Genomic DNA, 288,358 nt, shown 5'->3' with positions numbered 1-288,358 from the left:
ACCGCTGCAACCTGCTTGCCTGCCTCCTTGTGCCCTTTCCACCATTCACAGAACCGATGTCTTAATACACTTCCATTAAGTTCAGAGAATGGGTGGAGCCGATGCTGTCATTCAACTCCTCCTCTTCCATTCACAGAATTCTATGCATCATGGGAGTGTAGTAGGACAAGTTCCATGAATGGTGGAGGAGGTCGGAGGGGGCAGGCATGCAGCACAACCTTCCTGATTAAGAATTACTGCCATTACAGTAATGCCCCTTACACACGATTGGACTTTCTGACAACAAAACCGTGGAGTTTTGTTCAAAGGGCGTTGGCTCCAACTTTTCTTGCATACACACTGTCACACAAATGTTGACCAACAATTACGAACATAGTGACGTACAAGACGTACATGATATCTCCATTACGAACGCTAGTTTTTCAAGACCGAGTGCTTCCAGCTCGTAATTGATTCCCAACATGCGTGTTTGTACTTTGGACTTTAGTGCGACGGACTTGTGTACACACGCCCGAAAAGTCCAACAACAAACAATTGTTGGCAGAAAATTTGAGAACCTGCTAGCCAACATTTGTTGGCGGAAAGTCTGACAACATATATCCGATGGAGCCTACACGCGGTCCAACTTACCGCCAACAAGCTCACATCCAACATATCCCGTTCGAAATTCCAATCGTGTGTACGCGGCATAGGAGTCACAGTCCTGGAAAACAGCTGCTCAGTGCCATTTCCCACAGCTGTGAAGGGCACATGGCACAGAGGAGAAGCAGCTGCTGGCAGGTAATAGGATGCACACCATTACACATACCACAAAAAGAAATAAACTTCACTAAATTTCATTTTTAAGATCTTCTCATCCATTCTTGGCTTTACTTCAGCCACAGAGTCTTGATTTCTCTCTGATATTCCCACCAATCCTTCTGTACTGTTCCGTGTGTGCAAAAACGTAAACTGAAATGCAAAATATAGAAATCCATAGCATCAGATTTCAGGTTACCGACATCAGATAGATAAACAATGAATTCTGATTGGTTTCTGCCCTTTGTTTTTTTGTCTTTGGAGTAGGCCTGAGAAATGCTGGTACTGCCAAATATAGCATTACATCAGATCAATTCTGCTGTTGTCTTTTTATAAAAATAATTGTGAATTAAATAGGATTGGACAGAGATCAGCGCTCATTCATGGAAATCTATTTCTTAAAGTATATGTTACCCCAGCATTTCATATTTCTGATATGTTTGTGTTACCATGTCCTATGTATACTACAAATATCCTGTTCTCTTTGCATTGCTTCCTTTGTAAAAAAATACCTGGTGATCCTGTGAGTTCCCCTGCTTTCAAATTGACCACACCTCGCATGGAAGCACATCCATCCTAATGTGATCAGTTTGTTTCTTTGCAATGTTGTTTGGAGCACAGTCTGTCTGTACTTTAGTGGTCATACTTTTGCTTATATGGCCCCCTGCCCAGCTATTCACTAGGAGGATCAATGTATTGCTGTTTCTCTGCTTCCTGCTGACACACCCCCTGTCCAGCTGTTCACTGGGAAGATAAGTGTACTGCTGTTTCTCTGCTTCCAGTTGACATGCCCCCTGCCTAGCTATTCACTAGGCACATCAGTGTACTGCTGTTTCTCTGCTTCCAGTTGACACATCCCCTGCACATCTCTTCATTAGGAAGATCAATGTATTGCTGTTTTTCTGCTTCCTGCTGACATGCCCCCACCCAGCTACTCACTGGGAGGATCAGTGTACTGCTGTTACTCTGCTCCCTGCTGATACACCCCCTGCACAGCTTTTCACTAGGAAGATCAATGTATTGCTGTTTCACTGCTTCTTGCTGACATGCCCCCCTGCCCAGCTATTTACTAGGAAGATCACTGCATTGCTGTTTCTCTGACCCCTTGCATTTTACACTCGACTGTGACTGTGCTCCATTTAAACTGTTGTTGCTATGTTTCCCCCCTCCATAATCGTCAGAAGGAGTTATCACCCCCACCTCTCTAAGCCATTATGCAGCTGAGAATAGAGGACATGTGATTATAAAAATAATGGTGTATGTATATATATTCATGTACATGTGTGTGTATATGTATAGATATAGATATAGATATAGATATAGATATATATATATATATACACAGAGCCAGCACACCGCTTGTGTAATTATTAGTCACAGCGCAAGCTGATCAGCGGGTGGCGACCAAGAGATGTCCTCCGGCACAAGCATAACTTATCGGCGAGCAGGGAGACAGGACAGAGCTCTGCCTCTGTAAACAAGGCAAAGCTGTGTCCTGTCAGCAGGGATGTACTGGGTTTTGTTTCCCTGCAAATCAGAGAATAAAAACCAGCACATCCCTTACAGTAAAAGCAAAAACACTGGTTAGGCACACATTTAACCCTTTGATTGCCCTAGATGTTTAACCCCTTCCCAGCCAGTGTCATTAGTACAGTGACAGTGTAATGTAGTTAGCACTGATCACTGTATTAGTGTCAAGTATCAGTTGGTTTCAAATTGTCTGCAGCAATATCGCAGTTCCACTATAAGTCTCTGATCGCCGACATTACTAGTATAAAATAAATACAAATTCCAGTATACTGCATATACCATAGTTTGTAGACTCTTTACCATTTGCGCAAACCAATTAATATATATTTATTGGGATTTTTGTTACCAAAAATATGCAGCAGAATACATATTAACTTCAATTTAAGAAGAGATTTGATATTTTACATTTTATTATTGGATATGTTTTATAGCAGAAAGTAAAAAAAAAATTTTTTTTTCAAAATTTGCGGTCTTTTTTTATTTATAACACACCCAGTGGTGATAAAATACCACCAAAAGAAAACTCTTTTTGTCTTAAAAAAAAAGACTAATTTAATTTATGTACAGTATTGCATGATCAAGCAATTGTCAGTTAAAGTAACGCAGTGCCGTATAGCAAAAATGGCTTGGTCATGAAGGGGGTAAATCTTCCGGAGGTCAAGTGGTTAAACTTAATAGGTTGTTTTACAAAGGTTCACATATAGTTTAACACTAAGATGGATGCCTGTATGTACAGCAACAGCTGTGGACACAGTGACACATGAATGCCTCCTTAGGTTGCTGCTAAGTTTGATATGTGCCTACATTTCCAAAGCATGATCAACTCTTGTACAAGTCATAACCTGTTCATCCCACGGAAAGTGTGACATTTTATCTATTTATCTTAGGACTTTGTAACTATGAAATAGCTCTTTCACCTTTACTAGACACTTGCTCTGACACCGCACAAACTAGTGTTAAGCTTGCAAAGCTGGTTTACACAATATAAGACCTTGGGGATATTCCGCTAATCACCCCCGGCAGTGGAATGAATGGTTTTGTGAAAGAGAATTGCTGGCCATTTGCCCACTATTGCCGTGCCTACAGATTAAGGCATGCAGAGATGCGGGGGTTCAATCATGTAGTCTCTTTTTAAGAAGTGACTGTGAATGTTTACTGAGAGAAGAAAATTCAAGGAAGCCGAGTATGTCTGAATGTCAGCCCAGACATTAATCTGGCAGCCTTCCACTGAGATATTGGCATGAATATGATGTGTACACAGTGCCTGTGTTTAGTTGCCGCTGACTTGCCTTGCTAGAAAATATTTCTGCTTTTTTTCCAGACTGGAACAAAACTCGATTAAACAAACGTTTAATGGTTCAGTTTCTGTTGTTAAGCCTCGGATCCATTCATAAGACATGCCACTGGACATCTTTGTAACCTGCGGTCTCTTTTACACAGGCCAGAGCATTGTGTTATGTGACAAAACAATAATCTTTTAACTCCAATACATTGTGCTTAAACTGTCTCTTCCTGCCTGCAATAATCATTCTTTAAAGTGTAACACGCTAAATTCTCCTAAAAACAAAATATATATACATACACACAGTATCTCACAAAAGTGAGTACACCCCTCAAATTTTTGTAAATATTGTATTATATCTTTTTATGTGACAACACTGAAGAAATTACACTTTGCTACAATGTAAAGTAGTGAGTGTACAGCTTGTATAACAGTGTAAATTTGCTGTCCCCTCAAAATAACTCAACACACAGCCATTAATGTCAAAACCGCTGTCAAAAAAAGTGAGTACACCCCTAAGTTAAAATGTCCAAATTGGGCCCACAGTTTTGTGTGGCCACCATTATTTTAACCACTACTACCTTAACCCTCTTGGGCATGGAGTTCACCAGAGCTTCACAGGTTGCCACTGGAGTCCCCTTCCACTCCTCCATGATGACATCAAGGAGCTGGTGGATGTTAGAGGCCTTGTGCTCCTCCACCTTCCATTTGAGGATGCCCCACAGATGCTCAATAGGGTTTATGTCTGGAGACATGCTTGGCCAGTCAGCTTTACCCTCAGCTTCTTTAGCAAGGCAGTGGTCGTCTTGGAGGTGTGTTTGGGGTTATCATGTTGGAATACTGCCCTGCTGCCCAGTTTCCAAAGAGAGGGGATCATGCTCTGCTTCAGTATGTCACAGTACATGTTGGCATTCATGGTTCCCTCAATGAACTGTAACTCCCCAGTGCCGGCAGCACTCATGCAACCCCAGACCAAGACACTCCCAAAACCATGCTTGACTGTAGCCAAGACACACTTGTCTTTGTACTCCTCACCTGGTTGCCGCCACACACACTTGACACCATCTGAACCAAATACATTTATCTTGCTCTCATCAGACCACAGGCCATGGTTCCAGTAATCCATGATCTTAGTCTGCTTGTCTTCAGCAAATTGTTTGAGGGCTTTCTTGTTTATCATCTTTAAAAGAGGCTTCCTTCTGGGGTAACTGCCATGCAGATAAATTTGAGTGTGCAGCGTATGGTCTGAGCACTGACAGGCTGACCCCCCACCCCTTCAACCTCTGCAGCAGTGCTGACAGCACTGATACATATATTTCCCAAAGACAACCTCTGGATATGATGCTGAGTATATGCACTTAACTTCTTTAGTCGACCATGGAGAGGCCTGTTCTGAGTGGAACCTGTCCTGTTAAACCGCTGTATGGTCTTGGCCACCATACTGCAGCTCTGTTTTAGGGTCTTGGCAATCTTCTTATGGCCTATGTCATCTTTATATAGAGCAACAATTCATTTTTTCAGATCCTCAGAGAGTTCTTTGCCATGAGGTGCCATGTTGAACTTCCAGTGACCAGTATGAGAGAGTGAGAGCAATAACACCAAATTTTAACACACCTGCTCCCCATTCTTGAGACCTTGTAATACCTTGTAACACTATCAAGTCACATGGCTAATTGGGCCCAATTTGTAAATTTTCACTTAGGGGTGTACTCACTTTTGTTGTCAGCAGTTTAGTGTATTGAGTTATTTTGAGGGGACAACACATTTACACTGTTATACAAGCTGTACACTCACTACTTTACATTGTAGCAAAGTGTAATTTCTTCAGTGTTGTCACATGAAAAGATATAATAGAATATTTACAAAAATGTGAAGGGTGTACTCACTTTTGTGAGATACTGTACATATAACCCAGGAGAATGCCAAACACACATCCAAGTGTTCAAGGTTTATAATATCAGAAAGTAAGCTCTTTTTCTTCATTCACTAATACTGGCCTAACCTGCCCTCCTGAAACTGTTCCAAGTAAATCATAGTGCATTTAATTTAAGCACGCAAAAATTCCTAAGCCCTGATGAAGGGATCCAAAACACTTTGTATCACATATAGCATTAAAAACGTTGGACTTTTAAGCCTATTACACACAGGCAAATGTCCGTCACCATTGGCCGGTTCAATAGAATCCAGCCAATATTTAGTCCATGTGTGTGGCAGCCGGTCTGACAGAAGCTAGCCAAATTTCAGCCAGCTTCTGTCAAAGGCTCATGACCGAAAAAGGTCTGCTGACCGGCTCCCGATCAGTGCACTTGGTCAATGGCTGGGAGCGCTGACTAGTGCATTGCCAAAGATAATTTAATAATAAAAATGTTTTCTATAAAAGTGGGTACTCACAAAATGCAACTGACAAAAGGCCATAAAAGCATGCATAGAACACGGGGTAGCATCCACCTAGTTTTGGATACCATATACAGTATACCTTTCACACCACCATTTTATCTGACATATGTTACTCCACACCTTGGAAGACCTATTAGTGCTGAAAGTGACTGTTTTTTTGTATCTCTACTGAATATTCATAGACCCTGAGTTATAAGTTGCTTTCTTCAGACGATTAGAAACCAGCAGAGCTTTGCTTCGCTCCCTGGGTGTAGCCCTATAATCCTACCCAACTCTGAGACCTTTTGTTAGTGTCGATGGACCTCTTCTACCCTATGGAGATGTTTTTCTACATTAAAGTGGAATTCCAGGGTCTAAATAAGTTTAAAATGGCTCCCAGTCCACTCCTAACTCCTATTCTAACTAGCCTGTAGAAGGAAGATGCTTATACTTACCTATTCTCTGACCGTTGGGGAAGTCACGTGATCTCCACAATGGTCAGCTTCAGGGAAGAGGAGAGAGCGCCAACAAATGAAATACCTTGGCTGTGACATCACCCATAGGCTTTTTACAGGCCACCCAGTGTCTGCTGTCCCTCCTCTCCCATGATGCTGCCCCTGGAAGCCGATCACGTAATGAGACTGGAACGCCCAGGGAATAGGTAAGTACAAGCTTCTTCCTTCTACACGGTACTATGTGGCTGTATAAACTTCAGCGCAATCATGTACTATCTTCTAACTGCAATGCGTTTAGACTACAGCTAGCACTATATGCGTTCCCACATATGCATAAAAATATACCATTATCTAATCGCAGCGCTGTCTTATGATATGTGATCAAACATGCTCACAGCATTATATGTGTGACAAAACCATCGTCAAAATAACAGATTCCATCAAATACTTACAAGTATGTTAAAAACAGGCATTCAGTACAGATTGGCATCCAACCCCCCCGGTGGGCGTACTGACATCACCAATATGTGCTCTGCCCAACGTACGTTTCGTTGTAAGAGACATCGTCACTGGGGCAACAGAGAAGTGCACGTGTTGAGCAGCATTGTAATACTATCATCGCGTTTGGGATTTTTCTTCCAATATAATTTTTATTAATTATCATAGAACAGTTACAGCAAACACAGTGTGACATTATTAGTACACAGCATTAGTACATACAAAAAACGTATCAGTACAGCAGTCTTAATACAGCCAACTTATCACCATACACTGTCAATAAGCGTGAAACGAGTAACATTGAGTACATTCCGGACTCCAACCATACGTTTTATCAAAATGCAGCCATCGATATGGTGAATTGGCATAAGAAAAAAAAGAGGTCTCCGTGAAAAATAGCTCAGTGTTAGGTTCTTAGAAGAGGTCGCCTAGGTCTTCGTATAGATCTAGATAATCCCTTCTCGGCCTCCGCACTCCTAATGGGAACTTGCTGTGCAGAGGGAGCCGGGAAATAAACTTCTCGTGGTGAATCAATAGTATCTACCTACGATTTTGGGTGCGATGATCATCTGCATAATTAATCTCTTGATTTTTACACATTACTCTTGGCATGATAACATGGACTATATGAATTGAAACCTTAAATATATTGTTTTGATTAATTCATTTATTTATTTACATGGGATGAATTGATATTTTTTTTTTTTTTTTTTATGATTATTGATTTTTTTAAAAGCACTTAATTTTGTGAAATTAAGTTTAAGCAGTTTTTAGTGACAACACAACATTTTTCTTTTTTACATATTTATTTAGTTTGATTTGTGCAATACTGTGAGTGTGGCTGTCGTTACCATTGAGTCATACATAAGTAATAAATGATTTACACTTAGCCCCGATAGCTAACCAATCCTATTATTAGAAAGATACATTTTCCTAGTGGATACATATTTAAAAAAAAAACCCTACTTTGCACCTAATAATTGTATATTGTAGAAATAATACAACGTGTATACTAGTATACTTGAAGTTTAATATATTATCTCTCTTTGCTGTTCTGTCTGTACCTGTCTATTTGAATCAAATCTTGGTCCCTTACAATTCAGTAGAAGGGCAACATAAGCATTTCATGGACCGACAGAACACAGATTAAATTCAATCATTACATTGTGAACAGTTCCTGGCTACTTTATTTCTACATGAGTCTGTTAACAGGCTGGCATCATGTATTAAGCCATATTTATGGTGTCTCGGAAAAAAGCCCAGTCCTTTCTATTACAGACATCAATCTGTCAGGATTAAACAAACAATTTTTTTTTTAATTTCATAAATGAGATAAAGAACAAACAAGAAAAGGCAGTAAAACAGTATATACTGCTATCACCCTTTCTTAGTATTTACAATTGCACAATTGCATGTTAACACGTTCCCTTAAATCCCAACTCCAGCAAGTGGAAAAAAACTTTAAGGGTTAAAATATATGTGAACCCTTACTATGTAAAACAGCCTATTCAGTTTAAATGAAAGGCAACATATTTGTGTGTGTGTATATATACTGTATATATATATATATATATCATTTTAAATATTTTTCACATGGGGCTTAGAGAGCTAAGGATGGAGAACAGTGTGGGGGTGTGACAACACAAGTCTGACCATTGAGTGTAGGGAGGTTGTTCTCCCAGCACAGCCAGAAAACTGACCACACTGGGAAGGATGTGCTATTTTGCCTACCATGATCCATTTGAAATGGGAAAATTGGGGGACTGGTAAAAATGCCAGATATTTCACACAAAGGAAGCAATACAAATAGAATTGATGGTTCTTAGTACAATTTTACAGATGCTTCATGGGTTCTTGGACCCCAGGTAAGCATCAGTTAAAAACATGCTGTATATGGGAGCTATTTTACCTCTCAAAACAAAAGGGTTGTAATTATGTGCAACTAGCAGTAACCACTTGCCGACCAGGTGCCGCAGTTGTACTGCAGCAGAAGGGCATGGCTGGGCGAAACAAAGTTATGTAACCTTGCTTCGCCCTGTGGCCACCCCCCGCTCCCACCGAGCGGACACGAGTGCCCGGTGGTCGCGATCACTGTCAGGCTCCAGCGATCGCCGCTGACACACAAAGAACCGGGATCTCTGAGGGGAGAAGAGACATATCATCTGTTCATACAGAGTATGAACAACGATCTGTCATCTCCCCTGCACAGTCCCCTCCCCCCTTCAGTTATAAAACACACTAGGGAACACATTAACCCCTTGACCGCCCCTAGTGTTAACCCCTCCACTGCCAGTGAAATTTTTACAGTAATACATGCAATTTTATAGCATTGATCGCTGTATTAATGCCAGTGGTCCCAAACGTGTCAAAATTGTCTGATGTGTCTGCCATAATGTCGCAGTCCTGATAAAAATTGACGCCATTACTAGTAAAAAAAAAAATGAATAATAAAAATGCCATAAACGATTCCATATTATGTAGACGCTATAACTTTTGTGCAAACCAATCAATATATACGCTTATTGTGATTTTTTTTTAACAAAACTATGCAGAAGAATACATATCGGCCTAAACTGAGGAAAAAAACGTTTTTGTATATATTTTTGGGGGATATTTATTCTAGCAAAAAGTAAAAAATAATATGTTTTTTTCAAAATTGTCGATCTTTTTTTGTTTATAGTGCAATAAATAAAAACTGCAGAGGTGATCAAATACCACCAAAAGAAAGCTGTATTTGTGGGAAAAAGAGGATGTCAATTTTGTTTGGGTGCAGCGTTGCACGACCGCTCAATTGCCAGTTAAAGCGACTCAGTGCTGAATCGCAAAAAAGTACTCTGGTCAGGAAGGGGGTAAAATCTTCCGGGGCTTAACGGTTAAGGGCGCACGGGTGCCGCCACCTCTCTCCAGCCACCCCCCTCTGTGTATAATGGATAGATTCATGCATTGCAAGAATCTATCCATGGCCGCTATTCAGGCGTCCAGGCGCTACGTCCAGGCGCTACGATAGGTCTACTATTCAGGGTTCCAGGGTTATCAAGTTATAACCACAAGGTCAAATAGCATAGAATTCCATGTCCTGAATTACCTCTCTCACACTGTAAAGTCAATCACGATAATGAAATCACTCAGCTATCTAGAGCTTCCAGTCACAGTCTTGTAAGGACAAATTGTAATCCAAAGTGTATGTACACAAGAGTAATCAAATAAAATCCCACATCCAGGAAAAGTATAAATATATACTTATCAAGTCCAGTTATTCACAGATATCCTGCAATCAATGAAAGAGACATCCACTGCAGGGTGTACCGTTCCATAAGTACAATATGGATGACAAATGAGTCATAGTGGGGAGGTGGACTCTGGCATAGCCTGACCAGTTTCGCCGGTCTCTGCTGGCTGCTTCAGAGGCTGGTAAAAACCTTCAGCACTAGTTTTTTTTTTCACTGCTTTGGTCTAGGAGTCTGTGGACATTTTATATTTAGGGACTTTAAACTTTAGTAAAAAAAAAACCCTATAAATGTAATATCTCTTTCAATTCTAAACATGGCATAGCAGAGTTATTAAAGGGGTTGTAAAGGTTCGTTTTTTATTTTCTAAATACATTCCTTTAAGCTAGTGCATTGTTGCTTCACTTATCTTTTCCTTCAATTTCCCTTCTAAATGTTTTTTTTTTTCTTTGTTTTCTTTTTCTGAATTTCTCACTTCCTGCTCCTCCTCAGTAAGCTGTTCAGTAAGCTGTTGTGGCTGACTAACCACCACTCGGATGATGGTGTGAAGTTTACTGAGGAGAAACAGGAAGTGAGATATTCAGACAAAGAAAAAAAACATTTAGAAGGGAAATCGAAGGAAAAGGTAAGTGAACCAACAATGCACTAGCTTAAAGGAACCTACCGGTATGTAGAAAATAAAAAATGAACCTTTACAACCCCTTTAACTCTTCTCCTGCTCAATTCAAACATTATGATAAAAAAAGTTTCTGCTGGAGCAGGGCTTTTGAATTACTATCAAGAGCAAGTTCAGCCAGAAAAGGATTTGTCTGCTTGACAATGTTTTTATGTATTGTATTAAATAATAGTAAAAGTTGAATACACTATGAGTATGGGGAATTGTTTATGAACACCATTCCCATACACAGTTCATTTTAGCAGTTACTGAACACTGAACAAAATAAAGCCAGAACTTGCTTCATTGGCATCCATATATTAAGCATTCACAGTGATTGTTCTTGCTTGCCTATGATGTAATATACTGTATATAGATAAACTTAGATGTCATAGCAGCTGAGCATTGTTCACCAACATACAAATGTGTCACTGTTACAGGTAGGATGTTAAAAAAAAAAAAAATTGCATTTCCCCTTTTTAGGTATACCCCATGCCAACTTCTTGATGGGTTATTTTTAGAAACTGCTTAATGTTTAAAATAATGGAAAATCAAATCATCTAACAAGGGCATTCTTGGTTCAGATGGCTTCTGACATTTTTAAAACAAACGAATGTACAGTATACTGTATATTGTATCAGGGGACATATATTATGATGCATGGGGTTAATGAGTAATTTCTAGAAATTATGCTGCAGTCAAGTGAAAAATATGCAAATACTTTCCACAGATGCTATTCAAGTGAAAAAATTTACAGTTGTTGATTAAGAAAACAGTAAGAGAAAATCTCAATATCTACATATATATATATATATATATATATATATATATATATATATATATATATATATATATATGTGTGTGTGTGTGTATATGTACTATAAACCAGATGTGTAGGAAAATGGTATCATGCAGAATGCTGGTGTCACGTCTACCCCAACACAGGTAGTCAGTCAGGTAGTCAGTCACTATAGTCTACTTCAGTCTACTTCACCTATAACAGCCCCCTTCCCCATAAGGCAAGCAGGCCTACCAGTACTTGGTTGCCCCCAGGACTTATACACACTGCTATAGTGCCTGGCCACCACGCCAGAGCAGATGTAAACTAAGCAAAGCAAATGGATACTTTCGGTTAGCAGACAGATAATGTGGTTCTATGACAGTCCAGGTAAAAGACAGGCTGAGTTCAAGGAATAGTTCCAAAGTCATACATAGGGGCATCCAAACTAGCAAAGTAGGGCAGACAGAGGGCTTGATCTGGAATAACATTCACTCTCAGTATCACTCTCTATCACAAGTACCCTAATGAGGTTTTAGCTGGCTTATATCAGGCTTGGTTTCTACCCAGAGACTGATCACATTAATCAGCCTGTAGGTGGACAGACAGACAAGGAGAGTGCCATAGCCAAAACCCCAGATGCTGTAATGAGAAACAGGAGCACTAGATGCTAGTCACCTAGTGACAGTGACAGTGCCACCCCATCCCCCTCTGGCTGCAGGAATAACCAGTATATCTATATACTATATGTTTTTTCTCCTAATACAGTGCCCCCCCAGTCTGTGTTTTATTTAAGAAAAAAATCCTCCTTTACCATATCTCATGGTGGCTCCCAGCGGTAATGTGACTGGCCTGTCTCCTTTCTCCTCTCCTCCTCACGTCCCGCTGACGTTAGCAGGGAAACCTCGGCCCCGCCTGCTGCTTTTTTCAGATGGGCAGAGAGGAGAAATGACCGGTTACATGAGTGCCGGGAGCCACCATGAAATACGGTAAAGGAGGAATTTTTTAAATAAAACACAGGGACAGGGGGCAGGGGGCATTAGGAGACAGAACGGATTATGTGTATATATTAAAGTGGGTTAACAACCACTTTAACAGTATGCTGTCACGTGTAAATTGTCAGGATGGAAGACCTGGTAAGACCTGGAAAAATTCATACTACTCATTTCAAACCTTTGATCCAGGAAGTTGAATAAAGAAATTCAAGCTAGGGCAGATGTAGGTGACTCCATAAGCAGGAGTATCTGAAACAACACTGTAGAACCAGCCTATAGTTGGAGCAGAAGGTGGATCAAATGGCATCAAATGGACTTTCTGACCTGCCCACATTATATAAGGGTTTTGATGGAGAGCAGAGTCAAGGAAACACATATTGATCTCCAAAGCTACCTACATTATGGATGGAAATTGCCACAAAGCACGTTTTTCCAAATAGAAATAGTCTGTAAAAGCTGACAGCTCAACAGTTTTAGAAAGATGTAGGCACAGCACTTTCAACTACTTTCACAATTGTTTTGTAGGTAAAGCAGTTTAAGCTTAAGCTGATTTTCAAACCTGCTTTCTTTTGCATTTACTTCTTAAATTTTATATGTAATTCTTGTAATTTTTAGTGGGATATTTATAACAAATTAAGGGGAAAAACAACGTGACCAATCAATTTTCACCTTTAATTGTTTGGGAAAATGAAAATAAGAATCTGGTCACTAGATATCAGTTTTCCCTTATTTTCTTTTGTCTTATTTTTAAAGCTAGCAACGCATCTATAGATTCCCTTTGTTCAGTCCACTGGCTGAATGAAGGAAATTTAACAGATTTTTCCATCTACACCAAATACCATGGATGTAGAAATTCTCCTTGCCACTATTTTATTTTGATAGCCGACACCAATGGCTGTCAGAATTCCTGAACGGTGATTGCCTCTTATTGAATGCAGCCGTTATTTGGCCAACAACCTTTCACCCAACTTCTTCAACAAACGTTGAAAAAAAATCAACTATCATTAATTTGAGTTGTGCCAAAAGAGCCACCCACAGCTCAAATTTGGTCCAGTTCAGCAGGTATCAGTTAAAATTTGTGCCATTCATGGGAGCATTTATAAATAACACTTATAGTCAGTGAGGTAGTCCTTGCAGGTCGTTTCTCATTTACTTGTTTGGATTTATTGGCTTACGGAGAACTATTGTTACTAATTTCAGAACTAGGCAGAATGATAAATGTAAATCTTGAAAGTTCACCCACATCCTCCCTTTCTGAAAACAAGAGGGTTGATATTTAATGTAATTAGAAAATCTGGTAGCAATATTTGCAAATGTTACAATTCACACAACCCACATACGGACAATTGCAAAATGAAATGAGTTGTGTGCAATGTGCATTGTTTTACTGCGAATTTAATTAATTGTGTTGTCAGTTATCACACTTTTATTTTTTAAAATATTTGTTAGAGCCCAAATAAACATAGTTACATAGTAACTCCATCTAGTTCAACCAAGAAAAGAAAAAATAACAAAATCATACAATCCCATATACAAAATCCTATACCAAAAGTTGATACAGAGGAAGGCAAAAAACCCAGCAAAGTGTGATCCAGTTTGCTACAGCAAGGGAAAAAAATCCTTCCTGATCCCCCAAGAGGCAATCTGATGTTCCCTGGATCAACTTTACCTATAAATGTTAGTAACCAGTTACATTTTGTACATTTAGGAAAGAATCCAGGCCTTTTTTAACGCAATCTTCTGAGCCAGAACCAGCTCTTGAGGGAGTCTATTCCACATTTTTACAGCTCTTACTGTGAAGAAACCTTTCGGTATTTGGAGATGAAATCTTTTTTTCTTCCAGACGTAAAGAGTGCCCCCTTGTACTCTGTGATGACCTTAAAGTGAATAACTCAACACCTAGTTCATGATATCGACCACTTCTGTATTTGTACATGTTAATCATATCTCTAATCATCTTTGATAATAACATAAATTGTCCCAGAGAAAAACACTTTCTTTAGCTAGCAGTAATTAAAGATAGTTTGTTGGGCTTAATAAAAAAGAAGCACAAAAAAACTATGATGAACAAAATCATTTCACTAGAAGAAATGTAAACCAGTGTGTTATGGAAGAGCTAGGGCCCAGTCATACCAGATGCTGTAAGGGCTACTATTTCAAGCCTAGCCACACATAAACAAGCCAAATGCTTTGATTCAAATCCCTGCAATGTACATTGATCACCCAGAGGGGAATTTTTTTTTTGCTTAGAAAAAGATGAGTTATTATTTAACAAGTTAAGGACTGGAAGGATTTGCATCTTAATGACCAAGCCATTTTTGCATCACTTTAACTGACAATTGCGTGGTCGTGCAACTCTGTAGCCAAACAAACTTGATGTCCATTTTTTCCCGCAAATAGAGCTTTCTTTTGGTGGTATTTGATCACTCCTATGGTTTTTATTTTTTGTGCTATAAACAAAAAAATACAATTTTGAAAAAAAAACTATATTTTTAGCTTTTTTCTATAATAAATATCCCCCAAAAAATGTAAAAAAAAACCCACATTTCTCCATCAGTTTAGGCAAATATGTATTCTTCTACATATTTTTGGTAAAAAAAAATTGCAGTAAGCGGATATTGATTGGTTTGCGCAAAAGTTATAGAAAATGGGGATAGATTCATGGCATTTTTATTATTATTATTTTTTTTTTTACTACTAATGGCGGTGATTAGCAATTTTTAGCGGGACTGCGACATTGCGGTGGACAGATCACACAGTGACATTTATACAACGATCAGAGCTAAAAATAGCCACTGATTACTGTATAAATGTCACTGGCAGACTAGGGGGTGATCAATGGGTTAAGTGTTCCCTGGGAGGTGTTTCTAACTGTGGGGGGAGTGTAGTGACTGGAGGAGGAGAGAGATCTCTGTTCCTAATCACTAGGAACAGCAGATCTGTCTCTCCTCCCCTGACAGAATGGGGATCTGTCTGTTTACATTGACTGATCCCGTTCTGTCTCTCTCAGGAGTGATAGCGGGTGGCTGGCAGAAACCGTGGCCGCCGGCCACGCGCATTAGCTCCGGTGTCGCGCCACGGGCGCGCCCCCTAGAATTCTTAACGCTGTCAACGTACAAGGACAGCAATTCACCCAGGAGAGCAAACCTGCCGCAGTACAACCGCAGCGGCTGGTCTTAAAGTGGTTAAGGTATCGCTCTGTATCGCTATTATGCGTTTAATATGTAAATGATGATTTGTTTTTTGCCATCAATAATATCATCTGTAACTTTTATAATTATATTTTTTGTTACATTATTCATTGTACTGTTTTTATTGTACCGCAATAGTCCAACTGCCCCCATTTCTTTTGGTAGCCTGGTTGGGGATTAGGCTCCCAATCTTTATACTACTTGATTTCTGGATGATGGTACAAATTTCTATATCCTTATTACTGTTTTCCATTACAAGAGGCCACACTTCATTTCTCTGCTTAAGGTAATTGTCTTTCTATCACAGCTAAAGCCTGGCCATACATGGATTGAAATTTGTTTCGGTTCAGCAGGGACCAACCACGATTCCATCCATGTATGGGCAGGCTTATTGTACCATCCATCGATCGACTTGGGTACAACCAGCCTGTTGGATTTTTTATAGCTATAGCAGTAATCATTGTTTTCTGCCGCGTTGGAGACCCCTACCAACCGGCAGAACACAATGGCTGACTGTCAACACTGACAGTCTGGATGGGGCAATCAAGTGATTTTCTTTCCCTCCACCCAGAAAAAAAGAAAATTGAGTAATCTATGGTCTACTATCTACGGTCTACTTAAGCAGAAAGGCTGTCCCCTGCCAGCAACTACAGAATCGGACTCTTGCAGTGGTCACACCTCATAATAATTACATCTAAAACTCTTTGATCAGCAAAGTTCATGCTCTTTGAAACATTGAGTTTTCCAGATCTCTACAGAGTGATCACTGCATTCTGCAACATGATGTCATGGGATAGGCTCTTTTACTCAGGCTATAGATGCTTTAGAAAGAAAAGAAACTGTAAGATATCAGACATCTTTTGCTTTGATGCACTTGGAATGTATTTAACAGATTCGAACTGAGAGTTCAATTGGTCTTAAAGATATGATGATTACTCACCACACTTTACACCACTGTAGTTAGCAGCTAACCAGTTCTACAAACGCGATGCCATTATGGTTTACCAAGGTAAGAGGGTATCTATGATTCTAAATGCTTTAGCTTGTTTAGGACTCAGATATCATAGCCTTTACCAATGTAGTAAATATATAACTGTGTAATTCTGAGAAATTCCTACTCTCATATAGATAGATAATTAACAGAAGAATAAACATAGGGAATGTGTACATATGTTGTGTGTGTGTGTGTGTGTGTGTATATATATATATATATATATATCATTGCACCTTCAGTGTCACTTACAACTCCACTTCCTCCTCTCCAGCTCCTCTTACCGTTGGAGTCCCCCCAAGGTTCTGTCCTTGATGTCCATAATGAATGCCGCTGCAAGACTCACCCACCTTATCAACCAAAAGTGTCTTCCACCCCTTTCTGCCAGTCCCTCCACTGGCTTCCATTCACCCAATGAATAAAATTCAAAGTACTAACAATAATTTATAAAGCCATCCATAACTCTGCCCCCATTTACATCACTAACTTAGTCCCAAAATACCAACCAAGCCACTGTCTTCAGTCCTCTAAGACCTCCTGCTCTCTAGCTCCCTGTCACCTCCTCCCATACTCGCCTCCAGGATTTCTCCAGAGCTTCTCCCATCCTTTGGAACTCCTTACCCCAATCTGTCCGACTTCCCCTAATCGATCCATCTTTAGATGATCCCTGAAAACCCTTATCTTTAAAGAAGCCTAACCTGCTTCTAACTAACACTGTTTTATTTGCTCCATCAGCTCACCCCCCACAGCTATTACCTTTTGTATCAATTGACTCCCCCTTTTTAGATTGTAAGCTAAAACGAGCAGGGCCCTCTGATTCCTACTTGTACCAAATTGTAATGTAACTGTAATGTCTGCCTTTATTTTGTTAAGCGCTGCGCAAACTATTGGTGCTATATAAATCCTGTATAATAATATATATATATATATACTGTGTATACAGGATATGCATATGTATGTTCAGGAACCTGCCGAATACTGTATTCATTTTCTTGTATAATGTATGCAATGCAAATCTGGGTTTTCCATTTGGGGAAAAATTCTTCTGTCGGTAGAAAGAAAATAGAAATCAATCAGACAGCTACTTATGTTTGGTACTGTATGCCAAAATAAACTCCCAAGTTCCAAGTACATGTTTCTGGTCTTTGTTGAACAGAAATGCACGTCTCTCTAAAACTCTGTCCTGTAAGGCCTGCAGTATATAAACTGCTGTTTGTTCTGGAGTAAACCCATTTGCAACTGAAAATTCCCCTCATATTTCCCAGGATTTTTACTGTGAAATAGCAAAATGCAGACTGTATGATAGTTGATAATAATGATAACGTATTTCTTTCTCATCCATTGAGGCACACAGGGTGCCGTTAACCTTCAGGTCACACTGCCACCTGCAGGAAGACTGTATACTGGCAAACCAAACAAAAACCTGTAGGCTAGCCTGTGATAACTCCTACTATCAGCATGCCTAGCACTTTTTTTTTCTTTGATTTCCCTTCAATCAAAAATGTTCTGCACACCACTATTGAAGGTTATATTCTGATTTGCAGTTATCCAGCATGGCTACCCCTAGTTTGGCTTTTGGAGTACCACATCTGGACCCTGCTGGAGATGGCCTTAAAATTACTTTCAGGCATTGGGTTCCACATCGGGTATTTTCCATACTCAGTTCTGGTAAAAGCTGCAGAACACTTTCCAGATCCAGAGCTGCCAGCTTTGCCTCAGAGCTTACTTGTGCCGCGTACACACGAGCGGACTTTTCAACATCCAAAGTCCGAAGGACTGAGTCCGTCAGACTATCCGATCGTGTGTGGGCTGCAACGGACTTTTGACTCGCCAAAGTCCGAAGGACTTTAGAATATGGAACATGCTTCAAATTTTTCCGAAGGAACTCCGCCGGACCCGGTCCCCTTAGAAAAATCCGCTCGTGTGTGTGCTAGTCTGACGGACTAAAACCGACGCTAGGGCAGCTATTGGCTACTGGCTATGAACTTCCTTATTCGAGCCGAGTCGTACGTCATCACGTTCGAATCCGTCGGAGTTTAGTGTGATCGTGTGTGGCCAAGTCCGCTCAGCCGAAAAGTCTGTCAGAACTCCGTCGGAGTTCTGCTGGAATTCCGACGGAGTTCTGTCGGACATAAGTCCGCTCGTGTGTACGGGGCTTTGGTCTCCGAAAACTCAGTCAGTAAGTAGGCCAGTCGGGTCATGCACCAACAATTAACTAATTTTTGCCAGTTGCTAGTGCCATTCTTTCCCACCATTTTCTGTAATAGAGGATATTAACACTTTGGGACCAAGTGCTGACATCATTCAGTAATAGCAGCATTGTGTGTGCTCCACACTCTTTTATTCTGCCATACAATGGGGATTATTTACGAAAGGAAGATCCACTTTGCACTGCAAGTGCACTTGGAAGTAAAGTCACTGTAGATCTGAGGGGATATGCAAGGAAAATAAAAAACATCATTTTAGCTTGCACATGATTGGATGATAAAATCAGCAGAGCTTCCACTCATTTCAAATCTACCCCTTAGATTTAGAGTGACTGCACTTTAAAGTGCACTTGCAGTGCAAAGTGGATTTTCCTTTAGTAAATAACCCCCATTATCTCTTGGGATCAGCTCTTGCTAACATTATCAAGAATGTTAGCAATATCAAGAAAGGTAGCAAGAACACCCACTTTCCCCAATGGAAGAAGCCTATGGAGCAGAGAAAATCATCTCCCTTTGACTGTCAAAAAAAAATAAAACATTTTGTTTGTCCAGTCCTTCGACTTCAACGTTGAAAGCCCGCTAAGCTTGGTTCCCTATCTAACTGAAAAGCCTTGCATTTCAAGTCTGCATTTAGGTGTGCCCCACTTTTTAGACTTTGTGAATGCTTGAAAAGGTTGCATTCCAGATAATTTATCTAAGGGCACGGAAGTGTCCCAGGGACACAAACTCGAGTTTTGTTACCTGTCCCTTCCTCGTTTCCTCACTTCCAATCTTCTTGTGTCTCTGCACAGACTAGAAGTTCTTCAGTAGGCCCTCTTGAGCCTTCTGGATCCAGGTGTTATTGTTCCAGTCCCTGTGGCAGAATGGTTTCAGGGATTTTATTACAACCTGTTAACTGTTCCCAAACTCAATTTTTCCCATCTTGGATCAGAAGGTTCATATAAGTCCAAACTTTTCAGGTGGAATTCACCAGCTATGCCATTGCCTCCTTCCAGCAGGGAGTCTCTCTGACTTCTGTAGTGATCAGGGATGCTTACTTGCATGAGCCCATCCTTCCAGTGCATTAGCAATATCTATGCAATGTTGTGAGGCTCCTACACTACTAGTTTATAGTACCCTTTGACCTCTTCTATTCACCTCGGGTGTTCATCTAGTAACAAGCTGAAATACACTGTGGCTGGATGCTTTATCAAGCGACACTTTTTGGGAATCAGTGACACTAAGTGCCAAAAATATGGATGGTCACGGTACTAATGTCACTGGCTGGGAAGGGGTTAAACATCTAGGGCAATCAAAGGGTTAACTGTGCCTAACCAGTGTTTTACTACACTGTTTGATGTCCTTTTACTAGGGGAAGAGATGGAATTTATTCCCTGTTTTGCAGTGACACTAACTCCATCCCTTCCCCTATCAAAACGGCGATCTGCCTTGTTTACATAGGCAGATCGCCGTTCTGTCTCGCTGCCTGACAATCGGTGGGTGCTGGCTGACATTGAATACCCTCCAGCTGCTGATCAGCTTCCACTATGTGTAATGGCAGCTGAAACGAGGCACCAGTGGCGCGGATGCATGCCCCCTACCCGAAAGTGCCAGATCACGTATATATAAAATGTTATATATACAAAACAGTAAAACTGCTATAGGGTGGTCCGGAAGCGGCTAATCAAGGGAGTGTGGCATTTGTGCTTATATGCACATATTTCTGTGTATAGGTGCAAAGTTACTGACTGGCAATGCAGAGTTCAGTAGTATTTTTTTACTGGTCTATATGCAGCGTGTGTTTACATGCCTGTGTGTACAGGCACATTGAGAATAATTGTCTGCATTAAAAAATGCCTGCATGCCTAAAAACGATATAAACTGATACTGTATGTGTTAAGCTCACAGTGTATACGACTCGACATTTTCTTACTTCATCTTTTTTTTTTTTTATGTTTATGGTCATGTTACTAAGTCCTACCCATTTACTGATATAAAGCCCTTGGAGTTCGAGTCCATGAGATGCTAAAAGGATAGCTGTACTTTCATAACAGAAACATCCTTCCCTCCAGGTTTTGCACTTTTTCTACATATGTAGATCTTCTATGTTCAGCCAAAGTGAGCCACAGTGCCCCACCGCACAAAGTCTCTCAGCTAGTCTCTGCTTATATCCAAAAAATTCTATTTATTCTTAAGGGAAGACCACCCACTGAACAAATAAGTGTAATAAAAGAAGTCACCATTGAATGTACCATTGACGCTTGATTTGTTTTGAATGGCCAAACACATGTTAGTGCATTAGCGAATACCAATTTTATTGCACAGGAGGGAAGCTGGATGAATATTATACGTGTCAGTTCTCAAAAATCTAGTTCTACTTTGCTTTTAAAAATGGACCTAAAAACGAAATAAGATATATATTAAAAGTTGTACTTAAATAAATAATTATGTGAAATACAGAGAGACCAAAATACTTGCCCTTTTCTGGAAAAAAAAATGCTGTTTCTAACTCCTATTTGGATATCATGCATAAAAATGCTATTCTGACTCACACTTTTCTGAAAAAAATGCTACTTCTCACTCCTGTAAGTGCTAGTCTTGAGACCTAGGATCAGCTATAAGATTGGCAGAAAATCTAAATTATGTGCAGGTATCTGAAGGCTGCTGTTTATCAAGAATGTCGTAACAAAAAAGCTGTTGTTGCTTGTGCTCAATAGCTTAAGCTGAAATTTACACACACAACTGAATGAGGCAGAGCTGTGACTTATCTCCCCCCCCCCGTGCATATCTGTATACACATATTTCATTGGAAGAGAGTCAGAAAGGAAACAGCTTCTCCTTTGCCCTCTTTAAAAAAAAAAAATTCTCTGGGGAAACCTGTTTCAAAAGTACAACTTGTATTTATTATCTTTATACTTTATACATATAATAAAAAAAATCTACATTATTAAAGTGGTTCTAAAGGCAGAAAGTATTTTTACCTTAGCACATTCTCTGAATTAAGGTAAAAAAAAACACTTCTGCATTCAGCTCTACACTATTATAGTGGTTCTAAAGAAAGAAGTTTTTTTTTTTACCTTAACACATTCTCAAAAAACCTGCTGCATCCAGCTCCCCCCCCCCCCCTTACCCTTATACTTACTTGAGCCCGATTTAGATCCAGCGATGTTCACAAGAGCAGCGGCTCTCTCCAGTGAGCAGAGAGCGGGGGGCAGGGCCAAGCTGTGCTCTGTGTGTTAATGGAAACAGAGCACGAGCATGAGTGCCCCCATAGCAAGAGGGTTGCTATGGGGGCACTTGGCAGGGGGGAGGAGCCAGGAGCTCCAGCAGGGGGCCCCAAAAGAGGAGGATCGCGGCTCCTCTGTGCAAAACCATTGCACAGTACAGGTAAGTATGATATGTTTATAATTAATTTTATTGGTTTACAATCACTTTAATTTTAAAATGTAAATTTAAGAAATAAAATGAACCAAAAGCAGTATAATTTCCTTTTGAATTAACATTACTGGCTGCTTTATGCTTCTTGCAAGGCTCAAGTGTTAATGGTAGAGTTACAATTTTTGCTTGCTATGTCTGTCTATAGTTGGTGCTACGTCTCCGATTATATGGAGGAAACCATTAATTATAATATTTTTTTTTTGTCATGCAGTTGCCTAGTGACAAATATATATGTTAGTATACTTTCACGTTTCATTTTTAAATATACTCAAGTGTAAAGTAAATGTGCAATAAAACTTTAACCCCTTGCCGACCACCCGGGGAATGGCTCCCCTGTGTGAATTGCTGTAACTCTACGGTGGCCGTTTTAAGGGGTATAGGAGGCTTGCCTGTCGCTGTACTAAGGAGTCGGTGAGCGTGCCTGGTATCGGCGATGTCCGCCGGGCACACACAAACGCTCCTGACAGTGCCCGAATGAGGATCTTTGCGTGTAAACACACAGATCCACGTCCTGTTAGGGGAGAGGAGACAGATCGTGTGTTCCACACTGAGGGAACACAGTTAACCCCTTGATCGCCCCGCCCACTGTTAACCCTTTCCCTGCCAGTGACATTTATACAGTAATCAGTGGCTATTTTTAGCATTGATCACTGTATATATGTCAGTGGTCCCACAAAAGTGTCAAAAGTGTCCGATTTGTCCACTGCAATATTGCAGTCACAATAAAAAGCACAGATCGCTGCCATTACTAGTAAAAAAAATAATAATAAAAATGCTTAATATAATAAATCTATCCCCTATTTTGTAGACGCTATAACTTTTGCGCAAACGAATCAATATACTCTTATTGCAATTTTTTTTTACCAAAAATATGTAGAAGAATACATATCGGCCTAAAGTGAGGAAAAAAAATATTTTTTTAAAGTGGGGATATTTATTATAGCAGAAAGTAAAAAATATTGTGTTTTTTTTCAAAAAATGTTACAATCTTTTTTTTTTTTGTTTATAGCGCAAAAAATAAAAACCGCAGAGGTGATCAAATACCACCAAAAGAAAGGGAAAAAAAGGACATACAGCGTTGCACGACCGCACGATTGTCAGTTAAAGCGACGCAGTGCCATATCACAAAAAATGGCCCGATCAGGAAGGGGGGGAAATCCTTCCGGGGCTGAAGTAGTTAAGCAGTATATTGAGAATGTATAGAAGTACCCTTCTTGACTTAAAAAAATCATTAGCTTTTAAGAGCTGTTAATGAACATGATATAATATAAATGTGGTTTGCATTATGGAAATGTGATTTAAGAGACTCAACAGTGGATATATCAGCTTCATGGTTCCCAATACTGATGTTTAATTAGCACTATAATTTACTGTGGTTTCTTCATTCCTTGGCATCGGGATTTAATTGTTTCCAGCTACAGCTTTGTAGGAGACCATTGATGAAAAGGTAGATGTGCCTGTTCCCTTGCCAGCACGTATTTTACTGTCTACAAGTGCAGTATTCAGCAGCTTCTCACTGAGTATTATTAAGCCCCATACACAATATCAGATTTTCTGCTGATTTTTTCCTTCAGATCTACCAAAACCATATAATATGAGGTCAAACCTTAGGAGTTTCAAAGTGTATGCAATCAGGCAGGCCCTTGCACTACATGGTTTTGGTAAATCTGAAGACAAAAATCAGCAGAAAATCTAATTGTGTGTATGGGGGCTTAAGGCACGATGCATTTTATTGAAAAAAAGTTGTATACTTTGCAAACTGGTATAATAAGAATCAAAGGCTTTAGTTCCATGGTCCGGCTTAAACTTCTCAATGTTCTCAGGCTGGGGAGGGCTCAGAAGAAATTTTCAGAACAACTCTATGCTGTATTTTTCGAACCTTCTAATCACAGCTGTTTGGTTTCATTGAAATTACAGATTCCACCTGGAAACCCACCTGTTTTTAAAACCTGGTAATGCAGTCAATTAGTTCAGTTATAATTACCTTCAGAACCACTGAATTACAACTAAACTCTTTTAAAAGAATGCTTAGATTTGTAGAACACTGAAAAAAATATATATAATTTTTTTTTGCATGTTTTTCATGTTTACTTAACTTTGTTCATGTTTTCGCTTCCTCCGCTGAACACATCCTGTAAGACTCTTTGCAGGAGCTCCCTTTGGAAATATGCATGCACCAACAGGGATGGAATATTACAGTTTTCTATGGTGAATAGGGCATATAATGCCAATGCATGGAAACTTGCAATCCAACTCAGGAGTGTGCAGAAAATGGGTGACAACACTGCAGTAGCAAGCACTGTCACCTTAGAAAATAAAAATCTTTAGAAATACAGTAAAACCTTGGTTTGAGAGTAACTTGTTTTGAGAGCATTTTGAAAGACGAGCACAATTTTTAAATACATTTTGACTTGATATACAAGCGATGTTTTGCTATACAAGTAGCGTCATGTCACAACTGAGTATAAAAGAGAATAGAGACGCCTTTAAGTGTAGCAATATGGTTACATTTAATGAAGATACAGCATTTAGCAACATATTGCTACACCTAGGTGGCCTTTCTTCTCTTTAATACTCTGTAGCTCCTGCCGGATTTTGCTTCTAATCCCCTTGTGGAGGCTTCTATTTGTGAATGGACATTTTATGGTTACACAACCTGGTCACGTTGCTATAATCTTTTTATATAGACTATAAACTGAAGAACTTATGAATACAGTAAATGGTTGCAGAATGAATCATCTGAGTTTCCATTATTTCTTATGGGGAAATTCGCTATGATATACAAGTGCTTTGGATTACAAGCATGTTTCTGGAACTAATTATGCTCGCAATCCAAGGTTTTACTCAGGGCCGTCTTTAATATTGATTGGACCCGGGGCAAAAATTTTCTTAGGCCCCCCCCCCCATGCAATTTCGCTCTCCACCTTCTCTGAGACATACAATAAATAGCAGCTAGACTTAAAATCTGTTTACTGTATAAGATCAGGCAGCGATTGCGATTGGTTGCCAGAGGTTACAGCATATCATTACTGCTTACTGACTGATTGTTAGAGGTTACAGTACTCCTTAAGGCTCACTGATTAGTTGCTAGAGGTTACAGCACATTTCTGCTTGTTGATTGGCTGCTAGAGATTGCTGTACAGTAATACTGCTCACTGGTTGCTATAGGTTACAGCACATCTTCTCCTCACTGCAGGGGGGCATGATATACCTATGAATGCTGCCTTTATTTACATATCAATGCAATTGGCCTCAGCTATTTACATATGAATGCCAGTATTTACATGTAAACACAGGTCTGCAGGTGAGTCATCTGTACACAACAATAGAGCAGAGCTGGGCAGCATTAGTAACAGGACAGGACTAAAACTTCAAGGGACAAGGGAATGTAAACTGGGATAGTTGGCAAGTATGAGGCAGCTGCTTTGGGCCCCACAACAATGGCAGGGCCCAGGGCAGCTGCCCCTTTTGCCCTGCCTTAAAGACGGCCCTGGTTTTACTGTATCTCATTAGGAAGATTTCAAATGTTATATTATGCTATTTTTTTTTCTTTTTATATCTGTGTGTTTATATGTGTATATTTTTGAAATCATCGTCCCTAACATTTTTATGTACTGCTTCCATTTGCCAGAAACCTTTCTTCTAAACTGACCACACAAAGCACGGAAGCTGATCTGTGTTAGTGTGGTCAGTTTTCATGCTTTGGCTGTCCATTCAGAGGTACAGACACACAGCATGCCTGCATTGGGTAGTTTGTTTAGCCGCCACACCCCCAACCAAGCAAAGCCTGCTTCTGCATAGTTATAACTATATTAGAAAGTATAACATTGTATGTTCACAACTGCTTCAATTAAAAGCAGGACAAAAAGGGGGTAAACTTTTTGACTTTACAGAAACATGTGCAATTAATCCCTTATTATAGAAATAGAGAATTGGGATGTTGCAATGCCAGTTGGTAGTATTGTGGGCATTGTCAAGTATGTTATTTCCGGCAGGTGTGAATGGGCAGAACAGACCTGAGACTCTTGGCCTACCAATCTACTGCAGTGACTGAGGGATTGAACAGACTGGGAGTTTTAGTATCCCATGTCCTCTCACTGCAATGAGTGGTGACGTAATTAAGTTCATGTAACACAAATTCAGAGGGCATTTATACAACCAGTGGCCAAGGGAGAGAGAGGACATAGTGGCCACCAGTTTTAGGAACAGGAGATCTTGCTGGTAGGTTAATTGGCCCTAGTATATGAATGTGAGTTAGGAACCTTAGATTGTAAGCTCCTTGAGGGTAGGGACTGATGTGAATGTACAATGTATATGTAAAGCACTGCATAAATTGATGGCGCTATAGAAGTACCTGAAAAAAATAATAAAATTTGAAAGAGTGAGTCCTGGAAAGCTGAGGATGAGATATGATTTATTCAATGACTGCTGCAGTAAAAAAAAAAAAAAATGGATAGAATGATGATGGTTAGGAGATCACACATGTTACAAAGGTCATCTTTAAATATAATACCTACTGTTCCTGCCATGAAGGTCCTTGATCAAGCACTTCCTGGTATAGAGTGACATCAGAAGCACTTGACTGTCTCACAGTGCTGATCCTCCCTAGTTCTGTATATGGCTAACGGCTGCGGTGCAGTGCAATTTGAGCCCGCTCAAAATGAATGAGCTAAAGTCACATTGCACTGGACCACATATGAATCGCACAGGAATTCACAGCATGTTCCTGTGCAATTCCTAGCGTAAACTTGCCCTTAGAGAGGTGGGGATGGAGAAACAGCAGTACACTAATATTCCCAGTGAATGGTTGTGTAGGGGCGCATGTCAGCACAAGTCTAAACATTGGAGGACGGGCAGGCTGTTGTCCCAGCACAGCCAGAAAACTGACCATGCTGGGAGGGATGTGCTCTCATGCTTAGCGTGGCCAGTTTAAAATAGGAAAGCAGGGGGACTGGCAGCATCACCAGGTATTTCACACAAAGGCTCCTTTTACACAGAGGCATCCGCTCTAATTAGCAGGGGATCTGTAAGCAGATCCCTTGCTAGTCAGAGCTGAGTTAACAGATGGACGCCGCTGACCTTTACATCAGACTACCTCTGATCCCCTCTGCAAAACAGAAAAGGATGCAATCCCCTTCTGTTTTTTTATTTCTGGACTGGAATGGACATAGAGGTAGGAGGGTGTAAACAGACACAAGTCTGTTTACACCCACCTTTGCAAAGGGTCTGCATGCCTAAAAACATGGACAGGCAGACCTGATCAGAACGTCCAAGTGGAAGGGGCCAAACAGGAAGAAATAAACAGGATACAAGTTTATGGTACAAAAGGCACACATGAAATGCTGGGGTAACATGTTCTTTAACCGGTTCCCGACCAGCGCACGCCGATGTACGTCGACAGAATGGCACGGGCAGGCATATTGGCGTACAGGTACGTCTAATCTTCAATGCCCCCTGCCATCGGGACCGCTGGCGGCACTCTCCTGCGCTGGTCGGGACCCCCGTGAGTCTGGTCGCGGGACCCGCGGACTCGATCGCCGCGGGCATACCCGCGATCGTCTCACGGGACGGCTGAATGGAGGAAATGCCGTGTAAACAGCTTTTCTCCATTCTGCCTAGCAACTAGTGACACTGATCTCTGCTCCATGTGATTGGAGCAGAGATCAGTGTTCACTAAATGAAAGCCCAACCCCCCCACAGTTAGAAACACACCCCTAGGAACACTGCCACCCCCTGGTTAACCCCTTCACTGCCAGTGTCATTTACACAGGAATCACTGCATTTATATAGCAGTGATTACTGTATAAATGACAATGGTCCCAAAAATGTGTAAAAAATGTCCGATGGGTCCCCCACAATGTCGCAGTCACAATAAAAAATCGCTGATCGCCGCCATTACTAGTAAACAAAAAAATAATAAAAAATTATTAATAAAATGCTATAAAACTATCCCTATTTTGTAAATGCTATAACTTTTGCGCAAACCAATCAATAATCGCTTATTGCGATTTTTTTTACCAAAAATATGTAGAAGATTACGTATCGGCCTAAACTGAGGGAAAAAAATTTCTTTTATATATTTTTGGGGGATATTTATTATAACAAAAAGTAAAAAAGAATGCGTTTTTTTCAAAATTGTCGCTCTATTTTTGTTTATAGCGCAAAAAAAAAACGCAGGGGTGATCAAATACCACCAAAAGAAAGCTCTATTTGTGGGAAAAAAGGACGTCAATTTTGTTTGGGAGCCACGTCGCACGACCGCGCAATTGTCAGTTAAAGCGACGCAGTGCCGAATCGCAAAAAGTGGTCTGGTCTTTGACCAGCAAAATAGTCCGGTCTGTAAGTGGTTAAACAATGAAAATAAAACTCTGTGGAATGAATATTTACTGTGACTTTATTGCAGTAAATAGAACTACATTTGCCGAGATGTGACCTTATCTAGTGTTGTGCTTTACCAGACACCACGAGCATTGGATAAGTTCATTTCATGGGTTTGCCAGGAATAAAATCTATTCTCTTTTACAGTGCTAATATCTATATTCTAGAAATATTTCTGAATTTTGCTTACATCCAGATGGACCCAGAAGAAGAACTAAAAAATATTTTCAACAGCACATGATGACTTTAACCACTTCAGCCCCCAAAGGATATACCCCCTTAATGACCAAGCCATTTTTTGCAATACGCCACTGTGTTAATTTAACTGACAACTGCGCCGGCATGTGATGCTGTACCCAAATAAAAGTGATATAATTTTTTCCCCATAAATAGAGCTTTCTTTTGGTGGTATTTAACCACCTCTGCAGTTTTTATTTTTTGCGCTATAAACAAAAAAATACGGACAAATTGAAATAAAAAAATATGTTTTACTTTTTGCTATAATTCATATCCAATTTAAAAAAAAAAAGAATTTATTCATCCATTTAGGACAATATGTATTCTTCTATATATTTTTGGTAAAAAAAATCACAATAAGTATTTATTAATTGGTTTGCGCAGAAGTTATAGCTACAAAATAGTGGATAGATTAATGGCATGTTTATTATTATTATTATTATTTTTTTATTATTATTATATTTTTTTACTAGTAATGGCGGTGATCAGCATTTTTTAGGACTGCTACATTGACTTTTGACATTTTTTTGGGGCTAGTGACATTATTATATTAATCAGAGCTAAAAATATGCACTGATCACTGTATAAATGACAATGGCAGGGAAGGTGTTAACACTAGGGGGATAACAAGGGGTTGAGTGTGTCCCAGGGAGGTGCTTTCTAACCATGGGGGGAGTTGTCTGACTGGGAGTACAGAGAAATCGCTGTTCCTGATCACTAGGAACAGACTATCTCTCTGTACTTCCCTGTCAGAACAGGGACCTGCTTTGTTTACATAGGCAGACCCCCGTTCTGCCTCTCTGAGAAGCAATCGCGGGTGGCTGGAGGACATCGCGGCCACCAGACCTGCGCATCAGCTCCCCCGACATGCAGTGGGCACGCGCCCGAGCCGGAGCCCGCAGGTTCTCGTGCATGAAATGACATGCAGGTACATTGTTTCATGCAATAGCATACCTCCCAACATTTTGAGATAGGAATGAGTGACGCCTACTAGAAAATGTATGTAGGCATAGGACACCCCCTGCCACGCCCCCCTAAAAGGAGAATTAACCACAAAAAAGGTTAATTAAATCCACAAGGGCTTTTTTTTTTTACCACTACTATTCTTTTATATTGGCTTTTATAATTTACAAATGCAGCAATTTATAATTTGGATGAAAGGTTTAGCACTGAAAAACACTTTTTGAAAGATAAAAAGTGCATTTTATATACAACTATAAAGATCAGACAAAAATGAGGGACAAATGAGGGGGAAAGAGGGACATAGGGACATTGCTCCAAATCAGGGACAGTCCCTCAAATTCAGGGACAGTTGGGAGCTATGCAATAGGACGCCCTGCCGCAGTATATATGTGTTGGGTGGCCCTCAAGTGGTTAACCCTCTGTTTGGCTGATCAGAATAAATATTTTGGCATTGGGGAGATTAAACTTAAGCAGTAGGTGAGTTGTGGCAGTCCAAAACTGTATTTTAGGACTTGGCAGCCCACTTTTATTCAATAAATGGAAAGTTCACATACACATTAGTTGCCCACACAGGGGTTTCTTCCACACAATATCCAAACAAGGAAAATGCTGAGCCACCTGGCCCACTTGTTGGGAGCACTGCTGCTCCTCTTACCAGTCCCTCTAACTGTGTTGTCCAGCTCTCCTGGATCACTTCTCTGTCTTAGCTTTCAGTCGTAGCACCCTGCTGCATGGCTCACTTCTGGCTTATAGATTAGGGTTCTCCTGCTACCAAATAGGAGCCCTTCTCACTCCTGGAACTGGGACCTCCTGTCTTGTCACCTCTGACCCCTTAGTTAGACCCTCTGTCTCTTGGCTACTGGATGGGGCACCTCTGACCCCACAATGAGACACTTTGTTTCTTGGCTACTGGCTGGGGAACCTCTGACCCCTTGGTGAGACCCTCTGTCTCTTGGCTACTGGCTGGGGAACCTCTGACCCCTCAGTGAGACCCTCTGTCTCTTGGCTTCTGGCTGAGGCACCTCTGACCCCTCGGTGAGACCCTCTGTCCCTTGTCTACTGGCTGGGGGATCTCTGACTCCTTGGTGAGACCCTCTGTCTCTTGACTTCTGGCTGGGGCACCTCTGAACCCTCGGTGAGACCCTCTGTCTCTTGGCTGGGGAACCTCTGACCCCTCGGTGAGACCCTTTGTCTCTTGGTTTCTGGCTAGGGGGCTCTCTGACCCATAGGGTAAGACCTTCTGTCTCCCACACTGCGAGCTGTCTCTAACTGGGAGCTCTCAACTATCTTCAGACCTGAGTATTTAACAACCCTGCACACCTGTGTAATCACACAGATTGCAGGTACCTGATAAACTCTGGACACAGGATTTAGAGTTTCAATCCAGAACTACAGGATCTGGAGAAAGCCAAAAACACAGCTTTCTCCGCTCAGAAACAATAGTCTGGAATGTCGCAGTAACCCTTGATGCGAATCCTGTGTCACATCTTCCTATAGTCTCACAGTGACAAGGCCTCTCACTGTCAATATATATATATATATATATATATATATATATATATATATATATATATATAAATATATATATAAATATATGCAAAGAACCTCTTTGCCTATTTTAAGTAAAGGATAAAAGATGCTGAAATCAGTCCTATTGACTATTATTTTTAGCTGCAGAAGTGGAATTAAAGTATTTCTAGAGTATTACAATTTTCACTGGCACTGCATACCGTGACTTGTACAGACAGCTGATGCAACAACCACATTTTTGAAACTTACAAAGGCATAAATCATAATAAATGGAAAACCAGTCCAAAGAAGCTGGTGACCTGGAAAAACAGAATATGTGCAAAAAGCAAAGGGCATCACAGACATCTTAGACAGAAGTGTGGGTAGATCCATCTTGCTGGCTTTATATATAAGTCTAGATCAAAGGTTCACAGCTTGTGGGTCAGGGAATTAAAGTGGTATTAAACCCAAACATGTATTATATTGCAGCTTACCAATTTTTAGATGTGGTGGATGCAGTAGTTTTTTTTAAGCTTTTTCCCCTTTTTCACCTGTGATATAGCCAGTAAGTCTGTTGTTTTTCAAAAGAATAAGCTCTCATCATTCTAAGCAGTTAGAATGATGAGACAAACCATTTACCTCTGACAGGGATGCTTACAGTGTTCAGCTTTTATTTATGTCATTTATGTGATTCCGTACTTACTGGTCTGGGACACGCATGCTCGCCGCCAGCGAACCAGATCCCACTGTGATTGGACACAGAGGGTCCAACGGATGCGATGTCCGCCAGGACTCACAGATCATTCGAGGCACAAGCAGAACAGCTGTTTGCCTGTAAACAAAGCAGATCGCCGTTCTGTGATAAGGGAGGGCTGTGATCCTGTGTTTCTTCTAAGCAGGGACATGGACCTCTGCCTTCCCACAGTACAAGCACCTCCCCTACAGTTAGTAAGCACTCCCTAGGAACACATTTTGGTCTCCCCTGATGTTAACCCTTTCCATGCCAGTGTCGTTAGTACAAAAGGGCACATAGCTCCCAACTGTCCCTGATTTTGAGGGACTGTCCCTGATTTGGAGCAATGTCCCTCTGTCCCCCTCATTTTGGTCTGATCTATATAGTTGTATATAAAATGCACTTTTTATCTTTCAAAAAGTGTTTCCCAGTGCTAAACCTTTCATCCAAATTCTAAATTGCTGCATTTGTAAATGTAAAAAGCCAATATAAAGAAATAGAAGTGGTAAAAAAAAGCCCTTGTGGATTTAATTAACCTTTTTTTTGGTTAATTCTCCTTTAAGAGGGTGTGGCAGGGGGCGTGTCCGATGCCTACTAATGTTTGCTAGTAGGTGTCCCTCATTCCCATCTCAAAATGTTGGGGGTATGTCAGTGCGTATTTTTATCACTGATCACTGTATTGGTGTCACTCGTCCCCAAAAAGTGTCAAAGGTATCAGTTAGGTGTCCAATTTGTCCGCTGCAATATTGCAGCCCCGCTATAAGTCAATGACCACCGCCATTACTAGCAAACAAAATAAAATAAAAAATTCTAAAAATATATCTCACATTTTGTAGACTTTTACGCAAACCAATCAATATACGCTTATTGGGATTTTTTTAACCAAAAATATGTAGCATAATACAGTACATATTGGCCTAAATTGATGAAAAAATTGGATATTTTTAATTTTTTGGGTAAATGTGTTTTATAGCAGAAAGTAAAAAATATATATATTTACATTTTCTGCTGTAACTAACCCAAGTTTGCCTTTTTGGGTTTGGAGAACATTTAAAGCCGCGTACACACGATTGGACTTTCCGACAGGGAATGTGTGATGACAGGCTGTTGGATTTTCCGCCAACAAACATTGGCTAGCAAGTTTTCAAATTTTCCGCCAACAAATGTGTGTTGTCGGATTTTCTGATCGTGTGTACACAAGTCTGTCGGGCAAAAGTCCAAAGTACAAACACGCATGCTCCGAAGCAAAAGTGGCCGGTCTTGTAAACTATCGTTTGTAATGGAGAATTAACATTTGTGATGTGGTAAATTTTGAAATCTGGAAATGCAGAGCACATTCTCTTCTTCTTTAATGGTATAATAATGAAGCTGCTTTGCTGGGTGATACTAATGGATTTCTTGCAAACAAATTTTCAAAGGCTTTTTCTTTTCTAGTCATATCAAGAATATTATTATTATGTTTTTTTTTTTTGTTTGGGAAAGTTACCACAACACCATTATCCCGTAGTTTTTAAAGCGGGAGTGCACCTAAAAAAAAGTTATTAAAAGCCAGCAGCTACAAATACTGCTCGGCTCTCGGCTGCAGCTGCTGCCATCCTCGGTAAGGGGATCAGGAAGTGAAGCGTTACAGCTTCACTTCACGATTCGCTACTGCACATGCGCGAGTGGCGCTGTGCATTGTAGATGGTCCCAGCTATCTCCTGGGACCTGTGTGTTTCCCAGGAGACAGCAGGGGGGGGGGGGGGGGGGGTGACTCCCGCAGGAGTCTGTTCCCGGAAGTGCAGATGTCAATTGTGGCACCGGAGGGGGGGGGAATCAGATGAGCGGAAGTATAACTTTTGGGTGGAACTCCGCTTTAAGATCAAAGATACAACTATGTTGGTATCCCTTGGTAATTTTACATAGTATTTTTTTAAATGTAACTGCCTACTCCCAAACTGTCATTTGAAGTAAAACACATAGCCAAGTATTATTCTCCACAATTTTTTTTTATTGTGCATTAAAAAAACAAAATAGACATGCTATCTGCCAATATAACTTAACCAAAAAGTGCATTCTATGCATCCAAAATTATAGAAAATATACCAAATCAAATCATTTTTCAACCCAAAAAATGATGTCAAAGCAATAACTCCAAGGCCAATAATAAATAACATGTTATCTCCTCCGATTCCGCAACATGCCTGGCTGACGAACGTCCGTTCAGAAACAAAATGAAAAGCGCAAACTGAAAAGCGCTAAATAAAAAATGCGAAAAGAAAAGCGCAAATCAATTCTCCCCAAACTTCTACTAACAGGAAATTAGCAGAAGGAGGCCAAAGGGTGGCGCTAAAGAGCTGAAAGACCACGTAGTACATCTAGTACGTCACTACGTTTCATAATTGTTGGCCAACATTTGTGTGACCGTGTGTATGCAAGACAAGTTTGAGCCAACGCCCTTCGGGCAAAATTCCACGATTTTGTTGGCCAACAATCCGATCATGTGTATAAGGCATAAAAGTTTGTGGCATGTATGATTTTAATCTGTCTGATAGCAGATGAATACTACTAGCAGCACTTTGCTAACTAAAATAGTGACGCTTTTCAAAATGGAGCAGCGCTAGAACCTTGGTCTGAATTCTTTTTCAGCTGTACGTCTTCTTGTCTCATCTGACCCGGCTACTTTGAGAATTCCGTACTAAAAGAGAATCCGCATGACTATACTTTTCTGCGCTGTGAGGCAGATGTTCCCAGCACAGACAGGGAGAAAATGATGACAAGTTCTTCAACAGTTCTCCTTTGTTCAACACAGTCTTTCCCTCACAGTTGTTTTCACACTTGTTTCAACACCCACCTACGCAATCCTAATAAAAGTCAGCACTTTGCACTACAGAGTGTTAGGTTTCTTTCTTTCAGTACTTTTCTATGCTTAAGTTTAAAATAAATTAGAAGCTGTTTGGTAAAGAGAAAATGCATCGAAGAACTATGATATGCAGTATTCCAAAATGTATTACGTGTAAGTGCAAAAACATTTTTATTATTACTAACATTATTATTATATATTATTTTTATTATTGGTACTATATCATGACTCTAAATTAACCGCTTGTCGACCAGCCGCCGTCATTTTACTGCGGCAGGTCGGCACGATCCCACGAACCGTCGTAGCTATAGGCGGGATGGGGATAGCAGGCGCACGCACGCGACCGCTGCACAGCGGAGGCGCCGATGCTCGTGGCCGACGGTCGCGATGACCGACGGCTACGAGTGATTGGGAGCACGAGAGGCAGAACAGGGAAGTGTGTGTGTAAACACACACTTCCCTGTTCTGTTCTGAGAGGACTGACAGATCGTGTGTTCCTATTAGCTATTAATTAGGCTCATGTGGAACGGCATGTGATTGTCATCATCCCTTAATGTACACAAAGTTAAATACCTCCAATATTGGGATTTTTAAGGCAATAAACGATGAAAAGAAATTTTATATATAAAGCAAATAAATTATTGATACAAAAATTCCTAAAAATAGTGATCATGAAGTTAATACCCAAATCATGAAAATAGAATATATACATTCACATAGGTGTGGCTTTAGAAAGTAGCAAATTTCAACTACACTTCAACAAAGAGACCTAAATATAACATAGCTCTAAGGCCCCTTTCAAACTGGGGCGGTGTGGGCGTCGGTGGAAAAGCGGTGCTATTTTTAGCGGCGCCATTCGGCCACTAGCGGGGGTTAAAACCGCCCCGCTAGCGGCCGAATAGCACCGAATAGCCCTGCTAAAACTACAAAAAAGGGTTAAAACTGCCCGCAAAGTGCCGCTGCCGGCGGTATAGCCACGCTGCCCCATTGATTTCAATGGGTAGGAGCGGTTTAGGAGCATTAAATCGCTCCTCCACCGCTCCAAAGATGCTGTTAGCTGGACTTTTTTTACCGTCCTGCCAGCACACCACTCCAGTGTGAAAGCTCTCCGGCTTTCACACTGGAGTGAAAGGAGATGCTTTTTTCAGGCGCTATACAGGTGCTATTTTTAGCGCTGTAGTGCCTGAAAAACGCCTCTGTGAAAGGGGCCTTAGTGATAGGTAGTTGAGAAATCCCATATCCAACATTAATTAGCTAGGAACCATGATCCATCACTTCCTCTAGTCAGTCCTCTCCCCTTTCAGTTAGAACACACACTAGGGAACGCAGTTAACCCCTTGATCGCCCCTTTAGTGTTAACCCCTTCCCTGCCAGTGCCATTTTTACAATAATCAGTGCGTTTTTATATCACTAATCACTGTATAAATGCCAATGGTCCCAAAAATTTGTCAAAAGTGTCTGACATAATGTCACACTCCTGATGAAAATCGCAAATCGCCACCATTACTAGTAAAAAAAAATAATAATAATAAAAATGCTCTAACCTCCCTGGTGGTACGATTATTTCGGATTTTAGGTGCTAAAAGCGGTACAATTATTTTGCATGAAAATGTGGCGTTTTATATTGTAGTCCTGTAATTCTTAGCAATAACTCACTTAAATCTGTCCAAACCAGAGTCTAGCAGACATCCCAGGTATGATAAAGTTTGAAAAATGAAATCATAAATTATAAATAATTATAAATAATTGTACCAAATAATAATATAACAATAATAAAAATTATTCAATAATGTAATCAAATCAAAAACACTGAAATTTGCTCAGTTGCAGAATTGTCACTGTCATTACTTTTCAGTATTTTATGACGGATCTCCCCACTAATCACTATCGATCAATTCTGTGAGTGATTCTAATTTATTATTGCTGTTTTCTAGCTGGTCTAAAATAATTTTTGATGTAAAGGGACAGTTTTGGTTGCTATGGACAATCTCCAGTTTCCAGGCATAAAGAACAGTTTTTATTATATAAAACTGCATGCAGGACACTGGGCAGACCACTAGGGACAAAGGGGATGTGAAATTATTACATACAGCAATGTAATCTGTAAGATTACATTATACTGTATGTATACTGTGTGTTTCACTTTTTGAATTTGGCGCCGATCTCCGTCCCCGTGCGTCACAATGCTCGTAGGGAATAGAGCTCGGCTCCGTGCTGAACCGAAGCGAAGGACGAGCCGCTCGTACAGTGCGGGGACATCGCTGGATCCAAAGGAGAAGGTAAGTAAGTGTCCTCCTGGATCCAGCGATGCGGTCCTGAGTCTGGCTTGGGTTTACCGCTTTTGGTATAAAAATTCCACCCCGAGCCAGACTCGGGAATACCGCCGGGGGGTTAAATCTAGCCCCTATTTTTTAGACGCTATAACTTTTGCGCAAACCAATCAATATATGCTTATTGCGATTTTTTTCCAAAAATACGTAGCAGAATACATGTCGTCCTAAACTGAGAAAAAATTAGCTTTTTATAAAAAAAACAAAAAATAAAAACAAATTGGGGGTATTTATTATAGCAAAAAGTACAAAATTGTCACAGATTTTTTGTTTATAGCGCAAAAAAAACGAAAAACTACAGAGGTGATCAAATACCACCAAAAGAAAGCTCTATTTGTGGGAAAAAAGGACGTCAATTTTGTTTGGGTGCAGCGTCGCACGACCGTGCAATTGACAGTTAAAGGGATGCAGCGCTGAATCGCAAAAAATGGCCTGGTTATTCAGCAGCCAAATCTTCTGGGGCTGAAGTGGTTAAAGGAGTTGTAAACCCTCACATATACCCACTGAAGTGGCTGGCCTCAAGTGATACATAGTGTTGAAACAAATCCTCCTATATAAGTTGTAGCTGTTTATTTGCCGTCTTCTCATCTCTACAACCATTCAAAATCCTACATGTATAAAGCTTGTCTGAGCTGTCAGAAATCAAGGGGCAGAGAGCTGAAATTACACTCTGCAGAGCTCCGTAGGGACAGTTGTGAGAGCTGATTAGTGGGAAGTGACACACATCCCTCCAGACAGTTCTCAGGAACAAAGCTGAGGCTGTACATCCGCTGGAGCTCCACCCACTGTCACCTTTTTTTTTTCTTGTTGTCAGGAAAACTTGTCAGAAGTGATTCATGTTAATAGCAGAGGAACTAAGCAGCAGACAGAAATGACCCTGGGGAGGGGGGGGGGGGGGGGGGGATTTAATAAAGCTGATTGGCTACCATGCACAGCTGCACCAGATTTTTCACTATCCAGTTTTAGCAAAGTAACCCCATACACACTATACAATTTTCTGTAGATTTTTGTCTTCAGGTTTACCAAAACCATATACTATGAGCAGGGGTGGACTGACAACTCATGGGGCTCCCAAGCAATAGGAGATTATGGGGCCCCCAGGCAATCAGAGATTATGGGGCCACACAGTATACACACACACAGTATACAATCACACAGTATACACATACATGTATACACAGACACGTTTCTATTGGCTGAGAAGGTACTGAAGAGGTGGGGCAGCTATAATCTCAGGATTTTTAAACCAAAAGGATGTCGGTAAGGGACATTTCAGAGACAGATGTAAAAAAAAAAAACAAACACAGATTTTTACATACTGTCCCTGGTTTTACTGAGGCTGGCAACCCTGATGGGGCCCCCTAGTGGCAGTGCCCGAGTGGCCGAATGGTCAGTCGCCCCTGACTATGAGGTCAAACCTTAAAGCCCCATACGCAGATTTTCTACTGATTTTTGTCTTCAGATTTACCAAAACCATGTAGTACAAGGGTCTGCTTGATTGCATACAAATTGAAACTCCTAAGGTTTGACCTCATAGTATATGGTTTTGGTAAATCTGAAGGAAATAATCAGCAGAAAATCTGTGTATGGTGCTTAGAAGTTTCAATTTGTATGCAAATTAGGCAGGCCCTTGCACTACATAGTTTTGGTACATTTAAAGGAAATCAGACAACAAAAGTTGTATAATGTGTATGGGGTCTTAGTGCTCTAAATTGAGACAACTATACACTATAGGCATGTGCTTTGTTCAGAATTCATGTCCGGGGTTTACAACCACCTTAGCTTTGGTTCTATTTCATGCCTTGTATATACATTGTTGAAATCCTCATAAATTTACAAAGAAATAAAGAGCAACTGGGGTTATTTACTAAAGGAAAATCCACTTTGCACTACAAGTGCACTTGGAAGTAAAGTCGCTGTAGATCCAAGGGGGATATGCAAGGAAAATAAAAAACTGTATTTTAGCTTGCACATGAATGGAAGATAAAATCAGCAGAGCTTCCCCACATTTCAGATCTACCCCTTAGATTTAGAGCGACTGCAATTCCAAGTGCACTTTCAGTGCAAAGTGGATTTGCTGCACAGACCACTAGGGACAAAGGGGGTGTGTAATGTTTTTATACAGTACTATAATCTGTAAGATTACAGTACTGTATGTGTATTGTGTATTTTTACTTTTTTGAATTTGGCGACGAACTCCGCTCCCGTGCGCCGTAACATCGCAGGGAACGGAGCTCGGCGGCATTCGGGCACTGTGTGAATCGAGCGCAGGACGGCTCGATCACACAGCGTGGAGGACATCGCTGGATCCAGGGGACAGGGTAAGTAACATCTCCCTGTATCCTCCCTGTATCCAGCGATGCGATCCCGAGTCTGGCTCGGGGTTACCGCTTATGGTGCTGAAATCCCAGCTCGAGCCAGACTCGGGATTACCGCTAGGGAGGTTAAGCTTTGGTAATAAAACCTGGAAGCTCATTGGTTTCTATGCAGAAGTGAGCCTGATTTTGCACTTTCCAGCTTTAGTAAATAAACCCCATTTTGTACTTAAAAGTGGGGTATGCCTGTTAGTGCATAAGCATGAGAAATGCAAAAATTATTTTGGTAATAATAGTAGTTTATATGGCATTTTAGCTGAATATTTTTCATAGCACTGATAAGAAATTGATGATAATTTCCTAAATTGTACATGATTAGGTAGGATATAATTGTCACCTTTTACCGAGTTATGTCTGGTCTCTAGACACAAGAGGGAAAGAATTTTACCCGTCCCCTGTATGTTATTTATACATACATTTGTACTAGGGAGATTATATTTTGAAATACTGTGTCTATTTATTTTTAATGCTTTCAAATAGACTGTGCAATGTCCTAAATGTGTTAAAAAAAATAATAATTATTTAATTTTAATGGGAAGCAGAATATGACCTAAACTGCCTTTTAACATAACAACTTATGGGTGTGGGGGTATATACTCTACTAAATAATGTTTTTATTGCTGTTTGTGTCCTCATTGGTGAGATTTCCTCTCACTTCCTTTCCAGGTAACCTCTATCATTGAGATGGAAAGAGGGCACTGACAGTACTAAAAACATGACAGAGGTTCCAATCCTTCCTTGCGTTAGTTTTGCATTTAGACTTGCATCTAGTTTTGGTTGCAGTCTCATAGTATGTAATAATACGTGCCTTTTCTGCACAGCTGCAAATATATTGTGCTTAAACTAAAAGTTGTCTTTTATGCTATAAAAGTAATTTTTATGTTACAACTGCCAAATATTTTATCCTAAATGTTATAATTGTTTTTTTAAGTGGTTTGTATGTTGTAAAAGTCAGTCATTAAACCTAAGAGAGGCGTATGCCACACTCATTATTACATCAAGGAGATCGTTTTCAAGGGGAAACTTAGATATGAGATCATTTAAATGTGGATATGAGATTGTTTAGATGGATGTAGAGAACCTTTATGTACATTTTTTTTATTTCTTTCGTTTGTTTGTAATCAAGAGCACAGAATAAAGCTTTGATTTGTATATTAAATTGTATGTTTTAATCAAAGGTGCTGTACTAACCTGTGTGTATTATGTTTTGTGTTTCCATCTTTAGATTCCATATCATCTGTTAGAAGATTGTGCTCCCAGGGAGATGATTCCTCATGAAGTTGTTGGTGTTCCTTCTGGAATTAAATGTGATTTTCCATTCACCAGACTGAAATCAGTATCAGTCAGGCAGTGAGCAAGTAGCGGGGGTCGGCGGGGGTGGCAGAAAGCAAAACATGAAATCTAATCAAGAAAGGAGCAATGAAAGCCTGCCACCGAAGAAACGTGAAATTCCCGCCACCAGTCGACCTTCTGAAGAAAAAACAGTCGGATTGACAAATGAAAACCACCGTACAGATAGTTTATCATGGCTTTCCACCACAGCCAGCAGCCATGGTGGACGTCATCATGGGCCTGTAGGAACTTCAGCAGAAGCTGGTTTACAACAGGGGGTAGGTTTACATAAAACACTTTCAACTGGTATAGACTATTCCCCCCCTAGTGCTCCAAGGTCGGTACCAGCAGCAACAACAGTTTCTGCCCTTCATCAAACTGTTCAGTCTCAGTCAGGGGCATCAGTGTCTCCTATACAATATCCTAATGTGCCCCAAACGTTCCAGTTTATTGGAACGCCATCTAGTGGACAATTGTATGGAGACTTCATCAGTCCACAGCTAGTTTCACCTACATCGAATTCTGCATCAATTGCTGTGTCCTCAACAGCATCAGGAGTCTCCACTCCATCACAACGTTCCCAGATGGAGGCTTATTCCACTATGTTGGCCAATGTAAGCAGCTTAAGCCAGCAGGGCCATAAAGGTGAACCGCATCTAGTTCGGACTCCAGGATTGATTTCAGCAGGATCTCCACCTACACAGTCAAGTCAATATGTGCATAATTTAAGCTCATCACAGAGTGGAGTCAGAAATATGTCACCACCAACTATCCCAGTCCATTTGCATACCCACCCAATGATTCCTCATACACTTACCCTGGGTACATCCCCCCAGGTGGTTGTGCGGTACTCAGATTCAGGAGCTCATTTTATTGCTAGGGACCCTACAAAGAAAGAAGATAGTTTCAGGTCACAAGCCAAGGAATTATTAAATGGGGAGATAGAGAAAGTCAGGAGATTTGTAGTCCCTCCCTCAACAGATGCACATCTAATGAAAGCAGGCAATAATAAACCAGCTTCCCAACATTATGAGACAAGGCATGTAGTGATGCACCCAAGTACTGAGTTCAGTGCTCGGGATCCCTCAGGTGTTCGGACCTCTGTCATGGTGGTGCCCAACAGCAACGCTGCTGCCACAGACTTTGATATTCAACAAACCATTAAGAGAGAAACCTCACCCTCAATTGCTCATAACAAGGGAAGCTTACACTTAGGAAAACTATCCCACCGGTCCTATGCTTTATCCCCACAACAGACTTTATGCGCAGAAAGCGTGAAAACCATGGCCACTTTATCTCCTCACACTGTCATCCAGACAACTCATAGTGCAGCAGAGCAACTTTCTGTTGGGCTGCCTGCTGCAGCCTTTTGTGCGGGTACACAACAGCCAGTTATTGGCTATCTCAGCAGTCAGCAGCAAACCATTGGTTACCCTGGAAATTTGCCACAGCACTTGGTTATTCCAGGCACACAGCCCTTGCTAATACCAGTTGGCAATCCAGACATTGAACCATCTGGGGTAGGGGTAGCACCTGCTATTGTCACTTCATCTACCCAGTTTGCAGCAGTGCCTCATACATTTGTCACTACGCCCATTCCTAAGAGTGATAACTACAGTGCTGAATTATTGGCAACGCAAGCAGCCTACCAGACCACATTGGTTCCAGCTCAAATACACCTTCCACTAGTACAGTCCGTTGCTTCTCCAATGGCAGCTGCTCCCACACTGCCCCCTTATTTCACAAAAGGGTCAATCATTCAGCTGGCCAATGGTGAGCTAAAGAAGGTAGAAGATTTAAAAACGGAAGACTTTATACAGAGCGCCGATATTAGCAACGACTTGAAAATAGACTCCAGCACAGTTGAAAGGATTGAGAACAGCCATAGTCCAGGCATTGCTGTGGTTCAGTTTGCTGTTGGAGAACATCGAGCACAGGTGAGTGAAATAATGCACTGGTGTTTGAATTGTCTCTTAGCCATTGTCTTTATAACTATAAATCTCTATCGGTCTTAGAAATGTATAACTTTTATATACTATTACCATATAACTATCTTTTATATTTGCGTGTTCAAATATTATTGTGACATTTTTTTATATCTTCTTTACACTTTCAGTACATGAACACATCATAGCATACAATTGTTCTAACTCTGTGGCAATGCATTTTCACTTTTTTAGGAATGAAGATCTCAGTTTGTAGCCCAAATAATAAATATTATATTAACCCCTTTACAACTGCCTAACAGATATGTGTGGAGGCAAAAGGGTGGGCTTTAACACACACACTCTGCAAATATGCATTTCTGGGCAGTCACCGGGGGTTATTTACTAAAGGCAAATCCAGTTTGCACTACAAGTGCAAAGTGCACTTGAAATTGCACTAAAAGTGCACTTGGAAGTAAAGTCGCTGTAGATCCGAGGGGGACATCCAAGGAAAATAAAAAACAGCATTTTAGCTTGCACATGATTGGATAATTAAATCAGCAGAGCTTCCCCTCATTTCAGATCGACCCTTCAGATTTACAGCGACTGCACTTCCAAGTGCACTTGCAGTGCAATTTCAAGTGCACTTTGCCCTTGTAGTTTGCACTTGTAGTGCAAAGTGTATTTGCCTTTCGTAAATAATGCCCACAGTCAGTGTTTATGTGCTGAGAGCATACTCCTGGCACAAAGACCAAGCTGTCAAAGACAGCTCTTGTCCGGACTAAAGATTGATTGCTGGTGGGACTGGCTTCTGATCATGTGACCACGGCGACATTCACATTATCACCGATCCTACTCGTCCCCCTGCATTTGTAACTGTGTTTAGATCATTTTTACTAGTTTAATAATAGCATGGGTACAGGTTGCTTTAATGAACTAACACCAGACACCTTCCCCACCCCTTGGTTCCCACTGTACTTACCTCCAGGATTGCTGAGCTGTCAGCACCCCCACAGCTAGTCCAGCGGTGCGGAGATTTGAAATCATTGCTCTTCTCCTGTGTAGTGCTTCCAGGACAGACCAGATCAGTTCATTGTGAAGACAATGTAAGAAGAGAGAAAATGGAGAAAAATTGAAAAGGGAAAAGAATTCAAAATCATTCAGATTAATATGAGTACACTAGCAGTAATTGAAGTACCATTTTGGCTATAGAACACCTAACATAACAAAATAGGCAGCACAGGGGAGGCAGGGATCATAGGAGCAGGCACTGTATTTACTCATATTTGAAGAGGTGTCATTTTGTTTATTTACCTTTTCAATACTGTGCACTTTCACTCCCTTCCTCCCCAGGTCAATTTTCAACTTTCAGCTCTGTCACAATTTAAATGACAATTATGCATGCAACACTGTACCTAAAAAGTTTTTTTTTTTTCATTTTTTTGCACAAATAGAGCTTTCTTCTGGTGGTATTTAATCACCTCTGGGTTTTTATTTTTTGCTAAAAAAATAAATAAAAAAGATCCCAAATTTTGGAAAAAAAACGTTTTTCTTAGTTTCTGTCAGGAAGTTTTGTAAATAAGTAATTTTTATTCTTCACTGATGTGCGCTGATGAGGCAGCGCTGATAGGCACTTATAGGCTAGACTGATGGGCACTGATCAGACGGCACTGAAGGTCACTGATTAGGTGGCACTGATGAGGAGGCACTAATATGCTGCACTGGTGGGCACTGATATGCAGCACTGATGAGCACTGATAGGCGGTACTGCTGGGCACAGATAGGTGGCACTGATGGGCACTGATAGGTGGCACTGATGGGCAATGATAGGTGGCATGAATATACAGCACTGATTGGTACTGATGGGCAGGCACTGATGGACTCTGAAAGGTATCACTGACTGGCATCACTGATGGAAACTGATTGGTGTCACTGATGGGCACTGATTGGTGTCACTGATGGGCACTGCTGGAGCTGCACTGATAATCAAGGCACTGGTGATCAGTGCCCTGATTACCTGTACAGCTCTCCCCTGTGAGGAGATGCTGCTGATCGGCTCTCCTCTCCTCACACTCTGTCAGTGTGAGGCGAGGAGAGACGATAAATGATACTTCAGTGTTTACATGCGATCAGCTGTGATTGGACACAGCCGATCCCATGGGTAAAGAGTTGCATCATCGGCTCTTTACTGAGATCAGGGTCTCATCGTGTCCTAGAGACACGGCATGACCACGCCGGCACTTGAGAGCGGTGACAATGGGGCGACATCATATGATTTCATCCCAGAACAACAGGGGAGGTAGTTAAAGTAGTAGTAAAGTTGTATCTGACATTTTTTCCTACAAGTGAGCTTATAATAAAGCTTGCCTGTAGGTAAAATGAATATCTCCTAAACGTGCATCGTTTAGGAGATATTCAATGGATTAACATGAATTGGACTTCATCATTGCTCAGCCAGTCAGATGGCCGAAGCCCGCGAACCCTGAAAGAGGACCAGGTGAAGATGGACGCCCTGTCAGCGGTGACAGCGTGCCTCTGGAGGGCTTAATTTTAAGGTAAGTTTCTCATAATGTGCTAATATGCGATGCATACCAGCACATTATGAAATTGCCTTGCAGAGTGAATTTATTTTTTCTTTTACAAACTTTACTATTAATGAGATCCATTTATTTTTTGTTTATCATTTTTGAATTTCTTTTTATTTCAAAATCTATCCTAAAAATATTTATTAATGTATGCACCCATGATACAGTACATGTTACATATATGGGCCTTAGCAGCTGTATAATTTAGTGTTTGTCTATGCGTTTTTTTTTTTAAATTTGTTAGAAGAGCTGTAGTTAACTATCTGTGGAGACAGTACCGAGGAGGGCAGTTGATGTTGGGGGCAGGCAGTACAGCATGGACCAGTTGATGGGCAATACTGAAGGGGCAGTTGATGGTGGGGACATGCAGTACAGAGGGTGCAGTTTCATGGTTGTGACATACATTAGAGAGGGGGTAGTTAATAGTGAAGAACAAGCAGTACATAGGTCAAGAGAAGGGATTACATAGAGGCTCCATCATCTCCCCAATTCTCAGCCCCCCCCCTCATTTCCTCCTGCACAGAGGTTGACCTTGGCCTTGGGGTCCTCAGCAGTTTGTAGCAGATTCAGAATTAATTTACATGCTCTGGGGCTGCTCTCTCCTCTCCTCTCAGGTGCCACCCGCTGCTTACTGTAGCCATTGGTAGCGGCGGAGGCAATCGGATCCTCTCCCTAGCCTGACATGGAGACGAGTGAGGGGAAGATGGCCACCCATCTTCATATCATTGAAGGGAGGAAGCGATGTCATAAAATCACTTCTGCCCATAGCTCTCAAAGGGACATTTTATTTATTTATTTATTTTTTAAATTACATTACATTTTTTTTTTTTTTTTTTATTGCATTTTTGTGTAAATATGAGATCTGAAGTCTTTTTGACCACAGATCTCATATTTAAGAGGTCCTGTCATGCTTTCTTCTATTACAAGGGATGTTTACAGAGAGGTATTTTACCCTTGAATTACCCCATTATATATCTAAGTATTCTGAGTGGATGTCATCCTTATATTTCAATATGTGAGTGTATATTATGTGTTTGATTCCTTCTTTATCCCCTGAGGATAGATCCTATTTCCTCCATAGATAGAAGGGAACTCCCCAAGGAGAGGGAAGGAAAAAAAAAAGGAAGAACCCCCTACATAAACACTTAAGTGAACAAACTTAAATGCGAGGGACAATTTAAAACTGGGCATCTACCTATCAATTACCCCCAAATGATTTAGAGCCATTCATTGTGTATCCCTTTATATCCTTAAGTGTACATATTGGACATACCTATACACCCCTTTGTTTCTGATAGGGAGATCCCTCCCCCTCTAACTATAGGTAAGGGAGGGAACCTCCCCCAGAGACAACATATCTGAGAGAAAAAAAGGTAAAAAAACAAAAACAAAACATCCTAGTTATACATAGTCAACATCATTATAAACTCAGCACTTGGTTTAAGCCTCGAGCCTCTTTCTGAGATTTGGTGTTTAACCGGTTCCCGACCAGCGCACGACGATGTACGTCGACAGAATGGCACGGGCAGGCATATTGGCGTACAGGTACGTCCAATCTTCAATGCCGCCCTGCCACCGGGAGCGCGCCGCCGGTGATGCGCTCCCGCGCTGGTCGGGACCCCCGTGAGTCCAGTCGCGGGACCCGCGGACTCGATCGCCATGGGCATACCCGCGATCGTCTCACGGGACGGCTGAATGGAGGAAATGCCGTGTAAACAGCATTTCTCTATTCTGCCTAGCAACTAGTGACGCTGATCTCTGCTCCATGTGATTGGAGCAGAGATCAGTGTTCACTAAATGAAAGCCCAACCCCCCCCACAGTTAGTAACACACCCCTAGGAACACTTAACCCCTACACTGCCACCCACTGGTTAACCCCTTCACTGCCAGTGTCATTTACACAGGAATCGCTGCATTTATATAGCAGTGATTACTGTATAAATGACAATGGTCCCAAAAATGTGTCAAAAATGTCCGATGGGTCCCCCACAATGTCGCAGTCACAATAAAAATCGCTGATCGCCGCCATTACTAGTAAAAAAAAAAAATAATAAAAAATTATTAATAAAAATGCTATAAAACTATCCCTATTTTGTAAACGCTATAACTTTTGCGCAAACCAATCAATAATCGCTTATTGCGATTTTTTTTTACCAAAAATATGTAGAAGAATACATATCGGCCTAAACTGAGGGAAAAAAATGTTTTTTTATATATTTTTGGGGGATATTTATTATAACAAAAAGTAAAAAATAATGCGTTTTTTTTCAAAATTGTCGCTCTATTTGTGTTTATAGCGCAAAAAATAAAAACCACAGGGGTGATCAAATACCACCAAAAGAAAGCTCTATTTGTGGGAAAAAAAGGACGTCAATTTTGTTTGGGAGCCACGTCGCACGACCGCGCAATTGTCAGTTAAAGCGACGCAGTTCCGAATCGCAAAAAGTGGTCTGGTCTTTGACCAGCAAAATGGTCCGGTCTGTAAGTGGTTAAAAGTTAACATTTTTTTTTGCTAGAAAATTACTTAGAACCCCTAAACATTATATATTTTTTTCTAATACCCTAGAAAATAAAACAGAGGTCATTGCAATACTTTGTGTCATACCGTATTTGCGCAGCGGTCCTACAAGCGCACTTTTTTTGGGAAAAAATACACTTTTTTGATTCAAAAAATAAGACAACAGTAAAGTTAGCCCATTTTTTGAAAGATAATGTTATCCCGAGTAAATTGATATCCAACATGTCATGCTTCCAAATTGTGCCTGCTCGTGGAATTGCGACAAACTTTTACCCTAAAGCCGCGTACACACGTAGCCGTCTGTCCGACGTACTTAGCCTGGCGGACTTCCGCCAGACTGTCCGTCGGAATTTCCGAACGGGCTACTTGCCCACACACGGCACTTTTTCAGTGGACTAATACGGCGTACTAAGTCCTCCGTACTAAGTCCGCCGTACTTTCGAAATGAACGGACTCGCTCACACACGCGGAGGAAAGTCCGCTCATTTCGAGCACGTCTAGAGGTAGGCGGGGCCCGCGAGGAAGACGTCGCTGGCCCCGCCGCCTGGTATGGACTTAAAGGGGAACCCCAACGCCGAAAAAAATCGGCGTGGGGGTCCCCCCAAGTCCACAACAGACCCTTGTCCGAGCACGCTACCCGGCCGGCCAGGAAAGGGGGTGAGGACGAGCGAGCGCCCCCCCCTCCTGACCCGTACCAGGCCGCGTGCCCTCAACATGGGGGGGTGCCTTGGGGAAGGGGGGGCCGCGCGCCCCCCCCCCACCCCAAAGCACCTTGTCCCCATGTTGATGAGGACAAGGACCTCTTCCCGACAACCCTGGCCGTTGGTTGTCGGGGTCTGCGGGCGGGGGGCTTATTGGAATCCGGGAGCCCCCTTTAATAAGGGGCCCCCGGATACTTTGGTGGGAAGGTGCTTTGGTGGAAGGTGCTTTGGGGTGGGGGGGCCGCGCGGTCCCCCCTTACCCAAGGCACCCCCCATGTTGAGGGCACGCGGCCTGGTACGGCTCAGGAGGGGGGGCGCTCGCTCGCCCCCCTTTCCTGGCCGGCCGTGTAGCGTGCTTGGACAAGGGTTTGTTGTGGACTTGGGGGGGACCCCACGCCGATTTTTTTGGGCGTTGGGGTTCCCCTTTAAGTCCATACCAGGCGGCGGGGCCAGCGACGTCTCCTTCGCGGGCCCCGCCTACCTGGAGACCCGCTCGAAATTAGCGGACTTTTCTCCGGGTGGGAAAAGTCTGCTCATTTCAAAAGTACGGCGGACTGGCACACACACGGCCGGATTGTTCGCCGAAATGCGAGTCCGACGGATAGATTGGTGTGCAACACGGCATTCTAAGTCCGCCGTACTTTCGGGTCAAAAAAGTATGCCGGAGGCTACACTTGGGGGGATTGTTTGGCGGACTTGAGTTTGCCGGACTTTTCCACCTGATTGTTTGATCGTGTGTACGCAGCATTATAAATCTCAATGGGCGAAGTTTAAAAAATTCTACAGGTTGCATGTTTTCAGTTACAGAGTAGGTCTAGGGCTAAAATTATTGCTCTCGCTCTAACGATCGCAGCGATACCTGACGTGTGGTTTGAACACCATTTCCATATGAGGGAGCTGCCCACGTATGCGTTCTCTTCTACGCGAGTTTGGCGGGACGGGCATGTTTAAAAATGTACTGTATATATATTTATTCTTATTTATTTTACCTTTTATTTTTTATTTTTATGTTCTTTTAAAAAAATGGTATTACTTTTATTACTATTACATCCCTTGTGATAGAAAAAAAGCATGACAGGACCTCTTGAATATGAGATCTGGGGTCAAAAAGACCTCAAATCTTATATTTACACTAAAATTACAAAAAAAAGAAGTTGCTTTAAGAGCTATGGGCAGAAGTTATGTTTTGACATTGCTTCTGCCCTGCAATGGTATGGAGACGGGTGGGGGCCATATTCTCCTCACTCCTCTCCACACCTAACAGGAGAAAGCCTCCGCTAGCAGCTCCGATAAGTGGCAGAGGGCACTGGAGAGCGGCGGGAGGGGAGCCTCTCTCCTGCTGCTGATAAAAGGGATCTGCCACAGAGACCACTTTTATCTGAAAGCGGACCGCCCGCTGAAGAAGAGGATACCAGGGTTATGGTAGCTAGCTGCTGCCATAACAAACACGGCGAGCGGTCTGTAAGTGGTTAAATTACTATATTCACCCCGGGTGTGTTCAATAACATCCGCAAAGTGGGCCTTTTCCAAGTGCACAAATGATTATTTACCCTTTTTTAATTTACATTCTGTACAACTTTATCCCCATAATCCTTGAGTGGTATTTTAAATTAGTTGCAAACATTTGTTGTGTTCCACAAAGAAAAATTTCCCTTTCGCCCCCCCGTCCTCCCCATACTCAGATGGAGGATGAACATCGTCTACCCCCTCCAGACCCCAACCCACAAAAAAAAGAGGTCCTTATTTATCTTCTTCTAAGGGGTCTCATTGAAAGATCCTGGTAAGTTTGAGGCCATTGAGGCAGATCGATTTTAGGCAGCCGGAGACAATTCAGAATATCAGAAAGGTCTCCAATGTCCTGAAATATAGCTTTGTCCCTTATGATGCACTAAAATCTGGAAAGGAAATCCCCATTTGTACAAAATATCTCTTTCTTTAAGGGCATCCAAAAGAGGTTTTGCTGCTTTCCTTAAAGCCAGAGCATATCTGGATAAATCCTGTAGCAAAAACATCTGTGCTCCATCAAAATCTATAGTCCTTTGCAGATGTGCCGCCATCATGATCTTTTCTTGTGTGAAGAAATGTGAAAATAGTGTACTCTACAAATGACATCCCTTTTTTTCATAGGGTCAGAATTTGTAGGGCCTAGTGACCTATGTGGATGGTCTAACGTAAGTTCAGCTGTTACTGGGCACTTTAACAGGTATTAAATATACCCTGTAATGTTGGCATCGATTCCTCTGGACCCATTGCTTCTGGTAGACCTCTGACCCTAATGTTTCATCTGTTTCTATTTTCCAAATCATCAATGGTAGTGATAGCATGCTTTAAACATTGATCCTGTTCCTATTTTTCTTTTCAGACTGCATTAATTTTTCTTCAATAACTCTGGACACGGTATCCATCCTGCTTTTGAGTATTTGCCAACAATGTTTTCATTAATTGCAGCTCTGCTTTATATAAAGTTTCCAGTCTATATACATATCTATCCATGTCTTCTCTCGTCGGTAAAGATTGTATATATGCCTACATATCCCAGGGCTCTCTTTCCACTCTCTCTGATTCCGTTATGTCTTGTTGCATAGTTAAAAGGGGGCTAATGCTGGATCTTCCTAGATCTCTCTCGGTGGTTTAAAGATATGTATTCAAATTTGCTATATTGGAAACTTCTGACTGACATTGTAAATGTGGCTGTTGAAAAAATCCCTTAATATCTGTTTTTTGTGCAGATTGAACTTTTGGGGCACTTTTAGCTGTACCCCCTGTATACCCCCTCTTTGCTTTCTGTGATTGAAACCCTTTAGGTGGCATATTGCAATCCGTGTTACTTATACAGATGTTATAGCTATATTTTTAGATCTCATCTTGATCTTCTCCTTTTCCCTGCCTTTATTATATGTCAAACTGCTGAAATTATTCTCCAGACAAGCCTTTTCGTGTCTCTCGTCTGTCCTTTCCAGGCTGTGTGTAGCAGATCGGGTCTCTCCAGTCAGTCAGATCTCTGCCCAGACCCGTCGTATACTAGCCAGGCTCTGTGTCTGAACCTGGGGAGTGCCACATGCTGCCACTAAACACACCGCCTCCAGGGGTCTCCTTTCTCGCTCTGAGCTCCGTCTGTATCCTCGGTAATGTGGGAACGATGTATCTGAACTATAAGCCTCAGCAGACCTGGGGATCTGTAAGGAGAGGCCCGCCTCCCGCTTCTCCACCAAGCCCACTAGGGGTTTAGACGGAGTCCTTCTCATGCTTCTCGCTCCTTCCGTGTGGCAGCTGATAGCGAGTCCTTTCCGCAGTTTACCCTCCGTCACTGCTAGATCTACTGCTGGATCTAACACTGATCAAGATCATGGTCCTCTCTTTCCACGCACCAGAGCCCCCTCACGGATGAAGGTAGGAAGTCAGGTAGGAAGTCAGTTAAGCTGCATACCTGGGTTTAGAGGAGCTACCTCATTGTGTGACCATCTTGGTCAATCTCTCTGCCCCAAAGGAGGTTGCCTGAATCCAATCTTCTATAAACACCACTCCTGTGATTCCACCACCATACAATGGCACTCAAAATGCTTACTGGACAGACACTGTATGACTCTCTAAGTGGAGAAGTCATGTAAAGCTTTGCAAATAAATGCACATCATCTAGCCCGGTCTCCAGATACCTTCCTTCACCTGAGTGTACTATCTCATGGGTGTACTTTAATACAACTGTTTGTCCAGCCATTAGTTTATGCATGCAGGTATGTAGCAATAAAAGAGCAACCAAAGGCTTACATAGTGTGAGAACTGTATAATTATTTAATAAAAAGTACTAGAAATGCACTTATAAACAAATGTGGCAAGATAGCGCTGTTTAAAATCTCAGGATAATGTAAAAACTTGTCACTTCCGTTGAACCTGATAATGTCACAACAGGCTCCATCTGACGTGTTTCGTCATAGATGACATCTTCTGGGGCTGATTGCTGGACAACCAGAGCACAGAAAGATGTCAAACATGGTGCTATGCATTTCTTACGGCACATGTGTTATTTTGCTTCATAATGTTCATAGAGTAATTCTAGGGTTAACCTTCACATTAAAATATAGTTAGCTCTGCCTGTTGATTACAATAGATGTAGCTGACTTCTTGGCCCCTAGCAGTTTGGGATGCAACCTGTATCATTCTGATTTACAAACATGTTTTACATAATAGGGTAAACATTTACAACGTTCCCCTACTTTGTTCCTAATTCCTAATGATTTATTTGGCATGTTTTCCCTTTAAGTTCACACAAAGTTTAACAATTTTCCTGTGTAATAAATCTAAATACTAAATCTTGTAAAAAAAAACAATAATAGTAAAGGGATGCTTTTTTTTTAATTTTTATAATTGCAGCAGACATTTATGCTTATTCTATTAATGTCTGCCATGCTGTATCTCATCTGGACTGTCTCATCTCTTTTCTAAGATAAAAAAAAGTTTGAATACTAAAGCTAAAAACATTAATGTTTAGTGTAGTTCCTAGTTATTGAACAAACACAAAAGTGTGATAAAATCATGTGCTTATAGCAAGCTAAATTCCCCCACCTACAGTCTTAAAGGATAAGCCCAGTTCATGAATGAGTAATATCGTAAGTAGCTTCATGTTTTTGGTTATTTCTTAAGCATGTTGCGGTGTTTCAAAGACAAGTAGCATCAGATATAATGTGATTAGGTTCCGTTCTGAGCTTTGTGCATGCCTTTTTTTTTCCTCTTAGACCTACATAAAATATAGTGTGTTTTTTTTCGGTATAGGGAACATGTGACTCAGGTTTGCTTTATATGTTTCACTCTTATAAATGTATGCTTCACTAATGCTAATTCCATATGATCTAATATTAACATATAAAATCATTTTTATGTTTAGTTTTAAAGGGCTTTTCATTCCTATACAAGTCTTAGGAATGCAAAATCCAGCTGAAGAATGTGGAATTCAGGTCAGATGAAGGGAGTCTGCATCCTAAATGTTCCTGTCAATGAAGTATCCTAAACTGATGTCAAACGGATGCCATGCAAGCTCTTAACATGGGCAGACCATCCTATAGTTATAGTAAAAGAAGAATATTCCCCCTTATTTCAGGTTTCCATTTAGAATCCATGCACACTCCTAGAAGCTATTATGAGAATGTTTTGCCTGCTTCCAGAAGATAATAATGTTATCCTATGTGTCCATGCGCACTATTTTATGCTGCAGCATTTAGGAGCAGCATTTTGTAGAGTTTTTGAGAGAAAATAAACGCTAATGTTCTAAAACGCTACTAATAGGTTTTTTTTTTTGAGCATTTTTTTTCTTCATGTACCGAAAAAACGCTAATAAAACTCGAATGCTAATGCTTCTAAAAGTTAATAAAATGCTGCTACAAGCCAGCACAAAAATGCTATTATCATTTTCATCCAGCATTTTTTTATTTTGTTGAGCTTATAAAAAAATGCTAGTGTGCATAAAACCTCATAGTAAAAATAAAGGTTAAGCAATAGTTGGTAAGACAGTCCCCCCTTTCAAAACCTCTCCCGTCACCACATGCCCCCACCCACCTACCCCTGCTCTTGCCATTCTTTCCTACCCCTCACCAATTGTAACCCCCCCCCTCCCCCAACAATAACACTCTTGTGTATACCTTCACCACTCTGCTCTCTCAACACTTGGTACCCCCACCATCCCTGGGCCCCTTCCCATAAAACTGCACACCCACGCATATTTCACCACTCTGTTGCAAGACTGCTGCTCTGCACACATTTCCCCCACTTCCTCTCCTATGCCACAGCCTACTCCTTGCCCTCAATACTCTTTTCTGCCCTCACCACTGTTTTTCTGAACACCCACACCTATCCTCACCACTCTTCCCCTTGCCCACTCACCCCTGCCTTCACTAATCTTCTTCCCAGCTGCCCACTCTGCTCTCACCGTTCTTTATATAAACCATTCACCACCGCCCTTCCCCTGCCTTCACCACTCTTCCCCCCCCACTCTTGCTATTTTTCCCCCTTGCCCATTCCCTCCCTCAGAAATTTCCCCCCCCCATGTCCTGACCACTTCCTCCTCCTCCTTCCCCCCAATCACCCACCTCTGCCCCTACTATTTTTTTAATGCTCACCCACCCTTTCCCTGCTACTTCCTCCCCACCCCTGGTCCCCACTTCTCTTCCCCCCACCCATGTACCTTTGCTCTCACCACTTTTCCCCCAGCCCATGCACCCCTGCTCTCACCAACTTTCCCCAAGCCCACCCACTCCTGCTTTCACCACTTTTCCCCTGCCCACCCATCCCTTCTCTCACCACTTTTCTACCAACCCTACCCTACTCTCACCACTTTTCTCCCAGCCCACCCACCCATGCTCTCACCACTTTTCTCCCAGCCCACCCACCCATGCTCTCACCACTTTTCTCCCAGCCCACCCACCCATGCTCTCACCACTTTTCTTCCAGCCCACCCACCCATGCTCTCACCACTTTTCTCCCAGCCCACCCACCCATGCTCTCACCACTTTTCTCCCAGCCCACCCACCCATGCTCTCACCACTTTTCTCCCAGCCCACCCACCCATGCTCTCACCACTTTTCTCCCAGCCCATCCACCCCTGCTCTCACCACTTTTCTCCCAGCCCACCCACCCCTGCTCTCACCACTTTTCTCCCAGCCCACCCACCCCTGCTCTCACCATTTTTCTCCCAGCCCACCCACCCCTGCTCTCATCACTTTTCCCTCAGCCCAACTTCCATTACATCCACCACTTCTCCCCCAACCAACCCACACCTGCTCTCACCACGTTTCCCCTTTATCCCACCCACCCCTGCCCTCATGTAATGTGGGTCCTGTACTAAGATACATATATAGACTGCTCTTGTTGACCTCTCTTTTTAAAAATTCTAGGTGCATGGGTGCCAAGCTGATCCTTTAATACGTTCTTAGTAGATGACCCCCAAAAAAAAGATATGGTTTAACTTCACTTACTCTGAAGTCATTTTTTGCACTGAGGTGGTAGGTTGCTGACCTTGAACATTTAGGACCAACAGTATGACTCCCAGAACTTTTGAAGCCACAAGATTAATTGATAGTAATATGGTCCTCTAAGCAAGCAACACAAATTTGGCATAGCCAAAAAAATGGTAACCCTGAGAACATATGGGCAACAATGGCAACCCTGACAAAACATGAAAAATAAACATGACAATTACAATATACAAGCAATAAGCAGGCAAGTATTACAGTACTTGGAAAACAAACAGGTGACCATAACGTGGGTAAAAAATTAGCAGTTTTGATGATATGTAGACAAGAAATTAGAATTAATTAAAACATGCAGTTAACAAATAGTCATTTCAGTACGAGGGTAACAAATAGGCAATGGTTACAATGTGCAGGCAACAAAGGGGCAGTTGGCAGAATATGAAGGCAACAAATGGTCCATAATTTGTTGCTCATTTAACCAATACAAACAAATAGGCTGTTCTGATGAACAATGGGCAATACATGGGCTATCATGAAAATAAATGGCAAACAAGCAAAGCAGTCATTACAAAATATAACCAACAAACAGGCAATCATTACAATATGTGGGCAAGCAACAGGAAATTGTGACCATAAGTGGGCAACAAATGGGACGTCTTTCAAATACTGTACACAGATAACCAATGGCTTATCAATACAATACACAATGTTTGTTACAGTATCTAATATCATGTCCCCAGCTAATAAAGGGTGATATTTTGGCACAAGAATACCAAAGCCAAAAGTGTAAGGAGTCCTCACATGGGGCACCAAAAAAAAAAAAAAAAAAGTGTAAAGAGTCCAAAATGTGTTAATGGTTCTATGTATAAATGACCAATACTTTTCGGGGCTCACAGCACCAACCACATTCAGAAGGGCTACAAAATAAATATAAACATTATGAATATGGGGTAAAACAGTTTGAACCTGTTGAACTACTCTATATGCACACTTATATCATTAAAATGACAACTATTATTTAAAACAGAAAATGTATTGGCTCTATTATAATGTTTAAAAAACACGTAATTTGATGAAATAACAATAATTATCATTAGCATCAATGTAAAAGTAAGATTATACAGTACTATGACAAGCAAACAATAAAATCATCAAACTACAGTATATTCACACTTGTATAATTCAAATAAAATTATAAGATAGTAATATTTAGCATAGGTATCAATGTGAAAGGGGGAGAAAATATACTATGGCAAACAAACAATAAAATCATCAGTGGGATGAGACTATCAGGCAAATACTATGCTCAAAGTGGTTACAGATAGATCAACTAGCTAAAATAATGGGCTGGGTGACAGGACAATATAACTGTTGATCCTGAGCATGTCCTGTCACACAGCCCATTATTTTAGCTACATAGCTCATTGAATTTTCTGTGATTAATATGAGCACAAATATTTACCCGATACTTTCTTGAATACCATTAATGATTTGATTGTTTGTATACATACTATACATATATTCTCACTTTTTCATTGACACCTATGCTAAGTATTATTATATTAACATTAATTATATATATTTTTTTTGTTTATACCTCTTCAGGCTTAAGAGAATATATATTTTTTTAATGATTAAGAATAATATTCAAATTATATATATATATATATGATGTTTGCATACCCTGACAGTAATTGTGAAATTTTGGCATACCGTATTTATCGCCGTATAACACGCGCCGGCGTATAACGCGCACCCCAAGTTTAGTAGGGAATTTTAAGGAAAAAAACTTTTAGGAGGGAAGTTTAAGGAAAAAAAACTTACATTTAAATGCCCATCAATGCAGCCTTATCAGTGTCCATCTGAAGCCTTGTCAGTGTCATTTGCAGCCTTGTCATGCAGCCTGTCCATCATTGCACCCTTGTCAGTGTCATATGCAGCTTTGTCATGCAGCCTTGTCCACTATTGCAGCCTTGTCCACTATTGCAGCCTTGTCCACCATTGCAGCATTTTCCATCAATGCAGCCTTGTCCCCTTGTCTGTGTCATTTTCATCCTTGTCTGTTTTATTTTTAACTTTTCTTTTTAAAAATGGCGCCGCCGAGATGTCCTGTGTATCTCGGCGGTTCTCAGTAGTTCTCGGCCACCTTCGGCCCCTTCCCGTCGGCTTTCGGCTGCCTTTGGCCCTTCCCGGCGGCTTTCGGCCGCCTGCGGGTTCTTCTTGGCGGCTTTCGCCCGCTCTCGCCCGTTCTCTGCAGTTTTCGGCCACCGGGAAGGGCCGAAGGCGGCCGAAAGCCGACGGGAAGGGGCCGAAGGTGGCCGAAAGCCGCTGAGAAGAGCCGAAGGCGGGCGAAAGCCGACGGGAAGGGCCGAAGGCGGCCGAAAGCCGCCAAGAACGGCCAAAGGCGGCTAAAAGCCAATCAGAGGCTGCAAAATGGTGGGGGATCGGCGTATAACACGCACCCGCGATTTCCCCTGATTTTAAGGGGAAAAGGGTGCGTGTTATACGCTGATAAATACGGTATATACTGAAAATGTGACTAATGCCAAAAAACTGTCTTTTATTCAATGATAGTGATCACATGAAGCCATTTATTATCACATAGTTTTTTGGCTCCTTTGAAAAAATCACCCAAATGACCCTGATCAAAAGTTTACATACCCCGGAATGTTTGGCCTTGGTACAAACACAGGAGGTGGCACACACAGGTTAAAATGGCTATTAAAGGTTAATTTCTCACATTTGTGGCTTTTTAAATCACTATTAGTGTTTGTGTATAAAAACTCAATGAGTTTGTTAGCTCTCACGTGGATACCCTTAGCAGGCTAAACACTGAGCCATGAAGAGGTATAAAAGAACAGTCAAAAGATCTGCGTAACAAAGTAATGGAACTTTCTAAAGATTGAAATCAATGTAATGTAATCAAATTAATGATTTGATTGTTTGTATACATATACATATAGTCTCACTTTTTCATTGACACCTATGCTAAGTATTCTTAACATAGAATATATATAGAACATATATTAATATATATTAACAGATAATGGGTCCTTTTACATTTTTTTTGAGTATATATATATATATATATATATATATATATATATAATATCTGTCACCCAAAACAAGAATTAGAAGTTCATATATCACATGCTGCTGCTGTTGTGTGAAAGAAAGATTGTAATACCTGAAACTTTCATACAACCCAGCCTGAGTGTTTCATGTGTTGACACTAGGGTAACTGCCTTATCTTTTCATCCCAAACACATATAAATTACAATAGCTCTGTGGACAAAGAGCTAGCCTATTTACCACCTTAGCCAGCTGCAGCACCTGTGTATTTACATTCAGTTTTAAAGGTGCGAGGTGTCAACCCGAGTTCAGACACCAGAAATTAACCACTTAAGGCCTGCCCTGTAGCAATTTTATTGCTGCAGGATGGCACCTCTATGCCAGATCACATATATATATATATATATATATATATATATATATATATATATATATATACATACGCGATCCGACATTCTCGGGAAAGGGGGAGGGGCACATATGCGTGCTGCTTACGCCTCACTCCTGCTGTGATTACACACAGCGGGAGCCTATCAGTGGGTACCACAGACTCGATGTCCACTAGGACACCCACAGATCATCCCGTAGAGAGACAGAATGGTGGGCTGCCTATGTAAACAAGGAAGTAGGGACTAGCATTCATATCATTGGTCCCCAAAAAGTATCAAAAGTGATAATGTCCGAATGTCCTCCACAGAATCGTAGTCCTACTAAAAATCGCTGATCACTGCCATTACTATTAAAAAAAAAAAAAAAATAATGTCCCATAGTTTGTAGACGCTATAACTTTGACGCAAAGCAATAAATATATGCTTATTTGGGATTTTTTGTACCAAAAATATGTAGCAGAAAATATATTGGCCTAAATTGATAAAGAAATTACATTTTTTTAAGTTTTTATTGGATGCGTTTTTTCAAATCTTTTTTTTTTATAGCTCAAAAAATAAAAAACGCAAAGGTGATCAAGTACCACCGAAAGAAAGCTCTATTTTTGGGGAAAAAAGCACATACATTTTATTTGGGTACAGCGTCACATGACTGTGCAATTATCAGTTAAAGTAATGCAGTGCCGTATCGCAATAAAATGGCCTGGTCATGAGGAGTGGTTAATCAAATAGTCATACATGACAATTTCTCAAAGTTGAAAATATGCTGCAATAGTGCTATTATTTTGCTTATAGCTAGTGTGTCTCTTGTCAAGCAGCGTCACTATGTGATAGGTGGACTTTTCCTTCATGATTTGGATGAATAATGTCACATATCAAATTAAGTTGGCCATACATGGATTGAAATTCACCCGAAGAATTTTGATCCATGCATGGGCTAGCTGGTCATCCACAGTTGATCTGTCGATCAACTTATGTACAACCAGCCTGTCTGTTTTTTCCAGAACGATCTGTGCCACCAGCTATAGCCAACAACACTGATTATTGTATTCTGTAGGAAGGATTATGTGTTCATATTGTGCAGTAAAAGGGCATCTTTTATGTTTGTATTGACTCTCAGCTCAACCCCAGACTGAAGTCTTTGTATTGAGCTGGATCCTATATATTGTATGCATATCCTTACTGAGCCCACACGGCACCAGCAGCAGCCCACACATCCTGTATATTGTATGCTGACCCCCTCCCTGAGCCCACTCAGCACCAGCAACAGCCTGTACATCCTTTTATATAGTATTTGTTACATATGTGCCTTAGTTTTTGTCTGAATATCGGGTATATTCCTTATCGTTTTAACAAACGATAACGAACGTGCAGAATCCGAAAACCGAAAGATCCGACATAAACAAATGCTTTATGTTCGTTTTTGTTGCGATAAAAGTTTGATATTGATAGGAGATTCAACATGACGCTGACAATAGCAATCTGTGTCCATCGAACCTGTGGTCGAATGTGCCTAACCTTAGCTCTATTAGTCCAAGATTATTCTACATAGAGAGAAAAGATTCGACATAGAGAGAAAAGATTCAACATTATAGAGACAATAGCAAAAAAGGTCGAATGTGCCTAAACTAACTCTATTAGTCCAAGATTATTCGACATAGAGAGAAAAGGTTTGACATGAAGATTTGACGAAGCAGTCGCCACGAGTGGACATTTATGGTCAAATGCTCTGCCCATATGCTATAGAAGAATTCTAATGTTGGTTGACTAGTAATAATAATTAATAAATATAATTATTACTAGTGTCATACAACATTAGAATTCTACTATAGCTTGTAGGCAGAACATTCGACCGGAAATGTACGATTGTGGCGTCATACAGTTTAGCTGCTCCGTCAAATCTTCTTAGAACATTCGACAGACACCATAAGCCTTCAATGACAGATTCAACCTTAATTATTTCTGAGTTTCGGACTAATGCATTTTTTAACTAAATTAAATAAATAAAAACGAATTTCGGGAGTAACTAAATGAATTAATTTTTCGGAACAAAATATTTCAGTGTGCATGTCTAGTATGTGTATCATAAATATAGACCATTTGTTTGTCAGTATCTCTTCTAATAACATGTCTTTACCATCTTCAAGCCCTTGGACAGACAACTGAGTCCAGACTTGCATGCCTGCTATTCTGGGGAAAGAGGCTTGAATACAAGCTGGCAGCATGTGTTGTGAATGATGGTGTGCTGGAGATAAACAGTGCCATTCACAATAACACACGCCAGCTAGTAATCTAGTCTCTCCCAGACAACTGATCCCAGACCAGCTTGCTTGTTGTTCATGGGAAAGTGACCAGGGTACTAGCTGGTAAGTGTTGTTGTGGGTTTGTGTTATTGTCATGGTCTTCAGCCTACCCTCATTCACAGCAACAAAAGCTCCCAGCTAGTACTCTAGTCTTTCGCCCCAGAATAGGAGGCAGGAGGGTCTGGGCTCAGTTGTCTGTTATCTAGTATACAAGAGCTGGAAGATGCAAGATTGCACAAGGAAGAGATGCACAGTGCTGGAAGATTGCTCAAGGAAGAGATGCTTAGGGCTGGAAGATTGCACAAGATTGCACAAGGTAGAGATGTAAAGGGCTACAAGATTGCAGAGCTGCACATGTTGTTAGCCCCCTCTCCGCTGTGTGCGCTGTTTGTCATCACCCCCTCTCCTCTGTGTGTCCCATATATCGCCACCCCACTCCTCTGTGTGTGCTGTCACTCAGACCTAATTAATAATTTGTCTTCTTGTAAATAGCACAGTCAAACAGCAATGGGGGGAGGAGGGGACCATGCTAGGTTTGCCACCTGTCCGGGATTCACCCAGGCAATTCGGGTTTGGAATCATGCATCCGGGTTTCTGACTGCCAGAAACCAAGACACCTGATTCAGACTGGACTATGGCTTCCCAGCAGGGTTGCTGGCTGCAGTTGTCTAAGCTGAGCATGAGTGTTATGCCGTGTACACACTATCGGACTTTCCGGCAGACCAGAATCCATCTGACAGTTCGATCGTGTGTGAGCTCCATCGAATTTTTCTTCCCAAAAGTCAGATAGACCTAGAAATAGAACATGTTTTAAATCTTGGACCGCCGGACCAAGTTCCTATCGGGAAGCTTGTTTGTCTGTATGCTGGTCCGACGGACCAAATACGACGCAAGGGCAGCTACAGCACCTGCCCGCGAGAATGTTTCCAGCGCAATCCTATCTTGCTGGTTCTCGGCTACAGGGTACTGTACACCAGGCCCTTAGGTCTGGAATGGATTTTAAGGGGAACCCACTACGCCGAAAACACGGTGTGGAGTCCCCCCAAAATCTATACCAGCCCCTTATCTGAGTACGCAGCCCAGTCAGGAAAGGGGGTGGGGACGAGCAAACGCCACCTCCCGAATCATTATTTATTAGGCAGCTCCGGGGGTCTTCTTCCGATTTGGAGAGTCTTCTTCTGACTTCTCTGGCTTTCCGGTTCTCCTCTGCTATTTTCTGCTCTTTTGCTAGCGGTGGCCCGGCTTTCTCCTTTGTCATCGCCGTCTTCTTCCTCTTCTTCCTCCAATGTTGACACAACGCTCTCTCCCGCTGGCATGATGTCACCCGGTGACCCGCCCCTTATGATGACACAGTGCCGGGGCATGTGGGGACTGTGACGTCCACCATGTCCACGGCATTACAGTGGGAGAGAGCATTGTGTCAACATCGGAAGAACAGAAGAAGGAAGAAGAAGAAGACGGTGACAACGAAGGAGAAAGCCGGGTCACCGCTAGCAAAAGAGTGGCAAAAGAAGAGCCCAGGAGAAGAACCCCCGAAGTCGGAAGAAGACCCCAGGAGCTGCCTAATAAACTACTTTAAAAACCTGTGTAGTGTGTTTTTTATTGACTTCTTCCCCCAGGGGAATGGGTAAGGGGTACAATGTACCCCATACTTATTCACATAGGGTGGTGGGCCAGGATCTGGGGGCCCCCTTATTAAAGGGGGCTCCCGGATTCCGATAAGCCTCCTGCCCGCAGACCCTGACAACCAACGGCCAGGGTTGTCAGGAAGAGGCCCTTGTCCTCATCAACATGGGGACAAGGTGCTTTGGGGTGGAGGGTCGCAGGGTGCCCCCCTTCCCCAAAGCACCCACCTCCCCATGTTGAGGGCATGCGGCCTGGTACGGTTCGGGGGGCGCTCACTCTTCCCCACCCCCTTTCCTGACCAGCCGGGCTCCGTGCTCAGATAAGGGTCTGGTATGGAATTTGGGGGGACTCTATGCCGTTTTTTCAGCATAGGGTGTTCCCCTTAAAATCCATACCAGGTGACAGGGCTCGCAAGGTGTCAATCTCGCCGATGAAAGCTGTGAGATTGACGTCCCTTTCTAGTCCTATCATATCTGGAGTCACGTATAAAATGAATGGACGGGCAAGTCCGTCCATTTTGAAAGTCCATCGGGAAGTCCATCTGGCCTAGTCTGTTGTAAAGTCAGTTCGTGTGTACGCAAGTCAGCTCATTCGGAAAGTCCGTCGGACCTTCGCCGAAAGTCCATCGGGAAGACCTACGGACCTAGTCCATCGAAAAGTCCGGTCGTGTGTACGCGGCATTACACTCTCTTTCACACTGCCCAAAGCCAGAACTAACAATCCCCCTCCAAACACACACAGATGGGAGAGGAGAGAGGGCTCGATACTTAAAAAATTTAAATAAATGAAAGTACCTCATCTAATTCTTCTTTCTAAGAATCAAAATTAGCATTGATAGTTATCTGTTCTTATATGTATTTTGAATCATTCCTTAAAACCAGGAAAAGATGGTATTTGGGATCATACTTTTTAAACTCAATATCTTTTTTTTGTGTTTCTTTAGGTCAGTGTGGAAGTCTTGATAGAATATCCATTTTTTGTGTTTGGTCAAGGCTGGTCATCATGCAGTCCTGAGAGAACAAGCCAGCTCTTTGATTTGCCATGTTCCAAGTTGTCGGTAGGAGATGTCTGCATATCGCTTACACTCAAGAATTTAAAAAATGGCTCTATAAAGAAGGGGCAGCCCATGGATCCAGCTAGCATCTTGCTGAAGCACCCAAAGAATGACAGTCTGTCTGGAAATAGACACAGGTATGCAGAACAAGAGAATGGGATTAATCAGGGAAGTGTACAGGTTTCATCTGAGAATGGAGAACTAAGGTGTCCTGCTGGATTGAATGCCGTGTCCTTTGAAGCCAAAACAGAACCTGGTAAGCCCACGACAACAAGGAAGAGGAGGTGGTCTGCCCCAGAATCACGAAAATTAGAGAAATCTGAAGATGAACCACCATTGACTCTTCCCAAGCCCTCTTTTATTCCTCAGGAGGTTAAGATTTCCATTGAGGGTCGATCTAATGTAGGGAAGTGAAACCTGTTCAGAAAGGAGAAATTAGGCTTACCCTTGTCATTTTATTCAGATTACTGTACTGTAGAATAAATAACCCAGTATTTACATGTTATCATCTTATTTTAGGTTTATAACATTGTTATAGTTGTGGCTGGTATCCTTCAGAAGGCTGTTGGTGCATATGTTCTTTTCACAAGTGTTCACTAGTATGCTAGCTAGGATGTGGGGGAGCTACTCATGAGGCAGTCAAATCTTTCCGCAATCTTGATAGAGAGGGTTGTATAAGTGTGGCTTCTGTGATTTAGTTTCAGGGTGCCAATTTCAAATTTCAACCACATTCTATTTTGAAATCTTTTAGAGAGGATTACAAGGGAAATGAAGAAAGAAATAAGTGCACATGTGGAGTCTGTGCTTGCATGCATGCTGATAATTGAGCTTTCCCATGGAGGGTATAGCTTTATGACTGTGTTTATGTTGTGGGTCACTGGCATAAAGAGATAAGGAGAGTGAAGGGTCATTGTCATGGTGACAATGCTAAAATACCAATTTACATATTTTGGTGTAATTGTCCAGTGTTCACGTTTTCTTCAACTGGTCTCATCATAGGGTATTGACTTGTGCTGTGTGTCATACTGGTGTGGTTAGCTGTAAGATTTTGATGGCAACGTATCCTTTTAAAGTAGACATATGACTCCACACCACCGTGGCCAATGGCACTAGTTCTATAAGTACCTTAAATTCATCCTATAAAAGCCTAGCTGTACAAGTCAACTTTAGAGGGACAGACATCCCTCCATGCTCTAAAAAGTCTTTTATGTGCTGTGAAGAAAAAATATTTCTGTATGTCCTTTTAATTATTTGTGTCATTAATATTTTTTAACTTCCAATTGTGTAACTGCTGGAATGACATCTCTAGTCTGGCTGTCAAACAAGCACAGTTTGACAGGACCCAGAGGCAAATACTAATAGAAAACTCTCTAGCGGATTCCTGTTTGGACATATATTCATAATAGTAAAACTTGCAAATGTTTTGGAAAGATGGCATGTGCTTCCCAGGGTCAAAGCACACTGCCAATTACAAGCACTAACATCATTTGCTGACATCCTGGGCACAACCATTTTATGTTTAATTCTGTTCTTTGGTGTCAGTTGGTGCCACTTTTTTTTTATTTTCAAAGTTTAGTGTGACATGTTAAGGATCAAGAACTGGAGGAGTAATAAGATTTTTTTCTTTTAGCACTTAAAATGCTGTTCACACTTTATTGACAAGCATCTTGGTCTAATGTTTGCTAAGTACTGTATTTCATTTTTAATCTGTGTATTTCAAAAAATATTTTTCTTAATTTTTTTTTTCAACACTGAAACCATGTAGAGCTTCTTAGAGCAAGATGTTGAAAGTTTTAATGTGGTTTCAAAGGGATGAATGTAAAACTTGACCTAGGATGTGACCGATTATTGTCCCAAAGGACTACTTTACAGAAGGCACTTTCAGAAAAGAAAACTTTGAAGTCATATGTGAGCTGACATGATTACAGAGAATCAATAGGGAAATATTAAGCTAAAAAGAAAAATTATACAAAAAAAATTACTTTTTTTTGTCCAGTGTTTGTTGAAGATGGACTTCAAACAAAAAAAAAAAAACAGAAAACCACAAAAAAAATTCTTGCAGTTTGCACATACTGAGTTTTGCATCTGAATGATATTTCTGCAATTGTAATGTAATAATGTTGTAGAGAGAGGAATGAACAGCTGAAAGAACATGGATACATGTAGCAATTACTTACTATTAACTTGCCTAATCTGTTTAGGGTAGTGTTTCTTTCACAGTTTCAAACTTTCTGTCACACTGAACCAAGTCTGAGAAGTAAAACTTTGAGAGATCAGAGTGTAGTAGAGCATTGTGTCTGCACGTATGTGTTTTTATTATTATTATTTTTTTTTTGTTTTTATTAACCTTTATAAAAAAACAAGCACCTATAGTCATGAGTACAAGAAATGTTATGTAGATTTGCATATTTTCCATTTTTATGTTAATATAAATTTTAAAAATGGAATTCATAAACAAAGAATAGGCAGAACAGGAATACTGCAAGCTTGAAAGTGTAAAATTAATGTGCTGTCACACTTTGGCTAGTACAAAAAGTATTGCGTAAAACATGTACTGCATAACTTAAAAAAACGTATTGCCTTTTATTTTATCTCGTCCATTCAGTCTACTTAATGGTATGGTAGCTTGATCTAGTTGAGGAATATTGGTCTTGTCTATTTCTTTTTGTCCTTGCTTTGGTTGAGAATTTTGACATATTTCCTGATCATGTCATCACTGTTGTTTTTCTAGTAACATATTTATCCTTTGAGACTAGAAATTGTGTATTTTTGTGAAATTTGTTACTTGAGCATTGCACATACTGGCTTAATGGCCCCAAATTCCAAAGCTAGTACCACATAACTCACTTTATTGTTTTCTTTTTAACACAACTCCAATATCCATCTTCTAATTTGTATGTAGCTTTGAGACAATTTATATGGATTCTTCTAGTGAAAGAAAATATTCACAGTTATTTAGGGATTTTTAAATTCTGTAGCATTTTAGTCCATTTATAATTTACCAGTGGTTTTTGAAAGAAATGTGTTTACTTCCAATTAGTTTATTTAGTGTCATCAAATAACAAACTGTCTTTCGGACCTCTGTTTTTAACGATCTGCGATGCTCTGCTTGACCCTAATGTCATAGCACCAAATTTCGTAATTGGCAAATTCTCAGGTACAGATCTCTTAATGTTTACTGGTGTGACATGGATAGGCAATAGAGAAAAGAGGTGAAATTCTTTTAGGTGAAATATATGTGAGCGTCCACACATTTCTGTAAACATTTGTTAAAGTATATTGAAAATATACACATATGTATACAATAAATATTAATAAATGTGTATATATATGTAGGATTTTTTATAAATCCTATATCCAAAAAGTTTCAATGTATTGAAAATATACACATATGTATACATTAAATATTAATAAATGTATATATTTATGTAGGATTTTTTGTAAATCCTATATCCAAAAAGTTTCAAACTATATGAAAAAAAATATATATCATCGCAGTAGTATTTATTTCCTGTAAATACCCAAACATATGATGGCTTTTTATTTTCTCCTCCGCAAGAACATATATTGGTTTTGGCCTGGAAAAGTAAGTGTGTGTGTGGGGGGGGGGGGTTAATGTCATCATGTGTTTAGATTCATGATGTCATGTGCCAAAGCTGGAGCAAAAAAGAATTGAGTGCAAAAGTGGAGCAGTTCCCCATAGTAAAAGAAAAATGAAAAGAAGAACTGCTTTCATTTAATTTCCAATAATGCTGTGAAGTACTAGTTGTGTTAACTCCATGCTTGCTCCAGTATCCCTAAATCTGCCCAGGTGTTATACAATAGTACATGAGAGGGAGGCTTCACATGACCCCCCCCCCCCCCCACTCACTGCCTCCATTAGCACAGGGATTAAAGAGGAGGCCTCTGGTTCCCTAATATGGGTGTATGGAGGAGTCATTTGGACCCGATATAGCCTCACAGCAGTACTACCACTTTTACTAACATCCTTCTGTGGTGAATGACAACACTGTAATGATGTTAGGAATGTATGTAGCAACATAAGGAATTCAAATGAAATACAATTCTATATATTTTAGTCATTGCGCTCACTATTACCCCTTATCTGAAAAACTCCAGATCTTAGGCATTTTAGATTAATTAAATTAGAAAAAGATGAATATTTTGTGCAATAATTTTCAAAATAACATTAACAATCATAACTGAAATTACTCAGTCTACCCAGGAAGCAATAACAAATCATAATCATTGAAAAGGAAGGCAAGCACATCCTGTAGCACTTAACCAGTAACATAGTATAACCTTCTCAATCAGTATCTTTTTTTTGGGGGAATCCACAGACAACTCTAGTGAGCATGCAGATTCAATTCCCATGTTTATTCAGAAGAAACATATTTTAGACATGTAAGCAGTGCTGCACTCTTCTAAACTCCGTATCACCTGGCCACCACATCGGGTCAGGCAAGTATTGCAGCCAATTACTGACCTCTCTGGTTGTGGAAGGATTTTTATTGTACTTGTTCTCCTCAGGGCACTTTTTCTGTTTATTTTGGTATAGAAAGAGAGATCGGAGTGTGCAAGGAACTAGCGCATGCACATACCACTATTATGCATAGAGAGGAAACAGAAATATTCCTAAACAATGTAAAAATCAGGTAAGGCCGTGAATGAGAGCACTGCTATAAAAGGCTGTTCATACAATAACAAGTTTACAAGAATTTCATGTTTTGAGAAGTGGAAGAAGGTCTGCCACTAAACATGACTCTTAGGCTCCATGCACACTGGCATAAAGCGGAACTTTACCCATAACAACCCATAACAACTTGGTAAAAAATAATGTTCTTTAGTAAGGAACCTACAATAATAATTATGCAGCCAAAATAGCGTGTGCTGTAAATTGCTTCCAGCATTGCTCCTGTTTCTTCTTGCTGGAGGCTGGCATTTTGCTGAAGCCCAAAGCCCCAGCAGTAAATCATAAAGCGAGACTAAACCCATGGTATGGGTTTGAGGATATGATTGTATCCTCAACCAAATTCTCAAACCATCAAATGTCTGGTGTTATAACTGATCACATGTACAGCACCATGGCAGTTGCAGTTCAAACAGATGCAGCTTCCTTGGCTGTATTGTAAAGGATAGGAGGGTTTTATTCCATTTTCAGCAGATCAGCCTCTACAAACTCAGCAGTGCCTAAAAATGCCTAAAAATGGAGAGCAACTGAGCATGTGCAGAACAGGGTGGGACCATGTATTACTGGATTTTAAACAGTATAGGGACTTATTTTTAAGGTTTTACATAGCTATACATGCAAAAGGGGCCAACCTGAAATGATCTAGCAGGACTTAATTTTCTGACTAAAGTTCCACTTTAAATATGTGCTTCTACAGGAGTTTTGCATTTTGCCAATAGAAGCAGCTCAGTGTGTTCATGCACATTAGGATGATTACAGGCATATTTTGAGCTTAGTCTTTAGAGGCAGGAAAAAACCCTTCTAGTTTGCATTTCTGGAGCTTTCTGGCAGAAAAAAATGCTATACTCTCCTAAACTGTGTACAAAAATGCTCTATATGAGCGTTTTTTTTATGCTAAGCGAACTGTGTTTTTTTTTTAAGCCCAGTGTGCATGGAGCAAAAGACAAAATGAGCTTTCCAGTTCTTAAGTGAACACGGAATCCCCTTCAAGAGACATTTTTGTTATTAAGAAGTCATGTAACCATTCAGCAGTAATTGCAGGGGGTCCAAATTTTGGATTGATCATTTATTTTTTATTTTGAAGCCTGCAGCAAGAGGGAATAAACCTATGGCAGAAAAAGCAGTAAAACTCATAGTTCAGCACTACGGCATAGAAATCTTGCTGATGGAGGCCTTAAGATATTTATGATGGTAACTGGATAGACTGGGCCTTGAAATGATTGTAGAAAGCATCAGTTCACTTTGGCTGTGAAGGATTTAGTTACTCATACATGTCCTATATTATCTCCCATAATTAGAAAGGCCATATTTCACAAAACCAGAGAGAAAAAAAAATGAAGAGAACAAATGAGTACATCATCATGTAAATTTTTTTTAAGAAAAGCCGATGCAGTTTAATGAGATCTGACAGAATCTCGTTGTTTCGTCTTATACCTGTGACTGTTATTTAATTTACACTAAAATACAGGGGAGTAGAAAGAGAGGGATGACCTATTTTTGTAAATAATAGTAGATAAATCAATTAATGTTGAGTGAGTTGTTTAGGGCCATACCAGATGCACCCTATAAAACAGGTATCTCATTGTCCATGTCCCATTGTGGCACTCAGCTGTTTCATGTACATGTATCTATGTACATGCATAAATATCTGTATACAGTATGCACACGCACACACATTAGAGTATCTCACCTCTGTGTGCATAGTTGACAGCAGCAGTAAAGAGAAAAAAATATAGCAGCTGCATGGAGACAAGGCAAAAATAACTTGGTTGCTATGCAACATCTCTATTATCTCATCCTCAGATGCAATATACTTTCCATACATAATGGCATCACATTTCTATTATGAATGAGAACTTTGTATCCTGGTTTAGGAATTTATATGATCAGGTTTAGAAATATCCTAGTTTTAGGTTCCATGTTTGTGACATAGGAACGCTTGTTGAGAGTCCCCCATGTTTTCAAGGGAACCAGTTGCGTCTGTGGAATGTCCAAGAAGCTTCATGTCATCGTCATTCTCATCAGAGAGCGATCATTCACTTACATGGCCACGTGAAAATAAAAATGAATGTAATATGAGCAATTTATTATACTTGTTACAGAATTTTAATATCGCTAACTCATGGCTCTGCCATTCGTTACTAAATGTAATTCCAGGGTCAGGTATGCATAGTTGTATGTATAGTGAGACAAAATAGAGAAAAAAAAAAAAACCTAGAGATCTATGTGTATATAGACATCATATATATTTTTTACATTTCAAAGTATACATACAGGTGAAGTGTTATTTTTCTACCCCTCACTCTCAGTAAAACACAAAAGAAATATTGGCATCCATCAATATGGTGCAACACGGATTAGTAATAGATATTTTTTTAAGATGCTATAAACGATAGAAGCAACGTAAAAAGAAGCAGTCCATTGACTTGTTTGTTACAGAGAAAGAAATGAATATTTTATTGCATGCTTGGGAGATTTGAAGGGTCTTTTAAGAAAATCAAAATGGGGGTTGAACTCGCTTTCTGTTCACTAGGACTTTAAAATTAATCTTGACCTTTCGCCTACTGTGTGTTTATGGGGTTTCACTGCTGAGTAGTGTTTTTTAAAAGAAAAAAATCAACCAAATATATTATGTGCTGGCCACTAACTAGGGGGAAGACTGATTAGGAAGGGAGCAAATGGACTGCTGCTTTTACAACTTTTGACTGTATTGGTTGTTAAGGTGTTTTTCTGTTAATGTTCAGTTGTGGAGTTTAACAAAACTGTGGGATGAGCAATCCTTTCAATATATAGCTCCCTAAATCGTAATCTATTATATTCATAACTGGCGCACTTGCTTGATAAGTCTGACGCAACTTGTGATTGTGAACCAATAGGCGCTGCTTTTCTGTTTGTCCTTATTTTGTTCTGGCATAGTCTGGATTCTTGCATAGAACTTCATGGTACTCATATTCTTGTCTTTGTTTCTTGAGCTGGGTGGATTAAGAGGTGTAACGATTGTAGGTGTGGATCTGTACAAATGAAAATTAGCCAGGCTTTTGCTGTTCCCCATTTTCCTCCAAACAATAGTCTCTGACAACAGTCATTTTTTATTTTAGTTTGTTATCGTTTTAGTGCCAGACATTGAGTTTACAATGGAAAACAATCATTAATAAATTAGTCAGGGAGGCAACTAAGAACCCTTTTTGCTTACTAGGGATTTCAATACATACTATGACTGTTGCTTATAGATTTTCATAGGGTAAATTTACCCTTATGTGTGGGTTACATTAGGGTAGGGACTTTTATTTGAAAATGTTTTTTGCCTTATGTCTTTTAAATTCATTATGAAATACTTGTCCAGTTGTGTATATAATCTCTTAACATCCTTTAGTAATTGCGTTTATCTATACCAACCTGGAGACTTTTAATTTTATCATGTCCGTCTGTAATGTCACCACTTCAAATGTAGTGACATCATTACTGTTTGCTATCAAATACCTTTTAGAAAAAAAAAAACTTTCACACCTCTTACTCAGGGATGGGGCTGGTGTATGTTTGGTACACTGATGTGACCAGAAGCAGCACTTTCACTACTCCGGAGCACTGCTGTTGTACACTTTAAGGTTTGTTTTTCTTTCTTTTGAATTGGAACTACCATATCACCATGGTACATAAAATTCAGTACTTAGATCAACTGCAGATTGCATCAACATTTACCATATACACATATTTGAACAGATTATTGTAAAAGCAATACATTTCATACCTTTAAGGAGAAGTTGGATTTCTCGAACTGTCAGGATGAACAATGCACTTTTTTAATATTATAGCCAAAATTTCTGACACTCCATTTTTGTCCACTTAGAAAATTTTATCTGTGGTATAAAAAAAAAAGTTGCTGGGGAAATATCTGAGTGTTTGCTTAGTTTCACTGATATTTGGCCTTTTATTTTTTTTTAATCAGTAGATAATCTGACAATAGCAGAGAGCACAAAATAGCTACATTGTCGGGTGATTTACCTGACACTGCATTAAACCAAAAGATAGAAAAAAAAACAAACCGTTTGTATAGTTCGACTCCGGAGTAAACTTTTGTTTTCTTTTTAATTTTTACGCTGATGACCTCGCTTCAGATGTGTTACCTTACTGATAGAACCTTTTCTCGTAGCACTATACTGTATGTTGTGGGAATATATTTTTTTTAATGTATACCTAATCTGAGAAGCTTATTTTTTTTTTTTTTTTTTCTGAAGCACTCACATTTAGGAGTACATGACAAGCTTAAAAGAAATTGCACAAACAAAATGAATGTTGGAATGAGTTATTCAGTGTTTGAAAAGACATAGGTTCTGTTGAAACAATGGTGGGTTTCATACTTTGTAAAGTAAATAAATATATATATGTGCTTGTATGCGTGTGAGGGTGTGCTTGTGTGTGTCCGTCTGTGTGTAAACACACATGTGTTTATATATGTGCGTGCACACACAAATATTCACGTTTGTATACAAAAAAAAGTAGAAAAGTAAAAACATTGCTATTTTTTCTTATTGTAAATAGAAATCTGTCAAGTTTAGATGATCAGGTGTATATCAAGTTTAGATGATCAGGTGTATACGGCATCAGCCAGAGACAATTTCTACTTTATTAGTGGCTGGTAGAGGGCAAGTATACTTAATTTTAATTATTGAAGTATATATGTAGGATAGATCTATTGTGACAATTGAATTGAAGAAAGAGTTGGCAGTGGGAGGGGGCCATGGAATAAAAAGGTTCAGTCTATGGGGGTAATTTACTAAAGTGAAGTGAATTAAACTTGTGTTTGCTTCACACACCAAAATTGTGGTCTGGTGAAGTTTCAATGTTTTTTTAATTCCTTTGCACATGATTGTAGATTTGAAGTCAACACAGTTTCACTTCACTTAGTGTGTCTGTTTTCAGAGTAATGACTGTGGGTTCATTATAAAGTGATATGTTGTAATAATATTCCAATAGATTGTTGATGGGCTGTAAACCCAACAAATGAAAAGGTTCAGCTTTTATGTTATCGCTAACTTTAAAGTCATAAACTATGAGCAGCGGTGTTAGGTTTTTATGTCTGATGTTTGCCCTGCTGGCATAAATATGTGTTAGGCCTTTTTGGGGTTGAGGGAAAAGTGGAGGTGTTACCCACAGCGACCAGTCAAAGGGTATGTTCCCAGTGGCGAAAAAGTTAATGCTATCGCCTGATTACAAGCTGTTGGATGCCTCCCATCATTCAGTTTGTAGATATTAGCCCCGTCATTCTCTTTATGAACCTGGAACTGCTAGAGGCAAGCAGCAGACGATCTAAACTATTCCAGTTTATTTTCATACATCTGAATTTTTACATATGCTTTAATATTCTACTATGTCTACGTGATATCTGTCCTCATAGTAAAAACGTACAATCAGGTTAAACGGATATATTTGGGTTTCTATGAAAAGGAAAAAGCGGGTAATTTGCACACAGTTCTAATCTACTATACGTTTGTTAGTTGCACTATACATTTATCATTTTGATAAACATGACTGCCCATGCCCAGCACTTTCAGGGTTTTTTCTCCATTCAGATGATCCTTTTCATTTTTGGAGTTAACAGTCTTTTGTTTCACATTGTCATTGCGTCCCACACAAAAATGGCAAATTTTTGACCATTTATGCCTTGTTTGAATACATTTCTGCTACTTCAAATATATATATAGCTATTGCTTGAACACTGAGACAGATGAGTATATTGAAATATAATACACAAGTGCCCTAAATATAGGTCAGATATTCTGTATGTCTCAGTAGATGCTGATCAATGATGTAATTGCTTATATTGGAGGAAAGGGTGGTAGTGATGACATAATACATATGTCAGTTATTTAAAGTGACTTTTTCAGAGATAATTTTATGGGGGAACTGCTGACAGTGGAGGTAAAATATTTCTGGTTACTTATAGCAACTACTACAAACAAAAATATCTTCGCCCTCCTTCAAATGTACACTTGTGTATTATATACAATATCATGTTCCCTTATGTAAAATGTAAAGGTTAACAGAAGTTGTTTGGGAGTTCCAAGACCTGCACGAAAGCCAATTTGGTTTTACAATATATGGTCACAGAGCTCCTCCATTACTTCTTTTATCCTCTCTTATGTATTACAGAAGATATATATTATGCTGTTCCAGGACAATAGCTTTTTGGTTTAACATAAGTGTCCGAAAAATGGCATGCAAAATAAAAAACTAGCTCTAGAATCATCGGTACTTATCCAAATGAATTTGTCACCAATGTAACTATGAAAAAAATATATAGTTACGTTTAAATATTTGAAACTAGAACTTTGTAATGTAACACCATTTCATGTATCTGTTATTTCTTGAGTGGTGATGGTATTAAAATTAAGTATGTTTGTTTGTGACGTAGCCACCTGAGGTAGTTATTGTGATATAATCTCTTATTTGTATTGTTTTATTGTCATTATGTGAAAAGACTAGAGTCTTCCATTTAATTTAATTGGAGACTTCACCCATGTTATTTCTTTGTCCATTTCTATTATGGCTGGTCAAAGCTGCAATTCCCTTCTCTTGCTTGTGCTTCTGTCATACTTTGGAAGTGTTTTACAATGAATGCAAACTAGTCCACAGTGTCCAACAGGATTCTGAGGCACTGTTTTGCCAACTTGGAAGACATTGATCTGTTACCTCTTTCATAATACAATAAACCACATGCAGAATATTTATTGGAAAACAGAACGTTCCATAATTTAGCACAGCTCTAAGTAGATTTTAGTGGTGAGGAAATGTGAGCCTATATTATAGAGTTTCCATAAAACATAGAGAAAATGGAGTGTATAACAATTAAACAAACAATAAATAAAAACAGTATGTGTTACTACATGCCTCCAAACAGGTAGTGGCTTTGTTGGAACAAACATGTTATGTTTGATGGGACATCACTTAAAAAGCTGGAACCATTTGGGAGACAGAATGTAAAAACCTTTTATTCTTGACCAACCCCATGGTTTCTTCTCACTCACCAACATCTACCTTCTGTCCCACACATAAAAATGTCTATAGAAATCAGTAATTAAAAGCACTTAATAAACTGTATTTTATAATTCACTACAGTTTGTGGTCCTTCATTTACTTTTTGCCATATTTTTGGGATTTGAGCACTACTCTCAGAAAAAGAAAAAAATGCACTAAGACATATTCATATAAACATTAGCAGAAAGAATAAATCAAACAAACTTGAAGTTTTTGCTCATGGCAGATAATTATATTTCCAATGCTATTTTCCAGTGTAGGTAGCAAATTACCTTTGTCATTGGATTGGTTGTTATACCCCACCTACATTTTGTATCCTATCCCCCTAGGCTCTAAGTTTAGTACCATATACTATCCTGACAATTTGATATAGGTATTTATCATGATGAGAAATCATTAGAGTGTTTTCTCCTTTAACTACCCAGAGAAGACAAGTACAGGTGTCCTCATGCAGCCTTTGCTGTAATAGCAATCACTGAAAAGAGTATCCAGTGTTAGTGTTAGGCCACCACCAACCATACAGCCTACATGGTTTGCCACTACTGGCCGGTACTACTACATGTTAGTTACATGCTTAAGCAACCCTTTCTGTGCTTTGGCATGGGTAGTACTGCTGACCTATCCCCAGTCCTATATCAGCTGCCCACAAATCTGGACCTGGTTATCGCCAAACCACACATTTTCCCTTACATTAATATTTTCAAAATAAACTTTCATATAATAAATCAAATCAATGTCCCCACGTTACTTAAATATTCTGCATTAGAAATGACTTTGTATTACATTTATATGTGAACGTCTCCTTGTTTTTTTTTTACAGACGTTAAGTAATAGAAACTTGCCCAAACCTTATAGTGTTATTTAAAAAAAATACAATTCTGATTTCCCAGTTGCCTGTGGGAACTAATGATGTGTTCTCATGTTTGCGGTAATGCACACTTCTGTGATATGCCAAATGAAAAGTCATTTGCAGCTTTGTGATGGGATGCAACTGGGCTGATCCAGCCAAAACCAAGTGGGAAGATGGAGGAAATAATGTTTAGCACCTTATTGAGCAGAGGAAAATGTTTCAGTGCATACAGACATAGTTCAGAACTTTTTATTGTGACAGAATTTTTTTTTTTTCCATATGCGTGCATACTCTCTGTAATTCCAGTGTAAAATATTGTACTTGCACTAGCTTTTATAAAAACAAATATTAAAAAAAAAATGGAAGAAAATTCATATTCTATTTTCTAATCGTGGTGTGTCTATTTGTAGGATACACTCAAGTCTGTTTATTGAATTTTATGGTCCCTTTCTTTGATGGTGCTTGCAGGTTTTCTAGGTAGAAATTATTTCATTATAATAAAACAATGTTTGATTCAAAATTTGAACAAAATTGTTTTAAAGAATTTGTCTGTATACCAGTACAAGTTTATTGTTTCAGTATACTCGTACTAATAAAATAACAGTGCCAATTGCAACCTTGTGTCTTGCCATTTGTCTCCACCAAAATAAAAACACAAATATCATTCTTGCACACATTTCTTTATTTGTCTGGTTAATGAAACACCTTTCGTGATACATACACAGGCCAGGTAAGTACTGGACATCACATGCTTTTATAAAACGGTCTTCAAAAATTTTAAGATAATTATGCTGAAACTTACTTTGCATTTTTTAAAGCTGCACTCTTTTCATGGTTATTTTAAATGACTTATTTCTACATAGAACTAGCACAAGTGCTTAAATTTGTCATGCATTATTGTGTTGTTTGCTCCATTGTTATATATAGAAATTGCAGGCAAGAGCTCATTAGACCTGTGCATGTGCATCATTTTTCTGAGTGTGCAGAGGTATGGGCAGATTGGGAAGAATATGCCAACACTTCTCATTTGGGAAACTGTTCATTCTAGTTCTTTCAAACAGGTGATAGAGCTGTACAGTATGAACTGACATTCCTAACTGTCATACTATACAGCTCTACCTGTCTTATATAATGGTGTCATAGAAGAATAGGAGTTATTGCAGATTGCTTATTGTAGATGCTTCCAATAATCCTGCTTAAAAACACAAAAATAGGCATTGAATTCATATATTCTTAGGGCTCATTCAGACAGCATATTCGTGTAATATGGATGCACAACTGCCAGCAGCTTTTCACCAAGGATGACACTAATCTGTTGTCTCAACGAGCCCATAGGGTCACTGAAATTTTCACTGGATACACTAGCTGTGGTTTGAAAATCAGGACTTCCCCCAGGAACAGGGAAACGCCCAGAGTTAGGAATCCATATACAGTATCTCACAAAAGTGAGTACTCCCTCACATTTTTGTAAATATTTTTTTCTATCTTTTCATGTGACAACACTGAAGAAATTACACTTTACTACAATGTAAAGTAGTGAGCGTACAGCTTGTAGAACAGTGTACATTTGCTGTCCCCTCAAAATAACTCAGCCATTATTGTCTAAACCGCTGACAACAAAAGTGAGTACACCCCTAAGTGAAACTGTCCAAATTGGGCCCAATTAGCCATTTTCCTTCCTTGGTGTCATGTGACTGGTTAGTGTTACAAGGTCTCAGGTGTGAATGGGGAGCAGGGGTGTTAAATTTGGTGTTATCATTCTCAGTTTGGCACCTCATGGCAAAGAACTCTTTGAGGATCTGAAAAAAAGAATTGTTACTCTACATAAAATGGCATAGGCTATAAGAAGATTGCCAAGACCCTGAAACTGAGCTGCAGCATGGTGGTCAGCGGTTTACCAAGGCAGGTTCCAATCAGAACAGGCCTCGCCATGGTCGTCCAAAGAAGTTAAGTGCACGTGCTCAGCGTCATATTCAGAGGTTGTCTTTGGGAAATAGACGTATGAGTGCTGCCAGCATTGCTGCAGAGATTGGGGGGGGTCAGCCTGTGAGTGCTCAGACCATACGCTGCACATGGCATCAAATTGGTCTGCATGGCTGTCATGCCAGAAGGAAGCCTCTTCTAAAGATCATGCACAAGAAAACCCGCAAACAGTTTGCTGAACACAAGCAGACTAAGGACATGGATTACAGGAACCATGTGCTGTGGACTAATGAGACCAAGATAAACTTATTTGGTTCAGATGGTGTCAAGCGTGTGTGGGGGCAACCAGGTGAGGAGTACAAAGACAAGTGTGTCTTGCCTACAGCAAAAAAAGCATGGTGGTGGGAGTGTCATGGTCTGGGGCTGCATGAGTGCTGCCGGCACTGGGGAGCTACAACATGCCAACATGTACTGTGACATACTAAAGCAGAGCATGATCCCCTTCTATTCGGAGACTGGGCCACAGGGCAGTATTCCAACATAACGACCCTAAACACACCTCCAAGACAACCACTGCCTTGCTAAAGAAGCTGAGAGTAAAGGTGATGGACTGACCAAGCATGTCTCGAGACCTAAATCCTATTGAGCATCTGTGGGACATCCTGAAGCAGATGGTGGAGGAACGCAAGGTCTCTAACATCCACCAGCTCCGTGGTGTCATCATGGAGGAGTGGAAGAGGACTCCAGTGGCAACCTGTGAAGCTCCAGTGAACTTCATAATGGTGGCTACACAAAATATTGACACTTTGGGTCCAGTTTGGACATTTTCACTTCACTGGCAGTTGTTTAGACATTAATGGCTGTGTGTTGAGTTATTAGGGAACAACAAATTTACACTGTTATACAAGCTGTACACTCACTACTTTACATTGTAGCAAAGTGTCATTTCTTCAGTGTTGTCACATGAAAAGATGGAATAAAATATTTACAAAAATGTGAAGGGTGTACTCACTTTTGTGAGATACTGTACATATAACCCAATGAGAATGCCAAACACACATCCAAGTGTTCAAGGTTTATAATATCAGAAAGTAAGCTATTTTTCTTCATTCACTAACACTGGCCTAACCTGCCCTCCTGAAACTGTTCCAAGTAAATCATAGTGCATTTAATTTAAGCACGCAAAAATTTGTAAGCCCTGATGAAGGGATCCAAAACACTTTGTATCACATATAGCATTAAAAATGTTGGACTTTTAAGCCTAGTACACACAGGCAAATGTCCAACAACATTGGCCGGTTCAATAGAATCCAGCCAACATTTAGTCCATGTGTATGGGAGCCGGTCTGACAGAAGCTGGCTAAATTTCAGCCAGCTTCTGTCAAAGGCTCATGACCGAAAAAGGTCTGCTGACCGGCTCCCGATCAGTGCTCTCGGTCAATGGCTGAGAGCGCTGACCGGAGTTTTCTGGTGGGGGGGGGGGGGTCTTCCCCCTGTCAGAACACAATAGCTCAGCAGGGGAGATTGCTGAACTTCCATTGGATTGTTAGTACAGCACCTCCGACCTGAGCTATCATTGTTTTTTCATTCAACCTGAAGAAAAACTAGTAGTGTGTACGAGGCTTAAAAAGATGTTTGTTCGGCGCTCTTATTGCATTGTACGTAAATAATCATACTTATAGCAAGGATAACCTGAAGTCTCTGAAAGCACAGAATCCACTTGCTGAAGCTCACACATTTCGTGTAGTGATACAGTAGTGCTCAGCTTGGTCCTATCATTGTTGTATCCACTATCCTGGCAAAACTGTGGTGAACATGGTACTTAGAGAAAAAAAAATACAGAACAGTAGGTGTTTTCCTATATTGACTAATCAGAAGCTTGTTCTCATTTTATTGCCTTTACTTGCTGTGGATAACATCTCTCCGGTTCCTTTTTTCTCTTGATGTTTTGGTTAATAAAGGCACAATCGACAGTATATAACAGAGTATGACACAATAGTAGAATACAAATGCAGCTTTCAGACCTGAAGACTCGTATCATAGTGTGTGAAAATGAATGGCTTCTGATTCAGCTGTGCTATTTCTGGAGTACTCCATCCTGCATGCCTACAGCACTCCCACACATGCAGTCAGGCTTCATCCCTCACTAGCACAGGCAGCTACAGACAGTCAAGAGAAATGCCGCTGAACATTTAATTAAATATACATCATGCCAGATTATTTGGTGCTCTAAAAAAAGAGGCAAAGCAGCCACATTGTAATTAAAATTGTACTGCAAAGATAAAGTCATTTAAAGGTTGTAATAGACTCAAAACAAGTGGCAAATTCTCTAACCCTCTATCTGTTAAACAGGCTGAGCAATACTGTACTAATTAGCTATGAGTAAGGAGCTACACAGGCAGCAAAGGTCTTGACGGATTATCTGAAATATGAGCTGGTAATAGCACTTCTTCAAAGAATGGATATTCTTAAGCTTGGCTATAAAATATGTACAGTACCCTTTATCTATGAATAATGTAATGTTTGTTAGATGGATTAAAGCTTAATTCCAGGCAGATATAAAAGAACACAATTTAGGCCAGTTATTTATTCAAAAAAATGTATTTCTAATACAGGGAGCCCAAATACCCAATTCTGTTAATAATAAAATGACACTAAACAATATTCTTATTCTCAAAATATAATCCATACACATACACTATTTGATGGTCCTGTAAGCTATTTGAAATAGTTTCTTACTGTATTGTTTTGTTTCCTTCTTGTTCTGTCCCGAAATGAGATCCTCTTGCTTCAGCTTGTTTGGAATGAGCAGTAAGCATTAGTTGCGGTCATGTGTACTGCTCTATGCACACTGCACATCCCATGGTCCATAGTCAATTTCGGGAACAAGTAAGAAAGGGTGGTTATATACAGTGGGACCATTGAGAATGACATAGACTTACTCTTAGGCTCGGTTCACATATGAGTTACATGCGGCTTGCAGCAGGGGTCCGGTGCATCCTGGTTCACTGTTTCAGGTCAGATTTCAGCCCGAATTTTGTGCTGAATTCAGACCTGAAACAGACCAAAAGACGCACATCGTTTTTGTGCAAAACACACTAGACCTGCTACGGAGATATGTGAACCAGCTCCATGGAGAGCGTGTCAAAATCTCCTGCTATTGCGAATAATATGCAGAGATATCACATCCAATTAGCAATGGTGTGAACCCAGCCTTACAAGAAGTCAGGTCACAGCACCAACAAAAGAAATTTAGAGATATGGAGGAGGCCGAGAGCAATAGAAGGTACTTGTATTGGTTAAGAATACATACTTGAATAGATTTTTTTTAAACAAGAGTTTAGTGTCACTTTATTTCTAAACTCCTGTACAGTAAGAGTGGAAGAAGAAGGACCAGCACTCAAATCAAGTCTTTACTTTGCTATGTACTATCTGTATTAAACCACAGGGATGATCTCATCAGTGTCCTGCTGCTCCCTCATGTCCATCATCAGGCTGGAAGAAGGTTCTAGACCAGTAATGGCAAACCTTGGCACCCCAGATGTTTTGGAACTACATTTCCCATGATGCTCAACTACACTGCAGGGTGCATGAGCATCATGGGAAATGTAGTTCCAAAACATCTGGGGTGCCAAGGTTCGTCATCACTGTTCTAGACCAAGCTGTACTGCTTAACCACAAGACAGGGCACAGATTTGGCAAGGATTGCCTGGAGAAATATGGAGGCAGCCATTGCTAACCTTCCAAAATACTAGCTGCCTTGCTATCTCTGAATTCAATACTTTCCAATCTCCTGACCTAGAATGAGCATGCAGGTTAAACATTTTGAGAAAAGTCAGAATTGCTGCATACTTGGTCCAGATGATTGCCCCAAAGAATAATAAATTCATGACAGCCAGGCAATTGCATTTCTAGAGTAATTGATTAATAACTACAACCTCCATATTCTCGCAATACAATTTTTAAGGTATTTACCTTTACAATATAGTACTGTAAATGCTAAAAACATTTTTTATAAATCTATATGACAAAACTAATTTACTAGCTGTGTGCACAGCAAGGGTCCCTAAGAATATTACTGGTATGTACAATAAGTTTATTTAAAAACCTATTGTGGTATGTGAAATATATAGGCATGTTTACATACAGATTAATAGACTCAAACCAAGAAGAGGCCATCCTGCTTGGAGTTGTTTGCTGGAGACTCTTATTAGCTGATAAGCATAGGCATAGCTGGGAACTTTAAACATTCAATTGGTAAAAAAATGAGGGAGGGATTAATGCACTGTGCCATAAGGTATATAATGGTTGCAGAATGTACAAAATAAGAGGCAGTGGTTAAGGCATACCACAGGGAATGGACGGATTTAATAGTGGTGTAAAATGGGGTTAACATTGGCAAAAGAACCGACCTACGACATAGCGGAGTTAGACGGGGTGCTAGCATCATTGCAGATCCCGAGGCTGTCCGAGGCAGATAGGGACTATTTGGAGTCTGACATTACGACAGAGGAAATTGAAAAGGCTATTAGATCCTTTCCTGCCCGTAAATCCCCAGGGCCGGACGGCTTCTGCATCGAGTGGTATAGACAGCATATGGAAGCATTGGTTCCTAGACTTAAACACTTGTATGACTATTGCTTGGAACACAGGTGTCTCCCAGCCTCTTTGCTGGAGGCACAGGTGATCCTGCTTCCTCAGACGGGCAGGGACCCCCTATCGTGTTCTTCGTATAGACCGATCGCATTGCTGAACCAAGATTTAAAAATTCTCACGAAGGTGCTGGCTACCAGACTCTCTCAGGTTATCACGACTTTTGTGGATATTGATCAGACAGGGTTCATTCGGCAGAAATCTACTGACACTAATTTACGCAGATTGTTTACCCACCTACAAAATGCACCCACTGAAAAAGGATCTAGAGTGGTGGTCTCCCTGGATATGGCCAAGGCCTTTGATTCAGTAGACTGGCAATGCATGTTGACGGTTCTGCGGAGCATGGGCTTTGGGGAGATCTATGTGACCTGGATTTCTTTGCTTTATAGTTCGCCACAGGCGGGTATCAAAATAGCTAATTCAGTCTCGCCCCAATTTAGCGTCAATAGGGGCACGCGTCAGGGGTGTCCACTATCCCCATTCTTGTTTGCATTAGCTATAGAACCACTGGCTATAGCCCTGAGGCAATCACCTGGGGTAGGAGCTCTGGAGGTGGGGGGTGTTAGGGAGTGCATAGCGCTCTATGCGGATGACATGCTCCTCTTCTTAAAGGACGCGGGGCCCTCTTTGGAGGCAGTGTTCGGGGTGCTTGACAAATTTGCTGAGTTCTCTGGACTCCGGGTCAATTGGGAGAAGTCCAACGTGATGGCTATCGACGGGGAGGCGCGAGAGCTGGCGACCACTAGAGTTCCCATTGCCTGGGTGCAGGAATTTAAGTACTTGGGAGTGAGAGTTTCACCGAGAGTGGGCGATTATGTGTCTCTGAATCTCTTCCCCTTGTTGACCAGGGTTAAGGTACAGTTGGAAGCTTGGAAGCATCTGCCACTGTCCCTCATTGGTAGGGTTAACCTGCTTAAAATTAAGGTTCTGCCAGTATTTCTCTACTTTTTACGAAATTCTCCTATTTGGGTTCCCTGCTCGTTTTTTCGGCGGGTTAATAGTCTTTTTGGCTCCTTTTTATGGCCCGCTACGCACCCCAGAATAAGCCTTAGGGTTTTGCAGGAGCCATGGGGTCAAGGTGGGTTGGCATTGCCGGATCTTTTTAAATATTATCTAGCTGGGCAAATGGTGGTTGCTGGACGCTGGCTAACGCGGGAGGACAGGGATTTGGCAAATGTACTGGAGGCGGCTCTTTTGGGCTCATACGAAAGCCTGTCCTATTTGGTGTATAGAGGTCCGAGGGCTTCATCGGCTCTGACGGCCTCAATGAGGGCAACAATACGGGCCTGGGACAAAGCGCAGGCCTTGATGAAACAACCAGAGGGGAGTTGGTCTCCTGACACTCCTTTATGGTTTAATCCTAAATTGCCACATTTTGGGGAAATTCCAGATCCGGTTATATGGGCCAGAGTAGGCATTAAACAACTGAAGCATGTGGTAGGAGGGGGGAAGCTCTTAACATTTGATCAGCTTAAGGTTAAATATGATCTTCCAAATTGGTATTTCTTTCGATACCTACAGTTGCGGCACGCTTTTCTCTCTCAGTTCGGTCCTGGAGCTCTGGAGATGGGAGTGTCGCCTCTGGAGAAGGTGCTGCAGACGGAGGACCTGAAAAAGCCTCTCTCCGTTGTGTACAGACTGCTTTTCCCCGACAGACCAAAGCCTATCCAAAAATGTAGAGATATTTGGAGTGCCTTAGTACCAGACTTTGAAGGGGAGGATTGGGATGACATGTGGGGATACCCGTTTCAGACCCTAGTATCGGCTAAAGACAGACTTATTCAGTTTAAAATTCTGCATAGAGTATATTACACCCCAGCCAGACTGGCTAGAATTTATGGTACGGGTGCGGAGGGATGCTGGCTTTGCACAGCTGACCGAGCTGACTTTGATCATGTGTTTTGGCTGTGCCCGCAGATTGTGGAGTTCTGGAAGGGTGTAACACAAGTTTTACAATCTGTACTTTTGGTACAGATTCCAGTCACAGTCGCGACCTGTTTGCTCGGACTGGTGGAGGAGTTGGCACCTCGAAAGGCGCAGAGGACTCTGATCTCTCTGGCGTTATTTTATGCACGTAAAGCTATCCTGTTATGTTGGAAGAAACCTGCACCTCCTACGGTTTCTTACTGGAAAGGTTTAATTAATAAAGCTTTGCCGCTATACAAAGCCACTTATCTCAGTAGAGGGTGTCCTACTAAGTTTGAGAGGGTGTGGAGGTGCTGGCTTGATGCTGCAGATACTGTGAATTAATTGCTAGGCGGGAGGTGAACTCCTTAAGAGTCGGGGGAGGGACGAGGCAGGGAGCTGCTATATTTGGGTTGGTTTACATCCCCATCTTGGGTATTTAAATCATCAGTAACGGTATAAGTTATGTTTGTTCTATGTGAGATGCTGTCGGTGTCCATAGACTGAGCTAAGAAGTTGAACGGAGGGCTGCACAAGGAGGAGTTTGTTGGGTGGGGGGGAAGGTGAGGGGGGGAAGGTGAGGGGGGGAAGGTGAGGGGGGGAAGGGCGGGGGGTGGAGGTTAGGGGGGTTTTTTTTGTTTTTTTTTGGGGACCTTTTTGTAAGTTTGTATGTTATATGTGTGTTGAAAAACCTTCAATAAAAATACGTTTTCAAAAAAAACATTGGCAAAAGAAGAAAGAAGCAAAACTGCCCCTGTGTTTGTGGTGCCGCTTGAAAATCAATTGCCACTACATTGGCATTCGTGGGTGAAAAAAATGCCTCTGAGTCAATGGGATTAAAAAAATGCAGCTGTGCCAGAAGAGGATTGCCTTGACAGCCATATCATTGGAATGAAGGAAGGGAGCTGGGAAGCTCGGGTGGGGGACTCTTTGGGGTGCACTGAGCTAGGGAGCCCTGTGTGGCACAGAAGGGGGCTAAAAGGCTCTGAAGGGATTTTGGGGTAAGGGTTTTCTGGCTAAGGGGCTTTTAGAGGTAGTGGCTAGCTCTGGGGCTGACTTGCTCCCCCCACCATACATGTACTACAGCATGCCAGCACCCCCTGCCAGGAAGTTCCCAGGTATGCTTACAGGTGGGTATTTAGCAGGACCAATGGACAGAAATGTTTACTGTGCATCATGCTCTATTTTTCTATATGACCAGGACCCACCTTGTCTTGCAATAACAAGTATTTCTTAAGTGCCCGTTCTTAAAAATAGGGTGTTAACCTCCAAAAATGCCTTATTTTAATGTTGGGATGTTTGTGACTAGCATAACAAAGTAGTCACTTCTCATGAAGCACAGTTCCTTGAAAAAGTATTTTCCACATTTTGTCATCTTACAACCAAAAACCTACATGTATTTTATTGGGATTTTATGTGATAGACCAATGCAAAGTGGCACATAATTGTGAAGTGGGAGAAAAATTATAAATGGTTTTCCAAATTTTTTTACAAGTAAATATCTGAAAAGTGTGGCGTGCATTCAGACGTCGCCTAATTAGTAAATAGAGTCCACCTGTGTGTAATTTAATCTCAGTATAAAAACAGCTGTTCTGTGAAGCCCTCAAAGTTTTTTCAGAGAACCTTAGTGAACAAACAGTATCATGAAGGCCAAGGAACACACCAGACAGGTCAGGGATAAAGTTGTGGAGAAGTTTAAAGCAAGGTTAGGTTCTAAAAAAAATATCCTAAGCTTTGAACATCTCACGGAGCACTGTTTAATCCATCATCCGAAAATGGAGCGTATGGCACAACTGCAAATCTACCAAGACATGGCCTTCCACCTAAACTAAAACACTAATAATGTGGCACTCCAAATAGTGACAAAATATAAAAACGGTGAAAGAAAAGTAAATATACTGGAACCAACAATATCATATAAATGAATATAACAATATATGGTGTATATAAACAAATAAAAACTCAAAGTGAATGTTCCAGAGATGAATAAATCCAAAAAATTCAAAAAGTTCTTGGATTAACAAAAATGTGCAACTTGAAAAGAAATCCTTTGTATGGAAAAAGTATCTCACACTTCTCCCGGTGATATCAAACTTGATCTTGTGTATAAACAAAAGATAAGGTTGGCATGCTTACCAAACTTGGTGGACTCATATACTGTACAACATAGGAGTCAGGTAGGCATTGGTGAGGGAAACCTCAACGGGATTCAGCAAGTGAAGTTGATTATCTGGAAGTGAGCCACTTCCAGTATCAGCAGAGAGCTTCCAACATCAGAAGCTGAACTCCATGGTGTACAGTGATCCAAATCAAAAGGGAAATTGGTGATCCATGGAAATGAGTATAAGGAAAAAAAACAGCAGACAATCAAAAAGTTTGATAAAATTATGGTATACTTTGATTATAAAAACAAGTGTGCAGTAATTTCAGGAGAGTCACCCAAAGCACTCCTGAAATTACCGCACACTGTTGTTTTTATAATCGAAGGATACCAGCATTTTATGGAACTTTTTGATTATCTACTCCATGTCTTTACACTATATTTGTTTTTTTGTTTTTTATACTCATTTCCATGGATCACCAATTTTACTTTTGATGTGGATCATTGTACACCATGGAGTTTATCTTCTGATGTTGGAACCTCTCTGCTGATACCGGAAGTGGCTCACTCGCAGATAATCGACTTCACATGCTGAATCCCGTTTCCCCTCTGACTCCTATGCTGTACAGTATATGAGTCCACCAAGTCTGCTAAGCGTGCCAACCTTATCTTTTGTAAATACACAAGATCCGTCTTGATTTTACTGGGAGAAGTGTGAGATACTTTTTCCATACACAGGATTTATTTTCAAGTTGCACATTTTTTTTATCCAATAACTTTTTTTTATTTTTTTTTATTTATTCATCTCTGGAACATTCACTTTGAGTTTTTATTTGTTTATATACACCATATATTATATATTATTTATATGATATTGTTGGTTCCAGTATATTCACTTTTCTTTCACAGTTTTTATATTTTGTCACTATTTGGAGTGTCACATTATTATTTTAATTTGTATTTACACTATATGTCTAGAGGAATGTTGGCAGCCTACTAAATGTATGCACAATTTTTTTCCACATTCTTCCACCCATCGGAATCACTTCTGACATCTAGATAAAATGTAAACACATCCATCTTGGATCAGTCTGTGGAGTAGAACATCACGTCCGGGTTCGGACCATATCTATATATATTTTTTATTCATATCCTGTCGGAAATATCTACAAAAAATGGCTGCGATCGTAGCCCATGCAACGATCACCAGGAAAATGGCAGACACTAGCACCTCAAGCATGAGCTTCTAGAAAATGACCGACGAATGATAAGCACCACCCTCCGGATCCATATAAACACACTACATTGCCCATAAGCCTCATCCCAGTCAAAGTCACGTGCCTTGTGACGTAATGCGTAGGATACAGAGGCATAGAGAAACCGGAAGAGACGGTCAGGTACGAGCTCAGCGCTTGTTTTTACATTGCACTTATTTACATATGAAATGTGAGCTATCAACTGATTTTATTTAATAAACCGCTGTTTGATTGGAAATAATATATATTCCCTTCTTTATACTCTGTCACACTGAACATATGAGATTAATACAGCGTGAGAGAGAACGGAAGGACTGCTCAAGGACCCCCCAGGCTTTCACTGCATACCCAATAAGGGACGTGCAAGAACATCACAGCTTGAAAGAGTGTTAACCCCTTCCTCCTTTTCTACATCTGTTTACCTTACAGCAGTAAGGTAATAACCTAACACAGCCACGAGTGTCAATTGACACTGAAGGGTGTATTTCCACACAAAAGTCACATTGTCACCCGGAAAGCATTATAACTACACTACTTAGAACCGTGGACTGTTTAGAATTTCCACGTCCTGCTCTGGGATATTTATTTATTTATTTATTTTGCATATTTTGCACAGTTCTGCTAGATATTTACTTGTTTGCCCTTGTTTGCGTTTTTTGCACATTTATTTTATGGCACTAATTAGTATCTATACACTGTGTTTATTTGCCTACAATTACTGTCTATGATATATAATCCACATACATGTTTTTTATATATGTTTTTATATACTTTTTATATAAATTTTTTACTTTAGATAGTATTTGATCCAGACCCCTGGGTACCTTATGTTGTTTAAGTTTTAAAGTATTTGATAGTGAAATTATCTTTTAGGAGCGCAACGCCACTTATTAAATGTATCCCTTCCACCTAAACTGACATGCCAGGCAAGGAGCACATTAATAAAGCACTGTGTGGATGAGAGTGGGCCACTTTTAACCCCAAAGAAGGGGTTAACAAGGGCCACTGAGCCATCGGCCCACCGGGAAACTCCCTGTAGTCCCAATGACCAGTACATGCCTGCCTTCCAGCAGGATAATGACCCTAAACATACAGCCAGAGCTACAATGGAATGGTTTAGATCAAAGCATATTTATGTGTTAGAATGCCCAATCAAAGTGCAGACTTAAATCCAATTCAGATTCTGGCAAGACAGTGGCAAGACTTGAAAATTGCTGATCACAAGCGCTATCCATCCAATCTGACAGAGCTTGAGCTTTTTTGCAAAGAAGAATGGGCAAACATGTCACTCTTTTGATGTGCAAAGCTGGTAGAGACATACCCAAAAAGACTTGCAGCTATAATTGCAGTGAAAGGTGGTTCTACAAAGTATTGACTCAGGGGGGCTGAATACAAATGCACTCCACACTTTTCACATATTTATTTGTAAAAGAAAATTAAAACCATTTATTCTTTTCCTTCTACTTCACTTCATTATGTGCCACTTTGTGTTGATCTATCACATAAAATCTTAATAAAATACATTTACGTTTTTGGTTGTAACATGACAAAATGTGCAAAGCTTCAAGGGGCATGAAAACTTTTTCAAGGCACTGTATATGCAGATCAGCAGACATTCCAATGCCGCCTAGAGGAGAAGAGCAGCAAGCAGCGCTGAGAGATCCCAGCACTAGTCAGCTTTCTGACTTACATTCACTATTCAGTTTAATGTTCATGGTTAGAACTTCTATTATTTTGCTATGAATGTCTTTAACTTTATTTTTAACAGGGATACAGACACCAGTGAATGCAATGCGGCGAACCTCTCTCTCCTTTTTCTATTATTGTGGACTGTTTTTTCTGCAAAAGATTGTTCGCTCTGGTCAGCCAATCTTGTGAGACACACCTCTAGCAAACTGCACAGTCAGACAGGGTCTAGTCCTTTTCCGGGTTCCGCAGTGCAATTTTCTATGGCCGCTGTCTGCCTTCATCCTGTTTACTAAAAACAGAATCCACATCCTCACACTGCTGATCTGATGTCCGATGAGAAAGCATATGGCACAGGAAGATATAAAATTCAGAAAACATTGGTTTTGCCTCCTGGTTGTAAAGCATGGCAGAAGTGTGTGACTGGCTGGAAAGAATTACAATTATATTTGGCAGGCAAAAGATTTTACTGTGTTTATGTATTTCTACACATTTATCTATTGTGATATGGGAAAGCCCATCATCACCAGCCAACAAAGTAGTTTCCTTCAGCATAAACAAAAACAAATAGTCTATACCAGTGAAGGTGAACCTTGGCACCCCAGATGTTTTGGAACTACATTTCCCATGATGCTCAACTACCTTGCAGAGTGCATGAACATCATGGGAAATGTAGTTCCAAAACATCTGGGGTGCCAAGGTTTGCCATCACTGGTCTATACACTTGTGACTGAAAAGCAAAGATATGGCTCACTGCCAGTATTTTAGTCCCACACCAAGGCAAGGGGTCCCGCCTGCTTCTAAGTTCCAGAAAAAGGTCCCAGAAGCTCAGCAATGTCTCAGCAAAACAAGCGTCCTAAAGCACACACTTTGGGGAATTCAATAAAGATGCTGTTCCAATTTGCTGGCATTCATTTTTCTTGTTAATGTGTTGGACCAAATTCATGAAGCATCTACAACACTTTGGTCCTGATAGCAATTTATGCCCCAAATTCAGGTAGTTCTAAAATTAACCACTTTTACATTGTGGCGCAGTACCTGCTCCAGATTCAAAGTAAAATACCAATGCTTCCTATCTTATGAAAGTGGATCTAATTAGACCAACTCTCTTTTGGCATACAGAGGGAGACCCTGACACAGACAGATTTGGCAAAAGTCTTTCCTCTGCATTCTAAAAGTAGTGCAGGGTTCACCAAATTCAAGTACAAGTTCTAGAAAGGTACATGAATTTGGTGCAGGCTGCACCACTTTTAGAATGTACGTGAGACACTTTCACAAAATCTATCTGTGCTAGTCTTAATGAATATCACAGACTGTGTCGTTTCACACAACACCTCATCAACACTTACTGGCTACTTCCTCCCTTTCCAGCCCTGTCTCACAGGCAGGTTTAATCCTGAGAATTCAAAACAATTTCTATTTTTGTCCCCTTAGCGGGACCACAACCCAAACAATGGTGACACATATATGCCATTTTGGACCACATCCTTGGTGTCTTGTACATTACACATATATATGCCTTTCAACTGTATATTTAGCTCCTTTGGTGTTAACACACAAGTGTACAAATCAGAGGCTTACCAGAATAGTATGACCCTCCAAATGAGCCACAGAAGATGTTATTGTTGATTAAACATGTTGGGCAAAGCCCATGCTCGTAACGTCATCATGTATCATGGAAACTGGAAGCAATCTGCATATTCTGTCTGCCAATATGTATTGTGGAGTGAAGACATCATATAGCTAGGATTTAGGATAACCACTTTCAAGCAATATATGACCTCTCATTTGGAGAGTCAAACTGTTCAGGTAAGCCTCTGATTTCTGCATTGGTATGGGAGTGTTTGTTTTTACCTGGATGAGTTTTCCACATTATCCTGTGGAGATCTATATTTATTTATTTATTATTGGTACTTATATAGTGTCATCAATTTGTGCAGCGCTTTACATATATATTGTACATTCACATCCCTGCTCTTAATGAGCTTACAGGCTAAGGTCCCTAACTCACATCAATACATACACATACTAAATGAGCAATATCTTATCTAGAATTCACAGTGTAATTTTTTTGTTTGCATGGACATTTTATGATAGTTACACATACTAGGCTGTTATTAGTTTTGTTTTGATTTTGTTTTATGAGCACTGAACTGCAATTTGATTTATGTGTTTTTACCAATTTTGTATCTAATGATGTGCTAGATGCAAATTTTGAGATTTCACCCTTAAGGCTGGGTTCACATCCTACTTCTGTCATCCTACTTTGCCCTGCAACATCGGTCCTACATCAGTTCTATTTCCATCTGACTTGAATGAACAGGATAACATTTTGTTATGACTATGAGATAGTCTGACTTGTCTTTTGACCAATCAAAACAATCCCAGCGTGACATAAATTCCTTTTACTGCTGCTGTAATCAACATGTTGGTTGTCACAAGTCGGATAGTTAGGATGAAGATCCGACTTTGATCCGACTTCAATGATATTGAATGGGCTGAAAACGGATGAAAGTCAAACCAAAGTAGTGCAGGAACCTTTTCTAAAGCCGGACTGCATTCTGTCAGACCAGTTAAGACAGCTCTCAAAGGGAAGCATTGATTTGTACACATCATGCGACATGTGCTCCCAAAGTCGGAGAGTATGTTGCACCAATGTGAACCAGGCCTTAGCATAGTTTTCTAAGTATTTAGCTGCCTGCCTTGGGTTTTATTAAATGTTGCAAACTTGTCAAATTACATCTATGTAAGTTCAAATTCCCAAGCATAAGGCCGGGTTCACACGGGTATGACACAACTGTTGTACGACTGTCATGTCACTTTGCCCTGCGACATCAGTCCTACTTCCATCAGACTTGAATGAACAGGAAACAATTTTGTCCCAATCAAAACAATCCCAGTGTGACATAAATGTATTTTCCTGCTGCTATAATCACCACGTTGGATGGTTAGGATGAGAATCCGACTTTGATTTAACTTCAATGATTTTGAATGGGCTGAAAACAGACCAAAGTAGTGCAGGAACCTTTTCCAAAGTTGGATGGACTTGTATCAGACCAGTTAAGATGGCTCTCATAGGAAACCATTAATTTGTACACCAAATGGGACATGTGCTTCCAAAGTCAGAGTGTATGTCGCACCAGTATAAACCGGGCCTTAGGCTCTGTTTATCATTTTTAAACCTTTTTTTTAGTCCATTTATATTCTCCAATGCTATACCAAAGTAGCACAATGGACACACTCAGCAATTTCACCAAGAGCCGTAGAGACCATTTAGCATGAGTAGAAGATTAGGTAACAGGTGCACAAACCAAACAGACCAGCTTGGGAAAGAATTGTGTTTGTTGGAGGGAGCGGAAGGAGACACTGGGAGAAAGTTAATGGCACTGCCTATCTCACAGAAGAACAATAATAAAGGAGTTTGGGTTCCTGAGGACAGCATACAGCAGGATCTTGGGCCTGCTATTAACATGAATGTTTTAAGGACACTATAAGGCTGGATTCACACCTATACATTTTTAGTGTTTTTTGCATTTTGCAGATTTGCACTACAGTCCATTTAACATGGTTTCCTATGGAACATATTCTATAGTGCAAATCTGAAAAATGCAAAAAGCACTAAAAATGCCTAGGTGTGAATCCAGCCTAAGGGTCCATGCACACTGTACTTAAAAAACACAAGTTCTTTTGGCAAAAAAAAAACTAGAGCATTTTTGTAGGTGTTTAGCTTTTTTTTCTGCCAGAAAACTGCTCCCGAAAATGTAAACCAGAAGGGTTTTTATTCTACCTCTAAACGCCGAGCTTAAAATATGGGTCTAAACACATCTAGAGGCAGCATTTTTATAAGCCAGTGTTCATGGACCCTATATACTATCATGTTCATTACAACATAAAACAGCGATTACACAAACTTTGATTGCTTTTCATTCTAGAAAACATTTTTAAATAGTTTAGGCTGAACAGACAATCTGAGGTCTTTAAAAGTGCAACGGTTAACATTTTTAATAAAGGTAAATGCAAACAAAAGCAATAGAACTCAATAAAATGTCTAAAACAGTTTTGCAGCAAGAGCATAATATTTTTATCCATACAAGGGATATTTGCATATAAAATACTTATTGATCAGCTGTAGAATGCAACTGACACAATATAGCAGCTTTGGTTCATATTTCAGTGATTAAAGTGTAACCTATTCTAGTCCCTGAGGTCTCATTCCAGCATTCTTCCCACCTCTCCAAAGGTCTATTTCTGGAAAACCAAGAAGGAACAGACTTTTCATTAGGTATAGCGAGTCATTTGGTAAGTCTATTGCCTAAGGACAGGTGAAGGTGAAAACAGTCCATCATATACAGCAGATGCCATACAAATATGGAAATATGGGATTTTTTATTTATTTTTTAATGTGAGAAATGTTATCAGACTTAAAGGCAAAAAAACTCAAAAAGCAAGTTTTTGGTATTGTGAGATCTTGCAAACCTAAGGAATGTTATGGAAAGCATAAATGTGGACTGCAGATAAGGTTTTATGTGCTTGCAGGAAAGAAAAAACACTAGTCTTCCCTTATCGGTATACTATCTCAATCTGTTTATAAGGTCGGCATTTACTAAGCTTAGTTAAGCAATAATATTTGGGTATTAAATATGTGCTTCGGTAATAGTTACCCTAAAACAATGCTGAATGGAAGCTTTCAATACCGCAGACAAATCTTCTCACCAATACCAAAGCTCCAGTCCTGGCCTGTCACAGATTTTAGAGATCAGAAAAACCTGAAAAGTTTTTTTTTTTTTTTTTTTTTTTTTTTAAGTTATAGATTTTAGAAGCTATCAGTATATTAGCATTTTTAAAAACAACATAATTCAATATAAAATTGCATATTTTTAAGTGATGTGCAAACATAAACACTATATTCTATAACAAATCAATACAGTATATCTATTTCCTTCATATGGTGTTTTGTGTAAAAGGGAAGATGTATGGTCTAAATTCTGGCTACTAGTGAACACTGTTATACAGTAGAAGAAATGTGGTTTTACTGGGTGAGGATATTTAACTAATTCAGCTTGTCCCACAACCTGCCATTTGCACAGGTAGGCTCAAAGGGATCAGTCACACAATCAATGTGCAGGTCTGTTAAAATACTGTAGTAACTTGCCAAATTTTTTAATATATTTAAAATAATATAAATTTTCCTCAGTTTAGGCCGATATGTATTCTTCTACATATTTTTGGTAAAAAAAATTGCAATAAGCATATATTGATTGGTTTGCGCAAAAGTTATAGCGTCTACAAAAGAGGGGGGTGGTTTTATGGCATTTTTATTATTAATATATTTTTACTAGTAATGGCGGTGATCTGCAATTTTTATCGGAACTGCGACATTATGGTGGACACATCAGACAATTTTGACACATTTTTGGGACCATTGCCATTTATACAGCGATCGGTTCTATAAAAATGCATTGATTACTGAAAAATGTCACTGGCAGTGAGGGGGCAATCAAGGAGATAATGTGTTCCCTAGTGTGTGTTCTAACTGAAGGGGGGATGGGACTGTGTAGGGGAAGAGATAGATCGCTGTTCATACTCCATATGAACGTATAATCTGTCACCCCCCCAGAGAACCGGGAACTGTGTGTTTACACACACACACACAGAGATCCCGGTTCTCAGTGTGTCCAGTGCGATCACGGGAGCTCGGCGGTGATTGCGACTGCTGGGCAGTCACATCGGCTCTTTGGGCGAGCAGTTGGCGCTCAAGCCCCTAGTGGACAAAAAGTGAACCGAATATGACGGTGGTTCATGCAGCCAAGCCATGTTGCCGCAGTATAATTGCAAAGGCTGATCGGCAAGTGGTTAAACAAACCAGTATATCCTTTGGTAGACAGCCAAAAAACTTAGAATTATATTTTATTGTATTCGACTATCTAAAGATCATGAAACAGATTTTATAATTATTTCACATGCTGTGTATTGTTACTGTACAATATCTATTAGGCATGATGTAATTTTTTTGGGTGCAAAAAGCAGCTCAGAAGGAAGGCAGAAGCAGCTCATAGGGAAGCAAATGAAGGAGAGTGGCTTCTGCTTCTCTACACCTAGTTTGGTTAGAAGGTGCACCCTATGTATGCAAGTCCAACATTGGATGCATTTAGAAGAAAAACTGGTGCAAAATTGAACTTTAAAAAGTGAACTTGGCTGAAAACATTTTTATATAGAGGGATTGCAGCAAAACATTATACACGTCTGGGACTCTAGAAATTAGATTTCCTACAATCATCCCTGTAATCGTATAATGCTTGACTTTCTAACTGATTGTCCATCAATAGCTGCTGAAGTGATTTTTTAAAAATATTTTTTTTTAATATCCCACTAGAATGCATAGAGCATAGAAAAGCTGCATTCTCCATCCCTTAGTGGATGCTACAAAGGAACACTTGGAGCTGAAGTCAGCAAATGAAAGCCACACTCTGTGTCATTGTCTTGCAAGGGAAGGGGGAAGATCTCCACACTGGTGTCCCAAAAAGATTTCAAAATCTAGGGAGGGCTACAACACCCCTTTATCTAAAACACTTTAACTCCCAGGTAAGCTTGTTCTCATGTTCTAAAGTTTTACTCTAGGGAGTACTTATTTTTAGTACTGCCTCACAGTACCAAAAGCTTGCTTTTTGAGTTTTTTTTTTTTTGCTTTTAAGTCTGATAAATATCTAATGCAGTCTGAGATTTTTAAAGTTAGTATTCACTGAACAGCAGCATTTATGGAAAAAGAAAAATACATTATTAGTTTAATGTAATACATATGTCAGGATTTATAGTGAAAATAATGAAAACATTGCATGTTTGCTTATACCTGCTAAGCAGCAGAGTGTCCATGCAATTATTTAAAAATGTTGGCAAGTGCTTTAACAGAAATCTGATTTAGGTTTTATAAGTTATCCAGAACAGATCCACCGTGTTTATGTGCACATACTGGGGTTAAAAGGGGTGCATAGCAAGTTCGGCAAGTTTTGGGCCTGTATATGTGAGATTATGCTCGCATTAGAGTTGCTTTTATCACTATACAAGTTAATGGGAATGTAACAGTAGCTATATGGAGGTTAGGAGGTCAAATGCACCTGTGAAGAAACTGACATATAACTCAGAAGCTTCTTAAACTGATCTCAAACATAAGTTACCTAAACACTTTATTAGTCTATCTCAGGGGTCTCAAACTGGCGGCCCTCCAGTTGTTGCGAACCTACAAGGCATTGGAATGCTGACAGTTACAAGCATGACTCCCAAAGGCAGAGGCATGATGGGACTTGTAGTTTTGCAACAGCTGGAGGGCCACCAGTTTGAGACCCTGGGCTATCTCAACAAGCTCTTATACTATTCGTTCACAATCCAAATGAGTTTTCTTCCATTATTTTGTCATTTTACTGCAAAAAGCTGAATAGGTCATTTAGATACTACGGTAGCATGTCATGCCCAACTATTTAGAAATCTGCCTACATCTACTTTCAGGGAAGGGATTCGATTTTATTGTGACTGTTATTCTATGCCTCAAAAAACAAAACAAAAAAACTGTATCAAATGAACATTAAAGTGGATGTAAACCTGAAATTTTTATTCTTTTTATTTATTTTTTGTCTGGCATATAGAGTATGGGATTTCAGATCAGCTGTGCCCAGTCTTGCCACAAAGAGTTATTCCAGCTCTGAGCAATCCTCATATCTTTTTTTCAGTGAAATAAAAACGGACAAACTGTGAAAACTTTGTCTGTTCTTCCCCTTGCTGTGATTGACAGGTGATTTACATATCTTGTGCACTAGCCTAAGACATGCATTCTTTTTTTAATTCCCACCCCCACTCCTTTCTTCAGCAGCTCTGCAAGGGTTGGCTGTTCCACACCTCAGCATGATTGGGCATGCTGAAGTCATGTTGGGACTTTTCTGGGTTTTGACTGGATGTTAGTGATCATAGCAGAAGTTCAGTGTAAGAAATACACAGGAGAAAATGCATGTTGATAAGGGGGGTGTAGAGGTGGGCGGGGAGTCTACTGACATTATGACTCCACCCACTGAGCCCTGGAAAACAGACCCACTGACAAAATCTGAAGTTTTTCGGGTCTCATAGCAGACAGAGGGGAGACATTTGGCAGATAAGTATGCATGCAGGAGGCATGTATATCCTTCTAGATAACCAATATTGCAGTAGTTTAGAAAAGATGAGAGCGGGTTTACATCCACTTTAAGCCTAGGAATGATTTCAAGGGTCAATAACATTAATATGTATTTCTTGTTATAGAGAAAGTCATATGATGTAATGACAATTACGCTGGTTCTAAGGCTGAAGGTGCATTACATAACAAATGAGTCCTTGGTGTTGAATGAATCTTATAGTTCACTACAAAATCTTGCAGTTAACAATGAATATGTTATCATGGTATCTTTGGCACTTTTAGGCTGCTCAGCAATCACCTGCAATAGGCAGTGGACAGGGGTGTCTGTGCCCGCTGCAAAGATTACTCGACAAATAGCAATCTGCCGAACACTACACATTCAAGCAAATGAGGAAGTGCCGCAAACGCAAAACACACGGTTGCAGTGTGTACATGGGTTTAAGGTGTCACATCACTTCCTCACCGCCTGTCAGTAGCCTCTGAAGCATGATCCAAACACGGTTCAGGCTTCAGAGGAAAATAAGATTTAGACGCACGTCTTAATCTACTCTTAAGAAAACAGTATGTATAAAGCTTGAGATTCCTTTTAATGGTAAAGTTAGCAGAAATCAGACATGGGTGATAATGAGCTTAATAGTAAATACAGTTCTATTCGTGCAAAAATAATCACATACTTTATATAGGCAATGCATAGGATTTTTGAACCACTTCTCTTATTATTTAAATAAATATTTACTATTGTACATTTTAAAGTCTCCAATGTCCTTAAAAGGCCACCAATAGGTTGCTGTAACCTAAATAAGTTTGGCGCTTAAAAACATTGAAGTCCTCATAAATACAATCCATGAACTTTTTTCATAGAAGTTATTCCATACAATAAGTATTGTCATAACAATAATATATAGTTTTGACTTAAAAATTGTCAATTATGTAAATAAATTAACGCTGAGTAAATCTATGGTAGATAAATTTCAGTATATTTATGTTACATAAAAAAGAAAAAAAAAAACAGTTGACTATTTTCCTTGTATTATATGAAAATGGAAAGTCTTCTCCAAAAAAACAACCAAAACCCCAGAATAAATCAGTAATAATAAATAGTGTGGTAATCTGATAAATGTTGGTACATAAGTAGTTTGTGCACATCTGCAGTGAAATATCATCACTGAACAATCAGTTGTCCAGTTATAAAAACTAGGCAGAGGCCTGTGACTAAAATGGTACTATAATAAGATCTATGGGCGTTCTATTAAGAAAACATCTGGTTGAACTGCTGGGTGACACGGATAAAAGTCGTCCGCCTGCTTAGCTCTTTGAGTTTAGCCGCTCCAACATATGTACAAGTAGATCGAAGTCCCCCTAGGATGTCTCGAATAGTGTTCTCCGCATCTCCTTTATATTGTACCTCTATAGTCCTGCCTTCAGAAGCCCTGAAAAAGAAAAAAAAAGATGTGATATCTCCTCTTAATATAAAATTAAATCATTTAAATTATTATATGTTTGTTTAAACTTGATATAGTTAAAAAGGGAAACACCTAAATATGCAGGTGGACCCTGTTTTACATGCCAAGGGACTTGTCTGGCAAGGTAGACGACCTGAACTTTTTTTTTTTTGCAGTTCAGTAATGCTTACAGGTATGTCCCCCGGGAGGCACAGTGGTGTAGTGGTTAGCACTCTCACCTAGCAGTAAGAAGGGTCGCTGGTTTGAACCCCAACCACGACACTATCTGCCTGGAGTTTGCATGTTCTACCTGTGCCTGCGTGGGTTTCCTCCGGGTACTCCGGTTTCCTCCCACACTCCAAAGACATGCAGGTAGGTTAATTGGCTTCTGTCCAAAATTGGCCCTAGTATATGAATGGGGACCTTGGATTGTGGGCTCCTTGAGGGTAGGGACCAATGTGAGTGTGTAATGTACAGGTATAGGGACAATTGTAGACACTCACTCAGGTTGAACAGGATGGACTGGTGTCTTTATTCAACCTTACTATGAAATTATGTCCCTTTCTACTCTGTGATATGATAATAAAAGGAAAAGCAGCAGACTGATGTGCTCATGTCTCTGTCACACTGCTCTCTTCTAATATTAGAATGTTCCTTGGACCAATTTCCAATTTGAAACTCTTCTGTACAGTATAGTAAGAGGCTAAGGCAAATCCAGGTAAATGTAATATATTGCAGTTACCAATTATTAGATGAGATGGCTGTTTTGTTTTCTTTTTTAGGCTTTTTTTCTTGGTGATCTGGCCAGTAACACACCTCCTGTATTAGAGTGCCTACATTCTGAATGAAGGAACACAGGTGACACCTTTGGGTAGCAGCACTGTCTGTCTGGGGGTAGGGGAGTGTTAGAAGAACTAGCAGATTTAAATACAGACGGGGGCTCATTCACACGTGTTTCAATCCCATGTATCTATGCAGCATTTATTCAGCATTTTTAAAGTCTCATAACTAACTGCCCTTCAACGTCTGCCATGAACATTACAATGACACCACACAGTGCTGTTTACACAGGAGCGATTGTGGTGTGTTGTGTCATGTTAAAAATTACACAGTATGTCGCATTCATGGTATGCTCGTCTACATTGATTTCAGTGGTAATGCTTTAAAACCCCATTTAAACAGCAACTACAGCATTTATGGCTTGTTATTGAAGCATTTATAAAGTGTTAGCTGGGCATTAAAGGAGAGGCAGTGGAGGTTAATGTATCCCAGAAAGCAATGGGAAATAATAAAGAGCTACGACAGAGCAACCCCAGTCACTTTCTGGTTGTACAGAGCAGCTGTGTGCTAATATCATTTGTTTCTGTGTGCAGGAAAAATAATCAAGCCAGCCAGCAACATTGTTAGTGCCAGACAGGAGCAGAGCCACTGAGCATTATTGCCAATGGCAAAGCTTTTTGTGTCAGCAAAAAGTTGAGTTGGACCAAGCCAAGTGTCAAAGAAATCAAAGTATAACAATTCCTCTTGCAGAGAATTCACAAAAATGTCTGCTATCACCCCACAACCTAACCATGCCTCATAGCAGAAAATTTCCTTTATATCACTTCCCTGTTCAAGGATCACTAAAGGCAAAACATTAAAAAAATAAATAAAAAAATAACAAACATGTTATATTTACCTCCGCTTAGTTTTGCACAGAGTGGCCCCGAACCTGTTCTTCTGGGGTCCCTCGGTGGCTGTCTCGGCTCCCTCCCGCAAGGACTCCACAACTTCATGCGAGCTCCCTCGCATAGTGTGGAGTGCTTGCGGGCACGCTCCCGTGATACAGTGAGCGGCCGTAGCCGCTCGCTGTATCACTTGGCCCCGCCCCCCTGCACGCCACACCATTGGATGTGATTGACAGCAGCGTGAGCCAATGGCCAGGGTGAGCGGCGAAGAGGACGTCGGGGGCGAGCGTGGGACTTTCAAGGGGTCAGGTAAGTAAAACGGGGGTGCTGGGGGCGCCGGCATTACAACAAAATGTTTATTTTCCTTTTAGGATAAAAGTTTTACATAAATAAATAAAACCTGATAATTTTAAGCACCCCTGTCAGTAGTAAATGGCTTGTCTCATCCCTTTAATTGCAAGAGAGCTTTTCTGTTGAATAACAATAAAGTCTAAAAAAACATTTAACTAATGCAGTCATCGCATCTAAGAATTGGTATGCTGTAATATAATAAAGGTTTGCTTTTGGGTTTAATACTGCTTTAACCTCTTGGCAGATGACCACGTATGCGGCCTCTTAGCAGGTGGGCCTCGGAGCCGAGCAGCAGCATATTTGCGTGAAATATTGCAAAAACAGCTCTGCTGAGAGCACAAGCCCTGCTTGTGATTGGGAGCTTTCCAATCACGTGACCACCATGATAGCCAATCACAGTGGTCACATAATCATAAACCCCGCCCTGCTAGCCGGCAAACATCTTAAAGGGCTGGGAGGTGACGGCTCCAAGGGGTTATAGATGTATTAATGAACAGAGAGCTGCATACATTTGTGTCATTTAAATCTGCCTGGAGTTTAGCTTTAAGATGGGCTGGTATTTCCTGCAGGGTGAATATATTGTTCTTTTTAAAGACTGTATTGGGTACAGTAATGATACAAGTATAGAACAATGTAGTTAACATCTCTACTTTTAAAGACACAGATAATAAGCACTATGGATAATGTGCGCAGGAGAGCGGTAATAGAAACATATCGGAGAATTATATCTGGGCACTTATAATTGAAAAACTAGCATCCATTACAGCAGTGGAGAACAACCATAGTAAAGTGCTTGGTGAATATAATTAGGAGAGGGAGGGAGGAGAAGGTAGGGAAGGGATAGGAGGGGGATCCCAATGGAGTGGCAGGTGGATATTATTAACTTTATATTTTTATTGGGCCATCCAGCACTAGCTCTGTTACATTAGAGGGCAATCACTAGAGAAACGTCGTAACAGATAAAAATAACCCTAAGATGCCATCATCCCCCACTTTGCAGAGTTCAGAGCATACCACGATTGGACTATAAAGAGTTTTAAAAAGTTAGATTACTGATTTTTTTTAATGGTAATGCAAAGGAAGGTGCAAGATTTCTAATTTTCTGAGAGGGGGGAAAAAGGCATTTATTTTAGGAGACCCTGACACTTTGACCTGATCCCTTCTAATATCTATTTATCTATCTATCTATCTATCTATCTATCTATCTATCTATCTATATTGTGCAATTACTTTGGTAACAAATCAAAATTCAGCCGTATTTTGCATCAACGAATACGAAAGAAATAATAGCGGATATAATGAATGAATTCAACATGATTCGGTAGTCAAAAGGTCAACTCAAAGTAAATCATACAGTCCAATCAGCTGATTAATTTTGTGCTGGAGGTTGGATTACTGGCAAAGTGCATTCCTGAGAACTGAGTGAGAAGGGTGTTGTATTGTATTTGAGCAGAGGAGAAGAGATATTGTTATTGTGTGTGTTAATAGATTCAATAAACCAATGACTTTCCAAACTACGAATCATTATCACGAATATATATACATACATAAATATTCAATTTCAACTAATACGAATGAAATTATAGCGCATATAACGAATGATTTCGACATGATTTGAGATTCAGTATAACGAATATCGACACTCTACAGAAATAACAAATTATCCGAAAACATATTAACGTAACATAACAAATATAACAGAACGAAATGATGTACCATATTTATCTGCATATATCACGCACAGGCGTATAACACACACATTCATTTTAAGAGGGAAGTTTCAGGGAAAAAAAACGTACATTTTAAATAAGGCAGCTATTGGCGTATAACACACACACGCTATTTGCACCTGATTTTCCTGGTGAAAAAGTGAGTGTTATACGTCAATAAATACAGTATTTTACGAATGACAATGAACCAAAACTAAACACAATTTTCTGTTGTGCACAAGTCTACTATCTATCTATCTATCTATCTATCTATCTATCTATCTATCTATCTATCTATCTATCTCTCTAATTCTTTAATTCCACTGAGTCCCTGGCAAGCCAGATTTTCACAGATCCATTTGTCTCTGGCCCTTACAATGTTTTCCACCCCGAGAAAACATTTGAAACATACAGTAATTACAACACTTGCTAATGATCACACCTTGAGAGTGTGCACATTTGTGGGGAAAAGTATCTTCTAAGTGACATGTCAAAATAATAACATCTACCTCTTCAGTGTGGAGTCAGAAAAGTATTCAGTATTTGCACAAGACTCTCCTAGATGCTGGATAAGGGAATACATTAGCTAGTGAAGAACACGGCATTTAACTGGCAGATCCTGTGAAGTATCATTCATGACAGGCTGAGGTGCGGAAATAGGATTTGACACTATCCTTACACTTTTCTGCTACAGAGATGTAAAAAAAAATGAACCCCCTGGGGAATTTATACTATACAATAAGCTGCTTCTTCACCTAATTATCCCCTTACAGTTTGTCATGTGTCTGGTCTCAGAGTTCCACAGACCACACTATATTTCTACTACATACTTAAGCTTAAGCTTGAGCTTCAAATTACCATAAAAAGTCAGTCAAATGGAGGAGCTATACAAATATAGAGATGCAACCTGCTTTTTCTTGTCCTTATTTATTTTCTTCCTGCTAGTAATCAATATAATACACACACACACACACACACACACACACACACACACACACACACACACACACACACACATATATATATATATATATATATATATATATATATATATATATATATATATATATATATATATATATATATATATATATATATATACACATATACACACACACACACATATACAGTGCCTTGCAAAAGTATTCGGCCCCCTTGAACTTTTCAACCTTTTGCCACATTTCAGGCTTCAAACATAAAGATATAAAATTTTAATTTTTTGTGAAGAATCCCCAACAAGTGGGACACAATTGTGAAGTGGAACGAAATCTATTGGATATTTTAAACTTTTTTAGCAAATAAAAAACTGAAAAGTGGTGCGTTCAAAATTATTCGGCCCCTTTACTTTCAGTGCAGCAAACTCACTCCAGAAGTTCAGCGAGGATCTCTGAATGATCCAATGTTGTCCTAAATGACTGATGGTGATAAATAGAATCCACCTGTGTGTAATCAAGTCTCTGTATAAATGCACCTGCTCTGTGATAGTCTCAGGGTTCTGTTGAAAGCGCAGAGAGCATCATGAAGACCAAGGAACACACCAGGCAGGTCCGTAATACTGTTGTGGAGAAGTTTAAAGCCGGATTTGGATACAAAAAGATTTCCCAAGCTTTAAACATCCCAAGGAGCACTGTGCAAGCGATCATTTTGAAATGGAAGGAGTATCAGACCACTGCAAATCTACCAAGACCTGGCCGTCCCTCTAAACTTTCAGCTCAGACAAGGAGAAGACTGATCAGAGATGCAGCCAAGAGGCCCATGATCACTCTGGATGAACTGCAGAGAACTACAGCTGAGGTGGGAGAGTCTGTCCATAGGACAACAATCAGTCGTACACTGCACAAATCTGGCCTTTATGGAAGAGTGGCAAGAAGAAAGCCATTTCTCAAAGATATCCATAAAAAGTCTTGTCTAAAGTTTGCCACAAGCCACCTGGGAGACACACCAAACATGTGGAAGAAGGTGCTCTGGTCAGATGAAACCAAAATCCAACTTTTTGCCCACAATGCAAAACGATATGTTTGGCGTAAAAGCAACACAGCTCATCACCCTCGACACACCATCCCCACTGTCAAACATGGTGGTGGCAGCATCATGGTTTGGGCCTGCTTTTCTTCAGCAGGGACAGGAAAGATGGTTAAAATTGAGGGGAAGATGGATGCAGCCAAATACAGAACCATTCTGGATGAAAACCTGTTGGAGTCTGCAAAAGACCTGAAACTGGGACGGAGATTTATCTTCCAACAAGACAATGATCCCAAACATACAGCAAAATCTACAAAGGAATGGTTCACAAATAAACGTATCCAGGTGTTAGAATGGCCAAGTCAAAGTCCAGACCTGAATCCAATAGAAAATCTGTGGAAAGAGCTGAAAACTGCTGTTCACAAAGGCTCTCCATCCAACCTCACTGAGCTCGAGCTGTTTTGCAAGAAAGAATGGGCAAGAATTTCAGTCTCTCGATGTGCAAAACTGGTAGAGACATACCCCAAGCGACTTGCAGCTGTAATCGCAGCAAAAGGTGGCTCTACAAAGTATTAACGCAAGGGGGCCGAATAATTTTGCACGCTCCCCTTTTCATATTTTTATTAGTTAAAAAAGTTTCAAAAATCCAATAGATTTCGTTCCACTTCACAATTGTGTCCCTGTCACGTACATTTAAGCAGAGCCCGGAGTGCAGGGAGTGGCCTCTCGTAGACCTCTGACTCGAGAGACCCTGGTAGTGGTGACAGGGGCTCAGGAGCACAGAGGGGCACAAGTGCCTGACTGGATAGCAGATGGTAAAGGCAGAAGACCGTTGAAGGAGGAGGTGTATTGTAGTCCGGTGTCTGAATACAGGCAAAGGTGAGATAAGGTCCAGCAGACAGCAGAAGGGTTCCTGTAGTCCAGCAACGGCATACAAGTGATTGCAGGAGGTGACAAACAACGGAGGGGTATTGTAGTCCAACAACGGATGCAGGTGCAATGGATAAGCGGAAGCGGAAGAGTCCAGTAGTCTGTGGCCAAAGGTAGAAGGCTACAAACGCAGAAGGAGTACAGCCAAATATTGCGGAGGACTGGGAGGTGTCCTATAGTACAACAGCAAGCAACTTACAGTTGACGGATGGTGTAACAGTCCAGGTCAGGCACAGGCGGGCAGATCAGATACAGAAACGGAATCCAGAAGAGTAGTCGGGTACAAGCCAAAGTCGGGGGGCAGGCAGCAAACAGCAGAATCGGAAACAAGCCGGGTTCGATACGGATCAGGGTACAGGTACAGGTTCAGATTCAGATACGGATCACCAGGACGCACAGGAACGCTGTTGATCAGGCAGCAAGGCAGTGAGGCATGGATCCAGTTTAAATAGCGCTATTGGCGCCAATTTGCGTCAAACGGCCGCGCGCGCACCCGCGTGCGCGCTCCCGCGCGCATGCGCACGCGCGCGCACGTGCACGCGCACGCGCACGCGCACACCGCCGATCGCGGTAACGCTCCTGGAACTGGGCAAGAGATCTTCTGCGACTTTCGCCGCTCGGACGTCCGTGAGGAGGATCTTCCTGACATTGCCCCCCCCCAATGGGCAGCCTCCGGATGCCCAACTGGGACATCTTACCTGGGTGAGATCTTTTAAATGCCAGAACCAACCTCTTGGCGTGGATGCCAGTCTCTGGTTCCCAGGAGTTCTCTTCTGGACCATACCCCTTCCACTTCACCAGATACTGTACCTGGTTGCGTCTCTTTCTGCAATCCAAAATTGCTTCTACTTCAAACTCCTCTTCACCATTAATAAGCACAGGTTCAGGAGGGCCCACGTTCCGATCGGTGAAGGGATCCTGGATTGAAGGTCTTAAGAGGGACACATGAAACACTGGGTGAATACGCAGCGATTCTGGTAATTTCAGCTCATAAGCCACATTGTTAATTTTCCTGGAAATTGGGAAAGGACCCACAAATTTTGGGCCCAGTTTCCTAGATGGGCATGTTAATTTTAGATTCAGAGTAGATAACCAAACCAAATCTCCGGGTTTTAGGTCGAGCTCCCCTCTCCTCTTTCTGTCAAAAACTGCTTTGTTGCGTTCTTGAGTTCTTGCCATCGTTTCTTGAAGCAACTTGTTATTGGTGCAGAAAAAGTCCAAAGTTTCTTGAACTGCTGGAACCGTGCATTCTGGGATATTGGCTGATAAGAACTGAGGGTGAAAACCATAGTTCGCAAAGAAGGGAGATTGATTAGTTGCAGAATGAACAGAGTTATTGTAGGAAAACTCGGCAAGTGGTAAAAGGGATACCCAATCGTCTTGCGAAAAAGAAGAATAACACCGCAAATACTGCTCAAGGGTCTGGTTCGTTCATTCGGTCTGGCCGTTGGTCTGGGGATGATAGGCAGACGAGAACGAAAGATCAATTTCCAAGGACTTACATAAAGCTCTCCAAAATTTTGATGTAAATTGTACCCCTCGGTCGGAAACAATGTTCGCAGGTATACCGTGGAGTCTTACAAATCTCCTTAATGAAGATCCTTGCGGTCTCAGGGGCAGAAGGTGTACCCTTCATGGGCAGAAAGTGAGCCATTTTGGACAATCTGTCGACCACCACAAGGATAGTGGTGAAGCCTTCTGACGGAGGTAATTCTACAGTAAAGTCTATGGAAATCATTTTCCAAGGCCTTTCCGGGATGGGGAGTGGTTTCAGCAACCCCCAGGCTTTGGTCTTGCTACTCTTGTTCTGGGTACAGGTAATGCAAGATTCAACATAAAGTTTACAGTCTCTTAGCAGCTGAGGCCACCAGAAGGTGCGTTGGAGAAGTTCGGCGGTCTTGTGTACCCCAAAATGACCGGCCAATTTGTGGTCGTGGCAAGACTTGAGAACAGCAACCCGTAGTTGTTGGGGCACGTAGATCTTGTTTTCATGCCATAACAAGTTATTGCTAGAGAGTAAGGTGGTGTTTGAGGGATGTGGAGCTGAAGATGAAGCCTGCTTAAGTTGGGATAGAAGATCTTCCTGGAGCATAAGGAAATTTCCGGGCGCAAGGATGGTGTCTGTGGGTTGAAGAACTTCGGGTTCGCTGAACATCCGGGATAGCGCGTCGGGTTTGGTGTTCTTTGATCCGGGCCTATAGGTTATGTGGAAGGAAAATCTTGTAAAGAACAGTGCCCATCTGGCCTGACGCGGCTTCAGCCTCTTAGCAGTCTTTAAATACTCTAAGTTCTTGTGGTCAGTGTATACCAGAATGGGATGGACTGCTCCCTCCAGGAGATAGCGCCATTCCTCAAGTGCGGCTTTGATAGCGAGTAACTCCCTGTCCCCGACATCATAATTCTTTTCCGCTTCAGACAATTTACGTGAGAAGAACGCTACTGGGTGCAATAAAGCCTTTGGGCCCTGTCTCTGAGAAAGGACTGCTCCCACTGCAACTTCGGATGCATCCACCTCAAGGATGTAGGGTAGCGCAGAATTAGGATGCTTCAGGACAGATGCTGATACAAATTGTTCTTTAAGGGAAGAAAATGTGGCCTGTGCCTCCGGAGTCCACTGGAACTTGATACCTTGTCTCGTTAATCTGGGGATTGGAGCGATGATTGTAGAAAATCCCTTGATGAATTTTCGATAAAAATTCGCAAACCCCACAAAGCGTTGAATTCCTCTTTTATCAGTAGGGGCTGGCCAGTCCAGGATGGCCGAAACTTTTTGCGGATCCATCTTGATTCCATCCACCGAAATAATCAGCCCCAAAAACTGAATGCTGCGACGTTCAAACTCGCACTTCTCAGGTTTTGCGTACAAGCCGTGTTGGCGAAGCCGAGTGAGAACCTTCTTAACGTGTTCCCTGTGAGCTGGCAGAGAGGGGGAGAAAATTAAGATGTCGTCCAGATATACTATAACAAACAGGTCGAGAAAATCTCTAAAGATATCATTCACAAAATGCTGGAAAGTCGCAGGAGCGTTGCATAGCCCAAAGGGCATTACGAGATATTCAAAATGTCCGAAGCGGTCTTCCATTCGTCCCCGCTTCGGATACGGACCAAATTATAGGCTCCGCGAAGATCCAATTTTGTGAAGATACTAGCTGATCCAAGGCGCTGGAATAATTCGGGTACCAAAGGCAGTGGGTACCGGTTCTTGACTGTAACTTTATTTAAGTCCCGGTAGTCAACACAAGGGCGGAGAGAATGGTCCTTCTTTTCTACAAAAAAGATTCCTGCCCCAGCTGGGGACGTAGAAGGACGTATGAACCCCTTTTTCAGATTGTCGTCAATGTAAGTCCTGAGAGTCTCCAATTCCACTTCTGTTAAGGGAAATATTCTCCCGAAAGGGATCTCGGCTCCGGGAAGGATCTCAATTGGGCAATCGTAGGGTCTATGAGGGGGAAGTGTTTCTGCCCCCTTCTTGCTGAACACGTCCAGGAAGTCATGGTAGGTCTCAGGAACGTGCTGGCGAGTCTCAACATCGGTCTCCATGCACATTAAATGGGGTGAAACCTTAGTTGATTCTTGAAAGCAGTGTTGACGACAATAGGGGGAGAAAAAGAAAATGTTTCCGGTGGACCAGTCTATTTGCGGGTTGTGTGCCCGAAGCCAGGGCATACCCAGTATGATAGGGAAAAGGGGAGATTCAATAATGTCCAGGCAGAGTTGTTCCTGATGGTTACCGGAAATGGTAGCAGTCAAAGGACATGTCTCTTGTGTCACTGGTCCTGATTTGATAGCTGACCCATCGGCAAGGTGTACAGACAACCCTTTCGCCCTGGGCCGTAAGGGCACTTGGAACTTTTGGGCAAACGATAAGTCCATAAATCCACTGCACGCTCCAGAATCAACTATTGCGGGGACTTGAATGTTCCCTCCGGGTAGCTGAAGAGAGGCGGGAACAGCCAGGTGAGTAGCATTACTAGGCACAGCAGGTAAAACAGGAGAAGATACAGAAGAATGCTTACGGAATTTGGCAGGACAGGATCTCACGTAATGTCCGGGTTCTCCACAGTAAAGACACAGATTGTTGAGCTGCCGGCGTTGTCGTTCCTCGGTGGTGAGCGTTGGTCTAAGTAAGCCCAGTTGCATGGGTTCAGGCGTGTCAGCAGCAGGATGTGCAGGGGGATTAGGTACACGGGGTAACATCCAGACTGGTCGGGACGGCCCGGCAGTGCGTTCTGTTCTCCGTTCTCTCAAGCGTCTGTCTATCTGGATGGAGAGGTTGATAAGGGCTTCAAGAGTTGCTGGAACACCCACCCGGGCCAATTCATCTTTTAGAGGTTCAGAGAGTCCCATGCGAAACTGGTATCGCAGAGCAGCATCGTTCCAGGTAGTATCGGAACTCCAGCGCCGAAATTCAGACGCATAGTCCTCTGCCGCTCTGCGGCCTTGCTGAAGAGAATATAAAGCTGCTTCCGCTGTGGCCACCTGCTGAGGATCCTCATAGAGCAAACCCATGGCTTGAAAAAAGGTATTCAGGTTATTAAGGCAGGCTTCCTTTTGCTCCAAAAGGCGGTGGGCCCAAGCCTGGGGCTCACCCAGTAGGAGGGAGATAACAAAACCCACCTTAGTGGATTCTAGAGAGAAGGTTCTGGGTTGAAGTGCAAAAAACAATTCACAGGCATTGCGAAAAGCTCTATACTTGCTGCGATTTCCCGAAAACCTCTCCGGAGTTGGGACCTTGGGTTCAGGGGGTAACATAACCACTGATGGCGCAGAAGAAGTTCCCGACACGGTAGGGCCTGTGGTAGATAAGACCTGGACACGCTCTTCCAATCGAGAATAGCCTTCTTGTAGAGATTTAACAGCCTGGGTAAGTCCAGCAAGATGACGGCATAAATCATCCATGGCCGAATCTCCCTGCGTGGGCTCAGACATGGCTGCCTGATACTGTCACGTACCTTTAAGCAGAGCCCGGAGTGCAGGGAGTGGCCTCTCGTAGACCTCTGACTCGAGAGACCCTGGTAGTGGTGACAGGGGCTCAGGAGCACAGAGGGGCACAAGTGCCTGACTGGATAGCAGATGGTAAAGGCAGAAGACCGTTGAAGGAGGAGGTGTATTGTAGTCCGGTGTCTGAATGCAGGCAAAGGTGAGATAAGGTCCAGCAGACAGCAGAAGGGTTCCTGTAGTCCAGCAACGGCATACAAGTGATTGCAGGGGGTGACAAACAACGGAGGGGTATTGTAGTCCAACAACGGATGCAGGTGCAATGGATAAGCGGAAGAGTCCAGTAGTCTGTGGCCAAAGGTAGAAGGCTACAAACGCAGAAGGAGTACAGCCAAATATTGCGGAGGACTGGGAGGTGTCCTATAGTACAACAGCAAGCAACTTACAGTTGACGGATGGTGTAACAGTCCAGGTCAGGCACAGGTGGGCAGATCAGATACAGAAACGGAATCCAGAAGAGTAGTCGGGTACAAGCCAAAGTCGGGGGGCAGGCAGCAAACAGCAGAATCGGAAACAAGCCGGGTTCGATACGGATCAGGGTACAGGTACAGGTACAGGTACAGGTTCAGGTTCAGATTCAGATACGGATCACCAGGACGCACAGGAACGCTGTTGATCAGGCAGCAAGGCAGTGAGGCATGGATCCAGTTTAAATAGCGCTATTGGCGCCAATTTGCGTCAAACGGCCGCGCGCACGTGCACGCGCACGCGCGCACCGCCGATCGCGGTAACGCTCCTGGAACTGGGCAAGAGATCTTCTGCGACTTTCGCCGCTCGGACGTCCGTGAGGAGGATCTTCCTGACAGTCCCACTTGTTGGTGATTCTTCACAAAAAATAAAAATTGTATATCTTTATGTTTGAAGCCTGAAATGTGGCAAAAGGTTGAAAAGTTCAAGGGGGCCAAATACTTTTGCAAGGCACTGTATATATATATATATATATATATATATATATATATATATATATATATATATATATATATATATATATATATATATTTTTTTTTTTTTTTACTTTTACACATACACACACATGCACAGTGTCTCACAAAAGAGGAGAAGAAGAGTACACCCCCACATTTTTGTAAATATTTTATGCTATCTTTTCATGTGACAACACTGAAGAAACTACACTTTGCTACAATGTAAATTAGTGAGTGTACAGCTTGTATAACAGTGTAGATTTTCTGTCCCCTCAAAATAACTCAACACACAACCATTAATTTCTAAAACATTAATGGCTATATATATATATATATATATATATATACATATATATATCCAGGTACACCCATCTACTATTCAGAGAGGTGTGGCCAGAAGTGGTATTCATGGAAGAATTGCGCCTCAACTATGTGCAGAAAAATGGGGCTGCATTTCTGAAAGTGGAGTTGAAGATTTGGTCAGGATCAATGGTGTCCTCCATGCTGAGAAATACAGGTAGATACTTATCCATCATGTCATACCTTCAGGGAGGCATGTGACTGGCCCCAAATGTATTCTGCAGCAAGACAACGACCTCAAACATACAGCAAATGTCATTAAGAACTATCTTCAGTGTAAAGAAGAACAAGGAGTCCTTGAAGGGATGTTTAGGCCCCCTCAGAGGCCTGATCTCAACATCATTGAGTCTGTCTGGGATTACATGAAGAGACAGAAGTTTTTGAGGCAGCCTACATCCACAGAAGTTCCGTAGTTAGTTCTCCAAGATGTTTGGAACAACATTACTGCCGAGTTCCTTCAAAAGCTGTGTGCAAGTGTACCTAGGAGAATTGATGCTCTTTTGAAAGTAAAGGGTGGTCACAAAAAATATTGATTTGATTTTTCAATTCTTCTTTTGTTCACTCACTTTACATTTTGTAAATGTATAAAAATAAACAATATATATATATTTCTGAAAGTATTCTTACTAAAATGTTTGCACAGTACTGTTTTTAACCAGTTAAAGACCGCCCACTGCATATATACTGTGGCAGGGCGGCTCTATTGCACGAAACAACATACCTATACATTGTTTCATGCAATAGCTAGTGCGTCCACTGCATGCCGGGGGAGCGCACACGCCGGTCCTGCAAACTCAATGTCCGCCGACCACCTAGGATCGTTTCACAGAAAGGCAGAATGGGATCTGGCTATGTAAACAAGGCAGACTTCCATTCTGACAGGGGACAACACTGAGATTATCTGTTCCTAGTAATCAGAAACAGCGACCTCTGTGTTGTCCCAGTGAGCCCATCCCCCTCACAGTTAGAACACACACTTAGGGAACACAGTTAACCTATTGATCGCGCCTAGTGTTAACCCCTTCCCTGCCAGTGTCATTTATACAGTGATCAGTGCATTTTTTTAGCACTGATCACTGTATTGGTGTCACTGGTCCCCAAAAAGTGTCACTTGGAGTCAGATTTTCCGGCGGTGTGTGAGCGCCAACATTATCTATTGCAATTCTAAAAAAAATAAAAAATCACAGTTCTATTATGTATCTATTTTATTAGTACTTAGTAGGATCTTTGTTTTAATATTGGTACATAGAATAAATATTGTGTACCGTGGGAAGAAAAATAGCCATTCCACATTAAAATTTACCATATGCAAGCGCAATATTGTGTTCTACCAGCTTTTCCCACTAGCAGAATATAATGATCACTGTTCGTTCAGGAAAAACCCGATAGGTTGGTTGTACATAAATCGATCGATAGAATAACTTGTACACAACCAGCTAGCCCATACATGGATTGAAATTCAGCCAGTCCCTGCTGAACTGGCTGAATTTCGATCCATGTATGGCCAGCTTAAATGCTATAACAAAGGTAACAAAAGGAGACACTTCTTTCAGACACAATGAGGCTGATTTACTATTGTCACTCAATAAATAGAGTAAATATTCACTTCAATGATGTGAAAAGCAAATTCATGTTCCTCAATCACGTACACAATGAAATATGTAAACATGAATTTGCTTTGCACATGATTGATTTATTGAAAAACAGCCTCAATCACACAAGAATCAGTGTATTTGAAACTCAGAATTTGCAACATACTTTGCATATACAGTATCTCACAAAAGTGAGTACACCCCTTACATTTTTGTAAATATTTTATTATATCTTTTCATGTGACAACACTGAAGAAATTACACTTTGCTACAATGTAAAGTAAGGAGTGTAAAGCTTGTATAACAGTGTAAATTAGATATCCCCTCAAAATAACTCAACACACAGCCATTAATGTCTAAACTGCTGGCCACAAAAGTGAGTATACCCCTAAGTGAAAATGTCCAAATTGGGCCCAAAGTGTCAATATTTTGTGTGGCCACCCTTATTTTCCAACACTGCCTTAACCCTCTTGGGCATGGAGTTCACCAGAGCTTCACAGGCTGCCACTGGAGTCCACGCCTCCACAATGACATCCCGGAGCTGGTGGATGTTAGAGACCTTGCGCTCCTCCACCTTCTGTTTGAGGATGCCCCACAGATGCTCAATAAGGTTTAGGTCTGAAAACATGCTTGGCCAGTCCATCACCTTTACCCTCAGCTTCTTTAGCAAGGCAGTGGTTGTCTTGGAGGTGTGTTTGGGGTCTTTATGTTGGAATACTGCCCTGCGGCCCAGTCACTGAAGGGACAAGATCATGCTCTGCTTCAGTATGTCACAGTCTATGTTGGCATTCATGGTTTCTTCAATGAACGTGTAGCTTCCCAGTGCCAGCAGCACTCATACAGCCCCAGACCATGACACTCCCACCACCATGCTTGACTGTAGGCAAGACACACTTGTCTTTGTACTCCTCACCGGGTTGCCACTACACACACACTTGACACCATCTGAACCAAATAAGTTTCTCTTGATCTCATCAGACCATAGGACATGTCCATGTCCTTAGTCTGCTTGTCTTCAGAAAACTGTGGGCTTTCTTGTGCATCATCTTTAGAAGAAGCTTCCTTCTGGGACTAGAGCCATGCAGACAAATTTGATGCAGTGTGTAGCGTATGGTCTGAGCACTGACAGGCTGACCCCCCACCCTTTCAACCTCTGCAGCAATGCTGGCAGCACTCATACATCTATTTCCCAAAGACAACCTCTGGATATGATGCTGAGCATGTGCACTCAACTTCTATGGTCGACCATGGTGAGGCCTGTTCTGTGTGGAACCTGTCCTGTTAAACCGCTGTATGGTCTTGGCTAGGGATGAGCTTCGTGTTCGAGACGAACGTACGTTCGACTCGAACATTGGCTGTTCGGCCGTTCGGCGAATTCCGAACGTTTGGGCCGTTCGCGTCAAAATTCGAGTGGCGCGCGCGGACCACAATGCACTGCGGTGGCGCAGTGCATTGCTGGCTCATGATTGGCCAAGCATGCACTGTGACCCCGCATGCTTGGCCAATCGTAGCGCCAGCAGCGAGGAGAGCCATGATTGGCCACAGGCATCCTGCCTGTGGCCAATCATAGCTCAGGCTGTGTAGTGCACGCCCCACACTATATAAGGCCGCCTTTGAGGCGGCCTCGTGTAGTGTGTTAGCATCTGAAGCAGTGGGTGTTCTGTGTACCTTCAACACAGTACACACCGATCATTTTTGGCTGATTTCCTATCTTGCTGCTGTGTAGTGGTTGTTGTCTGTGCCCTGACCGCAGTATACACCACTATATTCACCTCACCTATATAGCTAGTGATCTAGCTTTAACCACTTAACAACTGCCCATTGCCGATTAACGGCTTCAGGGCGGTTGTTTAACTCTGAGAGGCCGTTAATTAATGGCCTCCCAGAATTCTGCTCTCGCGCGCCCCCTGGGGCGCGCGCTCGAGAGCATCCGTGACCGCCGGGTCCACTGGACCCGGCGCATCACGGATCACGGTAAACGGCCGCTCGTCGCGGCCGTTTACCACGTGATCGCTCCGTCAAATGACGGAGTGATCACTTGTAAACAAACCGGCGTCATGTTATGATGCCGGTTCCTCCCTCCCCTCTCTGTACCGATCGGTACAGCGGAGGGGAAAGAGATCGGTGTCAGCAGCGATGTGGGCTGCATCTGCAGTGCCCACATCGCTGCTCACCGAATTTAACCCCTCAATTCCCTGCCAATACTCTGCAATACCAGTGCATACTCTGCAGTACCCTGCCATTACTCTGCAGTACCCCGCCATTACTCTGCAGTACTATAACTTTCACAAAGACCAAATAATATCCACCAATTTGTACTTATTTTTACCAAAGATATGTAGTAGTATGAATTTTGGCCAAAATTTATGAAGAAAAAATTACTAATCTGCTAAATTTTATAACAGAAACGAAGAAAAATTCATTTTTTCGCAGAATTTTCGGTCTTTTTTCTTTTATAGCGCAAAAAATAAAAAACTGAGAGGTGATTAAATACCACCAAAAGAAAGCTCTATTTGTGTGAAAAAAAGGACAAACATTTCCTATAGGTCCAGTGTTGCATGACTGAGTAATTGTCATTCAAAATGTGAGGGCACCGAAAGCTGAAAATTGGTCTGGTTATTAAGGGTGTTTAAGTGCCCAGTGGTCAAGTGGTTAATAATAGAGCTTGCAGTCAGTAGTGTTAGGAGATAGTGCGTGCTGTCTGCGTGCTCTGTACCCAGTACATACCGCTATAATATAGGGCAGGCCCCTACTTTCAAACATCCAACTTACAAACATCTCCTACTTGCAAACGCAAGGAGACAGCAGCAAGTGAGATGAAAAAAGATGGACGACAAAACAAATTATACAGGGGTGATAACCCTTCCCTATGTTTTCCAAAAAGCTTAAAAATAGTTTTTTTGACTGGAGCTACACTTTAAAAATGTACCGGTTGAAAATTACAAACAGATTCAACTTAACACAACAAACCTACACAGTCCCTGTCTTGTTTGCACCGCCTGTATACTGCTGTTCTGAGTATATAGGGCCTGGGGGCCACACGCATTTCCTTTTTTTAATATGGGTACAGGGTTCCCCTTAATATGCGTACAAGACCCAAATAGGCTGGTAATGGGCAGGGAGGGCTACCCATGCCATTTTTCTCAATGATTTTCAACCATATTGCAGGAACCAGATATAACATTAAAACCGCAAGCAGTTTTAAATGGTGTTATTTCCGTTTAATGTCATTTGGTGCAGGGACTGTTCTAAACACGGGAAACACGTGGCACTTCACAGGCATACTACAGACACCCCCCAGGCACCATATTTAAAGGAATATTTCACCTTTTTTTTTCACTTTAATCGTCATTAAAATCAGTGCTCCCGCCAAAACGGCAGTTTTTGAAACTTTTTTTTGCAGTGACCCATGTCCCCTGAGGCAGGAGGCAGGTCCCCAAACCCTTTTTAGGACACTATCTTGCATATTAGCCGTTAAAATTAGCACTTTCCATTTCGAACGTTCGAGTCCCATAGACTTCAATGGGGTTCGAACGTTCGTAACGAACGCAGGGGTCGTTCGCAAGTTCTGGTGCGAACCGAACCGGGGGGTGTTTGGCTCATCCCTAGTCTTGGCCACCGTGCTGCAGCTCAGCTTCAGGGTCTTGGCAATCTTCTTATAGCCCAAGCCACCTTTATGTAGAACAAGAATTATTTTTTTCAGATTCTGAGAGAGTTCTTTGCTGTGAGGTGCCATGTTGAACTTCCACTGACCAGTATGACAGAGAGAGCGATAACACCAAATTTAACACACCTGCTCCCCATTCACACCTGAGACCTTGTAACACTAACAAATCAAATGACACTGGGGAGGGAAAATGGCTAATTGGGCCCAATTTTAACCTTTTTTCACTTAGGAGTGTACTCACTTTTGTTGCCAGTGGTTTAAACATTAATGGCTGTGTGCTGAGTTATTTTTTTTTTTAGGGGACAGCAAATTTACACTGTTAAAAAAGCTGTACACTCACTACTTTACATTATAGCAAAGTGTAATTTCTTCAGCGTTTTCACATGAAAAGATATAATAAAATATTTACAAAAATTTCAGGGGTATACTCACTTTTTGTGAGATACTGTATGCATTTATTTTATCAAGTCCTGAAAAGATTCATAAAACTGATGGGACATGAGTATTTAAAAAGTGAATAAAGGATAATTCATCTAGTTTGCTAATTATTTACTAGAGAATTAATAACCACTGTCACAACAGATTTCTTTGAAAATGCAGGGGTCTCCAAACTTTTCAGTACAAGGAACACATTGGGGTTTATTTACTAAAGGCAAATCCACTTTGCACTACAAGTGCACTGCAAGTGTACTTGGAAGTAAAGTTGCTTTAGATCTGAGGGGGACATGCAAGGAAAATAAAAAACAGCATTTTTGCTTGTACATAATTGGATGATAAAATCAGTAGAGCTTCCCCTCAGATTTACAGCGATTGCACTTCCAAGTGCACTTGTAGTGCAAGAGTGGATTTTCCTTTAGTAAATCAACCCCATTGTAAATCAAACACACTGTATATTTGAGCCAGAAAAAAAAAAAAAACAGTTTTATATGCTATGCTGTACATTCCCTATTCTGCACGCCCTACATCTTATGCAATGCTGTATGTTCCCTATTCCATATACCTTACTCTATATGCCATGCAATACATTCCCTATATCTCACCATCTCAATTTCCTGTTCTACATTGCCCGATTTCATATGTCATGCTGTATATTTCCAATTCTGCACTGGCTCATTTTATATACCTTGTTGTCCAACTTATATTGCACACTGGTGAAAAAAAGTAAAAGTAGACCTGGCGCTATAACTTTAAGCCATAAACTATGGTAAAACTAAATGGTAATTGTGCTCCTTACAATTTAATATCAAAGACTATATAATGAAAAAGAAAAATAATAAATTGAAATAAAAATAAAAAAAGAGGTGAGGGGTGAAAATCCAAAATCCAAAATAGGAAACTCAATAGTTGCAAATCCCCTAAGCTGGGGATGATTTGAGTGTGATATTATCACATGTGAAGAAAAAATAAATAAATACATTTTTAATTTATATCTATGTTAGTCTACGTGTATATAAATAGATCCCCTTTGAAATCACACTGTAAAAATTCTTATACATAAGTACTTGTGACAAAAATACATATAATACAAAAGGATAAAGTCAGTCAATAAATCGCCAGTAAACATGTGATAATATAAATGCAAGAAAAACGCTGATAGAAATTCAAAAAGTCCCAAAGAATGCAGAAGTAGACTGTGCAGAAGATGTGTGACCACTAGTAAAGATCTTCCCGGTGCATGTGACAAATATTGATATTGCCCTCACCAGATACCTTGCTCCTGCTGGGGTGGGATAGCCTCCACAGTATAAGCCCCTGTGTCGCTGTTTGAAGATTCTCTGGGGGGTTCGTTTGTCATCCACTTGGGAAATGTCACTTGAACTCTCAATGAAAAAGAGGAATACCCTAAGTGTAAACGGTTTTCAAAAAGATTTTATTAAATTAAAGATGTACTCACGTTTGTGTAAAAGTAAATCTGGGCTCCAGATGACGTTGTGGTGACGAAACGTGTAGGGCGTGGCCATAGGACGCACACTCTCCACTACTAGCTGTAGCAGCTGGCAGATGGTTTTATGTATTGGCGTTTTTACTTTTACACAAATGTGAGTACAATATCTTTAATTTAATAAAATCCTTTTGAAAATGGTTCCTCTTTTCCATTGAGAGTTCAAGTGACATTTTCCCAGCGGATGACAAACGAACCACCCAGAGAATCTTCAAACAGCAACACAGGGGCTTACACTGTGGAGGCTATCCCACCAAAGTAATAGTAGTGGTAAAAAAAAAGTCCTTGTGGATTTAATTAACTTTTTTTGGTTAAGTCACCTTTTAAGGGGTGTGTGGCAGGGGGTGTGTCCTATGCCTACATAAATTTGCCAGTAGGTGTCCCTCATGCCCATCTTAAAATGTTGAGAGGTATGCACTATGCTGTATAATCTTTTTTCTTTTGTTCTATACTTTCTGCTATACATTTTATGTTTCACTATCACCCATTCCGGATGCTGTGCTGTACAATTTATATTCCACACCATCCCATTTTTTATGCAGTGCTGTTCACTGTATACTTAATATTGTCTTATTCTTTACAGCATGCTGTACATTCCCTATTCCACAGAGCCTCATTCTGTATGCTGTGCTGTACATTTTACACTCAATTCTAAGCACTGTCCTGTACATAGCACAGTGGGCATGAAAAAATGTCCCATCTTGCATTGGTGTCAGTAGGACTTCCAATCAAACCAATACAACGTTTTTCTTAGTCCCACTGACACCAGTGCAAGATAGGGTTTCTTTATATTCTTTGTTTATTCAGTGCTTTACATCAATATCAGACATTCAGTGGGATGTACGTTACAGAGAATTTAAACATCATGGAGATACATTTAATATATAACAAAAAAAAAAAAAAAGAGTTGCACAGGTTTATTAAAGCAACTACTGGAAGGGCCGCAGGCCAAACTATACACTATCGCCAGCAATTAAACAATATAAGAAGATAAATGCAGGGTGAATTTAGATGATGTCAGGGGCGCACTGACCATTGGGCTACTCGGGCACTGCCCGAGGGCCCCGAGCCACTAGGGGGCCCCATCAGGGTTGCCAGCCTCAGTAAAACTAGGGACAGTATATAAAAATCTGTGTTTTTTTTACATCTGTCTCTGAAATATCCCTTACCGACATCCTTTTGGTCTAAAAATCCTGAGATTATAGCTGCCCCACCTCTCCAGTACCTTCTCAGCCAATAAAAGCATGTCTGTGTATACATGTATGTGTATACTGTGTGATTGTATACTGTGTGTGTGTATACTGTGTGGCCCCATAATCTTGGATTGCCTGGGGGCCCCATGAGCTGTCAAGGAAATGACATCATCCAGGGGTGGACTGTCATTTCCTTAGGTACCAATCTTTATACCCCACTACTCTTAGAAAGAGCCAAAAGGTTACGCTTTTCAGAAAACAAAACTAAGGGAACATTATAACTAGAGCTTCCTGTGAGGGTTGGTTACAGGTATATATCCGACACATAGAAAACCAGTAAAGAAAAAGAGGAGAGTGGGAAAAAGAAGCATAGCAAGGAGAAGAATTGTGGGCCAAAAGACATATGAGATAGATCTCCCCTGGGCAGAGCACTTCCAGCATAAATGAGCTAGCAGAGAGTATCTCATGTGGTGGAATTAGAACTTTGGGTCATACCAGTAAATATTCACCTGCAGTTGTGAAATACGCTAAGGCTTCCAGGTTGTCCTAAACTTCTATTCTAAATTACATAGAGTGGTAGAAACATCAAAAGGGATTTGTTATTAGGACCCCCTTAAAGTGACTGTCGTTAGCGCCTCATTACCTACCTGTTAAAAAAAAAAAAAAGACGATAAATACCTTTCTCACAGGCCTTAAACGTTGCTGTATTGCAGATCTCTGTCCAGCACTGGTATGTAATATTTCCAGGCATACCCAATACTTGGTTTCCTCTGCTAAAGGACACAGTAGTCACATTGGGATTAGCAAAAGGAATCACATCATGTAGAGAGGGATCTGGTATTGGACACACCTGGGTGTTTTGGGTACAAGCAGCGGACAGAGATCTGCAGTCCAGTGAAGTTTTAGGCCACTGGCTGCCAGCAAGGTATAATTATCTTTTTTTCTTTTACAGTCTGGTCTCAGGGTTATTATATTACTTTAGTAAAACAGTCAACTTAACCACTTGAGATCCGCGCTATAGCCAAATGACGGCTACAGCGCGGATCTCCTTTTCCGGGACTACGTCTTTTGACGTCGTCCCGTGCACGAGCGGCCTGCGCGGCGCGCTCTGTGATCGCCGAGTCCATGAGACTCGCCTGATCACCGATCCGTGCAAGGGGTCGATCCCGACCCCTTATCACGTGATCAGCTGTCAGCCAATGACAGCTGATCATGTGATATAACGGAGCCAATAATTGGCTATTATTCCTCCTCACGCTGTCAGCGCGAGGAGAAAAAAAAAAAGCCGATCACCGGCGACCGTGATCGGGACATTAGTCCTGATCACGGCCAGCCCTGCTAGTGCCCACCTGCCCCATGTCAGTGCCCACCTGCCCCCTGCAGTGCCACATGTATTAAAAGGAAGTGCTCCCCGTCAGTGCCACCCAGCAGTGCCCATAGTGCCACCCAGCAGTGCCCACAGTGCCACCCAGCAGTGTCACCCACAGTGCCACCCAGCAGTGCCACCCAGCAGTGCCCACAATCTGCCTCAAAGGTGCTGCACCCCAGTGCCACATATCCGTGCCCATCAGTGTCATCTACCAGTGCCCAGCAGTGCTGCCCATCAGTGCCCAGCAGTGCCACCTATCAGAACCACCTATCAGTGCCACCTATCAGTGCCCATCAGTCCCATCTATCAGTGGTACCTATCAGTGCCCATCCGCGCCACCCATCCGTGCCACCCATCCGTGCCACCCATCAGTGCCATCTTATCTGTGCCCATCTTTGCCCATCAGTGCCGCCTTATCTGTGCCTATTAGTGCCGCCTTAACTATGCCTATCAGTGCCCACCAGTGCAGCCTATCAGTGCCCACCAATGCAGCCTATCAGTGCCCACCAATGCAGCCCATCAGTGCAGCCTATCAGTGCCGCCTAATCAGTGCACTTCAATGAAGGAGAAAAATGACCCGTTTGCAAAATTTTATAACAAACTATTAAACATGATTTTTTTTTTTTTCTTGCATCTTTTTTTGTTTGTTTAGCAAAAAATAAAACTCTGAGCTGTAACTAAATACCACCAAAAGAAAGCTCTATTTGTGGGAAAAAAATGATAAAAATTTCATTTGGGTACAGTATTGTATGCCCGCGCAATTGTCATTCAAAGTGCATCAGTGCTGAAAGCTGAAAATTGGTCTGGGACTGAGGGGGGTTTAAGTGCCCAGTAAGCAAGTGGTTAAAGGATAAGTGTAGTCAATGTAATGTAATCAATGAACACTTAGCTAGGCTTCTGGGTGAAAAGAACAATCCCTGCTCTCCACAGATTGTTATATTATTCAGCCCTTCATCTCCCCTGCCATGGTAATTAGGCTGTTGTAAAATGCAATTTTTTTTTTTCTTGTGAGGGCCCAATACATGTTTTGCTATGGGGCCCTGTGATTTCTAGTTACACTCCTGCATGAAACGTTTGGTCTTTTATTATTTACTTTGATTATTTTGATGATTCGTTTTAGTTTTCCAAATTCTGCAGTTTGCCTTTAAGTAAACTGTCTTTTTTGCACACAAAACATCCTTCTTACATTGTATATCACTATTATTGTGGTTCCTAGTGTTGATTCTGCAGTGGAAGCAATTTCACTGTTTGCACTTTGCTTTTCACTTATATTCAACCAAAAGCTTTCTTTTAACATATTCCAGGGTATTCTCATCATCATCAAGGGGAGCATCAAGGAGACTGAGTAACAGTGCTATTATATGCAAGTTGTTTTATTTCCTCTCCTATAACTCAATGGTGTTCCACTATTTCTAAGGTAGATCTTATTATAGTGCTTCATGTGGTCTCCCCTGGGCAGAGCACTTCCAGCATAAATGCTACACCTAGGAGAGATCATGTGGTAGTCTGGTATAGCTGTCTAATTATGTTTATTGCTAAGATTTGCTTTCCTCTTAAATTTTTTGCTGTTTTACATCTGCTTATGTGCACAATTTAATTATCATCTATGCTTAGGGATATATCATTTTCAGATTTTTATCTTTTCTGTCCCTTTCTCTGTAGGTAGGTATGTATGTTCTGGGCTCTTGCAGGGCAGGACTTACCATTGGGCTTGACTGGGCTCAAGCCCATGGGCCCCACCCAAAGGGGGGCCCCGTCGAGATACATAGCCGAGTGTACTCAGCTCCACTATGCTCACAGTCACGGCCAGTCCCGCCCTATGATGGACATAACACAGGGACTGGGCGTGACCATGAGCCAAGCTGAATACACTCGGCTACTCTCGGCTCCGCTCGGGACTGCGAGAGGACCCAAGAGCCACCGAGAGGACCCGGCGCCATTTTTAAACTTCAAGACTGCAATGACAAGGCTGCAAATGACAAGGCTACACTGACAAAGCTGCAAATGACACTGACAAGGCTGCAGATGGATGGACAAGGCTGCAGATGGGCACTGATAAGGCTGCATTGATGGGCATTTAAATGTAAGTTTTTTTCCTTAAAAATTCCCTCCTAAACTTGGGGTGCATGTTATACCCCGGCGCGTGTTATACGCCGATAAATACAATAACGTATAGAAAGTAGGGCCGGAAAGTGACTAAAGCCCAGGGGCCCCCACCACCCTAAGTCCTGCCCTGGGCTCTTGTATACACTTCCATGCTCCCTCTGTTATCAGCAGCATCTTCTTTTTAAATTTCTAGGACTGGTAGATCAAGTTTGTTAGATTTTGCCCACTGATACTACCAACTATGGAAGAGAGTTCCACATGCTTACCGAGCTAACAGTAAAGAACCCTTTACTAGTTTAGGAGTGAACCGTTTCTCATCCAACCTCATTGTATTAAAATGTGTACTCCCAATGCTTGAGTCACCATTCAAGGATTTTTATATTGCTTTTATATCATAACCCCTCTTAAGCGTTACTTCTCCAGGGAGAAAATGTATGATGTATGTAGTCGTTCCTTATAACTGAGGTCCTCCAGTCCCCTTATTAGCTTTGCTGACCTTCTGTGGACTCTCTCTAGTTCAAGCACATCCTTCCTGAGGATCAGTGATGAGAAGTGGAAGGCATACTCAAGATGATTTGTGACACAAGGTTTTTGTACAGTACTAGAATTATAGTTTTATTTCTTGAGTAAATACCCTTTTTAATGCATGCTAATGGTCTGCTGGTTTTGCTTGGCACTACATGCTAATTCTGAGTCTTTCATCCACTAGGCTTCCCAGATCCTTTTGCATCCTCGATTCCTTCAGAAGTTCTCTCCTTTCTGTGTAAACTTGCATGCATATTTTTAGCTCCTAAGAGCAATACTTAATATTTTTCTGCATTGAACCTCATCTACCATATAGCTGCCCAATCCTCTAATTTAAGTAGATTTCCTTGAAGTTGCTATATCCTGCTGTGAAGTTATTGCCCTGCTTAATTTTGTATCGTCAGCAAACACTGAGATTGAATTATTTATTCCAACCTCTATATCATTTATGAACAGGTCAAACAGAATTGTTCCCAGTACAGAGCCCTGGGGCACCCCCACTGACAACTCTAGACTATTCGGTAAATATGATATTAATGACATTAATCACCACCCCTGGACACTCTCCTGCAACCAGTTTTTCTATCCAGGTACATACCACGTTGTCAATGTCAAAAGGCTTTAGTTTGTAAATGAACTGTTTGTGAGGTAATGTATACATTTCTTAGTGAAATGTAGTTATACTAAATTCACAGGCCTTTCTCGATCCAAATTGCAGCTCACCTACTCATGGAATGTTAAAAAGTTGGTTTGGCAAGAATGGTTCTTCATAAATGCATGTTGGTTACTACTAATGATAACATGTACATCAAATTTCTGAATATGGCCTCTTATTATTCCTTACAATAGTTTAAATACTATTGATTTTAGGCTGACTGATCTGTAGTTTCTAAGTATATGTTTTGGAACTTTTTTTCAATATTGGTACCACCTTTCCTTTTCGCCAATCAGCTGAATAATGGTCTGGCTATGACATTGCTAGGTTCTTTGAGAACTCTTTGTGTAAGTCATCTGGTCCTTGTGATTTATTCACATTAAGTTTTTCTAGTCTTTTTTAACACTGGTCTCAGGTCAGTCACAAGGGTACTTTCAATATAATGTTATTAACATTACTGTCTTGTTTATTATACCCCTTCTTTTCATTTGACTGAAACTGAGGAGAAGAATGTATTTAATACCGTTGTCTTCTCTCTGTCATTTGTGACCAATTTCCCCTGATTGTCTTTTATGGGGCCAGTATGTACTGACCTGACCTTTTTACTATGAATATATTTGAAAACATGTGGAATTCGTTTTTTTAACAATCCTCGGTGATGTGTCTTTTGTAATCTAGATTAGCTGATTGCACTCTTGCATTTCTTATTGCACTCTTTGTAGTTTTGGAATGCCGATGATAACCCTTTGGCCATATCTTTATTAACCACTTCAGCCCCGGACCAATTGTCAGCCTAAAGGACCAGATGTCTTTTTACAATTTTGCATTGCACTGCTTTAACTGGTAATTGCGCGGTCATGCAATGTTGTACCCAAACGAAATTTGCGTCCTTTTCTTCCCACAAATAGAGCTTTCTTTTGATGGTATTTGATTGCCTCTGCGATATTTATTTTTTACGATATAAAAGGAAAAAGACTGAATTTTTTAAAAAAAATATATATTTTCTACTTTTTGTTATAAGAAAAATCAAATGAAGTAAATTTTAGTCATACATTTAGGCCAAAATGTATTCAGCCACATGTCTTTAGTAAAAAAATGTCAATAAGCGTATATTTATTGGTTTGCGCAAAAGTTATAGCGTCTACAAACTAGAGTACATTTTCTGGAATTTACACAGCTTTTAATTTATGACTGCCTATCTCATTTCTTGAGGTGCTAAAATGGCAGGGCAGTACAACCCCCCCCCCAAATCACCCCATTTTGGAAAGTAGACACCCCAAGGAAATTTCTGAGGGGCATGTTGAGCCCATTGAATTTTTTTTTTTTGTCCCAAGTGATTGAATAATGACACAAAAATAAAATAAAAAAAGTTTACAAAAGTTGTCACTAAATGATATATTGCTCACACATGCCATAGTTATATGTGGAATTGCACCCCAAAATATATTCTGCTGCTTCTCCTGAGTACGGGGATATCACATATGTGGGACTTTTTGGGAGTCTAGCCGCGTACGGCACCCCGAAATCCAATCACCGTTTCCGGATTTCGAAGGGTGAAAATTTTTGATTTCACTCCTCACTACCTATCACAGTTTCGAAGGCCATAAAATGCCAAAATAACACAAAACCCCCCTAAATGATCCCATTTTGGAAAGTAAACACCCTAAGAAAATTGCTGAGGGGCATGTTGAGCCCATTGAATATATATATATTGTTTTGTCCCAAGTGATTGAATAATGACAAAAAAAAAAGTTTACAAAAAGTTGTCACTAAATGATATATTGCTCACACATGCCATAGTTATATGTGGAATTGCACCCCAAAATATATTCTGCTGCTTCTCCTGAGTACGGGGATACCACATATGTGGGACTTTTTGGGAGTCTAGCTGCGTACGGCACCCCGAAAACCAATCACCGCCTTCAGGATTTCTAAGGGTGCAAATTTTTGATTTCACTCCTCACTACCTATCAGTTTCGAAGGCCATAAAATGCCAAAATAGCACAAACCGCCCCCCCCCCCCAAATGACCCCATTTTGGAAAGTAGACACCCCAAGCTATTTACTGAGAGGCATGTTGAGTCCATGAAATATTTTATATTTTGCCACAAGTTGCAGGAATATTACAATTTTTTTTTTTTTTTTGCACAAAGTTGTCACTAAATGATATATTGCTCACACATGCTATGGGCATAAGTGAAATTACACCCCAAAATAAATTCTGCTGCTTCTCCTGAGTACGGGGATACCACATGTGGAGGACTTTTTGGGAGCCTAGCCACGTACAGGACCCCGAAAACCAAGCACTGCCTTCAGGAATTAAATATAAAACGCTACCAAAAAAAACTGTTAGCGATCGCAGGGATCAGGCCTGACTCTGCAAATGCTGCAGTTATGTGTTTAGTGTTTTGTAAGTGACAGTGATCGATTGATACTGCATTTGGGTGGGCTGGGCGGAGGGGCAAAACACAGGTGCTAGCAGGTATCTGGGCTGATCCCCCTAACAATGCGTTTTTTTGGAACCGTAAACTGCTGGGGACGCTAGTATAGATCTGATCAGATCAGATATTGATCTGTTCAGATTCTATACCACTACGGGAGGTGTATGCTTTGCGCGTGGGTGTTAGCGGTACTGGTACATAGCGCTGCCTGGGGCGACACAGACCCTGACCCTAAAACCTAATTGATATCACCCGCTGTGTGATCAGGGGGTTAAACCTTTATTGGGTAATAAATGGTGGGTGCCCTGATGCTATAAAAAGCAAACTAACCAGAGTCACCCGTAACACTTATACGGTGATCACTGGTGAAAGGGTTAACTAGGGACAATCAGGGGGTTAAAATCTTTATTAGGTAGTATATGGGGGTCCCTGGCGCTATATAAAAACCTGACGGGGAACCTAAATAACTAACTAGTTAACCAGCGTCACCAGTGGCACTTATACGGTGATCGCTGGTGAAAGGGTTAACTAGGGGCAATCAGGGGGTTAAAACCATTATTGGGTAGTATATCAGGGTACCTAGCGCTATAAAAACCTGGTGGTGAACCTACAAAAATAACTAGCTACCTAGCGGCACCAGTGACACTAATGCAGCGATCAGAAAAACGATTGCTTAGTGACACTGGCAAAAGGGGGTGAAAGGGTTAACTAGGGGCAATCAGGGGGTTAAAACCATTATTGGGTAGTATATGGGGGTACCTAACGCTATAAAAACCTGGCGGTGAACCTAAAAAAATAACTAGCTACCTAGCGGCACTAGTGACACTAATGCAGCGATCAGAAAAACGATTGCTTAGTGACACTGGCAAAAGGGGGTGAAAGGGTTAACTCTAGGGGCAATCAGGGGGTTAAACCTTTATTGGGGGGGATAGGGGGCTACCCTGGACCTAACACTAACTGCCCTGACAGTTTTTACTGTGACAACTGACACTAAATGCAGTGATCAGTAAATAAATGATCACTGCAATCAGTGACACTGTGACTGGGGGGGGGGGGGGGGGATGTGTGTGCCTATGTGTACCTACATGTCAGTGTAGTGTTTGGTGCACTTACTATTGTGTTCTCCTCACAGTCCGGTCAAAAAGACCGCCCCGAGGAGAATGACATCACTTCCTCCCTGCCTGTGTTTACAATACACAGGCGGGGGAAGCTTCTCATTCGCCAGGAGTGATCGAGAGGGGATGGCCAGAAACCAACGCTCCTGAAGCGAAACGGACCGCCGCATCCAGCGGGAGGGGATCCGATCGGACCCCCACCCACTGGAAGGCACGAATAAGGGCAGTTTGGTACAACAAGAGAGTTGAATGGAGCTTTCATAATCAGTTGCGTGCCGATGGGGGGGGGCAGTTCATCCTCTGCTTAGGGGTGACACGCAGGGCCGGCTGCCGAATTGCCTCCGCTGCTCACTAACACAGGAGGGCGGAGCAGGAGGCAGAACTGGAGAGAGAAACAGCAACACTGAATAGATAGCGGGAGCTTCCAGAATTAACTTTCCAAGTTAACCAGCAGGTGATTGGTTGCTATTCAGCATTGCTCTATTTCTCTCTCTCATTCTGCTTCCTGCTCCGCTCTCCTGTGTCTCCCACTCTGCATGCTCGAATAAGGTAGGAAGGAGCAGAGCTTTGGAGGGGTGTGCTGTGCAATGTAAAGGGGTCCAGAGGTGTGGAGGGGGGCTGTGTAACGTAAAGGGGTCCATAAGTGTGGGGAGGGGGCTGTGTAATGTAAAGGGATACAGAGGTGTGGAGCTGCATAATGTAAAGGAGTCCAGAGGTGCAGGGACCGTGTAATATAAAGGGGTCCAAAGGTGTGGAGCTGTCTAATGTAAAGGGGTCCAGAGGTACAGGGGCTGTGTAATGTAAATGGGTCCAGAGGTGTGGGGGCGCTGTAATGTAAAGGGGTCCAGAGCTGTCTAATGTAAAGGGATCCAGAGGTACAAGGTTTGTGTAATGTAAAGGGGTCCAGAGGTGCGGGGGCTGTGTAATGTAAAGGAGGCCTTCCTACATTTTACCTGTAGTTATAGCTGCAGTCCTATAGATTTCTATTAGGTTGCGCATTTTGTTTTCTGAAAGTGCACCAAAAGTCCCGCATTCTGCTTCTTTGGTGCACTTTCAGAAAGTGACATCAACCCTAGTGACATCACTAGGTCAGTAGCACTGACAGTGTGCCACTGCCAGTTACATGTATTTCTGTCTGGCACCAGATGACAATCCTTGGGTCAGTCAGCATCGTTTTTGCAGAGGGAGCAGAGCGGGGAGGATTCTTTTGGGTTCCGGGCCACAGTGAGCGGAGGCACTACACGTGACGTTGACACGTCGACGTGTGGTGCACCGCCTGCACTCCGGGGGGGGGGGGGGTGTCAGGTATGGGATCCTCCCCGGGTGCCAAATGCTCTAGGTACGCCCCTGATACAAAGATCTATCTCTAGATAGCAAAAGGCAATACTGAGGCCCTAGATGGACTAACACACCCCTACCCTCCTGTATCCCGCCTATCTTAAAATTCAAATATGCTAGATATTGACAACTTACTTGTCCCGAAGATATTATTACTCCCAGAACTTGCATTGACCAGTCCTTTGACCAAAAGGTTTTAGCATTTGATCCCTGCTAAAGGGGGATCAAAATTCAGACTGGCTAATGCTTGCCTTCAGCAGAGATCATGTGACAAAATGCATACGTGGTACCATCACATCTTAAATATGTTATTGTAAATTGCTTCTGCCACTGCATCCAGCTCTGTATTAGATGAGACCATCATTGTTACACTCCTGAGATCAAATAATTCTTCAACATATGATTTTCCTTCATACCTGTATTCGGCTACTCCACCAGCATGTTTTTTCATTGCCGTGTCTGAACTCATGCCATAAAATAGCATCACTTTTTTGCCATTCTTTTCTAGAATTTCTCCAGCGCATTGGTCATGACCAGCTAGCATTCCCCCAAGCATCACAAAGTCTGCTCCAGCCCCTGAACAAACAAAAAAATGAGTATAATAAGTATGAGAAAGAAATGGAAGCAATCACACCAATGCAGCAGAATAAGAATGTTTAATTTAAATAATCTCCACAGATTATAAAATATTTCCCATTGTAATAACATTTTGTAACTGGCTTCAAGCAGGCCAAGCAAGCCAGGTTCTTTATTCTACTTACATATAAGAAATGTAGCATTGAGAGTCTTTGCAGATAGTCTCTATATAATAATAAATAAATGGGTGTTCAGAAAACTCGATCATTTTCTTTCGTGGCCTGCTCTTACCAGTGCCAAGTTCGCTGACTGATTGCACAATAAAAATAGTCCACCTTATTAGACCAAACAAAATTTAAAGCCCCAAGACACTTATTGTATACATGAACACATCTCCTTTATGTTTAAGCCAATAAAGTAACCTTAGATAGACATGTGCAATTCGTTTAGTTACAAATTCTTTTTTTTTTAAGAAATCTAGACAAAATTTGTTAATTCGGAAATATCCGAATTTCAAAATTTTAAAATTTCCGAATTTTTCTGAATATTCGGAAATTCTAAATTTCAGAAACTTGGAAATTCTAAATTTCAGAAACTTGGAAATTCTAAATTTCAGAAACTTGGAAATTCTAAATTTCAGAAACTTGGAAATTCTAAATTTTAAAATATCGGAAATTCGGAAATTTGAAAATCCAAAAATAAGAATGATAATCCAAAAATTCAAAAGAACGAAAATCCAAAAACCTAAAAATGTGAAAATCCTTAACAGTAACTAATAATAACTAAACTAATAAATTATAGGTATTGGAATTTACTTTCAAATTTGGCTGTTAGTGAACGTAATGAATATAAATTTATCCAAAGTTACGAATTATCCGTAATAACGAATGGACCGTAACAAATTAATAATAATAAAAACATATTATTATTTATTATTATTTCATTAATTTCCAGTTGTTTATATGTAGCATTCTTTATTATAATTTGTAACTTCAGAAAAATTTGTATTCGTTACGTTCAGCCACATTTGAAAGGAAATTCCAATACCTATAATTTAATAGTTATTAGTTATTTTGAATTTTTGGATTTTCGTTTCTCATTTTCAGATTTTCGACTTTTTGGATTTCAGAATTTTCAAATTCCAATTTTTTGAATTTCTTGAATTTCAGAATTTCAGAATTTTTTAATTCGAAATTTCCAAATTTTAGAATTTACGCATTCCAAATTTTCAAATTTCAGAATTTCAGTATGTTCGAATTTACAAATTTTCGAATTTACAAATATCCAAATTCCATTTTTTTTAATTTCTCGAATTTACAAATTTATGAATTCAGAATTTTCGAATTCACGAAATTTCAAATTTACAAATTTTCAAATTTACTAATTCCGATTTTTCGAATTTACGAAAAAAACAAAAAACAAACAAATTTTGTGGCAGTGCACATGTCTAGCAACATACTGACTGATACTGGGCAACGCAAGGGTGATAAATTATTGCAAAAACACCCAAAAACCTAGATGAAAAACTTGTTGTATCAGCCTTGAATGAACCATTGCTGTATAATCTGGGTTTCCAGTGCCTTTTTGGTATACAATCACTGGCCAGTTTATTAGGTAAACCTGTTCAACTGGTAACACAAATTGCTAATCAGTCAATCACATGGCAGCAATTCAATGCATCTAGGCATCTAGACTTGGTGAAGACGATTTGCTGAAGGTTGTTGGTGCCAGAGGGGTTGGTCTGAGTATTTCAAAAACCAAAGATCTAATGGAATTTTCACAGAGAATGGTCCAAGAAAGTGAAAATATCCAGTGAGCCAAAGTTGCGTGGGTGAAAATGCCTTGTTAAGGTCAGAGGTCAGAGAAGAATGGGCAGACTAGTTTGAGATGATAGAAAGGTAACAGTTACTGAAATAATGACTCATTACAACCAAGGTATGCAGAATACCATCTCTGAATGCACAACCCATCAAACCTTGTAGCGGATGGACTACAGCAGCAGAAGATTGGAAAACATTGCCTGGTCTGATGACTCTCAATTTCAGCTGCGACATTCAGATGGTAGGGTCAGAATTTGGCATAAACAACATGAAAGCATGGATCCATCCTGCCTTGTATCAATGGTTCAGGCTGGTGGTGGTGGTGTAATGGTGTGGGGGATATTTTTATTTGGCACACGTTGGCAAAGTTTGCCATCTGACATGGAAATTTATAGATAGGCAACTCCTATCCTCATATTGATTAGTGGTTCCAAATTAATAACTACTGCAGTAGGGAACAGACACAAAAGATCTTTCCAAATAACTGTTCTGCCTTATTACGACACAATTGAAGGGTTTTATACACATCATTGCGAAGGTATCACATTAATATTACAATTGTACGTGTATGGTAGCAAGGGGTGTAACAAGCAGACTATTTCTAATCAGGACTCGAAAGAATGCAAACGTACTGAAAACATTGTTAGTGCCGTGTGCACAGTGATGGCAGTGTGCAATACATATAAAATAGAATACAATTATATACAGAACTTACACATTTCCTATATAGGATGCAAGGTTTGCTATTAGCCTAAACTAGAAAATTGAAAAATTTGCCAGAAAATTAAATGTCCTTGTACAGTGAAGAATTGAAACTGACCAACATGTAAGTCAGGTTTGTCCTTCTACCAGAAAGTCGTTTTTTTCCAACACCATGGAGTTGATTTTCTCACATTCTGACAGACTAATGCTCCCTGCCAGATGTTGTGGGTTGGAAGACAATAGTTCTGAATACATGAAAAATTAATTTTGCTATATTAAAGAATAAACAAATCCAACTGATGACTGGAATGACTAATGCTAAAATAATTGAATCTTATAAAAAAAAATGCAGGACGTACTGGAGAAGTCTCCAAAGCTGGGATTCTTGGAGAGACCAATGACACAAAGAGAAGGGGAAGGCAGAGACTAATAAAATTAGCTATGCAATTACTCACAGAACCAGTGCTCAGTAGGGGTGTATAAATATGGAAAGTCTTGTAAATAGGGTAATGACTAAGCTCATGAATATGACTCTTTACATTATAATATTTTTTTCTGTTAGCAAAATCTGAAGCAACTCTTTGAATTGTTTTCCATACCGTTGTAAATTCTCAGTAGAATATCTAAATCAATTTCCTAGCTTTGCAGCAGTGAATTCTGAGCGACAATGAGATTTGTCTAAGCAAGGCGGCCGAGGATGTGTGCCAAGTAGCATTGTCAGTAATGGAAAACGCAAGTTATAAAACACAAAAGACTGCTTTCTAGAGTACAAAAATACATTACGATAGAGAATAGATGTTCTACAACATAATAAAGTATAGATGAAGGGACTTGGAAGTTAAGTAGATATGTCAACAAGAGAACTGGCTTTAATAAATGAAGACACTATTTTAGGGTGGTCATAAACAAGCAGAATAGCTTGCTGTGTGATATCCCGCCGGGCGATGCTTCTTCTCGGTGACTGCTGTTATATAGCTGAGGTCGGGGCCACCCGGTGACGTAAAAGGGTGACCCCACCCCCTCTGACGCCACGTGACATCAGAGGAAGGCGGCTCGTCGGGTGATGCATCTACACTGTGGGACATTTTTATTTTTATTTTATTTAAATAAAGGACTTGTTGGTTCGGGGCACCCCTTAATATTCATACCAGACCCAAAAGGCCTGGTAATGGACTGGGGGGAACCCATGCTGTTTTTTTCAATGAGTTTTATCCACATTGCCGAGGCCCGACAATTCATTACAACCACGATCAGTTTTAAATTACTTTTTTCCTTTAGAAATGTGATTTTGCTGTGGTACTGTTCTAAACACGGGAAAACTGCGCCACTTTACAGGCATACTATAGACACCCCCCAGGCACAATATTTAAAGAAATATTCAATTTTTATTGTTTCACTTTAAGCATTATTAAAATCACTGCTCCCGAAAAAAAAACTTCCATTTTAAAAAAAAAAGGGCCCCAAACACTTTTTATGACAATAACTTGCATAGAAGCCTTTAAAATTAGCACTTTTGATTTCCTGTTTATGTCCCATAGACTTTGACAGTGTTTGCATGTTCGTCCGAATTGTTTGCCTGCTCGCATGTTCTGGTGCGAACCGAAACGGGGGGTGTTCGGCTCATCCTTAATAAGCAGAGGCTAAGTCCTGGTTGATGTCTAGGGGGTCCAGTTATAAACTTTATATGCCTGCTAAAAAACAGAAGATAGCACGACTGGTCAAAGTGGAGCATCTGCCTATCAATTCAAAAGGGAGATGTACTTGTAGGTAGTTGGTGTCTGGTTGGGGTGGGTTGGTGTCTGTGGCTGTTGCAATCCTCATCAATTCCACTTAAGGGGAGGAGGGGGCAAAGCTGCTACCCATCCTGACTAGTCCATCTTGCACAAAAGATCACCGTTTTTAAATGATTGGAGATATAATACAGGGGAAACATTCACCTAACCCTGCAACTCTGCAGCAATTCAATTACAAATATAAAATTTAATTTAGAATATGGCTTATACATCACAAGGGAAATGTATTACCCATGACCGGAAATATTTTGCCACCCACACCAACATAATTTCTCAAAGAGGAGGGTTTTTTTTTTATCCTTAAGTGGTTTTAAACCCTTACCTATACCCAGTGAAGTGAATAGCCTCAGGTAATACACTGAGATGAAACAATTCCTCCTACATAAGTTGTACCTGTTTAACTACAGCTGTCTGTCCCCTACATCCATTCAGCTTCCGGACCAGGCATTACTTACAGCCCTAGCACCCTGGCAATGTGTTTGTTTCACACTAAGCAGATATTTGAGTCTTACAGGGATGACTTCCCTATCCTCCCTGTATGTATATTTATTCTTTTCCAATTTTTGTCTATGAATGCTTGATTTTGATATACTTACCTCTCTTTATATAGATGTATCATGCATCCGCCCCTGATGATTGGATAGATCCCATGAAACACGTCGGACTTAACCAAGATGCAGTGCATACATACCTATATGGTCTTTGGATCCAGGCAATATCATGGATTATAACTGTTATATTATAGTGATTTTATATTATGGAGGAAAACACTATTGTATATTCTATTTATATTTTTAACATGTAAATGATTTGGATACGTGATTTGTTATATTATGTGCCAATATTGCATTTATTGTCTGCCATGTACCTACTTAATCATGGCAAACAAATACTTGTTCATCTTTCACTTTGACTCATTCGATTAGCCACAATATACACACCTCATTTAAAGTCCCGACCCTCTTTCTCTATGTCCATTCAAAGTGCAGAATTCAAACAGGATTTCTCAGCTCTGAAAAGCAGGGGGAGGAGAGCTGAAGTTACTTCAGCGAGGAGAGCTCAGAGAGCTGATTGGAAGGAAGGGACACACTCCCTTCACACAGCAAACAGGTACAAAGCTGAGGCTGTCAATCAGCTGGAGGTCCCTCCCCTGTCACCATTTTTTGCTTGGTGTCAGGAAAACTCAAAAGTGACTAATATAGAGAGCAAAAGAACGTGGACAGAAATGACTCTTAGTGCTATGGCTTGAGACAAGGAAACACTTTAGAGGGAAATGTTTTGTTCATATTTTATGTCTGAGGTTTACAACCACTTTTAGTTAGCCATAGTCTGATCAATGGAGACTGGCCAAACTATGATCAGTGTGGGATCATCTCTGTTAAATAGGGACAATGTCTTCCATCAGACAGACAAGTTGGAAGCCTTTTGTTGATCAGCAGCTGCAATCAATCAGCTGTAGCCACTGATGATCAATGTATTCTGAAAGTGCCAGGTCCATCTGTCAGAACACGATGTCCTGCTGGAGTTGGGGGCAGATTCCTTCAGCCATCCACCCCTTTTGTTTTCATGGAGGAATCTGGTTGTTTTTTTTTCAACCAGCATATTTATCTATACCCAGCATTACTCTGGACTAAAACTGAATGGCACTCCTGCTACTAAGCAGGTTGTGAGACATTGAACTTGACAGGCATATATCTTCTCTCAGCTAAGATAACCAGGTTTGAACTTTGATTAACCAACTGTCATTTTCATTCTGATTCTTCTGTTATACCAAAGGCATGTTCATCAATAAACCACAATATGATTGGCTACTAGGAGTTATATACCCTTCTCTTTCAAACACTTAACCTCTATCATAATATAGACATAACTCTGAAGTCTTTATTGTAATATGACCATGTTAAAAGTAACTTTCTGCCTTTACGTTTGAACTTCTGTCTATGGGTGTAAGGAGGACATCCAAGCCAGAGCACCTGGGTTTGCCTTTGTTAACTCATCATATGCTTTTGTTTCACAGTTCAGAGTGGTGCTTTTTTGCATTTTGTCTTGTTGGATGGTCTACCATAATATACCTCCAAACAGTAAGCCCCTGTACACACAGTCGGAAATTCCGACGGAAAAGGGCCGATCGGACCATGTTGTCGGATAATACGACCGTGTGTGGGCTGCATCGAACTTTTTCCATCGGAACGTCCGACCAACAAAGTTTGAGAGCTGTATATAAAATTTTCCGACAACATAATCTGATCGGACTTTGTCCGATCATTTGTAGAGAATTCCGATCGGACAAAGTGCCACGCATGCTCAGATGAAATTACGAGACCAAAGCTATTGGCTACTAGCCGCAACGTAGTCCCGTTGCAACGAACGTCATCACGTTCTGAATGATCGGATTTTCCCACAACTTTGTCTGACCGTGTGTATGCAACACCAGTTTCGGACAAAATCCGTCTGAAAAAATCTGACGGATTTTGTTGTCGGAATGTCCGACCGTGTGTACAAGGGCTAAGACAAAAATGGGACTCACAGGACCCCGTGTCTGATCCACAAGGTATACACCCTCTTTTAAAATATTGGTCTGACCTCATCTAGATGAATATTTACCAGTGAATGTGAAATTCACCAAACATTCACTGCAAGTAAATCTTCCTGGTCAATGTGTTTTGATATCCAGTGAATGGTTCACCACCAGTGAACGTTTAATGAATGCCAAATTCACTGCTTTTAATAATGTTCAGCACTGCAAGCTGAGACAAACCTTCTATTAACTGAGGTTGCTGGAAGGTATATAATACCTTGGACACCATGGCAGAGATATATTTTTTATACGTTCCTCTTCCAGTGGTCTATTAGAAGAAGGGTTTAGGGTGGGCTAGTACCTTATGTATGATTATATAACTAATTATGCAGATAGTGCACTTTCCTATCCACAAGTAAAGCTTGCAAACTAGATTATGTCTTGGAGGAAGCTAAAGGGAAATTCATTATATGTGATAACACAATCCGCTGTACAGGTGTTACATGCTGTCATACAACTCACCAAATGCTTTTGCGACATCTCCTGGACAGCTGCAGCCGCCATCCTTGAAACAAGATAAAGATAGAATCACTCAAACACATGCATGTGTAAAGCATCTCTTTTATAGTCTATTTTATATATTTATATATTTATTATAATATATTATATACCATATGTAAATATCTATTCTATTACAATCATACAATTCTAAATAACACTCAGGGTTTAGCGTTGTCACGGAATACTGGCTAGGAAGATCTTCATGAAATAAATAGAGCACGACATGCTACAGTTCATTTGATAATGTTATCTCCTACAAATGCAGTGGCTTTGTCACAGGAGACAATTAGAGTAGTGAGTGTTTGCTTTGTCTTAGATCTGGATCGCCATCTAGTGGACAAAGCACAGAACTGTGTTTAACTTTTCCTGGAATTACTATTTTGTAACATTTGGCTAAACCCTACAATAAAATGAAGCAATGTTACAAAATTGTAAACCACAAACCCTCTGGCTGAGAAGTTCTGATTACAGCTGGTAACATAAGATATTTACATTTTTATAAGCTTACTCCTTAAAGGAAGTCATTTTATAAAAAAACATGTTTTACAGTCCTGTAAGCCCCCATTCACACTGTGTGGTGCCTTTTGCATAGGGAGGGCCAATAATTTCAAAGGAAATGTGGAAAAGAAAACCTCAAGTATCTTTTTCAGCTTTGCATGTTTTTTATCAGGCGTCTTTCTTGCTAAATTTGGGGTACGATTAATAATTAATGGCACTGCAAGTGTTGCATGCATTTCTTGTCTTTTTGCTAAAGGGTTCAAGGACTATACAATTGTGAATGCAGTCTAAAAGTTTAACTTATACAGTGCATCCAGAAAGTATTCACAGCACTTCACTTTTTCCACATTTTATTATGTCACAGCTTTATTTCAAAATGGATTCAATTCATTATTTTCCTCAAAATTCTACAAACAATAACCCATAATGACAATGTAAAAAGAAGTTTGTTTGAAATCTTTGCAAATGTATTATAAATAAAAAAAGAAGTATTCACAACCTTTGCCATGATACTCAAAATTGAGCTCAGGTGCATCCTGTTTCCACTGATCATCTTTGAGATGTTTTTACAATTTGATTGGAGTCCACCTGTGGTAAATTCAGTCAATTGGACATGATTTGGAAAGGTACCATTTGTCTATATAAAGTTCCACAGTTAACAGTGCATGTCAGAGCACAAGCCAAGGCATGAAGTCCAAGGAATTGTCTGCAGGCCTTCGAGACAGGATTGTATCGAGGCACAGATCTGGGGAAGGGTACAGTACAAAGTCTACAGCATTGACGGTCCCAGTGAGCACAGTGGCCTCCATCATCTGTAAATGGAACACTTCCTAGAGCAGGCCACAAAGCCAAACTGAGTGATTAGGTGAAAAGGGTCTTAGTCAGGGAGGTGACTAAGAACCCGGTGGTCACTCTGACAGAGATCCAGAGTTTCACTGTGGAGAGAGAAAAACAACCATGAATGCCGTGTTTCGAATGGTTACCTTCTTCCTCAGAGCCTAGGCTCTGAGGAAGAAGGTAATCCTTCGAAACGCATCAGCCAGCAGTGGTCCTCATGTCCTCTTTTTCGTTGTCTGGAGACTATGGTTATCAGACCTATTGCCATCATTTGAAAAGGCCTTTACATTGCGGTTTCTTTCACATGCTTGTGAGTAGTTTTTCATTTGTTTTTTAAGTAAACTCAATTAAGGATAATGCACAAGGCTAGTGCGCTATTTTCTCTATTCTTTCTCCACAAATCAGGCCTGTATGGTAGAGTGGCCTAATGGAAGCCACTCCTCAGTAAATGGCACATGACAGCTCACCCAGAGTTTGCCAAAAGGCACCTGAAGGACTTTCAGACCATGAGAAATAAAATTCTCTGGTCTGATGAAACAAAGATTGAACTCTTTTGCCTCAATGGAAAGCTTCATTTCTGGAGGAAACCAGGCACTGCTCATCACCTGGCCAATACCATCCCTACAGTGAAGCATGGTGGCGGCAGGATCATGCTTTGGGGATGTATTCCAGCAACATGAACTGGGAGACTAGTCGGGATCGAAGTAAAGATAAATACAGCAATGTACAGAGCACTCTGGACCTCAGACTGGGGTGAAAGTTCATCATCCAACAGGACAACAACCCTAAGCCAAAACAACAAGAGAGTGGCTACAGGACAACTCTGTGAATGTCTTTGAGTGGCCCAGCCAGAGCCTAGACTTGAACCCAATTGAACATCTCTGGCGGGATCTGAAAATGGATGTGCACCAATGCTCCTTATCCAACCTGATGGAGCTTGAGAAGTCCTGCAAAGAAGAATGGGAGAAACTGCCCAAAAATAGGTGTGCCAAGCTTGTAGCATCATACTCAAAAATACTTGAGGCTGTAGTTGGTGCCAAAGATGCTTCAATAAAGTATTGAGCAAAGGCTGTACATGTGATTTTTTTTGTTTTTTATTTTTAATAAATTTGCAAAGATTTCAAACAAACTTCTTTCACGTTGTCATTATGGGGTATTGTTTGTAGAATTTTGAGGAAAATAATTTCATCCATTTTGGAATAAGGCTGTAACATAACAAAATGTAGAAAAGGTGAAGCGCTGTGAATACTTTTTGAATGCACTATATGTGTCTTAATTGAAGGATTACTAGGGGGAACTGTATTATATTGTAGCATATATGTCCTTACATGTGGTGACTGTATTAGTATTACTTTTTAGGACATTTTAGCAAGTTTATTAATCTTAACAGAAATGCAATTTCGTAACTTTCTATGCACTGAACTGAAAGAACAACAAAGTTTTCTTCCTTCTAAACTATCTTCCATAAAGAAATTCTCCCATCCCTTCATGTAATAGGGATGACGAGAAAAATACATGTTTGTAGCTCAAATCAGGAGAGCAGCTCATGATGGCTACCATCATAGATAGAGTGGCATGATTAGGTATAGTCCCAAATGGCTAGGAAGTGTGTTATTCATAGGATTTCTATGGGAAAATTAAGGAAACATACTCAATAAAAGAAAACAAATGCAGGCGCCACATCTAAGGACTGGTAAGTTGCAGTTTATAAACATTTTGCTTACGGGTAAGAGATGCTTTAAAGTAGAAGTCCATCCTAACACTAAAATTCCTGCATCTACAGACATCCACGACATAAGCCTAACCTATCTAGCCCTGTAAAGAAGAAATCAGTATACATACCTTTTTGGAAGCCGGTCTGGTCTCCAGCGGCGGAAGCTCTGCAGAGGACACAGCCGACAATGGCTGTAAAATGATTGGGGAGTGATGTCACTCATAGAGCTCGGCGTGGGATCAGGTCGGATCTGCTTCAAAAAAGGTATGTACTGTATACTGATTTCTTTATTACAGGGTTAGGTTAGGTTATTGTTAGATTGTGGATATCTGTAGATGCAGGGATTTTAATATTTATTGTGGACTTCTACTTTAACTAAAGATACAAAGAACCCACAGTTGTTAAATATAGAAACTGTATGTTATGATAAAATTGATTCAAAACCATTATAGTTTACTTTAAGATACAGAAGATTGAACTATGAGGATATAACATGGTTCTAAAGGCAGAAGGTTTTTTACTGTAATGCATTGGCTCCTGCTGCTGTCAGTCACAGCCAGTGAGGGGGGAGCAGGGGAAGAAACCAAGACACAAAGACACACAAAACTGGCTCGGGAGTGAGCACGCACATGTACCCCCATAGCAAGCAGCTTTCCATGGGGGCACTCAGTGGGAGGAAGGGTGGGGGACCAGAGAAGAGGCGTATTGGTGCTGCTTTGTGCAAAACCGTTGCACAGAGCAGATAAGTATAACATATTTGTCATTTAAAAAAGAATAAAACTATCCTTCAAAATCACTTTAACCAGCAGACCTCAAGAGAGTAAAACATTCAAGCTATGTAAAAAGACAAAGTGCAATATGCAAAATGCAGAAATTGCTGGTTGAGCCCCCGTTAGGAAGAGTCACCTTCTCTTTTTGTCCTGTTTACTGCTATTTTTCTAAGTGAAAGTAAAAGTAAATGCCAAATTTTGGGTTGACATCAAACAGTAAGGCTACCACACTGGCAGTAAAACGGGATTATATTTAATGGCGCTTTACCATCATTTTAGCGGCGCTATGCAGCCGCTAGCAGGGCAGTTTTAACCCCCGCTAGGGGCTGAAAAAGGGTTAATACCGCCCACAAAAGCGCCACTGCAGTGGGGCTTTGCAGGCGGGTTTGCAGCGCTGCCCCATTGTTTTCAATGGGAAGGGGCTCTTTAGGAGCGGTAAATACACAGCTCCTACAGCACTCCAAAGATGCGGCTTGAAGGACTTTTTTGACCACCCTGCAAGCGCACTTCTCCAGTGTGAAAGCCCTCGGGGGTTTCACCCTGGAGACACAGCAGCGGCAGTTTCAGGGCGCTTTGCAGGCGCTATTTTTATCACTTTACCGCCTGCAAAGTGCCTCAGTGTGAAAGCAGCCTAACAGAGGGGAAATCTGCAAATGGGGATACTAGTTCTGGTGACCCTGGAGAGACCCAAGTATTCCCTCCCTTTGGAGGGATTTTCTCTCGCTTCCTGTTTGGCTATGGGACAGGAAGTAAAGGGAAATCTCCACAATGGGATGCAGATTGAAAAAAAAAAAAAAAAAACAACTGACAGGAGTTATAACCCTCTCTTACTCAAACCAAAGAAGAAAAAAAAAATGTTTTGCTTTAGTAACACTTTAAGCATTATGATCAATAGTACATTAGGTCTTACGAAGCAATATTAAGCTTTGCACAGATTTTTCAGCAAAATAATAAACAGCAATATTAGGCTTTGCATGGACTTTCAGGACCAGTGACCTTGTTTTCTTCTATGGTACTGTAAAGTGAAAAACAGATTCTGCAAAGGCCGTCGATTGGTCAGTAGCAGTAAGTAACAGTGAAAAGATGAGCTAAAAAAAGTTCAGTCGCATGTGTTGTACAGTAAACACATCTCTGTACTTACGGAAATGATGTGCCCTTTCAACCCGTGGGCAGAGTCAGCACATTCAATCACAGCACTCAACTGGGGGTAACCAACACCTGTTTTAATCCTGGTTGTGCAAACAGATCCTGCATAAGAAGGTACATAAAAGAGAGAATTAGTTCTATGGTCTTTATAACAGGCCATGCTAGACCTGCTCATCTCTTTCCATGTTCTGGCAGAGCCTATGCTCATTACATGTGCCAGACTTTCTCACTTTACGACTATGTACTTCATTAAAATATAGCTAGAGGCAGGTAACTACACTGGGCAAAAGTGTACAAGTAATGCTTTTTCTTCGTTTTTTTTGCTTATCTCCCATTCATATTCTTTTCCCTTTCTGCGTGATTATATATATATATATATATATATATATATATATATATATATATATATATATATATATATATACACACACACACACACACACACACACACACTTTTACACGCATATGAACTTTAATGCCATCCCAGTCTTAGTCCGTAGGGTTCACTATTGACTTGGCCCACCCTTTGCAGCTATAACATCTTCAGCTCTTCTGGGAAGGCTGTCCACAAGGTTTAGGAGTGTGTCTATGGGAATGTTTTTTACCAAAGTGCATTTGTGAGAAAGCAGTCTCTGCTCTAATTCATCCCAAAGGTGTTTTATTGGGTTGAGGTCAGGACTTCAGAAATTCCTCCACCCCAAACTCACTCATCCATGTCTTTATGGACCTTGCTTTGTGCACAGGTCTAAATCATTTGGTGGAGGGAGGATTATGGTGTGGGGTTGTTTTTCAAGGGTTGGGCTTGGCCCTTTAATTCCAGTGAAGCATCAACATACCAAGACATTCTGGACAATTTCATGCTCCCAAGTTTGTGGGAACAGTTTGGGGATGGCCCCTTCCTGTTTCAACATGACTGCACACCACTGCACAAAGCAAGATCCATTAAGACGTGGATGAGAGAGTTTGGGGCGGAAGAAACTAGTCCTAACTTCAACTTGATAGAACACCTTTGGGATGAATTAGAGCGGAGGCTGTGAGTTAGGTCTTCTCATCAACATGAGTACCTGACCTCACAAATGCACTTCTGCAAGAATGGTCAAACATTCCATAGACACACTCCTAAACCTTGTGGACAGCCTTCCCAGAAGAGTTGAAGATGTTATAGCTGCAAAGGTGGGCCATCTCAATAGTGAACCCTACAAACTAAGACTGGGATGCCATTAAAGTTCATGTGCGTGTAAAGGCAGGTGTCCCAATACTTTTGGCAATATAGTGTATATTATAACATTAAACAATTTATTAGTATAGCATACATTAAGCAAACTCCTTTTGTCTGGAAGAAGCACCTCCCGAGAGGAAGTTGTCAGTAACATCAAGATTAGCTGACAGCTACATGTGGCCTATATGTTTTTGAGATGTCTTTATACATTGACATAGAATCTACAATTCCCAATAAGATCCTGCTAAATATTCTGTATTATACAGGAATTTGTTGTAGCATCTGAATAGCGTATTCTCCCTTGGTCCCACAAAGTATTATGTACACACTAAAAAACAGTCGTTAGTTGTGTCATTTAAACTTTAAATGACACAATTACCACCATGTTTTTAGTGCCTTTAATAATTTATGGGACTAAGGGGTAATATACAGTTCTGACAAATATATAATAATAAAAAATAAAAAAAACCCTGAACTGAAACATTAATATAAGCCTTACATTATAATCAGGGATAAGATTAAAAACACAAAAATTGAAAAAAGCATGTGTTCTGGAACACTTATCATGTATCCGTTACTGTTGGATTGGATTTTACCATGCATGTGTTAATGTCTTAATGCTAACATCTAGTGCCAATTCAGCATTTCTAGAACTTGTTATTTCTGTATTTGGTAATGGTATAACCCAGCTTCCCCGTTTCTTCTTCTCCACGTTTCCTCAGTGAGCTGCTAAGCCTTCATCGCAAGCAGAAGGTTGAGAAGATCATTATTGTGAATTGGATGCGGGTTCCCCGCATTCAGTTTGCAATAGCAGGAGATTTTGTCCGGCTTTTTTATGGAGCCGTTCTGTTAGAAAAGTTTTAAATGTTTATTGTGTGACTATTAGAAAAACAATAGTCCTGAGACTGATTTGTTAAAAAGCTTACTTCTGAGCACATTATTGTATTAACTCATTGTATTGTTTTGTCCTAATTAACTCCATAGTAAGTAGGATGATTAGATTTAACTAAATATGATAGCCTAAGAATGTACGGGAACATGGATAGCTAATAAAGGTATCAGTTCGTACCATGACAACGTTATTTATGTTCCCTCAGCCAATAGAAGCATAGAGATGTTATTCTTGTGGGGTATGTGAGGGCGGAACACTTTCTTTTGTTGGGACTTTTTTCCTGCAGCTTGTCCTGTAAGCATGTCTCCCTGTTGTGGGCCACATCAGAAATAAATTGTTTGCTTCTCAAGAACACCCAGAGTTTTTACTGATCACAAGGGAAATTCCTAACATTTTTGGTCTTTCGAGCCGGAAGCAACACGCTGGTTTTCAGATCAGACGGCCCGACAAAACTTCGGTGAGTATTGGACTTTGAAGCTCACCGAACGCTTACAAGTCCCCCCAATCAATGTTATTGGTGAAAAAGGGGCGGGGCCACAGATCTGAATTCCACTGTCTGTTTCCGAACCTTGTGTGATCCAGTCCAGGTGTTTGAGAGGTAAGATAATTTAAATTATTCTTAATTCTTTCTAAGAGTCTTTTCTTCTTTCTCTTTGCTTCTGGTTTAATGTGTTGTAATTGCCGACATTGGTATTGATCGTATAATATCTAGATGATCCAGTGCTCGTAGACAGAGACACTTGGGGACGTTGTCTAAGGTAAAAAATTACGTCGCCCGCTGTCCGGACAGATAACAAAAAGATTTGAGGTATACCGAATGTCAGAGGTTGAATGCCTGACTATTTAAGCGCTGTTTAGTTAAGTGATCTACAAAGATCACAAGGCTAACTTTCTTCTGTGTGTGTTTACTTTATCTTTGTTCATGTTTAACCCTTTTTGATTCTCTCGATAGTGTGTTTTGTTCGTTTACATGTTTTTTGTGCTGGTATTTCTCAGAAGATAAGAAGCCTAGGCACTGCACCCTCTCCCCCTCCCCCTCCCCTCATGTAAGGATTTCTCCTGCTCCTGCAAGAAGTTGTAAATGTTAACCCTTGATTAGCTATGATCATACAGAAGGGTTATATTGTAAATATTGAAACTTAGCATAAAAGAAAAAGAAGGTAGATTGCACTTTGGAGTAAATAGAATGTTGTAGAATTATCAGGTGGCTTGATGAATGTGAAAAGAAAAGAAAAAAAAAGGCTGAGGATGTTTTCATTGCTATGAAGGTCAAGAAGCTGTTTCTCAGAAACAAGAAAATGCAGATTGCCTGACAGAGGTTAATTTGTGCATCTGTGAAAATATTAGGAAAAGAGTCTGAATAATAGTTTTAAAGTAAATATTTATATTGGATTGGAGTTATTTTTAGAATTCATAGACTTTCAACTGTGAAGTGTTAATGATGCAATGCTGTTTATATTTGGGTACATTTATAAAGTCAAAAGGCTAAAGATCAAAAAAGGTATGGGTTGGAAATGGTGGAGTATTGGCTTCAGCATGCTAGAATTAGGGTAGAAGGAAGAACAAAGGAAAAAATGCCAAGCCCAATTGCCCCTAGTGGACAAAGAGGATGATCTCATCTGCTATACCCAGAGACCACCTCCCTATAATGGTCCTCCCCCTCAGGTGCAAGTAACTGCCCAGAGTAACACCTTCCCTGTGACATCCACCCCTGTCAAAGGAACTGCCTCTGAACAAAACCCCAACTCCACTTCCTCAATCTCTCCAGACAGTAGTTCAGTCCTGGAGATGAACAGATCGATCCTTGAAACATTAACTGACGCCATAACTCATGCACTGGGTGCCCCAGCAGGAGCCAAGAGACTAAGTAAACCTCCTATTAGGTATGGTGTGGAGGACGGTGAGGAATACCCCTTGATAGAGGTCCCAAACCCAAGGGGAGGACAGAATGATGCACTGGGTCAGCCATATCCCTTGACTATGACTGTTTTTCGACCATGGACTGATAGTGATATACAAAAGGCTACAGAACACATAAAACATCCAAAATTAGGTCCAGCTGAATTCATTGAAAACATAGAGGGATTACGGAACAGTTATAAATTGAATGGGGTGGAAGTAGAGAGAGCCCTGAGGAGAGTATTAGGATCAGATTGGGCTTCGGTGAAGGGGGATTGGGACCCCTGCGCCCCAGCAAATGCACATGGATGGGGGGATCCATTGCCTCCAGAAAGCCCAGACTTAGGAAACAGGTTGACTGCCCTACTGAACAGATGCCAGCTTAGATGGGTACAACGGACTGATTGGCAAAAAATAAATATGACAGTACAAGAAGATAAAGAAAGTGTCAGTGACTACCTAAATAAATTACGAGAGATTTTTAGAGTGTTCTCCGGGCTCCCCGAAGCTGAGGATGTGAATAGTGCATATCAGCAACAGCTAAAGATTGTTTTTTTAAATGGATTGAAACAGGATCATAAGGATTACATTGTTAAAAACATGGTTACTTACCGAACTGCATCAGTTTTAGATGTTTTACAATATGCTAAGCATTCTGAGAAGTATTTAAAAGCAAAAAAGAATGTGAAAGTAAAGGTTTTTGTGCAAGGTGATGAAGGAGAGGAGGATGCAGAAGAGTACACTGCTGAGGCAAAACCAGAGGGGTCTCATAGAGGAAGAGGCGCAGGTGGTTTTAGAGGAAGGATTACTCTACAGAATTAGACAGTGCAACGAGAGTACTTCCACCCTGTGTACAAGCACTGGTAGCATCAGCGGTGTAGTGGTTAGCACTCTCGCCTAGCAGTGAAGGGGGTCACTGGTTCGAATCCCAATCATAGCGCTGCCTGCCTGGAGTTGACAAAACCTCACTTAACAATACAGAGGTGTACTACATTAAAACCATCCACACTACTACCACTTCCTACTGACGGGTATAAACATGACTGCACTGTTGCCATCACTGAAAAGGTACTGCCACAAAGTGATCTGAAAGATGTACCATTATCTAACCTTGACATGATACTTTTTGTTGATGGTTCTAGTAAGAAAAATCCAGATGGCACAAATGCAACAGGATATGCAGTAGTGACACAGGATGAGATTTTGGAAGCGGGGCCACTACCAAAACATTTTTCAGCACAAGTTGCAGAACTTGTAGAACTGACAAGAGCATTTATACTGTCAGAAGGAAAATCTGTAACCATATACACTGACAGTCAATATGCCTTTTCAACAGTGCATGTTTTTGCACAACAATGGAAAAACAGGGGGATGGTCACCTCCAGTGGTAAACCAATTTCACATACGGACTTCATTTTAGAACTCCTAGATGCAATACAGTTACCAAAAAAGCTTGCAATCTGTAAATGTCAAGCACACACAAAATATACGGACCCCATCTCAAAGGGAAATAAAAGGGCAGATGAAGCTGCACATAAAATAATGACGAGAAATCATAGTGATAGATCATACAGTCCTTACTGATATGCAGCAAAATGCCCCCCCCCCCCCCCCCCGGGGAAAAACAATATTGGAAAACAAAGGGTTGCACAATAATTGATGATATTTACACATCACCTGAAGGGAAACCGGAATTACCAAAATCTTTATTTAGGTATGCAGCAGTATTGACACATGGAATAACGCATGTGTCAAACAGGGGGGTGACTGAGATGTTAAATAAAGTATGTACAGCCTATGGATTCACAAATGACTAAAAAAAAAATTTTTGCTCTCAATGTCTTACATGTGCAAGACACAATGCTCAGGGAGGTATAAGACCACAGAAAGGGAAGTTCCCTACACCACAATATCCATTCCAACACATTTGCATGGATTTTATTGAATTAGACAAATGTGAAAGGAAGAAATATTGTTTGGTACCCAGGCACCCTGACCAAATGGGTGGAGATATTCCCGACAGGAAGTGCAGATGCACAGACTGTAGCCAAAGCATTACTAAGAGATATTATTCCTAGATTTGGAATCCCTGAAAGGATTTACAGTGATAATGGACCCCATTTTGTAATTAAAAAATATACAACATTTGATAGAAGTGATGAGAATTAAAGGGAAATACCATTGTGCCTATCATCCCCAATCAGCTGGATTGGTAGAAAGACACAATGGCATTCTAAAAAGCAAACTGAGAAAAGCTATGGAAGAAATAGGTAAAAATAATTGGATGTATTGCCTACTAGTAGCTGTGACCAGTATGTATATCACACCCCCAAAAGAAGATGAAAAAGGTGGATGTGGGAGATTGGGTCTCAATAAAAGTAATAAGAAAAAAGCAGTGGTACTCCCCAAGGTGGGATGGTCCTTTCAAAGTCCTTTTAACTACCCCTACTGTGATAAGGATTGCAGAGAGGTCTACCTGAATTCACCAGTCCCATTGTAAAAACGTTTTACAGGCAGAGTAGGGCCAGTTGGCTACAAGAGGTCCAGAAAATCCGGCTACAAAGGGAGGTCTCACACAAGGTGGGACTTGTCTCAAACCGGTGAAGTCTCCCTCCCCTTCCAACTCCCCTATCCTATCCGCTGGAACTCTGTAGCTGGTTAGGATGAAAGGGACAGTAATTATCCTTGGGTTACTGGTGACTCTAGGAGAGGCATCCATAAGAGGGGGTAGGCGCTATGGAAGAGTAGAGGAACCTTTGAATTAGGAAAGAACAGGAAAAGCATTAAATCTAAAACTTTATAGAGGGAATAACTAGCACTATACTGGTAGACTTCTGTCAGATTGCAGATTGTGGGGATACAACTGGGGCTAGAGGACTTCTATGGGCAGATAAATATATCTGCTGGGTCTGGAATAAGGCAGGATGTCAAGCATGGGATCAGGCCCTGTGGACTACAGCGCATCAAGATTGGGGGTATAATCAACCAGGGGCTAAAAAGAGTGGTATAAAGGAGAGACTCATAATCACAAAAGCACACATAGTAAGGCCGCGTACACACGGGCGGACTGTTCGCCCAACCTTGTCCGCTGAACAGTGTTTGGGCGGACAGTCCACTCGTGTGTGGGCTTTCAGCGGACAGTTTCAGCGGACAGTTGGACGGACAAAGTCTTTCGGAAATTCCGAAAAACTGTCCGCTGAAACTGTGTTTGAGCGAACAGTCCGCCCGTGTGTGGGCCTGTCCGCTGTACTTTCGAAATGAGCGGACTGTTCCCGCTCGGAAAGTCCGCCCATTTCGAGCGCGTGTACAGGTAGGCGGGGCCCGCGAAGGAGACGTCGCGGGCTCTGCCGCCTGGAATGGGCTTAAAGGGGAACCCCAACGCCGAAAAAAATCAGCGTGGGGGTTCCCCCAAAGTCCACACCAGACCCTTGTCCGAGCACGCTACCCGGCCGGCCAGGAAAGGGGGGCGAGCGAGCGCGCCCCCCCTCCTGAGCCGTACCAGGCCGTGTGCCCTCAACATGGGGGGGTGCCTTGGGGAAGGGGGGGCCGCGCGGCCCCCCCACCCCAAAGCACCTTGTCCCCATGTTGATGAGGACAAGGGCCTCTTCCCGACAACCCTGGCCGTTGGTTGTCGGGGTCTGCGGGCGGGGGGCTTATCGGAATCCGGGAGCCCCCTTTAAGAAGGGGGCCCCCGGATACCGGCCCCCCACCCTATGTGAATGAGTATGGGGTACAATGTACCCCTACCCATTCACCTGTGAAATAAAGTACAAAAAAAACCACAACACAGGGAAAAAATATTTTATTGCACAGCTCCGGGGGGACTTCCGTCTTCGGGGGTCTTCTCGCCGGACTCCTCCGCTATCTGTGTGTAGCTCTTTTACTAGCGGAGGAGTCCGGCTTTCTTCCTCCCCGCCGCCGGCCTCTTCTCCCGACTTCGGGGGTCTTGTCCCCCTCTTCGGTTCTTCTGCCGGGCCACCGCGCCTTCTTGTAGCTCTTTTACAGGCGGTGGCCCGGTCTTCTGTCGCCGCTGCCTTCCGTTCTTCTGTCGCCGCCTTCGGTTCTTCTGCCGGGCCACCGCGCCTTCTTGTAGCTCTTTTACAGGCGGTGGCCCGGTCTTCTGTCGCCGCCGCCGCCTTCCGTTCTTGTTCTTCTTCTTGTTCTTCTTCTTCTTCTCCTGGAGATGTTGACTCGACGAGCTCTCCGGCCGGAATGCCAGGGACACGCTCCGCTGCCACTTATATAGTGACAATGGGGCGGTGTCACATGGTATATGTCACATATGTCCAAGGCACCCCCCCATGTTGAGGGCACGCGGCCTGGTACGGCTCAGGAGGGGGGGCGCGCTCGCTCGCCCCCCTTTCCTGGCCGGCCGGGTAGCGTGCTCGGACAAGGGTCTGGTGTGGACTTTGGGGGAACCCCCACGCCGATTTTTTTCGGCGTGGGGGTTCCCCTTTAAGCCCATTCCAGGCGGCGGAGCCCGCGACGTCTCCTTCGCGGGCCCCGCCTACCTGTACACGCGCTCGAAATGGGCGGATTTGCCTCCTCCTTACGTGGGCGAGTCCGTTCATTTCAAAAGTTGAGCGAACTGTTTGGCAAACAGTTTGCTGAAACAGTCCGCTCGTGTGTGGGCAAGTCCGCTCATGCAAATTTTGAGCGGACTGTTTGCCGAAACTGTTTGACGAACAAGGTTGGGCAAACAGTCCGCGCGTGTGTACGCGGCCTAAGAACTGTAACCAACTATTAATAACATTAAAGGAGCCGAGGAAGGAAGATCAGCGGTTGTATTCCATGGGAGCATGGGTGTCAGGAACTGATCCCTCAGGAACATTTTTCCTTGAGGTATTACCACCTAATAAAATTAAACAACAGGAAAAAGTAGACTCAGAAGGGAAAGAAGAAGGCCATACTAAAATAGAAGTTCTGAGTATAACTATAAGATTCACTAACCTAACAATAGAAGATGCCATAGCTTTGGAGACGGGCTACCAAGGGAAAAAAATGAATGGTTAGAATGGTTGAGGTACACGGTTAGAACTCTGAAAAAGGAAAACTGTTTAGTTTGTGCCGGAGCCAGACCACATTTAGCAACAGTTCCTTTTCCTCTAGATCACAATACAGATCCAGAAGGTTTAAAATGTATGTTGCAATTGTATAATAAGAGCTATAAACCTGAAACAAATTCTACTGGTCACACATTGAGTTTGTTGTTTCCCCCAGTACAGAGACCTCAGATACCTCCAGCGGTTACCGCTTATCCGGGCAACTTTACTTGTTTTGCACTCCCAGGGAACCGTAGCGCGGTGGATCTTGGGTCACTACCTGATGACTACTGTGTGGAGAGGATTAACACAGGACAATGGTGACTGGGTTGAACATGACATTCAGAGAGCTGATGTCTGGTGGATGTGTGGGGATAAGAAACTGCGAGCTGGACTACCGGCCAATGCCCAAGGGGATTGCGCTATGGTCCAGCTGGCTATGCCCCTGAGAATCCTGTCAGAATACCCGTGGACTAAGAGTCACCAACAGTATCGTAGGGACACCTCTCCCTTGGGGTCATTTGACTCTCAGATCTACATAGATGAGATTGGGGTTCCTCGTGGGGTGCCGGACGAGTTTAAAGCCAGGAATCAGGTGACAGCTGGGTTTGAGTCTCTTCTCTGGTGGGTGACTATAAATAAAAATGTTGACTGGATTAATTATATATATTATAACCAACAACGATTTGTAAACTATACTAGGGATGCTGTGAAGGGCCTAGCAGAACAGTTGGCCCCCACATCTCTAATGGCCTGGCAGAAACGAATGGCTTTAGATATGGTCTTAGCTGAAAGAGGAGGGGTATGCAAAATGTTTGGTAGCATGTGTTGTACCTTTAACCCTACAATACAGCTCCTGGAGGGACCGTGACCAGAGCCTTGGAAGGACTGACTGCGCTATCGAATGAATTGGCGGAAAACTCAGGTATTAATGATCCATTCACAACTTGGCTTGAAGGATGGTTCGGTAAATGGACTGGATTTATCACATCATGTTTGATCTCAATCGCTGTGGCTTTGGCCGTTTTGGTCACTTGCGGATGCTGCTGCATTCCCTGTATTCGAGGACTTTCACAAAAACTCATTGAAACTGCAGTCTCAAGAACAATGTATCAAACCCTCTCTACCTCTGAGGAGACCTATGTGGACATTGAAGCTCAACTTAATGACATACAGTCCGAAAGTGTATAACACAGGGACTTTCATCGAAATGTGTTGAGATAAAATAGTCACACAAAGAGGAGGGAATGTTAGAAAAGTTTTAAATGTTTATTGTGTGACTATTAGAAAAACAATAGTCCTGAGACTGATTTGTTAAAAAGCTTACTTCTGAGCACATTATTGTATTAACTCATTGTATTGTTTTGTCCTAATTAACTCCATAGTAAGTAGGATGATTAGATTTAACTAAATATGATAGCCTAAGAATGTACGGGAACATGGATAGCTAATAAAGGTATCAGTTCGTACCATGACAACGTTATTTATGTTCCCTCAGCCAATAGAAGCATAGAGATGTTATTCTTGTGGGGTATGTGAGGGCGGAACACTTTCTTTTGTTGGGACTTTTTTCCTGCAGCTTGTCCTGTAAGCATGTCTCCCTGTTGTGGGCCACATCAGAAATTGTTTGCTTCTCAAGAACACCCAGAGTTTTTACTGATCACAAGGGAAATTCCTAACACGTTCACATATCTCTGCTGCGGATCCAGTGCAAATCTGCACAGGAGCCCTGTGCGTTTTTTGGTCAGTTTCAGGTCTGAATTCAGCCCAAAATTCGGGGTGAAATCAGACCTGAAAGGGTGAATGGAGCCGCACTAGACTCCTGCTGTGAGCTGCATGTGAAGATAGTGTGAACCCACCCTCAAGAGCTAAAACCACATTGGATTTAACATCTGAGTTTCTTAGAGCGTTAAGCTGTCTGTTAAGGGTGCTTATTCAGCAGGTGACCATAATGGCTGGACAGACCAAGGTCTAAAGGTGGCATTTGAAACAGAACAGCATGCTATGAGGGACCATCAATTAGATCATTGTCTTTATTCTGGTGGCCAGACTTTCAATTCAAAGACATAGTTCAGTAGAGACACACACATAATGTACATAGCGTTAAAAGCCTTTGCTTATAAAAAAAACAATATGTGATCTTCAAAAATCAAGTTACATGATCCTGTTTTCAATTTTACCACTTGCCGACCAGCCGCCACAGTTGTACTGCGGCAGAATAGCACAGCTGGGGGCGAAATGACGTTATGTTACGTCGCTTCGCCCTGTGGCCACTAGGGGCACGCACACGCGCCAGCTGATTGCCCCAGAGCCGATGCGAGTGCCAGCGGTCATGATCACCGCCGGGCTCTCACTATCCCTGCTGACACACAGAATCTGCGTGTGTGTGTAAACACACAGTTTCCAGTTCTCTGAGGGGAGAAGAGACAGATCGTCAGAGTATGAACAGCGATCTGTCATCTCCCCTACACAGTCCCCTCCCCCCTTCAGTTAGAACACACATTAAGGAACACAATTAACCCCCTAGTGGTAACTCCTTCCCTGCCAGTGACATTTTTACAGTAATCAATGCATTTTTATAGCACTGATCGCTGTATAATAGTCCCAAAAATGTGTCAAAATTGTCCAATGTGTAAGCCATAATGTCGCAGTTGTGATAAAAATCACAGATCACCGCCATTACTAGTAAACAAAAAAAAAATAATAATAAAAATGCCATAAAACTATCCCCTATAACTTTTGCGCAAACCAATCAATATACTCTTATTGCGATTTTTTTTTACCAAAAATATGTAGATGAATACATATCGGGCTAAATTGAGGAAAACATTTTTTTTCTATTTATTTTGGGGGGGGGGGGGGGGGGGATATTTATTATAGCAAAAAGTACAAAATATTGCATATTTTTCAAAATTGTCGCAATTTTTTGTTTATAGCGCAAAAAATAAAAACCGCAGACGTGATGAAATACCACCAAAAGAAAGCTCTATTTTTGGGGAAAAAAGGACTTCAATTTTTTTTGGGTTCAGCGTTGCACGATCGCGCAAGTGAAAATATCGCAATAAGTGCTATGGTCAGGAAGGGGTAAAATCTTCCGGGGTTGAAGCGGTTAAAAGATGCAGTCTAGGAGGAGGGATCAATGCAATTGCTCAAAATGGTGATGTAGTGACATGATACCAGGATATTTGCTTGGTGACACACTAATTAGGGCATACCATGCTGTTAATCAGCCACCAGTGCACATTCTTAGCAATAGTGCCACTAAAGTGACAGAATTATCACCATAATAAGATAAGGACTGTTATTGTACTGATAGTGTAATGAACATTGAGACTGGGTTCACACTGAAGCACAGGGCAGCTCACAGCAGAAGTCCGGTGTGTCCCGATTCCCCGTTTCACGTCTGATTTCAGTCCGTATTTTTGGCTGAATTCAGACCTGAAATGGACCAAAAGACACACAGGACTCCTGTGCAAATCGCCCCGGAGCTGCTCCGGAGATGTGTGAACTGGTTCCATAGACCAGTGTTTCTCAACTCCAGTCCTCAAGGCGCCCCAACAGGTCATGTTTTCAGGCTCTCCATTACTTTGCACAGGTGATTTAATCAGTTTCACTACCTAGTAATTATCACAGCCGTTTCATCTGTGGAAAATCCTGAAAACATGACCTGCTGGGCTGCCTTGAGGACTGGAGTTGAGAAACACTGCCATAGAGAGCCAGTCACAATCTCCTGACATGTGAATTGGATGCGGGGAAACCGGCATCCAATTCCCAATAGTGTGAACCCAGCTACAAACTGCTGCAGTAAAAAAAAAAAAAAAAGGCAAAGTACTTCAAAGTACTTTAAAGTGCCAGGGGGATGTATGGCATACACAAAGCCACAAATGTTTTTTCCAAGCACCAAGTAAAGTATTTGTCCCATTGCCAATGGGATGACATCATTTGATAAACTAGAAAATTAGATCTGAATTACCCAAGTGCATCTGTATCCATCTCAACAAACCTCTACATCACTTTCAGACGGTGCAGCTGTCTCTCCAATGATTAGTATCGCAGATGCTATTTAGAGAACCAAAACACACTGGTGTATAGGTTACATCTGTGTATGGCATGATGGAGATGACAAACTAGGGCTAGACATGCATTATAAATAGTCTGGCTCAAAGTGAAGAAGTATATGTACCAAACTAAACTAGCAGAACATGTCAATATCTCCATCTATGTTACTAGTTGTATGCATAAGGCAAACACATTTCTTATCTAATAAATTTTACTTTGTTAGGTGATGGAGAAAAATCTTAACAATAATATACAGTATCAAAAGTGAGTACACAGCTCACATTTTTGTAAATATTTTATTCTATCTTTATGTGACAACACTGAAGAAATTACATGTTGCTACAATGTAAAGTAGTGAGTGTACAGCTTGTATAACAGTGTACCTCACTGTGCACATCAAATGCAGCCACTGTGCCCATCAAACGCAGCCACTGTGCCCCATCAAATGCAGCCACTGTGCCCCATCAAACGCAGCCACTGTGCCCCATCAAACGCAGCCACTGTGCCCCATCAAACGCAGCCACTGTGCCCCATCAATTGCAGCCACTGTGCCCCATCAAATTAAGCCACTGTGCCCCATCAAATGAAGCCACTGTGCCCATCAAATGCCACAATTGTTCCCACCAAATGTTGCCACTGTGCCATCAAATATCACCACAACGCCCCATCAAATGGAGCCAATGTGACTTCCGCCCACTGTCTGACCAGCACTTACCCCATCTTGGTGGCGGGTCAGGCAGCAGCGAGCTGTGTCCTCATGTGTCCTCTTGCTTCCTGTTAGGCTTCCAATAGCAGCACCTGCTTGGGTATCAGACACATACTACCGAATTGGCGGAGAGGCGGTTCAGTGTTAGAAAAGCAAATATTCATTTGCTTTTCTAACACATCTAGATGGGCTCCAAGCGCAATGCTCTGCGCCCTGAGTCCACCTTTTTTGAAGCCTATTAGAGTGGGCCCTGAAGACAGGGTTGATGATCACTGCTTTACAGCCATTGTTGACAGGCTTTCATTCACTTTTGACCCCAATTAAAGTCTATGGGAATGTAAAAACAGCTGAACCAGTTCAAATGCTTCTGCAATTAATTCTAAACAGCCTCAGATGTATCTAAACTGATGTCAAAATCATGCTGCATTTGCTTATCGAAACCTGTCCCATAGGTAAAGAAAAAACAATCAGCGCAAACAAATAAAACAAATCTGATCGTGTGTGGGCTAATCCGATCATTTTTCGTTAAAAAAAATTTGACGGACCTAGAAATAGAACATGTTTCAAATCTGTCCGACAGACTCAATTCCTATCGGGAAAACCATTCGTCTGTATGCTGATCTGACAGACCAAATACGACACAAAGCAAGCTATTGGCTACTGGCTATTGAACTTCCTTTTTTAGTCCCATCATATGTCATCATGTTCAAAATGAATGGACTTTCGAATGGACTTAGTCCGTTCATGTGTGGCCAAGTCCGTTCGTTCGGAAAGTCCATTGGAACTCCGCCCAAAATTCATCGGGAAGACAGTCGGACTTAGTCTGCCGGAAAGTCTGGTCGTGTGTACGCAGCATTAGAGTGTGTCCTTCTATTTCATATACTTACCTTGAACGGTTTTATTATGACACTGCCTACCACCTCTACATTGGAGGCTATTATTGCCGGATACCCTTGCTGGGCTGGAGATCCACTGTACCGGATTGGAGTTATCCAAGCTGCGCTACCAATTACCATCATCCCTGTGTGGATAAACGTGTATATGACCTTCTGTTGCACAGAGGTCCATCCGATCTGGTAAGCACATTTGGCTTTGTGGTGGAGGATCTTGTCACATATAGATCACTGGAGGATTATAGCTCACCTTCTTTCACGAGGGATCTTGCCTTTCACTTTTGGGACGTTTACAGTTCTTTTATGTGGAATGGATTTTTTTCCCAAATTTATTGCGCTGTACTAACCATTGTTTTGCCTGTCCCATAGGTAGATTAGATCAGTGTTTCTCAACTCCAGTCCTCAAGGCACCCCAGCAGGTCATGTTTTCAGGATTTCCCTCAGATGAAATGGCTGTGGTAATTACTAAAGCAGTGAAGCAGATCAAATCACCTGTGCAAAATAATGAAAAGCCTGAAAACATGACCTGTTGGGGCATGTTGGGGACTGGATTTGAGAAACAATGTATTAGATTATGCCTGCACATCCATCCATACTCTGTCTATAGCCAGTTTTTAGTATATTGGAATGTATCTCTCTGCCTTTTACTTTTTGTGTTTGTATGTGCACATACAGATTTAAAAAAAATCGAATCTCTAAAAGATAAATTATTAAAAAGAGAACATGGGAACATTTGCTCAGCGTGATGTAGGCACAGCTTTATCCAAATCATCCTGTCCAACTTTTACCTTCCTTTGATGTCTACATAAAAAAATAAATAGTGGTTCAGCTGATTGTTAGCTTAAGTACACTTGGGGAAAAAAGTCTTGCTTTTTCCTGTGACTCACAGGATGGAAACATAGGAGATTCTAAATTATTTTATTACCTGCTTTAAGTTACAATATATTTCCGAATAAACAAGAAAATCAAGACAAGGTGCTTTTTGCTAGGATGGGCATGTGTTACCACATACACATAACTGATGTCAATATTAAAATTGCCTGTGTGTTTCAGTCTTTATTAGAGACAGAAAAATAGAATTGCAGATAACTGAAGCTGGGCATATTTATAAGGCAGTGAATCTGAGATTCATCAAGCATTCATTGCAGGTGTACCCAGTGGAGTAGCTACCGCGATGCAAACAAGGCATTTGCCTTGGGTGGCATTTTTCAGGGGGGAGGGGCCTCCCCCCAGGCAGAAGGGACACTACGAGCAGTGGCGTCGGTACAAGGGTGTGGACCGCACCTGGGTGACAATCGCCAGAGGGGTGACCTTAAGCGCAGCCGTGAACTGACCAAAGCGGAAGCAGGAGGTGGCTGCAACCTCCAATCCCGGAAGAATCTTGCTTGGCAGAACAGGCCAGAGTCCCAGGCTGTGAAAGTGCCACAGCAGGCTTGCTACTCACAGCTGGTAAAAAGGACCCCCTGGGCGGTGGGAAGGTGAGAGTCCGGTGTAGTATTTTTTTTGGGGGGGGGGATGAGACAACCTTCTAGTGTAAAATGGGAAGGATAGGGAGCTCTCTCTTAGCCCCCCTCACTCCCTCTCTCTCTTACACCCCTCTATCTTGCAACCCCACCTCTCTCACCCTTCCCCCTCTCTCCCCCCTCTCTCCCCCCTCTCTCCCCCCTCTCTCCCCCCCCTCTCCCCCCCACCTCTTTCCTCCTTCCTCTTTCCCCCTTCCTCTCTCACCCCCTCTCTTTCTCGCCCTCCATATCAACCTCCCTCTCTAACCTCATAGTTTCATAGTTTCATAGTTAGTAAGGTTGAATAAAGACACCAGTCCATCCAGTTCAACCTGAGTGAGTGTCTACAATAGACCCCATCCCTGTACATTGCACGCTCACATTTGGGTGGAAGATGGAGATGAAGTGTTAGGCTGTTGGAGGCCTTTGAGGGTAATCCCCTAGTCTGGGGAGGGTGCACTCAGGTCTGGGAGCGGGTTCAGAATGGACCCTTTCTCATGACACATAGAGGGATCCTGACCAGGAGGCATGGGAGCAAAGAGAGGACAGCAGAACACTGCCGGTCAAATCTCCAGGGAGGAAGACAGCCAGATGGGCTGGTGAGTGCACAGTCAGAGGACTGAAAGGCATGCTGGAAGAGACTGGTTGCAAGCAGTCTGGGATGGATGCAGAGTCAGTCTGGGAGGACTGTGTAGTTTTAGCCAGGAGGGCTAGTGAAAAAGGCAACTGCAACCACACAGGCTGGCAGTGCGTGAACAGGTTGTACTGGGATCAGTAGCCACAGGAATAGGACAGCTAAGCAATGGGACTTCTTTTCTGCTACAATACCAAAGGGGCCTGCGGTCCCTGACTCCAAAGGGCATTTTGCTCTGGATCTGACTGAGTCTGTGTTGGATTCAATTTGTTAGTGCTAGCTGGTCCTGGGAGATGTATTTATATAAGCAAGATTTTGCTGGAGGTAGAAGAGTAGAAGTGTATATATATTGGATGTATATAGTTTTGTCCCTGAAGAATTCCTTGATGATCAAGTGGGCATCCCATAATAACCCTAGTTAAGTTCAATTCCCCTAATAAAATACCAAAATACAAAGCTGCAAGGACTGATTCCTGTCTACAGAGTGTGTGGAAAATTAGTTTGCCTGGCTGTGCAGGGTGGGAGATACCCATATTCACCAACGGCTCCTACGGGGTAGCGCTACATCTATATGAATATAAAAAAAGTATCAGTAGATTTTATGTTTGGCTGAGCTTCAGTTAAATTTTTAGGATACCTTTATTTAAACGCAATTTGAGTAAATGGGGAAGGCTGGGTTAGTTTGAGGTTGGGGGGCTGGGGAATCCAGTATTGACCTGCAGTAATACACCGCTCTGCTGATGCATGCTGGGTCCTGTGCCAAAATATTCTTTCCTTACATCATTAGAGCTGACTGTCTTTTTGAGGTCCTTGTTGAACCTGCAGGTCTGCTCTCCTCCAGCCACAGTGTGTGTGGAAGATGATACCTCCTGGGAAAGCACACATAGAGATCACATGAGACTGCTTGAGCAGTGTACACATCATTCTCACCTAGGCAAGAATGAAAGCAGGAGGTGGCCCGAAATGAGAAATAAATAATAAGGTAAAAATAATACTCAGGTAAAGTGATTTTTTTTGTGAAGGCCTGCTTTAAGTAATCATACTTACACCATTGTATATATAGTTCTGGTTGTATGTATGTGTGAGATCACTGTTTTTTCTGTACATTTGTTATCCTATGTAGGGATCCGCTGTCCTCTACTGTCTGTATGTGTAAATACAAAGGAAAAACACAGCACTAATATAAAAATAATAAGTGGTAAATTCGCAAATCAGCGAAAAATAAATACTCCTGTGAAAAACACAGCCAAGCTGCTAGCATGCAAACAACCAAGTTTAGAACTGAAAATATATAAATAAGTGCAGCGCTTAAAGGCACCTATATAAATAAGTGTAAGTATACATGGGAGTGAAAAAAATCATGTAATAATAACAAAGAGTCCACTAAAGTCCAAAGGGGGTATAGACAATCTCAAAGTCAATCTCCATGGACCTCAAAGTGGTATGTTTCTGACTTCTGAAGTTGTCAGATGGCATTCTTAGACAAAATGACTCTCGACCTTCTCAGACCTCGGAACCTCTTGAGAACAGATTGCAAGACAATTAAAGAAGGTGGATACTCTTACAAGATGAGTTGGACACATCCACCATATAGTAGTGTGTCATAAGTGCTTATAGGCTTATGTAGCTCCAATGGTGCACCCAGATGCAACCAGCCGGGAGGTGATTCCCCTCGGAATTCCTTGTAGTCTCCAGTTGGTAGAGGTAGATGGACTTTCTGAGCCATGGTTAGCTGCAAGACTTGGCACCAGATATCTCGTAGGGATTCACCATGGGGGGACAAAGCATAAAAGACGCCGTGCATGGTGAAATACAACCAATGATGGTTTATTGAAAATAATCAAATTTTAAAAAATAGAACTAATAATGCATAAAAATAACGTGATAAATAAAAACAAATTTAGCAATGTGGGGAGCAGAAAAATGCAGGCCCTACGCGTTTCGACCACAAAGTCGTCTACTGAGACATCACGTGATTTTTATGGATTATTAGTTCTATTTTTTAAAATGTTATTATTTTCAATAAACCGTCATTGGTTGCATTTCACTATGCGAGGCATATTTTATGCTTTGTCCCCCATATGGTGAATCCCTACGAGATATCTGGTGCCAAGTCTTGCAGTCTTATACGTTTTTACACTATTGGAGCACCTTTATTATTTAACATGTGGAATATCTGAATTTGCACAGTGGATGATTGGAGCAACGATTCACTATTTGCTGTTTGGTTTAAAAGCACTTAAAGTGGTTGTAAACCCTTACATACCACTTTGACCTACAGGTAAGCCTAGATTAAGGCTTACCTGTAGGTCCAAGAAATATCTCCTAAACCTATACGGTTTAGGAAATATTTGCTCGAAGACAGGCACCGCTGTCTACGGCGCATGCGCCGTAGACAGCAGCGCGCAGGCGCACTGAGCGCGGCATTTCCAACAACGGAGCTGCCGTGCGTGTCGGCTCCCATGCGAATGCGCGGGAGTGACGTTATCACGGCTCCGCCGAATGACAGCCGCGGAGCTGCGAGACCCCACCGAAAAGATGGATGCGCCGGACTACAGGGGACAGCGGTGACATCGCTGGCTTCTGTGTCAGGTAAGTGACACATAATGGGCTACTATGCGATGCATAGTAGTCCATTATGCTTTGCCTTTGCAGGGAATGAAAGAGGAAGTAAACCCATCAGGGTTTACTTCCTCTTTAAGCCTGATACAAAAGTGCAGGCATTAGGAGTCGGTGAGTGCATTTCTTAAGGGCCGGTTCACACTGCGGGCGATGCGAGGCGACACGACTTGCCTCGCCGCAATCTGACAAGTCGCCCCCGTTCTGTACAATGGAACCGTTCTGAGAGGAGCGACTCGAGTCGCTCCGACTCAGAAAAAAGGTTCCTGTACTACTTCTGGGCGACCTCAGGGCGACTTGCATTGACTTCTATACAGAAGTCATTTGCAAATCGCCGCTGAGGTCGCGGCAGGTCGCGGAGAGACAAGTCGGTGTCGCGTCGCATCGCCCGCAGTGTGAACCGCCCCTTAGGGAGAGGAATCACTGATCACTTTGGTGTGGTGGATGGAACAAGAAGATACATTATTTCAAAGGATATTTTGAACACTTTATGAACTTTGTTTTGAATTTTTTTATATAAGTGTTTGACACATTTATTTGGTTCACTTGTCACAGGGTGTTATAATTGTTGATTTTACACACATTGTTTATACCATTTAACTGATGTTACTTTTTTGTGAAGATAGCTATAATTTGCATGTAAGCGCCATTATTTTTTCCTTTTTTCTGGTCTTAGTTATAAAGGTAAAATACGGATTGCACTTTACATTTTTTCAAGTGGCAGCTCTAGTTGAGGTAGCGGGCTTTGTCTAGGCGCAGCAGTGGGTGTTTAAGTAAAGGGCGGAATATTTGAATTCCAGCAGTTTGTAATACTTACATTATTGTATATACTGTATAGTTCTGTTTGTATGTATGTGTGAGATCACAGTTTTTTTCTGTACATATATTTGTTATCCTATGTAGGGATCCTCTGTCCTCTACTGTCTATATGTGTAAATAGCTAGGCTGCTTATCATAAAATGAATTATGTAAAGCACTTCCTGTCTGGATTGTTGGGTTGAAAAACCTAGAAGAATGAGGTGAAGAGAGGGTCTAAGACCACAGGTTATGTCCATGGCAGGGCTGCTGCTAAATCCAGACTAGAAGCAGAGATTATTAGCCACATTTTTTTATGTTTAATAGTTATTGTTTGCCCATAGCTTCTGAGAGTATATATATATGAATATACATTATATATGGTGGTGATAGAAGATAGGAGTATATTTGTCCCCGTGTTGTTATCGTACATGCACTATAAACATAACTAGATAACTAAATCTGTGATAGAGTATGCATGTGCAGTGGTCACCTTGCTGCGTGTTAGTAGTTGAGCCTGTTTACTGCAATACAGTTTATATGCAGCTATTGTTATTTTAGTTAACCCTGTGCCTTTTGGTCTGGGATTCTGTTTTAGCTCAAAAGCCAATAACCAGCATAGGCTAGAGCCAGTTTAGGCATCTAACGGCCATTCAGGTAGTTAGAAATCTGGTTGCATGGCTGATTCTGAGTTCCAGTGCCACACCAGTTTCTACTGGTGAGAAGCTACATTCCAGGCTGCTTGGACAATAGCTGATAATGAGTTCTCCTCATTATCACTGATCTTGTCTTCTGCTCTTCAACACCAAGAAAAGCATCATGATCATCCTCAGGGGCCCCTGCAAATAAACATTGCTGCAACATTTATCTGGAGGTATCTTTATTAATAACTATATATACAAAGTTACCAGATTCCCCTCAGTACACAGAGGCCCTGTCTTGGGTGGATGCATTGCCAGCTTTATTATCAAACCTACTCTTTCATTTAGCAAAGGTTCTGGTTCTCATATTTACCTTATTTACAGGTTTAGCGCAATATCCTTTCTGGGGAGAATCATTTCTCATAAACCCCCAAAAGAGGACTATACCTATTTTTTTAAATGTCCTTCCCTAAATCAGTAACAAAATCTTTTTTGCAAATCCTATTTTTATAAATGTCTGTTCCTTGAAAACTGCTGTAAGAACCTGAGCTAAAACATTCTGTTCTGTAAGAAGGTAGATAGGAAAAGCTCAGTTTGTTTTACTCATTTAAAACAGCTTTACAGCTTGGGTAATGCAGATTATATGATCTGGTCAGCTTGGATATTCTGTGAGCAAGGCTGGAAGATTATAGAAACAGGAGGATCCTAGAAGCCTATAAAAGGCAAGAAATCATGCATAAGGGGGCCATTAACCCTTTCTACGTAAGGCATATGGTGGCACAGAACGACTTTCAGCTGGCCAGGTCAGTATACCTTATGTTGGATGCACTCCCAACTCTGCCATAAGCTTTAGCAACCATGAACTTTTATCAGAATCGTCCTCCTGACTGTGCTGATTGAATGAACAGCTATGATTAGTGGCTGACAATTCATTCAAACCCTCCCTCCCCGCACCGATGGGATCGGCCTCTCTGCTGACACTGATCCTCCTTGCTAAGTGCCGACAGACAATTTTTGTGTCCACTGCATAGCTCAATCCCCCCTGCAGTTTTCTCCCCACCTGTAGAAGGGGAGATAGTGGGCTGTGCAACAGTTGGTGCTCAGAGGGAAGGATCATGTAACAGGCGAGCCATATTTACTGATCCTTTGCCACGGAGGTATTCAGTGTCTATCAACGAACAGTAAGGCCTTTTTTCACCCTGCCGGAGTCCTGAATCTTGGCTAGACTTGTCATATGGTTTAGTGACAAGTACCACATTGCACTGCTAGCAGGTGAGGTCAACAGGACAGGCTACATACGAACAGACATTATAAGATCACTATTACTCTGCAATAATGAAACTGTTTGGATTTAGGCCACATTATAATTGACTTGCGTTTATCACTCACATGCTGTCTGGAGCGCTAGCTATTTGAATGATGCTCATGTTCACATCCAGTATGGACATTGATTGCAATCATCTGTACCAATCCTAGAATTCTGTCAATATTTTAGGTCTGTGGAGACTCCATTGCATTCTGCAATTAATCATTGAATCACCTGAATGGATTTATGACTACTATGTATGGGTCCTATGTGGGCTAGATGTCTGTTACAAAGGTATGGTTCAAATTCTGAACAATTTTTCTTTTGAAAATCTTTTCAAATAATTTTCCTTAGAATTTTGCACCATTGGTGGGACACAGCAAAGGCCAATTTTCGTGCAGCTATTGAATGTGAGTGATCGGACATGTTGGAAATTTTTCTAAAAACAAACGATTTTCTAATCAATGATGGGAGAATCATGTGAGAAACATAATTGAAAAAGGAATGCACATGAGTGCAAGAAAAGCAAATTCCTGGAAAGAAAAGAAGATCTCCAGACACAAAAATTATTTTCTGTAGCATAATGAGGTGAAATTGAAGGCTTGGTTGGTCGAATTTTGAAAATCAATGGTGGCACCATCGGATCACAAAACGCACAAAATTTCTGATTTTGAAAATAAAATTTGTTCGGAATTCGACCATGTATGGCCTGCCTAAGGCACACAGCACCTCATTGTCTAGTGCTTAATGCGGTCCCCCAGTGACCCTCTTCACAACCCATTTTATGTGTGACAGTTTATGCAGATGTTTTGAATGGTTTGGCGAGTTTGCGATCTCAGAGATGTGCATTTTAATAGACAACGTTGTCTTTTAACCCTTTGAAGTTGCCTATTTTAATTGTTCTCTGTCAAATTGTGTAATTTTTGAATAAAACATTTTGGCGTATACTGCTGACAGTTCCCACTCCTATCTTGAGGTATGGACCTCTTTTGGGACTTTCTATTGTCCCTAACCCCCTTCTTTTTTCAGTGATGCCCAGGTCCCATTGATGAACTCCTCCCAAGATTGGGTGAGTCGGTACTCCCTTCCTAGTTCCTGACCTGTGGAATAGTGTCAGTTTGGTCCACGTCCACCCATCCCCCCTCCCCCTCTTTCCTATTCTAGCCATTATTGTCTATTACCCGATGTTCCTTCATCAATGCTGTTCTGACGCTTAATGTTTAGCTAAAGCAGTAGCAAAAAAAAAAAAAAAAAAATTGTAAACTAAGGTGAAAAGCCATATTAAAATATGTGTGATGTGAGAATGCACACAACATGTGCCATAGAGCACAAAAACACAAAAACACACGTTGTAAATGGTATCCCAAAATGCCTTGCCAACATACTGTACATGCCTTGCAGCATACTACAATGCATAGTATTAAGTTTATGTACCTACTTGGTGAGATTTATGTGCATTGATTTGAACTTTCCTGGCAGCATAGGTGGGTTTCCCAATCACATTGCCATCACATGATCGGAAGCTCCTGCTTATAAACAATGATAAGGAGCTCTCCACCATTTTCCATTACTTGTGGATTCAGCTGGTTCAGCAAGAACTGGGCACATTTTGATCCATGTATGGCCATTCCCATTAATGAAAATTTGATATTATGAACCAGCTTGTTAGTAAATTTTCGCTCAATCAGCTGCAGTGCTGATCAGTGTATTCTGATGGTGGGAGATTCCCGCTGTTAGAATACAATGACACAGTATAAAGGATTCCTGCATCCATATTGAATATGTGGATGGGGGAATTGGTTCTGTTTATTGTTCAGCTGGCTGCTGGAATGAAAAAAAAAAATGGAACCATGTATTTACACTACACCCTATCTTTATTCATCTTTTAGCAACCCATACCTGCAGGGACCTTTAGAAACTGCTAATAGGGGAGAGAGCAGATAAACCAGTCCAGCCTGTCTAATGTTTGAAAACAAGCATATGAAGAAGAATCAGGACCCCATGGCAGTGAGGGTTTTCAAAAACAGGATACTGTTTTCCTTGGCAACTACTTGGCAACAATATTATTAAGGCAAAAAGCACAGTCTAACAATTAGTAATCCATTGTAGTCAATCACAAATGTCTTGCAACAGTAAGCTTATTAAATCAGTTTGATGGCTATGGATTGCTGCAATTTGTAAACTATCACTCCTTTTTTATTGCCTTATTAAAAAGTTCAAGAACATATTCTATTATTTGATCAGAATATCAGGGGTTCATAACAAGTTATGTCTGGATCAGCTTGCTTGACTGTCAAGAAAATAGGGGAACATGAGTTTTACTGCCTAGAGACAAGGAGCCAGCAGTCAATTCTCGGTCACTATGGTGACTAGAGTTGGATTTCCATTGCATGTTTCTCTAAGCCATTTTATGGTACTTTTCCTACAACCACAAGCCTTTGTAGTGAAACAGTTCCTAACACCCTAAATGTAATAAATACATCTATAATATATTTCATGAATAGTAGACTGTATTTTGTTTTATGTCCTACAAAACTTTGCTGGTGTAAAGCAAGCCATATGTGGATTGAAAGCAGGCAGGCAACGACCAAGATTCGATCCATCTATGGGTAGGCTGATTGTACAACCAGCCTGTCAGATTTTTGACATGCAATTACTGCTGGTAGCTATAGCTGCTAGCAGTAAGCATTGTGTTCTGCTAGTCAGGATGGCTCCCCATTGGATTGAAAGAAAATCAAATCTACCAAGTGAGTCACTGAAACTGACCATTTCGTTGGAAGTGGTGCTCAGAGGAACCTGTTAGGTCTTGATGATGTTAAGAACTGTTAAGCCTATTTGTGTCAAAATTACAGGATGCCTCCAAGCCAGTGGGGTTGATTTACTAAAGGAAAATATACTGTGCACTGCAGGTGCTCTTGCTCCAGAGCTTAGTAAATTAGGTAAAGCTTCCCTTTGAAAAGAATACTTAACCACATGCAAGGAAAATAAAAAAACAGCATTTTTGCTTGTACCCGATTCCTGATTGGATGATTGAACTCAGCAGAGCTTTGCCTAATTTGAAAGATTCCACTCAGATCTAAAGCAAATGCACTTGAAGTGTTATGGATTATTTTAAAGTGTAGTCTACTTCCTGATAGACTCTGATTGGTGTCAGTGTTCTCTATCTTGGTGCTGGTGTCAGTGCTCTATCTTGGTACTGGTGTCAGTGCTCTATCTCGGTGTTGATGTCAATGTTCTCTATATCGGTGCTGGTGTCAGTGTTCTCCTGTATCTCGGTGCTGGTGTCAGTGTTCTCCTGTATCTCGGTGCTGGTGTCAGTGTTCTCTATCTCGGCGCTGGTGTCAGTGTTCTCTATCTCGGCGCTGGTGTCAGTGTTCTCTATCTCGGCGCTGGTGTCAGCGCTCTCTATCTCGGCGCTGGTGTCATTGTTCTCCTCTATCTCGTTGCTGGTGTCAGTGTTCTCTATCTCGGTGCTGGTGTCAGCGCTCTCTATCTCGGTGCTGGTGTCAGCGCTCTCTATCTCGGTGCTGGTGTCAGTGCTCCCCATCTCGGGGCTGGTGTCAGTGCTCCCCATCTCGGGGCTGGTGTCAGTGCTCCCCATCTCGGGGCTGGTGTCAGTGCTCCCCATCTCGGTGCTGGTGTCAGTGCTCCCCATCTCGGTGCTGGTGTCAGTGCTCCCCATCTCGGTGCTGGTGTCAGTGCTCCCCATCTCGGTGCTGGTTTCAGTGCTCCCCATCTCGGTGCTGGTTTCGGTGCTCCCCATCTCGGTGCTGGTGTCAGTGCTCCCCATCTCGGTGCTGGTGTCGGTGCTCCCCATCTCGGTGCTGGTGTCAGTGCTCCCCATCTCGGTGCTGGTGTCAGTGCTCCCCATCTCGGTGCTGGTGTCAGTGCTCCCCATCTCGGTGCTGGTGTCAGTGATCTCTATCTCGGTGCTGGTGTCAATGCTCTCTATCTCGGTGTTGATGGCAGTGCTCTCTGTCTCGGTGCTGGTGTCAGTGAGGGAGGTAGCAGTGGAGGAGCCAATCAGCAGGCAGTGCCAGCACAGGATGAAGAGCACCCGGGCCACCATGGCTGAGGATCAGCACTGGACTGGGCTGGGACCTCCTGATCCTGCAGTGGAGCCCTGCATAGGTGGGGGTAAGGACAGGGTGGATGGAGGAGTCAGGGGCTGTCAATCATAGGTTGGCCCACCGAGACACTGGCACAGGACTGGACAGGAAGGGAGTGGAGGGAATGGAACAGGGGGTGGAAATAAAGGCAAGTGGCTGAGGGATGCTGGAGGAGCAGGGATAAGGGGTTGCCTCTCTCTGATGATAGTAGTTGGCTGCAGAAGGGGAAGGTGGCATGGTAGATGTACCTTTCCTTGGATCTGGTGCCCCAAACTGTTTTTTTTTATACGACTGTATTTACTAGTGTAACTTGTAACATCCAAGTGAAAGATATAACACCAACATGTCATAAAAAAGTTAAAAATAAATCAAAAACAGAATCACTGAGTTGGAAAAAGCAGCACCCTTGAAGGTTCTGAGGTCACATTGAAAAAGGTGTTACTGTCAGATGAGACTAAAATTTAATGATTTGGCCTCAACACCAAACGATATGTCTGGCGGAAATCCAACACATCTCACAAGCCAAATAACAACATTCCTATAGTAAAGCATTGAGGTGGTAATATCCTGCTATGGGGGTGTTTCTCTGCAGCAGTGACTCTATAAAACAGTGATAGTGAATTAGAATCACTTGCAGAATTGAGCAATAGTGATTCGTGGGGAAATTCGTCATCAGTCAATGAAAGTGACGACATCGACGATTCTGCAACTGAGCTCAGTGCTGTGTGATCCGTACCACAGTCAATACAGCACCAAATTAGCACATCACTGAGCTCAGCCGCAGAATCGTCACTGTCGTCACTTTTGGTGTCTGATGACGAATTTCCCCACTAATCGCTATTGCTCAATTCTGCAAGTGATTCTTATTCACTATTGCTGTTTTCTAGCTGGTATAAAACCGCTTTTGATGTAGAGGGACGCTTTTTGGATGCCATGGACGTCCTCAAGTTTCCAGGCAGAAAGAATGGTAAAAGTGCAGGCAGGGCACTGGACAAAGCACTAGGGACAAAACTGAGGTGAAATGATTTGATACGGTAATGTAATCTACAGATTACAGTGTATTATGTGTTATGTTTTTTGCACTTTTTTGAAATTGCCACCGGGCTCCGCCCCCTATGCATCGCAACACTTGCAGGGAACGGAGTCCGGAAAAAGTGATACATTGAGCAGAGGATCCGGCCGGAGGATACAGCAGGAGGACATCACAGGATCCTAGGGACAAGGTAAGTACCTCTACCTGGATATCACGGTGTAAAGCCAAGTTTTACTCTGGGTTACTGCTTTTGGTACTGAAAATTAACTCTGAGTCACACTGGGGATTACCGCTAGGGAGGTTAAAGCAAACAGTGGTTCAGCAAAAAACTGACCTAAGGGTGTGACCTTTTTTCCCACTCAGTGATTCTGTTTTTGAATTTTTGTTATTTTCTTCTGACATGTTGATGTTATATCTTTCACTTGGATGTTATAAATTGCACTAGTAAATACAACTGGATAAAACAAAAACTGTGTATGTCTTTATTTCAAGCTGCAAAGCAACAAAATGTGATTATTTGTAAGGGGGTTAGTCTTTTCTATACCCACTGTAAACCATCAAAGCTAGCCAACACCAAAAAGTGTTTCACACTGATATTATAGAGACAAAAGAAAAATTACAGTGTGCAGGTACACATCATCACTGCAATGGTGTGAAGAGCACTGTGAAAAACACCTGGGATCAGTGTGCATGTTCGTGGTTAATCGCATTATTTTTATTTTTTGGAGCACTGTCTCTTATTATATGAGAGTGGATCTTTATGTGTGTGTTTATTCAAGATCACAGTGAGCACTATGATTTGCTTCTCTTTGAGTTGTTTTGGATTTAACGGATGAGATGGTGAATTTTAACCCTTCAATGCCCGTAAGCTGCACCTCAGGAGGAGATGTTAGACCCTATTCCCATTTTTATCTGTGAGCATTTGTAGACCTCCTTTATTTAAAGAGGTCTATATATGATGATAAGCAATATAGGCACACAGGGTAGGAGCGCACACTGTGAAGATTTTGTTGGAGTGGTTACAACTTATCACTGAATATTAAGATTATACTTTTTTCATGAAGTTTGGTTTGCACGTTTTGGACCTGTTTTTGGATCATTTGATTGTGACATTTATTATTATTTTTTTTTGTTTCTTGCATTTGGGAAGAAGGAGATCCTATGAGGGTCCTCAATGATATTTATCAAAGCTGCACTGTAGATTTTCTTTTAACCCATGCTCGATTAATAAGATGCTCAAGGAAGTGTTTCCATAATATTCCACAGTTTCCACATTTTATTATATTAGTCCAGGGAATTAAGAGAGGCAGTTAGATACTCCAACCACTCCATCCTCCATCTTGCTACATTGAGTATATCCAGGAGTCAAAAAGATGATGGATAAGGATATGGACATCATATCAAAAAGGTTTAATGAGTGGGTAATACCAGTAGATGTGTTGGATCGACCTTAAGCTTTTTCTACATCTCCATCATCTGTCGTCAGCATAGTAGATCTGGTGTTTGGTACCAATGGAAGAGAATTTTATTTTGGTTCTCTTTATAAGAGTAGAAATTGAATTTTTAGAAGCTTGAGAAAATAAGATTTGTCATGTTTCCAAATGTCTCCACATTTCACTAGTTTAAGACTTTATTAACAGAAACAAGGAACATACTGAAAGTTTGCTTCAGCAGCTACACTTTTTTCTTCCAAGTCAAAAGCACATCCAAGCCCCGAAGAGGGACATTTCTGTTATCCTCAAATATTATGGCTTTCAACTGATAAGGCTGCTAACCACTTCATCAATTCCTAATTTTGGCCCTCTATTTCCTCTTTGGCCCTCTATCCTTCGTTAGTCTAAAATGTGCGCTGAGGCCAAATACTTCAATTTTAGTTTTATCTTATCTGACCACCCTAAACACACTATGAAGATTCTGAGGAATGGATGTGTTATGTTCAGATGAGACTAACATTTTATGATTTGGCCTCAATACCAAATTATATGTCTGGTGGAACTAAAAATACAGGGGTGTTTCTCTGCAGCAGGAACTGGAGCACTTGTCAGGATAGAAGGAAAAATGAATGGGCCAAAACACCATCAAATTCTTGAGGATAATCTGCTGCACTCTGCCAGGAAGTTGTCAATGGGAAGAAGGTTTACCATCCAACATGACAATGACCCAAAGAACACGGCAAAAATAACCACACAGTGGTTGAAGGAGAAAAAGGCTAATTCCCTTGCATGGCTTAGTCAGAGCCCAGACTTAAACCGCATTGAAAATCTGTGGAATGACTTGAAGACAGCAGTCCACAAACGGTCACCATCAAATTTAACCAAACTTGGGCAGTTTTGCAAAGTAGAGTAGTCAAATATTGCAAAGTCTAGATGTGCAAAGTACAGACATATCCCAACAGACTAAAGGCTGTAATTAAAGCAAAAAGGCGGTCCACCAAAATACTGACATGGGGGGGGGGGGTCCTTTTTCCAACTCAGTGATTCTGTTATTGATTTTTTTTTCTGACATGTTGGTGTTATATCTTTCACTTGGATGTTATAAGTTGCACTAGTAAATACAGCTGGATAAAACAAAAACTGCGTCTGTCTTAATTTCAGGCTGCAAAGCAACAAAATGTGATTTTTAAAAAAGGGGCGATTCTTTCTATACCCACTGTATATTTAAAAGTTATGTTTTTAGTTTCATGTGTTTATATTGGAAAAAAACGGTTGTACTCACCTGGCCCAATTCCTACTTTTATGATGTCAGCACCTGAAAGTATTAACTCTTCTACCATTTCTCCTGTAACCACATTGCCAGCCTAGAAGTAACACACAGACTATAAGCATCAGAGGAAATATAATAACCATATAATACAACTTTATCATATTTTCTATACCATTAATAGAATAAAAGTCCAGTGCAAAACCTATATTCAGATAGGATAGGAAAGGGATAATAATTGCAGTATATCAACCTTTTCTGATCTTTATATCCCAAATACTGTAGAGAGATTTCTTCTCACTTCCTCCTCATTACCTGTCTGTTAGGTGTCAGAAAAGACATTCAAAAATGGGACATCCCCCTAATGGGGACACAGACAGGATATTTTAAAAAAAGTTTTTGTTACAGCAATGAATGTTTTGAACAGACATTAGGCATAATTTTATTGTTCTTTGTGTCCTCATTGATGATATTTCCCCTTTCTTCCTGTGAGGGTAACAAGAGAACAGGAAGAGATTAGAAATATCTTGCACAGTATGTAAAACCTGATAAAGGTTCTAACCCTACTCCCTCCTCAGTCCAAAAAATAAAACATGTCTGGCATTTTGGCATTGACCTGTTAATGTAATCAAGGGCATGAGCAATCTCAATTTCCGGTAATCAGTTATAGTGCTGACAGAAAATGTGTACACAATGAAACCAATGATGAATAATTGTAGCTTTCTTTTATTTCTTACTATTGCCAGATGGCTTTAAATGCTATGAATTCAATTATTATTCCCTATATATTAATATATTATGACGTACTTCATTTTAAAAATTGACGACTGTAAAGGTTAGGTACATTTCCTATGATAAGCTTCCCTTATCTTTACATTTATCAAATTACCTCTATGAAAATAAGCCCATTTATAGCAACTCTAAGGTCCTATTCAGAGCTTTTGTAGTCTGGTGCAATAAGTCGCATGTGCTAACATGCGTTATTCCGTACATCAATAATAATTGTGTTAAGGTAGCTTATTAATTTGCATGGGTTGCCAATGCACCACAACACATCGAAAAAAAAACACTTGCGCTATATTTAACAATACAGCTCATCATTACATACAGTAGTGAGTCACCAAGTTTTGTGGCACACAGCAATGCAGGTGCAACAGAGATTTGTTTTTTAGTGTGCTTAGGTATAATTTAAAAAAAATAACACTACAATGAGATAATGTATGGTGTGCTTCTGTGCCTTGAGCTAATTACTGACACATTCAGCCAAAGTACGAGACAGAAGCTATTGGCTACTGGCTATTGAACTTCTTTTCTAGTCCCATCGTAGTGCTGTACGTCACCACGTTCTTGACAATCGGACTTTGGTGTGATCGTGTGTACTTCTGTCTGAACTCCGTCGGAAAAACCTTCAGAGTTTAATCTGACGAGAAAACTGGTGGTGTCTACAGGGCACTAGAACCATCTCTTACCCATTAAAATGTAATTTAATATACATTTAATGAAAAAAAAACACCATTTATACTAAGTTTTCTTTTTTTTCTTTTTTTGGCGTTTAATCTGTTATTTTTTTCTTTTTTGTAGTTGTAGTTTTTGTTGTTGTTGTGGAATTCCAGGCTATACCCAACTAGTTTTAAAAATGCTCCCTCCCCCTTTAACACCTATAATGACTAACCTGTGTAAGAAAAATGTATATACTTACCTATTTTCAAACTGCTCCTGGTCTTATTACGTGATCTCACCTGTGTCAGGCAGTCACAGCTGCAGGGGAGAGGAGGGAGTGGCAACAACAGATAAGCCACAGAAGCCTATGTGTGACATCATCGCTCTCAAGTATTACCAGTCATTGTCGAGGGCTCTCTCTTCTCCCCTGTAGGCGGCCATTGCTGGCTGACACAGGGGAGATTATGTGACACGACTGAAGTGGGCTGAGAATAGGTATATACATCTTTCTTACACAGGTTAGTTAGCATAGTTAGGAGGGGGAAGAAGCATTTTTAAGGTTAGTTAGGTATAGCCTGGAATTCCACTTTAACTGTTAAATGCTTAGACATACTCAAATGGTACTAAACTTAAAGTGAACATGTGGTCAGGCTTTGGACATTCAAGTATTTGCAAGTACTTAAACAGCAAAGGAGCTTTAAAACAAAAATTTACTGACCTGTATATCTTCAGGCACTGAGGAGAAATTCATCCTCAAAGTTCTACAGAAGTAGAAAAATCCTCCCTGCAGCTCAACTCATCCAGCAGTGATTTGGCGGATTTCCAGCTTTCTAGTCTCTAATGAAGTAAATACAGAACAGGAATCCTCTGAGGGAGTGGAGAGTGAGTTCAGCTGGGAGAGGCCTCTTGGGCAATTACATTCAGCATTTCAGTGGCAAGAATCAGCAGTATATACGAACAGCTGGGGCAGCTCAGCCTGTACAAAGCAATGATGGGCTGAGAGGAACCATTGCTGTTCGAAAGTATCTGCACAGCCAGTGGTTACCTGCAGCTAAGGACAGACTGTATGCAGATACTTCCAGAGTCGCCCATCCATCACTCACTGCAGATAACCGCTTTGCGGATATATGTGAATAATGACGGTTCCCCTCAGACTATCATTGATTTGGACAGGCTGAACAGCCATGACTGTTTACATACACCTGTGATCACAGCCACAAGAATCCACTGATTCTTGCCACTGGAATCCTGTGTGCACATACTTGCCCATGTGAAGGAGACCTTGAATGAAAAGGTCTCCTTCACTTTGAACATGACTGCAGTACTTCTGCTCTGAACCTTAAGGATGAATTGCTATAGAGGTCAGAGAGGGCTTGTTTTAAAGGTTGTTTACTGCTTGATAATAATTAGGTAAAAATTGGAAGGCCCTTGCTTATCCTCAGGTTCACTTTAATTTCAGTACCAAATGAGGATGTTTAAGCATTTATTAGCCAACTAGACAGAAGTAGATACAAAGGTGGAAAAATCAACAAAATAAAGGGTTGTTTTGTATATCATTTTACATTTTTATAGGTAAGGCATGATTATATCTTTGTTTCTATCACTTTATATTCAGTTTTTTTTACAGCTTCAAAGTACCTTGGCTGAATGTGTCAATGACTAATTTTCTAAATTTTTTGTACAAACAAAGACACTGGAGATGGTGAGTCAAGATGCGTCAATGGGTGTGATCAACCCCGAAGGCAGTTTTTGGGATGAATAAGTTCAAACAGAAAGTGTAAATTTCAAATTTTTTAGCACAAAAACCTACTAGTCTACTAGTATGCTTAATTTTCAATATATCTATTCTTTAAATATTTCATGAGTACCAGCTATGGGTTGGGATGAAGTAAACAGCATTATATTGCAAACACAAAAAGATTTTATAAGTCAACATGAGTAACCTATATGAAGTATTGAAAAACTGGGCAAGGAAAGCAGAAAAAATCAACTAGAGAAATAGAAGTAGGCAAGTGAAGCCCAAGACTTTAGTAAAAAAAATATATATATAAAAGGAGACTAGCACATTTTAAAATAAAAACGTATGAAGTGTTGTCTTGTAGGTCAATTGACAATTAGTTTTCTCCAACCTACTGCCTGAGCTCACAGTGTTCCTGGATAGCGCTTTGCTTAAACGTCATTTCGTAAGCGTCGCCCTGTCCACGGGTAAAGACTGATAGAGAAGAGAAGAAAAACAACCTCTGGCTCCCGTGGCTCTCTCTCTGGTGGTGCGGTGCAGCGTGGCTCTCTCTCTGGTGGTACGGTGCAGCGTGGCTCTCTCTCTGGTGGTGCGGTGCAGCGTGGCTCTCTCTCTGGTGGTGCGGTGCAGCGTGGCTCTCTCTCTGGTGGCGCGGTGCAGCGTGGCTCTCTCTCTGGTGGCGCGGTGCAGCGTGGCTCTCTCTCTGGTGGCGCGGTGCAGCGTGGCTCTGTCTCTGGTGGCGCGGTGCAGCGTGGCTCTGTCTCTGGTGGCGCGGTGCAGCGTGGCTCTGTCTCTGGTGGCGCGGTGCAGCGTGGCTCTGTCTCTGGTGGCGCGGTGCAGCGTGGCTCTGTCTCTGGTGGCGCGGTGCAGCGTGGCTCTGTCTCTGGTGGCGCGGTGCAGCGTGGCTCTGTCTCTGGTGGTGCGGTGCAGCGTGGCTATGTCTCTGGTTGTGCGGTGCAGTGTGGGTCTCTCTGGTGGTGCTGGGGCTATTAGTTCCCCAGCACAGTCCTCTCTTTCGTTTTGTATGTGTCCTGTAGTAGATGCTACAGGCACTTCTGCTCGTTTCCAGGTTTTTCTCTCCCTCCCCCCCAGCAGTGTGCATGCTGGGGAATGTAGTCAGCTCCCTCCAGAAAACAATTGGGCTACCTATCTCTGGGACTACATTTCCCATGATGCCCCTCTAGGTCTCCGATTGGCCCTCTGTTGTGGCCAATGGTGAGGGAAGCTTTCTCCTCACATCTTCTGCCGACAAGAGAAGGGGGGGCGCGAGCGGGGGAAACGTCTTGACAGCAGCCCCGCCCCTTGCCTCACCGTGCGGACACCTTGGTTGGAGGAGGAGGAGCAGTCCCTGGGAGCAAAGAGGGGAACTGTCAGCACGGCGCTGAGGCTGAGCTGTGTGTGAGAGAGACACACAGCTCAGCCCATGCAGCCGCCAGTTCCGCTGGAGGAGACACGGAACGGCCACATAGCGGTAGTGGCGAGCGGCGGCCACGGCCTGTGTTAACCATGTTCAGGCCGCGGTCGCCGCTTACCTCCCGCTGTGTGGCCTAAACAGCAACATGGTATGGAGCGGGCGGCCCCGGCCCACCGGGCAAATGCCCGGTCTGCCCTATTACATGTCTTAGGACTAAAATTTGGGATTTTATTTTAGGACAAATAAAGAGGATGATTCTCCATAAGGGGGGCACAGACAGCAATAAAATCTGAAAGGTGTTTTAATTCCTCTCCACTCTATCCAAAACTAAAAAAAGGTTTGCCTTTAGTTGTGCTTTAAAGTAAAATATATCTAGCCTTTAGAATCACTTAAACATTTACATAGGTAGTGTCTCTTTAAGCTAATAAAACTGCCAAAGTAACTAGAGTTTTCTGCAAAAAAACGGATTTATCTCCGCTCTCTGTGAAAACCGCAAATTATGACTATCGCTTGGCATATAGCCAATTCAACAATATTTCTGTTATCATTTGCTGAAATCCATTTAGCATTTCCCAAAAATGAAACTGTATAAAAGCTTTTACTGGGAAGCTCTCATAGTTCATAGTGAGCTTTTTTTTCAGTAATGCACCTCCATCCTTGACACCCTGGGATTGTATTGTTATCTATGGTGCTATTACAATATAATACTTGTTAATAGGTACACATCAGCTTTTGCCCTAGTTCCATTAAACAGCATCATGATAATATATACAACATGGTTAATTGTTTAGGTGTTGTAATTGAAAGTTATTCTCAAACCTTGCAAAATATCTTCAAAGAAATTACAAATAGCGGGTCTAGCAATGGAGCACCTCTTTACAGTGGGCCTGGTACCTAGTAACCTTTAGAAGATACAGGCTTTCTATACATGAATGGGACACTAAACACTTAGCTACAGATTGGAAACAGACCATCAAATATATTTTATAAGAAATTCTAAAAAGTCTCCCAAAATAAGAAATGCTTCCAATTATTTTTATTGAGACCACAATAAAAACATAGCACCCATTGGTACTGGTGTTATAAGAGCCTGTATCACCCCCTGGCTGCAGCTGATAAGCCAGTTCCTAAGCAAGGGGGTGTGCGTGGACAACCTTCAGCCAAGAGGATTGGAAACCTACCCTGAACTCTGGTTTACATTACATGGCCCAAAGGTCTTTGGCAAGGGGGCAATTTTTTTGTGGCAGCTGGTCGGCAAGTTGTTAAAATAAATTGATTTTATATCAAAATATAATGCATCAGTCATCTTCCTTTTTTTATTATCCATCATGAGCTGTTACCTGGGGATCCACTTGAGCCCTTCAAGGAAGGTATAGAGAAATCCATTTATCAGCCACAGATGAGTATCCATGCTTACTCATCCATCCGGGTCTGCTGGGAGCTGTTGTCCATTGTGACTCTCTGAGATTTGGTAGACAGAGGAATGCATCCCTAAGCTGTGGATCAGCACATAAGCTTATGACCTATGTGGGTCTGGTAAGCAGCCAATTGTATAACTTTTCAGCACGGTGGTGTCTTCATATTAAAAGGGTCCACACACCTTGGGATCTGCATCTGTTTGATTTGGGATTCACACGATAATTGGATGTGTTTTCAATTCAGCTCATTCACTCCGCTGAACTTGATTTGCTTTCATATAGACTTTTGTAGCCTGAGAGAGACTGCTGATAAATATTTACTCTCTTGTCAATTTTTAGACACAATGGGGGTTATTTACGAAAGGCAAATCCACTTTGCACTACAAGTGCACTTGGAAGTGCAGTCGCTGTAGATCTGAGGGGAAGATCTGAAATGAGGGGAAGCTCTGCTGATTTTATCATCCAATCATGTGCAAGCAAAAATGCTGTTTTTTATATTTTTCTTGCATACCCCCCCTCGGATCCACAGCGACTTTACTTCCAAGTGTACTTGTAGTGCAAAGTCATACCTCCCAACATTTTGAGATGGGAATGAGGGACACCTACTATCAAACGTATATAGGCATGGGACACGCCCCCTGCCACACCCTCTTAAAGGAGAATTAACCCAAAAAAGGGCTTTTTTTACCACTACTATGCCTTCCTATTGGTTTTTAAAATGTACAAATGCAGCAATTTAGAAATTGGATGAAAGGTTTAGCACTGGGAAACACTTTTTGAAAAATAAAAAACTGCATTTTATATACAACTATATAGATCAGAACAAAATGAGGGACAAATGAGGGGGAAAGAGGGACATTGCTCCAAATCAGGGACAGTCTCTCGAATTCAGGGACAGTTGGGAGCTATGCAAAGTGGATTTGCCTTTCGTAAATAACCCCCATTGTGTTGGAATTGTATTGTTTATTTTTTGATTACGAAAATAGTTATAAGATATTTTGCCTATCCATGTGTGTTACAGGTCAATCCAGACCACACACATTTCCAATGTACCTATTGCGTTCATATTGGGCAACATTATTGTGCAATATATTTTATATAACTGTAGGTTTTCCCACCCTTTACATCAGCGCACCTTTACACTATCAATCACTTTTCATTGCTGATATTCAGGGTTTTTCAGATGCAGCAGACTTAAAGTGGTTGTAAAGTCTTATGCCCCATACACACGGACGGATTTTCCGATGGAAAATGTTCGATGGGAGTTTTTTGTTGGAATATCCGACCGTGTGTAGGCTCCATCCGACAGTTTCCAACGGAATTTCTGTCGCACAAAATTTGACATCTGGTTCTCAAATTTTCCGACAACAAAATCCGTTGTCGGAAATTCCGATTGTGTGTACACAATTCCAATGCACAAAGTTCCACACATGCTCGGAATCAAGCAGAAGAGCCGCACTGGCTATTGAACTTCATTTTTCTTGGCTCATCGTACGTCACTGCGTTCTTGACATTCGCAATTTTCGACCAACTTTGTGTGACCGTGTGTATGCAAGACAAGTTTGAGCCAACATCCGTTGGAAAAAAATCCATGGATTTTGTTGTTGGATCGTGTGTACAGGGCATAACACGCCACTTTTACCTACATGTAGGCCTATAATAAGGCTTACCTGTAGGTACTGGAAATATCTCCTAAACGGTTTAGGAGATATTTACTATATACGCTTGCGCCAACGTCATTGGAGCATGCGCACTAAAGAAAGGGAACGATTGTGCCATTTCTATAGGGCCCATGCCGTGACCGTCGGCCCCCACACCCATGCTCAGGAGTGGCGTCACGTGACTCTGGCCATGCACAGAGCCAGGATCAACGACCACAGAAGGTAGAGGGGTGAATATGGATGCAGCCACTAGCGGGGACATCACGAGCTAGGTTTGCAGGTAAGTGGAACATAATGGGCTAGTATGCATTAGGCTTTTACTTTGTGGGGGAATAAAGAGGAAGTAAAACCCATCAGAGTTTACTTCCTCTTTAACCGGTTCCCGACCAGCGCACGCCGATGTACGTCGACAGAATGGCACGGGCAGGCATATTGGCGTACAGGTACGTCCAATCTTCAATGCCGCCCTGCCATCAGGAGCACGCCGCGCTGGTCGGGACCCCTGTGAGTCCGGTCGCGGGACCCGCGGACTCGATCGCCGCGGGCATACCCGCGATCGTCTCACGGGACGGCTGAATGGAGGAAATGCTGTGTAAACAGCATTTCTCCATTCTGCCTAGCAACTAGTGACGCTGAGATTGCCCATGTGATTGGAGCAGAGATCAGTGTTCACTAAATGAAAGCCCAACCCCCCCACAGTTAGTAACACACCCCTAGGAACACTTAACCCCTACACTGCCACCAACTGGTTAACCCCTTCACTGCCAGTGTCATTTACATAGGAATCACTGCATTTATATAGCAGTGATTACTGTAAAAATGACAATGGTCCCAAAAATGTGTCAAAAATGTCCAATGGGTCCCCCACAATGTCGCAGTCACAATAAAAATCGCTGATCGCCGCCATTACTAGTAAAAAAAAATAATAATAAAAAATTATTAATAAAAATGCTATAAAACTATCCCTATTTTGTAAATGCTATAACTTTTGCGCAAACCAATCAATAATCACTTATTGCGATTTTTTTTTACCAAAAATATGTAGAAGAATACGTATTGGCCTAAACTGAGGGAAAAAAAATGTTTTTTTATATATTTTTGGGGGATATTTATTATAACAAAAAGTAAAAAATAATGCGTTTTTTTCAAAATTGGCGCTCTATTTTTGTTTATAGCACAAAAAATAAAAACCACAGGGGTGATCAAATACCACCAAAAGAAAGCTCTATTTGTGGGAAAAAAAGGACGTCAATTTTGTTTGGGAGCCACGTCGCACGACCGCGCAATTGTTAGTTAAAGCGACGCAGTGCCGAATCGCAAAAAGTGGTCTGGTCTTTGACCAGCAAAATGGTACGGACTGTAAGTGGTTAATTAATTGAATTGTCAGCGCTTCCCTTCACCTAGACATATGGATTGATTGATTTATTTATATGAAAAGGATACTTTGCATGTCTGTGTGTCATTAGCAAAAAACACATAAGTTACCCTGCAAACCTTCAGGTATCTCACTTAGGAAGAGATTAAATAGAATAGGACCTATTACTTAGCACCTCTGTTCCAAATCCACCACATTACAACACTCTAATCTATATCCTGATAAGTAAACAGCCTCTATTTTCTTTAGTACATCAACCAAACTTACTACCACAATATTAGTAACACATAACATAGCTGATTATCAAAATGTTTCAGCCAACTTCAACGAATACACAAGAATCCAGGCCTTCATATACGAACGTGGGCTTCTGTGTAGAGAAGGTCCAAGAAATACAGGCGTTAGTGGGATTAAATAACTTACCATAATCGTGTGGTTTGGAAACTTAGCATGGACAGTCTTCACAAATTCTACAAAGTGTTCTGAATAACCATTTGCTACATCCAGGCAAATGTATCTGACAAGAGGAATGGCTTCTAGGATGCTGCTTAGCTTGTCCAGGTCTGCTTGGCTACTGCCAGAGCTGGCTGCTATGTGCTGCAAGAGAATCACATTAAGACATTAAGACAAAAGGAGAAAGAAAATGGAGAAAATAGTAGACTACACCCAACAAATAAAGCTAGTTCCACAAAGATCACAAAAATTAGAAAGTGGCCCCATAGAATTACAAACCCCTGGCACCCTTTTGCTTTAAGCTTAAATTAGGTTTTAAAGCAATATTATCCCCAAAAGCAAACATGTATTATATTGCAGGTGACCAATTCTTAGATATGATGGCTGCAGGCTTTCTTTCCTTTATTTTCATCTGCTGATCTGTTGTTTTTCAACAGAACAAGCTCTCCTACAAATGTAGTACTTAGAGGGTTGAGACCAACCATTTACCACTAACAGAGGAGCTTACGATGATCAGCTTTTATCTCCTAATGTAAAACCCTTATCCCAAAATGAAAAAAGCTTTGTTCTTTCTGCTTGTGTAACTGCAGTGTAAGCTGGAGTTTGGCTTCAATTTGTTAGTGTATCTAAATCTCTACATCTAACACTCCCCTTCCCTCATAAAGCAAAAGATTGCCGCTCCAATCTCCCAAATCAGAAACACAACACCCACCCTAATAAAACTGGTGCTGGCTCTGCACAAGCTTGAGGAAAGAAGAAAATCCTGGATGGCCGCACACCATAGAAGGTATCTTTATTGATACGAAAAAGTAAAATCCAAATGCAGTCACTTCTTGTACAAGGAAAAACAGGATATAGCTAATGCGTTTCACGCCCTATTGTGGTGCTTATTCAACTAGCTATGAATAAGCGCCATATTAGGGCGTGAAACTTGTTTTTTCCTGTTTTTCCTGTACATGAAGTGACTGCATTTGGATTTTAGGTTTTTGTATCAATAATGATGCCTTCTAGGGTGTGCGGCCGTCCAGGATTTTCTTCTTTACTCCCCTTCCCTCAGACTGACAATTCTGCTGTCCAAAGGTGCCCCCTGTACTACTTAAAGTAGAACTATACTTTTTATCATTTTGGATAGAGCAAGGGAAGGTTATAACCGCAGCGGGATTTTTTCACCATTGTAGAGATTTCCCTTCACTTCCTGTCCCATAGCCAAACAAGAAGTGAGAGGAAATCCCTACAATTAAGGGAATAATTTGGGGACCCCCAGGTCACCAGAACTAGTGTTCCCATTGGAAGATTTTCCCCTCTTACTTTTCTGGGGGCAACAAAGTTTTTTGATTTTCTTTACTTTCACTTTCAATGTAATGGTAAACAGGACAAATGGGGCGGTGAATCTCCCTAACAGGAGCACAGACAGCAGTAAAAACTGTCAAACATTCTAACCCCTCTACATTCTATACAAATAATAAAAATAAAAAACTTCATTTTAATACTTTAATTTAAAGCGAAGGCACTCTAATACAATGAGTGTGTGACTGGCCAGATCTCTAGGTGAAAATGAGACAAAGAGAAAACAAATGCAGCCACCACATCATTTTAAGTCTGTTGCTAGCGAGTTTCCAGCTCTAGGCTTTCTTTTTTGTCTGTTCCAGGTCACTCTTGTTAGCTTTCTCTAAGCAGGAAGTCACCTAACAGCTGTCACCGGGTAGAACACATAGTCTCCTCAGTTTGCATTGGCCCTGGACTTTCTAAGGGACAATTTAGCAACCAATAATGGATCCAATTCACCATGAACTACTTTCTCTTTTGAGGCTCCTTTTAGCAGAGATACATTTTAAATTAAGGTAATGTGTCTCAACCTGCCCCCCATAGTCAGGAATATTCTTTGTTGGGGGGGGGGGGGGTATTGTCACCCACATTTGTTGGTTAAATATTTTAATGCCCTGGTTACGTTTAGCCTGAGTCTTGGAAACAGAGCTTTTGGTGTTTGTTTATTTATTTTAAAAGTCTAATAAGCTTATTAGGTATTTAGGTTTTGTAAAGATTTTATTTGGTTACTTATTCTGTTTTTAACTCAAATAAAGGGCAATGGCCTAAAATGTTCCAATATTTTATCATGTTTATTTCATAATCTTCTTTCTTTTTAGATTGTTGCTTTGGTTGTTTGGGTGCCCCTATGTGGTATACCATCCTATGCATCATAACTTTAAGTCAGCACATGGAGGTATAACATTGTTCTATATCCACTTGTCGACAGTATAACTAAAGCCGCGTACACACGGGCGGACTGTCTGTCCAACTTAGTCCGCCGAAACACATTTCAGCGGACTGTCCGCTCGTGTGTGGGCTTCAGCGGACTTTTTCAGCGTGCAGTCTGGCGGACTAAGTATTTCGGAATTTCCGTAATATTGTCCGTCCAACTTTGGTTTCAGCGGACAGTCCGCTCGTGAGTAGGCTAGTTGGACGGACTAAGTATGGCGCATGCTCAGAAAGGATTTACACGGCGGAAGGTTGCATTGCTGTGTATTGGACGTCCTATTTCTAGTCCCGTCGTACGTGCTGTACACGTCATCGCGCAAGCTTTCAATGGACTGTTTGTTCATCGTGTGTGGTCAAGTCCGTTCATTCGAAAGTAGGACGGACTGTCCGTCGGATTGTCTGACGGACTTAGTTGGCCAGACAGTCCGCCCGTGTGTACGCGGCTTTAGATATACAGCTGCAAGGTGGCCCTGCTGCACCAGATCACATACCTAGCACACGTGTGTGCGTGCTCACACTACCAGCGACCCGGCTCTGCTGTGATTTTACACAGCAGATGTCGAAAAGTGGGTGCTGGCCAATAGATTGCCACCAATCATCCGGAACACACAAAGAACAGGGTTCTTCTTATGTAAACAAGGCAGAGCTATGTCCTGTCAGCAGACAAGTAATGGATTTACGTTGCCCATAAACGAGGGGATTTAATACATTTCTTCCCCTAGTAAAAGCACCTCACTGTGTACACATAAACACTGGCTAGGCACACATTTAACCCTTTGATCACCCTAGATGTTTAACCCCCTTCCCAGCCAGTGTCATTAGTACAGTGACAGTGCATATTTTTTAGCACTGATCACTCTTAGTGTCACTTCCCAAAAAGTGTCAAAAGTATCAGTTAGTGTCAGAATGTCCGCCGCAATATCGCAGTCCCGCTATAAGTCGCTGATCACCGCCATTATTAGTAAAAAATTATATATATATCCCATAGTTTGTAGACGCTATATCTTTTGCGCAAACCAATCAATATACGTTTATTGGGATATTTTACCAAAAATATGTAGCAAAATACATATTGACCTAAATTTATGAAGAAATTAGATTTTTTTCAGATTTTTTATCAGATAGGTTTTATGGCAGTAAAGTAAAACATATTTTTTTTTTTTTTTAAATTGCCAGTCTTCTTTTGTTTATAGCGCAAAACATAAAAAATGCAGAGGTGATCAAATACCACCAAAAGAAAGCTCTATTTGTGGGGAAAAAAGGACATAAATATTTGGGTACAGTATCGCGCAACCACGCAGTTGTCAGTTAAAGTAACACAGTGCCATATTACAAAAAAATGGCCTGGTCATGAAGGGGCGGGGGGACAATCTTCCGGAGGTCAAATGGATGTGAATGGTATGGGATATTTGTAGTATCACCACTACTAAAAGTACTTATTCAGCTGTCTGTATAAATATTTAAAGGCAATATAAATCTTCCTAACCTTCCTACTTTTTCACCTGCATAAGATGTGCATTGATCATGTAGTTTCATGATGTCATTTGTTGCCTTGTACACACAACCTATAGTAGAGTAAATCTTCACATTCCTGGGTCAGATGTTTCTGTTTGTGTTCAAATATGAGGAATGTGGCATGGCACTGTAAAAGTTAATGCATGACCTCTATCTGTAGTCTAAGCCCTTGTACACACGGTTGGACATTCCGACAGAAAATGTCCGATCGGACCGTGTTGTCGGATAATCCGACTGTGTGTGGGCTCCATCGGACTGTTTCCTTCGGAATATCCGACGGGCAAAGTTTTAGAGCTGGGCTATAAAACTTTCCAACAACATGATCCGATCGGACTTTGTCCCATTGTATGTAGAGAATTCCGATCAGACAAAGTGCCACGCATGCTCAGATCAGATTCCTAGACCAAAGCTATTGGCTACTAGCCTGAACGTAGTCCCATCGTAACGAAATAACGTCATCACGTTACGTACGATAGGATTTTCCGACAACTTTGTCTGACCGTGTGTATGCAACACCAGTTTCGGACAAAATCCAACGGATTTTGTTGTCGGAATGTCCGACCGTGTGTACAAGGGCTAAGAACTGACATTTCCTGTGAAGAACCTACACAGCCTACAATCTGTGGGTCTCTTAGTTTAGGGCGCTGCAGGTGAGAACTATACAATAATTAGATCTTACACAAACAGCAATTAACAAAAAAAAAAGCTTGTCATGCTGAGAGAGAGGTGTTTTCATCACATTAGCACTCCCACACTGGCATACCTCCCAACGTTTTGAGATGGGAATGAGGGAAACCTACTAACAAACGTATGTAGGCACAGGGCACGCCCCCTGCCACACCCCATTTAAGGAGAATTAACCAAAAAAATCCACAAGGACTTTTTTTTTACAACTACTATTCCTTTATATTGGCTTTTAAAATGTACAAATGCAGCAATTTAGAAATCCAATGAAAGATTTAGAACTGGGAAACACTTTTTGAAAGATAAAAAGTGCATTTTCTATACAACTATATAGATCAGACCAAAATGAGGGACAAATGAGGGGGAAAGAGGGACAGAAGGACATTGCTCCAAATCAGGGACATTCCTTCGAAATCAGGCACAGTTGAGAGCCATGTGTCCTGTCACTGTACTAACGACACTGGCAGGGAAGGGGTTAACATCAGGGGCGATCAAAATGTGTTCCTAGGGAGTGCTTACTAACTGTAGGGGAGGTGCTTGCACTGTGGGAAGGCAGAGGTCCATGTTCCTGCTTTTTCAGACCAAAATGAGGGACAAATGAGGGGGAAAGAGGGACATTGCAACAAATCAGGGACAGTCCTTCGAAATCAGGTAGCTATGACAATGGTGATGTAACACAAAGAAATGGCAAGGCATGGATTGGACGTTGTGCAACCTAAACAAGTTGTCTGTCCCTCTGGTGAATAGGCTGACAGGCTACCTCCAGTAATACATGGATATAGAGGAATTATTTGGCCATGACATGACAAACTGAAACCACAGCACTTAAAGTGGAGTTGCACCCAAAAAAAAAAAAAATCATGAATGTTCCTAAAAAAAAAAAAAAAAAAACCTCACCTCTAAATGGCTGTCTGCCTCCTTCAGTGCCTGGGCTCGTGATATCACTTCCCCTCGGCGCAGGAAGGGCTCAGCTCTACCCCCTCCCTCTTCATCATCTGGGACACGTGACAGATCCCAGATGATTGCGCTGCCAATCACGGCTTGGCACGCCGCTCACGCATGCACAATGGGTGAAGCCACAGCCGGGCGCCGACAGTTACAATGCCAGCGCCGCCGAACAGAGGGGGAGAAGAGCGGAGCTTCGATCCCCCGCATCACTGGACACTGAGACTTATTAAAAGTCAGCAGCTGCAGTATTTGTAGCTGCTGACTTTAAATTTTTTTTTTAAATGGCAACACCACTTTAAGCCCATCATTAGAAGGTAAAGTACACAAACAACCCAGGAAATATAACGACAATAATATCTAGTTAAAACAACCAGCATTTCAAAGCGTACAATTCCTTTAAGAGAACAGGGAACACCACTTTTAATGCTATAGGTTTATATGGGAGAAGTGCTGTTGAGTGGTGCGTGTATGAAATGTTGTACAATACATCAGTCATGCTGGCGTATTAAAAGCCTGGGTCAAAATACCAGTTTCATATGAAGCTCATATCAGGAAAATAGCAAAATACCAGTTTCATATGTTTGCCCATATCAGATTCATATACAGATTTAACAAATACCACGCAACAGAGCTTACTCATGCTATATACATTGGAATACATCCTAAAAAAGACACAGCAGGGTCTGTCGTAGAGAAGAAATAATGACAAGCACAATTATGACTAAAGCAGGAAACTGTCTGTCTGTTAAAAAAACGTAAATAAATCGCTTTTTTAGCAGCATTCAGAAATTCCATCAAAATAATACAAAAATAAACTGTGAAGTAGCATTCATCTGATACTAATGACTTCCTACCAGACACTGGAAACACCAACAAAACTGAGGTGTAAGAGCTTCTTACTCACTATTTATTTTATACCCAGTCTTCAGAATAACCATCAGCTACACAGATCTTATAACTTTCACTTTTGTTACATGTTACACCGTATTAATAATAATGTGGATCACCTACCTACACCCCCTCACCCCCCACTGTGATAGTGGGCGGCGAATCATCTTCACACATCCGCACCATACATATGCACAGATATGGGAATAAATTAACTACAAGTACCATATTCCACTGATCAGTACCCAACACGGTATACTGGCCTAGGCAGAGAAGGCCCAGGCCTAGGGCAGCACTTTGCAGGGGGGCAGAACGGAAAGAGTCCCCGCTGGCTTGTGCTATTTATTTTTTACAATCCCCCTCCCATTGCAGAGATTTCCCTTCACTGCCTGCCGCATAGCCAAACAGAAAGTGAGAGGAAATCTCTGCAAATGCAAAATGCAAACAGAAAAATCAGTGCTACTATCCATACAACATATTGATGACAGAGCTCCTGAGTGCTCGATCTACAGTCGTTGGCTCAGTAGAATAATGTAGGAAAGATGATACACACTGGTTGTTGCTCTTAAGAAATCTTAATTTTATTGGAAAGCCACAATGTACAAATGCAGATTAAATCAGTTGATGCGTTTCAGCCTATAAGGCCTTAGTCATGACTTAGTCAAGTAAATTTTTTCTTAGTCATGACTAAGGCCTTATAGACTGAAACGCGTCAACTGATTTTTTCTGTGTTCGTACAACTTTCCTACACAGATTGCTGTCAGCAGCGTCTGCAGGAGCCTGACATTGCACCAACGATCCTCTGTTTGTTGTTGCAATGCTCTGAAGCCTTAATTGTAAAAAACTAAATAAATGCACATTTTTACCTGCAAAGACCGATGCATTTATTTTTATTTTTTAAAGGTGAACTTATTCTTTAACCACTTCCTATACACGCAATATTAGCAGTGCAGGCTTATTTTGCTGGGAGGGCATCATATGGCGTCCTTTCGTGATCGCACAGCACATGTGCCGCTGTGATCGCTGAGTCCTTCAGATCACGGCGGCCCTTTACCACTTGATCATCTGTGTCTAATGACAGCTGATCATGATGTAAACACAAACCAATTATGGGAATTACTTTTTTCACACTAACAGCGTGAGGAGGGGACAAGACAGCTGGCTTGTGTTAAAGGGACATCTACACTGATAATCAGGGCAAAGGGATCACGCTGTCACCCCCTGGATGATTTTCACACAATATTTTCTTTAAACATATACAGTATACATTGATCATGAGTGTAATTGTACCTCAAGACATTCTGGGTAAGTGGAGGCAAATTTCTTCCAGTCTTCTAAAGAATAATGCTTGTGAATGGCAGTAAACAGTGTATGCTAAAAGACAAATGGGGAAAAATTAGTACACCATGTTGAGAGTTAAAACATCAAGAAGTCAAATATGCTCAAATATGTGAACTGTTGCAATGAAAAGTAAGTAGCATACAATAATTCAGCCACCTGAATCCTAGGGCTGTGTTTTATTGCATTTTCTAGAGCAAGTGAAGCACTACCCCATAGGAGTCGCTGATGTTAGGGTTCCCCACTGTTGCACAGCCAGTTACATAGCATTTCCTTTGTTCACTCCAACTCAGAAAACAGCCCTTGGCTTGTTTTTGTTGAACCAGGGACAACTTCCTTCCTATTTACAAAAAAGTCCTCTTCTTCCTTCCACCTGCATAAACTTGATTTCCTATGTACAGCACCTGCTGCTCACTCCTCATGAGAATAGCAGTATATTGCTAGTTCAGCAAAGGCCCATTAGAGGCAGAAAACTCTCATTCCCTTAACAAAATAGCACAGATGAAGTGAACAGCATAACATCTCTCCTTCTGCATTCATGTGGCCACTGATCCCAGCTCCACTTGCCTGCAGAATGCTAGCCCACCTGACTGCCACCAGCCACGTATGGCTGCTCTTCCCCCCAGTCCTCCTGTCTGACTTTTTTCCCCAGCCTTGCCTGACTAGCACACACAGGGAGATCTCCCAGGGCAAGTTTAGATGAAGACTTGGCACGCCACTGTCTTCAAAAAATAATTGTTACAGCTGACAGTCTTTCCCCTTGTCTTGTCCCTGCACCATGCTGATTTGCTCACTGCCTCTGCTTGCTCCTTCCTGCTGCTTCTCCTTCCTCTCCTCCTCTGGTAGGATCCTTCCAGGCCAGCTTTCCTGAGCTCCCAGCCTGAGGTAAAACCCCTCCCCGGCAGGGGTCTTTCAAGGGCCACTGACAGCCTACCTCAGCACTGCTTCTCCATCTTCCGCTCAAACTTCCCTGCTGGCATGGCCCATGTCTATTTAAATGCTTCTTTAGCTCCAACCTAGGAATTGGCTAAAGGCCACTAAATATTCAAGGCAGCTCCTCTTCATCTCTGCCCACTAGTTCCAGAACATTCTCCAATGTTCCAGATACCAGGGGGAAGCACCAGAGAGCTGCCAGCATGAGTCATCCAGCCATGGCCTCTAGTAACACTGACCCAGATTCAGTGACTTGGATTTATTCCTGGCCAGAATATGCTTTTACCTACTCTCACTTCTAGTAGCACACACTAGAGGGTGCTACACCAGCAAATGCATGAAAATCAGAGGATTCATTGTTTTCCATAAGGCTTCATGTACACAGGACGTTTTTACAACCTCTCCTGAACAATTTAACTTGATAGATCTTAACCCACGTTTAAAACGTCTGTTTTGCTGCATTTTCTCGTTCAAAAGTTTTTATTTTATGTTAAAATAAATTACATGCACAGAATATAAGACAAATTATTTGATACCAGAAATAAAAAGACACATTGAAGTACGGATGATATAAAGCAAAGAAGAATTTCAAGATATTCTCGTGGGAATGACAATAAATGGCCTTATATATTTTAGACCATAACAATAAAACTCGGTTATCAATATTATCTGACGTATAATATTTAATCCAGGGTTTCCATATGATATCAAACTTTGTCATCTGGTTTTTATCTATAGCATCCATTTTAGCATGGATGAAAGATTGATTCATTCTACGTTTGGTTTCTGCAATATTCACCACGTCTGTTTTCCATGCATTGGCTATAGTCTGCTTTGTGGCTATCAGGAGTGTAAGAACTAATTTGAATTGTTTCTGATTCAGAAAGGCTGGTTTTAAATTAAGGAGAGCTATAATTGGGTCTGGAAAAATTGGACGAACAAAAAATTTTGTAATTATCAGAAAGATCTTATTCCAAAATGATTGTACAATTGGGCAATGCCACCAGGTATGTATATAGGTACTTTTTTCTGGACAGCCACGAAAGCAGAGGCCAGTGTTGTCTGTTGAGAATTTGGCGATTCTCGCAGGAACCAAATACCAGCGTGTGAGAACTTTATATGATGATTCAGACGCCAATATATTTATAGAGGAAGATTTTGTGAAAGACCATATGTTGGACCAAGACCTAGAATCGATCGTGCAATCCAAATCTTTTTCCCACTTGGCCACATATTTAGGTATAACAGTATTAGAATTTGATATCAATTGTGTATACAATGATGTAATACGACCTTTAGCATGTGGTTCCTTGAGACAAAATCTTTCAAATTGAGAAATATTATGTAAGTTTACATTTAATTGAGAAGAGTAGTATAAAAAATTTTGATTTGGAGATATCTGAATATTTCTGATTGTGGAAGCTTATATAATTTACATAGATCTGTAAAAGATTTTATTGATGTAGTTGAAGTTAAATTATATAGACAAGTGATACCAGCCTTAGACCAAGCTTTAAAGGTTTTGGGATATTTCCAGGTTGGGTAAAAAGTCGGATTCTTGTGAAAAGATAATAGCGGATTTTGTGGAGATTGCAGACCATGTGAATTTCTATACCTATCCCATATAGATAGAGAGTGCTTAGAAATGGGGTTATTTATAGACTTACGATCCGCAGGTTGTAACCATAATATATTGTTTATAGGAAGAGGATCACAGTCTACAGCTTCAATGAGGTCCCATAAAGGAATCTCTGTAGAAGAGTGATATTTTGTTAATTGAGATAATTGAGCTGCCTTATAATATATGTTAAAGTCTGGAAATCCCAAACCACCCAAAGCTTTGTGGAGAACAAGTGTTTTTTTGTGAAGTCTGGGTTTTATTTTCCCCCAAGTAAATTTTGTTACTTTTTGTTGAATCAGCCTAAGAAAATATGCAGGAATATGAATCGGGAGAGTTCTGAATAAATATAAAAATTTCGGAATAACAGACATTTTTATGATATTGATTTTCCCAAACCATGATATCGACATTGATGACCAATTAGATAACGACCTTGTAATATTTTTTAATAGAGCTGGGTAGTTAGCTGCAAATAAATCGGAGGGGTTAGGAGTAAACTGCACACCCAGATATGGGAGGCTATGATCTACCCACTTAAAGGGTAGTGAATTTTGTAATGATTGTTCATCTTTCTCAACAAGTAAAATGTTTAATGCTGAAGATTTTTGAATATTGACCTTAAGGCCCGAAATAAATGAGAATTCTTGTAGTACAACCATAAGATTTGTGGCCGAAACATGTGGAGAAGATAGAAAAAGGAGAATATCGTCTGCGAATAAACAGAGCTTATGATGAAAGCCACCCATTTCAATACCTGTTATAGAGGGTTCCATCCTAATTCTTTGTGCTAAAGGTTCAATGAGTAAAGCAAATAATAATGGCGAAAGTGGACATCCTTGACGAGTCCCCCTCAGTATATTAAACTCGTCCAATTTGTACCCTGCATATCTGATATAAGCTTTGGGATCTTGATACAAATTGGAGATCCATTGTAAAAAATTAGGGCCGAATCCCCATTTGGAAAGGGTATAGTTCATATATGACCATGATACTGTGTCAAAAGCTTTCATAATATCTAAAGAAAGAAAACAAGTGGAAATAAGTCTTTTTTTAGCGGCATGTGACAGGAGTGTTGCACGTCTAATATTATCTCCTGCTTGACGTAATGGAATGAAGCCCACTTGATCACGATGTATAAGATTGCCTATAATAGTATTTAATCTGTTAGCTAGAATTTTGGCTAAAATATTTATGTCCACATTTTGTAACGAAATAGGGCGATAATTAGACCATATTGAATCGTCTGTGTGAGGTTTAGGGAGCATACAGATAATTGCAGTCAGGGTTTCTCTTCTAAAAGAATGACCTTCCAAAAGGGAATTAAAAGTGTTTGTCAAAACTGGAGATAGGGTGTCTACAAACGTTTTGTAATACAGCGCAGAAAAACCATCAGGACCTGGCCTTTTATTTAGTTTCAGATTTTTGATAACTTCAGATACCTCTATAATTGACACTGGTTCCTCCATCATTTCCATTTGTGTTTTAGATAGTGTCGGTAGAGCTATATGAGAGAAAAAAATCATTCGCTCTAGAAGGGTCCAACTCATTATTAGAAAAGTATAAATTTTTTAATTGTGTTTTGAATTTTTGTAATATTTTTAAAGGATTATTTGTGTATACCCCCCTAGAGATTTTCAGATGTATCGGTTTTGTTGGGTTCTGGCAGAATTTCAATGCCCTGGTTAATAGTGTGTGAGGTTTATTCGCATTGATATAGAAATTGTGTTTTGATCTCTTGATGGTTTTATCTGCTGCTTCAGTAAGGAATAGATCAAATTCCAATTTAGCTTTGTCAAGATTTATTTTAGATAAAGAAGAAGGGTTATTTTGGAATGCTGTGTGACATTTATTGAAATTTGTTTCTAAAGTCTGACAAAGGATTTTCCGCTCTCTGTTGAATATGTTTGCTTGCTGTAGACATATGCCACGGAGAACAGGTTTGTGTGCTTCCCATAATGTAGTCGGAGAGATGTCAGGTGTGGAGTTATATTTTATATAATCTTTGAGCGCAATTTCAATATTATTTTTATGAGCTGGATTTTGAGTAGGAAATCTCTTAATATCCATGTTGGATCTTTTTTGGGGGGAATTATAGAGGCAACAGTAATGTAGAGTGCACTGTGGTCGGACCATGGGATGGGAATAATTTTTGTAGATATTATTTCTGGAATTAGCCCTATGGACATAAATATATGGTCTATCCTAGAAAATGAGCGATGAGGGAACGAGTAATGTGTGTATTGTCTCTTGGTTGGATTCAATTCTCTCCAAGTATCTACTAGGTTATGTTTTGTAATTAGTTTTGATAAGAGTTGTTTGTCTGCTGTATGTGACTGTGGGATTGGTGATTTATCCAAAAATGGAAATATGGTCTGATTATAATCTCCACATAGAATTGTAGTACCTATTTTGTGGTGTTCTATAGTTTGAAATAAATGAGAAAGAAAAGAAATACGATTTTTGTTAGGAGCGTAGTATGATGTAATGGTGATAGCGGTATCAAGTAGGTGTCCTTTAAGAATCAAGTAACGACCTTCTGGATCCTTGATTTCCTTCATTAGTGAAAATGGTGTATTGCGATGGAAAGCTATAAGCACGCCTCGTTTTTTTAGAGGAGGCCGAAGCTGTGTATACTTGGGGGTAGTCTTTACTGAAAAATTTGCGAGTGGATTGTGACGCAAAATTAGTCTCTTGAAGGCAAACTATATGTGCTTTTTTGGATGAAAATGTGCGGAAGGCTTTAGTGCGTTTGTGTGGAACGTTTAGTCCCTGAGTATTTAATGATATGATGTTTAATGGGGCCATGGAGTTGGGAAAAGTAAATATATGTTGGTGTTTATGTTAGAACGTGTGTCATATAAGAAATTATTTGTCTCCAGAGTATAGGGGTGGAGGGAGGGAGGGGAAAGGAGATAATGACTGAAAAAGAAAATACAATTAATATACAATATTGAAATATATCTTAACATATCTATGTTCTTAATGTGTCCGTTGGGAGGAGAAAAACTCTCCCTCCAAGGGTACATGAGCCACTGTCAACTGCCCAGTGTACACCGAGCTAGCTGAGGTAGCAAGAGAGGGTGCAAGGAACTTCCCTGCAGAACACCAAGAGACAATCATATAATTTCATTTTTCAAGCTAAAAATAAAAATGTAAGATTAAGGCAACCTCAGAGACAAAGAAGAGAAGAGAGAGAGAAAAAAAACAGAATAAGGTGCCTAAATTATTAGGAACATTACTTAAATAAGATTATGATAAAAATATTGATTGGAAGTCAGAGAAAAAACTCGGCAGTAGCCATTCTGTTGAAAAGGCAAGATAGTAGCCTCAGTACAGGTGTTTATCAGTCCATAGTGTCAGCCAGATCTGGATCCGGAGGTGGAGATTGTATGCAACTTCTTTTCTGTGGATTGTAGTCTTCTTCTCTTCTGGAAGCAGAGGAGGGATTATCAGCATATGAGGATGATTTTTGGCGAGTGTCCGCAGCATCTCTTGATGTGTTTATCATCCCTAGTTTCTGGAAAATTAGGGGATCTTTATTTCTAGCTGTATTTAGCAGTAGTTCCTTAGTGCGGTATAAATGCAATTTTGCGATAATGTCACGGGGAGGACCATCTGTTTTCTTTGGTGCTAGGGCTCTATGAACCCGGTCCATTTCAAGATGCTCTAGTGGGATAGCTGGTTGTAATTCTTGAGAAAGTGCAGTAATAGCACCGTTTAAATCAGTCACAGATTCAGGTATTCCTCTAAGCCCCTGTACACACGGTCGGAGATTGACAACCAAATCCGTCGGATTTTGTCCGTCGGATCTTGTCCGAAACTGTTGCATACACACGGTCAGACTAGGTTGTCGAAAAATCTGATCATTCAGAACGTGATGACGTAATTTCGTTACGATGGGACTACGTTCAGGCCAGTAGCCAATAGCTTTGAAGTAGGAATTTAATCTGAGCATGCGTGGCACTTGGTCCGATCAAAATTCTCTACACATGATCGGAGTATGTCCGATCAAACCAGTTGGTCGGGAAGTATTTCCAACATGTTGGAAAATTGGGTCCGATGGAATCAGTCCCATGCATACCACACACAGTCGGATTATCCAACGACACGGTCCGATAGGACACATTCCGACGGATTCTCAGACCGTGTGTACAAGGGCTAATACGTATATTGGAGCGTCTTGCACGATTTTCGAAATCCTCCAATTTGGATTGTAATATGTCATTTTCCTCTTTAAGAAAATCTATTTCTGAGGCAATGTTAGTAGTGATGGACGAACGTTTCGCCCGGCGGTCGTTTCGCGGCGAATTTCCGACATTCGCGGTCCGCACGTTCGAACGCCTTTTTCCGTCGTTCGCCGCGGCGGACTTACGTGTTTAATGTATACAAGAACTTTAACCTTTGGTGACACGTTTATCATGTGATACAGGACAGCCAATTGAGACATGACAGCACATGGACACTTGGACATTCCCCCTAACCTATAAATACACCCGATCCGGTGGCCATTTTACATTCTTTCTTCTGTTACGATAGGGACAGGTTCCTGTGTGGAGTAGGGAGAGATAAACCACTAGCTATTTGGTACACAAAAGTTCTTTTCAGGACTGGTATAGGTGTTAGGTGTTGATAGGTTTGCTGTGCTGCTGATTCTTGCAGCAGCCTGAGTGTCTTTTGTTAGTTTAGAGAAAGGGAAAGGACGGTGTATGCTACAGGGACAGCCAGATTAGTCTTTCATCATCATCATCATCATCATCATCATTAGCTGTTACTATCAAGGTCCACAAAAGAGCTGTTCCAGTAACCACTAATCGTTCTCTTTTTTTGCCAATTTGTATAGGGACAGGAAGGAAGCAGTGTTGTCAGGCAGTGAGGGTAATTTTAAAGACTTGCTGTTATTATTAGTTCCACAAAGGTTCTTTTCAGGACTGGTATCAGTGGTACAGTAATAGGCTTGTACATGTATAATATTCTTTCTTCCAAATATAGAAAGGATATTATACTTGACTGCTGCCCTTCTGCTGCAGTCTGCTAAACATTCACAACTCACTTGTTCCACAAAAGTTCTTATAAGGACTGGTAACTTGGTATAGGGTGCTACGGTACATAGGCTTGAGTGCGGTACAGTCTGCTGTTCTGTAAGGACCGCTATCGGTCCACAATAGATAGGGTTGACGTGCACCACTGCTGACCGCTGCCCTATACTGCAGCAGTCCTTCAGCGGTATAGGGACTGACGTACAGTCTGCTAATCACTAACACACAACCTGCTTGTTCCACAAAAGTTCTTATAAGGACTGGTAACTTGGTATAGGGTGCTACGGTACATAGGCTTGAGTGCGGTACAGTCTGCTGTTCTGTAAGGACCGCTATCAGTCCACAATAGATAGGGTTGACGTGCACCACTGCTGACCGCTGCCCTATACTGCAGCAGTCCTTCAGCGGTATAGGGACTGACGTACAGTCTGCTAAACACTAATACACAACCTGCTTGGTCCACAAAAGTTCTTATAAGGACTGGTAACTTGGTATAGGGTGCTACGGTACATAGGCTTGAGTGCGGTACAGTCTGCTGTTCTGTAAGGACCGCTATCGGTCCACAATAGATAGGGTTGACGTGCACCACTGCTGACCGCTGCCCTATACTGCAGCAGTCCTTCAGCGGTATAGGGACTGACGTACAGTTTGCTAAACACTAATACACAACCTGCTTGGTCCACAAAAGTTCTTATAAGGACTGGTAACTTGGTATAGGGTGCTACGGTACATAGGCTTGAGTGCGGTACAGTCTGCTGTTCTGTAAGGACCGCTATAGGTCCACAATAGATAGGGTTGACGTGCACCACTGCTGACCGCTGCCCTATACTGCAGCAGTCCTTCAGCGGTATAGGGACTGACGTACAGTCTGCTCACTTCCTTGACCCAAAAAAGCACACCGTACTATATGCCCCTACCCTCCTCTTTGAAGAGGTTGAGCGGTGTCATATTTCTACTGGGGCTGCTTATGATATCCCTGTGCTGTGCTGACTTCCTCCTGGGGGTTCTTATTATGAAGGGATCACACTATCCCTGTGCTGTGCTGACTTCCTCCTGGGGGTTCTTATTATGAGGGGATCACACCATCCCTGTGCTGTGCTGACTTCCTCCTGGGGCTGCTTACGGTGCTGCTGTCAGTGCTGTATGTCACGGTGCTGCTGTCAGCGCTGTATGTCACGGTGCTGCTGTCAGCGCTGTATGTCACGGTGCTGCTGTCAGCGCTGTATGTCACGGTGCTGCTGTCAGCGCTGTATGTCACGGTGCTGCTGTCAGCGCTGTATGTCACGGTGCTGCTGTCAGCGCTGTATGTCACGGTGCTGCTGTCAGCGCTGTATGTCACGGTGCTGCTGTCAGTGCTCTGTATTACGGTGCTGCTGTCAGATGCCTCTATCACGGTGCATGTGTCATTCCGGTATGTCACGCTGCTGGTGATCATCTCCTGCACCCTCTTCTTTGCCTACCCTGGTCCCTGACCTTCCCTCTCCTCCATTGCCTTCATTAGCTCCATAGTCCTGAATTGTTAGAACAATTTCCCAAATAAAATAAAAATGCTTGTAGTTATCGATCCCAAATTCACCTCATACATGTATTATGTCATTGTCCAGATGGTGGGACTACGTTTTACCCCCTAATAATTACCACGTGGCCGCAAATTCGACATGAAGGTTTGCAAAGTTCGCCTCCCATTGAAGTCAATGGGGCCCGCGGCGAACGTTCGGTTTCGCGAACGTTTGGGTCCGTTCGCATTTCGCTTTCGCGAAACGTCCCGTCGGAAGTTCGTCCATCACTAAATGTTAGATGTAGAATTTTCCAGATCGTCTGTTCTAATTTCCAGTGCTGATGTACGCTGACCAAGTATTCTAATTTCTTTAGTAAGGTTTGTGGTGATGGTATCTGCAGTGGATTTTAGTGATTTTTGGAGCAGATTTTCTATTTGTTTCAGCGTTACAGGAGGGGATAAGTCTTTTTGTGTGGAAAGTTCTAAATTCTCCAGAACTGACATATTTTTCTCAGGTATTTGATTAGAGAGACTATGTGCCTTTAACATCTTTATGTAAAGCAGCAGAAAGGGCTGTCTGTTTGTTCTCTTCACTGTGTCTCCCCTCAGAGGGGGAGGGTTTCAGTGCCATACTGCTGTATGTGTGAGGCGGCGTTTTCTTGTTAATTTTCTGCCTCATGAGTCTCCTCTGACCCCCCCGAATGTCACCTATGTAAGGTAGGGATATTCATCTACCGTTTGGTATGATATATGTGCGGAGGGACAAGTTACCTCCGCCGTTATATGGCTCCGTTGTCCTGCTGAGAATGGAGCTCTAAGCCAGCATTACCTCTCGGCTCGGCTCCGCCTCCTCCTCGGTTTTGCTGCATTTTCATGCCGCGTTTGTGTTTAGAAACATAAAAAAAAAAAAATTATATATATACATTGTTTTTAAATATCCAAAAATCAAAAACGGCTGTAAACAAAATGCGGCTGAACATGAGTTACGGCTTTTAAGCTGCGTGTAAAAGTGGTTGGCGCTTGAAATGCATCTAAACGCTCAGCTTCTGAATCCATTTTTTTGCTTTCCAAAAAAGCCTCTAAACTCAACTGCCTAGAAACAACTATAAACGAGCCTGTGTACATGTACTAAGATAACATAGATAGAATAACAGAATAACTCAGAATAACATATAATTTTCCTTCCACTTCACAATTATGTGCCACTTTGTGTTGGTTTATCACATAAAATCCCAATAAAATATATTTACGTTTTTGGTTGTAACATGACAAAATGTGGAAAATTTCAAAGGGTGTGAATATTTGTTTAAGGCACGGTACACAGGGCCGTCTTTAATATTGACTGGACCCGGGGCAAACATTTTCTTGGCCCCCCCACCTTCCATGCAATTTCCCTCTCCGCATGCTTTGAGACATACAATAAATAGGAGCTAGACTCAAAATCAGTTTACTGAATCAGATCAGGCAGCGATTGCGATTAGTTGCCAGAGGTTACAGTGTATCATTACCGCTCACTGACTGGCTGCTAGAGGTTACAGCACATATTATGGCTCACTGTTATTTTCTAGAGGTTACAGCACATGACTTCTGCTTGTTGATTGGTTGCTAGAGATTACTGTACATCAATACTGCTCACTGATTGAATGCTAGAGGTTACTGAACATCTATACCACTCACTAATTGGTTGTTAGAGGTTACTGCACATTATTACTGCTCACTAATTGGTTGCAGGAAGTTAGTGCACAGCATTACTGCTCACTGATTGTTTGCTAAAGGTTACAGCACATCATCTCCTCACTGCCTGCCTACATATTCACATGCACCAAAATTCAGGGTGCTGTGACACCATGTTATTTTGAAGAAGGGTTTCACCTCCAGTTTGCTTACTTTTGCAGAACACGATTTTAGGCTTAATGACCACAATTGTAGGCAGGACTTTCAAGCATGCTCCTTTACCTCCCCAGTGGGCAGCATTCAGCAGATGGTGGTTTGTGACCTCAGAGGGATATGATATACATATAAATGCCGCCTCTATTTAAATATCAATGCCGCGATTCATTACTATTTACATATTAATGTCACCGCTATTTACATATCAATGCAGGTTATTTACATGTAAAAACAGGGTCTGCAGGTGAGTCATCTGTACATGGCAATAGCACAGAGCTGGGCAGCAGCAGCAGAAGTTTACACTGAAATATTGGGACATAGCACAGGACTAAAACTTCAAGGGATAAGGGAACTTAAACTGGGATAGTTGGCAAGTATAAGGCAGCTGCTTTGGGCCCCACTACAATGATGGGGCCCAGGGCAGCTGCCCCTTTTGCCCTGCCTTAAAAACGGTCCTGACTGTACATACAGTGGGTATAGAAAAGAATCACAGTGCAATCAGTATTTTGTTAAACCAGCTTTTGCTTTAATTATAGCCTTTTGTCTGTTGGGATATGTCTCTACTAACTTTGCAAATCTAGACTTTGCAATATTTGCCCACTCTTCTTTGCAAAACTGCTCAAGTTCAGTTAAGTGTGATAATGGTGGTTTTGTGGACTGCAGTCTTCAAGTCATTCTACAGATTTTCAATTGGGTTTAAGTCTGAGCCTTTTTCTCCTCCAACCACTGTGTGGTCATTTTTTGCTGTGTGCTTTTTGTCATTGGCTGTTGTAAGGTAAACCTTCTTCCCATTGACAACTTTCTGGCAGAGGACAGCATTTTTCTTCTATCCTGACAAGTGCTCCAGTCCCTGCTGCAGTGAAACACCCCCATAATAACAAGATATTACCACCTCCTTTACTATAGGAATGGTGTTATTTGGATAGTGAGCTGTATCGGAATTCCGCCAGACATATCATTTGGTCTTAAATCCGAATAATTAAATTTAGTCTCATCTGAATGGCATCAGAATCTTCAAGGTGCATTTACAGTGGTCCACAAACAATCACCATCAAAATATAACTGATCTTGAGCAGTTCTGTTAAGAACAGTGGGGAAATATTGCAAAGTCTATATGTGCAAAGTTCGAACAGATATATCCCGACAGAATAAAGGCTGTAATTAAAGCAAAGTGTGGTCCAACAAAATACTGACATAAGGGGGGTGATCCTTTTTCCAACTCAGTGATTCTGTTTTTGATTTTTTTTTTATTCTGACATGTTGGTGTTATGTCTTTCACATGGATGTTATAAGTTGCACTGAGTAAATAAAGCTGGATAAAACAAAAACTGTGTCTGTCTTCATTTCAGACTGCAAAGCAACAAAATGTGATTATTTTAAAGGGGGGGGGGGGGTGATTCTTTCCTATACATACTGATAGTATGCACAATCTGTGACTGCATGTAAACAAACACAGCCCTGGCAGAAGGATCACATAACACCACAGGGATGATTGATATTTTTTAGGAATAAATTATTCAGTGTCAGGATTTGTGCCACGTATGACTCAGCTCAGCATCACTGCCTGTTCATTAAGGTATAAGGTAATTTTGTGCTGCAGTGCTATGTAACCCACCTGCCATTGCAATGTTTGCTTACAAGCAGCCGCACAGAGCCCATATAGCACTTTCAGGCTGCATGATCTTTTACTATTATGAATGGACAGGCACAGATCCTGATAGCGCTGATCATTCATTGATTAAAAAAAAGGTTAAAGTGGGAGTCCGCCGGGACTCCGCGTTTTTTTTTTTTTTTAAAGCCAGCAGCTACAAATACTGCAGCTGCTGACTTTTAAAATAGTGACACTTACCTGTCCAGCGCGCCTGCGATGTCGGCACCCGAAGCCGATCTCTCGATCGTCTCTCGGGTGCTCCTGCCGCCATCTTGGGTATGGGAATCAGGAAGTGGAGCCTTTCGGCTTCATTTCCCGGTTCCCTACTGCGCATGTGCGAGTCGCGCTGCGCAATAAGGATGGACCCGCTGCCTCTGGGATCTGTGTGTTTCCCAGCAGGCAGCGGGGGAACTTTCGGAAAGGGGCGTAATCTACGCCCCTTTCCGCAGAGAGCTATCCCGGAAGTGGGTGCAGATACCTGTACTGTACAGGTACCTGCACCCCCTCCCCCCTGAAAGGTGCCAATTGTGGCGCCGGAGGGGGGAGGGTTCCGATGAGCGGAAGGTCCACTTTAGGGTGGACCTCCGCTTTAATTCTACACTGTGGTGCTGTGCAATCAACCTGTTGGGGCTTGTGTATTTACAAGCAGCCAGAGCACCACACCACAAACTGTGTGATCTGATGTGAATGGCAGCTCTGGTCTCCAGAGCAATCCCTTGCTGCCAGAGACCCCCTGCTTTCAATAAAAAATCTGTTCTCTTTTCAAGCAGTGTGGTCAAATCATGGGTGAGCAAACTGTCCGACCATGCAACAGGCGATACAAGTCATGAGACATTTTTTACTTTAAAGTGGTTGTAAAGGCAGAAAGTTTTTATCTTAATGCATTCTATGCATTAGGATAATAAGTCTTCTGTGTGCAGCAGCCCCCCTCTGCCCTTCTAATACTTCCTGGAGCCCATCTTTGTCCATTGATGTCACAAGTGTCTCAGCCAAATGGGACTCTCCCTCCTGATTGGATAAGACATAGCAGCCGCACCACTGGCTCCTGCTGCTATCAAAGTCAGTTACCCAATCAGGTAAGAGATTGGGCGGGGCCAAACCACAGCTCCATGTCTGAATAGACACACAGAGTTGCAGCTCAGCTTGGGTGCCCCCATTGCAAGCTGCTTGCTGTGGGGGCACTCAACAAAGGGGAGGGGCCAGGAGCACAGAAGAGGCACCCGAGGAGGATCCGGGCTGCTCTGTGCAAATCCACTGCAACAGAGCAGGTAAGAATAACGTTTGTTATTTTTATTTGTTTTAAAAACTAGACATTACAATCACTTTAACTGCTTGCCGCCCGCCCCGCCGTTAAATGACGGCGGGCAGTGCGGCTCTCGTTCTGGGATGACATCATATAACGGTGTCCCAGAACAGCAGCGCGGCAATCGTGGCCATGCCATGTTGCTAGGACACGGTGCTACCCCCATCTCTGTAAAGAGCCACGTCCGTGGCTCTTTAACCATGTGATCGGCTTTGTTCAATCACAGCCGGTCACATGTAAACAGGGAGATGCTGGAAATCGTCTCTCTTCACCTCACACTGACAGAGTGTGAGACAAGGAGAGCCGATCAGTGGCATCTTCACGCAGGGGGACATCTAGGAAGGTAATCAAATATAGCAATACAGTGTCACCAATTAGTTCCCAGCATTGCCCACCAATGCCAGCAATCAGTGCCCACCAGTGGCAGCAATCAGTGCCCACAAGTGCCACCAATCAGTGCCCATTAGTGATGCCAGTTAGTGCTGGTAATCAGTGCAGCCTGTCAGTGCTGCCCATCAATGCCCATCAGTGCCACTCATCAATGCCCATCAGTGCCTATCAGTACCGCCTATATGTGCCATCTATCTGTGCCACCTATCGGTGGCCACCAGTGCCGCCTATCAGTGCCCACCAGTGCCACCTATTAGTGCCCATCAGTGCTGCCTAACAGTGCTCATCAGTGCCACATATCAGTGCCACCTATCAGTGCATATAAGTGCGGCATATTAGTGCCTCCTATTCAGTGTCACCTCATCGGTGCCCAAAGGTGCCACCTCATCAGTGCCCATAAGTGCCACCTCAGCAATGCCCACCAGTTCAGCCTATCAATGCCCATCAGTGCCGTCTCATTAGCGCACATCAGTGAATGCAAAAAATTACTACTATTACTAAAGTTACAAACTTTACTAACAGAAAAAAAATTTTTTAAACCCAGCAGTGATCAAATGCCACCAAAAGAAAGCTCTATTTGTGTGAAGAAAATGATAAAAAATGTGTTTGGGTACAGTGTAGCATGAGCGTGCAATTGTCATTCAAAGTGCGACAGAGCTGAAAGCTGAAAAATGGCCTAGGCAGGAAGGGGGTGTAAGTGCCTGGTAGGCAAGTGGTTAATGCAGAGAATGCATTAAGGTAAAAAATGTTCAACCTTTGGAACCACTTTAAAATATCTCTTAGAAGTTAAGAGTTTCTTCCTTTCCTGGAGATAGTATTCCCCTCATTTTATTCCTTGCTTTTAACTTCCCACCTTGCCAGTACATATAAAACGGCCGGGTGGGCGTTTCATTCTTCTGAGTGGACATTCCTGAATGTCCCTGAGAAGGAGCAGTGTCCCGATATGCTTGTGTTCCCCGAACACGACGTATCTGTGATCAGCAGGAGGGCTCTGTGATTGGCCCTCCTGATCACATGATGGCTGTGTCCAATCATAGCCATCGTGTAATGTAAATAGAGAGACGTTGCCAGCCTTTTGGCTCTCCTTTTCCTCACACAGAGCTTGTCAGTGAGGAGAAGGAGAGGGGATCATTGTGCATGAGCTGTTTTTATACACTGATCACCCAGATAGTGTCCCCAAAACAGTGTCCTGTCATAGTGAACTGTCACAGGGTCCCCACACAGTGAAAACACCTGTCAGGCATCTGTCAGTAAAATTATCTGTCCCAGTGAACATCTATCCCAGTAAACATCTGTCCTAGTGATCATTTGGCACACATCTGTCCGTGATCATCTGCGTGTATCTATCTGTGATCATCTGGCACATCTGTCCGCGATCATCTGCACACATCTGGAGCACATCTGTCCGCAATCATCTGCCCCATCTGTACCAGTGAACATCTGCCACATCTGTCCCATTGAACATCTTCCACATCTGTTCGTAATCATCTGCCACATCTGTCCGTAATCATCTGCACACATCTGGTGCAGATCTGTCTCTGTTCATCATACCACATCCGTCCATGAACATCTGCCACATCTGATCCAGTGAAAATCTGCCCCATCTGTCCCAGTGCATATCTGCACACATCTGTCTGTGATCATCTGCCACATCTGTCCCAGTGCACATCTAGACATATCTGTCCCAATAGTCTATCAACATGGCTCTGTCCCAGTGATCAACATCTGTCACATATCTGACACATCTGTCCCAGTAGTCAGGGGTAGTTAGGGGCCTTCAAAAATGTGATAGGTAGCCAGGAAATTAAACGTGTAATGTATGCCTTTAGAATGCCTGATGGTGCTACTTGAATTTTGGGCCTCTGTATGTGGCCAGACTGTGGAAGTCTCACACATGGAGTGTCATTTTTGTTATGTGCATGCTTTGTATTAGATATATCTTATAAATTTACTTTAAAAAATCCTGTGGAAAAGTCTTACACATGTGGTATCCCCACACTCAGGAGTAGCAGAATATATTTTGGGGTGTAATTGCAACTTTACCTATGCCATGTGTGAGAAATAACTTGTTAATATGACAATTTATGGAGAAAAAAATAAATAAAAAAAATCTTAATTTACCAAACAATTGTGGGCAAAAAATTGCAACTTCAAAAAGCTCACAATGCCTCTTACTAAATACCTTGGACTGTCATCATTACAAAAAGGGGTCATCGGGGGGGGGGGGGGGGTATTTGTACTGTCCTGACATTTTAAGGCCTCAAGAATTGAGATAGGCAGTCAGTACATCAGGACTGATCAATTTTCAGTGATACGTAGCATAGCTTGTAGACACTAAAACTTTCACAAAAAACTAATTATCATACACTTAGCAGGATTTTTTTTACCAAAGACATGTAGCAGAATACATTCTGGCCTAAATTAGATGTTATTGGATTTCTTTTAACACAGAAAGTAGAATATATATATTTTTTGAAATGTTGCTCTTTTTTCACTTTAATAAATAAAAAACCCAGCGGTGAATAAATATGTATGAACAAAATGATAAAAATTTAATTTGGGTACCGTGAAGCATGACTGAGTAATATTCATTCAAAGTGCGAGAGCACGGAAAGCTGAAAACTGGTCTGGGAAGGAAGGGGGTGAAAGTGGGGTGAAAGTGCCCAGTACTGAGGTGGTTAAGGGATAGGAAGACATCAAACATAGCTGGATTTTTATTTCCAGAAAAAGACTGAAATTGTTGTAAAGAGGAAAAAATGGATGGTGAGTATTTATAGAGGTGAGTTTATTATTAATTATCTGCCTTTCCTGTATTACCTATATGCATCACAACTCATGGTCAACTAATTTAATTGAATTTTGATTGATAGATTTTTCACGTTGTTCTTAGTGTGGAGTCAAAAACAATAGGAAATTCAGTGACCGTTCCACAGTCTAGAGGTTGTTTGTAAGGCCCGTAAAATATACTGCTGGTATACGTAGTGTTAGATAAACATTAGGGTTACTTGAGCTGACTAAATATCTGAAACATTTTCATAGCCATTTTTAGTCTTTAGAAATAGATGACTAATGCTGACCTTGCTCAGTGTTCTGGCCATCTCAAATGTTCCTACAGTATCCATATTAGCTGCAATTATTGGGATCCCAGTATAGGTTTGCTTGGAGTTTCTAAATGTGAAGGTGCGCACCAAATCCACCTGTAAAAAAAAAAGAAAATCCATAATTATGTGATGATTTCCTGCCCAGCAGTCCCTGTATAAGTCTTGCATTGGTTTCACTCAGAGACAGCCACATCCGGTGGCACATTAGGTGGGGCCTCTTCTCTCTCATGTAAGTCACCACTGATAACAATGACCTATTTTCCCACAGACCCCCAGTACAAGGGGGGCACTTCCACAATGATCACCAACACAAGGAGGCACTTCATCAATTACCACTAAACACCATTGCAAACAAGCACTTTGTTATTGACCACCAATGCAAGGGAACAATTAATTACTGAGCACTACGTAAGGAGTCACTTCACCAGGACCAGCAATATAAGGGACAATTCTCCACTGGCCAGCAATATAAGCTTGCCAATTCAGCACTGGGCACTCCGGTAAGGAGGCTCTACACCAGGTATGTGCAGTCAAGGGAGGCAGAGCATCACCTACCATGAACATGGCATTAACATGAACATTAAGAAAAAATAATAATAATTTCGAGCTTCGAGGGTCAGAGACCCCAAATTTGAAGTAATTCCTACCCCACCACTGTTAAACATTTGGGGGCTCCTACAACCTATGGTTCCAGAGATACGGGGCTCCTTGCACAGCTTGTCAGAAGATACATACAGAACAGCCAGTTTAAATACAAGCTGGCACACTGTTTGCAGCAGACTGAGGTGGAGCTCACAGTGCCTCTTCTCATTTCTTGTCAGAGGCACTGAGCTTAATGGACAGCTTGGAGTCATAAACCTATGGTAAAGTACCATTAGACCCAGCTGTCCAATAAAAATGCTGCAGTGGAGGCACGCCTCTCACTGCAGTGTCATAGAAGGGGCATGTGTCTAAAAGACACATGCTCCCTTTCAGCCCAGCCCTCTTAACTAGAAGGAAATAACATGGATTTATGGGTATAAGATTTACCCACAATCCCATGTTTTTCTCACACAGTTAAGAGGGAGACTGAGAATCTGCTGTTGTTGAAAGGGTACTGTTATAATCAAACTAAATCATATATTATTATGCTATATGTTATAAGATAATAATTTATTATCTATTTACTGGGAAATTACTGGTTGGAAGTTATAACTTCAAACTTCAGCAATTTGTCCGTTAAGCCACCTGCTTGAGTACAGTTTTTGAAAATATAGTAAATTATCTTAAAAAGAATATAAAATAATTATTTGTATATTTCTTATGGTAATTAACTCCTTTTCACCCAGGCCAATTCTGACACTTCTCTCTTACATGTAGTAATTAGAACCCCCGAAACATTATATATATTGTTTTAGCAGACACCCTAAGGAATAAAATGGTGGTTGTTGCAACCTATTATGTTACACTGTATTTGCGCAGCAATTTTTCAAATGTTTCAAGAATATAAAAAAAAAACACTAAAGATAACCCGATTTTTTTGTATAATATGAAAAATGATGTTACGCCAAGTAAATAGATACCTAACATGTCATGCTTTAAAGTGGTTGTAAACCCTTACAAACCACTTTGACCTACAGGTAAGCCTAGATTAAGGCTTACCTGTAGGTCCAAGAAATATCTCCCAAACCTATACGGTTTAAGAGATATTTGCCCGAAGACGGGCATGCGCCGTAGACAGCGGTGTTCAGGCGCACTGAGCGTGGCATCCTCGATAACGAAGATGCCGCGCAATGCCGCACGTCTCGGCTCCCGTGCACATGCGCGGGAGTGACGTCATCGCGGCTTCGCCGAATGACAGCGGTGGAGCTGCGAGACCCCACCGAGAAGATGGATGCGGCGGACTACAGGGGACAGCGGTGACTTCGCTGGCCCCTGTGTCAGGTAAGTGACACATAATGGGCTACTATGCGATGCATAGTAGTCCATTATGCTTTGCCTTTGCAGGGAATGAAAGAGGAAGTAAACTCATCAGGGTTTACTTCCTCTTTAACATTGTGCACACTCATGGAATGGCGCCAAACTTCAGTACTTAAAAATCTCCACAGGCAACACTTTAAAAATTTTACAGATTACATGTTTAGAGTTACAGCAGAGTTCTAGTGCTAGAATTATTGCTCTCGCTCTTACGATCACGGCGTATGTAACCTGTGTGTATCTGGCTCTAAAATTAACCAGTGCCTCACCAGCCACTGACCTCACTGCACGTCCCTGCTCTACACTGACCATCATAATAAGGGATATTTCTCTATTGACTAGCAATGTAAGGGGACAATTCAACACTCCCTGTAAGCTGTAGTACATGTTACATACTCCCTGACCAATATACTATATAAGCTGTGCTTAACAATACATATTCCTGAGTGTCCAGCTGCTGGTTGTTAGGTAGTCATATATTTTAAGGAAATTCTTCTTAAGCACCCCCCCATGATCCCCTCATGACAGATCTCTTTTAAATTGAAGAAGCTTTAATGGAACACTCATAGAACCCAGACATCACTTGTAATTTAAATAATTAATCTAAGACAAATATGCCTAAACGGGGTGCAGTAAACAAACCCAAAAAGAACCATTAAATTATCCTATAGATTGCTGGCAATATGTACACTAGTAGAGGATACTAACTATACAAGATTAAAATATAACACAGAAGATAGCCCCGTTAAAGTGGCCCTGTTGCTAAAAAAAAAAAAAAAAAAAAAAGGTAAAAAAAACAACTTACCTGCACAGCTCACATTAGGTCCACCTGCTGACCTCCACATCATTACAGGGGAGAGTAGAGGACAGGAAGAAAAACCTGTGAATGCTACAGTATAAGGGACCCAGGAGATCAATACTCCTGGAAGTTTCTCAGGATGAGAGTGACATTTAGTAAGGGGGCAGCAGTTAAGGTAAGTAGTTTCACCAGCCTTTGTCAATTTATTTTATTTTATTTTTTTACACCTGAGTAACCCTTGAAACAATTTTGTGATTTCAGGAAAACCCTGTTAGAAATGATTATATCTACAGCTCTCAGTACATTAGAATGACTGGCAAGTTCCAAAAATATTTTTTTTTTTAAATGAAGAATGTAGCATACCTAGAGTATTTAACCCCTCTACATTGGTGGGCATTGTAGGTGGAAGACAAATCTGCCCCTGCTCAAGGAACCCCTAGCAACTAGGGATGAGCTCAGGCGTGTTCGCACGGTCCATGTGCTGAGCCCACCAGGAAGTTGGCGCAGCGCTGCGCTAATCACAGGCAGTGAGACATTGCCCGATCTCTGCAGCTGCACATCGGGGCAATGTCTCTGCCCGTGATTAGCGCAGCGCTGCGCCGACTTCCTGGCGGGCTCAGCATGTGGACCATGCGACTAGCAACCTCTGGAGGAACTCCACATAGTTAAGAAATCCTCATTTATATTGTTCAGAGAACATTGTTGAGGCTGGATACACCAGAGGAGGCTGTGGCACCAGCAGCTGCCAAAAAAAGAAGGGTTAGCGTGTAGCCTATTTTAGAGAGGTGATAAAAAAAAAAAAAGGAATGCGCGCATTGCATGCCAAAACACATATTAACTAAGGATCATGTATTTTGGTGTGGTGATTATTATTATTTTTTTAAATGTACTTATACTTCTTTGGTGCTCATAGGTCAGCCTGCTGAAATTAATGACTGCTCTAAATGTGAAGCTCTAAGGCCTCATGCACACGAGACGCAGTTAAACGCGCGTTCAGATGCAGTTGGACAGTTTTTTCAACTGCCCCTGAACTCATTCAATGTTATCCTATGTGTCCATGCACACAGTCTCGTTTTTTTCCGTTTTTATGCAGTTGCATTTAATCTCGTTTTTCCAGAAGCAAAAAAATGCGTTCAGAAGCAAAAATGTCCACGTTTCAGACGCAAAACGCGGCAAAACGTGGTAAAACGCGGCAAAACGCCACTACCGCGTTTAGCCGCGTTTACGTTTATATGCGTTTTTAAAGGTGACCTTTTTTTTACATTAAAAATCTCAAAAATGATTGCAAATGATGAAAAACCATTAGAAAAATATTTTAAACAATTGCAATTGCAAGTGGACAATCCACAACTTGTGGCAAGTGACATGGCAGGTCGCAAGTGACGTGGCAAGTGGACAATCCACAACTTGTGGCAAGTGACATGGCAGGTGGCAAGTGATGTGGCAAGTGGACAATCCACAACTTGTGGCAAGTGACGTGGCAGGTGAAGTGGCAAGTGACGTGGAAAGTGGACAATCCACAACTTGTGGCAGGTGACGTGGCAAGTGACCTGGCAGGTGACGCGGCAAGTGACCTGGCAGGTGACGTGGCAAGTGGAAAATCAACAACTTGTGGCAGGTGACTGGCATGTGACGTGGCAAGTGGACAATCCATAACTTGTGGCAGGTGACGTGGCAAGTGACGTGGCAAGTGGACAATCCACTTGTGGCAGGGGACGTGGCAAGTGACGTGGCAAGTGGACAATCCACTTGTGGCAGGAGATGTGGCAAGTGACATGGCGAGTGGACAATCCACAACTTGTGTCAGGTGACGTGGCAAGTGGACAATCCACAACTTGTGGCAGGTGATGTGGCAAGTGATGTGGGAAGTGGACAATCCACTTGTGGCAGGTGACGTGGCAGGGGACGTGGCAAGGGACGTGGCAAGTGGAAAATCCACAACTTGTGGCAGGTGACGTGGCAGGTGACGTGGAAAGTGATGTGGCAAGTGGACAATCCACAACTTGTGGCAGGTGATGTGGCTGGTGACGTGGCAAGTGGACAATCCACATCTTGTGGCAGGTGACGTGGCAGGTGACGTGGAAAGTGGTGTGGCAAGTGGACAATCCACAACTTGTGGCAGGTGATGTGGCTGGTGACGTGGCAAGTGGACAATCCACAACTTGTGGCAGGTGGCATGGCAGGTGACGTGGAAAGTGGACAATCCACATCTTGTGGCAGGTGATGTGGCAAGTGACGTGGCAAGTAGACAATCCACAACTTGTGGCAGGTGATGTGGCAAGTGACGTGGCAGGTGATGTGGCAAGTCACGTGGCAAGTGGACAATCCACAACTTGTGGCAGGTGATGTGGCTGGTGACGTGGCAAGTGGACAATCCACAACTAGTGGCAGGTGGCATGGCAGATGACGTGGAAAGTGGACAATCCACATCTTGTGGCAAGTGACGTGGCAGGTGATGTGGCAAGTGACGTGGCAAGTAGACAATCCACAACTTGTGGCAGGTGATGTGGCAAGTGACGTGGTAGGTGATGTGGCAAGTGGACAATCCACAACTTGTGGCAGGTGATGTGGCTGGTGACGTGGCAAGTGGACAATCCACAGCTTGTGGCAGGTGGCATGGCAGATGACGTGGAAAGTGGACAATCCACATCTTGTGGCAAGTGACGTGGCAGGTGATGTGGCAAGTGACGTGGCAAGTGGACAATCCACATCTTGTGGCAAGTGACGTGGCAGCTGACGTGGAAAGTGACGTGGCAAGTGGACAATCCAAAACTTGTGGCAGGTGACGTGGCAAGTGACGTGGCAGGTGACGTGGCAAGTGGACAATCCACAGCTTGTAGCAAGTGACATGGCAGGTGGCAAGTGATGTGGCAAGTGGACAATCCACAACTTGTGGCAAGTGACGTGGCAGGTGATGTGGCAAGTGGACAATCCACTACTTGTGGCAGGTGATGTGGCTGGTGACGTGGCAAGGGGACAATCCACAGCTTGTGGCAGGTGGCATGGCAGATGACGTGGAAAGTGGACAATCCACATCTCGTGGCAAGTGACGTGGCAGGTGATGTGGCAGGCGATGTGGCAAGTCACGTGGCAAGTGGAAATCCACAACTTGTGGCAGGTGATGTGGCTGGTGACGTGGCAAGTGGACAATCCACAACTTGTGGCAGGTGGCATGGCAGGTGACATGGAAATAGGACAATCCACATCTTGTGGCAAGTGACGTGGCAGGTGATGTGGCAAGTGACGTGGCAAGTGGACAATCCACAACTTGTGGCAGGTGATGTGGCAAGTGACGTGGCAAGTGGACAATCCACAACTTGTGGCAGGTGACGTGGCAGGTGACATGGCAAGTGGACAATCCACAACTTGTGGCAGGTGACGTGGTAAGTGACGTGGCAGGTGATGTGGCAAGTGACGTGGCAAGTAGACAATCCACAACTTGTGGCAGGTGATGTGGCAAGTGACGTGGCAGGTGATGTGGCAAGTGACGTGGCAAGTGGACAATCCACTACTTGTGGCAGGTGATGTGGCTGGTGACGTGGCAAGTGGGCAATCCACAGCTTGTGGCAGGTGGCATGGCAGATGACGTGGAAAGTGGACAATCCACATCTCGTGGCAAGTGACGTGGCAGGTGATGTGGCAAGTGACGTGGCAAGTGGACAATCCACAACTTGTGGCAGGTGATGTGGCAAGTGGACAATCCCCAACTTGTGGCAAGTGACGTGGCAAGTGACGTGGCAAGTGGACAATCCAAAACTTGTGGCAGGTGACGTGGCAAGTGATGTGGCAGGTGATGTGGCAAGTCACGTGGCAAGTGGACAATCCACAACTTGTGGCAGGTGACGTGGCAGTTGGACAATCCACAACTTGTGGCAGATGACATGGCAAGTGACGTGGCAAGTGGACAATCCACAACTTGTGGCAGGTGCCGTGGCAAGTGACACGCTAAATACAAGTACACTGCAGCTCTCACAGCTGCTGCTACTCACTCTGGTCTCACAAAATTGCTGAAATAGTTAATAATACTGTTTTTTTGAGCTGGGGAGGGTCTATGATGTTAGCTTAACTAAACGCTTCTAGACGCAAACGCGGTAAAACGCCGCTAAATCGCGGTAAAAATCGCGGCAAGACGCGCGTTTCTAAACGCCGGTTTCAACATGTGTCCAGCAGCGTTTGCATCTGCGTCTCGTGTGCATGAAGCCTAAAATGTGCAAAAATACACAAACAACACAATTGTACCTGCATAAGTGTGAACTGTGCCTAAAGGTGCATCAGAATGGAAGGACCAGACTCGGTGCATCAGAATGGAAGGACCAGACTCGGTGCATCAGAATGGAAGGACCAGACTCGCTTAAGGCAACTTAAGATCTTAAAGGTGTGTGCGCCTAATACAACAAACAAAGTAAATAGTAAGCGCTCTGTCCATGTATTGTACAGTATAGCCAACTGGAGGGGCATATCAATAAGAAATGGACAATAATTTTAAACAAATTAAAAAACACATAATTCTATCACTTGCAATACATATGGGAAACTAACAAGGTACCGTACTATAATCACTTCCTCTAGTCTGCATTTTTTCTGGCTAGACACTTATTTAGACTTGATCAGTGCATGACAATATGAGAACAGTGTTCTTGAACTGTATCTCTACATCATGTGATTGCTGATGTAGGAAATTCCTGGGAATGCTTGCTTATTGTGCCGTGGGCTCTGTGCTAATGAAGAGGACAAAGAACATGCTCTCTATAACACATCGATACAATACAGCACATCTTGTAGTGTATTACAATACACACCCTTACAGAACTTCTGCACCATACTGCTGTACATGCACTGCCAGAACCTGGAAACATTTTCATCGGGTTGGCTTCCTATTCATTTTCAACATGTCCCCAGTCTCCAACTTCAGATGTATTATATCAACAGTCTCTGACCATCTCCTATAGCATGTCTGCAGTCTCTGATCATCTTCTATACTACAGCATGTCCACAGTATGACTATAACATATGATCCCTTAGTTATATCATACGCTGCAACTCATCTATATTATTATTGTTATTATACAGGATTTATATAAGACCAACAGTTTGCATGGCACTTTTCAATATAAAAGAGGACAGTGTCATTACGACAGTTCAATACAGAAGGAATAGAAGGGCCCCTCTCATGGAGCCTAAAATCTATATCTTGTAAGGACCCATCATTGTTCTAGGAGCATGTACGTGCAGTCTATTTTCTTCCATGGCAGCCCTGTTGCTTGAGAGGAAGTCAGCAGGAACAGGTTCCTCTATGATCACTGGAGAAGCTATCCCATTGGATACTGTTGCCCCATGTGACTCCAGCAGCCATTTTGGGTCAGCAAGAGCCTATTTAAGTTAAGTTTTGGCGCACTTTGGCGATTGGACAGAGTGGGGACAGGTACCCTGTCTGTGAGGGACAGTAACAGTGCTAGGGAAAGGTTCCTGATGAGGAGGGTAAGCAAAGGACTTCATGCTTAATATCCAAACAAAAGAACTCGCTGCTCCAGGTGAGACAGGAAGCCTAATGATATCACAGGTGCCCGCCTCGGCTCGCCTCCACATACGATCAACACTGAAGAAATGGCTGCACTCCAAGATCCATCAAAATTCTTATTTAATAAAGAACATCCCAAGTGTTACAAACAGTACAAATGCTAGAAGCGCTTCACACACTAAAAGGTTTGTACTGTTTGTAACACTTGGGATGTTCTTTATTAACCCCTTGCCGCCGAGCGCATGCAGATGTGCATACTCGGCTTCCGGGGGTTATACTGGGATGATGCCCGGAACCTGCAGGCATCATCCCGGTACCGTTTTTCTGAGCGGGCGATTGGCTTTCCAGCCATAACATCCCCCCTACCGCCGCTCTTACTGGTGCTCCCGTTCAATCGGGAACACCGATCTCACATCCGCCACTTCCTGCGGCTTGGGAGGGACTGTAATGAAGCCGTAAGCGGCATCATTCCAGTCTCCTAATTGTAAACACGGAAGCGACGTCATAACGTCACTTCCCATTTACTCAGCTGCCAAATGGCGCTGGATTTAAAAAAATATACAGTATTCAGAATCGCTGTTTTTGGCAATCTGAATACTTTGAAGTCTAAAGGAGGGATCGAGGGTCTTTTAGACCCCCGATCCCTCCATAAATAGTAACTGTCACAAGGGATGTTTACATTCCTTGTGACAGCAATAAAAGTGATCAATTTTTATTTTATTTTTAAAAAACAACTTATTGATTTTAAAATTAATAAAATAAATAAGAATTTTTTTTTTTTTTTAAACCGCCCCCCCCCCCCCCCCCGTCGCCGCGAGCTCGCGCAGCAAAGAAAATGTATATGTAAGTCGCGCCCGCACATGTAAACGGTGTTCAAATCACACATGTGAGGTATCCCCGCGATCGTCAGAGCAAGAGTAATAATTCTAGCACTAGCTCTCCTCTGTAACTCTAATCTGGTAACCTGAAAAAAAATTAAATTGTCGCCTATTGAGATTTTTAGGTACCGTAGTTTATAATTGCATGCACTCGTGGAATGAAGACAAAGTGTGAGATGTTTGGTATATATTTACTCGGCGTAACCTTATCTTTCACATTATGCAAAAAAATTGGGCTAATTTTATTGTTTAGTTTTTTTTAAATTCATGAAAGTGTCACTTTTCCCAAAAAGTTGCATTTAAAACACCGCTGCGCAAATACCGCGTGACATAAAATATTGCAACAATCGCCAATTTATTCTCTAGAGTCTCTGCTAAAAAATATATATATATATAATGTTTGGGGGTTCTAAGTAATTTTCTAGCAAAAAATATGGATTTTAACTTGTAAACATCAAATGTCAAAAATAGGCTTAGTTATGAAAAGGTTTAAATAAGAATTTTGATGGATCTTGGAATGTAGCCATTTCTTCAGTGTTAAAGGGCTTCATGCTTGCTGGATATTCTCTCATTTTGGACCAGGCAGCCAGGCCTCACTCAGTCCCCTCTCAACAGATGCTGTAATTCTGATTGGAATCTACTCCTGTCGCACTACTGAACTGTGAATGTGCCCAGCCAGGTAGCCTTTCCATCAGGCTTGTTGTGAACTGTTGTTGCATTTCTTCAATATTAGGCCTATTTCACACATGCGGACAGTATGTCCATATTTCATCCTTTCGTTTGCGGATGAAATACGGACATACATGCATTTCCGCAGACACCCGCTATTGTCCGCCTCCGCAATTGTCGGATTCTGCAGACGGAGGAAAATCCTATTTTTCTATCCGTCTGCAGAGCGGATCTGATGAACACGGACAGACGGTCCGTGTTCATCCGATCCCCCATAGAGGAGAGCGGAGAGCTGACAAGGTGGTCCCTGCACAGTGTGCAGAGACCGCCCTGTCCGCCGCCAGCTCAGCTGGGACAACGGAGCGATCCCCGCTGAGCAAACGGATCATCACGGGGTGGATCATTACTGATCCGTCCCGTGTGAAAGGAGCCTAAGTTTTATTGCACCAGTCTGTGTGAATTATTGACTCTGCACCACGCTGCACCCCACCTACACTTGGCATAGTCGGCAGGATATGTCCCAGGCAGCAGGTGCGGAAAGAGATTTAGGCTACAATATGACTCCGTTATGATCATCTTTAGTCATAATACTGAAATTCAATGGCTTCAACAACTCGCTAGCAGAATGGGAGGAGAGACTGGAGATTGCCGTGCACCTGTACCAGGTTTCGGCCCAGCTGGGGTGGAGCTGGCCGTTAATACTTTGAAGGCCAGTGCTCACCATATGAGGTGGCCAAGCAGAACCTGTTGAGGTGCCTGGAAAAGAGGGATATTTGAGGCTGTGCACATACTACAGATTTAGACCACATACTAAGGGATCAATTCATCACTGGCCCGAAGGCAGGTCCAGAGGGCTCTGCAGGAAAAAATTAAAGCGCAACCCACCCTTTCCTTTCACGATGCAATGGTGGATGCAATTGCAGGGGAACAAGAAAATGCAGACACAACAGTGGTGATCACCCAGAAATTTGAGACTACATACCTCAAGTAGGAGGCCCTAGCACCCCTGTCAGCCATGCAAACAAAGCTGGCTCAAGAAAGACTCACCCCAATACCAGAGGGGCGAGAACCATTTGACCCAAAATAAGACAGGAAATGCTGGCGGTGTGGATGGTATGGACACATATCCAAGAACTGTTGGCAGTCTGGATCAAGGAATCCTCCTAGGCTGTCGTTAAACTACTAACTCCCAGGGCAGAGGGATGACTCTTGGGACAGGCAACATAATGTCCCAAAAGGTCTCAAGGGATGGTGGTTACTAGTCCAGTGGTTTCAACACTACTCAACCATGTCTGATTGTCACCTTAATGGAATAAAACTTCTATATACAAAAGTTTGGAGTCCAGAACCAGCTGGAGCCTTGCTGGCTGTCTTTTAGAGGGGCCATAAATTTATATATTGGTTGAAGGCATCACTTGGGTGAAGATTCAAATTAAGGACCAAGTGGTAGGACAGGTCAGAGTAATTGTGAGCCGCGGCCTAGTTAACTCTGCAGTGCCTGTGGTACTGGGCATGAATGTCCTGAAAGACTTGAACCTTCCCCTCTTGTTAGCTAAATATGAACATTCGGGCTGGCACTAACCACTAACACCGGGTGACGTCAGCGCGTCTCCCTGCGCGTTTCGTAATAGATTAACATCGCCCAGGTGCCCCTGGACTACGTAATTCTATTACGAAACGTGTAGGGCAGAGCGACGCGCTGACGTCACCTCATGTTAGTGGTCGGAGGATCCAGGAAGGATGGGTTTGTCTGTGTGTGTGCCGGCCGGCGCACCAGACTTGAGGCTTCTGTTTTCTTTGTGTATTGTAAGTGCACTATTGTATTTTATATTGGAATAAATCGAAGGTTTTACACTATTGGAGCCATTATTTTTTTTATGTTGCTCATATGCATCCACGAGTCTTGGATTATATGAGATAAGCTGAAGATGGTCGGGCATGCAGTTTATATGATGGAGATGGTGTAATAAGGAGATCAGCAGGATTATTATTTACCCATGCTTTCTGTGAACCTCTGTAACGGGGGGTCACAGACTTCTGGTAAGAAGTGAATCTTCACACATTGGTGGTGGATCGCACACAGTTCACAAGTGGAGGAATTTGCAGTTTTTTCTTCTATTGAAAGACATTTATGTCTATTTGACTTATTGCTAAATATGCACGGGTGTAAGCTTTATTTTTGAAATCACCTGTAATTGGACTTTATTTCAATGGTTATCACCTTTTAATTTTTTGCATGCATTTTTTTTATATTTTGATGTTATTTTGTATTATTCACAGATATCATAATTTATTTATTTATAGAGTATATTTAAGTTTAGATTTATTGTCTAACATATATACTGGTTTTACCACAGAGTGGTTATTGTTGCATTTGAATTGCTCTTGCCATTTGATGTTGCCGAACTGCAGCTTCCAATAGGTCCTCATATAGACCATTTTCGTGCATTTGAATATATTTACTTAGTATTTTCACATACCGTAGCACAGTTTCTTCTCCAATTTTTGATATTTCAACCTGGTTGACAAACCCTCTGCGTTGAACTGGATCGCCCCCAAATCGCTGTAAGCGGAGCGGAACCAGACATGCCTCTTATAGAGGTAATACTCGAGGCGTGTGCCTGCTCAGAGGCTGGAGCAGCAGCAGGGATGGCCTGCAACACAGGTTGTACAGGAGCAGCCACAGTGGGAGATTCCAGGTGAGCTGTGCTACTCATGAACAGGCCAGGAGATCAGGAAACCGGAGAATCAGCGTGGTGGAGCTGGAACAGGATCAGGAACCAGAAGGGATGTCAGCAAAGCAAGTCTTTAATGGGAACACAGGAGAGCATCTCTTGATATGTTTGACCAAGGCAAAGGCAGAGATGATCTGGACTGAACGGCTTAAGTAACCAGCAGGAATGACAAACAGGATATCATCACCAGGTGAGTCACTGTGGAAAGATTGGAGCTGGCAATTAACCGACAACTGAACGGCCTGCTCAGAGAAGGAAGGGCTGAGTCCAGCCCTGACAGTACCCCCTTACAGGTGGCAATGGCTTCTTGTAATGAGATCCAATATCCAAGTCCCGCCTGGAGCAGCTGGATATTACTTTTAAGGACTTTTCCTTGCCGAGCCAGAGACTTTTCCATCTGCTACTGGAAAAGCACTTGTTGGTGTATGCCACGGGCCCTGAAGATTATAGAATCACAGAAGCCATTGACCATCCCATCCCATTGACCATCTTCAACTGTGAGCAATACCATCACATTCTTCCCGCACTGTACCAAGAGATTAAAGAGGAAGTAAACCCTGATGGGTTTTACTTCCTCTTTTGCGCGCTGCAAAGCCTGCAAATTAAAAGCATAATGGGCTAGTATGTATCGCATACTGCCCCATTATGTGCCACTTACCTGCAAAAGAATCCAGTGATGTCCCATGTGTAGCTTAGTGCCTCTGACAAGTAGTGAGAGGCACTGTAAGCTCATCCTCTCAGTCTGCTGCAAACAGAGTGTGCCAGCATGCATCTAAACTGGCCACACTGTATGTAGCTTCTGACAGGCTGCACAAGAAGCCCAGTATCTCCGCCCCAAATTTTGAAAAGTGGTGGGGTAGAACTTTAGCTACATACCCCCACCCCCAAATTTGCGGTCTCTGTGACCCCAGGTCACCGAGGTATGACCCTCGAAGCTCGATAGTTTTTTTTGTTGACATTTTTTTTATGCTCATGGCAGGTTAGACTCTGTCTCACCTATCTCCCCTGACTGCACGTCCCTGCCCTGCCGTCATCATGGCGTAGCCATTCAGACGGCTGGAGGAAACGAACCTGGAAGGAAGACTGGGTGAAGATGGAAGCCTCTTCAGCGTTGACAGCGCGCTGCTGGGAGGCTTCATTCTAAAGTAATTATTACATAATGCACTAGTATGCAATGTATACTAGCACATTATGCCATTGTCTTACTGGGTTAAAAAAACGCAGTTTACTATCAATTTAAGCAGCACATCTGATCACAGCATTATGGTGTGAACATAAAAAATTATTGTTGTCAATGCATTATCACACTAAGACATAATGAAAATGGCTATCCGCCCCTGCCCTGTCTTGTGCACAATTACAGGACAAATGATGGAGACATTAGCAGGAACGATCGAGGCCCATCCCTCTAATGTGCTTGCAGAATGCAGATGCAGCCTGCAATGCAGTGCTATTTTGCAGCCGTGCTCACAGATATGGCTATCACATGAATTATCAGTTTGTTTCATAGTCAGTAATCCTTGGGGGGAGTCAAATTGTATTACCTTGAATTACCTATTCCAGCTACAAATAACTCCTGAAGTTGTTATGACAGAGCAGTTTCCCAGAAAGGCACTTTGTCAGTGGGAGACACCCACCCACTATAGTGAAAGCAGCGCGTCTGCTGCATGAAAGCCTTGAAGGTGACTTCTCACTGCAGTGTAATGTAAAAGCAGCTCTACAAACCGATAGTAACATGTGCAGGCCAGAGGCCACACCTTATTATTATTATTATTATTATTATACAGGATTTATATAGTGCTTTACAATGTAAAGGGAAACAGTACAGTTACATTACAATAAAATACAAAAGGATTATTAGGGCCCTGCTCATAAGAGCTTACAATCAAATAGATGATTTTCAAACATCAGAAAACTAAAATCAAATATATTGAAATCTACCCTATTCACAAAAAATATGGTTTGCAATTTTTGTCAGGAGGATAACTAAATGATAAAAGATAAGATAGCTACATTCACTAAATTTTAATATTAAGTGAAATGAGATCACTCAGTAGTGTATAGGTTAATCCCTCCCTAGACTGAATGTAACTGGAGTTGCGTGTGTTCGCAGGCAGAACAAAGTGCTTGGAAAATTCTTGAATAGAACCTTTGCCGTCTTTGTCATTTGTGTTGTAGGTACTATAAGCCTAGCATTTAGAATGTCCTTCCCAGAATAATCCACCTCTAACCGGAGCTATGAGTTGCTGTATTATTTTTGCTGCCAAGGTGAATTAATGAGCGCCACAAGGTGAGAGCCTGGCTGCAGTTTAGCAGTCTTATTCCCACTCCCTGTACTGCCCAGCTGGTCAACACTCCCGTTTACCCCATACAGTACCAACTTGGGGCTATGCTACAAATCTAAAGACCTGCAATGCTACTGGTGTCTAACTTCATTTGTTATTTCTGCATAAAAACTTTACAGTCTAGCCTCCTGCATCTAAACGCAGGTAAACGCACAGTGTGAATTATACCATTTAAAATCATTACATGCATTCATTTGCGTTCTGAAAAGTCCTATAAACGAACGTATGCCATTGCTAGTGTGACTGAGGCCAGAACTAGATAAAAAATTAAAATCATTTGAACCTGCAAAAGAATTATTAGAGTATACGTAAAATGTGAATTTGCTTATCTATTGAGCACTGGGTCAGATTAGGTCTGTCAATCATCAGAAGTTCCCGAAAGATTAGCAGCGAAGGGTTGGGGAAGAGTTACAAATGAATATGAAATAACAGAATAGCACTCACCTCTGATCTGCTTTTAAGGCTACTCCTCTTTGGTCTGAGAAGGACATCTTTGAAGTCCAGTTTCAGGTCTGCATCCACCCTTGGCATTTTTGGATTAAACTGATCTTTCTGTCCTGTACTGCAGATATCCTGTTATTGTTACAGTGTATATACCAGATCCCAACCTTGAACAAGCAAAGCCTGAATGTTCTTCGGCAAGAGTATTTATAGTGTAGGAAAAGCCAGCGGTGAACGCACAAGCCCCATATCTTTATTAGGCAAGTGCTGTTTTTAGAAAGTGCTTTTGTAGAGCACAGCAGCAGGACTCAAGTCTTTCCCTTCTGTTCAGGCGGTTGCCAGTGTGTGAGTGGAATAACAGACTCACAGCACAATCAAATGACAGAACTGCACTGACAGGAACCAGCAGCCAGCTTAGTGTCTCTGGAGGTAGTCTGTAGCTCTCCTTCCTGCACAACAGAGCTGTGAATGAATGCATGCTGGGCAGAAAAAAAACCTTAAGGGTTCATGGTGATGAGCGTTCTAGCAGCTCATTCAAATAAAGTATGCATTGTTGCCAAGAGAAGGTTGTGTTTGCTTTGCCTGCAGTTCAAATGCACCTTAATAGGGCATGCTGCGTTCAAAGAAACACAACACAGCGCAAAGCAGGTCAAACACAGCCTCAATAGTCACAAAGAATATAAATCCACTTTGTGCCCATCAAATATTATTGCACAAATGGTTAAAGTGGATGTAAACCCTCACATATACCCAGTGAAGGGAACAGCCTCAGATGAAACACAGAGATTAAACAAATCTCCCTACATAAGTTTTACATGTATATCTGCTGTCTTCAACCATACATATCCTTTAGAGAATGCACAGCGTGTTAGAAAATTTTCTTCCTGTTTCAGGAGTGGGAGGGAAGTCTGGACACTGTGTGACAGCTGATTGGAGGAAAGGCACCCCCCCCCCCCCCCCACATAGGCAGAGGAACGAAGAAACTTGCAGATCCATGCTGTGAATAGACCAGCTCTATGCTTATCTGTCTCTAAGTTACCTCCTTGACACAAATTTCCAGCTGCTTCTATCTCTGTCCGAGAGCTTGTCAGAAGTTATGATGCAGAGGAACCGAGCAGCAGAAAGACCTTGCACTCAGAGATTTGGAGAGAGATAAGTAAACACTACAGATATATGTGCCCAGGTCAGATTTCATGAATTGAGTTGACAGCCACTTTAAAGCTGTAGTAAACGCTTTAAAATGAAAAAAAGTTTTCTTTTGCAAAGCAATATCATAATGTGCTAGTATGCATCACATAGAAAGACTTACGTTGAAGCGAGCCCTCCAGAGGCACGCTGTCACCACTGTAGAGGCTTCCATCTTTACCCAGTCTTCCTTCTGGGTTCACAGGCAGTGGCCACTTGAATGGCAGAGCCACGGTGACGTCACTCCAGCATGCATGGGAGTCTCGGCCACAGCACACAGCTCTGAAGAAACAATACAGGTATGCTATTCCTTCAGAGCACATGTGCCAGTGACATCCCCCGTGGCTTCTTGCTAGAAGATCTCCTAAATATGGTATGCATTTTAACTACAGGTAAGCTTTATTATAAGCTTACCTGTATGTAAAAATCAAAATGCAGAGTTTACTACCGCTTTAATACCTTGTAGTGGTGGCCTCATCACTGCACTGTACATAACCTGTGCCGAGAGCAGAGCTGTGGGAGAAGGAATTCCTATCTAATGCAGAAAGTTACCACACTAAAGGGGAATCCCAGGTCAGCCTATGCAACCTTTATATCCTAATGAGAGACCAGGCAGAATAGGAATAGGATGGGGGTCCCTTTGAATAGTAACAACAGCAATGTCCAGGATGCAGGCCTGATAATCTTCACTAGCAGTTGGAGCTCATTTGATTATATCCACATGGAGTAGAGTGAAATGATGGTGAGCAGAGTAGCTTAAACAGGCTAGTAATATTCCCTGGAGAAGTTTGGAGGAAAGGTGTCTATGTACAGCGTCTTATATAATGCAGTAAAGTGTTCCCAAAGATAAGGTGTCTGTACACAGTGTTCTAGCAGAGTAAACAAATAGAGATTGCAAAGGATGGGAGATTGCCCTCTCACCACTGACTGCACTGGATTGTCGCCCCATAAACAAGGACCCCGGAAGAGACGTTCTTCGGGAAGGCGAACATTAATGACCCATAGGTTGCCAGATGTGTATCTTCCCTTACTAGATTAAGGAGCAACCGGAAGTGACGCAGAGAGACATTTGTAACACCGCACATTGTTTGATCTGCCAGCTGTTTTCAGCATTGTTGTAAGTAGCCATTTTTTAAACATAAATAAACCTATTTGAGACATATTACGCTATGGGATCTTCCTGCTTATTCCCCACTTTCATTTGCCTTGGATGAACGGGCGAAATAACTAACTGGGAGCCATTATTGCAATACAGTACTCTTAAGGACACCATCCTTGGTTACCACATTTAGGAGGGCTCATCATTAGAAATATCTGAGTGGCAATTCTTACCCATTTAGAGGTAAGTGCATAGAGAGCACTGAGTGGAGCACACGAAGAGTACACAGTGGATGTCACCTGAAGAGTTTGCCTGTCACATTGCTGCACACCAGCACTTTTTGCACTAATTTGTACGTTTACTGTTTATAGATGAACTTTTATGGGTATCGCTACTCAATATAAATAGGACTGTATTGGTACACCTACACACTTAAAGGTGTACACAAAGGATCATTTCATACCCGGCACTTTATGATAATCTTGCACCATTTTGCACTATTTAGTGTTCAATTATTAATAAATATTTAGCACCTGATGTTGATTTTCACGATTTCGCAGTATATTAATTGTTTGTTTTAATAATCTGCACAGTAGCAGCTATTTTATTTACTTTATGAATTTATGGTAATGTGTTGCGCATTTTTTGAAAATAATTTATTTGCTTAGTTTGCACAGTAGCAATTTGCACAGCAATTAAATAATTGTGTAGCGGATGACATTTTGGGCAAAATGTCATAAGCATGTAAATTTAGTTTTTGCCTCAGAACAGTAGGGGTTCTGAGGGTTAATTACATAGGTTGGCTTTAACATCAGTCTGGCAGGTCTGTATTGGAAGTTCTGCCTGGTCATGTGAACAGTGAGGTGCACATGATAGGCCAGAACCAGGCATGTTGGATGTTTTAGCTATCAGCCTTCTCGGAACCAATCAGTGAGAGTGCTGGAGCCTGCTGGGGAGTCTGGGAAGGGTTACTTAAGATGTGTGGGTCACGTGGTTTGGGAGAGGAGTTCGTGAGGCCCATGTGGTCTGTTCTGGTCTCAGGACCGGGGTAGCCCCGTGAGGGGTCCCGGTCACGGGGTGTTTGACATCCTGCAACATGTTCCTGTCAGATGCCCCCAATAGACCCGCCTGGTCTGGGGTAGGGATCCGTCTGTTCCTGAGTCTCGGAACCTGCTGATCCGAGGCACAGTAACTGAGGGAGGATTCAAGGTGTCCGGGTGTGCTTTCGGCTTGGAGGGGCGCCACAGCTCATGGAAGTGACCGGGGGAGGACTCTTGGGAGGAGGGCCGACAAGTGGCATCCTAAGTGCCTGGTTACTGAGTTGGGAAGGACATTGACGAATTCACGTTTTTCCAGTACCATTGAGGAGACAGAGAACGTTCCAGGTACTGAGAAAAAAGGTTCCTGTTCCCTCTTAGTCACAACTTGTACACGTTCATAGAATTGCTTCGAGTTTTGAGTCAATGTGCTGACTGCCATGATCTCTGGCTAGAGATCTGTTCAGCCTTGAAGTACCCAGCTGCGAGTGGCTACTCTCTGGGTGGAATTAGAGACTTTGCTAGACCTGCAGTTCAAGGTGCCTGAGTTCTTCACTCGCGCCCTCTGTTCCCATGAGAGACTGTGTTATTGGATTTTACCACTGCAAAATAAAACCTTTCAAAAGGACTTTATTTGTGTCAGAATTCAAGTTGTTGGGTATCAACCCTGGGAACCCCTAGACGTGGAAGAACAAGCCAAGCGGAGGTAACCGGTAAGCCCAATAAGCTAAGGCCGCCCTACAAAGGGTTATGGCCGTTACAATTGCATGCACAGCAAATAATTTATTTGAGTAATTTGCACAGTAGCAGTTTGCACAGCAGCTAAATAATTGCATGCACAGCAGCAATTTGCATTAGGACTCACCATTAGTATTGGTATAATTATTGATTTATTGCACTTTATCTATGAGGTAGAATACATATCAAACAAGGATATTCCATCTTTGTAGTAATATATGGTATATAGTTTGTGCTGATCACCTTTTTTATTTATTTTTGTTCAAGTGCATGGTATACACTTTAGGTCTAGCAGCAATCTAACCGAAATACCACATTCAGATATTTTTCATTTTGATAGCCCGAGGGAACCCTGTTTTTTTGCTGGGAGTTAGATTGCTTCCCTCTGCCTCTGCGAGAAGCTTCCAGTGCTTAGAGCAGAAGACCTGGACCAGCCTGAATATTTATCATATTCCACATGTGGCCCTCAGAGCTCTCTAATTTACTTGACCTCAAACCAGGAAAACACATGCCTGGGATTGGCAACCCATGAATCACACTCCGGGCTTGCCAACCCGCCATCCCAGAGCATCAGAGTACATCCAGCCGGCACTGACAGTGGAGGAAGCAGGTGGCCATGGACAGAGCATAAGTCGATGCTTCCTCTGCAGAGCCAGCTCTTGTCCCAGTCAAAGTGATACCAAGTGCACGAAGACCTTTCTAGCAGCCTGGAGGGGATGCCAACAAAAGCTGGAAGAGGAAAAGTAGGTCAGTGTATTAAACAATACAAACACTGCGCTTTTTCAATGGACATATTAGCATCTATAAAAGGGTTAACAAAATTTCGGCTACTTTCACATTAATCCGTAGGTGCAGCACAGTGCACCTACGGCTATCCTGCGGATTCGCTACACTGAGCCATAGACTTTGATTATATCCTGTGGATTTGGTGTGCTTTCTGAAAGTGCACTACACCCACAAGATATAAAAGAAGTCTATGCTAAAACACAGCTTACCTACAGGAAAGCCGCAGGAGCACTGCGCTGCACCCATGGTGTGGGTAAACCGCAGTGCATCAGTTGTTACCTAGACGATGGGGACATTGTCTAAATGACTGGGGGGATGTGTAGCCATATAGGGGGCTCAAGACAGTAAGAGCTTGTTACATTTGCAGTTTAGGGGCAGTTAAACCCCATAGTTAAGACTTGTTTTTACCACACCCCCCCAACCAACCACTGGTGTTGCATCAGGGGTCGTAATGGCAATGCTGCTCCATGCTCCAGGGTAGAGATGGCCTTGCGGTTTGCCGGGCGGTTGGTTCGTGGCCAATTTTGAGTGTTCGCGATTCGACAAACCGGCGGACTTCTGGCGCTGTTCACCCGGCGGACATATGTGTTTACATTGTGAAAGAACTTTGACCCATGATGACACATCCATCATGGGGTACAGGACAGCCAATTGAGACATTTCAGCACATGGACAATTGGACATTCCCCCTACCTTATAAATAGACCTGATCTGGCGGCCATTTTACATTCTGTCTTATATCAGTGTAGGGACAGGACGCTATGTGGAGCAGGGAGAGATTGTAGTGACACAAATCATTAGCTATTAGGTCCACAAAAGTCCTTTTAAGGACTGGTATAGGTGTACAGTATATAGTGTTCTGGTGCACTGCTGTGCTGGTGATTGCTGAGTGCACTGCTGACTGATTCTGAAGCTGTCTTTTGTCAGTGTAGGGACAGGATGCTGTGTGGAGCAGGGACTGTCAGTTTAATCACTAACTATTACTATTAGGTCCACAAAGGTCCTTTTAAGGTAGGTGTACAGTATATAGGGTTCTGGTGATTGCTGAGTGCACTGCTGCCCGATTCTCCAGCTGTCTTTTGTCAGTGTAGGGACTGAGGGACAGTCTGTAAATCACTAGCTACTAGGTCCACAAAGGTCCTTTTAAGGACTGGTATAGGTGTACAGTATATAGGGTTGTACACGTATAATCTACTTTCTTTCAAATATAGAAAGAATATTATACTTGACTGCTGCCCCGATTCTGCAGCTGTCTTTTATCAGTGTAGGGACAGTCTGCAAATCACTAGCTACTAGGTCCACAAAGGTCCTTTTAAGGACTGGTATAGGTGTACTATTTGGTGTGCAGTATATAGGTGTGTAATACACGTATAAAATACTTGCACATATAGAAAGCATAGTATAGTGCATTTCCACTGTGCAGCATTGTGACTGCTGAGTGGTTCTGCAGCGATACTACAAAGAGTGACAAACACAATAAAAAAAAAAGTATTATAACTGGTGTGATAGACCAGTGGCCCCCAAAAACGACAGATTGAAGTGGGGTGTTATATACCTTCTTCAACATACATACTGCACTTCTCAAGAGACTTTTGTCACAGGGTCATTTAAGAAATGACAGGCAGAGGAAGAGGCAGGCCCTTCCGCAGGGGTGGTAGGGGTAGGGCAGGAGCAACAGACGTGAGCCAAAGTGGCAAATTGCAGAAGGTGCGTGCGATTATGTCAAAGGACGCACCAGACTTGGTTGAGTGGCTCACTCAGCCTTACTCTTCTGCACCCTCCTCATCCTCTCGATCTGCACCCCCTTCACTCTCTGCTGTGTGCGCCCCCAAAGACACTACCATCAACACCACCACCACCATACACCTTCCGCTTGAGTCACAGGAATTATTTTCCGATCCATCTCAAGACATTGCCAATGCGCAGCCACTCTTGGAATTGGATCAGGAAGAGGAGGTAGCAACAACCGCCACTCAGCAGTCTGACAACAGTACCCAGATCAGCCCAAGGAGGAGGTTGGTCCCCGCTGTTGCTGCCTACTCTGAGATCTCTAATTATAGCGGTGGGGAAGGTGACGTTAATGATGACGTGTCTAGTGATGTCACATGGGTGCCCACAAGATCTTGGTGCTGGTGTCAGTGCTCTCTATCACGGTGCTGGTGTCAGTGCTCTCTATCTCGGTGCTGGAATCAGTGCTCTCTATCTCGGTGCTGGTGTCAGTGCTCTCTATCACGGTGCTGTTGTCAGTGCTCTCTATCACGGTGCTGGTGTGGTCTCAGTGCACGCTATCTCGGTGCTGGTGTCAGTGCTCTCTATCTCGGTGCTGGCATCAGTGCTCTCTATCACTGTGCTGGTGTCAGTGCTTTCTATCACGGTTCGAGTGATCATCTCCTGCACCATCTTCATAGCCTGCCCTGACCTTTCCTCTCCTCCATGGGCTTCATGCGCTCCTGAATTGTCAAAATTTCACAGACAAAAAAAGAATGCTTGTCGTTGTCGATCCCAGATTCACGTAATACTTTTTAAGGTCGCCTGACATTAAAGTCAATGGGGCATACCGCGAACTTTGCGGTTCGCAAACTTTTGGCCGTGTTCACGGTTCGCGTTCGTCCATCACTACTCCAGGGGGCCCATGCAGCCCCCCTGGCACATTCCGCTTTACACTTGGACAGGAGGGTTGGCGGGGGCAGTATATACAAGAACCGATCCTTTTCATTTTCCTCCTAAAATTCTAAAAGTATAAATAAAGAATTCAAAATTCTGAACCATTTCATTTCATTGTGGCCACCAATGGTTACCAAATTACTTAAGTGGACCTCGCTCTTTAAAAGATTGAGCATATAAAATGGCAGGGGTGCCTGAAAAGTTTACCAGAAATACTCTTTGCTCCACTCCAGCCCTAAACTTAACCTCCTTCTCATCCTTCGTCCTCCTGCTGCCTATATATCCCAGGGGTCAAACCAGAGAGTGAGCTTGCCCTACTTACTGCTCTATTTTCTGTTGCCTGCACCTTCTCCTGGGTGGTCATGGAGGTCCAAAATCAAGTATTCCTGATATGCATCTGCTGCTGTGCCCAGACTATAAGGGCATGTTGTATGTGTGTTCTACAGGTAGACTAAGGGGATGGTGTCACTTATCTTTGCCTTATCACAGCTTACCATTTTTGTAGGCTTCTCAATTTTTTTTTGCAGGAATCCCAGATCAGCACTGCCAGGGGATGAACGGAGGGATGACCAAAGCTTCCCAGAGCCAGTTCTGTTCTCATAATCATACATTTAATCATTCACACATTTGTACCTGCAAAATATACATTATTACGGTGAAATGGACAACAACCTCACAGACACATATAAACCCCAGCAAAATCATTATTAAATGCTTAAAGTCTTCCAATACATATTCTTTCTTGCCCACTTATTATAGCGCTAACACTGTGTATGATCTTAGTGCTGGAAAAGAAAAGCTGCACACCACTATGTGGCGCTAGTGACATTATAGGAGTGAGGCCTTCTTTTCTGGAATTGTGCTCACACGGAGTGTGGACATGCTCTAGAGATTGGCATGCAGCGTGCCTTGACCAGTGGATTTTCCAGCCTCAACTGACATTATATGGGCCTGCCTTATAGAAGAAGGTCATTAAAATAGTCAGGGACTACATAGCTACCAGCAACTGTTGACAGTCAGTCATTTTGCTGATACTGATTGTAGCCCTAACACTAACTTTTGGATTCTGTGATGAAAGAGAATGCTTCACACCACTGAAGTTTATAGAACTCAAGCACAGTTTGTTACCTGAACTCCCTACACTAATGTCTCCTTGTGCAATCCCTACGCAATCAGTCAACTCTCCCTGGTCTCTCACTACAAGAGCTCCAATACCTGGACAATATGGCTGCTCCCAGGTCCCCCCTTTAAAAGCAAGGACTGGCCACATTTCAGTCAGTGTGTGGCCTTCCCTGCTCTGACCGGAGCTGCTGTAAGAATACAAGGTCCTGGTGGAGGAGATGATTCTTCTATGCACTGTGTTTGTGTGGATGGAAGAATTTGTTAGTTTTTTTTTCTTGTTCAGCCAACTGGTTGAAGAAAAAAAGCTAAAGCAGAATATACATATTCATTTATTTTTTTCTCGATCTGTGTTGCAGGGATCTCTACTGCTGAGCTATTGTATTCTGACAGGGGGGCTCCCCCGGGATGGAATACACTAATCAGTGATATAGCCATTCACCATAAGCACTAATCAAAGCTGGTTTTCCATCAAGACGGTTTGACAGAAGCCGTTTGGTAGACCAGTTTTTGCTAAACGGTCAGCTGAATTTCGTCTGATTTTTTTCTGAACTAAATGATCTTCTGGCCGTGAATATCCAGCTTAACAGTGCATGATCAGCTTTTTTTGAACTCCCACTGGCTGCTGCCAAGCTCTAGCCAGGGTCACGGGCATCCCATGGCATTGTGGGTCAGTGCTGAAATTCACAGGCTGCTAATTTTTGCAAAATTTACAAATTAAAATCCTGGAAATTCTCTGCAAATTCAAATTCAAGTAAATCAGAATGCCATCTCAATTCTTAGTAATATGGCTGTTTTGAAAGTTAATCTCCTTGGGAGTAAAGTATAATTCCAGTAAAGCAGGCATGCATGAATAGTTAATACTGGAGAGAAAAGATATTTGTCTCGAGTCTCAGATTCCCATAGAAAATAGTATTTATTCAGTAAAAATGCAACAATACAGCTACAAATTCAATACAAATTAAGGTTTCATATTGCAAATATGTTATTTAATCTAGCAATGTCAACAATATTTACAGGTAATCTGTTAAAAAAATAAAAATGTGTTTGGCCCACATCCAGCTGATAAATGCAACATCGTTGCATTGCATTTTACAGAAGGACTAACTCTCCTTTTTATAGAATACCATTGGAACAACCTTCTCCATAAAATGCTGCCAAGAGAAATTAGTAGCCGAGCACCATGACTAGACTGATAACCCTCCAGCAACACCCCTGAATAATAAATAAATGCTGCATGGTCAGGTAGCAAACAGAAATATTTGTTGTAAGCTTGCTTTTACTTGGTTTGATTACAACCTTTAAAAAAAAAAAAGGCTAACCAGAATTTATCAGCTAAAACCAGTTTTACAAGTCTATGCCCACAACACAAATCTACAATTGTAACTAAGGGCTACATGTCAGATTAACTGAATGCATTCTGTTGTCTAGGCTGCAAAGGATAGTGATTTGTGATGGGCAAAAAAAAAACCCAGATCTGCTCCCACTATTCAGCACTCCAGGTTCTATCCATCAGATTAACCACAGTTACAGTGCCATTTTAAAATGCTTTAAAGGTGGCAATGATAATTCAATGTTGGCCGTGTTTTTGAAATGAGACTGGGAGTGTGTCCATTGGTGCTTGGGGTTGGAATTAATATAAATACAAATATAACCCCTGGAAGAGGATCTGCTTGTAACCCAGCACAAAGAGGGGTACAGTGAGTAGAATATCCCTCCACTAGTGATAAAAGAAAATGACAAAAAATAAAAATTCTGGATATCAGCTGAGTAGAATAATGCCTCTTAGGAGAAATACACTACTACGGGTCAGCAGTCCCTCCTTTGGCTCTGGAATCTTCTCGCCACTTCATATAAAACAAAGAATAATAAAGGGGAGAGAAAGCATCATAGTTGAAGCAGTAAAAATGTTAGAAGGTAAGTATTGCATTTACATGCAAAAAAGCAGACATGGCGTATCAATCGGTACTCTATGATAACATTTGTGAGTGATGATTTCACGGATTGCCAATGGATATAAAACTAAAAGAAAAGGAGAGTGCACCAATATTTAAGCATAGTAGTACGAGTAACAATCACTGCAGACAATCTTTGTCAGATAGCTGAATTCACCAAAGACTAAGTGCCAGATTACAATGAAACTTTCTTCAATTCTCCACAATAGATAGAAATAATGAATCTCAAAGAGGTGAAAACTTTACATTAAAGACTCTATAAATAACATACTGTATTAATGTAATGTACCCAATAACAACTTAAAGTTCATAAACCATAATCAGGTTCACATTACATTTTTTCTCTTAAAATGTTGTCTTCTTTCAGCTGTCAGTTTGTAAATTTTGCTGCAACCTACTTACATGCAATGTACAGTTGTGATGGTCATCTCCATCTAGCAGCTGACGTGCACACTACTTAGCTAAATCTTATTCCACTAGATCATGCACACAGGAAACCTCCAGAAACCTGTGAGGGGGGCCTCAAGAGTTTGAGGTTCGTTTTTGAATGGGGACCAGTCAGGCCGCATTCTGCTTCTCATAACAGATGCTGTCTGCTTCTCTAGGTCTTCGGTCTTCTATTCCTACAGTGCTGCACTTTGTAAGTGGTCCCAGACGGGTTTCCTGTTGTGTACTACTGAACCTTTGCTACAGTATACTTCTGTTATTGCATTTGGACTCTGTGTGCATTCTGGCCACTGCATTACACTACACCTACTTATGCTTGGCAGCAGTTGGCAGGATATACCCTTTTTTGCAGCTGGTATGGAAGGAGGAGTGGGGGCAAGCCTTATTGGAAGTTTAATGGCTCCAATATCTCACTGTTTGAGTGGGAGAAGAGGCTGAAGAGTTCTGTGTGCTTGTATCAGGCTCCTGCCTGGCTGATCGCAGAGCTGGCCATCAACGAGCTGGAGGATGATGCCCACCAATTGTTAATGGTGCTACCGGAAGATGAGTGGGCCAGCCTGGAACAAACTGTAGCATGCCTGGAGGGTCTGTTCAGAGGGAATGTGACAGTTTCAGAGTTAAGGTTGAGGTTTTTGGTTCCTAAGTAACAAGAGGACAAAAGCCTCACCCACTTTGCTTTAGCCCTCCAGAATCTGTGGAAACACCTAGAGAAGAAGGATGTACATGGCTGTGCCGATGTAACCACCTGAAACAAACTACTGAGGGACAAATTTATGGTGGGAGGGAAGGCCGGGCCCGGCCAGAATGAAGGCTGGGCCAGAATGAAGGCCAGGCCAGTCAGAAAAGCCTTACAGAAGCGAATAAAAGTGCAACCCATTCAACAATAATGTAGTGGATGTGGTGGCATGGGAGCAAGAAGATGCGGAAGCAACTGTTGGAGTGACAAAGCGCCATGAACCGTTAAATATGAAAGAGAAGGACTTGCCTCCATCTTCCCTGTCGGTCATGCAGACGGCCATAAGGGAGCTCACCCATAAAGTGGCTTCTTTGAGGCGAGAGATGTCCACATTCAAAAAGCAGTGGACCCACCACTCTAAAGGTGAGAATCTGTTGCGGAGGGAATAAAGACAGGAAGTGCTGGTGGTATAGCTATTTTGGACATGTAGCCTGAATCCAAGAGAACCCGTAGGCCACCCTTAAACTAGTAGCTCCCGGGGCTGAGGGATGACCCCCCGGACCGTTAACTAGACAAGAGCAGTTCGTTTTGTTCTGAATTCGGACACATTTTTCGCTATTCGGAGATTCGGATATATCCAAATACCCGAATTACAATATAAACTAAGTTTACCAAATGCTATGAATAACGAAATTTGGCCGAATTTCAAAAATTCAGACTGAAATTTGAATCAAATTTTACATCGAACTCCAGTCGAATTCTAACTGTACACATATTGCTGAAATCAAAGACTGTGTGTGTTATTAGAGTACCATTTTGAAATAATGCTGTTTTAGTTAAAGCGGAGGTCCACCCTAAAGTGGACCTTCCGCTCATCGGAACCCTCCCCCCCTCCGGTGCCACAATCGGCACCTTTCAGGGGGGAGGGGGGTGCAGTTACCTGGATAATCCAGGTAACTGCACCCACTTCCGGGATAGCTCTCTGCGGAAAGGGGCGTAACTTACGCCCCTTTCCGCAAGTGCCCGCCCCTTCCCGCAAGTGCCCCGCTGCCTGCTGGGAAACACACAGATCCCAGAGGCAGCGGGGAGCGTCCTTATTGCGCAGCGCGATACGCGCATGCGCAGTAGGGAACCAGGAAATTAAGCCGAAAGGCTCCATTTCCTGATTCCCATACCCAAGATGGCGGCGGCAGGACCCGACAGACGACCTAGAGATCGGCTTCGGGTGCCGACATCGCGGGCGCGCTGGACAGGTAAGTGTCACTATTTTAAAAGTCAGCAGCTGCAGTATTTGTAGCTGCTGGCTTTTAAAAAAAAAAAAAAAACGCGGAGTCCCGGTGGACTCCCGCTTTAAGCAAGCAAAATGTGATTTAAAGATTTTTAGTTTCCTTGTTCCCTTTGCTACATTCGAATCGTAATCGTTTTGATTCGGGCAATACAAAATGTATCGATTTAAACATTTCCAATCAAAAAAAAATGGCAAATTCCAAAAATTCAGAATACGAATTCAGAATACGAATTCAGAATATGAATTCAGAATACAAATCCTGAATACGAATTGAACGAATCAACCAAATATAATGAAACAAAATAACTATATTAATCGCAATGAAACAAAACTAATTTTATCGTCATGCACATGTGTATCGTTAACACAAGGTCTCATCAGATCAGAGGCTATGGTCATATCAAGTCCAGTGATTAACTCCCTAGTCAATGATCAAGAGGTCGATATGGGATCTGAGGTCACTGTCATGGAGTACAAGTTACACGCTCAGTGGTTTGGGACGTAGGACCAGCTGGACCCCTCCTGGCTGTCCCTTAAAGTAGCCATCAACCTGCCCATCCTGGTGGAAGGTGTCATCTGGGTGAAAATACAGATAGATGACCAGGTAATGGAGTGAGTAAAGGTCATGATGATTTGCAACTTAGTGAGCTCAGCAGTAATTATTGTTCAGGGCATGAATGTCTTGGAAAACTTGGACTTACCCCGCTTGCTGGCAACGTTTGAGTATTAAGTTTGGTGTGAGCAGGGCTGTGGTCTACGAGCTGTCTGGCTCAATGTGATCCGAGCCTATAAGGCATGCTAATGGGCAGTTAGAAGACAGCCTGAACAAGTGGGGAGGTTGTTCACATGTTGTTCACATGCCCCTCAAACAAAAGTTCCTCCTGGCACCCCACCAAAAGTTAGTCTGGTCTATGCCCATCGGGGCTCACAAGAGGCTGCAAGGGGCTTATGGTAATGGTGGAACCCCACAAAGACCTAGCGAAACCAGGGGAGTGGCTGGTCACTTGCACCTTATCCAAAGTCCACAGAGGAAAGGTATTGTTTCAGCTTTATCAGTCTGGAGACCTTCCTGATCCCCTAACCACACCACCATCACAGACTTTTACAGGGTCACTGCATCTCTGAGGCAAAGCCAGGGGTGAAAGCCATCTGTGCCCCGCTACAGGTGGCCATAACCTCATTGAATGAGCCAAAATAGAGATTACTTCTGGAACAGCTGGCTACTGCTTTCCAGGACTATCCTCTACCCCCCCCCCCCCCCAGCGACTACTTCATCAATTACTGGAGAAGTACCTGCTGGTCCTGGCAAACAGCTCTGAGGACTATGGCTATATGGAGGCAATAGACCACCTGATTCATCCTAGAGCAGTACCATCATATTCCTCCCGCCCTGTGCCAAGAGGTCAAGGACTTGGTCCACAACATGCTGCAGAGTGGGATAATTTGGTAGAACTGCAATGCATGGGCCACCCCTGTTATCCTGGAACAGAAAAAGGATGGGAGCCTGTTATTCTTTGAAGATTATTGCAAGCTGAATGACTGCACCTACCAGGATGCCTAACCATTGCCTAGGGTGGAGGAGTCACTTAGGGCACTGAATCAAGCCAAATTATTCTGTAAGCTCAAACAAGACCGATAAAAGACAGCCTTTATCATGCCCCTGGGTTTATTCAAATTTAATCCCATGCCCTTCAGACTGAACAATGCTCTATTACATTCCAGCGCTTGATGGAGAGATGTTTGGAAGATTTCAGTTTTGAGACTGTGTTAGTCTACCTTGATGATATCATAATTTTCTCAAAAACTTTTTAGGAGACTCAGTGTGGGTTAAGGCTCAAGCTCAGTAAGTGCCGCCTAATACGCCAGAAAATCCACTACCTGGAGCACATTGTGGAAGCTGTGCTGAACTCTTTCCTGCATCTGATAGGATACAATCAGCCTTTCATCCCTGAGTTTACACAAATCAACACCCCTCTCACCCAGCTATTGATTGGCCATACTATGCAGTAGAAGGGACGGTCACCACCCTCAATTCAGTCCCAGTGGCAGAAAATCCAGCAACAAGCATTTGAAGCTCTCAGACAAATTCTGACATCAGCACCTCTACGGGCCTATGCTGACTACTTGAAACCCTTCCAAGTGTATACGGATAGGATTTTGCAAGGCCTGGGGCTGTCGTGGCCCAGGAACAGGACAGGTACAATCGAGTGATCATCTACACAAACTGTAACCTGCAGTCCACTGAGCAGATCCCCATAATTACAGCTCCTTCAAACTGGAATTGATTGCCCTGGGAGTAAAGATGGCCAAAAAATTAAAGGGGCTTTTAAACTAGGTGACGGGGGAGGGTCTAGAGGTAGAGATAGTCCAGAGGGTAGTATTGGGGGCATTAGTGATAGGTTGACTAAAGCGCATAAACTCATGAACTAGAGATACTGTTGTATGAGGAGGATTTGAATTTTGTGGGAATTTCAGAGACCTGGTTCAACAGCTCTCATAATTGGCTGGCAACCAATCAAGGGTATACCCTTTATCGCAGGGATAGAGAGGGTAAAAATGGGAGGGGTATGTCTATACATCAAGAATAATGTACAAGTGAATGTGAGATATGACATCACTAAGGGAGCTAGGGAGGAGGTGGAATCCTTATGGGTAGAGCTCCAAAGGGATGAAGTTAAGGGGAAAATAATACTGGGAGTATGCTATAGGCCCCCTAACCTGAGGGAGGAGGGGGAGACGGACCTCTTATCACAATTTGGATTAGCAGCAAGGATGGGAAATGTTATCATAATGAGGGATTTTAATTATCCAGACATAGACTGGGCAGAGAGAACCGCACATTCATCTAAGGCTCGCCAGTTCCTAAACGTCTTGCAAGACAATTTCACGAGTCAGATGGTAGACGCACCAAGTAGAAATAAAGCGTTACTAGATCTACTAATTACCAACAATACAGACCTGATCATGGATGTGGAAATACTGGCAAATTAGGAAACAGCGATCACAGGTCAATTGGCTTCAGTATGAATCACACAAATAGGAAACAAAAGGGAAATACAAAGACACTGAATTTCAAAAGAGCCAACTTCCCTAAACTACAAACCTTGCTAGAAGGCATAAATTGGGATAAAATCTTAGGAACAGAGAACATGGAAGAGGGGAGATGGGTTTCCTTTAAGAGAATATTAAATAAGGGCATTAGCCAGTGCATCCTATTGGGTAATACATTTAAAAGAGCAAACAAAAGTCCTGGATGGCTTAACTCCAATGTAAAAATACATTAAAAAAAGCAATAAAGAGAAGGCCTTAAAAAAATACAAGGCTGAGGGATCATCATCAGCATTCAGACTTTATAAAGAATGCAACAAGAAATGTAAGGGTTCAATTAGGGCAGCTAACATAGAACACGAAAGACACAGAGGAGGAGAGCAAAAAAAAAAAAATCCCATGAAATTCTTTAAGTATGTAAATATTAAAAAAGGGAGGGCAGACCATATTGGCCCCATAAAGAATGAGGAAGGACATCTGGTTACAAAGGATGTGGAGATGGCATAGGTATTGAATTTATTGTTCTCCTCAATCTTCAAGAGGGAATCAGAGGTCTTCAGTAACCAAAACTTCCGTGTTTATCCTTGTGACACATCATGGGAAGCACCCTCATGGCTAACAGGGGAAAGAATTAGAATTAGAATTGAGAAACTTAACATTAATAAATCACCCGGACCAGATGGTTTGCACCCGAGGGTACTCAGTCAAGTAATTGCCAGACCATTGTTCCTAATTTTTACTGACGGTCTACTGACTGGAATGGTATCAGCAGATTGAAGAAAAGCCAATGTAGCACCAATATTTAAAAAGGAACCAAAATACTGTACATCCCTGGGAATTACAGACCAGTTAGCCTAACGTCAATAGTATGCAAGCTCTTGGAGGGGACGATAAAGGACTATATACAAGATTTTAGTAATGAAAACTGTGTCATTAGCAGTAATCAGCATGTATTCATGAAGAATAGTTCTTTCCAAACCAATCTATTAACCTTCTATGAGGAGGTGAGTTGCCATCTAGATAAAGGAAGGCCCGTAGATATGGTGTATCTGGATTTTGCAAAAGCATTTCACACAGTTCCCCATACACGTTTACTGTAAAAAATAAGGTCTGTTGGCATGGATGATAGGGTGAGTACATGGACTGAAAACTGGCTACAAGGGAAAGTTCAGAGGGTGGTGATAAATGGGGAATATTCAGAATGGTCAGGGGTGGGTAGCGGGGTCCCACAGGGTTCTGTGCTGGGACCAATCCTATTTAATTTGTTCATAAACGACCTGGAGGATGGGGTAAACAGTTCAATCTCTGCATTTGCGCACATACTAAGCCAAGCAGGTCAATAACTTCTCCGCAGGATGTGAAAACCTTGCAAGAAGATCTAAACAAATGAATGGAGTGGACAACTACATGGAAAATTAGTTTTAATGTAGAAAAATGTAACATAACGCATTTGAGTGGCAAACATATGAATGCAATCTATACACTAGGGAGAGAACCACAGGGGGAATCTAGGATGGAAAAGGATTTGGGGGTCCTAGTAGATGATAGGCTCAGCAATGGCATGCAATGCAAAGCTGCTGCTAACAAAGCAAACAGAATATTGGCATGAATTAAAAAAGGGATTAACCCCAGGGATAAAGCAATAATTCTCCCACTCTACAAGACTCTGGTCTGGCCACACCTGGAGTATGCTGTCCAGTTCTGGGCATCAGTCCTCAGAAAGGATGTACTGGAAATGGAGCGAGTACAAAGAAGGGCAACAAAGGTAATAAAGGGTCTGGAGGATATTAGTTATGAAGAAAGGTTGCAAGCACTGAACTTGTTTTCTCTGGAGAATAGACGCTTGAGAGGGGAAATGATTTAAATTTACAAATACTGTACTGGTGACCCCACAATAGGGATAAAACTTTTTTGCGGAAGGGAGTTTAACAAGACACGTGGTCACTCATTCAAATTAGAAGAAAAGAGGTTTAACCTTAAACTATGTAGAGGGTTCTTTACTGTAAGAGCTTCAAGAATGTGAAATTCCCTTCCACAGGCGGTGGTCTCAGCGGGGAGCCTCGATAGTTTCAAAAAACTATTAGCTAAGCACCTGAACGACCACAACATACAGGGATATACAAGATAATACTGACATATAATAACACATATAGGTTGGACTTGATGGACTTGTGTCTTTTTTAAACCTCACCTACTATATACTATATATGTAAGTAGTTTGCAGAATACCTCCCAGGAGCAGAAATTGTGGTTTTCATGGATAATAACCTCCTTGCCTAACTAGAAACAGACAAAATTGGTGCTTCAGAACAGAGGTGGGTCGCCTGACTGTCTTGTTTTAACTACAAGATACGTTGCAAGCCAGAAATGTTTAACAGACATCCAGGTGCTTTTTCCCACTATCTAATGAAGCGTCCAGAGGTTGATGTAGATTCAAGCCAGGAGGATGTGGAGTTAGCCCCTGTTTTACCTGCAACTGCCTCCTCATGTTCCCTAAAAGATCAGGCAGCAGCACCGCAGGCAAGACCCACCAAGTTTCACACCTGGGAGGAGAGGGCTCTGCAGAAAAAACCCGATCTCATGCAGGTGCAATGATTTCTGTTGCAAAGGCACAAGCTGTCCTCCAGAGAATGCCAGATAATGTCCAGCACAGTGAGTGTGATCTTGAGACAATGGAAGTGGCTCAAGACCTATGGCAATATGCTTCATTGCCAGGCATAAATTCCCACTAAACAAGTGACATACTAAAAATCATGGTTCTCCAGTTGCACACCCTTCACGTCTGCCAAGTTCTGTATGCCGCGTGTGGGCACTTTAGAGCTGTCTACACAGAGGCCATGGTCAGGAAGTACTTCTTTTGCCCGTGACTGGCAGAGTGGGTGCAATAAACTTCAGGAATGTGCATCCTGCTTAATGCATTAAGCCCCTGCCAAAAAAAAGATGACCCCCATGACCATTTCTACCTCAGAACCCTGCAAGCTAACCACATCCTGGTCTTTGTTGACTATTTCTTTTTTTTTTTTTTTTCTCAATCAAAGATTTTATTGAAAATAAGATCAGGTTTACAGTCAAAGTCTGAATACATATATCATTGCAATCAAACTGTAAACAACAAAACATAACATATAAGTACATCTCCACTGTGTTCAGATTCTGTTAGCGGCTTGATTAGGGTAAGGGCACAATTGAAGACTTAAAGTAGTGTATGAAGTTTGGGTACAGTTGAGAACGATGGAGGGTGTGGGGAGGGGGGGAGGTAGGGGGTAAGGAGGGGGGGGTGTGGGGTGTGGTTATCCCATCGCTATCATTCATAGCTCCGTTAATTAGAAAGGTTCTATGTCTGCTTAAGCTTTGCTCCCACCGTGATAAGGGTCAACAGATGCTAAAAAGTTTAATCTCTAAGCGTGTGGAGTTCAGGGGAGAGTGTGAAGATCAGCCATGGCTGCCATGTTTTAATAAAGTTCGTGCTATTTTCATGTTTGGTAGCCACAATCTCCTCCATCTTGTAGATGTATTGCACTCTGTCTAACCAGTCTGTAATGCTCGGTGTTTTGGTTGTTTTCCAATGCATTGGTATCAGTGTTTTAGCGGCCGTGAGTAAGTGTCTGGACAATGATTTTTTGTAGCGGCTTAGATTGGTGGGAACCAGATTGATCAAGCACATAGCCGCGTTCAATTCTAGGCGAGTTTCTGTTATGTGCTTTATCCAGTATTTGATCGCATCCCAGTAGGCTTGTATTAGCGGGCACTCCCACCATATGTGCAGAAAGGTACCTTTGTGAGTCTTACATCTCCAGCACAAGTCTGAGGTGGAGGGAGACCATCTCCTGGTTTGTTGTGGTGTAATATACCATTGAGTTAAAATTTTGTAGGATATTTCCTGGTATTTAGAGCTTAAGGAGCACTTGTGTGCTAGCACGCATGCCTTATTCCATTGCTCCTCAGATATGCTTGTCTGGAGATCACGTTCCCACTTTGTTTTGAATTTGTTTTTGTCAGCTTGTGATGCTTGAATTAGCAATGAGTATGCAAGAGATGTGGTGTTCATTATTGGTGATCTCTGTAAACATATGTTCTCAATCCGAGTCAATGGGAGGCGGAATTGCTTTTTATATTTGTTATTTACCAGGAAATCATGTAATTGGATGTAGAACCAACTTCCAGGAAACAGCTCCCCCACCTCCTCGGTCAAAGTTTCGAATGACTTAACTTGTGTACCTGATATACATGTATGCACTAGGAAGTCTTGTGGTAGGTTATGGTGCAGGCCTGGGATGAAGTCGGAGTTGTTCGCAAGTGGTGTCAGGGGACCTGGGTTTGTTGCGATCTTTTGTGATTTTACCAGCGTTTGCCAGATCTTTATTGTTGTTTCAATTAGTGGGTGATCTATAAGTTTGGGCTGTCTGGCATGAACCGACCATGGGAGGTAGAGGATGCCGCGTCCCGCCAAGTTGTTTTCTATTTGGACCCAATCCTTATTCAGGCCATGGCAATGCCAGTCTATAACTCTTGTGACATGGGTAGCCTGGTGGTACTTTTTGAAGTCGGGCAAACCTATACCCCCATCTCCTTTAGCCAGTGTTAAATGTCGGAATTGGATTCTAGATTTCTTATCGGCCCACAAAAATCTCCTTTGAATTTGGTGTAATGTTTTAAAGAAGAGTTCCGGGATTTTAATTGGTAGGGCGTTAAATACATACAGAAGTTTAGGGAGTACCGTCATCTTTAAAACGGCGGCCCTCCCAAACCAGGAGAACATTTTTGTATTCCACTTAAGGAGGTCTCTTTTGATCGTGGCAAGTAGGGGTTTATAGTTTGCATCATATAATTTTTCAATGTCGCTGGATAAATTTATACCCAAATATTTAAGGGCGCCCCGTTCCCATTTATAGGGGTGATTGGTTTGCAAATTTTCAAGGAGGTTCTGTGGTAGGGTGAGGTTTAGGGCTTCCGATTTAGACTGGTTTATTTTAAAGTTGGATATGTATCCAAATGTTTGAAACACTTTGTGTAGGTTGGGTATCGAGATGTGAGGATTGGTGAGAAAGAATAGGAGATCATCAGCATAAGCAGCAATTTTATATTCTCTATCCTTTAGTGTAAATCCCTGTATGTCCTTGTTTAGGTTAATAGTTCTAATTAAAGGTTCCAGGGTCAGAATAAAGAGGAGTGGTGACAGGGGGCAGCCTTGGCGTGTACCGTTATGAATGGATATGGGTTCTGAGAGAATATTGTTAATTTTGATTTTGGCCTGGGGGTTCCGATAAAGAGCTGAGATCCATGACAACATGTTTCCTCCAAGGCCAATGTGCGAGCATGTAGCCATCATGTACTCCCATGAGACCCTATCAAAGGCCTTCTCGGCATCGGTAGAGAGCAGCATGCCCTTGGTGCCGGATTTGCGTGCAAAATGTATCAAGTTCAGGGCCTTAATGGTGTTGTCACGGGCCTCCGACTATTTCACCAAGTTTGCTGTGGTAGTACCCACTGAAGACCAAACTGCCCTGACCATGGCTACATTGTTTTTGGAACACATGGTATAACCACATGGCTGTCCCATACTTTGGGACCAAGGTCTGAACTTTGAGTAACTAACCATGTCCGAGCTGTGCCTTCTGAGTGTTATCCAGAAATGAAAAAAAAACTCCTTACCACCTCAGGACAATGGCATCTATAAAAGTTTTAACCACACCCTGTTGGGCACGTTACAGACTAGTCGACCCCCAACCACCCATCTGTCAGGGACAGTACTTAGAGCCAGGTAAAGGTTCCAAAGGAGTAGGGAAAGCACAGGGACTACTCCAACCTTCCTGGAAAACCTCCCTTTGAGTATGAACCGGCCAGGCCACATTCTGCTTCCTGTAGCAGACGCTGTCAGCATCTCCGGGTCTCCAGTCTTCTGTTCCTTTACTTTTGTAAATGAACCCGGTCGGGTTGCTTTCCCATTGGGCCTCTGGTGTCTACTACTGAACTTTTGTTACACTATACTCCTGTTACCGCACTAGGACTCTGTTTGCTCACTGCCCGTCGCATCATACTGCACCTACTCATCAGCCTCCACAGAGTTTAATCTGGCACTGCTAACACCTGGCGCCATGAATGTCTTTATTGTATGCAGAATGCTGATGCAATACAATTAGATGTGGTGGACTTGATACATACTGTAAATGTTTAAGACGGTCAAAATTAGTATTGGCTTTTCTAGCCCCAGTGTGTGGCCCCCGTTGTAGGGGAGGAAAGATTACAGAAGTCCACACAAAGAAAAAGGAAATTACATCACAAAGAGTGGGGAGGAGATACAGAAAATAACATGTAATACATAGAGTAGTCATTAAGTAGCAGCAAAAACAATTAAAGTGGTTTTAAACCCTTTACATATACAGTGACTGACCTCAGGTCATACACAGAAATTAAACAAATCCTCTCACATGACAAAAACCCCTAGCACTTGTGCAGGTCTTCCTCCACCTTCATACTCAATGTTCAGCTGAAAGCAAAAACAAAAAAGAGAACGTTTCTCCTGCACTAAAGCAATTGGAACATTAACAAGAAAGTTCTTTTAAGCTGTGCTTAAGCTGGTTTGCACATAAATATTTGGTATATATATATTGGTATTGTTTCTCACATAAGTTGTACCATAAGTTGTACCTGAACATTAACAAGAAAGTTCTTTGAAGCTGTGCATACTGACACTGGGAGCTGCTGCTCTGCAACAATCCCGCTTGGTGATGGATGTGCACTGAAATAATACAAAGGAAGAGAGCGCACAACCTCCCTAGTGTGATACAGTTTTTTGATAAAAAATATTTATGTGCAAACCACCATAGATGCACTCACATGAAAGCATGTTTCCACTCGTAGCACCTCTCCTCAATGGCCGCTCTAAGATCCACGGCTGAGAGATAATGTCTGGCAACTCATATTTACACAAAAATAGTTTCCATTTTCCCAGGTGGAAAGCTAATATTCCATTTAGCCAATTTTGTTGGCTTTATAGGAATTGATCCACCACTTCTAATTATCTATCCAAAGGGGAAATCCTGACCAAAACATTCCTGAAAAAGGAGGATACAAGGAATCATATACAAAGGGCAGTTGACCGCTATCGAGATGGGTTGGAGGTCCCCAGTAAGGGTAAAAACGAGAATAATAGCAAGGCTAAGGAAGTGCTGTTCATGACCAAGTTTAATGACCAACATTGGGCCATCAAAAGAACTAATTAGAAGCATTTGCTCATTCTAAAACGGGACCTTCCCTGGATAGGGCACGGTTGGATATGCCCAAGGTGGTGTTTAGGCATGCTAGGAATGTGAAGAGTATTGTTGCACCGAGTCATGTGAGGGATGAACACCAGAGAATTAGAGATATTCCCACATTCTTAAACTTGATACAATCAGATGTAAAACCTGTCTGTACATTTCTCACAATAGAAAAACTTTCTCGAGAAAGAATGTATAGGAATTTAAAAAAATAAAAATAATTATTAAACAGTTAATTTTTTGCCGTACACAATTTGTAGTCTGGGGGGGGGGGCGGAACTGTGTTACAGAGCGGCCGCCGAACATAGCCATCCAGCACTGTGATCCAGAGGAGTAGATGCCCATCCGTGCCACAGTGCCTGGATAGGAGGATCGAGGGGGGCTGCAGTGCTCTCCACCACCACCACACTCTCCTGCCCCCCCCCAGTGCTCTCTTCCACCACCGCACTCTCCTGCCCCCCCCCCCCCAGTGCTCTCCTCCACCACCACACTCTCCTGCCCCCCCCCCCCAGTGCTCTCCTCCACCACCACACTCTCCTGACCCCCCCCCCCAGTGCTCTCTTCCACCACCGCACTCTCCTGCCCCTCCCCAGTGCTCTCCTCCACCACCACACTCTTCTGCCCCCCAGTGCTCTCCTCCACCACCACACTCTCCTGCCCCCCAGTGCTCTCCTCCACCACCACACTCTTCTGCCCTCCAGTGCTCTCCTCCACCACCACACTCTCCTGCCCTCCCCAGTGCTCTCCTCCACCACCACACTCTCCTGCCCCCCAGTGCTCTCCTCCACCACCACACTCTCCTGCCCCCCAGTGCTCTCCTCCACCACCACACTCTCCTGCCCCCCCAGTGCTCTCCTCCACCACCACACTCTCCTGACCCCCCCCCCCCCCGTGCTCTCTTCCACCACCGCACTCTCCTGCCCCCCCAGTGCTCTCCTCCACCACCACACTCTCCTGCCCCCCAGTGCTCTCCTCCACCACCACACTCTCCTGCCCCCCAGTGCTCTCCTCCACCACCACACTCTCCTGCAACCCCCTCCAGTGCTCTCCTCCACCACCACACTCTCCTGCCCCCCCCCCCACAGTGCTGTCCTCCACCACCACACTCTCCTGCCCCCCCCCCCAGTTTTCTCCTCCCCTGTTCTTGCTGCTCTCCAGATCTCCCCATCCTTCTCTAGCCACCATCCCAGTGCTCTCCCCCTGTCCCCCCCCAGTGCTCTCCCCCGTTCCCCCCCTGTTCTGCCCCCCTGTTCTCCCCACTCCCCCCAGTCCTCTCCACTCCATGCTCTCCCCCCAGTGCTCTCCACTCCCTCCAGTGCTCTCCCCCCCTCAATGCCCTCCACTCCCCCCAGTGCTCTCCCCAAGTGCTCTCCTCTCTCCCCCTGTTCTTTCCCACCCAGTGCTCTCCACTCCCCCCAGTGCTCTCCCCCCGGTTATTTCTCCTCTCCCCAGTGCTCTTCAGCTCTCCCCATCACTCTCCAGCCTTCACCCCAGTGCTCTCCAGCCCCCCATTCTCCCCACCCCTGTTCTTTCTGCCCCCCTGGTGCACCTGGTCCACCCCTGTTCTTTTTGGCTCCCCCCCCCAGCACTCTCCACTCCCCACCCCTGTACTCTCCACTCCCCCCGCATTTTGCCCCCACCCATGTGCTCTCCACCCCCCCCATAGTGCTCTCCAGTCCCCCGTGCTTTCCACCCCTGTTCTTTCTGGCCCCCACTGGTGCTCTCAAGCTCCCCCCCCCCATTGCTCTCCACTCCCCCCTGCTCTTTGTACCCTCCAGTACTCTCCAGCCCCGTGCTCTCCACCCCTGTTTTTCTGCTCCCCCTAGTGCTCTTCACCACCCCACACTCTTAGCCCCTCCAGTGCTCTCCACCACCCCACACTCTTAGCCCCACCAGTGCTCTCAACCTACCGTGCTCTCTACCCCTGTTCTTGTTGGCCCCCCCAGCGCTCTCCGCTCCCCACCCCTGTGATCTCCACTCCCCCTCGCTCTTTGCCCCCACCCTTGTGTTCTCCAACCCCGCCAGTATTCTTTGCTCCCCCTTCTCTCCAACTCCCACCCACTTGCCCAGGACCAGAGGGCAGGCTGACTGGGGCCGTAAAAAGAGGACGGCTGAAGGTGCAGGTGGACAGGGACCACTCCATCTCACAGCAAATAAATCCTCTGGAAGGAGCACCATCCCTATCCAAATCAACAACATACCTTCCCACAGACAGGGACTGCAGACTGGGACATGGGGCACAGGAGGGGCTGCAATGATGGGCACAGTGAGACTGCATTCACGGTGCAGTAAAGCTGCATTTGATGGACACAGTGAGGCTGCATTTGATGGGCACAGTAAGGCTGCATTTGGTGGGCACATTGAGGCTGCATTTGGTGGGCACAGTGAGGCTGCATTTGGTGGGCACAGTGAGGCTGCATTGATGGGCACTCGTGAGGCTGCATTGAGCTCTTGCATCAAGTCTGCAGTCTCTGTCCATCTCCTGTAGCATGTCTGCAGTCTATGAGGGAGTCTGGAGAGGAGTCAAGAGTGGGAGCACCGCCAGGATGGGGTGTCATGGGAGAAGTCAGACTTGTGTGGACTGTGGACAGGAGGCTATAGGATAAAACCAGAGCCACCAAGCTGGAGCCGACTGACTGAGCCATGCACAGTGCACCTGAGAGGAGGTCAGTGAAAGCACCGCTAGGCCAGTCGGGGGTCACTGATGTAAGGGGGGAGTGAATACCATAATGTAAGGGGCACTGATATAAAGGGTTTCCTCCTTATATTAGTAACCCACTCCCCTTACCTTAGAGTATTCTTTCTGCAGAAGGTGGTCCCCCCCACGCTCTGAGTTTCTGGGGTCCTCCTTGATGATTGATCACTTACTACTATTAACTGGAATTAAAAAAAAAAAAAATATATATATATATATATATATATATATATATATATATATATATATATATATATATATATATATATATATAGCCCTATGTGATTTTATATCTATGTCTAATACTCTCTTCATCAAATGTGCTTTAAAATGTATGGTTTTCCCTTTCCTGAACAAGACGTTATGCTGTTGGGCTGGTATAATGATGCTGTGAGGCTGGTATGACATTTTTTCCAGGGCTGGTTTTTGAAAGCATGGGCGTCCACAAGGTTACTCAGGTGGCTGCGTACCATGCCAATATAGCCTAGAGAATGTACATCTTTTTACATTGCAATACATCTGTTGTTGCCATATTTTTATGTTGATGAAAACAGCCTATACAGTGACAGTATGAGATCAAAATATGGCCACAACAGATGTATTGCAATGTAAAAAGATGTACATTCTCTAGGCTATATGGGCATGGAACACAGCTGCCAGAGTAACTGCCAATACAAAGTGAAGATGAATTAGCTCTTATATAACACATATGTATTACCAGTGGAAAGATTTTCATGAGATTTTCGAAAAGGGGCGGAGCATGAGTGGCCTTGAAATGATGCCCCCCCTTGGAAAAAGTTCTGCGGACGCCCATGGTCACTGGTATACCCACTGTTCATCTAAAAAAACATTACATTTATGGACAGCGTAGTTGATGTTACTCAGTGGGCACAGCATGTGATATTTTCAGTAAAATGCTAGTCTGCTTCATTACATGACATTTTCTAGATGGCTATAGTTCAACTTTAACTTTGGTAAATGCGCATTACCATGTTGAATATGTCAGTTTCTGTAGGCTGCAAACCATCTACTTCATTACAAAATTCTCTAGACTCAAAGCTTACAGCTCAGTCTTTACAGCTGTATTCTTTATTAAGTTTGACAAATGAAAAAATCTATGTTTAGTTTTCTAGATTTCTTGGGGAATATAAAGATACTTTCAGATAAGATATTTTTTGTAAATTGTGGGGACCATAAGTTTGTTCAGTGGCAGTCTTAGCCCACGTACACACGGTCGGAGATTTTGCCAACCAAATCCGTCGGATTTAGTCCAACGGATTGTGTCCGAAACTGTTGCATACACACGGTCAGGCCAAGTTGGCGAAAAATCCGATCTTTCAGAACGTGATGACGTAATTTCGTTACGATGGGACTACATTCAGGCTAGTAGCCAATAGCTTTGATGTAGGAATTTGATCTGAGCATGCGTGGCATTTGGTCCGATGAAAATGCTCTACACATGATCAGATTAGGTCCGTCCGGCCCAGTTGGTCGGGAAATATTTTCAACATGTTGGAAAATTGGGTCGGACGGAGATTCGGACGGAATCAGTCCGATGCATACCACACACAGTCGGATTATCTGACGACACGGTCCGATAAGACTCATTCTGACAGATTCTCCGACCGTGTGTACAAGGGCTTAGGCCTCTTTCACAGGACCGGTAGCCACGGATGCTGGATTGCTGTAGCAAGAATAGAGGGATTCTGGCTGCTGAAATGCAGTGTTAATTTTTTTGGATGAAAATATTTTTGTCATAGATTTAGTCAGCTGCATGTTTTCAGTGATGAAAATAAAATTCCAATTAAGACAATTGAGAAAAAACATGATGAAAATCAATTCCAATTTTTATCATCAAAAGAAAACAGAACCAAAATGTGAGGGAAGGACGTTTACCCACCTGAACTTCCACTTTCCTCAAAGCTCCACCTGTCTTTTAACCGGTTCCCCACCGGCGCACTCCATTGTACGTCAGCAGAATGGCACGGCTGAACAAATGTACATCCCTTTGAATTTGCCGCCGTGCCATCGGAGCCCGCACACCGGCCGGGAGCACCGTGAGTAGGATCGTGTGTCCCACAGACTTGATGTCCGCGGGCCTACCCGCGATCGTCTTACAGAGAAGAAGAACGGAGAGATGCTAATGTAAACAAGCATCTCCCCGTTCTGCCTGGTGACAATGACACTGATCATAGCTCCATGTGATCGGGAGCTATGATCAGTGATGTGTCACACATAGACCCTCTCCTCAGTTAGAACTCATCCCTAGGACACACTTAACCCTTACAGCGCCACCTAGTATTAACCCCTTCACTGGAAGTCATATTTACACAGTAAAAACATAAAACTATCCCCTATTTTGTAGACGCTATAACTTTTGCGTAAACCAATCAATAAACGCTTATTGCGATTTTTCTACCAAAAATATGTAGAAGAATACGTATCGGCCTAAACTGAGGAAAAAATATGTTTTTTTATATATTTTTTGAGGATATTTATTATAGCAAAAAGCAAAAAATATTACTTCTTTTTCAAAATTGGCGCTCTTTTTTTGTTTATAGCGCAAAAAATAAAAAAACGCAGAGGTGATCAAATAATACCAAAAGAAAGCTCTATTTGTGGGGAAAAAAGGACGTCAATTTTGTTTGGGAGCCACGTCGCATGACCGCGCAATTGTCAGTTAAAGCGACGCAGTGCCGAATCGCAAAAAGTGCTCTGGTCTTTGGCCAGCAAAATGGTCCGGGGCTTAAGTGGTTAAAGCCCCAGCCCCCTGACTCAATGGTCAAGCTATACTGGCTGAGAGAGAAGGCTCTCATCAATCATTTCCCTTTCCTAAGCAATTCCACACGTTCCCTCAGTCACACTGCGCCCTCTGCTGGCCGTTTCTAAACGGTAACACAATTTCACCCCAAGCCTATAATAATTTCACATTAAAGTTTAAACATGTGCACTAATACACTACCATATACGAATAAGTAGGGGGCATCTACTAAGCAGCTGAAAGAAAAAAAATAAGAAAAAGGCTGAATATTTAATGTTGGTAATAAATTCAGGTAATATGTGCAATGGCATTACAGCCAATAGAGTTGGCAGTTTAAAAAAAAAAAATATATATATATATACATTACCTTGCAAAAGAGACTTATCCAAAGCGACTTGGAGCTGTGATGGCCGCAAAAGGAGGCTCTACAAAGTATTAACTTTAGGGGGGTGAATAGTCATGCACATTGGGGCTGATTTACAAAGGGTTTGCACCATGAGCACACCGATGCGCAGCGGCCGTTTTCATATTCACAAAGCATTTGCACCTGTAACACAGCACAATTCCCCATTTACTAGTAGCATGCCGGCACACGGGCGGCCGCGATCTGTGCGCCACTATAGACCTGGCGCACACATTCTTCAACTCAGAATTAAAAGAAGCTGGACATGCCAATATTATGGGGGTGATGTGAGGAAGTATAGATATAACTGTCCAAGTAACAAATATGCCCAAAATAGAACGGAAAAGTAACTTTCTCTGAGCAAGCTTGCTGCGCGTGCAAATACACTTGGAACTGCGCTAGGTCAATTTATGCACTCCGCATGCGCAAGCGGCATTTGCGCACGTTCAAGTGCTCTGGTTCACTGCGCCGACAAAATCTTAGTAAATGTCAAGCCGCGTAGATTCATTTGCATAAGTTGAACAGGCGCCCCTCTCAACTTGACTTTTTTTTTTTTGCGCTGGTTCACTTTTATGGGTTTTTTTTAAGGCTATTTGCACACAGGTCATGTTAGCATTAAGAAAACCAAAAAAATAAGAAATAAAAATGCGTGAGGGTCCCCCGAATTTCCCTTCAGGCCCTTCAGGTCTGGCATGGATTTTAAGAGGAACCTCATGCTAAAAAAAAAATGGCATCGGGGTCCCCCTCAAAATCCATACCAGACCCTTATCCAAGCATGCAACCTGGCAGGCCACAGGCAAAGAGGGGGGACGAGAGAGCGCTCCCCCTCTGGAACCATACCAGGCCACATGCCCTCAACATTGGGAGGATGCTTTGGGGTCCCCCCCAAAGCACCTTGTCCCCATGTTGATGAGGACAAGGGCCTCATTCCCACAACCCTGGCCAGTGATTGTTGGGGTCTGCGGGCGGGGGGCTTATCGGAATCTGGAAGCCCCCTTTATCAAGGGGACCCCAGATCAGGGCCTCCCCCTGTGTGAAATAGTAAGGGGGTGCAAGTACCCCTACCATTTCACCGAAAAAGTGACAAAAGTGTTAAAAATGACAAGAGACGGTTTTTGACAATTCTTTTATTAAAGTATCCTCCTCCATGGCGTCTCTTCTTCGTTCTCGGGCCACTCCGCGCAATAGGAGGCTCCCCCTGTGTGACGCTTCTCTGCTTCTGACACTTATATAACAGAACCGTGCGTCAGAAGGGGCGGAGTCACTGGGTGGCCCTGCCCTCCTTTATATAAGAACTGTCAGAAGAAGAGAAGCGTCACACAGCAGGAGCCTCCCATTGCGCGAAGCGGCCCGAGAACGAATCGGGGAAGAACAGACGCCATGGAGGAAGATGCCGGACGAGAACACTGGAGCAAGAAGCAGGGGATCGGAGGAAGAAGACTTTAATAAAGGAATTGTCAAAAACTGTCTCTTGTCATTTTTAACACTTTTGTCACTTTTTTGGTGAAATGGTAGGGATGTACCCCCTTACCATTTCACACAGGGGGAGGCCGAGATCTGGGGGTCCCCTTGATAAAGGGGGCTTCCAGATTCTGATAAGCACCCCGCCCGCAGACCCCCACAACCACCGGCCAGGGTTGTGGGAATGAGGCCCTTGTCCTCATCAACATGGGGACAAGGTGCTTTGGGGGGGACCCCAAAGCACCGTCTCAATGTTGAGGGCATGTGGCCTGGTGCGGTTCAGGAGGGGGGGGGGGCGCTCTCTCGTCCCCCCTCTTTTCCTGCGGCCTGCCAGGTTACGTGCTCGGATAAGGGTCTGGTATGGATTTTGAGGGGGACTCCCACGTCATTTTTTTTGTGGCGCGGGGTTCCCCTTAAAATCCATGCCAGACCTTAAGGGCCTGGTATGGATTTTGAGGGGGACGACCCATACCATTTTTTTTGGTGCAGGGTTCCCCTTAATATCCATGCCAGACATGAAGGGCCTGGTATGGATGGGACCCCCACAACATTTTTATTTATTTTTTTGGCGTGGGGTTACCCTTAATATCAATACCAGACTTGAAGGGAGTGGTATGCTCTTGGAGGGGAACCCATGCCGTTTTTTTTTTAATTAAAGTCGTCTGGCCTGGGGGTGACTTAAAGTTGTGTTGTAAGTCGCCCCAAGTCGTGCTGTGATTCACACTCAAGTCGTGTCCAAGTTGCCTCCCAAAGTCTCGCTGGAAGTCGTGTTGCCCCTGTGTGAATGGACTGTTAATGATACGATGTACGCTATTATCAATGGGATACTATTATCGCGTGCGCCGGCATATTTTCATCTGTTGCACTTATGCGTGCGCCGGTTCATACGCTCACTTAATAATTTATCTGGCGCACAAATTTAAGTATGAACCGGCGCAGCACATTCATATTAGTAAATCAGCCCCATTGACTTTTCCTGTTATTTTGTGCTATTTGTTGTTTGTTTCACAATAAATAAAAAAACAAAAAACATCTTCCAAGTTGTGGGCATGTTCTGTAAATTAACCACTTCGCGCCGGGTGGACGTCCTGGGATGGCCTTGACTTTCTGAATGATGCCTGAGGTTACAGACATCATTCAGATATCGGCATTTTCAGCCGGCGAATCCCTGCACCATAAGAACGATCATAGCGGCTGTTTCGCCGCTTGATCGTTCTTACGGGCGGCGGGAGGGGACGTCCCACCTCCCGCCGCCCTCCGGTGCTTCTGCCAACTCACTGCTTCCATCAGTGAGTCGGACACAGGATCTGCCGGCCCCCGGATAATAATCAGAGAGATTTCCGGCAGACCAGATGGTCGCTGGAGTCTCTATGATCGTTCGGAGGCCTCTGCATTCAAATAACGGCACCCCCTCGGCTGGGAAGCCGTGATTGAGTTTTTTTTGGGGGGGATTTTAGGCTTCCCAGCCTAGAGGTAAGATGTGGGGTCTTATTGACCCCATATCTCACTGTAAATAGGTCCGATCATGCCATATTCCTATTACAAGGGATGTTTACATTCCTTGTAATAGGAATAAAAGTAATCAAATTTTTTTTTTTAAAGTGTCAAACTAAAAAAATAAAAGTAAAATTAACAATAAAAAAAAGTGCCCCTGTCCCCATGAGCTCGTATGCAGAAGCGAACGCATACATAAGTCCCACCCATATATGAAAACGGTGTGCAAATCGCCACGAACGTTAGAGCGAGAGCAATAATTCTAGCCCTAGACCTCCTCTGTAACGCAAAACATGTAACCAGTAAAATATTTGAAAGCGTCGCCTATGGGGATTTTTAAATAGCAAAGTTTGGCGCCATTCCACGAGCGCGTGCAATTTTGAAGCGTGACATGTTGGGTATCTATTTACTTGACGTATCTTCATCTTTCACATTATGCAAAAAATTGGGCTAACTTTACTGTTTTTTTTTTGGTTTTTTTTTAAAGCATGAAATTTTTTTTTTTTCTGAAAAAAAAGTGTTCGAAAAATTACTCTGCAAATACCGTGTGAGTAAAGTTGCAACAACTGCCATTGTATTCTCTAGGGTCTTTGCTAAAAAAAACATATATCATGTTTGGGGGTTCTATGTAATTTTCTAGCAAAAAAATTATGAATTTTACATGTAGGAGAGACATTTCAGAATTGGCCTGAGCGTGAAGTGGTTAAATGATGCAAATCCTCAAACAATCCATGTTAATTCCAGGTTGTGAGGCAACAAAACACTAAAAATGCCAAGGGGTTGAATACTTTTGCAAGGCACTGTATATATTTTAAAGTTGCACTGTTTGTCAAAAAGCAATATTTTTGTTTGTTTATGAAACCCATCACAAGTGCATTTTTGAGAGGAGCTCTCAGGCAGGAAAATGCTAAATGCTTCTAAACACAGGTTTAGGATCATTCTGTGTTTTCAAGTTTATATTGATTATAGTGAGAAATGAGCTGAGGAGAATGTTTAAAAAAAAAAGAAGAAAAAACGCTTATAAAAACAAGTGCCCATAAACTCTCCTAAACTGTTGTGCAATACAAGGTACAATGGGTGCTGCTTTTTCTGCCAGAGGTTCTGGCATTTTTTCTGCTCCTAATGTGCAAGGACCCTCAAAGTGAACCCAATATTTAGAGGTGTGTTGTTACTAATATACAGTACTTGTGAGACCTTACAATCACAACATCAAGCTTTGCAGGGGATAAAGTGTGCTGCTAAAGACATAAATATACAAGCTTTATGTGTGCTCAGGGGCGGACTGACCATTCGGGCACTCAGGCACTGCCCGAGGGCCCGTGGCCAGTACGGGGCCCCATGAGATGCACTTGGCAGAGAGAAGACCAGGCTCTGTGCCTAGCAGAGGTGCGTTGTTGGCTGGCTGCAGCTGTCAAGACTGTGATCTGAGTCAGGCAGATAGCGCAGCCCCCCTCTCACTTTCCAAACAAATTAAAGAGGAGGGATAATGAATCTGCTACACCCCCCGCTCATATTCCTCTGTGTCCACCCACACTGTAACACATGGCGTGTAGCCAGCGCTTGTGAATAGGATTGTGCGGGCCGGCTATTTGAAAGAAATAACAGCAGTGTGTGGACTGTGAATGCTGCAGAGTTTGGGACCACCTTCTTTCTACATGACATGGTACAAAGGTGAGTCATTATCACAGTGCTGGAGGGGAGCACATGAACAAAACTTTACATAACTGTAATTGCATTAGAACAGGGGGTATTATGTTGATAAGATAACGGATATCTAGGGTGTATGGGGGGAAATTGGGTGGATGGGTCACATTGTGGGGGATATGGGTGGGGGGGATATTGGGTGAAAGGGGTCACATTGTGGTGGGTATGGGTGTAGGGGAATATTGGTTGGTAGGGTCACATTGTGGGGGGTAAGGGTGGAGGGGTAACATTGTGGGGGTATGGGTGGGGGGAATATTGGCTGGAGGGGTCACATTGCTGGGGATATCTGTGAGGTAGAGAGGTGATAGTGCATGCAGGGGGGTACAGGGGGAGGAGAATGGGACGAGAGGCCACATTAAGTAGGAGTATCTGGAGATGTCTGAGGTAGAGAGGTAACAGTGCAGAGGGTATCTGGGGTGTAGAGGGGTCATAATGCATGGGTATCAGAGAGAGAATGGGTAGAGGGGTCCTAGTGACTGGGGATGTATGGAAGGGTCACAGTGCGAGGAGTATCGGGGGGTGGGAGAATGGGTAGAGGGGCCATAGTGTAAGGGTATCTGGGGGGGAATCGGTAGAGGGGTCACAGTGCAGGTGTACTGAGGAAGAGAATGGGTACAGGGATCACATTGCAAGGGGGGATGTCGTCGGGGAGCATAATCGGTAGAGGGTTTAGTCCTTGCTACCTCTCGGTAAAGCAATCTGTGGCAGATCCCTTGTCAGAGATGCTTCATGGGAGGTTATATGTTGCCTCTTTGCAGCCTGTACTAACTTTATAAATACCACACCACCATGCTGCAACCACGTGCATTTTGTAGGACAGTTGCAGTGTGGCTTTGAAGAGAGAGTGAGAGTTCAATAAAACCAGCTGTGGCGCAGCCTCATACACTTAAATGGATCACATTAGGAGGCAGTACTGTGCTGTTTAATAAGTGCTGTGCCATGTTTACAGCCATGAGCAGCTTCATACCCTTCTTCAGGATGGTGGTTATTGGGCATACGGCTCAATTGCCTGATTTTACCACCCCCCTGACAATGTGAATGAGTCCTAAAGCAATATGGAAGAGTAGAGACATTGTATATATGTTATCCATGCATTGATGTAACCTTGGTTGTGTAGAATGTAATTTTCTGTTATATTTGCGCGTGTGCAGGGAAACAGGGGGGCCCTCGATCTTCTGTTGCCCAAGGTCAGTCTGCCCCCGTGTGTGCTGGTATAGAAACAATATAAAGTGTTTGCAAAATTACATGTTTCAATAAACAGTGGTGCAAACCCTAGACAAATACAAAATTAATATTTGTAATATCTGCAGTGAGAATTCCAGGGATTTAAATACTGCATATAAGCACTTTTATTAGTAGCTCACATGAGAGAAAACAGCGGCAAAACTTTCATATTGACTGACAGTAAATTAAACATGAGTTAAAAAAACAAAATTTGTGTCTTAAATGGAGACCAAGCATTCAAGGTAAATCTGTACATTCATTTTTTTTTTTTTTTTTAAGTATCTAGTGGAAGCACCTGGTTTGTTATCAGTCTTTATATCTGCCTCTTGTAACCCTCTGTATAGGGTGGGCCAATGCTCAGAGTGCAACAGGTTTGCTGCAAGTAGATGTACTGATAAAGAACATGCTAATGGAGGGAGAGATCAGAGTGAGCACCAAGAGCTGGCCCTTTAAAAAAAAAAAAAAAAAAAAGGTCCGATGCCGGACACAGTGCACCTATGGGAAGCGCCACGTCTATGCAATCACGAGATTGCAGACGTTGCGCTTTATTTGTGGGCGTTTAGCCCACCTTGCGGCGCTTTCTGAAGCGCCGAGTACCTTACGCCCATTCGTAGTATATATTACTATGGCCAGGGGGTTTGATTGACATCTCAGTTTGATGTCACTTCCTGTTTTCTCTCTCCAATTGTGCCCAGGAAAGAGGAACCAGGAAGTATGAGAGGACGGACCTCTCCACAGGAGACACCACTGGAGAGGACAAAACACTGCAAGGTAGTAAGGGGGGTTTGATGTGAGGCTGCTGCAACTTGGTGGGACACATGATGCTGCAACTTGGTGGGACACATGCTGCTGCAATTTAGTGGTGACACATGCTGCTGCAATTTGGTGGTGACACATGCTGCTGCAATTTATGGTGACACAGGCTGCTGCAATTTGGTGGGATACAGGCTGCATTTGGTGGGACACAGGATGCATGTAAGGAGGGACTCTGCTGGGGGTACCTCATGTAAGGACGGACTCCGCTGGGGACACCTGATGGCATCTAGCGGCAGGCGGCGTGGCTAGTGACACGCTCAGGGCTCCCACTGATTCTACATTATGGTAAATTGAATGATTTAATTTTATATTACAATGTTATTATAGAAATAATGCGCTTTAATCATCCTGACACCATAACAACCATGGTGCCCGGATGATCGAAGTGCTAACACCAGGTGTTTGGAATATCTTTATCTGATGATTTTTAAACTTTCTAGAATACACATATTTCTATTGTTGTGTAGAATCTGGGCCTGCTGTCCCTCCATCCCTCTCTCCCTCTCCCTCGTTCATCTCAGACACTAACCACACCACCTTAGAGCCACGCCTACTATTTCGCTGAAACCACGCCCATTTTCACTAAGTGGGAGGGGTCTGGCACCCCCCCCCCCCCCCCATCCTAAAACTTCACCAGCCGCCACTGGTGAGCACAAACATCACCTCATCTGTTGCTTTTCCTTCATTGTTGAGTCAGTGACAAGGACAGGAATGTGGTCATGCTGTTTAACTGCATTAGATAATAACAGGTCATCAGCCTAATAACTTGGGAGCTTCTGTACTATCAGTTAATTTATGGAATTGCTGTATTCCAGTTGCTAAAAGCTGTTTTGTGCCATCACTCATACTTATTACAGTATAAAGTTTATCATTTAACCACTTCAGCTCCAGAAAGATTTCCCCCCTTCCTAACCAGGCCATTTTTTGGGACACGGCACTGCGTTGCTTTACCTGACAATTGCACTGTTGTGCTATGCTGTACCCAAATAAAATTCATGTCCTTTTTTCCCACAAATAGAGCTTTCTTTTGGTGGTATTTGATCACGTCTGGATTTTTTTTTTGAGCTATAAACAAAAAAAAACAGACTATTCTGAAAAAAATTAATATTTTTAACTTTTTGCTATAATATCCCTCAACAATGTTTTTAAAAACAAATTTCTTCATCAGTTTAGGCAAAAAATGCAGCGACCCCCCCAGGAAGGTCGAGTCATCTGCAACACCCTCCTGGTTGGTCACCAGCCTTGCAATTACCCCGTCTAAGTCACGGGCAGCGCTTCCTCTGGGTGGCAGGTGGCATCTTCCCCTGCATCTCCTCCCTTCTCTTCCCTCCTCCTCCTACATGGCCAATAGGATTGCTTCTCCTTTTGGTCAATCAGGTGACGGGTCTAAGGGCCCGCTTCCTGATTTGCCGGAAGGAGAATCAGGAAGACGATAGCGAACATTAATTCGTTATTGTCACACAACTTTGTTTAAGCCAATTAGAGCCTCAGGCTCTAAAGGGCGTACCTAAACATCCCCTTAAAGAGTCGGGCTAGCGTGCCCGCCATGTACAAATCGACCGTGCCCGCGGGACCGACGGACTCGATGTCCGCCGGTCTCCCGGCGATTGTGTCACAGAGCCGCAGAACCGGGAAGTGCCTATGTAAACAAGGCATTTCCCCGTTCTGCCTTGTGTCATGACAGAGATCACCACTTCCTGTCATCTGGAGCAGTGATCGCTGTCAGTTAGAATCACTCCCTAGGACACACTTAACCCCTTCCTCACCCCCTAGTGGTTAACCCCTTACCTACCCCTTACAGTAATCAGTGCATTTTTATAGCACTGATCGCTGTATAAGTGACAATGGTCCCAAAATGTCGTCGTCCCGATAAAAATCGCAGATCGCCGCCATTACTAATAAAAAAATAATAATAAAAATGCCATAAAACTAAACCTATTTTGTAGCCACTATAACTTTTGCGCAAACCAATCAATATACGCTTATTTAATTTTTTGTTAAAATTTTTACCAAAAATATGTAGAAGAATACATATTGGCTTAAACTGAGGAAAAAAAAGTGCGTTTTTTTTCAACATTGTCGCACAAAAAATAAAAACCGCAGGGGTGATCAAATACCACCAAAAGAAAGCTCTATTTGTGGAAAAAAAGGATGCCAATTTTGTTTGGGAGCCAGGTCGCACGACTGAGCAATTGTGAGTTAAAGCGACGCAGTGCTGAATCGCAAAAAGTGCTCTGGTCGGGAAGGGGGTAAATTCTTCCGGTGCTGAAGCGGTTAAAATTGGTGCTTTGTTTTGCAGTCAATCTAGCCAATCTTGCAAAACAAAACCAAACAAAATTAAATTAAAAATTAATTATCTTGTCTAACAGTTTGCGTTAAAAACACAAATACATGCATAAGGCTGACCATACCTTATACTATTTATTTGTACAACTTTCCTTTAGATTTACCAAAACCAGATAATAGTAGGTCAAACCTAAACACTTTCAATTTGTATGCAATCAAGCAGGCCCTTGTACTACATATTTGAAGGTAAATCTAAAGAAAATTGAATAAGAAAATTGTATGGTGTATGGCCAGCTTTAGCTGTAGAGCTGCTCCAAGGCATCTCAATATTTCTGCAGTCCTAATGCCATGTATACGCGACCGGATTTTTTGACAGCAAAGGTCCAACGGAACTAATCTATCGGACAATTTGAACGTGTGTGGGCTCCATCGAACCTTTCCTGTCCAAAAATCCGATGGACTTTAGAAATAGAACATGTTTTAAATCTTCATGCCGGAACTCCGTCGGACCCAGTTCCTAGCGGGAAACCCGTTCGTCTGTATGCTGGTCCGACGGACCAAATACGACGCAAGGGCAGCTATAGCACCTGCCCGCGAGAATGTTTCCAGCGCGATCCTACCTGGTTCTTGGCTGCAGGGCACTGTACATGTCGCACTCGCTGTAATAGGAAAAACACATTTTCCTATTGCAGCGAGTGTGAGAGAGAGGCGACAATGTTCCTTAGGTCTGGTATGGATTTTAAGGGGAACCCCTTACGCCGAAAAAACGGCGCGGGGGTCCCCCCAAGGTCCATACCAGACCCTTATCCGAGCACGCAGCCGGCTGGTCAGGAAAGGGGGTGGGGACAAGCGAGCACCCCCCCTGAACCATACCAGGCCATATGCCCTCAACATGGGGGGTGGGTGCTTTGGGGAAGGGGGCGCTCTGTGGGCCCCCTTCCCAAAGCACCTTGTCCCCATGTTGATGAGGACAAGGGCCTCTTCCTGACAACCCTGGCCGTTGGTTGTTGGGGTCTGCGGGCGGTGGGCTTATCGGGAAACCGGGAGCCCCCTTTAATAAGAGGGCTTCCAGATCCCGGCCCCCCACCATATGTACCCCTACCCATTCACCTGGGGGAAAGAAAGTCAATAAAAAAACACACTAGACAGGTTTTTAAAGTAGTTTATTAGGCAGCTCTGGGGGTCGCTTCCGACTTTGAGGGTCTCTTCCGACTCCTCCGCCTCTTCTCCCGCTCTCCGGCCTTCTCTCCCGGTCTCCAGTTCTTCTCCCGATGTCACCTGGTGACCCCGCCCCTTATAAGGTCTCAGACCCAGCATGCCATGTGCGGTGACGTCATAAGGGGTGGGGTCACTGGGTGACATCACCCGTTGACCCCGCCCCATGCCTATATAAGTTGTTGTGCACCGTGTACACAGCATTACAACCGGAGAGAGCATCATGAAGTGAAGAGGGAAGAAGACGACGGAACAGACTGTGCCACTGCTAGCAAAAGAGCGGCAAAAGAGCAGAAGATAGAGGCGGAGCCTGGGAGAAGAATCAGAGAGCAGGAGAAAAATCGGAGAGAGGGAGAAGAAGGCCGGAGATTGGGGTAAAAGAGGCCAGAGAGAGTGGAGGAGTCAGAAGAGACCCCTGGATCTGCCTAATAAATTACTTTAAAAACCTGTCTAGTGTGTTTTTTTTATTGACTTTCTTTCCCCCAGGTGAATGGGTAGGGGTACCCCATACTTATTATAAAAAAGAGGAAAAGCCGCGCTTATCAAAAAGAATTATAAAAAACTAAAAGGAGCAGCATACCCCATACTTATTCACATAGGGAGGGGGGCTGGGATCTGGGGGCCCTCTTATTAAAGGGGGCTCCCGGATTCTGATAAGCCCCCCCGCCCGCAGACCCGGACAATCAATGGCCAGGGTTTTCAGGAAGAGGCCCTTGTCCTCATCAACATGGGGACAAGGTGCTTTGGGATGGGGAGCCCGCAGAGTGCCCCCCTTCCCCAAAGCACCCACCCCCCATGTTGAGGGCATGCGGCCTGGTATGGTTCAGGAGGGGGGGGGGGGCTTGCTCGTCCCCACCCCCTTTCCTGACCGGCCGGGCTGTGTGCTCAGATAAGGGTCTGGTATGGATCTTGGGGGGACCCCCACGCTGTTTTTTCAGCGTAGGGGGTTCCGCTTAAAATCCATACCAGGCAACGGGGCTTGCAAGGTGTCAATCTCGCCTATAAAAGCAGCGAGATTGACTTCCTTTTCCAGCCCCGTCGTAACTCATCGCGTTCAAAATGAATGGACTTTAGCCTGTGTGGGCAAGTCCGTTCATTTGGAAGTCCGTCGTAACTCCGTCAAAAGTCAGTCGGGAAGACCGGCGGACCTAGTCTGCCGGGAAGTCCAGTCATGTGAGGGCAAGTCCATTTGTTCGGAAAGTACGTCGGAACTCCACCGGAAGTCCGTCGGGAAGTCCGCCGGACCTAAGCCGCGTACACACGGGCGGACTGTCTGGCCAACTTAGTCCGTCAGACAATCCGACGGACAGTCCGTCATACTTTCGAATGAACGGACTTGACCACACACGGATACAACAGTCTGTTGAAAGCTTGCACGATGACGTATACAGCACGTACGACGGGACTAGAAATAGGAAGTCCAATACACAGCAATGCAACCTTCCGCCGTGTAAATCCTTTCTGAGCATGCGCCATTCTTAGTCCGTCCAACTAGCCTACTCACGAGCGGATTGTCCTCTGAAACCAAAGTATGTCGGACAATATTACGGAAATTTCCGAAATACTTAGTCCGCCAGACTGCACGCTGAAAAAGTCCGCTGAAGCCCACACACGAGCGGACTGTCCGCTGAAATGTGTTTCGACTGACCAAGTTGGCCAGACAGTCCGCCCGTGCGCGGCTCTAGTCTGCTGGAAAGTCCAGTCATGTGTACACGGCATAACTCTTGTAAATTGATGAGAGCCTCCACAGTGGAAGCACATGCATTCTAATGGATAGAGGGCAGGTGAGCCAATCTTGGTGTTGTTTTTTGGAGGATAGTTAGTACTTTCTTTTGATACCATACTTTGAATTATATACTTTATTTATTTTTAGAAATGAGAGAGAAAATGGTGTAACAAAGTGAATTTTTGGTGATTTTGATCACACAAAAAATGTAAAAGTGTTTTTTTTTTCTGAATAGTTTTTTTTTTAAATTTGGCTAGAATCAAATAATACTGTGGTGTGAAGTGGGGGATCTTGATGTGAAGGGGAGGGAATTTGTGATGTAAAGGGGGACTGTGATGTCAAGGGGGATTGTGATGTAAAGGGGGGCTGTGATGTAAAGGGGGATTGTGATGTAAAGGGGGATTGTGATGTAAAGAGGGGCTATGATGTAAAGGGGGACTGTGATGTAAAGGGGGATTGTGATGTAAAGGGGGACTGTGATGTAAAGGGAGACTGTGATGTAAAGGGGGACTGTGAAATGCAGGGGGAACTGAGGAAACTGATGTAAGAACTGGATTGTGATATAGGAGCAGAGGGCAGTAATGTGAAGGATCTGAGTAATCGCATAAACGTGATTCGGTCCTCTGCTGGGAGAAAATTTTACTAATCGGACCTCTGTGAATTATAATTTAATACCCCTGATCTAGGGAATGGTGAGAGCACCTTTACTCAAATAATCCTCTGTGCTCCCCTACGCTCTGGCAGTGGACTATCCCTCTGCGTCCTCACATCCACTGCAGGGCTATAGTCCTACAGTGCTCTTGATGACATCAGAGACATCCAACCTTTGGGGTGCAGGGGAGAAGAGGTTGCAGGGACAGGTCTAGCAGCACAGATCAACCTGGGGGAGCAGAGGATCTGCTAAGTAAATGTACACGTCCCCGTGCCATAAACGAGCAGTTAACCCTGCAGTGTGGGAGCAGCCCCACTACAAAGGAGGACATGCTGTAAACTTTTCCCAGAGCTCAGCTTTAAGCAGTGGTGAGGATCAAGTTTTATTCTATCAGAGCTCTACTTTAGAGTGGTAGAGAGGAAGGAATTTTCAAATTAGATGTATCTGTGTCATAATCATAGGCGTGCGCACGGGGTGTGTGCCGGGTGTGCCCGGGCACACCCTAATCACCCCCATGTCCATCTCTCTGCCTGGCCCTGGTAATTCTGTATGGGTACCTGGCAGCAGAGAGAGGAGCCCAACTCACAAAATCTGGGCACCTCTACTCTGCAGCTATTTGAAAAGAAAAAACAACCCCATTGTTTATCTGCCTGGCGGGGTCAAAAGGGGACTATTTAACCACGTTCAGGTACAGGTGGAGTCATCTACTGCACTGTGGTACCCGACAATTAAATTAAAGTCCTGGCTTCTTTTATAACAATCTGCGGGGGCTTTAATCTAATTGCAAGCAAAGGCTGTGGAAGATTACTCCACCTGCTCCTGAAGGTGGATAAACAGTGCTCCTTTGGCCCCAGACTCCGGTGCCCAGCCCAGTGGATGGAGTGGTGGGTCTGGGATGGTGAATCCCAGTGATCGATGCTGTGCTTGGCTCTCGGTGAGTGGCATGGAGCAGCGGGTGCAAGTGCAGAGCATGGCTGCTGTGTGGATCCCTCCAGTGTGTCCCGGGTCCCTCCCTTGTGATGCCAACTCATCCCTTCCATCCTCAAGTGGATGTGCTGCAGGATGTGCTGCCCAAATTGTGAGTACCAGCTAACCCTTTAACCCTTCCAAGCTATCTGGGATCTCCTCTGACACTGTTCTCTGCTCCTCTCCTGACCCTGTGCCTTCCATCTGCCCTGCACCCCTCACCCTATACTGAGCTACTCTACAGCAGCCTGTACCCCTCACTATACACCCTGCCCCCACCCCACAGGACCACGCAGCCCTCTCTATGCACACTGCCCTACAGAACCCTGCACCCCTCACTGTACACCAGGGCTGGACTGGGACAGAAATTTGGCCCTGGACTCCATCCAGACCGGCCCACTTACATTTGGGTGTCCCATCAGCACCCCCTTACATCAGTGTCCCATCACCAGACCCTTACATCAGAGTGTCCCATCACCACCCCCTTACATCAGAGTGTCCCATCACCACCCCCTTACATCAGAGTGTCCCATCACCAGCCCCCTTACATCAGAGTGTCCCATCAGCAGCCCCCTTACATCAGAGTGTCCCATCAGCAGCCCCCTTACATCAGAGTGTCCCATCAGCAGCCCCCTTACATCAGAATGTCCCATCAGCAGCCCCCTTACATCAGAGTGTCCCATCAGCAGCCCCCTTACATCAGAGTGTCCCATCAGCAGCCCCCTTACATCAGAGTGTCCCATCAGCAGCCCCTTACATCAGAGTTTTCCATCACCAGCCCCTTACATCAGAGTGTCCCATCATCAGCCCCCTTACATCAGAGTGTCCCATCACCAGCCCCCTTACATCAGTGTCCCATCAGCACCCCCTTACATCAGAGTGTCCCATCACCAGCCCCCTTACATCAGAGTGTCCCATCAGCACCCCCTTACATCAGAGTGTCCCATCACCAGCCCCCTTACTGCAGAGTGGCCCACTGAGCCATCGGCCCACCGGGAAACTCCAGGTAGTCCCAATGGCCAGTACATGCCTGCTGTACACCCTGCCCCCACCCCACATAACCCTGCACCTATCACTATGCACCCCCCCCACAGAATCCTGCACCCCTCACTGTGCACCCTGCACCCCTCAATATACGCCCTGCACCCACCTTATAGAACACTGTGCCATGTCAGACTTAGGTATTAGCTCTGTCAGGTGTGGGAGTTTTGTCAAGTAGACAAGGCCCGTGATTTCTGACAGTGGTCCTGTCACTCTGTGCGCTGGCAGGGTGATGGGAAAGCTCTCCCTCTCTTCTCTTTCACTATGTGGGTGGAGAGATGAGATAGAGATATATTATATACTCACACCCACACTCGTGTTTGAGCTTTGGGGTGCACACCCTAATTCAATCGGCTGTGCACGCCTATGGTCATAATCCATTTCATTGTTCCTGTTTAGCATTATCTTGCTGTGCAGCCTAATTGTGAAATGTATCCCCATATATTATAAGGATAATTGTATCTATTCAGTAGTATGTAATGTTTCTTTAGGGCCCGTTTATGCCAAATTGCAGTGTGGGAAACCCACATTCAGTGCACGTTTCCCACACTGTGTTCAAAACGTACTGCAGTTGCGACCTGCAGTTGGTGCCAATGTTAACTTAATGACACCCCGAACGCAGTTCACAAATGTAGTGCATTTGTCGCATGGTACAGTGCGATCCAGTTGCTGTGCATTTTATATAGTAGTGCATGCACTACTTTTGCTGCAGTCCAGCACAATTTCAGCTCATGCAAATGAATGGGCTAAAGTCGCACTGCACCCCGGAATTGCACGCAAATCGTGGTCTAAACTGGCCCTGATATAAGACGCTGCCTAGATTTTCCCGAGTTCATTTAGGTTTTTAAAGCTACATCAGTAATAATAGAGTCCTTACCATAGGGCATTTAATCATGCCATTTGCACAACTATTATTTTGTATATTATATTTACTCCTTAATTTGTCCTTTCACAGACTTTGACTTTTCAGTCAAGTACCATAAATGCACTGCTTACTTTTTACCTTTTTACTTTTCCTTCTGTTCCACCTTATTAACAATTTGTAAGTTTGTCACTTGTAAATGTAATTCAATTACATTTATAAACAAATAAAAGACAGTAACTGCATATGGTTTCCTATGTACGTCCACTTCTTACCTCTAGGTGTCACTGTCTCTCTTTTTTTATTTTTTAGTTTTATTTGATCTTTTATTGCACAGGATGTTTTGTAGATTTTAGATACCAAAATATCATTTGGGAGCAAAAGTTATGAAAAGTTTCTTCTTTGTTTTTTTTTGTTTGTTTTTTTTTTTTTGTTTGTTTTTTTTCCATGTAGCAGCTGTCACAAAACTTGATGTTTTTTACATGAACAACATATTATCTATATCAGTGTTTCTCAACTCTAGTCCTCAAGCCGCCCCAACAGGTCATGTTTTCAGGCTGCCCATTATTTTGCACAGGTGATTTGATCAGTTTCACTGCCTAGGGTCCGTTCACACTGAGATCCAACTCAGATCCAACTTCAGGTCGCCCTTAGTCACCTCAGGTCGAACAACATGTAAAAATCAATGTAAGTGAATGAGAGCCGTCTTAATGCACACTACTGAAGTCGCTCCAACTTCAGAAAAGGTTCCTGTACTACTTCAATCTGACTTGGAGGCGACCGGTACCCATTGATTTCAATGGAGGTCGCCTCCAAGTCTGATCTCCGTCTATACGGAGGCAACTCTGACAGAATTATTAGCTCTCAAGAGGGAACTCCACGCCACATTTATGAAAAAGATTTGGCGTGGGTTCCCCCTCTGAGAGCATACCAGGCCCTTAGGTCTGGTATGGATTTTAAGGGCAACCCCCCAACGCCGAAAAAATGGAGTGGGGGTCCCCCCCCCCAGATCCATACCAGACCCTTATCCGAGCATGCTACCCGGCCGGCCAGGAAAGGGGGTGGAGACGAGCGAGCGCCCCCACCCCAAAGCACCTTGTCCCCATGTTGATGAGGACAAGGGCCTCGACAACCAACAGCCAGGGTTGTCAGGGTCTGCAGGCGGGGGGCTTATCGGAATCCGGGAGCCCCCTTTAATAAGGGGGCCCCCGGATACCGGCCCCCCACCCTATGTGAATGAGTATGGGGTACAATGTACCCCTACCCATTCACCTGTGAAAAAAAAATGTAAAAAAAAAACACAGCACACAAGGGTTAAAATAGTTTATTGCACAGCTCCGGGGGTCTTCTCGCCGGACTCCGCTAACTTCTGCTAGCTCTTTTACTAGCGGAGGAGCCGGCTTTCTTCTTCGCCGCTGTCACCCCCTTCTTCCGACTTTGGGGGTCTTGTCCCCCTCTTCGGGGGTATTGTCCCCCTCTTTAGTTCTTCTTGCCGGGCCACCACGTCTCTGACCCGGTCTTCGGTCTTCTGAGGGCACGCGGCCTGGCACGGCTCAGGAGGGGGGGGGGGGGAGCTCGCTCATCCCCATCCCCTTTCCTGGCCGGCCGGATAGCGTGCTCGGATAAGGGTCTGGTATGGATCGGGGGGGACCCCCACGCCATTTTTTCTGCATAGGGGGGTTCCCCTTAAAATCCATACCAGACCTAAGGGCCTGGTATGCTCTCAGAGGGGGAACCCACGCCAAATTTTAATACATTTGGCGTGGAGTTTCCCTTGAGAGCTCATTCTCTGATTGGCCTGGGGCGACTGAAAGTCGTGTTTTAAGTCGCCCCAAGTCGTGTTCAGGTCGTGTCCAAGTTGCCTCCAAAAGTCGTGTTGAAAGCCGTGTTGCCCCTGTGTGAACGGACCCTTAGTAATTACCACAGCCATTTCATCCAAGGGAAATTCTGAAAACGTGACCTGTTGAGAAACACTGGTCTATATTATAATATTGGATAATGAGGACTATGACGCATGCTTCAGCGCAGGACTACGCAATGAATCAACCTGAGGAAAATAGTTATCTATAAAAAAAGAATCTATACAGAAGAAATGCACTACCAAATGTGTGATAATCAGCAATCAATATTTAAAAAATAAGCAAAAGATGTAAAAGTGAAGACTAAAGGATAAGCTTTTTTTTAAATTTTTTTTCTTCTTAAGGCCCCTTTCACACGGGACCAATCTGTAATGATCCGCCCCGTGATGATACGTTTGCTCAGTGGGGATCGCTCCTTTTATCCCCGCTGAGCCAGCGGATGATAGGGCGGTCCCGGCACACTGTGCAGGGACCGCCCTGTCAGCTCTCCGCTCTCCTCTATGGGGGATTGGATGAGCACGGACCATCTGCTCGTGTTCATCCGATCCGCTCTGCAGACAGATAAGAAAAATTGTATTTTCCTACGTCTGCAGAATGGGACAATAGCGGAGACGGACGATATCGGGTGTCTGCGGATGAACATCCGCAGACACCCGCTATCCCATAGGAATGCATGTATGTCCGTATATCATCCGCAAACGGATGGATGAAATACGGACATACATTCCGCATGTGTGAAAGAGGCCTAATGCATTCACAGCATTAAGAATAAAAAAAAAAAAAAAAAAACAGTATATTCACATTCCTCCCTTCTCCTACCTGCTGTCCTTATCACCACCACTGGGTCCTGCATGATCTGCACTGTTCCCCCTGAACTACTACCTAGTTGTAGTGGAAAGGTGAGAATAGGGTAGTGATTGGTTCCTGTTGCTGTTTCTCAGGAGCTGGGAGGAGAGAGCAGGGGTGTGGCTTTCTGAGCGCTGTGTGTGTCAATGGATGCACACAGCCTTGCCTGAGAGTGCGACCAACTAGGCAAATGAGACACCCGCAACAGCGGGGATGGGGCAGAGGTACGAGGACCGGCCAAGCATTTAAAAAAGGTGAATTTTCAAAAAAGCAGACTATACATTCTATGTAAGTCTGGACATTATAAACTAAAATGTAATAAATGAATTTACCATCACCTTCATTTAATTAGTAAGAAGAAAAAAAATACTGCGCTCCTAACTAAGTAATAAAAATATACTACACAAGCCGAAGCTACTGGAGTGTGATACACACCACTTCAATTATTGATTGGACCATTATTTGAATCCATTCACTTTGGGTTTTGGGTAATTTTTTTCACTATTTATTTTTACTTCTATTTTTATTTTTTTATTTTTTTATGTGTACACTTATTATTTGTATGTATTATTAGGAACATTTACATGAATTACTGTTATTCACATAAATTTATTGATCAATTTCAACTCATTGGAAATAATTTTTATTAATGTAATAATTTATTTCTTCACCTTCATTAATGTTTAATGATTGGGAAAATTTACACATTGATTGAAGCTCCCGCCTATGTTGAATAATCACTGTTAGCGCAGCTACATTCCCTTTTTTTCTTTGTACCTTCATTTAATACAGTATTTCTAAATGATGTACATTACATACCAGATACAAAAGTCTAGAATTTAGCTAACACTAAGTGAAACCAAAGTCCTTCTTTAAAAAAATTGCTAGCAGTTAGGGCTTTTTTTTTTTTTTTTGCAGACGATGCATACAAAGTCTCCTTTGCCCAAATTTTTTTCACTACACTGCTACCAATTTTTGCACATTTGCAAGTATGCTATTTTTACTTGTACAGGGTGGTGACAGTGCACCCAACACAGCAGAATTTAGTTCAGCTTTAAAAGAAATCTATAGTCACAGCATACACTTCCATTCTTTAACATAAGCATTGTAATAATACAAACAATATTATTAATGACAATCCAACATAGGCTTACTTGAAAATTTTTCTTTAATGTTGTGAGTGTTGCCTGTGTTCTGCCAAAAACTGTACCCCATCTGATAGTGTCCGCCCCGTACTGCGCAGGCGCAGAGCTTGTGCAGTACGGAGGACAAGGAGACTCCGAGAGTCTCCGAAGATGAACGGCGCCTGCACACTGAGTCCAGGTTCAAGCCCCACTATCCAAGTGGACATACAGTAACACTTAGTAACAGGTCCACTTACGGGCATGCTTCACTCACCACGCTTCGGGCACGGCCTCGCTTCGCTCTGCAATTTTTTATTCCAACTCTATGTCCACTTGGATGGCGTGGCTTGAACCTGGACTCAGTGCGCAGGCGCTGTTCATCTTCAGAGACTTTCGGCGTCTCCTTGTTTTCCGTACTGCGCAAGCGCAGTACAGGGAGGACACTATCTGACGGGGGACAGTATTCGACACAACACCTGCAATGCACTGGTGTGAACGAAGCCTAGTGGTGTGAGCATGTATTTACCATAGCTCCCAACATTTTGAGATGGGAATGAGGGACACCTACTAGCAAACTTATGTAGGCATAGGACATGGCCCCTGCCACACTCCTTTAAAGGATAATTAACCCCCCAAAAATTGGTCAACAAGTGCTCTTTTTTTTTTTTTTTACCAATACTATTCCTTTATATTTGCTTTTAAAATTTACAAATGCAGCAATTTTAAGTTGGATGAAAGGTTTTAGCACTGGGAAACACTTTTTGAAAGATAAAAAGTGCATTTTATATACAGCTATATAGATCAGACCAAAATGAGGGACAAATGAGGAAAAAGTGATAGAGGAACATTGCTCCAAATCAGGGACAGCCCCTCAAAATCAGGGACAGTTGGGAGCTATGCATTTACTCTATCTGGATCTCAGTGACACCCTTGGCAATGCATTGAAGGGGATTTGCTTTCCAGCCTACCTTGCAATGTGAGCATACAAAAAACAATTCTGTTCAGATATCCAGGCATTAAGACCTCATTGAAAGTAATTCCAACCTAAACATGTTTTTTTCTTTAGTTTTGCAGGATAGAGAAGTATTAAAAACCTTGAGTTTTTACTGCTATCTGAGGCTCTGTTAAAGAGTTTTCCCTTTGCTTACTGTCATGGTGACAATGGAATCACCAGGAAGTGAGGGGAAATCTCTAACATAAAAAACAGACAGAAATAAAAAGATGACAGGGATTTAGTTTTCCGCTACTATGTTAAAAACAAAAAACATATATATGGATATATATTTTTTTGACATTCAATTGTTAGACAAATAAATATGAAATATTGCACATCAACATTGTTTGTTTTTACCAGCAGGTGGCAGTTTAGTATCCTTTTTCACATGTCTTTTATATGAAAGTTACATACAGTAGCCAATGAAAACAAAACCGTTATTTTAATATTCATACATTTTTAGGCAAAATGCAGCTACATGCAGTATGCGATTACAATTCATGCGACTGCCTAACAGAAACAGACTGCTTATTTCTATTTTTCTTATGTGCTTGGTAGGTGACAGTTAATTTGATTAGATACAACTTTAAAGTTCCCGGGGTATGGTTATTCAAAAGATTCTGTAAATCTTGTATTGCAATTCAGGATTCTGACTTTTGGACACATTCACCACTCGCGTATGTGTGTATTTTTTTTTTAACTGTTACATTTTGCAAAAACATGTCCATCCGAGTACATACCGATGCTGGCAGTGATGCGTGCACAGTGTTTTCTGTAATGTAGTTCTATTGGCAAATATATGCTGTAGCTGTGGCTCTCGGCTGTCACAGTGATGGATTTTACACTGTTACAGTGTAAGCTTTAAATAATTTGTAAACCCCACATTTTTTTTCTTTATAAACTGTTGCAAAGTTTGTGACCTGGCGACCCTGATAGTAGTAGCACTTCTTGATGATTAAGGATGAGCTGTCAAGGTAACGGCAGACGTGTTGGATTATATGTCCCTGAACTTGAAGCCTCTTGTCACCTTCTTTAAGCAAAAAACCCAGCTCTGGCAAAAACTTCTATTATCACTGTTGGCCAGGGTCAATCTTATAAAGATGAAAATTCTCCCGGTAATTTTGTATTTCTTGAGGAATGCTCATTCCGAAGTAATTCTTTAGGAAATTGGATGGGATCACTAGCTCATTTCTGTGGGCCCCCAAAATACCTAGAATAGGATTAACATTTTTGCAGGAGCCATGGGGGCATGGGGGGGTTGGCGCTGCCCGATTGGCATAAATATTATTTGGCAGGCCAAATGGTCTTTGTACACAGATGGCTGGTCTCGGATTCTGGGGACTCAGCTACGGTTCTGGAAGCAGCCCACTTGGGCTCTTATGAATCCCTTCGTCTGGCCATCCATAGGGGACACTAAGAGGGATCTCTCGCTTACAGAATCAATGAAAGCCACTATTAAGGCCTGGGAGGAGGCGGTTAAATTGGCTTGTCCTAGTTACCGAGGGCTCTCCCCCTTGACTCCCCTCTGGATGAACCTAAATTAAAACAATTTTATGTACTGGAGGATCCCTCTGGATGGGCGATTAAAGGGGTTAAACTTCTCAAAGACATTACACGGGATGGAGAACTTTTGACACCCTAAAAACTAGACATGACCTTCCAAACGCTCAGTATTTTCATTATCTCCAACTGAGACACGCATTCCAGACATAGTTTAGGCAGTGGGATGTTGAATCCTTTCCCTCTAAATTTGAAGAGCTACTTATGACAGAGGAGTTGCCCAAGATTCTTTCGGTGACGTACAAAGACCTGTTTAAAGTTAGCCCCAAAGCATTACTTAAGTGTAAAGAGCGCTGGGAGGTTGAGGTACCGGACGTACAGGGGGAAGATTGGGATGACATGTGGGAACACCCCTTTCATCATTTAGTAGCAGCAAGGGACAGGCTTATTCAGTTTAAATTTCTACACAGAATTTATTATACCCCGGCTAGATTGGCCTCGATATACTCATCTATCTCCTCGGACTGCTGGCATTGCTCATTTGCTCCGGCTGACGCACATCATGTGTTTTGGGGTTGCCCCAGATCCAGATGTTCTGGTCTGAGGTCACTTCATGTATAGCTGAGTTGTTGCAGGTGATGGTACTGATGACCATTAATGTGTGTCTCCTGGGCTTGGTTAAGGAGGTGGTCCCCTCAAGGGCTCTCAGAACATTACTTACAATCCTACGGGAAAAAGTCTATTTTGCTCTAATGGGGAAATAAACAGGTGCTCCAGAGGTAGCCTTCTGGAAAGGGTTGGTAAATGCAATGATCCCTCTGTACAAGGCTACATACATTGCTAGAGGCTGTGGCAAGAAATTTGAAAAAGTTTTTGGAGAGCATGGTCCCAGTCTGATCAAACAGTGTGTTAGTGCTTGGTTTACCTAAGGCTGTGTGATAGGTCAACTTTCTCCTGAAGTGGATGAAGTCTGGATTTCCTGACAGACTCCATGGCAGCCTACTTATGGGTTAATCCCACCTCTCATACCTCATAGGACCCCACTCCCATAAATCTTTGCTTCTAGACAGAGACCACGTTCCTTTTTTGTCCTCCTCCTAGGACCAAGGTGTATTCTTACCTTTTAGAAGCTTTAATCCAGTCCTGGTGGTTTGCACATTGATGGCGATGGCGTTTTCTTCTTGGAGTCCAGCTTTCCCAGCTATTAGCAGGGAGGACATAGGCACTGAATGCTGTGAAAATCTTTAGTCATCCATTGGTTGACAAGTTGCATCATGGCCAATCGTCCCAGCTATTAGCGGGAGGCCCCTTTATTGATGTGCCGATCGTGCAGTGAGTGTATTGATCCTCCCAGTCCCAGGATGGATTGTGCCTGCTTCATTCGTGGTGATGTATGATTTTTCATGGCAGCCTGTTTATGTGTGTTTGTTTGTCTTGCTTGCTCCGGTGTAGCCATGGCGGCTGGAACGCATCTGCGTTCCAGTCTGCCGCTTTTTGTCCCTACTGCACAGCTGCAAAGTCTGGATTGAGATTGAGACTTTGCTAGTGCGTGCGCAGTTTGGACAAGATGGCGGCGGGCGCCGTAGGAACGGCATCGGATACAGCGCAAGTAGCGCTGTAAACGTGATGACCTCATCGTGGCGGCAAATTTAAATAGCTGTCAGGGACAGCTATTCTTTGGAAGATTTTCAAGCTCAGGCAGCTACCTCCCATGCTCGTGGCTTTACTGCTCAAGGTGGTGGTGGTGGTGGGGGGGGGGGGGGAGTATTACTGCTTGGTACTTTTGCATAGTATTGTTATTTAGTTGGTCTTGCCTTTGCATACTTATTATGAATTATGGTCTGTTTTAGATATTTGAATCTCTGCTACGATGGATGTGTCCCCGCCCCCTAATGGCCAACCCTTATGCCACAGGTAGGATGGAATTCTTTTCCCTCTGCCTGTTTTTATTTGGGTTTCAGGATCAAGTTAACCCGTTTCTTTCCCTCAGCCCTTCTAGGTCTGAACCTCAAGTTTTGGCATGTGGAGACAATGACAAATCTAGGTCACAGCGCCATCCTTAGTCTTCAAGTACTAGATATACTAGATCATCCTCCAGACATCGGAAGGAAGGCTCAAAGTCTGGATCTGGACACCATTCTTACCGCCATTCCAGCCGTTCTGTGGAAAAGGCTTGCTGGGGATGGGTTTGGATTTTTCTCAGGTTCCACACTTAGTCAGAGCAGTGAAAGATGCATAGAGATGGGATGAACCAGTAGAAGCACCCTCTAAGCAGAGGAAATACTTCAAGTATCTCAAGAAAGACCGCCCAAACTTCCCTTTTCTGGAAGAACTTGGTGAAATTATCTCAGATGAGTGGGGTAAAGTTGAGAGGAAGTATTCCTTGATCTCCAAGGTGGAAAAAATGTATCCATTTAAGAGTGATGAGGTTAAGCATCTTGAGTCGGCTCCTCTTATTGATGCGGCTTTGATGAAATTGGTGACACATGTTACTCTCCCTCTGGAAGCTTCAGTTTCCTTCAAATGTGGTTTGGAGAGGAAGATCGATACGGATCTTAAGTGTATCTATATTACTGCAGGCATGGCTTGTAAACCAGCTCTAGCTCTTGCAGCATTATCTAAAGCCATGGAATCCTGGACGGATGATGTGGGTGCGACTTTAGGAAGCATTTCTGATGAGTTGGTCAAGAGTTCGCCAGTGCATGAACTGAAGATGGCCTCGGCTTTCCTGGGCGAAGCATCCCTGGATATGATTCGCCTGGTAGCTCGTGTAATGCTCTCTTCGGTCACAGCCAAACGCGCCTTGTAGTTACGTCCATGGGCTGCGGATCCTGCCTCTAAGCAGGCATGGTGTAAAATTCCTTTTGAGGGTTCTTCCCTCTTTGGGAATAAACTTGACTCAGCCATTACCCATGCTAATGGGGGGAAATCTGGGTTTCTACCCCAGGACCGCCGTCTTCTGGGTCAGAGAAGAGTTCACCCCAGACAAGAACCAGAACATGCTAGGGATGCACGTTGTTACAGACCTGGCCACGAGTTGAGAAAGAACAGGAAAAGAAGTCAGCCTTCCGGCCAAAAATCTTCACAAGCATCCTCTTCTGGTGGTCGAGGTCGGGGTCTGTCCAGATGGAGCAAGTCAGGGCTCGTTTACTCTGTTTCCAACACGTCTGGGCAGCCTCGATTCAGGACTATTGGACCGTCAAAATGGTCTCCTCAGGACATTCTTGGGTTTTCAACAATCCGCCCACTCACCGGTTTGTTCTGACAGTTCTTCCACACTTAGAGGAAAAGAAACAGATTCTTCTATCATACACAGAGTCCCCGATGGCTCAAGGAGCCGCCATTCTGGTTCCAACCGAGGAAAGATTTAGAGGGGTTTACACCCCCTTTTTATGGTCCTCAAAAAGAATGGCTCCTGGAGACCAGTCATCGATTTGACACATCTGAACTCCATCAAAAAGGAAAAATTCAAAATGGAGTCTCTACTAACAATACGTCAGGCTATTCAACCAGGCGACTGGCTTATTTCAATAGATCTCAAAGACGCCTATTTCCACGTACCGATTGCAAAAGAATACCAGAAGTATCTCAGGTTTGCGGTAGATCAGATACATCTTCAATTTACATGTCTCCCATTCGGGCTTTCAACATTGCCTCGGGTATTTTCTAAACTCTTACTGGCGGTCGTGGCTTTAATCAGGATCAGACGCATCCGGTTGCATCACTATTTGGACGAGCTACTCCTACTTTCTCAAGACAAGGAGCAGCTGTTGTCTCATCGGGAGCAGGTTATTTCTACCTTAACGGAGTTCGGCTGGCTTTTGAACAGGGAGAAGAGCCATCTAGAGCTAACGCAGTCTCTAATCTTTCTCGGAGCCCAGTTCGACGCGGTAATGAGCACCATTTCCTTGCCCCTGGAGAAAATTACGGTGATCCGAAGCAGGATTCACCTTGCAATGTCATCATCCCTTCTCAGAGTCTCTCAATATCAAAAGATAATCGGCACCATGGTAGCCACAGCCCCTATGATGAAGTGGGCACAATTTGAAGATGCGTCCCTTTCAGAAGGGTTTTCTCCAACAGTGGGATCCAGGGGCTCGAGACCATCTTGTCCGGATAACCCCTTCCATGCGGGAGAGTCTCCCTTGGTGGCTACAGCGGAAAAATCTTTTTCATTGCAATTCCATAGCGCCTGTCTCCTGGTTCACAGTGACAACGGATGCCAGCAGCAGAGGTTGGGGTGCTCTCTGCTTGACGGAGGTAGCCCAAGGCAATTGGGATTTCCCTGTCCGAAGCGTAGTCTCGAATGCGCTGGAGCTACGGGCCGCTTTTCAGGCTCTGCAAGCCTTTCTCCACCTGACTTCAGGAGCTTCAGTTCTCCTTCGGATGGACAATACGACAGCTGTGTCTTACATCAAAAGACAGGGGGGCACTCGCAGTCTCTTCTTACTGAAGGAAGTAAGCCCGATCATGTCCTGGGCCCAGTCGAATCTGATGAATCTGACAGCGGTTTATCTTCCAGGAATTCAAAATGTCCAAACAGATTTTCTCTCAAGATTCTCCCTGGACAACAACGAATGGTCTCTCCACAACGAGGTATTCAACTGGATTCTGTCTCTGGGGATCCTACCAGTGGTAGACCTGTTTGCCTCTGCGTGCAATTTCAAACTAAAGAAATATTACACGAGGTGTCGTTGTCCTCAGGCCTTCAGGGTGGATGCCCTGACGGACCAGTGGAGGTTCCACAAGGCTTATGCCTTTCCCCCAATCCTGGTCATTCTCTGATTTCTGTCGAAGCTCAGGTGGGAAAAAGTCAAAATAATAGCAGTTCTTTTGTACTGGCCCAACAGGCCGTGGTTCCCACTCCTGTTGCAGCTCAGTTTCCAGGATCCAGTTCCTCTTCCTTCCAGACCGGATCTCTTGTTACAAGGAACAACTCTTCATCCATGCCCATCCCAGCTCCATCTGATGGCCTGGTTTTTGAGAGGGAAAGGTTGGAAGCGTTAGGCTGTCCTGATACAGCAATTGCTACTTTACTGAATGACAGAGGACCAGGTACCAACAAGGTTTATCAGAGAATTTGGTAAAAATTTGCAGACTATGTGTCTTCATCCAGCGGGTCGTGTAAAGATCCGAAGATAAAGGATGTTATAGGTTTTCTTCAAACAGGCCTGGTCAGTGGACTTGTCCTTGTCAGTGAGTTCCTTGCGGGTTCAGGTTCCTGCAATATCTGCCTTTTCAGGCGTTTCCTGGGCCAGGCATCCTCTCACTAGGCAGTTCTTCAAAGGAGCAGTGAGGCTCAGACCTCAGAGGAAACCAAGGTTTTCCAAGTGGGATCTCCCGTTTGTCCTGAATTACTTCTCAGAGAAAGAATTACAACATGTGGATCAAGTATCTATTAAAGAGCTCTCTCTTAAAACTGCCTTTCTAGTAGCCATAACATCAGCTAAGAGGGTTTCCAAGATCAGTTCTCTAGGCTGCAAGGAGCCATTTCTCACTTTCTTTCCTGACCGGGCAGTTTTGATTCCTATGTTAGGATCAAATCCGAAGGTATCAACCGTGCTTCATGAAAATCAAGAAATTGTTCTTCCAATTTTCCAGTCATCTGAAGACTCCAGTATTCATCCTCTGGATGTTGGGGAAGTTTTAAAGCGATACCTAGAAGCCACAGCTCCTTTCCGGAAGTCCGATCATCTGTTCATCTATTTCCACGGGAAGAATAAGGTTTTACGTGCCTCTTCCAGAACTATTGCAGCTTGGATTGTTCAGGCCATCCAAGGGGCTTATAAGGCTAGGGGTTTGGCTCCTCCAGAAGCGGTGACTGCTCACTCTACTAGGAGCGTTTCTACATCATGGGCAACTGCCCGTCATGTTTCTCCAGAAGTGATTTGTAAGGCGGCCTCATGGTCATCAATTAATACATTGATGACGCACTTTTGCATAGAACCGGCGTCTTTGTCTTCAGTTAATTTTGGTTTGAATGTCTTATCTGTTGACGGTGCCAATTAACCCTTCTTTTTTTTTTTTTTCTTTAACCAGCAATTGCCCACCCGGGTGTGTATGGCTAGTTATTTCCCATACGTAGGCTGCAATGGAGTCTGTCAGGAAAACTGAAAATTTATATCAAATGCTTACCGTAATTCTCCTTTCCTGATGGACTCCATGGCAGTTCCCTTCCATTTGCTGGAGTAGGCTAAGTTACAGAACGTGGTCTCTGTCTAGGAGCAAAGATTTATGGGAGTGGGGTCCTATGAGGTATGAGAGGCGGGATTAACCCATACGTAGGCTGCCATGGAGTCCATCAGGAAAGGAAAATTACAGTAAGTATTTGATATAAATTTTCCGTTGTATGTCACCCATCAATGCGTATGATCTGGAAAAGCTTTCGTCCTATGCATTGATTATGTGGTTGAAGGGGGGATGGGAACTGAGCAATGGTGGTAGAGGGAGGGGGGTGGAGGGCAAGGATGTATGCTTTTGTACTTGTCTTTCCAGCCATGTTGGCCTTATATCTGACTTGGTGTTGTGCCAAGCTGTCTGTGGTTTTGTGTTTGTGTGTATAAAAACTAATAAAAAGAATTTTACAAAAAAAAAAGGATGAGCTCAGGCGCGTTCGCACAGCTTGCGTGCAGAGCCCACCAGGAAGTCAGCACTGCCCTGCGCTAATCCCAGGCAGCGCGACATTGTCCCAATGCGTGGCTGCAGAGATCTGGAAATGTCTCACTGCCTGTGATTAGCACAGCGCAGTGCCAACGTCCTGGCGGGCTCTGCACCTGGGCTGTACGAACACAGGAGAGCTCATCCTTATTGATGGTCAGGACAACAGCAGTGTTGTTGTGCATGGTTCCTCAGTTGGCAGGTGGGTCGCTTCTCAGCTTTCAGGCAGCTCAACAGCCAACTGAAATATCACACATGCCAGGTTGGCGATGCTGCTGCTAACTGTAGAACCTTGTTTACACGTGTACAAAATAATAAAGATAAACAAACCCACTTAATTTGCATTGTTCATTGCATTTGAGCATGTTTTAATGCATTACCTTTGTTTAACCACTTGCTTACTGGGCGCTTAAACCTCCCTCCTGTCCAGACCTATTTTCAGCTTTCAGCGCTGTCGCATTTTGAATGACAATTGTGCGGTCATACAACACTGTACCCAAATGAAATTTTTATAAAAAAAAATTCCCACAAATAGAGCTTTCTTTTGGTGGTATTTAATCACCTGTGCGGTTTTTATTTTTTGTTAAAAAAATTGAAAGACCAAATTTTATTTTTTTATATATATTTTTCACCTTCATTGATGAGGCGGCAGTGATGGGCACCGATAGGTGGCAGTGATGGGCACTGATTGCTTACACTGCTAGGTGACACTGGCACCACTGGTGGGCATTGATAGGTGGTACTTATGGGCATTGATAGGTGGCACTGGTGGGCACTGTGGGCAATGGCAGGTGACAATAATAGGTGTCACTAGCAGGGGGTACTGAAAAGCACAGAGGAAGCATCTTTACCTCCTTCCTCTTTGGGACCGACGTCTCTTTAACATAAGCCAGTGATCAGCTTTTTTTTTCTCTTCATGCTGTCAGCGTGAGGAGAAAAAAAAAACGATCACCAAGCTTTTGTTTATGTAGCACTGACCCCCGAAGGAGCAGCTGATTTGACTTGGGCCTGCACTCTAGTAACACAACCCCACTAACTTGCCTCAGTCCCCTTGACACAGCTGTGGTGCAATACAATACAGTACAATATAATATATCCCAATATACCTGTATTGTCCCCTCAGGATCCCCTGGCTCCACCTGCTGGGATAAAACAATACTCCACACAACAAGATACTTAACCAAAGTATATTTTACTATATATATTTGTAGATAGGTGATTACAGCAATTGTACTGTCATCCAGCATAGATTGACAGGACAATGAACTTTGATAAAACAGTTACAAACTATATATATATATATATACAAGCTCCCCCTACTTTTATAGCTATGCGTGAGATCTCACTTAAAGTACTCAGTCTTTATCTTCTGATCTTCGCTAGCATTGATAACTGCTTATAAATTTGTTTTAAAGCAGTTAAAGTTGAATTAAGAATGATCCTTGTGTTGCTTCCACAAATATAATACAGTGCTTGAAGTGTGATAGTAAGTAGGCCTTATGCCTGCCTAGCGTCAGTTGCTATACTCCTCCTCCTCCGTGGGACTAAGTATCCCATCGAGGCCTGTTTATAAGTCTGCCTAGGTGCAATGGTTTAGAAAAAAGTGGGTAGCAACCCGCTCACCAACTGGATCGGAAACTTGGTATGGTGACTTTGGTCTGGTGGTTGCAGCTTGCTTCTGCGTCAGCCAGCTCCGTCACACCACCCCATTCCGACAGGTGGACCTGGTCTTCCGATGCTCAAACGAGTGTCTCTGGATCCTCTCAATCCGATCACTGTATCTCTGGCACTTCAGGTCACTCACACAACCGAGCAGGGTTGTGTTCCGCAAGGGCAGTAGGCCGCTTCCTCCGGGAGGCCTCCACACAAGTCCTCAACTCTCCAATGTAAATAACAGTCACTTCGGGCGTGGCCTGGACAGCAATGGAGTAGGACGTCTGTGGTGAGTCCTCCGTTTGCCCACTGTATCCTGCCGCCTATCCTGCTAAAATTATCTCTGCTTCCACAGCCAGGGACCTTGCCACTCTCCCTGGGCAGCCATCCAGCCACCCAGCGCTCGAAAGCGCCGCCCACGGCCGCCGCCGAAGCTCTCCTCTTTCATCCGGGCTTGCTGTGCAGGAAAGACTGGGGACTCGGCCTACCTCCTGGAGGAGCGGCCATCTTGGTTCACCCGGCGGCCGCTCCGGCAGCTCTATCTCTCTGTACAGGCAGCCCTGAGCCTGCTTATTGCCCCCTATGCCCACCGGATGATCTGGGGTACATGCTGAGGCAGTTGTTTGGTCGGTGGAGGCCTGAGGGACGGTCCAGCGATCTCGGCCTAGCTCCCGGCGGCCATCTTGCTACACCCTGTGACTGCCCTGGTGAGGACTCACAGATCTCCTGTATTGCTTCCCTTCGTTTTAGTGCCACTGGACCTTGCCACTGATTGTCTGACATCCCACAGCCTCCTCTGGGACACCCCTGGACTGGGTAGGAGGGGGGATATTAACGATCCTGCCTGGTGAACAGCGGCCATCTTGGTACACCCGGGAATTCTCCTGCTCTTCTCCTGCAGTATGTCTCCACCAAAAAAGAGCTCTGAAGCCGCTGACAAACTTGCCAAGTACCGCAGGCTCGGAGAAGACCTGCGGGATAAAGACGGCGCATCCCCGGATATGGAACGCTCCGAAGCGGCCACTAACAAGGTCCTAGATGCCATTGCCATGTGCCAGAGCACGCTTACCACCAAAATCGAGGAGGTCAAAATTGATGTTTCTCTTATCAGACAGGACCTTTCCACCCTGCGGGATCGTGTGGAGGAAGCGGAGACCCGCATCGGCAGAGTGGAAGATATTTTACACCCCCTGCAACATACTACTGATGAGGTGCGTCGTCAGCTACAGCAGCTTAGTGCAAAGCAGGACGACATGGAAAATCGCCTTCGGAGGTGTAACCTCCGCTTTATCGGCCTCCCTGAGCATGCTGAGGGTAACGACCCGGCAAGCTTCCTTGAGAACTTCCTTACAACCAATTTTGGTAGAGAGGCATTCTCTGTGATGTTTGCAGTTGAAAGAGCTCACCGCATCCCTGCCCGCCCTCCTCCCCAAGGAGCTCCGCCGCGTACTCTGATAGCGAAATTCCTAAATTTCAAAGATCGCGACAAGATCCTCCGCCTGACTAGAGAGAAGGGGAATATCCCCCATGCCAACGTCCATGTGGCCGTCTTCCCAGACTTCTCCAATGAGGTGCAGCGACAACGGTCCAGGTTCCAGGAGGTTAAACGTCGCCTCCGTACTCTACACCTCAAGTATGCCATGTTATATCCTGCGAAGCTCCGTGTGGAATGTGACGGCCGAACCCATTTCTTCGAAGACCCCGAACTGGCATCCACCTGGATTGATCAGAGGGATCGCCGGGCCTGAACGTGCCATGCTGTCTGAAAGCTGTGAGTGCTCTAACCCCCCCTTCCGCTCCTCTCCTTTTCCCGCAATGCTGTTTGACTTTCATCTACGGTCTATCCCCTTAATGAACACAGTGCGGATCTGTGTATTCTGGCAGAGCGGGGGGACAGTAATGGCAACCCCTCCCCCCCCTTTTTTTTTTTTTCCTTTTTATATATACCACCCCGGATCTTGCAATATTCCGGCCGCATTCGGGTGATTTTGATCCATTATCCTCGCTTTCTCTGCGCCTGAAAGAGACTGGCTGAAGACCACGTGCTGACCGATGTTGTGGATTCCTGCTATACCTTGACTATTGCTCCGTTGGCAAACGGGACCTCTCCCTGTACGACTGTAATGGTGCGACACTGTTGTGGCTCCTGCACCCCATGCGCTTCTCAGAGAAGGAGTCGCCCCCCTAGGATTTTTGTGAACTTTGTCCGTTTGCTGGACTGTTTTATGTTCCTCTTCTTTTTTTTTCTTTTTATAATGGGTATCTATGCTCCCTTAAAATTAAGTCCCTTGCCTCCAATGGGCCTTGCCCGTTGGAGGTCCCCCGTTGATACCTGGTTGTGGGATACTATGTCCGTGCCGAGTTGGGGAGGCAGTGGACTGGGAGGGATGGGAAATGTTGTGGGTATTTGTTTTTCTATGCCAACCTATCTACAAATGTTTTGTTATGCTATAGGTACTATGTTGTTGTCACATGTGCACTATAGATATTGGTTGATACAGAGGTTTCCACCAATGGCTCTGTCCATGTCTGCTCAGCTGGTCCTAGTCCATCTGCGGTTCATTACGCACGCCCTATATCCGCCATGAGCTCCCTAAAATTTCTGATGTGGAATGTCAGGGGCATGCGCAATAAGATTAAGCGCACTGCCGTTCTGACATTCCTTAAATCTCAGCGTGCTGATGTCATCGCACTGGTTGAGACTCATGTTACGGGTCACTTACAATCCTCTTTGAAAAAGCCTTGGATAGGCTGGGCCTATCATGCTACTCACACTTCGTATTCCAGAGGGGTCTCGGTCCTGGTTGCAAAAAGGGTCCCGTTTGATTTAATGTCACTTCAGATGGACCAGCAGGGAAGATATGTGTTTATACACGCCACCGTTAATGGATCCCCCATCCTGATACTAGCTTGCTATGTCCCCCCCCCAGATGGACCAGCAGGGAAGATATGTGTTTATACACGCCACCGTTAATGGATCCCCCATCCTGATACTAGCTTGCTATGTCCCCCCCCCCCAATTCACTTGTCATTAGTGAGGGTCTTGCCTTTATGACTCAATATCCCTCCGTACCAGCGGTGTGGATGGGAGACTTTAATATGACTCTCACTCCTGCCCTGGACCGTATGGGTGCACCAGACCCTCCCTCTGACTCGCCAGCCCACACTAGGCTATACCGCATGCTGACCGACTTTGCTATTGTTGACACTTGGTGCCACAGACACCCACACGCTAAAGCCTTCTCATGCTTCTCGGCCAGTCACAACACTATGTCGCGTATAGATTTTATTTTAATTTCAAGGTCCCTAACACCGAAACTAGGGGATGTGGGCTTTGCTCCGAGAATACTTTCGGATCACACTCCATACTGGATTGCGCTCCAGCTCCTGAGCGTCTCACCTGCTCCTCCTTGGCGGCTCAACCCGTTTTGGCTGACGGCCCTGAGGGACCAGGAAGACATCCCCACTGAACTACAATATTACTTCATGGCTAACGGGCACTCAGCTGCTTATGACATGGTCTGGGAGATGTTTAAACTGCATGCCCGCTCCCTCCTTTCCACGCGCATCAATAGAGTCAAAAGGTCATCTAAACTTATTCTGCAACAGGCTGCGGAACATCTACAGGTGCTGGAAGAGGCGTTCCATCGGGACCCTTCGCCCAACACCGCCAATAATCTTAGGATACAGACGCGACAGGTTTCCCAGTTGCACATTGAGAAAGCTAAGCAGCGCATCTTCTTTTGTAGACAGAGGGTGTTTGAGTACGGTGAGCGATCGGGCAAACTACTTGCATACCTGGCCCATCTGAATGCGCATCCCCCTGTGGTAGTGTCGTTGTTAGATCCGCGGGGGAACGATATCACCAATCCGCAACTAGTGGCGGAGGAATTTGGGAAGTTCTACCGTGCACTTTACACCTCCCGGGTCACCCACTCTCCCCAAGACACCAGGGACTACCTGGCGGGAGTTGCATTTCCCAGACTGGCTGATGAACAGCTTGAACTGTTAGGCCGCGTACACACGGGCGGACTGTTCGCCCAACCTTGTCCGCTGAACAGTGTTTGGGCGGACAGTCCGCTCGTGTGTGGGCTTTCAGCGGACAGTTTCAGCGGACAGTTGGACGGACAAAGTCTTTCGGAAATTCCGAAAAACTGTCCGCTGAAACTGTGTTTGAGCGAACAGTCCGCCCGTGTGTGGGCCTGTCCGCTGTACTTTCGAAATGAGCGGACTGTTCCCGCTCGGAAAGTCCGCCCATTTCGAGCGCGTGTACAGGTAGGCGGGGCCCGCGAAGGAGACGTCGCGGGCTCCGCCGCCTGGAATGGGCTTAAAGGGGAACCCCCAACGCCGAAAAAAATCGGCGTGGGGGTTCCCCCCAAGTCCACACCAGACCCTTGTCCGAGCACGCTACCCGGCCGGCCAGGAAAGGGGGGCGAGCGAGCGCGCCCCCCCTCCTGAGCCGTACCAGGCCGCGTGCCCTCAACATGGGGGGTGCCTTGGGGAAGGGGGGGCCGCGCGGCCCCCCCCACCCCAAAGCACCTTGTCCCCATGTTGATGAGGACAAGGGCCTCTTCCCGACAACCCTGGCCGTTGGTTGTCGGGGTCTGCGGGCGGGGGGCTTATCGGAATCCGGGAGCCCCCTTTAAGAAGGGGGCCCCCGGATACCGGCCCCCCACCCTATGTGAATGAGTATGGGGTACAATGTACCCCTACCCATTCACCTGTGAAATAAAGTACAAAAAAAAACACAACACATGGAAAAAGTATTTTATTGCACAGCTCCGGGGGTCTTCCGTCTTCGGGGGTCTTCTCGCCGGACTCCTCCGCTATGTGTGTGTAGCTCTTTTGCTAGCGGAGGAGTCCGGCTTTCTTCCTCCCCGCCGCCGGCCTCTTCTCCCGACTTCGGGGGTCTTGTCCCCCTCTTCGGTTCTTCTGCCGGGCCACCGCGCCTTCTTGTAGCTCTTTTACAGGCGGTGGCCCGGTCTTCTGTCGCCGCTGTCGTCGTCGCCGCCGCCGCCGCCTTCCGTTCTTGTTCTTCTTCTTGTTCTTCTTCTTCTTCTCCTGGAGATGTTGACTCGACGATCTCTCCGGCCGGAATGCCAGAGCCGCGCTGTGCGGTCACTTAAATAGTGACAATGGGGCGGTGTCACATGGTATATGTCACATGGGTTGGTCACATGGTGACCCCGCCCCCTTACGATGTCATAGTCCCCATGTGACATCAACCCATGTGACCAACCCATGTGACATATACCATGTGACACCGCCCCATTGTCACTATATAAGTGGCAGCGGAGCGTGTCCCTGGCATTCCGGCCGGAGAGATCGTCGAGTCAACATCTCCAGGAGAAGAAGAAGAAGAACAAGAAGAAGAACAAGAACGGAAGGCGGCGGCGGCGACAGCGACAGCGGCGACAGAAGACCGGGCCACCGCCTGTAAAAGAGCTACAAGAAGGCGCGGTGGCCCGGC

General features: G+C 42.6%; 2 protein-coding genes across 5 annotated transcripts in view; one reads left to right on the top strand and one right to left on the bottom strand.

The window, feature by feature from the left end:
• The window catches only part of ATXN1 (ataxin 1), a 432,593-nt gene extending 355,174 nt beyond the window's left edge, over positions 1-77,419 (top strand). For all 4 annotated transcript variants that reach the window (XM_077492233.1, XM_077492231.1, XM_077492234.1 and 1 more), the window contains 2 exons: positions 40,993-43,036; positions 64,118-77,419. In XM_077492233.1, the coding sequence (XP_077348359.1) occupies positions 41,162-43,036; positions 64,118-64,642 (2,400 nt within the window). In that variant the 5' untranslated portion in view covers positions 40,993-41,161 and the 3' untranslated portion in view covers positions 64,643-77,419. The remainder of the gene's footprint in view (positions 1-40,992; positions 43,037-64,117) is intronic.
• A 21,637-nt stretch (positions 77,420-99,056) lies between these two features.
• Positions 99,057-224,060, bottom strand: GMPR (guanosine monophosphate reductase). The gene is made up of 9 exons (XM_077492230.1): positions 223,652-224,060; positions 208,284-208,403; positions 190,837-190,920; positions 183,226-183,399; positions 173,772-173,853; positions 143,703-143,809; positions 138,704-138,746; positions 131,189-131,348; positions 99,057-99,918 (listed from the first exon to the last, which is right to left on the bottom strand). Exons 1-9 carry the CDS (start codon positions 223,736-223,738, stop codon positions 99,738-99,740), a joined length of 1,038 nt encoding a protein of 345 aa, XP_077348356.1. The 5' UTR covers positions 223,739-224,060; the 3' UTR covers positions 99,057-99,737.
• Positions 224,061-288,358: the final 64,298 nt, after the last annotated feature.

Source organism: Lithobates pipiens, unplaced genomic scaffold (genome assembly GCF_037356315.1).
Source record: "Lithobates pipiens isolate NorthernLeopardFrog02 unplaced genomic scaffold, aLitPip1_a1.2 Scaffold_19, whole genome shotgun sequence".
Classification (NCBI taxonomy): domain Eukaryota; kingdom Metazoa; phylum Chordata; class Amphibia; order Anura; family Ranidae; genus Lithobates; species Lithobates pipiens.
This window is presented reverse-complemented; position numbering and strand designations above follow the sequence as displayed.

Bases quoted from the DNA above. Each gene is read 5' to 3' on its own strand.
- GMPR (XM_077492230.1), bottom strand. From the start codon at position 223,738: ATGCCAAGGGTGGATGCAGACCTGAAACTGGACTTCAAAGATGTCCTT. The intron at 208,404-223,651 runs GTGAGTGCTATT...TTTTTTTTACAG, and splicing joins GCCTTAAAAGCAGATCAGAG to GTGGATTTGGTGCGCACCTT. The intron at 190,921-208,283 runs GTCAGCATTAGT...TTTGTCTTTTAG, and splicing joins TGGCCAGAACACTGAGCAAG to CATACACTGTTTACTGCCAT.